The sequence below is a fragment of the Rhipicephalus microplus genome, chromosome 3 (genome assembly GCF_043290135.1).
Source record: "Rhipicephalus microplus isolate Deutch F79 chromosome 3, USDA_Rmic, whole genome shotgun sequence".
Taxonomy (NCBI): Eukaryota; Metazoa; Arthropoda; class Arachnida; order Ixodida; family Ixodidae; genus Rhipicephalus; species Rhipicephalus microplus.
This window is the reverse complement of record NC_134702.1, coordinates 67,070,930-67,359,287: the sequence shown is the minus strand read 5'-3', so window position 1 is coordinate 67,359,287 and position 288,358 is coordinate 67,070,930. Positions and strand designations below refer to the sequence as shown.

Here is a 288,358-nt window from a genome sequence, read left to right as displayed (position 1 = left end):
CCACCACCGTGTCGTCTTAGCAAAGCGTTGGAAACACTTACCTTTTCGTGCAAGCGTTGCATGTTCAGCGCAGCGTGATAAACGCTACGCTCCTTAGAATTACTTATTTATGCCTTTAGTAGTAAAATACGCACATGCAGATCATATACGTGTTGCTATGGCGCCTCACATATTCGCACTAATTGCTTTTTAATCTACAATCGCACAAGTATGAATGCTAAATCTGGAGCAATATTGGTGGGCGCTGCGGATGCGGTCGACCGTTTGGGGTTTCGTTTGGTGTCGTTTAGGGTATTGTTAAGGGCGGACAAACAAACTTACAGATAGACAGACATACAGACCAAAGTTCTTGCGTCAAAGATCGCCAAGAAAGACTATCATCTTTAAAACATGATCCGACACGCGCCCTTCATGGCCTTAAGGGTGAGTCACAAAACGCAATGCCTCGTTCCCGTTGTGAATCTGGAGCGCGCTGGTGTTCCTATACTGTGTATTTTGAGCAGACTATGGAGCGCGGCGTACAGCATGTTGTGGTACCCCGTAGAAAGAAACACGTCTGGTTATAATTCTAATGTAGCCATATAGGCGTGCGCCGGGTTCCTTATCAGGGGGGGGTGGTGGTGTAAAGTTTGATTGCAGCACGCCCCACCTCCCTAATCATCAATGTATGGGCCAGATCACAGCACCCTCACCTTCCTAATAATCAATGTATGGGCCATAATTTCTTCCCCCTCCCTATTGAGTCAATGAAAATTTTGTTCCCCCTTTTCGGTGACAAAAGGGGCGTCCCCCCCCCCTGCCCCCTCGTGCTCTCGCGTATGAATGTCGGCTCTGCTTTGTGTCACTTACCGGCCATTAGCAATCCGTTGTATGACGAAAAATATGTTGTACGACAACCTTCCCAAGAGAGTACAAGAGTATTTGTGTAAAGGAGGGTGATTGAGAATGTAGTGACTTCTCGCTTCTTTCAACAACACAGATTGTAGCGCATGACTGCGAGCTTTTGCTGAGCTGTTCACAGCAGCGCCTGCTTTCCGCTGTACATTTTTTTACGAATGATGCTCAAGTGGCGTTTGACGGCACCCTTGAACAGGTAGGGTTTTAATGTCGGTGGTTGCGACTGAACTACGAATTTCACAGGGTACGGTCAGCTTTGTGCAAAGGCCGGTTTCATGTTCACTCATTTTGCTCAGTTGCAGAATGTAAAAGATAAATCTGTCTTTTACAATTATTGGTATTTCGGGCGTACTCATAGACCGTAAAACCACGCTTCGTCAGTCTTTGAACTCCGCATGTAATACGATGCGGCACGATGCGCCTGGTTCCAGTTTTGTTTCATTACTGCCCTGTTCAAACTTTGTGTTTCCTCTTGAACAACACAGGAGCGAGAAAGAAAAAGATTTCGCCTGCGCTCTCAATTGAATATCATTATTGAGACCTTGCAACACGTTTTCAGCTTGGTAAGAGTACGCCGGATATAGGAAGTAGAGGCAAACATTGTTGACAACACGTGAGTCAAACATTATTGCTCAGCACGCCGGTTGAAATTCACAATTTGCAAAGTCAACCACTCATAGTTCGCTTTTCTCTCGATAAATGATTCCATGAACGCTTAGTTGACGGCCATTGACTAATTTCATCATCGCGAGCTGAATAATAGCGCAGGATGCCACGAGATGCCGCCACGTGCCACCGCACTCGCGTTCGTAATCTCACGGAGTGTAAGACGCGTTTTCAAAAGGTAAAAAAAAAATGAGACTGTAATATACAAGGTATGTTTGATGCAATTCTGTGGTCATTCAAATGACTACGCCATGTCTTTTTTCAACTGCCTCACCAATTACATAATTGCTTGGAGAGTGCGAATGGGAGAAGCCAGAGTGCTATTTAAGGGCACGGATGAACTGATGGACACAAACATGAACCATTAAAAGCTTTGACCTTAAAAGAAATTGCTCAAGGTTATGATGTACGCTGACAAAAGGCCATATCTTCTTTCTCGCTAGTGATCCCTTCGCTGAGCGATTTTCAGTGCGTTCGCTAGTATACGACACGACAAAAAACGCGCTTGAAGTTTGCGAGAAACCCACGTAACTACGCTCGCGCGGAGAGCTCTTAAAAATGTCTGCGTGAGTATATTGGTGAAGAATGAACTCCTAATGAAGCCATTCGACTATTATTTGGACCAGTTGTTACAGGGGCCCTTCAAGAACGTTTAACATTCCATGAGAAGTGACACCTGGGGTCACGCACTAACAACATTGTAGCCCGAACTGTTGACACAAAGTCTGTGCAATATTGCTAACGTTGACTAAACTTTACAAACGATCCATCGGAGCTAGGACAGCAGTCCGTGCTACACTGGAGGAAGTAAACGCGCTACACTTTGTCAGTTCTGACTTGCCACCTGTATGACTGCCTTTAAAGAGAACCCTTTTTCAAAAAGAAACTTTCTTTGGAGTTCATTATACTATTGAGAGTCAGAGATACGTGAGCCTCAAGAAAGAGCTAAGGTGTTTATTCAAAGATACCCACACAGGGGGCATTTTAGGACTGATCGAACAAAGTGGCGCATACTATTTCTCTTTTTTAAATGCGAAGTATTTTTTAGCGAACTTCGACGACTTTGAGCGTATCTATCTATCTATCTAGCCGCCTACGACTTTCAGCTCTCCTGGACGTTTCGATAATGATGTCGATGCCAAACTTGGTATGGCATAACATGACTGCATAGCGAGCCTATTTTACTAGTCATAACTTGAAAATCATGATATGTACGTCATGAATGACATGATTTACATTTCATGGTCCTGCTGCTCTCTCGGTGGTTTCATTCACATGACATGTTGCAAAACTGGTATGATATGACATGATTGCGTGGTGAAAAAAAACAACAGATCCCAACATTAAAATCATGTCACGCGTGTCATGTAACATCATGACTACATGCCACGCTCATGATGCGCTCGCGGCCGTTTCGCTAGCGTCATATACCAATTTTGGTATTTATGGTACGTGAATGGATGACAAAGGTATGTAACTGGTGCAAACATGATAATCATGAGATGCGTGTCATGTAACATGACTACATGCCACACTCATGATGCACTGGTGGCCGTTTTGCTAGCTTCACTTATAGCAAGTTTGGTATTACGGGACGTGAATGGATGACGAAGGTATCAGACTGGTCCAGACATGATAAACATGAAATGCGTGTCATGTGAGAACATCCCTACATGCCACAGTCAAGGCGCCTATACATTTGGACATGACCCGGCGTTGATTTCGTCGCGTCACGCCGGCGTTGCCCTGCCAGGTACCGGTCCTGCAATAAACTCGCAGGTGCGTGCCGCGCGGCGTTGTTTTGACGAATGCACGTTTCAGTGCGTCCGGTGTCCCTCCGTCACGAAGAGGGAGACGCAGTGCTGTCTGGGTAACGCATTGACATGAAATGCAGCATATCGTATTTCGCGCTGGTTGTTGTCGGGCCGCGCCGACGGATGCTGGTCGCGCCGGTCACGTCTGGCGTCAGACTATAGAGTGCTCGCGTTTTGCTAACGGAGCGTTGCTGTGCCCAGCGTACGCGTGCGTCAACGTTACGTCGGAGTATATTGGGCCCTTCATGATGCACTCGCGGCCGTTTCGCTAGCTCCACATATACCAAATTAGGTGTTACTTCACGTCAATGGATGATGAAGTAGCTGCACATATACTAAATTGGTATCACGGGACGAGAATAGATGACGAAGGTAAAGAACACATCCAAACATGATAATCATGACACGGAAGTGATGTACGCCATAATTTACTTCCACCTCGTAACATTGTTCTGATTGTAAAGTGATACATCAACCTTCCTCATTCGTACTTCACATATCAACGATTCCCGCTGTACGAGCGATTTGCCAATTTTAATGGTTACACTTCGGGAGTTGCTCACTAAGGTAGCGATAATAGTTTCTTTGTTTCGTGTTCATGTTCATAAACAGTTACGTTTGTAATCTGTTTTAGCTCGAAGAATTCTAGTATTATTTGTAGCACGGCTATCAGCCCCATCAGTCAGCCAATTCACGTTTAGAAGCACAAATATTTGGGTTAGTTCTGATCTATGTTAGTTATCAGGAATGTAAAATTGAAGGTATAGGAGGAGAAGAACTGGACTGGACGAGTGCTAGTTTGGAGCTCTCGTCCAGTCTAGTACTTCTCGTGTATATTGTCTGTTTTGCGCTCCCAAGTACCAGCATCAACCGATTCAGCCAACGTGCTAATATCTGAGCGCATTATACCACCATTGTCGAGCAACCGGAAACAACATTTTTCACATTGAAAGAGGCGTGCTTCCTGAGCACAATGCCAGGCGAAGCGGAACAAGTTCATCATTGTTATCAGACAGTTAGTTCCTCCTTCATATTTTTTTATCAGCAGGATTTCCAGTTCCTGACCCTTATATCTTGTTTTTTTCTCGCGTCTATTGCGAGGCGCACAGCTCGGAAATGTGGAAATAATGAAAGGGCCTGTTTAACGTGTAACTGCAGTATACGATGCCTAGCAAGCATCGTTGAACTTCCTTGATCATCTTGCTCGCTATGAAAATTACATCAGTTATCGAGTAACGTGCTATGGAAATGATTTGTTCAAAAAGTTACAAGTAATATTGCATTGAAATCATGTACACACACCTCAGAATTCTTTGCGTTTACTGCATTATATAACGCATATTCATAATTAGTTTATTCGCATAAGTTCAGTCATTATGCCTGCAAGTCCTGCAGAATGCGCTGTTTTGTTGCACGTTGTTTTTTGGCGTCTTTCTTTACACACAATCACACAAACACAAAAATCTTGAATTAAACGCTGAATCATGAAAAAGTTTGCAGGAAATTCATAAACAACATAGTGTAAAGCATTTTTATTGTCATTCAATTTTTCATTTTTTTGGTTGTGTGCGCATGTGCTGTTTACATGCATTGACGTGTGAAGGAGTAAATTCCTTGTTAGTCGGTGGTTGTGTGTCTCGTGTCTTCTCTTTGTGGGACATCTTTTGTGTGTTCGCGCTCTAACTCTAACATCAGTATTATGTACCAACTAGGCTTAACTGAAACATTAAGGATGAATCAAAGGTGCGAAATTCAGCCATCAAACTTTCACTTCCATTTCTTATTTTAATAATTAACCCTTAATGATGAACTTAACCACTACATTGCTATAAAATGACTTTTTATCGGTTTAGATTGATTCAATGTATCCCGTGAGCGTCCTTTTAAGTGGTAAACGGTGTCGTTTTTGTACGCAGCGACTGCGGCTAAAACGTTCATTGTCGTTCCACTCACTGTATTCTAAACAAATGACTACCGGACTCCCTGCACACTCTAAAAAATATTGAGTAAAAAGGGTGTCTTTTTGTCGCACAACAACAATCGTCATCAGGCTTGCGTGCGCTTCCTTTCTTGAAAACTCGGCGCTGGCCATTTTCCTATCGAGAATGCAATGTAACCCTGATAATGGGCATGTCGATCGTGACCGGAATGTACCGGGCGTGGGACGATAGCGCAATGATGGAACGCAATATAAATGACGATTATTGTTGTGGGACAAAAATACACCCTTTTTACTCGCTCTTTTTTTGGAGTGTAGCATAAACCAGTTTGCACCCTTAAGGGTGCTTTCCATGTCTATACCTAAGACCTTAGGGTAAGGGTGTTTTGATTCAGGACAGCGGTGTTTTAGTGATTCGAAATGCCCCATGACATTGGTGTTTCGGTTTGTCAAAACACCATTATCGTATAGGGTGTTATAGACACGGAAAGCACCCTTGAAGGGCCAAACTGCTGTACCATGTGTGAACTCCTTTGGAGTCCGTCACGCCGATTTCGAGACAATCGCACGCGGACTTGTGATCGCAGATATAGGCACCCGGGGCCGGTTGCGGAACGAAGTAGTTGGTGTACTGCGCAATCACTTCCTCTGTTTCCGGTGCACGCTTTTTGACGGCTTCCGCATCCGGCAAGACAATCTCGTTAAGCGCGCCAGTGGGTGTGTATTGATAGCGGGCCTGATTAGGGAGGGAATTCCGAAACGCCCCATGACTAATGCGCGAGGTCTGCCTCCGGTGTCGGCGCTCTTCTATGCTCCGCAGTTTACGCCTCTGCGTGGCGCGTTGTTCGCGCTCCGTGCGACTGCTGCCATGGAATCGCGCGGTTTGTGTTCAGCTCTGCGTTTTCTTTAGCATCAATATACTTTGGAACGCGTCTGCCGGTGCGTCCACATGTAAAAAGGAGATGTGTTTTGCTTATGTTGCATCAGCACATTTCATACTGTCTTGTTGAGGTTGCATGTGCACATTTGTAATATTGAAAAACTGAAAGCGCACACAGACTGGTATAGAATGAAGTAGGAACGAGACACAGGAATGAAATCTCACTGATATTTCATTTAGATTGATCAATACATGCATTTAAATATTAACAAACCAATGACAAGGCTCTCAAAAAAAAAGAAAAAAATATACATAACTTTGCACTCTACCAATTGCATCGTGGCATTTGTTTAAACAATTAATGTGCTTTATTGAGAGAGAGATGATGGCGGAGGAAGTGCCTACGGAATTCTCGTTATTACGATTGATTTTTCGCTAAATGAATATTCTCTATTTGAGAATGTCTGAATGTTCTGTTTGTACGAATATATATTTGAAAGTGTCGAGAGCATCTCGCAAAAACAAATATTGTGCCTGTTGCTCTCATGCAACGGGTAGAGTGGAAAATAAAGATGGTCATATGTTTATTGTTTGTTTGTTTGTTTGGCTTCGAGAACATTGTCATTGGCAAGTACAGCCCGCATATTTCTAGCTCATCAGAAATAAAATGTATGTTGCAGTTCACCGCAGTGTCCTGTTTGTCCTTTACTCTGTCTTCGTCTATGTTCGCTATAACCTTGCTAAGATGGAATACCAATTATGCCATCAAGCCATCCTCGTGAAACACATTTAGTTGTTTGTTGAAATCAAAGTAGGATTATGGTAAAACGCTTACCGGTGAGCATTAAAAGAGTGCTGGCGACTGTGGCACAGCCTTTTTTTTCCTGTCTACACCTTTTAACGTGAAAGGGAAGCTCTCAAACATCGATGCTTCACTTGTGTATACCGCCCCACACATTCTCGACGCTTGGCAAAGTATCTCCCGCTCGTGATGCACTCCGAAAGTGACGCGGTGGCTTCTTAAACTCGACAGGTCTAAAGAAAGCATTTAGAACAACTATCTTATGTATGTGTCGTTTTCTGACTTGGCATTCGATACCATAGTTATCACGCTGCTCATCGTGGCGCATCAGGTAGCCATCAGTGTATGGAATAGATTAGAAGAGTATATAAGAATTGTGTAGAATGGAATAGAATAGAATAGAAGATATTTATTTGTAGAACTACGAAGGTTCCGGAGACACCATTCGCTTTAATGGGCCGATGGTTCGTTAAATGGCATACGTGGTGCTCGTATGAAAAAAATAGCAATATTGTTAGAAACACCAAAATAGGTTATGTGTTAACACAAATGTATAAAACAAGATGTAAGTATCACAAAAATTATGAAAACCGATTCGGGGCACGAGAAGACAAATATATACAAGAGTTACAGGAAATCGTAAAAAATTGGCTATGACAAGGGCTCATAAAACAATATTCTTTAGATAAGAATTACGTTCAGTCATTACATGTTCACAAAATGCATGCAAAGTTCCTTCGTTAAAAAGCATTTGAAACCTTTACATTGATTTTATCGGTTGTGTGTCATGATTGTAGGCTACGTTTATTGCGAAACTTAAAAGCATACCACATGTCACTATTTCTCGTAGCGGCGGAAGTGGCTCCAGCTGTTGAAGATGCAGTAAACGCAGGAAAATTTTTAAGGCACACTGTGGAGAAATGAAATGAATGAAGCAGGTGAAAAGTGTAGAAACAGTGGCGCAGAAAAAGTAAGTTTGGTATATATTACGCTTACTGTAACAACTGAACATGAAATCTGGCTTCACACTTCGACCCACATTCTGCCAACAAATGACGAGCCGCATGTTAGGTAGACATGCTGTAAATTACAATGATGGTTTCGATCAAGTACCTGTTGCTCTCCCCCCCCCCCCCACCTCTATTTCCAAACTTTCTGCAACTCGTGACATACAATTAAATCTTGAATTGGCTGACATTTAACCAAGTCATGTACCTTTACCAACCCGACCTACTTGGAACACTTATCAGCATAAGTCGGAAAAAAAGCGGAACTTGGACTAACCCAGGAAATATATCTTGCGCTTTGGACTTACTGGGATTTTGATTCAACGAAATTTTCCTGAGCCGAACTCACTAGAGCTCAAACTCCCCAAATGTTTACTCACCTGGACTCACCCAGACTCAGACTCGCGGCTCGATCTGAGTCGGAGTGAGTCCGCCAATCTATGCTTGTGAAAGATGTGTCCTGATGAGGCCGCAAGTTTCCGCTACCTGTGGCATCTAAATGACGTCACAAAAGTTCTCGGAGTTCCGTATTCATCCACCTCAGCCGACTCCAAATCAAAACCTTTCTTTAGGAGCGAAGCTCCTAAGGCGTGGATCTGTACATCCTCCTATGTATGTAGTAGTAGTAGTAGTAGTAGTAAGTAGCCACCAGTGACACATACCCACTCTAGAGCGAGTATGTGCCACAGGGAATGAGAGATGGGAGATGGAGTGTTTGCTACTTAGAGTGTTCACTAGATGGACGAACGGACGGACGCATGGACAGACGGACAGACAGACTTGCAGATGGACGGATGGATGGATGCATGAAACGACGGACAGACGAATGGATTGACTCACGGACAGACACACGAACAGATGAATGGACGCATTGATGAACGCGTGGATGGTCGCGTGGACGGACAGAAGCAAGAAAGAACGGACGGACGCAAGCATGGATGGGCTGACGGACGCTTCGTTCCACTCATCATCGTTCACTCCGTGGATTTGCTGCGATTTTTTCCTCATTCTTTTTTTTCTAAATCAGTGTGTTGCAACTTCTTCTCACGCCTCTTTTCGACAGCTTTTTGCCATCAATAAAGTGGTTTTGCATTTCCTCCACGATCGTGGGCATTTCAAGCTTTCGGTATCTCACACGGTTTTCATATTGCCCACGTGATCAGCTCACCTTTTACCAAAATATGATGTCATGTGATGACTGCACTATGTCGGCTGCATCTGACCACCTGGTACAGCTGATGCCAATGTTACCAGCTGAGTGCACCTGGTCACATCAACGTGATGGTAAAGTCAAACATTTGACAATCGTTGATGTCATCAGGTTATGATTCTTTTTCTTCAATTGCATTGGCAACCCTGACGCAGGATGGTGGCCAACTTTCACGTTTGTTGCTGCACCCGAGGCTTAACTTCACCTTAATGCGATGCGGTTCACAATTCGTTCGATCGGAAAACGTGAGAAGGGTTGTCATACCACATCACTCGCCTGACCAACGCCTTCTAAACAAATTATGCCTGGAACGTGAGCCGCGGACGCGCTGCTCTACCCTCTGATTTTACCCTCCTCCTTCGGTACGAAGGCGAGCGTCTCCGACGGCCGCCCCCTGTGAACACAGCAATGCTCTCACAGTTGCCTCCGAGCAGCTGTGATGTCACGTGACAGAGGGATGGTTATGTCACGTGACTGTGCGGTACGGAGGCCAGTGGTCTCACGCGGCGGCTGGTCGCAACACAAGGCAGGAGGCATGGCCTCCGAGATTGCGTGCTGGCAGAAAGCTCTCAATTGAAAACAGAGCGACGTTCCAGGCATAATTTTTCTAGGAAGCGTTGGTCTGACACATTTCACTGAAGGTCACCGCTCAAAGAGACCATTCTGCTTTTTTTTGGAAATTACTCACGGTTTAGCTCTGGCTATCTTCGAACCAGACGCGACACATCGCATCTATCCTCTCACCCGACTCTGTGGTCAAACCACGCTCTGGCTAAGCATGAACTGCTGTGCGGTGTAGTACGCATTCCTTCACAAGTCGGTTCCTCGTCTATAGCTTGAAGGTTGACCGTTTCGGGGCTTTTGCTGCTGTTCCCCAGTGTTGTTAACCCGTGCGCTGCTCGTGACCTCGTGATCATGTCGACACGGCGTTCAATCCTGCGGCGATTCCTCAGTTTCTTACACCCTCTCCCCCACGTGTTAGTGGCTGTTCATGTTTTCGTAGCATGCGTAATTACGGCAGACGAAATCGCGTCTTTTGCTCATCTCGATTTCACCTCTTCCTCTACACGGGCAGGTGCCCAACGCCTTTTCTTTGGATTGAAATCACTAGTTCTGACGCAATAAGATATGCTAAAAACTATTAAAACGAGATGTATACAACTGTTGGCAAAAAATAGCACGAAAGCAGCTCTGAAAACCGCTTAACGCATAGTCGGTTTTCAAAAAAAAGTTCATTGTTTGGTGTGGGGTGAAAACTATTATAAATAATCGGAAAGTCTACACCAAGAATTGATTTCAAAATAGCTGGGATGTTCAGAAAGGCTATGAAAAACTATAAAGGTAGACAGAGTAACCATATGCAATCGACAATTCAGACCACGGCACTTGAACAGAAAATATTGAGCCCAGAAACAATCGCAATAAATATAGTACTAGGTAAGCAAAGCAGAAGAAAACTCAAAACATTTTATATTAGTTTATAAATGTCTATAGTGCCATTTCACATATCATTGTATAACTTAAACCTATACAGTGACCGCAAGTAAAACGAGAGAATCGAGGTGGGAATACTGCGATTCTACGTATGTTTTCCAGGCGAGTTTGAATAAGCGTTTCTATCGTTTTTTTTATAAGAACCTCTGGACTATGAAAACAATGAATAATAAATTTGAGCTGTCTACGAGGGTGTCCATAGTTCAGATGTTAAACTAGAATAGCATAAACGCAGATTTGGTGTAGTGATACCTTTATGTAACTATGTACCTGTGACACCGCATTCTGGAGAGAGTTCATCGTTTTCCTGTGAGAGAAAAAGAAGATATGGTAAAAATTCTGTACAGGTATTCCTAAAAATTCAGGAGGCGACCTCAATTCTTGACTGCGGTGTCTGTTGCATTGAATTCCTATGGTGGATTCAGAGGGGCTAAGGAACTCTGCGCCGTAGCACTTCTCACCGCTAAATGGAAACGAGAGGAAATCTGCCAGTGGAACACAGGCGCTCCCACCAGTTCAGATTGCATTTTTCTAGTCCTTCCGCACACTACTGCACGTAAAACACATTGCGTGTACTGGAAATCCGGGCGTAAACAGCGCATGTGCCCGAAAAACGTGGCTGTGCTACCGAAAGTGGTCGCCGTCCATCTCGAATCTATCAAGCAGTGGCAATCATTTTCTTTACAGCTTGTTAGTTCCAAACGGATGCATTATTATGCTTTAAATTCATGTCCTCAAGCTTTGACAGAAAACTGTTCGTGTCGATTTGGCACCGTTTTTGAAAACCATATTCAAGTAACAGATGCTGTACGTTTATCGAATGGCAACTGGCAACCCCGGAATCTCGAAGGACCTAATTTACGTTTTTGTTGGTTGTTCTTTTTAGGGGCGAAGCTTCTTAGGGTGTGGGTCTGTCTATCCTTCGTTGGTGTATGCCGCCACCAGTGGCACATACCCGTTCTAGAGCGGGTATGTGCCATAAGGGATGCGAGATGGGAGATGGAGGTGCTTGGAGTGTTCACTAGATGGACGCATGGACGGATACATGGACGGATAGACTGGCAGACTAGAAGACGGACGAACGGATTGATGGGCGCGCGGAGTGGATATGTGCCACATGGGATGCGAGACGGTGGTACTTGGAGTGTCCACTAGATGGATGCACGGAAGGGCGGACAGATGGACGGACGCGTGGACGGATGGACGCATCGACAGACGGACAGACGCATAGATGGACGCACGGATGGTCGCACGGACGGACGGAAGCAAGAAGGAGCGGGTGGACGGAAGCACGGACGGGCTGACGGACGCTTCGCTTCACTTATCATCATTCACTCCGCGGATATGCTGCAATTTTTTAACTCACAGCAGTACCAAAAGGGACAATAAAAGCTTAGGGTGTTATTAGGAGGGAGTACCTATCTGCCCATGCGGTGGTATATTACGGAAATAGAAAGCAAACAGCGGCAAGCGTTTCGTATTCTGTCAAAAGGCGAGGTCTGGAGAGTATGAAATGGATATTTTTTGTGCGACAAAAATGGAGGTTGTCATACGCGTGTGCATAGGAAGTGCGTGGTTAAAGCTAGGGTTGAGGGGGAGGGGAGTCTTTATATTTTATTTTTGCATTACTGGCTGATTGTGAGAGCTTCAATGGGGAGGGAATTGCCGTGATACCTCGCCTTCCCCCCCCCCCCCCCTTATAAAGGGAACCCCGTGCTCACTTACGGAGGTCGCAAAGGCACAGGTGCTCACTTCAAAACATGCCTCGATTGATTGCCAGGTGTGTTCGTGATACAGGCAAAAAAAGTGGTGGCCTAGCGCCGATGCATTCTGTATCAAAGCCGCAAATCAAGCTGGGATAAACATGTGTGTCCCGCACGCAGCCGTGTCCGCCAGAGTCCGCCAAGCCTCGCGACAAAGGCTGCGACTGCGAACGAAAATGCGGCATTTCTGTGCTTTTTCAGCTAGAGCTCGGCTTTCACGGCTATCATAAAGGCTCCTTGCGCCATACGGCGTGCGGAAATCGTCTTTGATGTGTAAGCCGCTGTGCGCTCATGGCAACCCCGGTGCTCGAAAGAGGCTTCACCGTGTTGCGCGCTTGTAGTGCGGTGAAGCTATAACAGGTAGGAGAGAAGTTATGAAGATACAGTGCGAGAGAGGAAGCAGAGAGAGAGAGACTCCTCTTTGGTCCCTCCTATCGATAGGCGTTAGTACATATAAGCGAAACAAAAGACGTGGAGCAATTTGATTCGGTCCTGCAGGTGGTTCAATATCGATGGACTCTGCTATACAACCCGAAAAACAAGGGGCAGATTTTCAGTTGAAACAGATTATTTATTTATTTATTTATTTATTTATTTATTTATTTATTTATTTATTTATTTTACGTTGAAGGTTTCGATAATGTAGTTTTACGTGAAGGGTTGGCTATGACAACATGGTTAAAATAGCGCAAGCTCGACTGCTGCTTTGAAGTTGCTGGTAATATAGTGGCGTACAACCTGAGGAAGAATACCACTCCAGTATTGCGCTGCATTCACAAAATATGCGGAAAAGTCAGCGCGATGGTGGGAGCAGTTGGCGGGTACACAGCTTTGCAGTGGTTGATGCAGTTGGTCTGTCATAGGGTCGGCTCTATTGAGCAAGTACATGATGACACACGAGTTGGAAAACCAGAGGAACAGGCACAGAGAAGCTACTTATTCGTCGACTGGATGATAGGATAGGGACAGACAGGGGTGTAGCTGGTGGTGGTATTCAACTATAGTTTATGTATGTTCGTGCATGTGTTTGTATGTGTGCATATATATACGCAAGCAAAATTTAAATATTTGGTGGGGGATACATTAACCCCCCCCTCCTACCATCGCCTACGCCCCTGGTTAGAGACGCTGAAGCGAGATTAAGTTCGATTACAGTTGATTGGTATCTGGTAAGTCGTTTTCTACGGTTCTACATGAATGGAAAAACATTATTAATTGTCTGGCAGATTATTGACCCGGGCTGAGGCCTCTAATGTCGTGATGAAGAGCCCTCGCCTCCACGTCGCTCTTCTTCATGAGCCTTCTGGACTGCCCAGAGTTGGTCGGTAAGCTTTCAGCTGCGCAAAGTGGCTTTTTACCTGGCCGCGAGAACATCGGGACTGATACGTTTGGTTTCGGCCGCCTCGCATTCCCAAAGAAGGTGTGTAAGCGTTTGGTTTTACGTTTGGTTTTAGCCTCGCATCCCGAAAGCAGGTAAGTGTCCCGAGGCTACGTAATGTACATAAGGCTGTACGTGATATGCGTGTCATAATTCGCATGTTAGGACCTGTCGCTTATGTTCATCATAGACTGTTGTCACGCCCTACTAATGTTGGTATATATTGAGTTAACAAAACGGAAGCAGCAACAACACGGTCATGATATGTAAATCATGCCATGTCTTACAAGTATATACCATAATTTACAATATGTGACCCGTCATGCATGTTCTTCATACTGTCATATGTTAACCTATACCAATTTTGATATGCATCCCATGAGCAATAAGTCGTTATCTAGCTAGATGGACGGACGGACGGATGGATGGATGGATGGACGGACGGACGGACGGACGAAAGGACGGACGGACGGACGGACGCACACGCTCAATGTCGCAGAAGTTCGCTAGCAAATGCTTCGCACTTCAAAGCGCTAAAGAGAGAAATAAATAGAAATAAACAGACTAATAATAATAACATTTTCTGATGTTTAACATCCCAAAATCAAGATACGGTTACGAGAGACGCCGTAATGAAAAGTTTCGAAAATTTCACCACCTGGGGTCCTTTAACACGCATCTACATCTAAGAAAACGGGCATGAAGCATTTTCGCCTCCATCGAAAATGAGGCCGCCGTGACCGGCATTCAATCCCGATACATACGGGGCACTAGTCGAGCACCATACAACTATTAGACAACCGAGGCGGGTTGAAATCAACAGAAGCAAAAACAGACAACAGAAGTAACAAAAAGACGAAATAAATACTAAAATGCGGGAAAACAAAGTAAAATATGAAGAGAAACAAAGAAGGTCCCCAAACTCCACACCTCCTTCTTCTTTGGTGCCATTAGTGCGTAGCTGGCTTAATTTGTTTTATTCCTAACTGGATTCTTACTTTGAGTCGAGGCTAATTTGAGAGCACGAATGGATCAGGGTTGCCATTTTCGGCTACGCTGTGCCAAGCCAACTTGCACAAAGAAGCCACTATTCAGTGTGTCTGGCGATGAAAATTTCAGGTAGCTCTGTGGCTTCCTTCTTGTATCTTTGAACATTTGGCGTAATTTATAGTCATTTTTTATTATTTGGGGATGAAATCCCAAGCTAAGGTGGAGAATGACCATTGTTTCCAAGCTTTCCTGTCGTGTTGGCCAATGCTTGCGCAGTGATGTCGTAAAGATAGCATGCCAAATAGGGGAATGTTAGGGGACGTAACAGACAGAACGACGCTGGAGTACCCCTTCCCCCACCCTGATTTACCCTTCTTTTTTTTGAGCGCATTGCAGGCTCCTTCAGTGAAAATCACAATGGTGCCATCCCTGCGGAGGTTAGGGTGATACGGCGATAATAAATTCTGTTTCATCAAGGACTGTATTCGTCTATTTTTTGAAGATAACGTCATTGCACACGGCCATCTGCAGAGCTTCTCGCCCACAAATTGGAGTAAGGTTGCCTACGGGGTTATTCTTTGTTTCTAAATGTGCTACTAAGTTATTCTGGCTGAGAAAAATAGGTGTCGGCGTGGTACATTTTTAGCCTTTATCGTTACAGTGAATGGCACCAACTGTGTCATTGTATCCGCCTGTTATTTTGGTCTACAGACGACAAAAGCGGAGCGAAGAAACTGCGTGCATGATTAAAACCATTGATTCAAATACAAAAAACAACAAAACCTGAACACGTTTTTGTTCGCAATTGTGAACTATTCTCTTTGCTAAAAAAAAAAACTTTAATTAGAGGTCGTTCTTGAGTAGCGATGATCGTAGTTCTAAGTTCTGGAATAAGTGCGGCTCTATATACTGCTGTGAATTCTGAGAAAATGCGTAGCATGGGCACCCAGCACCTCCCATTCATAGAATTTTCATTACTCCGTTTGCCTAAGTATCTTTGACATCGATGTTTAAAGGGGCCGTGAAAAGAAAATGAAACTGCGTGGTTGTACTTTTCGCATCTTCGGTAAGGATTACACAAGCTGGTTCCAAAATATTCCAGTGCAATAGTCTATAATTAATGACACGACTTTCAAATCACATTTTTCTTGGGCTCCTAAGCGACCGTGCTAAGCCACCAGCTGCTATAGGCAATAAAATGTCACGTCAGTGTGTCATCACTCTAACAGAATGTTTAAACAGAGCATTAGCTTTCTTTTGCTTTAAAATAATAGATGTTTAGAAACATAAAACGAAAAGAATAACACCAATATTTGCAATCTTGGTTGAATACTGAGCAAGTAAAGCAAGTGATATGCCAGGTTCCGCTTTCAAGTAGCCAACATCCGTCATCGGCCACGTTGCATTCTTGCAGTCCCGGTTGCCTTCAATTAATCGGTGCTGCGTCCCTACCTCTGTTCCAGGGGCGAAGCGCTGTGCTGTGGCTCAGTCCCTCCTCCGTTCTCGTAGCCAACCCTCACCCGTCACAATGTACACTAGCGCTTTCTGACCATGCTCAAATAGTGTTGCAGGGGAAGGGTGCAAAGTTTTCCCGGCACAAGTATACTTTTGTAAGGGATATTCGCAAAGTCGTCGCTTTATCAACTTCCCCCCGTGCTAAGGCTGTTCAGATACGTGTCGAGTCCCGCCAAGTTGTTTCCCCTTCAGGAGTAGGCGACGAACGCACCCGCACTTCGGGTGCGTTCGTCGCTACACCTGAAGGGGAAACAACTAGTGGCGCTCGTAGATTAACGGCATGCGTTTGAAGGGGTATTAGCAATTTTAAGCGAGTTATTGGGATTAGTTCTTGGTCGTTTCTGATAATAGTATCGTTTGTAACCTCGTTCATTTATTTTAACGCTATTCTGAGCACTACTATTCTTGTTTTAAACCAGCATTTATCACTTTATATTATGGCGTCATTACGTTGATCTCCGGGTGGATGACAGACAGGACCCCTCAAGCGCTACGCATACAAAATGGGGTGATTGAAGCTATTGGAAGTGACAGAGTGGCGCATGCCAAAGGATATATAGAACGTCGTGTAAACACCGGTGCGAGGCCACTGGCGGATCCAGAGGGGGGGAGGCGGTAGGAACGATCCCCCCACCGCCCTAAGCCTGCGTCAGCACCACCCTCTCTTCGGTGCTTGTCACCCACCTTCTATCACCAATCAGAATGAATGAGTGGGGCCACTATAAGCACACCACTAAAGAGTTTTGCTTTGAAGGGTTTTCGTGCTGCTGAAAAAGTCACAGCTTTGCCGCAAAGGCAAGGCAATGAACATGATAGACACAAATTGGAAGGTCACGCGCAGAATAACAAGTAGATAGAAGCGTGCCTCGCGTTTCTCACGCACAAATAACGCACGAAACTTAATCACAGGTAAAGATGAACGCGAATAAACGTCTCAGTTGTGTCTGAACAGAGCGTCGTTCTCGCAAATGGAGGCTGTGCTACGATTGCAGTGACCATTGTGGGCCCTGTCACTACAACAGAATCGTTCCAAGCCTAACTCCAGCCAAGACGTATGATCCTCGCCACCGGGACATAAGGGCGCGCGAGAAATGAGAGAGAGAGAGAGAGAGAGAGAGAGAGATGAATAGAGAGGAGAGGCAAGGAGGTTAACCAAGCTTGGCTCGGTTGGCTACCCTACGCTTGGGGTGGGGGAAAGGGAGAATAATAGAAAGGAAAGAGATAGAAAAGAAGAGAAGTAAGAAATAGAAGGATGAATAGTCAGCTCGAGACTACACAGCACCGTGTCACACTGTTCTTTCACAAGCGGTCTTGAAGTTTGGTGGTCCTTAAGAAGGGCAAGAGGGCTTTCGTGGCTTTGCGCGTTTGGGAGACCGTGGGCCAAGGTCCCAGGATCTTCTTTTCTTTAAGCGGCCGTGAATCCAGGTGACGGAGCTTGGCTTTCATAATACGGCGTTCAGACTGGTATGCTGGGCAATGGCATAGAATGTGCTCGAGAGTTTCCTCGCAGGCGCAGATGTTGCATGCTGAAGTGCTCGCCATTCCAAGGAGACGAGAATACGCGTTCGTAAATGCCACGCCCAACCTCATGCGGCACAGCAAAGTTTCAGTTTATCGTGGGAGCCCGTATGGCAAACGAAGTTGCAAGTTTGGGTCGATCGAATACAGGTGCGTGTTGGAGAAACCCGGTGTATTCCATTGTAGGAGAGTTATACGGCGAGTAAGTGATTGTAGTCGTCTTGCAGCGTCTGTTCTCAAAAGTGGTATGGGCGTACGCAGGTCTTGGTCATGAGGTGATCGAGCAGTTTCATCCGCGCGGTCATTGCCGACAATTCCGCAATGACTCGGCAACCACTGAAGTGCAATATCGTGACCTTCCTTGAGCGCTTCATGGTAGTCGTGTCTTATCTGATATACGAATTGTTCATGTAACCCGTGCTGCATAGCAAACCGTAGTGTCTGTAAGGCTGACCTCGAGTCGCAAAAGATGACCCATTGGTTAGGTTGCTGCCGAAGAATGTAATTTACTGCACCTTGAAGCGCTGCGAGCTCTGCTGCTGTCGACGTCGTGGTGTGAGAGAACTTGTATCGAAGCAACACATTATCAGACGGAACAACCACTGCTCCTGTAGAGCTGTTGGAATTAGTGGAGCCATCGGTGTAAACACGTATGCGACCGAAGTACCTTTTGTCCAACAGTCGCAAAGTCAATTGCTTCAGGGCTAGCGGTGACATGCGTGCCTTCTTAACGATTCCAGGAACTGATTAGCGCACGTCAGGTTGACAGATACTCCATAACGCAGCTGCTGGATGCGTCGCAAGTTTGAAGACCGATGTTAATATGTCCTGATGTTTTGTCACAATACCAGAGAACGAATTATAGAGCCTCCGCGCTGTCAAAGACGCTAAATGATGTGACGGTAGCCGTGATAAATGCCCAATGTGCGATGCGTTGTGATATGCGTTGTGACAGTGATATGCGTTGTGACCGGCTGTTCTTGTGCGATGACAATAGTTGCCACTGTCGATGAGCATCTTGGAAGGCCAAGACATGTCCGAAGTGCTTGTGCTTGTACGCTTCGTAGTGCACGGATGTTAGCCTTGCACGTGTTGGACAGAACAGGAAGGCTGTACCGGAGGATTCCGAGAAAGAGGGCTGTATAAAGCTGCAATATTGAGTGCACGGATGGGCCCCATGATTTTCCGGCGAAGAACTTGCATACATTCTCAATGCCAATGAGCTTTTTCTTCAGGTATGCGACATGCGGGCTCCAGGTTAGGTCACGATCTACGATGCCACCTAAGAATATATGACTGCTCTTATATGCAATTGCTCTGCCATCAATGCACAATGGGTAAGAAGACATCGTTTTGCGTGTAAACGCCACCGCTGCGCATTTGTCTGTGGCAATAGTCAACCTTGCTAGCGAAGGTATGCCGATGTCATCGTTGCCGCTTTCTGTATCCTTGCGCGCACTTGAGGCCGTGTCACGCCGGACGCCCAAATGCAGATATCATCAGCGTAGAGATATATATAAGCCGTCTGTGGTAGCGTTTCGGTGAGCCCCACCAGAACCAGGTTGAAAAGAGTCGGACACAAAACGCCGCCTTGTGGCACCCCACGACTTGTGAAATGCTTATTCGTAGGCCAATCTTCAGTTATAACGAACATCAATCTCTTTGTGAGGTAGCTTCTTACCCATCGAAAGACATGACCTCCAAGTTCAGCTGCTTCAAGAGCATTGAGAACAGCCTCATGGGTCCCGTTGTCATAGGCACCTTTCACGTATAAGAACAGAGCTACCGACAGCCGCTTCTTAGCTTTCTGTTGCTGAACAGAGGTCACTAAGTCAATGACGCTATCCATTGAGGACCGACCTCGTCAAAAGCCTGACATAACATCAGGATAGATGTTATAACGTTACAGGTACCATTCCATGCGTGTAAGCATGCATCCTCTCCATGACCTTGCCGACGCAGCTTGCTAGTGCTATAGGCCGGTATAATGCCAAATCCAATGGAGACTTTCCGGGCTTCAACAAAGGCACCAGTCAACTGCACTTCCACTCATCAGGCACCATTTCTTCATTCCAAGACTTATTGAAAATGTCCAGGAGACAGCGCTGGGCCCGCGGGCCTAGGTGACGTAGGGTAGTATAGGTTACTCCATCCGGACCTGGGGACGATGAGCGTCTGGATGTGTTCAATGCCGCATGAAGTTCTTCCATAGTGAATGCAACCTCCATTTGCTGATCTCGTGCGACTGGAGAGACCTGTGGCAATAGATCTATCGGTATAAAGATGTCGCCAGCGATCTTTGCACAAAATTCACCAGAAACATCAAGCTCTGAGCGACGTTGATGTAGCGCCAGAGCGGCGAAGGAATGACGGTGTTGTGGATGTGAGTGAATACCTCGAAGAGTCCTCCATATGGGAGACAAAGGCTTTCGAGGGTCTAGTGAGTCACAAAAACTCTTCCATCGTTGCTCCTGGAGTTTGTGCATTTGACGCTGGATTTTCTTCTGAATGCTTCTGGGTTCTCTGAGGTCATAGATAGATTTCATGCGTCTGTATCGTTTTTCGGCACGTCGGTGGACTGCTCGGAGTTGTTTCAACTGTTGGTCAAGTGCGGTACATCTCAATTCCTTCGGACATATCTTCGTGGAAGCCTCCATCGCACAACAAATTACTTCTTCAATGGATTCCGGTGGTTCGTGCATGCACTCGATCTTCACTGATATCTGATACTCTTTCCAGTCAATATGTCTTGAGTGTCCAGGGGAAGAAGAATTGTCCAGACCTCTGACTGTCACGTACGTGGGGATATGGTTGCTGCCGTGGGTTTCAATATCTGTGAACCATGGGACTTTCGTGGCAATGTTATGTGACACTAATGTTAAGTCGAGGCAACTGCTATAAGTTACTCCTCGGAAATAAGTAGGGCTGCCGTCATTCAGCACCTAAATCCCGTGCTCTGATGCGAGATCAACTGTCTTTTCGATTTGTCTTCATGCTTCCCCACAGTGGATGATGGGCATTGAAGTCACCCATCAATATCCAAGGTTCTGGAGTCTTTGCAAATATATCAGTTAATATCTGTTGATCCAGTCGATGTGACGGCGCTATATATACGCCTATCAGCGTAAACGACAATTTCTTCTTTTCAACATATAGACACACGTAGTGGTTTCCATTGTGAGACTCAACTCTTTGGCGAGCATAAGTGAGTTCTTTACGGATCTACACAGCAACTTGACTTCGCTCAATGCACGATGAAGAAACAATCGATTCATAGCCCGACAGTCGAGGTGTTTTTGAAAAATGCGGTTCCCGAATGATGATGATGGGAAACTTATTTTCGAAAACGAACTGTCGAAACTCAGGCATTCTTGACTGTAGACCTCTGGCGTTCCACTGAATTCTTTTTCTCGAAAAGACTGACGTGGTCTATGGTGCACCATCTTGTTACTGAAGTCCGGCGAGAATCGGTTCTAGTGTGTCCAAGACTTGCAGTGCGCATTTAGCGGCAGGGATCTGTAGGCTAGAAAATAGAGTACGAATAACACTCATTAACGACCTCAATACAAAGAAAAATTGTACTTCTTGGGCGGATAGACTGCCTGCTGAGGGCATATCCGCTGTTGACTGTCGATGTTAGGTTCCGTAGACACGTGTACCCGCGGCAAAGCGGGCCAGTCAGAGCCAGATATTCTCTGTGGCGCCACAGTGTCTTCCGGCACTTCTGGACGTACACCACCTGGTGGCGGGGGCGGGGGAGGTCGCTGTGGTCATGGCGGTGGTCGTGGCGGCGATGACGGTGTAAGAGAAGGCACTTTCGGCATAGGACTGCTTTTTTCGCGCGAGAAATCGTACACTACTCACCTATACTCTCTGTGGGCAAAGTTCGCGTGAGAGATGTGAGCCGCCGCACGCTCGGTGCGCCATCTTGCTGATAATGCTAAAAACACGATAGTTACACCCCCCCCCTCCCGAGATGCCCGCCAATGGTGGTAAGTGGTAGGTATAAATAGCTTGCCATTTGAACATAGAAGGAGGTACACCTCGGTGGCTCAGTGGTTAACGCCTCGCATTGACGAAGCGGAGGTCCCCCGCTAGATTCCGTGGGCTTGAATATTTTTCTGGCTTTTTTTCTTTCTTGCGTTTTCATATATATTGATATGTATACATATACGGTGCATGACATTGACGCCCACGCTGACGCTGGCGGCATATTCCAGCCGAGAGTGTCCATATAATTGCTATTGCAATAAAACAAACAAAAGTTAGGACTCCGCCCATCCTCCCTCCTCCGGTGTCACTTCAAGTGACCCCCCCCCCTCCCTCCTAAAATGTGTCGCTGGAAGATGAACTCCTTGTGCGACATCCAAATGCTACCACAGCGTCGAACCTCCATCTGCTAAATTTTGTGGTAAGCAAGTCTCTTTCCCCAATTTTCTTTCTTTCTTGTCAGCTCACTTTGACTTGAAAGAGGTGAAACCAGATGCCACTAGTCAGGTTGACCTTCCAGCTTCCAAGTGCGGATCACTTGAAAGGTGCTGCGCTAGCGTATCCTGACGCCTACAGTTAGCATAACGCTCAATGTGTATAGCATACTGAGCGTGCGCTTGCTTGCTTGCTTGTTCCTTTCTTTTGTGGCTCTCACCCACTAAGGGGGATTGGCCAAGAAGCCGGCGGTTAATGCAAGTAAATACCTATAGATTTTCTAGATTAGGGGAATATGAATACTGTGTTTTGACTGTGAAATTAATTTGGCGCAATGTTAAAAAAAAGAAAAAAAAAGGGGGGGGGGAGAAATAATAGAATTTGTTAAATATCTGTGGTGAAATCATTATATGAAATTCTCCTGAAAGTTGAATCATTGCAGTGTATCAGCTAAATAGTAAGTGGTAGTGTGACTAGTAAAATTCGAGAGCTGATGGCTGACTCCTCCTTGGCGTGCGCTCACGCCAAGGAGGAGTGTTCTTCATCTACTTCTTCGAGCGCATTGAAAATGAGCACTTATAATCATCAGCCAAAAGATACTAGAGGGCTTGTCGTAATGCAAACGAAGCTTTGAAACAAAATAGAAAAAAAAGAAGCAAGCGCTGAACACAGCAAGCAAAAAAGAAAGAAAAAGAGAGATATAGAGGAAAAAATTATTAAAGATAAAGACAGAAAAGGTCATGGCATATCCACAAAGTAAATGATGAGTGCACAAATCAGTGGTATCGTTAGGTGTTACTGTAAATCACCAATGACATTGACCACTCACGTATGTAAATTAGTGTGAAAAAGTGGTGTACAAATATTTACAGTGTTTATTAGTCATAAATGGTATGTTGTGTTGAGTTATGAATTTCGTTTTGCACTCATTATTACTGCTTCGTGGTGTCGGATCCACCCTGATGCTGGCAAAGACGAGGTCATGTGCCCGTTCTCCTGGTGTTTCCAGTCATACGAAATGCATCGTAGAACATATCGAGACGCCATATACTGCGAAAGCCTGTCGTTGTCCGTGGTCATCATCGTCATCTCTTCATCATCATCAGCGTCATCGTCTTGACGTATAGTGGGCATCTTGCATGTGCTGCGCTGTGATAGCAGAAAGAGAATATGTGGTCTTGAATGAGCTAGTTGTTCATCGTCATCAGCATCATCGTCATCGTCAGAGGTGGCTACGGCGCAGCCACGCCAATGGGCAAGCCTTGGCCATTAGGAGCTTCATCCCTAAAAGAGACAGAAAAAACATAAAAAGTGAAAAATGTGCAAAGAAAGCAGGAAAGAACAAGCAAACCGATGAGAAAAAGAGACGGCTTCCCAGCTATGCACCTCTTTCAGACGTGGCACTTCTAGCACGAAGCTGCCCCTCCTTGCTCTCTTTCTCTCAGTTTTTTTCTTTCTTTCGATGAGCTGAACAACGTCAACTTGTCGTGCATGATCCGAAATTGTACATCAGCACGATGCGCACTTTTATATTTCCTGCAAAATAAAACGAAGTCAAGGGCCCTTTCCCTATTGAAAAAAAATGAGGCAAACTAAGCTTGTGAGTGTATGCCTGACCTATTTATTAGATGCGAAGCAGCTCTTTGACTAGCCTGTGTAACGCTGTCCTTCCGTGTCTCCGTGCCAACACGGCGCACTGCGTTCTCCTCGCTGAAGTTGTTGGGACGATGCCAAGTAGGTCAAGTCGCAGCTGCGTGGTGATGTCATTCTCTCCCTTACCCACAGCAGCTGCCAGCTCTTCCCAACACACATAGGTGAGGTTGCTTCCCCGCCCGCTCGCAACAAACTTCTCTCTCGCTTCACCCTCTCTACCGCCCGCAACGCTCCACCGCACGTTGAGTGGAAACACTCTTTTGACTCGTTTATCTGTGATGAAACTTACAATAAACCCAACTCGCCTCTAGTGTATTTTCCTTTCAAAGAAACGTTTACTCGAGTAAAGGCTACACAGAGTTTTGCTTCAAACCATTTCCATCACCCGCGTCGGCACCCTTTTCAGCCGGGGCAATGCTTTGCATCCAATCATACTTCTTTTCGGGGAGATGGTGCATAATTTACACACACACACACACACACACACACACACACACACACACACACACACACACACACACACACACACACACACACACACACACACACACACACACACACACACACACACACACACACACACACACACACACACACTCTCACACGCACGCACACACACACACACGCACACGCACACACACACACAAAAGGAAATTGTCTTTAGTAATGTTTCGGGCGTGGCACGGCCGAAATGTTACTAAAGACAATTTCCTTTTCAAATGTGCTATCTGCAAGTTCATTCAATATAGAAAATACCCGGACCTGTCATGCCTTCCCTTCGATTTCTATATATATAACTCAAGTCATAACCCTATCTTCGGTGAGATGGCATGGCATGGCGTCAGGGCACACCTTTGCTGCTATCGCGTTTAACATTCCGGCACCGGAACGTGAAGTCATGCTTTCATATTTAGGCAGTAATGCAAATGTGCCAACGTGAAATTACAAGGGACCTCGTTTGAAGATCATATTGCCATATGAACAATGATTGATGAACGACAAGCCCCTGACTGGGAGAAGATGAATTACTGGACTGCGGCGCATACAACAGTGCTTGTTATGGGAGCACTTGTAAAGGTCACATCTATAGCATTCGCGTGCGACAACGCCGCCAGTGAAATTCGTAACTTATGAGGAATGGCCAAACCAGGAACCATAATGAGTACGTGCAGTCACTCCAGAGCTTGGACAGCACACAGTCATGTGCACTCCGCACAGCTGCAGGCCAAAGTGATGACACCTCGTATCCCCATACAGCTGTGCCGCGAACTCGTGCAGCTGCTTCCGCAGTTGCAGGCGTCGACGCCTTCTCGACGCGTTTACTTCTGATTCTTCCATCATCTCAGGGCGACGCATTCTTCTATTCACAAATTGAAGTGCTTGAATACAAACGATCCCTCGAGACGTCTATAGTTCGAACAGAAGAAAGGGTCCGAGTTTCAAGGCGCAGCTGGACGCTGCATGCGATGGACGATGGACAAAGGAATTGAACCGCAGCTTCGAGAAAACACGCATTGTCTTCCCGCCAGCTGTCGGCGGCTCTGACGCGCCTGGCTTGCCGGAGAAATTTCTTTAGACTGACTTGCAGAACTGTCGTTTTGCGGTGAAAGCAAGTTCTATAGCAAAAGCATACGTTGGTCACGACGATGAGGTGGACGAACAGCGTTGCACTCGGCGTAGTTTCTTATTGTCTGTTATTTATTTATTTCCACTCGCCGCAAGTGAGTTTGTGTAAAAGTATACGTTTATTTAAGCATTGAAGATGACTCTTGTTGAGTTTCGCAGAGGATCACAGTTTCTGTATTGCCCCGCCGCGGTGGTCTTGTGGCTAAGGTACTCGGCTGCTGACCCGCAGGTCGCGGGTTCAAATCCCGGCTGCGGCGGCTGCATTTCCGATGGAGGCGGAAATCTTGTAGGCACGTGTGCTCAGATTTGGGTGCACGTTAAAGAACCCCAGGTGGTCTAAATTTCCGGAGCCCTCCACTACGGCGTCTCTCATAATCATATGGTGGTTTTGGGACGTTAACCCCCACATATCAATCATCAATCAACAGTTTCTGTATTGTCAGTGAGGGTCACTGCAGTCAACTATAACATCACTGCATGCTGTGGCTTCTTCAATGTCTTACACAGCAGTCAAGCAGTGCAATATTCAGTCATATATCTTAAACGCAGCCCACTCATTGCTTTTGAAATTCACGCCCCAAGATGTGAATTAGTGCATATGCATAGGTATGTTTTCAATTTGTAAGAGAACATTACTGCGATTTCTGATTACGGAAATCAGATAAACCTAAAGTTTTGGTTACGAGCGCTGTACTGTTAGGTTATTAACACACGCTCACATTTCCGTCCACCCACACGCTTGCAAACATCGTCACCACTGCGAAACTCTACTACGGCACAATGTGGATAATTTTCCTGGCAAATGCACTGATCAATAACGCGTATGAGCTTACACAAACACGCTTACACAAACAGCGCCTTCTCTTACGTCTGCCCTTCGCCATCCATAGAAATGCGCCGACCTCGGCACGCTTTTAGTTGTCTAGCATACTGCAAACTCTGTAGGAGATAACGCGGGCCCACTCAGAAGGGACTCAGGTGACTGGCCTATTGCTACGTCATAAAAAACGTAAGTCAATTGCAAGGTCAATGCAGACATTGTGCACAGGTTTGTATACGTCTTTACAAAGTTATACACGTATTTATGTATTAACCCCCATATAAATACTGATTTCATTTTTGCATACATAACTCGAAACTTGCTTCTGGTGCACAACCCGAAGACGACGCACAGTCAATGAAGAGTACCCACGTAAATTTGTAGACAAGTAGGCTTTTCGAAGATTGTATAGGCAAATCAGAAGCAACAACCCATACCTACTGCTTCTCACAAGTTGGTTGTAGCAGCCAGATAGATTGAAGTTGTGAGGGGTAAGCAAGCCCAATGCTTGCGCGTCAACACATAGCTCTAATGATTATGTAATGGGCTAGTTCATCCTAATTAGAGAACTGATACTAATACTAATTACAGGGCTGGTTCTTTACTGGCGAAACACTGCCAGATAATCCTATATAACTATTCATCTGCGCACTTTCTAGCTCATAGTGCAGATGTGGAAGGAAGAAGCGTTAATCACAAGCGCTAGAGCCCCACGAACACAAAAAGGCCTTTACAATTCGTGCTCGTAATTCACTTAGATTTACGTTTTGTGGAGATTAGAAGTCAGACACAGCGGTAGACGAGACGAAGCCTCAATAGTTACGACAAAGCAGGCATATACATTCAGGTCCATACAGTGCAGTGTGGGGGGAGAACTTGGTAATGGTTACAAATCTACGCATTGATCTTAAAACTCCTACTTTGTTTTTACGCACGGAAATGTTAAGCCTTGAAAACACCACAATTTCATGAATGAGTGTAACGGTATTTTTGGACTGTTGTAACTATCCAATCGCAACGCTTTCTTATAGTGGCTACACTGTGATTGGTCTGCATGTCGTCAAATTGCGCGATTGCTAACGATTGTATACACGGTAACCTCGGGCTTTCTATTTACAGTTATATCAAATTGTGTGATAGCTTACAGGAGGATCAATTTGTTGTACAAGAACCAGTGGTGTTACTAGCACTGACGAGTTAAATTTGTTAAGCTCAAGCCACACGTATGCTTGGAAACATAGCTCGCCTCATGAGAAATGGTTTCAAGCCACTTGTCACGCGCGCTAGTTAGCGCGTTCACTTCAGTGTGAGCAGATATCAACACAGCAGTTATCATTCATGCTGAGCTGGTGAGAGACATCCGGTATGCGTAGTATAGAATTCACCAATCTCCGTCAATGGAGCTGGTTTTGTACAGAGCCATTTTTTCCGGCGTAGCGTGTCCAAATAGACACGAGTGCACAGTAAAGTAAGTCGTACACATCGCCATAATGTGCACGACCAAGTGGGTCAGGATAACGTCTCACTGGTGGGGCGAGCGTAGGCAGTGCTTTGAAAAATTTATTTATTTTTATTTGAAATACTGCCAGCAAACGTATGGCTCAAGCAGGATGGGCTTCAACTTAAATGCAATATTTCATATACAAACTACCCAATGGGCGAACACGGGAAATGAAACGAAAAATAAAACTAGTATGACAACGATTTAAAGATAGGGTCATCAAAACATGTGGTGGAAACAAGGAAAGTAGAAGTGGTAACAACGAATAGTCCTAGACTTTCAATGTGGTGAAGTATATAAAAATCCCTTTTGAAAAGGAATTTACATATATATGCGTCCTCGTATACATGGTTATTCCCATAACAAGCACTTAGGATTTAATTATAATATTACAAAGACTGGTTAACCACAACTGATTGAAACCAATAATTTACGGTTCCTCGTCATGTGGAGGTCGTTCGAATATCTTTGCCTTGCGCTTGATATTCATTTTGGGGCCAAGTACGTTTCGTCACTTTGAAGAGCGCAATCCAAAACGATCGAACCAATTTTGAAAGCTAACTTTCAACAGTGATGGGCTTGAATTCAAATCATACACGGAATTAAACATGGTATGAAGGGTAACAGGAAGTGAATGAAATGTAGATGCTCATGTAACCCAACAGCAGTGTAGAGAACGGTATATGGCTGGTTTGCCACACTTCGCTGCTTGTGTACATGTTTGCCACTATTCAGTGAGTGTTTCACTGTCCCCGTGAATAAAGACGAAATTTCCAGATTAATAAATAGTTCAATGGACAAATAGTCATCATCTAGGTGAGTAGTATCTGAGTACGCCCCGATTATCCTTAAAGAAAGAGTGAACTATTTCTCTTCGTCGCCTCTGATAGCCCATGCCTGAGTTGTCTCCTTCCTTGCACAAAGGTGGGCACAGGCTTCAAATAAGCCGCTGTCTTCGAAGGTTGGCGCTTGTCCGGCTTTTCTCGTCCCATTTAGTTTCCGCGTTGAACATGAATAATATGTCGAACCAACAAGGTCAGAAGTCTACACTTACTAAGTTGTTCTTGCCAGCAAAGAAATGGTGAAACAAGCTCCCCTGCACAACGTATACATGACTACTAAAGTGGGGCACCCCTGTTATTTGCTTTTTTTTTTCGAGTACAAAAGAGCTGATTGCGTAGCATTAAGCATCTCTAAGCACCTCTCTCATTTCTCCTAAGCTATAAATCAAAACACTGGGTTTCGGACCGCGTCACAGTTTGCTGAAAAGTAGTTCTGAGAACCTGAAAGCCGTAACCAGATTTGATGGAGTGCGAGGGACGGGGAAAAAAATTGGCAGCTTGGTAACCTCTCTCACACGAGCGTTATTTATAGACCTTGTAGTTTATGTCACAGGGAGCGTTCTCGAAAAGAATCTCTGACAATATGGAGAAGTGGCTGTGCATTGACGCTTTCTCGACTTGCATCCTGGAAACTTGGGCAAAGTCCTTCGTGTAGGCTCGCTTTCTCCTCGGTACCTCGGTACCAGTCACATTATACAAATATTTCTTTACGTAGCCTTTGATCTGGTAATTTTATGCGTATGTTAACACACTAGGTTATTCACTTCTTTAACATGCCGTATACGGCGAGTCATGGCAAAACTCTTCGGCCACCATCTAACGGTCTCGCTTCAGGCGGCGACGGGGGCTCTGATGTCCGCGCCAATGTCCACGCCAATGCTTCTGCAGATGATGCATTGGGGCTTGGGAGGGAGACACGCAAAGGAAAGAGAGGGGGGGGGCAAAATTGAGCGTATTTCGTTATTGGGCACATTTCAAACATTTCATTAAAATTTTTTTGATTCGGTGGGATGAAAGACAACACTAAAACGCTTTTTGCCATAATGATTTGGTTACTCGTTATGCACAATGCACGTAAATTTTCGTTGTTTGCGATTCATGAATAATGGGAAATAACACACGTAATGCTTCTTTAGAATGCTCAAAGAGACATTGTGGCTCTTATCTATCCGCTCTTGCATAGATTTGTTTCCAATCAGCCTGGGTAAATTTCAGTTCTGATGTGTTTCATGTCTGTGCGGACACGTTTTAGGATATGTTGTCTTCAGCCATGAATGTTTCTGTAAGTCTTTGTGCTGCTTAAGCATGCCCAAAAATTGGCACATGATCACTAGTGCCGCAGCTGAAAACACCAGATACAATGTTTGTAGTAACAGCATGAGTAATTCAAATGTCTAATAGAGGTGTGTGGTTGATAAAAATACACGCGGCGAAGTGACAATAATGTTCTGAAAACTATCCTGTTGTAATAGTGGTAAGAGTTCTGTGAAGGGCCCGAATTCTTCGTTCTCGTTCTTTAGACGTTTTTGGCTTCAAGCCTGTTAGTAACTTCATCAAGGAGATTGCTAATAAAAGTCATACTGCTTTCTACCGTTTTTATGAGTAAATTAATTAGTTGTAATATAGTATTTGCTAACATCCAATGCCATGCAGGGTCTCTCTTTTCTTGTTTGTGGTTCATATGCCGTCACTGCTGCCAGATTCCTCCGCAGAGCTGTGTTATCACTTTATGGTCATTTTCTGTCGTTTAATTTGCGATTAGCGATTTTAATAAAAGAGAACCACAACTATGGAAGTTTATTTGTCCCTCTTAATTATTTGTATGTCGCATCACATTATTCCAAAACATGACTGTGCAGCACCTACTGGAACAACCTGTAAGTGTAAGTATTTTGATGCTCAGCTTATTACGTAATGTGTATCTTACAAAAAGGCGTTTCGTGGCTATAGGTTCTGGCAGATCACTTGTGCGTACAGAACGATGCGTAGAACAATACACTTCAAAAACAATGTGAAGCTGTCCCACTGATTCTTTTGTAACTGGGGTTATCACTGCCGATCATTTGACTACAACCTTGCCGCCCCCGCTTCCGAACGCGCGCAGATCTTTCGGATTGCATATGGGGAGCGTCGCTATGTAAGACTAATGCTGCCTATAGCAGTGCTCCGTGCCGGATGAGAAGCGCACGAGTGCACATCCATGGCCGCCGCAACCGAATTCGGCGACAAACCACCTTCGCCGGCAACGCGAGGATTGGAGAGAGGGAATGAAACATTTATTTGAGACCGAGGAAAGTGTGTCGTCCAGTGGGCTCCTTAGTCCGGGATCCCATTGGCACGGGCCGCTGTCCTCGCTCGCTTCACGAGGGCCACTTAATTGGGTCTTCGGATCTGAACTGGACAGAGCTGCCTCCCACCCTACAGTGTTGTGCTGTGCTTTGGGTTGTAGAGGTGGATTGTGTGGGCATTCCTATACCATGTGGTACAGGGTGGCTGTTTTAGTGACGCAGAACCTGCACGGTGGTGCGTATGTGTCGGGATCTATCTTGGACAGTATGTATGGATTGGGGTAAGACAAGGTCTTTAGGCGACGCCACGCTACCTGAGATTCTTTGCTGAGCTTTGCCCCGGGGGCGGACGTTTCCGTCTTTCAAGTGTTTGATGTTCTAGAATGTCTGTGTATGTTAGGAACGGGTCCATACGCATAGCCGAGGGTGGGTGTGATATGCCGGTGTCGGAGGTCTGGAAGAGTAATTCTCGGGCCAAGGCATGGGCGAGCTCATTGCCTCTTACTCCGCATTGGAAGACAATCGCATGTGGTTGACGCCATCTCCCGTCGCCCACAGCGGTGGTCTGCCATAACTGAACGGAAGATTGGCGGAAAAGTTCATATATGACAAAAAAGCAAATTATGAAAAAAAAACAACTCTTGGTGTTATACAGCCGAGACATATATTCTTGAACAGACTGGCAAAATTACATTGTCGTAATACAAACGATCTAGCTGCACACAGCGTTGAATATTGAACATATAGAATCCCTTGTGTTTCTAAGGGCGGTATTAAATTGTGCTGGGCAGCCGCACGTTTGTAGTGGGATACTGCAATTTTGATAAAATGTATACGTTAGTCTCTGCTATACATGACCTGGAGTCGTTTTTGATAACTAACTTCTTTCAATAGATATGATTTATTTCATCCATTTCCTATTCAGTTATGACAGGTGGCCGTTCCTGCGACCGATAGATGGCGTCACGTCCAGATGTTCCCAATACCGAGGAATGTCTATCTCCAATGATGCATAGCTCAGCCGCATGAGCATCGCGCCCGAGCTTTAGCTTGGGTTTCCCATTTGCAGCTCCCTAGCCACCGCCGATTCTTCTTTCCGTAGTGTCGTGATACTCGGCGGCGTCATTTGCCATCAATCGTTGTACCCATTTGCCTCGTGACGTAGAGATTGCGCTAGCGTTTTTGTGGGCAGTTGCCCTCTGTACTAACCATAGGACGTACACGTGTCGTTCACTAGAAGAAAGAAAAGCAGAAATGAATGGAGTGCCCTTTCACTACACCAGAGCCATTGTACTACACCAGAAGTCTCAAACTCACCTCGGCCAGCGGGCCGGAGTTGCGGAATTTCACAAGGGCCAGTCGGTACAGGGAACAAGGTAAAATCGGTGGGGATGAGGGGCGTATGCTACTATTTAAAAATAATCCTTCGCACATATCATGTACCGGTCATTCTTGAAGTAGATATGGCACCAGGATTCCACCAACATATTGATACCGATTGCCAAAATGACTAAATTGCGGGTACCAGCTCTGAATTATAATTTTTGTTTCATGGTTATGTTTCAACATATCATGACCCCAATGGTTGCATCGCGAAAACAATATTTAAGACCATACATGCCTGCCTAGCTCACCAAAATAAGTTTAAAAAAGTGGGATGAAGACAGTCCTGTGCGGGCCACAGGCCGGACACAAGAGGATCACGGGCCGCGTGTTAAAACCCCGTGCACTACACCTTCCCTGTCGTTAAGGGCTTCTCAACATTTTCTTCTTTTCCGCATACGATCAGATGCCCCAGAAGCCGACACTGCTACAGTTCCTTGACGCACGAAAGAATGCGTAAACGTGCTGGAAGTGTTTCAAGTCACTGTTACCAAAGAGAAGAAAGCAGCGAGGTCGCCTAATTGTCTACCCACCACCGGCGCAGATGCGCGCAAAATGTTCAGTGCCAAGGCACTGTCGCTATGCGCGGACCTGCCACGGGACTCACCCTGTGTGACTTGTTTCCGGCTTCCTCTCTCTTCGCCAAGTGCGCGTAACAGTGATTGATGGGGAAGCCCTCCTTCCGCGTGCACACATCGCTGCGCAAGTGTGCAACTACGGTCGGCGTGGCGACGCAGGCATTTTCCCTCATAATTGCGCTCTAAGAACAAAAGTGGCCGCGTACCTTCTTTATATCTCTGCGAGCATTGTCGATTGGCTAGTTAAGCGAAAGTCTGCGCTTTGTGTGGTGCAGAAATGCTCTATGCCCCTCCCCCCCTCTTTTTTCGAACATTGGTGTAGGTTTCATTTTCCCGCTGTAGCTAAAATCCTTCATTTAACAGCGGCTGTAATCCTGCGCGCGCTCATTGAGAGCAGACATGTAAATACGTTAACGAGCTGCTCAGCCTAAAAGAGCACACACGTCCAAGGAGTTGGCACTGAAGTTCGTATAGTTAATGACGACTAAGCGAGAAAGGCACAATATCCATAAGGCCCGCATATATATGTATAAAACGCACACAGCTTTTATAGTAAAGTGAGAAAGTTGTTCTTAAGATAAACTCTTGGGCACCAAAAGGTATAGTGCAATGAGACGTGGAGGCGAAAAACACATACGGCAAGAGCTTTCCCGTTCTCCGTGCTTCTTTCGCCAGTGCCTGGTAGAACTGCCTCTTTATGCTAGGCTAGTTTCAAGCTGCAGTCCGTGCTGACTGGTAGTCTGTCACTATTGCATGACTCTAAGCTGTCACTTGTATGATCTATATTACAATAAATAAACAGGCACTCTACTACTGCTTGATAGAACGTTCAATTCAAATAAGGAATACAGTTTGGTTCACACTCTTCTATGATTATACATTTGTCTTTGAATAAGAGGGGAGGAAGTTATGTTTTCCATACATCGGTAGTTTATATTATGGCCACCAGATGACGCCAGTGGGCCCCAGAAGTAGGTATTCGCAATATTCTGTGCAAAAGAAAATTGTTTGCCCTCCTTCATATGCGTAAAAATATGAAGGGTAAAAGTATAATCAGTGCGTAAAAACAACAAAGATGGTTTATGAGCCATATTGTCTCGAAGTGTTTAAGGGCTTGCGAAACACCGTCATGGAGTTGAAGCCGCAGTTTCATTGACTTGGCGTGAAAATAAACACACCATGCACAATGGTCGTACGTCCGCCTTACAATTGGTGTTCTGTGTGGTGGCTTCTTTTTCACGTAACCCATCCAGCAACCGCTTCTCCGCTATACTAGGAAAATATGAATGAGGCATATTGCTGGCAACAGAATGTGCAAGCTGAGCTTGACAATGTAATCGTCCTGGCAGAAAAAAAGTCACCTAGGTGGAACCTGTGTATGAAACACGTGTACGCCTGCGCATCATTTGTCGTTTTGTGCCCTCTTAGATAGCACCTCACCCACTGTTTCTGCATCATGTTGTTTTCATTTTACGTACTTGTCGCTTTCTAGGAGCGAAGCTCCTTATGCTTGCACGACGTCCGTTGACGTCGTTCTTGTCGTAGCTTCCCGCCGGAGCGAATCAAAAGTGTTACATATGTTGTACATAAAGCGTGCACAGTGCCCATATGGTTCAACCATGTATTTTACTGTCCGTTCGTACGAGCGTGCATTTGTTCGTCCGTCCATGCATTTGCCTGTCCGTGCGACCATCCGTCTGTGCGCGTGTCCATTCCTTCGTACGTTTGTGTATCTGTCCTTCCGTCCACCCATCTCTCCGTTTGTTTACTATATTTAAAGTCGATGATTCTAACGTGGACAATATGACCTAGGTTCGCTCCATCATCAGCATTCACTTCGTAGATTGGCTGCCAATCTTTGGGGCTATACTCCTTAGAATGTACACTAGTCCCTCATCATCCATCGTAGCCGTACTTAGTACTCGGAGTACTCACTGGATGGTGCTGCGGTGCTCGCTCCCCTCCGATGCGAGGGAGCCGCGTGCTTTAGTGTGATAGGAGATGGACGGACGGATGAATGGATGGATGGATGGATGGATGGATGGATGGATGGATGGATGGATGGATGGATGGATGGATGGATGGACGGATAGACAGATAGATGGATGGATCGATAAACGGACGGACAGACAGACAGATGGACAGACGGACAGACGAACAGACTTAACAGTTGACCAATGTACCTCCGGAGCTTCGCCCAATCATCATCATTCTCATCATCATTGACCCCGTGAATATGCTGCGATATTTTAAATGCTAAGCATTTCTTACTGAACTTCGACGACTTTAGGCGTTTCTATCTATCTATCTATCTATCTATCTATCTATCTATCTATCTATCTATCTATCTATCTATCTATCTATCTATCTATCTATCTATCTATCTATCTATCTATCTATCTATCTAGCTGCTTACAACTTTCAGTTCTCCTGGCCGTTTGGATAATACAATCGGTAACAACCTTGGTATGGCATAGCCTGATTGTAGGGCGAGAATATTTGACTAGTCATAACATAAAAATCACGACATGTATGTCATGAATGTCATGATATACATTTCATGGCCTTGCTGCTCTTGCGGTGGTCTAGTTCATATGACGTTGTGATGTTAACGTGGGTTCAGGATTCGCTCCAGGAAGAATAACGCAGCACGCATGTGGACAAACGGGCGTAAGACACCTTCACAGACACGACAGGACTCAACGAATAGAGAAAACAAATACATTTGACTCGAGAGCTGGTACGCAAAATAGTCAATCAATAGTGTACAGTTTGTTGTCGGAGCCGATGAAGTTGCCGAGTTGAAGGCGCCGTACGTGGACCATCTGTCCGATGCCGTAGCTCGGTGTTTGGTCTGGCCGCGTGAAGTCAAGAAGGTCCACTCTGTGGCCGTTGGTGCCGGGACTCTGCGCCCAAGGGACCCGCTCCACGGTGGACGCCCTCGGCCTGTGCGTGCTCGTGGGGCGAACCCTGAGTGTGCCCGTCTGCCCTCAGCGTTAAGACCTTGGCCCGGCCCCGTGCACGTTCCCTGGCCCGATCTCCTCGTAGCGGAACAGGCGGGAGCGCTCTAAGTCGAGGCAACAGGATGTAAAGCTCCGGGTTCTCCCATGGACCGGACGCCCAGCGAAGAAGAGCCCAGCCTTGCGATTCCGACTCTCGTGCACGGCCCATGCTGTGTCGAGACACGCCGCGCACACGATCGCCGTCTTCTTCGCCACCGCACGGCGCACACATTCAAAAGGCCACACAAGTCGCCACCGCACGACGTACTGTTTTGTTTTTGCACATTTCAACCCGCGCGCACCATATATTATGACAGACCTGTTACAAAACTGGTATGGTATGAAATGATTGCATCGCGAACACAAGCGACAGGCCCTAACATGAAAATCATGACATGCGTGTCATGTAACAACATAACTACATGCCACACTCATGATGTACTCACGGCCATTTCGCTTGCGTGACAGATACCGAATTTGGTATTACGTGACGTGAATGGATGACGAAGGTATGAGACTGGTGCAAGCATGATAAACATAATATGCATGTCATGTAACAACATGACTACATGTCACACTCATGACGCGCTCGCGGCCGTTTCACTAGCTTAACATATGCCAAATTTCGTAGTACGTGATGTCAATAAATGACAAAGGTATGTGACTGGTGCAAACAGGATAATGGAAAGATGCATGTCATGTTTCGTCGCGTCACGCTAGCAATGCAACGCCAGGCGCCGCTCCTGCCATATACTCGCAGGTGCGCGCCGCGCTGCATTGCTTAGACGCATGCGCGTTTTAGTGCATCCGGCGTCCTTCCCTTACGAAAAGAAGCAGATGCAGTGCTGTCTGGGTAGCGTATCTGCGCGAAATGCAGCCTGTCGCATTTCACGCCGGTTGCCGCCTGCCGTGCTGGTCGCGACGGACGCTGGTCGCACCGGTCGCGCCTGGCGTCAGACTATAGAGTGCTCGAGTTGCGCTAACGTAGCGTAGCTGTGGCCAGCGTGTGCGCGCGTCAACCTTACATTGGCGGTTATTGGGCCTTTCATGATGCACTTGCGGCCGTTTCGCTAGCTCCACGTACGCCACATTCGGTGTTACGTGACGTTAATGGATGACGAAGGTATACGACTGGAGCAAACATGATAATCATGACACGCGCGTCATGTAACAACATGACAACATACCACATTCATAGAGTGCTCCCGGTCGTTTCGCTAGCTCCTCATATACTAAATTTGGCATCACGTGACTTGAATGAATGACGAATCTAAACGACAAATCCAAACATGATAGTCATGACACGGAAGTCGTGTACGACATAATTTACCTCCACATCGCAACGTTGTGGTGATTTTACAGTGACATCTCAACCTTTCTCATTCGTGCTTACGTGTGAATATACATGTGATTCTGTGTAAATTTAGTGGGTTCTTGCGTTGCAATTTTTTATCAGTGATCTACGTTCTGTGATACCGTCACAGTGCCTTGAGTTACATCATAGCTGTGTCTCTTGTTTGTGCAGCGTTCAACCGATATCTAGAATGACGAATCGTCGCACTCGCCACTGTACGAGTGACATCTGCAGTAAATTAGGCCACATCAGAGCATGCACGGTGCCAAGGACGCACGTCCCTTGCAATTTTTCTCCATTCACAGGGCTTGAAAACAATTAAAATAAAACCAAACCATGCTATCCTTCTCCCCTCTACTTTTTTTTTCTTCCTACGCCTTGTACTTTACCGCCTGGCATCTCTTCCGGGATGCATTGCTCGTGCGCGGTGTTCCAGATCCCTGGGCACAACAGAAACAGACCTCCCCTCAAGCCGCGTGGTTGACGGTGCGGTCAGTGTTTTTCAACATGCCCTGCGGCTATTTAGAAGGCCGGGTGGGTCGCCTTGACATTGTCGCTGTCGGTTTTTCGACCCGCAGGGCGCCGCCAGACACCCACAAAGGTTTCGAAAGGCGAAGTTTAGGGGGAAAAAATAAAGTGGTGCCTTTTTTTCTTCTTTTTATTTCTCTTTCTTCTGTTAGAGCCCCGAGGGGCAATGGTGCATCTAGCCAAAGCCCATAGGGCGTTCCTTTAACAACACCATGCTTGTAACCAGATTCCCTCAGTCAATCCTAGAGGGCCTTCTACACCCGCTATTTATTTTTTTAGCCCGTGAACAAAAGTGACTAGCCAGTAAAATAAAATTAAAACAAACGACCACCATCTGTCCTCAGCACAACGGGAAGGATAAACGGCCTTGCTGCTTCCGACCATGTTGGGAACAGTGGAAACCCAAGCAGGCGGCGAGTGAAAGTTCAGAAAAGGAGGAACGAAAGATTCATTGCTGCCCCACTTCGCGTCTTCTCCTTTTTTTATGACTCTTCTCAATCCGTGGCGGCACGTCGTCCGTGCTACCGCGAAGATTCCCATACGTACCTCTCGCCTACCCTCTGTTGTCCCAGTACGTGTGCGATGCGCTCGGACGAGGTTTTACGCAAGCCAGGCGGGCATGCCCGTTCGAGCCAGGCACCCACGGTTCTCACCATCACGGTGGGATTCCGGGAAGCAACGTAACACCGGAGCGCACGCACACCATGGTCAGTGCGTGCTCGCGAATGGAAACGAAATACGAGAGCGCAGCCTCGTCAGGGCTGACGCGTATGCTTATTGGTTCGTTTCGAACACGTGACAGTTTGCGCGCCCTCTCAAGGAACCCTCGGTTGCGCGAAGACGAGAATGTATGCATTAGGGCTGGATGGCAAACATAAGCTCAGAGGGGCCTTCTCGTGCAGGTGCAGGACTTTGTCGTGGATAGCTTCGCGCTTTGTGGGGTCAGATTGGTGTTGACGTGTGGACCTGGTGTGTTCCAATCCTCTTCCCATTACTGCCTAGATCGTGATTGGACTGCGAAGTGAGCCTTCACTGACGGGTGCCACAAAAAGGGTGAGTTGAGAGCTGCCTTGCGCATTCGTAATGCTTAAGCCAGGGCGGGACGTCTTAGAGCTGCTGAATATGACTTGATTACGGGTTGCAGTGGCGTGAGACCCCTGTAAGAACAGTCCGTGCAAAAGTAGATTCTTTATATTCTGTAGAGAAAAAGGCTCGGCCGTGCTCACGGATAACTTTGCACTCACGCTACATAACTTAGACCAATGAGGTGCTCGCTTATAACGTGGCCCTGCATCGTTGTCTAAAAGCAATGGATAAAGAAAAGTAACAAAAACATTCAGACCAAATGTTTTTTTTTGCACAATTAAAGAATACATTGGCTACATAAATTCCTAATTGAAAATTATGTAGATATTAAATGCGAAGCATTTCTTAGCGAACTTCAGCGACTTTGAGCGTATCTATCTATCTATCTATCTATCTATCTATCTATCTATCTATCTATCTATCTATCTATCTATCTATCTATCTATCTATCTATCTATCTATCTATCTAGCAGCCTACGACATTTAGCTCTCCTGGCCATTTCGATAATGATATTACTACCAAACTTGGTATGGCATGACATGACTGTATGAAGAACATATTTTACTAGTCATAACCTGAAAATTATGACATGTATGTCATGATTTACATTTCATTTTGCAGCAGCTCTTGCGGTGTTTTCGTTCACATGATATGTTGCAAAACTGCTATGCTATGACATGATTGCATGGCGAGCACAAGCGACAGACTCTAACATGAAAATCATGATGCGTGTCATGTAACAACGTTACTCCATGCCACGCTCATGATGCGCTCGCGGCCGTTTCCCTAGCTTCACTTATATCAAATTTGGTATTATTGGACGTGAATGGATGACGAAGGTATGTGAATGGAGCAAACATGATAATCATTAGACGCGTGTCATGTAACAACATGACTACAAGCCACTCTCATGATGCGCTGGTGGCCATTTCGCTAGCTTCACTTATACCAAATTTGGTGTTATGTGACGTGAATGAATGACAAAGGTATGATACTGGCTCAAACTTGATGAACTTTCCATGCGTTTCATGTAACAACATGACTACATGCCACACTCATTATGCGCTCGCGGCCGTTTCGCTAGCTTTACATATGCCAAATTTGGTATTACGTGACGTCAATGGATTACGAAGGTATGTGACAGGTATGTGACATGATATAACTATGAGATGCGAGTCATGTGAGAACATTACTACACACCACAGCCAAGGCGCCACAACATTTCGACGTGACGTGGTGCGCGTGCTCACGGGCGTTCATTCAGTCTGGCCACGCTGGCGTTGCCACGTTAGGCACCGGTCCCGCCATATGCTCGCCGGTGCGCGCCGCGCTGCGTTGCTTTGACGCATGCGCGTTTCAGCGCGTTCGGCATCTCTCCGTTTCGAAAAGAGAGAGACGCAGTGTTGTCTGGGTAACGCATCGGCGCGAATCGCAGCATGTCGCAATTCGCGCTGGTTGCTGTCGGGCCGCGCCGGCGGACGCTGGTTGAGCCGGTCGTGCATGGCGTCAGACTATAGAGTGCTCGCATTTTGCTAACGCAGCGTCGCTGTGCTCAGCGTGCGCGCGCGTCAACACTACATTGGAGTATATTGGACTTTTGATGATGCGCTCGTGGTCGTTTTGCTAGCTCCACATATACCAAACTTGGTGTTGTGTGATGTCAATGGGTGACAAAAGTCTATGACTGGTGCAAATATGATAATCCTGACACGCGCGTCATGCTAGAACATGATAGCATACAACGCCCATAGTGTGCTCATGGTCGTTTTGCTCGCTCCACTTATATTAAACTTAGTATCACGTGACGCGAATAGATGATGAAGGTAAGCGACACATCTAACATGATAATGATGACATGGAAGTCATGTACGGCATCACTTACCTCCACCTCGCAATGTCGGGCTGATTTTAAAGCGGCATATCAACCTCTCTCATTCGTGCTTCGCATATCATCGATTCCCACGGTATGTGGGATCTGCCATTTTTTTCCTTTCACAATAAAGGGTCAACAGGAACATACGCACATATTCAGTGAGTGGGTTATCAGTATAGGTCTTGCAGATGCTTGTCTCAAGGTAATGTAGAAATTAAAAAGGAACGCCAAATACTGATGGGAAATATTTAGTTTGTTAAAAATTTATTTGGGTTCATTTCCTATTAAGGCTCCTTGGGCACCGCCTTTCATAAACTTTTAATCACAACTTTGGTCAGTCTGATTTTCATTTTGTCGTAGGTTTCTATTTATTTATTTTATTTATGTTGCACATCCTTAATGGTAGATCAACATTCGTATCGCACAACCTCAATACAAGCGCGCTACAGGCACCGTCCCTCGGTAAATGAACCATGGAAACACAGCGCCTAGCCATACGAGTCCCCCGTGGTGGTGCACCACGCTTACAGGTATTGTTTACTTAGGCTTAATTGAACGTTCAGAAATCCGCGTGGTCAAAACTAATCAGAGTCCCTCCACGTAGGATAAAATTTGGTCGTTGACTTCCATGCACAGCTGTAGCTTTTCTCTTCCTCCATTGATTATTTCCCTTACCATATTTCTCCAGCATAATGTAGTCAGCCGGTCTGAGTACTGGTTAACCTTCATGTCCTTCTCTTAGATGCAAAGCAGCTATTTGACTCACGTGTGTAACGCCATACGTACGTGCGTCCATACGAACGCGAACGTGCCACAACGCGTTCCCATCACCACAGGTTTTGGAGCGGTGCCAAGTAGGTCGCACTTCTCTCACGGGTCTCGCTGACGTCTCTCTGATCCTCCCCCACAGCACGCTCGGCGCAGCGCTCGCAGTTGCCGGCTTCACCTCACTCTCTCTCTTCACCCTCGCCACCGCCCGCAACGCTCGACGGCACGTCGAGTGGAACCACTTTTTCGGCTTGTTTATCTGCGATGAAACTTAAAAGAAACCCAACGCGCCTCCAGTGTCTGTGTTTCAAACAAACAAACGAGGGAGGTTAATATGTTACTTTAAAATCAGCCCAACGTTACGAGGCAGACGTAAATTACACCGCGCATGACTTCCATGTCATTATTATCATGCTTGCGCCTGGCATTCGTGTTCTTCGTCCATTCACATCACGTCATACCAAATTTTGTATATGTGAAGCTAGCGAATAGGCCGGGAGCACGCTATGAGCGTAGCATGCGGGCATCTTTTACTGGACATGCATGCCATGATTATCATGTTTGAACGTGTCATTTGCCTTCGTCGTCTATTGACGCCATGTAATATCAAATTCGGTATATGCGGAGCTAGCAAAACTGCCGCGAGCGCGGTAGTGTAGCATGTAGTCATGTTTTACATGATACTTATATCGGGCTCATCGTGGTTGGACTTGTAATTTAGCTTCGTTGCCTGTTCACGTCACGTGATACCGAATTTGGTATATGTGGAGCTAGCGAAAGGAACGCCAGCGCTTTATGAGTGTAGCATGTAGTCATATTTTACATGACACGCATGTCATGATTATCATGTTTGGACAAGCCATTTACCTTTGTCATTCGTTCGCGTCTCGTAGTACCGAATTCGGTATACGTGAAACTAGTTGAACAGCCTCGAGTGCACCATGAGCGTGGCATGAGGTCATGTTGTAACATGACACGCATCTCATGATTACCGTGTCTGTACCAGTTATACACCTTCGTCATCCATTCCAGTCCCGTAATACCAAATCTGGTATGACGGGACAGATAAAGAATAAAAAGTAAGACAGATAAAATGAAAGCGAAAGGTAATGTGAATGAACAATGAGAAAGAGAGTGAGGATGATTAGATGACGCAGTCAACAGGCTCCGCAGGTGTGCCCTTGCGGCAACGCACAACGTCATCAAGTAGCGCGAGCGCCAAGTGGCGTGGTGTGTTCCTGTCGCTTCGCGTCAAACGCACCACAATAGATTGCGTTCAGTTCAGTGCTGGCTTTTTTATAGTCTAACGTTTCACCTGCTCTTATTACGAAATACCTGCCACGATAAACAAGCTCTAGGCAGCGCAAGGTGGGCTACGTTCTGTTTGCGCTCCCACGGCCAAACAACCGCGCCACCCTTTACCATGTGCCAGCGCGCAGCAATGCGTGCAGGGCGCAAGTTTCGCTTTACAAGGTGATCGAGTTAGGATGCGCCGCACCATCCTTTTTTGTGTGTATTTATCTTTTCTCCTCCACGCGCCTGACAGCGTCGGCTTGAAATGATGCACCGATACGGCAGCCACTGTGGGAGCGATCACGCGCATGAATAAGCTGACGCGCGAGCAACGCCTCCACGTTACTCGAGTTGCGGTACACCATATGGTCGCCCGTTTAAAATTGGACACCCTGGTTATAGGAAGCGTCAAAGCAGGACGTGTGAGTCTGGCGGCGAACTATGTGTTGCTGTGTCTGTAGTTGTTAAAGCACAGAGGTTCACAAAAGAAAGAGAGAAAGAAAGATGACGTAACGACTATGCTATAGCGCGTATACGTAAGTTAACGCCTGCTTTTCCTTTGGGCCCGCCTGAACCACTTTGATGGCAGTCTCCTCTCCCTGCATGATTTCCCGACACTCAGTGATCCGCTAGAAACTACCGTGGTCCGACCACGTGGTGAAGTCTTATTTACCATGATTGTTTGCAAACTTCTTTTTTTTCGTAGATATGCTTCTAAATGGCAATGTAGCATCCCCTCACCCCCTCCCCCTCCCCCTTTTTTTTCTTCTAGATACTCTGCATAATTCCTTCATCCATCAGCCGAAGTCGATGACCACGGCAATGACGTCCTGTTTACTAAAAATTAGAGAAATAAAGATCTTGCGAGACGTTTCTTTTCCCTCTAAATGAACCAAATGCACTCCCACTGAAACTGAGAAAAACGCACTTATTTTTTGGTCGGGACAGCTCAAACAACTTTTTGCCAGTATGTTCCTCTCCCCTAAGTACCACAAATTTATACTGTGGCAAAAATCTACGTAGCCCAACATCGTGAGTATTGAGGAGTAAAGTTTTTATTTGGCTCACATATATTGGAACATTTCAGTTCGGCACAAATTGACTAGTAAAACAAGTGAGAAACTATTCGAATGTACGGTATAGCAATATTTTGCGGAAGAATTAACGCCATCTTTGTGCTAACGTCGGTTCCGTGCTTCGTCGCATGGGCGTAATGGCAATTACTAAACTTGAACAGCGACTGGTGCTTGCTGGCAACAGACGCACTATTCTGGACAGCCAGCAGTGTTTTCTTGTTTTTGGCGTCTGTTGAACGCACTCAGAATTGCTCCAGTTAGTTATATGCCATGCTGTTTCAGACCACTTCTTCTTCTTTAGCGAATAGATAGATGTACAATATCGTCAATTCATGCACGTTTTATTTCAAATATACCATGTCGGAACGAATGAAGGCAATGATGCCGCAGCGCTAGACTCGTAAAGAATCGCAAAGAGACAAAAATAAGTAGGAAAGTGAGCCTCTTACTCTTTATAGCCGAGTTTTGTGATTACATACCATGTGCTCCAGAAAGTGCCCCTTACCCCTACAGACACCGGATTGTAGAACGTAAACACGATAACCAAGTAACTATAGGCCACAAATCAAAGCTTTTGGGTGAGAGCATATTGGTTGTTTTGGTCACAAGTGTTGACGCAGTGCTGGGTTAATGAATGTGGCTCAGTTTGATTAAAAATATTGGATGATTTTTTCTTCTTGAGAAACTGCCCTCTCGAGTTCATGTTTTATTAAAAAATTGCGACATTTTCATTGGAACTGTTCTAGAAGTAGAAGATACTTAGACATGCTTTGCGTTCCTGTGAAATTTAGCCTAGTTTGAGTTTCATTATTTGGCCATTTTTTAAAGATACATTAAGTCTTTAACTACGCTATCGTACACGAACGAACACGAGTGAAAAAAAGGGTGTGTGCATCCTGACTTTCACTTGTTTTCAGCCATTTTCAATGGCACAGTTATAAGACTTTAAAGTTAATGTAAGTGAATTAGCCCGACTTCGTGTCTAACCTCATGTTTAACTTTAATTAGCACCTGCTGTGAAGAGGAGCGTGAGCCGGTTTCTATTTATCATGTATTGTTCAACCGTGCAAATATACAAGTGTATGTAATACTATGGGCGTTAGGAGATGCGACTCCTGCAGCTTGCAAGAAATCAAAATGCAAATATTTTTTTTCAAATATCGCAGACATTCAAGTAGATGCACCCGCACGTAATGAAGTTAGTGCCTAATATCGAATATAACGCGACACTGTCGAGGAACGAATGTCGTACAATGTCTGGTACATGGTGGCCAATGGGCGATTGTGTGATATATACGTGTACGACATAAATGTGACTCGTTAGTATTATCGCGTAAGCATTAATGCACCTTTCTTTTCTATCTAGGTGTTGGCTTATTGCCGCGTGGCTGGCCTGACCACGAAAAGGGTAAGTGGTGATGTCTTTGTGCCCTTCACTGGTTTCGTTCACATTGTTTTTTTTTTTGGCGGACGGCTGTCATCGTGATCGATCTCTACAGTCCGTCTCACCCGACTGAGTTTATTCAACGAGAACTTCTAGTAAGTCCTCTACTATACAAACTATCGCCCGTGACAGGGGGTCCATGTTACTTATCCGCGTCACCTCATATGATTTGTTAAACAGAGACTTTTGATTGGCCTACCATAGATTCTAAGACCCGCAACAGGGTGTCGGCGTTCTAATTCTTGTCACCCAATTGAGTTTGTGCAAAGAGAACCTCTAATTACTCTACTATGCAAGTTACCACCCATGAAAGAATGTCCATGTTATTGGGTTCGTTCAACGGGGAGTCTAATTGGTCCTTTCTGTTTGGTCTGTGTGGCGTATCGGGACGCTTTCAAAGTGGCCCGAAGGGAATCGCACTGGAGACGCCAAGAGAGCGAGTTGGAGTGAGTGTTGCTAAGATTTGTCAGAGTTACGTAGTGTGCAAGTGCTTCAAATGTCTACTTAGGAATACGTGCGCAAAATTGACCAGATGAGGATATTAGTTTGTCTGCCATGTATTCGTGCTATCTGTAGCAGGATATCTATGGATATGAACACTGTGGCGACGTTTGCGGCCACAGCCGTGTAGTAAGCCCCGCGTATTATGTCAATGCGCGGGGTTAAGTTTGTACCGCCCCTCCAGGAATAGCAGCGCGTCACCTCCCTGTTATGTCAATGTGTGGGGCTGACATTGTGCCCCTTCCCCGAGTAGGAGCGCTTCCCCTCTTTTTAAATTACGTCAATGCGTGGGGCTGACTTTGCACACACCCCCGAATAGCAGCGCTTCCTCTCCCTATTATGTCAATGTGTGAGGCTGATATTGCAGCCCTCGAGTGGAAGCACTTCCCCTCTTTATTATGTCAATGCGTGGGGCTAACTTTAGCCCCCCCCCCCTTCCCCAAGTATCAGCGAGTCCCCTCTCTATTACGTCAATGCGTGCGGCTGACTTCGTACTCCCTCCTCGAATGGCAGCACTTCCCCTCCCTATTATGTCAGTGTGGGGGGCTGAATCCCCTCAGACAGATCTCCCCTCAGTCTTTCTTATCGCTCAAAAACGAGAGACAAGTTCTGCTAAAAAAAATAAAAGAAATAGTGGAGAAAGCATGGAACTTTTTGCGCTGGCAAAAAGTTCCATGCTTGGTCACTGTAACTATCGGTTCCTGTCCCTTGGACACCACACAGGTACAACAACCCATACTGCGCACGCATAACAGCTGGCCCAAGCACTGCCAGAACGTGCTCACGCGCTAGAGCAATGCGGCCTTTGTGAGCGGTTATGTAAGAGGCTGTGGCCTCTCTCCCTTACACTCTCTCAGCAATCACGTGATGGCGTCGCGAAACGAGACTATGCAGGCACGCGATGAACCCTCGCGCCCCCGCGTGGCGTGCCGATGAACCCGCGGGGTGTGCTCCAACAGGAGTCCGGGACATGTAACAACAACCGAAACCCCAATGAATTCATCGTGTACTCCACCTGCAAGCTCACGTTAACACCGGGTAAAGTTCCGTGAGCCACGGAACTTTAAGCTGGGGTGTCAATACAATATATATGTCGTTGTGCAAGCACTGATACACTGAGTGTATAAGTGATTGCGAAGGCTATAGTAATGATAAAGAGATGTGATTTTGTGAAACTGCGTTTGCGTAAACTAAGTCTTCACAAATAAGCGTTGGTTCTCTCTATAACACATTGTTTAGAAAATTATGATGTATGTGATACGCCAGCAGGAGACATATTTTGTACCGCTACTTTATCTTAACAGCCTTAAGTAATCATGCTTAATCTTCCAATGCTTCGCAAGACTACAATCTCCACCAGCTGCATTCTAAAATGCAGGCACGAAATTTGTAAAGTGCAATGTGACTAGAGAACAGCCGTTTCAGTGAATGAAATAATAATCTGGGGTTTTGCGCACCAATAACACGATCGGAATATGACAAGGGCTGTAGTGGAGGTCTCCGGAAATTTTGACCTCCTAAGATTGTTTAACGTGTACCTTAATGTCATCATCATCATCAGCCTGACTACGTCCACTGCAGGACAAAGGCCTCTCCCATATTCCGCCAGTTGACCCGCTCCTGTGCTTGCTGCTGCCAATTTATACCCGCAAACTTCTTAATCTCATCTGCCCACCTAACCTTCTGTCTCCCCCTAACCCGCTTCCCTTCTCTGGGAATCCAGTTAGTTACCCTTAATGACCAGCGGTTATCCTGTCTACGCGCTACATGCCCGGCCCATGTTCATTTCCTCTTCTTTATTTCAACTATGACATCCTTGACCCCCGTTTGTCTCCTAAGCCACTCTGCTCTCTTCTTGTCTCTTAAGGTTACACCTACCATTTTTCTTTCCATTGCTCAATGCATCGTCGTCAATTTAAGCTGAACCCTCTTTGTAAGTCTCCAGGTTTCTCCTCCGTAGCTAAGTACCGGCAAGATACAGCTGTTATATACCTTCCTCTTGAGGGATAGTGGCAATCTACCTGTCATAATTTGAGAGTGCTTGTCGAATGTGCTCCACCCCATTCTTATTCTTCTAGTTACTTCCTTCTCGTGGTTAGGCTCTGCGGTTATTACCTGCCCTAAGTAGACATAGTCTTTTACAACTTCAAGTGCACTATTACCTATCTCAAAGCGCTGCTTCTTTCCGAGGTTGTTGTACATTACTTTCGTTTTCTGTAGATTAATTTTAAGACCCACCTTTCTGCTCTCCTTGTGTAACTCCGTATTCATGAGTTGCAATTCGTCCCCTGAGTTACTCAGCAATGCAATGTCATCGGCGAAGCGCAGGATACTAAGGTATTCTCCATTAACTCTTAGCCCTAATTGTTCCCATTCTAGGCTTCTGAAAACCTCCTGTAAGCACGCGGTAAATAGCATTGGGGAGATTGTGTCCCCCTGCCTTACACCATTCTTGATTGGTATTCTGTTGCTTTCTTTATGAAGCACTATGGTAGCAGTTAATCCCCTGTAGATTTCTTCCAGAATTTTCATATATACTTCATCTACGCCCTGATTCCGCAGTGTCTGCATGACGGCTGATATTTCTACTGAATCAAACGCCTTCTCGTAATCTATGAAGGCTATGTATAGTGGTTGGATATACCCTGAGAATTTCTCTATTGCCTGATTGATAGTATGAATGTGGTCAATTGTTGAGTAACCTGTTCGAAATACTGCTTGTTCCTTTCGTTGATTGAATTCTAATGTTTTCTTTACTCTGTTAGCAATTGTCTTTGTAAATAGCTTGTATACTACAGAGAGCAAGCTGATCAGCCTGTAATTCTTCAAGTCCTTGTCATCTCCTTTTTTATGTATTAAGATGATGTTAGCGTTCTTCCAAGACACTGGTACCCTTCACGTCAGGAGACACCTCCTAAACAGGGTGGCTAGTTTTTCTAACACAATCTGTCCTCCATCTTTCAGCAGGTCTGAAGTTACCTGATTCTCACCAGGTGCTTTGCCTCTTTGCATGCTCTAGAAAGCTTTTCTGGCTTCTTCTATCATTACTGGAGGGGTGTCATCTGGGTTACTGTTAGTTCTTGTAGTATTAAGGTCGTGGTTGTCTCGGCTACTGTACAGATCTCTGTAAAACTTCTCCGCTATTTTCTCCACTTGTCCTTGTAACTTTTCCGCTTGACTTTGAGCGAGATGCTCAAGGTCAAGCTGCGTGCGATGGAAATAAAATTATCGATGAATTATTAAGAAACATGAAGGCAGCAGGGGGGAACACAGAGCGAACAGGGTTTCATATCCATGCAAATAAAAAGAAATTGTGGAGACCACGTAATGCTTACGACTGGAAGCCAGTGGTCATTGAGCATGCAAGCCAAACATGGAGCAGTATGCGGCCTGGAATTTGCGATTAAGTTTAAAAGTCAGCCATCAACTCCTCTTATTTCTACATATGGTGTCATATACCCATCTTCGCGGTCATTGGCTGATTTGAGCGTCGTGAGCAGCGTAGCGTGAGAGGCCGCGGCGCACCCCCTGTGTATTAGTTACTCATCATAAGCTTCCGTCTCCCCCTTACTTCCTCTATTTGTTTTTTTTTTTTTGAGCTGTTGCACTGCCAAACGCCTAAGCCAAGAATTGGAGTGACTTCATCATTATGTTTTTTTTTGTGAACAAAGAAGTATATGCTGAAGACTCAAAGTAAAACCGAGTAGAAATTACCGACTCAAATAATCACGGAAGTAGGGTAACTGCTGTGACTCTGGGGTAACTGTAAGAGAATTTCAGTTTCTGAAGTGCCATATCAGCAGGGAATAAGTGTGGTAACTCCAAGTATACGCACGTTTCAGAGCATTTTCGATTTTGCATGTACCTTCCATACCATAAATAGCCGCTATTTTGTCGAATGCGCAAGACAAATTAGTCGTACTTCTTTAAGCTCACAGTTGTGCTTACAACAAAAAAACAAGCACGGTGTCCCGCAGTGCGAAAGCTATTACTGTAAGTGCAGAACGTTAACGAAACGCACAATCGAGAACACCGGCTGCGAATAAGTTCGAAATGCGAACGAAGGCTAAATAAAGCTGCGGAGCGCTTAAAAAGAAAACGCAACAGCTGTTATGATGTAGCGATATTCGCAGTCAGCCATTCCGATGAATAACGAAGCGAAAAGATTTGCATTCCGGCATATTTCCCCCCCCCCCTCGACGCACGGAGCCATTGTTTGCGACCTATTCTTCTTCTTCTTCTGCCGCTTTTTTTAAAGCGCATACGGAGCGCCTGTTTGAAACAGATTTATGTCTCACAAGCAGCCGCGCTGCCCAAACAACGAAGGCGAGTGCAGTTGCTCCAAAACGCGCCTGCTGGTCGCAAAGAAGCGCGAACGATCAAACGCAGCTGCGGCTGTTGGCACGAACAATGGCCATCTTCTGTGCACTGATCGGGAAGGAGGAGGAGGGGGATAACACACGACAAAAAAAAAACGAAGAAAATAAGTTTGGGAGGAAGATATATTACTCGCCTCGTAACCTTTTTCTTGGACCCATCTTTTCCGCACACGTTCGCAGAAGAAGTGCTGTTGGCGTTTATATAGCGGTATACGAGCTCCAGTGCGCAGCAGAGCCGTCTCGGCCGCCGTGTTGTGGCAACTGACTTGGGAGTGGCAGCCCTCGTAGACTTCTCTGCCGGTCCACGTGAGACGAGGTGGCCACGTGCGACGGTGCAGAATGGTCTTTTTCGGGAATACGGAACGTACGGAGCTTTGTTTCGCACTTGTGCAGGGTGTAGCCACAAAAATGCGTTGGACAGGGATCGACCCTTGCGACAAAATCGGTCAAAGTATGACAGACTAATCTGTGTCTTTTCCGCGCATTCACAGGCTTAGCATGCAGACAACCAGCCATTCCATAACGCCTAAAATGTTAACTACACAGATGTAGTGTCAGATTCCAAATTTTTTCTTGGCAATAAATCTTGTTTTACATCATGCCTCTTTAACCCGTAAAATGGCAACTCTTATTAACTTCCATTCACGACATAACTAATGTTTGACTGTTGAGAAGTTTTCCGTTTGAAGGCTACAGTTGCAGTTGGCGAAGTTGGCACAGTGAAGCTAGGTTGAATGTACCTTCTTCTACGCACGTACATTCAGCATGTTGACTTCACCGGCTATGACACGCAAGACATTGAAGGCACCGTGTCTCTTCGTATAACTGAGGGACGCTGGTGACGGCAGGTCACATGATAGCACTAGTGATGCGAAACTCTTGGTACGCTGTGGACCACCGATAGCATCGACAGTTCACTTTAAGCTATCAGTACTGCAACAAAACTATCGATAAATTATCGATAGTATTACCGATAGTGCGATCGACCGTAACAGCAATAAAATTACTACAGGTAAAGCAATTTATGATGCTGTGAATAATTATGCCGTTGCTGACCGACGACATTGGGAAAATATTCACAATAGCCTAGTGTCAGCAATACATACTTCTTCTATGATGACTCTTTTGGTGACATAAATAAAAAAAATGATATTTCAGCAGCTGAAATGCTGGATAAGGATAGTCCAAAACATTCATATTCAAAAGCAGTGAGTTACATCTTACAATTCACCAACTGATTTCTTGATGTTCTTATGTTGAGACGTAGAACTCCAACCATCACTACTTGATATTTTACTTTAAAATCTGAACCTCCCTGCCTTTCCTTGCATCTTTATCTCTCTCTCTCTCTTGAAATCTGAAAATGGAATAATAATTTGATGTCATGCAGTTCCGCATATATTACATATAGTAGCTACGGATGAAGTGTTCAACTTGCTTATCACGTGTGAGCGAAGGATTGTGCCGACAGAACGCGAGCATGTCCACTTTTTGTCTTTTAGCCTGCTCCTAAGGTTCTGCCATTTACCACGCACTCGAAGAACGAAGTTTATGCTTCAATAAGTTCACATATTTGACTTTACGCTATGAATACTGTATTCTCAAACTTACTATCGATAGCGCTATCAATAGTATTTTCACCCATCGAGAGGTTGATAGTCACTTAACTATCTATAATATATAGATAGTCCCTATCTATATCGATAGAGCTATCGATGTTTCTGCACCACTACACTGTACTTTTCTTACACGTGTTTACGTCCTGTCGCCATTCTAGCTGTCTCCACCACGTCCGTTCTTCCAAGCTCCAGCATGTATGGCGGCCAAATGGGTGTGCCGTGGCATATGGTTTGCTAAGGCTAGAACTTTAAAATGTCTCTTTGAGTGCCCGCTTGAGCAAAACACGGCATGAGAACGATGTGTTACAGAAACCCACGTGACATATGTAACAGACGACGTCATTTTGTTACCTCACTATGTGACGTTTTATTGACGTCACAGATCGCAGTAATTTATGACGTCGTTATGGCATAGTTGTGAAGTCACGCGATGACGTCAACACATGACATTCTCGTTTAGTGGACGGAGGTAGCGAGACACCACTTAAGTCTACCTCAAACTGCGGCTTGCTGCAGTTTCTTGCAAAAAGTTGGGTGCCCGATAGTAAGTTTCTTGCATTTCCAAGTGCGCAGCAAGGATTTCGGCTTAAACTGTGAATGCAACGCGCTGCTGAACTTTTTTGTCGTTTTTTCTATACTTCTCTGTTTGCAAGAATCGGAGACAAGTCGTTCGAGAGCACGCTGAGGATGACATCTCTACACTGGTCCTCAGGGTGGATTTGCATTTGCACATGGCACCGCCGCGGTGGTCTTGTGACTAAGGTATTTCGGCTGCTGACCCACAGGTGACAGGATCGAATCCCGGCTGCGGCGGCTGCATTTCTGATGGAGGCGGAAATGTTGTAGGCCCGTGTGCTCAGATTTGGGTGCACGTTAAAGAACCCCAGGTGGTCAAAATTTCCGGAGCCCTCCACTACGGCGTCTCTCATAAACATATGGTGGTTTTGGGATGTTATACCTCATATATCTATCTATGCATTTGCACATGCGCGGCTAGCTGGACGCTGTACGCACTGGCACAGTGGCAGTGTGCATGAAGTATGACAGTGGCGACACGGTTGCAGTTTTCGAACAAGAAAAAAAAACAAAAAAACATAAGAACAGCGACAGTTCGTAGTGTCTTACCTCTGAGTGGAAATTTGAACTGTATCGATGAGATGTGCCAGAACAAAATGCAATATCAAGATATTGTTTGTGTAGTCTTGCGTATTGAGTACATGCGTTGATTTAGCGATTTCCCTTTTCCTGGCATCGTTTCGGCTACAGAGGCGCCCGGTCATCAATTTGGCAAACTACAGCGCATTCCCGCGAGTCAATTTTTTGCTTGTCAAAAATAGTTTGGCGACTGAACTAGATGTTCGCTGCCATAGCAAGTATGTGAGAGCTTAAGGCTAAATACCGCCGTTGACGTCGGTGTTCTTGTGATGTCCTGCTATCGATGGCGCATTCGTGGCGATGGTATTCAGGACTGGGACGTCTCCAGATTTCTAGAACATAGAGCATCAGCAGTGACCAGGTGGGCACACCATCATTTTGCTCTCTGCTCGGCTTCACTGAAGTCGTGACAATGTTCTGGCGTCTTGTATGGACAGACGTTAGCGTTCTGTGCATACACACTAGTGTTGTTGATGACCGAATATTTGTGAATACCTCCAGCTGGCTCAATGTCGACGTCCGTTTATGTGATCCTTTCCTTGCGCCCTGAACAACCCTCAACTCGGTATATATGAATTGGGGCACTTCTAGTTCGCCGGCATGACCACTTTACCATTTTAGTAGTCTGATTCACTTTCCACGCGTAGCTCAACCTTGATGTAGCTGTCGGCACTTCGCCGACAGGTGATGATGAACATTTTTTTTAAAACCTTTCAGCATCATAACGCATTCGTTATTGTCCGGTACACTTTTCAAATTCAATTGAAAAAATTTCGCTCACGAGTACAATAACGTACGTACGTAGCGAGGATGGCTGCATAAAATTTACTGCTTCGACCTTCCTGTCAACAACGGGAAACAACAGGCAGACGGCTGGGTTATGAGAAAAACTGTACTGTAATTCGCATTTCCTTGGTGAGTTCCTTGCTGTACTGTAAGGCGCCTTTCCCTGGTGTGTTCCTGCATTTTATCTCTCTGCTTGTACCTTTTAATGATGACCCCAACATTTAGCGCAACATCTATTTTACGTGGATGCAAAAGTGAATCTTTCATATAACCAGAGCAGTGTGTGTGTGTGTGTGTGTGTGTGTGTGTGTGTGTGTGTGTGTGTGTGTGTGTGCGTGTGTGCGTGCGCGCGCGCGCGCGCGTGTGTGTGTGTGTGTGTGTGTGTGTGTGTGTGTGTGTGTGTGTGTGTGTGCATGCGTGCGAGCGTGCGTGTGCGTGCGTGGGTGGGTGTTCTGAACGCAGGAGTTAATGAAAATAACAAATGTCTCTGATTACCTTCATATAACTTCACGTCACAAACAAAGGATTGCACTAGTAACTGCACATCACTCACCACCAGAATCGTACTTGCATACCTAGACAAATCATTGCAATGACAAAGTTACATTTAAAATGGTGCGTCGATACAAGTTCGAACGAAAGGCATTCCAGGAGAAATATTTTCAGCTGCAGAGCATATGTTTGTACTGCTCGAACTCGATAAGACTCACAGTATGCTGTTGAAGGTGGTTACCATGGTAAAATTTATACGATATTGTTTGCCCCTACAAGCCCTTTAGTCAAACATGACACATGGTGTTAGTCCTCTACACACTTAACAGAGATGAATTTAGCCCGATATATGTGTAGGCAATGTTCTTTCCAGTCAATATGGTATATTTAATACGTTGCGTAATAAGCCATAGTTCATCTCCTGCTTTTTTTCCCTTCCTATTGTAAGAAACAGGTGTTACAATGCGACTGAATGTGTCCCAGCTTCGTTCTAGCGCCAGCTCATGTTCAAAGATGTACCTTCGGCGAGGCCCCTTATAACCTGAAAACTTTCGATTACGATAGCCATGAGAGAACAAGTACCGAACAGGTTCATAATACACATTGTTCAGTTTCGTGGTAGCAGACTTGCAATAGTCGTTGTCACATGAAGCTAAACAGCAGCTGCCTTTCGCCGCCTAGCGACACAATAGCACTTGTAGTATCTTCACTATTACTTATGCTGGTTTCTGAAATCTATTGTGTGTTTCAGGAGTTTATTTACCTAAAAGCACTGTGAGGCTGTGGCCCTTGTATGATAATTTCTACGAACGAAAAAAAGAAATTGCGTCTCTCTCTTTGTTTTCGAGGGGTCACGGCGTGCGACAGCTGTGAACAGCCGAGAGAGCTTCACTTGCAATGCTTCTTTGTATCGAACCAGAGTGTCGCGGGCTGTTCATACGTTAGGATAACAAACAATGCGGGTAAAACTGAGGAAAAAGCAAGTAGGTGGTGTTGACACTGACATTGCATTGAAAAGAAAGCGACTTTTGGTTTAACTGCAGTTGGATGGTAAAAAAATTGGACGGGACAAACGCAACCGAGTGCACTATTGCATATACACCTCTTGCGCATGTCGCGTCAAATTGTTGCGCTATTGCATTAGAGCTTCGCTACAACAAAACGTCCATTCTCCAGCCTAAGCGAGTTTTGGTTGTTCTGGAGCGAACTGCCGTCTAAGACCACGTATAAGAGAAACCTAGTCACCGTTAAATAAACATAAGACCATGTAGTTTCATTTAGCACTTCATAGGGCTATGATATAGAATTATAAGAGATCGAGCTAGGGACCGTAACAATAGAGTAATGACCGCGCTCTGTCTCCCACTGCGGGTCATTGACTCAGTCTGTTCTTCGAAACAATCAGGAAGGTTGGCTGAAACGAAAGGCGGCTTTCGTAAAATCATAGATACGAAAAAAAAGGGTAGCCAGTAGCCACGGCGACCGCATTTCGATGTGAGACGACATGGAAATAGTTAGGCTCCCTTGCTATTTCGGAAATATTGTGGCAAGCAAAACTAGGAGATCTCTTTCTTCTGTTGACGTACTCATTTATTTGTTTCTTTACATGCTTACGTATTTGCTTAAGTCTTCCTATCGCATTGAGCTATGTTCCCTCCAAACTGTTTCCTTGCTCCATGCGCTTAGCAATGCAACTGTTCAGTTGTTGCTGGCAATGGCGACTATCATGACGTTCATATACAGGAGACAATAAAACGCGGAAATGTGAAATGATGAGTCACCCTGATGAACGATCGCACTGACGCATTAGAGAGTGCTTATCGCTGACAAAGCCACGATGAAAATAGCGCCAGTGTTAGGAGACGACGCTTACAAACACTCACGTGAACGGCTTACCTTCCAGAGCCGCATCTGTATACGCTGGCCGGCGCAGGGCTTTTACGCGCATGACGGCGAACTCTGAGAGTTATATAATATGAGCTTCATGCACTCCTTTTGTGGAATCAAGTGCGTGCTAATTTACCTCAGGTGGCCAAAATTAGCCTGGAGTCGTTCAACATGTACAGTGAGTAGCGTAAGTAGAGAGAGAGAGAGAGAGAGAGATGAAGATGCAAGGAAAGGCAGGGAGGTTAACCAGACGCAAATCCGGTTTGCTACCCTGCACTGGGGAAGGGATGAAGGGGAGAAAAGAGGTTGCAGAGAGATAAGAAGGTACAAACAATCATGAGCACACTCGGGGGAAGTAGATTACAGGGATGGCTTCGTGCTCAAAATTTATTTACACCACTGCCTGCTAGAAAGGACACCATAATCTGCCTGCGGCAAATGAAAAGTTGGACTTTTAAAAAATACGTATACAAAGCTTTACAGCAGCCTCCAGTAAAATGAAGAGCAAGAAACCGCCAAATGTTGCACCCTCTGCCACAGATTTCGGAGAGCAACAGTACGTGGCATGGCAGTAGCATGTACAGGAGCTTGGGTTAAATATTTAAACACTGGGCGCTGCTGTTCCTCACGAGTGGTCGTGCGCCTCCTTGCTTCACAACACGTGGACTTGACTCTCTTGTAGGCTACCTTGCAGGAAACTCCAAGCTCCAAGTGTATTGAGCGCGCAGTGTCAAAGAGTGGAAGTTTTTAAAATATGTGCATTATAGAATAATGATGATACAGAAGAGAGTGGGAGGTCTTTCGTGATGTAAGCGCTATAGCTGCTAAGCCATTGCAATTTAGATTTGGCTGTCGCATTTAAAGATTTATCAGTGCTGAGTTCAGGCATATAGCTTATACGAGACAACTTTGCTCGAATGGCGGACTGCCTTTGTCCCACTTTCCTCTAAGATCTTCTCGCGAGTGGGAGCTTGTTGTTACAGTTGTTAAATTCTCTGCTTTTCAATAGACAGCTATTTCGCTTTCTTGGTATGAATAATAGACGAAACTGAAATGCGAATATTGAATACGAGTGTTCTGGAGAGACCTTAATATATGATTCTTCCATATACCCATGTAAAAGAATGGAAGTTAATGTTACACCGTACTGGACAAATATTCGTGGTGTACCTGTCCGACTCGGTGGTATGGTTATTAAGGTGCTTGGCGGCTAAGAGCCGTGGGTTCGTTACATTTCACGGTGATCCCATTTCAATCGTGGTAAAACGCTACAGGCCCGTGTACTGTGCGATATGTTTGCTCGGTAAAGAGGTACTGACACGAAATTTTAGGTTATGACTTCTTCGCGTCAAATGAAAGGCCAAGCTCTCAAAAGCCCGGAAAGTCTACTCCAAAGCGTGAGTGCACCCTGAAAAAGTTCGGCATGTTTTTGAAACCTGCTTTCCGTTCATACTGCACCCCGTCGCCACAAACCGGGATAAACTAATCACGTGCTTATGCAAAATGTCGTGAATTTCTCTCTGTATAAAAATAGAATATAGTTTTTTTCTTCTCTCTTTTCATGGTCGTACCACACACCGGCTTTTTTGGTGACGGACAAGCGGCCCTTTCAATGTTCTTGTACCTGACGTCATTGAAACTAGCCTGACTGCTTTATGAACTCAACAGAATCAGTATACGGTAGCCTGGCATCAAGCTATAGTGTTGATGTTGGCAGGTGCGCCGTGAAAAGGTGGACTTTATTATGGGAATAAAAATATTTTATCTGCGTTTGCTGCGTTCTATACGCTTGTACAGAGCAGTCTCTGTATGCAAAATATTTGTATGGCAGCGTGAACATGATTTTCAAAAATACTTACAGCACCCCTTCAATGATTCGTCAAAAACATTGTATTGTCCGAATTTCCGAAGCCCTGTACTACGGCGTGCTTGATAATGATATTGCGGGTTTGGCGTGGAACAACCCTAGGCGTTGTTGTTATCATCAGTCGCTTAACTATAACTCTATAGCCTATGCAGGCCGTTATTGCAGTGTTTGATAAGCTGGGCCACCTGGCCTTATGTTGTAGACGAAGCATAAGTGTGCGTCACGATGCAGAAATGACCCGAGCGCTGGTTTTGACCTGAATGTTTGTTCGAAATACGGGGACAAAAGAGGTATTGAGGAATCCCATCCAAACAATGCACAAAAAAGAATCCAAGCCTTGAGTTTACGCGAAACAACTTGTTCCGGCACTTCTTTTGTCTTGTCTCTGTCGTTCCCAAGCCGTGTGGAGCCGTGAATATATTCCTGAATGTTCAATTGTCCACATCGGTTGAGTAATCACGTCCCCGCTAATTTCGCCTAGGTAGGACGTAGCCTCAAGGAAAAGTGGTAGACGCGCAATTTGTAAGGGGGGCCAGTCCCCAGTTGCAACATGGTCCAGATGTAGAAAAAAAAACAATTATGGCTTGAAAGTGTGCCACGCTGCGCTAAGATTCAAGGTGAATAATTTGTTCATTCCAGTTTGTTCCTGCTTATTTAAAGTTCTTTGTCCACGTTTATTCGCATTGCAATGGCCAGTGTAAGGAGCGTTAGACACTTTCTTTAGTTTTTTTTTATTACTAATTATACCATCGAATTTCTCGTTATTGATACGTGGTTTCGCAGCCCTGGAATTGATTTCGAAGCTCTTTTCGAGAAATGGACTGACAACTGATTGTTACAGTGGCCGTTCATCTAGTGAAATAGAAAGCTTACTTTCCAGTGTTTATGCAGTCATATAGTGGTGAGGCAAGAGAGACAAATCGTCGAACAAATAATTTTCCGAAGGGATGAAAGCCGTGATAAACACTTTCAGCAGGTTGACGCTCGTGAAACCACTTTCTGATTGGTGACTGTCATAAACGACTATTGGGGAAGGTATTAGGGGCTTTTAGATTATTATACTCCTTCCTGTTACCGGATATCGGAAGGAATCTGCGCATGCGCGGGCCTTTACGGAACGAACACTCTTGTGGAACGTAAAGTACTCGACGGATAGGCTTCACGTTTTTGCCCCTACCTTGCAAATCTACCTTCGTTCATGGCTACTCGCGATATCCGCTTTGAGGAGACTCCTGCTGCCGAGTGAAAGTTGAAGTGTGAGCGACCACCTTAATTATTTTAGCAGGATTGCCGAAACTCGAGTGACCTTGCATGCAGAAGCCGTAAGCGTGAAAAGCACTTGACAGTCTGGATAGGTGACGCCATTTAGCGAGGCTAAGATGAACCAGGCAAGCACAGAACTGTTATTGCCGAAACGAAGTGAATTCTACTTCTGATGTAAATGCCTTACAGCAGCCAAATTACGAATGAGTGGCCTTTATAATAATTTTTACTTTCAAAAACAATAAATGAAAGCAAACGTGTTTATAACTGCTGGCACGAATTGTCAAAAGATGTGGACACCGTCACACCGTCACCCGCTATCTTTTCTATGACTACAACCACAAGAACTGTTCTGAAAGGAGACAAGAACACGGTATAGACACACGCACAGTTGCAGGGCCCATTTTCGCACTCCTTTAACGTACATTAGGATAGCTGAAACGCTAAAAAAACCTTTATGTGGTGTTGCCACAGAGGTGAATAAACCTTATCTAAATGAATATAGTTTCAATAGTTATCACCATTTGGTGGTCTGCGCAAGCTTAAAACTTAAAGGTGTACGTTTACGTACGTATACGTAAGAGTTTACGTGTGAGAGCTAAAACTTTCCTAAAACATGCATTCCAGTAACACGGTAAACGAAATCCGGTATTCCCGTATCGCAGTAACGTTAAAATGTATACGCACAAGCAAAAAAAAAGTCTCTATCTCATAATCGACTGAAATTAGGGTCGCTACTCTGGGCAAGGCAAAAGGTTTAGCTGGCATCCGGTCAGAAAGGCCCATAGGCACAATACCATGGCAGCACTACTAGCCCCAATGACTAGCATACTAATACACTACGATGTAGAGTGATCACGACGGTGCTTGCTAGTACGTACTGTACAGTGTACCTATAATTAAAGCTGTGCTGAGTGCTCGGTGGTCTCGGTTGCCTTTTCCGCCGTGTAGGGAAACAAGCCGGATATTTCACTTCTGGTTAACACCCCTGCTTTCGCTCCTCACAGTTACTTTCTCCGCCTTTCTAAACGATGAAAGATGGCAACCGTGTTTTGCTCCGCAAAACTCTTTGAGAAATCAATGGCTACAAACCATGCATAGCTAGGGAGATTCTTCTAGATGCGAGGATCACTGATTCAACATGAATGGGACTCGGGATGACATCGACATTATCCGGGCTCCTGGATTCGTTCATCTTGTTCAGCCCTCATTGCGTCGCGGAGGGAATAGAAAATTCACCTCGCATCATCATACCTTCCTCAGAAGGCTGAGCGGTCTCCTCGGAGATGATTCTGTGTATGCGCCCTTGATGTTCTAAATGGCAAAGTGTAGAAGATAGCAGGTCTGTTTATTACGTCCCGTTCGGTACTTGAGTCGGTAGTGAAAATACAGGGCAGGCAGGTATATGCCGCGCGTGAATTCTCGGCCTTCGTCTTCCGAGATAGTCGGGCTCTGTTGTTGGCTGCTATTTGCTTATCTATCGAGCATTTCCTGTTGCTTTACGCTGACTTTCTCTGGGAAAATGTGTAAGGTGTGTAAGATACTTTGAGTGCGTGCTGTCGCCTATGCTTATAAGAATAGTAACGTCCTTGGACTGAACTCAAGAAATAATGTAAATAAAGTATGACCACATGGGTTTACTTTCACTTGAAAGTTCAAACTGATTCCGAGAAAGTTAGGCTGAATGTCGAAGTCTTTATTATGCGTTGTTTTAAGAACAAACAAGACGTGTAGAGACGAACCGAAGTAGAAGTGCGCTTTGTCTCTTCTGCCTATGTTCGTCTCTACGTCTTCTTTTTTTGAAACAGCGCATCATCATCATCGCCATCATCATCATCATCATCAGCAGCCTGACTACGTTCACTGCCGGACAAAGGCCTCTCCCATCTTCCGCCAGTTAACCTGGTCCTGTTCTTGCTGCGGCCAATTTATACCCGCAGACTTCTTAATCTCATCTGCCCACCTAACCTTCTGTCTCCACCTAACCCGCTTACCTTCTCTGGGAATCCAGTTAGTTACCCTTAATGACCAGCGGTTATCCTGTCTACGCGCTACATGCCCGGCCCATGTCCATTTCCTCTTCTTGATTTCAGCTATGATATCCTCAACCCCCCTTTGTTCCCTAATCCACTCTGCTCTCTTATTGTCTCTTAAGGTTACACCTACCATTTTTCTTTCCATTGCTTGCTGCGTCGTCCTCAATTTAAGCTGAACTCTCTTTCGAAGTCTCCAGGTTTCTGCTCCATAGCTGAGTACCGGCAAGATACAGCTCTTATATACCTTCCTCGTGAGGGATAGTGGCAATCTACCTGTCATAATTTGAGAGTGCTTGCCAAATGTGCTCCACCCCATTCTTATTCTTCTAGTTACTTCAATCTCGTGGTTTGGCTCCGCGGTTATTACCTGCCCTAAGTAGACGTAGTCTTTTACAACTTGAAGTGCACTATTACCTATCTCGAAGCGGTGCTCTTTTCCAAGTTTGTTGTACATTACTTTCGTTTTCTGCAGATTAATTTTAAGACCCACCTTTCTGCTCTCCTTGTCTAACTCCGTAATCTTGAGTTGCAATTCGTCCCCTGAGTTACTCAGCAATGCAATGTCATCAGTGAAGCGCAGGTTACTAAGGTACTCTCCATTAACTCTTATCCTTAAGTGTTCCCATTCTAGGCTTCTGAAAACCACCTGTAAGCACACGGTAAATAGCATTGGGGAGATTGTGTCCCCCAGCCTTACACCCTTCTTGATTGGTATTCTGTTGCTTTTTTTATTAAGCACTATGATAGCAGTTGATCCCCTGTAGATTTCCTCCAGAATGTTTATATATACTTCATCGACGCACTAATTCCGCAGTGTCTGCATGACGGCTGATATTTCTACTGAATCAAACGCCTTCTCGTAAACAGCGCATAGCATGAACCAACTAGCCCCAATCATTGCCTTACTAAACTAAAAGTGACTGCTATATGCTTAGTAAGTGCTCACCAGTGTTACTATTCACCAAACACTGTCACGCCTGCTAAGTTATTGGGGCTAAACAGCTGCAGTGATGTGTCAGCGAACGTCCCACCAAAACACAACGACAGATCGTCAGACATTCAAATGATAAGCAAAAATCATCGCGAATTTGACATGGAATTCTGCTCGGGAGAAAGAAAGTTTAACTTAATGAAAGCGAAAGGAGGATATCGGAGCCTCTATAATGGGAACTACGTTTGCGAAATAGATGCCCACAGTTGAACTCATAACGCCAGTACCTAGCTTGACCCACGATTGAGCTTCCCTGATCGTACTCGGAGATTTGAAACGGTGCTGAGATCACTATTCCATTTCAACGCTGCTGTGGACCCCCGAGTTCACCCTCGAGTCCACATGTGTATGATCGAGTCCACAAGTGGGGAACCTTGAGTCCACAAATGTATGCGGCTTAAGTGACAAGCATCGCACGAAAGTCGGCTTTGTGGGTGGTTTTCGTTCACTGGGTATGAGAGGCAGACTTCTCTGAAAGAGTGGCAAGGTGTTCACCGCATCGAAGACAACGGCGTTTACAGAAACGTTTTACGGAGATGCTATACAGAAAGATGTATTCCAAGCTCTAGCACTGTTGTTGTCATCATTGCAGGTCAGGGTCGTCAGTTCGTTGAACAGTTGATTTCGCAGTCAGCTCAGTCTGCAGGGTTAAAGGAAAACACCTTTTCCGTCTCTAAAAATTGAATGAATAAGCTTTACTAAATGTTCCTTCGGGCGATGCCAGGAAAAGAGGGGATGACTCCAGTCCTATGCCACCCTCCATTGATGGTGATGGTGATGCCTGAGGTGACGGAAATTCCTTAGACCAAGGCGGCATCTTCGGCTTGCCGGACGGCTCAAAGCTGCTTGTCTGGCTCGTAGCTGTTGAGTACCGCCTCCCAGTTGCAGCGAAGCTGACGTAGCCGATCCGCAGCACTCAGCGCAGCCGCGGTGGCGGCCGGCCCTCGTGTGGTGGTAGCAGCTATTCCCGTCGTAGTTATTCCTCGCCTAACATGCACCACGAAGTGAGCGGCGGCAGCGAAAAACCCCCAAAGGGGGGGTGTGGTGTGGGGTGAAGGGCCACACTGCGTCACTCAAGAGAAAGATTTTTTCTTCTACATACAGTTTGTCTAAACGAAAGCAAATATTGTACAATGGTTAAAATAATTAATCTCTCTGTGGAGAGGGAGCGAGCACCTTCATTGGTGTCTTTCAGAGCCAGAGGAGTAGCCAGAAATTTTTTTCAGGAGGAGGAGGAGGAGGGGGGGGGCGGCAGCGGAGTCGAAGGTTCAGCCACCCGCTATGTCCCCACGTGCGTTTTTAAGTTAAAAGAAGTGCTACAAAGTTTGATTCCTTCCCCTCGCAACCCTTTTAGGGCAGCACAAGGAAGGGCTGCAAGGGTCGCGGGGAGCCGTGCTCACGTTGTGCCCTTTACCGTTTAAATAAAACATGCTGGAGAACTGATTAAAGAGCGAAATCCGAGGCCACTCACTGTTTTTAAAAGCATGTATCTATTCGTCATTTGCGTTTTTGGTTTCCATTCGGATAAAAAATGAAACGGTGATCTCTTTTATTTATTTAATGTTTTTGCGTTGGTGGGCGACATTTCAACGGTGACCTGCGCGATCACTAGATGTCAGCGGTGCTCGGACGTCGAGTCTTTTAAATGTCAGGCTGCGCATGATATTTCAAGTCGCGAACACACTTGACGATTGCGCAAGTGCACATTACATGGAATGTTAGTTTGCCGGCTCACAATTCTAGGCAGCTGCATCTGCTCATTTGATGCTGTTCCCGAGAACACTTGCCCTTTTGAAAACGCCTGCTTCATCTCCACTCGCAGCGCTCCAGCACTTGTCGCATCGATCCTGGAATGCCAGCTCGTGCGAGTAGATGCTGCCTTTGGTTCTATACAAATGCCTTGAGCGGTGAAGGAACATATGTATGCAGAATAATATATTGTTGCGAGGCAGGCACATGGCCAGCGAAGCTACATTCCTATTTCGCGTTCCGTAACTGCGTTATGAAACAACGCATTCGTATCGTTCATGACGTACGTGCACTTGTCTACTGTCAGCAGACAGCGTTGCTTTCTCCCGAAAAGGTATTCCGAAAGAAGCTGCCAGTATGGCACACTTTTGTGGCATATCGCTCATCGCTCTTTCAACTCTGACGTTTGGACTTGTCGACTCGGCAGTTTTTGGAATGCCGTTATAAAAACCGCTGTGATTATCGTACTTCCAAGTTGGCAGCATGGGAGGGCGTATTCTGTCAGTGTCTTCTACGCACACAAGACCATACACACAGGTGACATGATAGCGTGCCTTCCATGTCCTATATAGTTGCAGTCACTTCTTCCTTAAAGTAATTGCGGGACTTTATGGTGGCTCCTAGAGTGAGAGGTGATTTGTCTCGAGATGTAACTGATTGAGTGTCGTGCACGCTCTAAACATAGCCTTCCCGCAACTCAGGTTTTCCAATCAGGCAATCACGTATTTTCCCTGTAATGTCTCAGATCACATCTGTAAGTGTGACACCGCCTCTATGTGTGGTTTCGTATCTGTCAGCTTCATTATTCTACGCAGGGTCAGGCGCACTCCTGTTGACAGCGTCATCAGCTAGAACGAGGTTTCTGACATTTATTTGACATATCGCTAGTTTACGTGCTGTGCGACCTTTCCTGTAAGCAATCAGATGGCCACCTCGTTGAACGCACGCGGATTGTTGGCAGTACCATCTGTGACAAGCAAAAAGGCATATGGCTCGCGCTGGATAGTTTAAGCATGTACATTATTTCGCCGGAAGAAGCCTTGATAACTCTCAATCGGGACTTACAACCCAGGATTCCATCCGATTCGGCCAATAAAGAGCCGTCACCTGAGGTAGAGTGCAACTATTCATCTTCACCGTCTCCAGAAAGGCGTGCATGTTTTCGTGAAGTCCTACAGAGAGGACACTGCGAGCAGAAAGAGTGGTCGAACTCAAAATCCATTCCTTTGGTACAGGCAGCGTTGACCCTCATGCTATGCTGCAAGAAAATGAGAAAATCCACAGCATATCCATAGAGCGAAAGATGATGAGTGGGACGAAGTGTCTGTCTGTCTGTCTGTCTGTCCGTCCGTCCGTCCGTTCGTCCATCCGTCCTTGCATCCGCTCCTATCACACTAGAACACGCATCGGACGGACGCATCGACGGACAGACGGACGCTTTGCTCCCCTCATCATCATTCACTCCGTGGATAGGCTGTGCATTTTTTATTATAAAAACGCCATCTATCCTCTTTAATTGTCAACTATGCGAAGACAACTAACACCATCTAGAGGTAATATTTTCAAGCACATAACACACACAACGCCATCTAGTGAGAAATTCTTAAAACTAACTAGAGGCTGCTACTACAACATACTATTACAGAAGAAGGAACGACCCACACCGTAAGGATCTTCGCCAGTTCGTGCTTTCTGGGGTACTTTGTGTTCGTTGGTGCTACATGTTGTAAAACTGTTGAGGCCAAGCAGCGTTCCAGTCTGTAGAGAACGCACTTGGTCGTCGTCCTCTCGAACTCATTTGACGGACCGGACACTGGACTCCTACACAAACCAATTTGTGAAAGTCGCATGGATAGAGAAGCACCGTAGAAAATTCGCGATTCAGGGCTGTCTAGCAATCAGCCATAAATTAGATATCTCCTTATGAGTTTGGGACACAACAGAAATGGATGACTCGGAAGGAAAGCCATTAAGTCACCGTGAATAAAGCACCGCCTTTTCAGACGCCTGTCATTCCGTACATTTGGGATTTTCCCACTGGCTTAAAACTTGGCGATGGTGCCATCTTTCTACCACAAACCTCCTAACACAATTATTGAAGAAATGCATGCTAAGCTACCTTTTTGAAACGAAATATATATTTAGTAATTAAATTAAAAAAATTACTTTAGTAGTGTGAAAGTTTGGGGGAGTCTGCGGAGATAATTCACGTTCTTTAGCGCCAACCATTCGAGGAGGTAATGAAATGAAGAAGAATGCGTATGCGGGTGTTTCGTTTTATTTATACGCAGATCCTCATCTCTTCTTTGCCACGACATACACATCGCCATCTGCTATACAATTAAATGTCAAATGAGCCGATGATTGAGCACGAAACATACGATGGTGCCTTTCTCCAAACACCGACCCTACGGCCTTTGCCAAAGGCCAGAGAACTACAAATCAATGCCTTCATTAAATAAATGTCGACGGTTCTCAAAGAATGTGACAATATGTCGCCATTTTGAGCGACGAATGTCTGACTGAGAAAAAGAGAAAGCTTCAGACACAAAAATGTTTTTTGCTCTGTTGGCCGAACTTGAAGGGTACGCAATGCAGACGGCAATATAAACGTGACGACTGGTGCCGCTGTTTTGATTCGTCGCTGTTTTCATATGCAGAATATTCTAACTGATATAGATATATTATTTTATTTGATACACAAGAGACCAAACTCTCTGATATCGCTTTATATGAAAATGTGAGGCAGCTCAGAAATCAATCGAGTAAACAACAAGGAAGCAAAAAAAAAAAGCAGGAAAGCCTCGGTAAAGGAAAAGTGAAACGCAAGCTGCATGCAATGAAAGTAAACAAATGAAAAACTTGGTTGGAGCACCACGCCCTAACCCGCGCAAGAGAATCGCAGCACCAGCATTGGAAAAGAATACACGACGACTGGCTTCAAGACACCTTGACTGTTGCGCAAATGAGATATGAAGTTTGAACATGAAAGCCATGTATCGGTGTATATAGCACAAGCTGTCAAGCCGCGGCACCCCACCGACGTAACGTCTCGCTATGCGCCACGAAGAGACATAGTAGCTTGCGAGCAATATAACATAACATACTTAATGACAAAATACACACTGCCAGCACGAAACACACAATACAACTTTTTAACAGCAAGTGACGTCTGCAGAACAGGTATCAATTTGGCTGCTCAGTGAACAATGTGTAACGTAAGGGAACGTCATGTTGTTATACAATGGGCCCTAACCCGCTGTTACGCAACCTGTATTCACACGACAAACAAAATCCAGATGAAAGATGGCGGACTGCGTATCACGGGACCTTGCGTCATTAGTTCCCGCGTCGGCGCTCTTTTGGTCTGGGTGAAGCGATTCATGAAGGGTTCTTCCTTTTCCTTCGTTTCCGATGGGCGTTAAGAGTGACGCAGCCCCTTATTGTGTGCCTTCAATGCGATGTGTGGTGGAATGCACGTTGAATGCAAACGAGGAATTCGAAATGCGGGATTTGTTGTTGCGCGATTCGCACGGGGTGCCATGGACGTGGCGGGAAAATGTGTTTTCTGCCGCTGAATATTATTATCGTGACGATGACGACAATATTGGTTATCCTCGTCCGACGTGTACAGCCAACATTCATGGCAGAAGTTGTTGCGCTTTTTTTACATTCACATTTACAGTGGCGCCGATAGCGAAGCCAGAAGCCTCGCATCCTACGTCCTCAAGAACTGTTACGAGTATGTGCTACAGCTTAACTAGGCAAACTCCGCTACTCAGTGCTGGACCACCAAAAATGAAGGCAGCCGTGACCAGAATCATTGGCCCGTCCCTCGATTTGGGTATAAGCCATATGACAATCAACAACAACAAAAGCAAAATCTTAGGTGCTATTGAAATCGGGCTAATCTGACTGCCCACCACTGGTCCACAGAAAAATGAAAGAAACGTATGGACAGTGAACACCCATTACGATTTGTGGACAGACGTTACCAACAATTGATGAAGACTGTATTATTTTTTTTTAGATTGCCGTGACATGGATTCAGTTAGGGAGCTTATTGCTTCTCGAATCAACAATCGCCGCAAACCATTCTATAACCTGTAAAGTATGAGCGAATCCACAAATATTTCTCGCACGCTGTAATTTCTCCTTTCTATCGTACCCATAAAACTGGTGCAAGGTATTCATAAACATGGAGCGATGGAACGGGGCAAGAATGTACGCTAAGAATGCCTTGAGATCTTGAGTACATATTAAAGACGATAGTCTTTCTTGGGGACCTTCGACGCAAAAATGGTGGTCAGTCTGTCTGTCTACATTTGTGTTCAGAAAAAGTGGTTTACGATTCAGAGTACATTTGTCTGTTTGTCCACCCTTAACGGTATTGTAAACGGCACCAAACGATACCCCAAAAGGCCGACCTTATCAACTGAGCCCTCCAATATTGCTCAATATTTAGCGTTCATACTTGTGCAACAAAATAAAATAAAATAAAGTAAAATAATAAAAATAAAATAAAAGTAAATAAAAAGCAAATATTGCGCATACCTGAGGCACCATAACAACACGTCAATATTCTGTATGTGTGTCTCTTTACTAGAAAATGAATACAGAAGTAATTCTAAGGACCGCAGCGTTTATCATGCTGCGCTGACCATGCAACGCTTGCGCGAAAAGGCAGCAGTTTCCAACGCTTTAGAAAGCACAGTGGCGGCACCTACCCGTCGCCTTGCGTTCTACACCTTATCCCCTCCTAGACGTTTTCGAAGATAACTTAGTTTTCCAAGATAACTGCCAGATAGCGCTCATGTCTCACGTGTGACGAGACTCGATGCGCTCGTTCGCCTCCGCTGCACGCTCGAGGCACTCTAACGCAGCGCCCCCAGAATACCATTCACCAATTTTCTTGCGCAGAACATCAAATAAACGTTTTGTTCACTCTCTCTAGACGCAAGACTATCGCCTTTCGACGACTTTTGCCGTGTAACATAGAGATACGGGGTCACTTTTTTTGTACTCTTCGCACGCGCGGCTTCTCAGTGCTATCACGCACGCACGCGTGGACACGTCATGCTCTTACGCAGTGGCGCCAGTGACTCTCTAGTGCACCATGATGAAATCAGCCAATGGCGTGATACTCGATCCTATGATGCAATGATTTTGGGTATATAGCGTGATTTGTCAAGAGAAGAGAAAGCGATTTCTAGGAACTTTTTTTTTAAATTCATTACAATTTTCAGGCCTCGTGCTACGCTATAATATTTGGCTCGTGTGTTCTCGGTGCTCTCGACTACCAATTGGCAGTGTTATCTGACCATGCTCAAAAAGTGTTGCAGGGCCCCAGTGATGAACCGTCGGAATTTCCTCATTGATGAACGCCGCGCCACTCGTTTCAGTAAAGATGGGAGCCGTTAGATGGAAACACGTAGTGCGGTAAAGAGGGTGAACAGTGGAAGTGCCTCAGACAGGCTGACCGCCGGTTCGATAGAGGGACTTATTTTTTTCAAAGGCACCTTGTCATCCTTGACGTGTTAGTTTTAAGTTTTTCAGTAGTGACGTCATCTCCTAATGGTGGCGCCTGTTCCTGTTTGCAATTACCAACAGGAACACATGCTACCACCAGGCAAGCCGACGCCATTTTTAACTATGTCCGCCTCCGAAGTTCACTGCAACCGCTAACCAAGCTACTCGAATGCGCCATGTTGCATGCTGACGACACGCAATGCCGGTCCGTGCAGGAGATGGCGTTCCTGTCGCACTTTGGAACAATGATTTGCGGCGTGTGTGATATAAGTCAAGAAGCTCTTCGACGTCATCCGAAATGTACTCAAAGACCAGCGCATTTCGGCGATCAAACCATACCAATAACTGAGAAAGGCTTCACTACGCCATCGGGATTAACCCACCGCTTAATCGGGCAGGAAAGTTCAGCTTCGGAGGTTAACCATCTCTAGGCAGTTTGGGCGTTGATTTTATTTATCACTCTCATTTGCCTTTTATCTTGCCCCTACAGCGTATCAATTCAAAATTACAAATAACGATTCGTTGTTTTAGCTTAGCTTCGTTTTATGTTGGTTTTGGTGGATTGTGCAGCGTGATAGCAGAAACGATCGCCTGGGTTGAATCTCGTTCTTCTTGAACGTAAGTGAAATGAACTGGACACTATGATGACGTCGTTTTTTTCGTAATACCACACTGGGAAGGCATGGACCCTAAACAATGTTGGTAGACTGCTTCGGTCGCTGTACAGACAATACGTCTGCTCACTGGGTCTAGTGTGATCGCATTCGCAGCTGCAGCCGCGTGAATCGGCATTAAACTTTCACGGCTAAACCTTTGTTTCAGGAGATTGAACTGTAACGGGATCCCGTGAATTGACTTGCGTATGTGGCCAGGAATTCCGCGAAGGCTATCCATGTGCGCATTTCGCGCAGTCATAAAGACGTACGTCACTGGTCATGCGATTCAGCAGACGTGCGTAAATGCCTTGCTGCCGACGGGGAGTTCTAGAAGCTGGTTTTAGGGGTGAAGCTCCTTATGACGCGGCTTGTGCGTTCGTCGTTGTCGTGCGTAACCATCGGTGGCACATACCCGAAAGAGCGGTCGTTAGAATGTCCGCTGGATGGTGGTACTTGTATATAATGAATACATGATGAAAAGATGTGAGACGGCGGTACTTGGAGTGTTCACTAGATAGATGGACGGACAAACGGGCATACAGGTGGATGGATGAACTGACGGGGGTATGGACGACAGACAGACATTGGGATGGCTGCACGAACAGACGCACGGACTGACGAACGGACGCATGGACGTACGTTTGGATGGACGCAAGCAAAAACGAATGAGTGGATGGAAGCACAGATGGACTGACGAACGTTTCGCCCCCCCCCCCAATCATCATTCATTCCGTGGATATGATGGGGTTTTTAAAAACTAACTGTGCCACAGCCTAGGGGATGTACTTATGGTGGTGTTATTTGCAGTGCATGCCGGCTTCGGCATGGCGTTTCCGGGAGTTTGTGGTGTTTCTCGAAAGCCGCCATGATCGCAATAACAGTTGGAACTTCATCGCTGAGAGAGCTGCAGAAAGGACCGGATACCTTAATGGGGCACAGAAGTAATTATGTACACCATGACCGCTGAAATGAGCGATTCAACGTTGATACAAAATACGTGTTCATTTCGTTAAAAAAGGCTCAATTTCCTTTTCGTTTTCATTTCTCGTTTCAATAATTCTCCTTTACGATCACCATTCGAAATTTTAGGTATAGCTGAGATGAGAAAAAAAAAAACAGTAAAACTGAGTTATATTCAGCTTCATTGCGGTGAATGAAGGCGATGCGAATGAATGTGGTATTTAGTATTTGAAGCTACAGTATTTTACTTTTCAATTTGTCTTGATTTTTCAGTTTTGTTTATTCATGCTGTAAATGCTTTAGAGTATTATTTACTTGCCAGTCATTCATTCTCTCGCCTTGAAAACAAAAACTGGATGCGAATAACGAGACCAGAAGCGCCAACTAGAAGCTAAGTGCGAGAACAGAAGTAGATGCGTGAATTTAACTTTTGACAAGGAATGCCAACTAAACGCAAGTTATGTAGGTAGATCACGCACGCATTTGGCATTCTTTTTTTTTTGTTTAGTCCATGATCATCTACTTTTCAAGCTGTTTATATCCATCAAACGTCAGATCGCATATCATCACGTCTCGTTGCAGGATGGCCGTAAAAGGGATTCAGGAAGACACACACAAAAAAGCATTAGGAGACATGTTGCCGTAACCGAAATTTCAGAGACCACAACGAAAGTTATTTTACTGCGATAGCGCTAAAGAGCTCGTTTCGCGGAAATTCTGGCGTCGTCATCGGTTTCGGCTGTTGTGAGCGAAGAATCGTCATGTTGTGCGTGACTGAAAAATCGAGCAAGATGAAAATAAAATAAACGGCAAAAATTTTTAGGTCGGGTGGGCATTGCACCCTGGCCGTTTCAGTGGCAAGTGGGGTCTCTACCACGAAGCCCTGTGTTCTTATGAGTACCGCGAAAATATCTTTATCTACTTGGAAATGCAGTAAAAGCATGAACTTAGCTAGTATTAGCGCGGAACGTATGAAAAGAAAAAAAAATGGCAGCATATCCACGGGGTGAATGATGCATGGAGAGTGGGGCGAAGCATCCGTCCATCCATTCGTTCTTGCTTCCGTCCGTCCAGGCGTCCGCCTGTGTGAACATCCGTGCATCCATCCGCCCGTCCGTGCGTGCGTCTGTTCGTGCGTCCACACGTTCATCTCTGCGTTCGTCCCTGCGTTCAGCCATGCATCCGCCCCTGCGTCTGTCACTGCGTCTATCCGTCCATGCAACCATCCGCGCGTCTGTCCATGCATCTGTCTGTGTGTCCGTTCGTCCATCTATTCAACACTCCAAGTACCACCACCTCGCATCTTTTCATCATATATTCCCCATATAGAAGCTCCGCCATCCAGTAGACATTCCAAGGACTAAACGAGAGGTGGGGCACGCACTCTTTTTTACGGCTTTTGCTTCGTATCTACTTCCCACCTTTACCCACCTCGAGTTCATGGTATATACTAGTTGACTGCATTCATGGCACTGCGGCCCATTGCTCGCTAAACTTTTCTAAAACCAAGAAGATTACGCCCAGCGAGTATAACGTAGCAACCCTTTCTTGTCATATAGTGCTCAATGTACATACCAATGGCTGCTAATGGGGAATGAGAGACGGGAGTTCGGCTTTTAGTTAACGCGCACGCTGCGAATTTTTTATTGTTCAACAACGCACAGGAGATATCTCCCGCCGGCACCACCTTGCAGGTCAAAACGCGTGACTGGTTACGCACTACGACTACGACGAGAAACGAACGGGTGCCGCTTCAAAGAGCTTCGCCCCTAAAAAGGAACGACGAGATAGACGTCAAGAAAGGAAGGCGCTAAAAGTTAGCGCCTACCGTTCTTAACGACTGTGTCGTGTTTTATTTTTTTTCTTTGCATTTGTGCTATGCTAATACAAGCTAAGCTTATAACTAACTCGCCCGAGCCACCACACATTTGAACAGCTTTACGAACACTCGCTTCCTGTATACATGTTTAACAATAGCAAATCAATTATTGCAGTAATATGGAGTGGTAAAAGCGTACATAGTCATTGGAAGTCAGGACAGGGAATATTATGACTTCATGGCTTAAAGCTCGTCACCCACTACAAAATACACACTCGTTTCTGCGGCCATTCCCTTGAGGCCACGTATCTATAGAGGGTGCATAGCAAGCTCGAAAAAAAATCATGGACTTAGTGTTTGAAGTACGAACTAGAGACAGGATATCGCTGTCGCGTTCTACTCTTAAAGGGGAAGCTTATGGATCCCCCAACGTCTTAAGACATAATATATAAAATGATATGAGAAGGTATACGCTACGTTAAAGCCAGCTATCCCAACATCATTGTAGTAATGTACAAGATACAAGAATACGAAAAATTCAGAAGAATAAAAGAAGAAAAGATAATCCTAGGCACATATACATATATACACTATTGGTGGTATAACTGATCAGCACAGTTTATGGGCATATATCAGTTCATACACCATGATCTCATCACGCATAGAGTCCATACAGATAAGGGTAAAGAGCAATACGAACTAAAGACAGTTCAATGAATTTGTGTCCATTAAAATCATGAAAGCGTGCAAGGTTAAATAGTTGTTGTTGCTGCAGATGTCTTTTCAAAAGTTAAATATTTATGGCGCGAGGCAAGCCGAACACCACCATCCTCCGAACGCGCGTCATGTCTCCTTGGCAAGCGTGGCGTGGGCAAGCATGCGGCTATTTTTTTTATCTCACCATTGTAGCAGCAACATGGCTACAAGTGTCTTTGGTCTAGTGGCTAAGGTACTCGGCTGCTGACCCGCCGGTCGCGGGATCAAATCCCGGCTGTGGCAGCTGCATTTCCGATTGTTAGCGTCCTCTATCCCGCTTTTGGTAAAATGTAGGGTGTCGCCGGTATGGCCGTAAAAAGGTGAAAATTGATAGAAGACACAACACACGACTCACGCACTGTTAAGAAAATGTAAACAAAAGAAGGCTGTATTTAATTAAGAAAACTAGGTTACAATTATTACTCGCGCAACCGTTCAATTCCGCACATCGCACAACGCACAACCGCTCAAGTCGCTCGCAATTCGCAGACTCTTGTTCGCTCGCCGTTCTCGCTGCGTCTCTGGCTCTTCCCGTGCTTTCTCGCTCTCCTCTGTCGACCACAGATCCGAGTACACATACGCGCACGCTGACACAAACGCGCACGCACCACACACACACACACACACACACACACACACACACACACACACACACACACACACACACACACACACACACACACACACACACACACACACACACACACGCACGTGCACAAATCGTTCCACGAAGTCAGTGGGAGAAGTTCGTCGCTTAGCCATTCGGGGAAACAGTGTCAAACGTCCCACAGGCCACGGATGCACAAAGGGACATGTTTCCCTCTTCTTGCACCCGAACTGGCAAGGTGCATTAAAGCGGGCCGCCGCCTTTGTGCTGACCCGGCGCCCGCAGGTCTGGGAGGCTCGCCGATCGCTGCTGCCCGTAAACAAGGAGGACGGCCCCCTCGAGTGACCAACGGACACTCGCACGGCACAACACACGCAAAAAGAAAGAAATAAAACAAAACTTAGAAGATTTGAGGCAGTCGCGTACACGATAGAGGCGGAAATGTTGTAGGCCCGTGTACTCAGATTTGGGTGCACGTTAAAGAACCCCAGGTGGTCAAAATTTCCGGAGCCCTCCACTACGGCGTCTCTCATAGTCATATAGTGGTTTTGGGACGTTAAACCCCACAAATCAATCAATGGCTACGAGTGTGTGGCAATCGTCGACTCGCCCATCAACATCACCAGCCAGCTGGAAGGCGGGACGAATGCCTCTTTCGAATTTCTCCAGCCAATTCTGTAGTCCTGCGCTTAAGGTAATTACACTTCACTTCCGGAAATTAAAAAAAAGTTTTCCCCGTGTAAACGTCCGTCAATGCGGGTCGAATTTCTTGGTATCCATACAGTCACTTCAACTGATCATCAATGGCTGCGTGAATGCATATAGATGCCCGTTCATGCTGCCACCTACTCAAGCTGTTATAACACGCACATCTCGGTGGCGGCTGTGAAGATCAGCGGGCCTCCCTCTGCGGGGCACCGGAACGGAAGAAAGAAGCCAGCTCCATGCACTTTGCAGCGAGAACAAAAGTGTGAAGGCGCGTTCTGCAGTGTTGCGCGAGGGGTAGAGCCCGGCTCAAAACACCACTATTGCCGCTGCTGCTGGAGCTGAAGTGCGACACTTCGAAGCCTCCGTGCCCCGATTACAGCCATGAGGACGAGTGTCTCCGAATACGGGGAAGCGGGGCCTCGGCCATGTGTCTCCTGCTGCTCGGATCAGCGCCAGCTGCCCAAGTACACGCTCTGGGGCGAGATGCGAACAGGGCCTGCGGCTGCCGTGCGCCACCGCGGGTGGTCATCGAGCAGCCAGAAGACGGACTCGCCACATCACATCTCGCATGCTGGAGGCATGCTTCCCTTGAAAAGACAGCGTTGCGCGCCAACATTACGCGCCCGTGTGTGTTTGTGTATGTGTGTGGGGGGGTGGGTGTGGGTGTGTGGGACCAGCCGGACTCGCCAGCTGATTTCAAGCAGACGTCATCCTCTGCTTCCCTAGGCCTGAATTCTATACACAGGGACTTCGAATGGATAAATACGCACGCAAATGCGTGAGAGGCGTATTCTGACACTAACTCTGAACAAGTGTTGATTGATTATTGATTGATGTGTGGGGTTTAACGTCCCAAAGCCACCATATAATTATGAGAGACGCCGTAGTGGATGGTTCCGGAAATTTCGGCCACCTGGGGTTCTTTAACGTGCACCCAAGTCTGAGCACACGGGCCTACAACATTTCCGCCTCCATCGAAAATGCAGCCGCCGCAGCCGGGATTTCATCCCGCGACCTGCTGGTCAGCAGTCGAGTACCTTAGCCACTATACCGCCGCGGCGGGGCCTCTGAACAAGTGTACAGATGTAATTAGACTTTCTGTACGCTTCATTGGCTCTTCAGTCGGGTTCCGCCAACAGCAGCTCTTGTATTGAAGACGAGCTTTTCAACAGCCCGCATGGACGCGAGGAAACCAAGGCATGCAGCTGGGAGAGTGTCAACTTCGAACAAGGCGTCATACGTGAATAGACTGGCACCTGCGACCGCACAGAAATGCCGCCTTCGAAACTGTGTCAACTTGCAGTAATTACCCAATGAGTGTTTTGAAAAGGCTCTGAAAGGCCGCTGTTCTAGCATTCGCTGTGACTGTGCTGAACCTTCCGCCCAGGCCTGGCGTTTTTTGCCTAAACATGAACTCATCACTATCGTTGTCAATTGTAACGACTGAAGCGTTGTGCTGCTAAGTACAGTCACGCGCGATATGTATGTTATCGCGTGGGTGTTGACTGCCGTTGCGTCTCAGGGGACCAGGGGCACGTTCTAGAATTGTGAAAACCAAGATTGCGCATTCCTCTCGCACTCGTTGGATGTTTTCTGCGGCAACAATTGTTCCTACAACTAAGTCTACCTCCTTTCTCTCCATATCAGGCTATCTATTTGGTGCAATCAAGACTATACTTAGTGGGCTCTTATCTACGCGGATGCTAATTAAATTACCATAGAAAATATGATGAAACTGCTGACTGGCATGGCTTTGTTTAAAATTCTTCTGCAGACGGGAGTGATCTCAGCCTAAAGAACACCAAAAATGGAGAGTGAAAGTTGAGAGTGAAGTTTTAGTGACACCTGCCTCTCCTCGAAAGGGCGTTTTCTATGGGACGTGGCACTGTTGCAGGTCTTGGTCGCCACTTGCGCGGTAACCTTATAATTGCGCGGTACTCCACATGTACGAAGCTGCCATTCGATCACGGCATGGAGGAAGAAGAAAAAGAGGGAGCACTGCTCAACATGAAAGAAATTAAGAAATATGAGAGAAAGATAAAAAGGATGAAATAAAGTACTCGTCAGGCATGCCCATGGAGCCACCTCATAAATTTCCTCGATAGGAAAAGGACTCCTGAGAATTGTTCTTCTAGATAGTGTTATGACCGGCATCGGTAGGCGCCATGCTGTCGCTGAGAAGCGTAGCCGGGCCGCATTCCCACGCCTGGAACCCAGGTTTTCTTGGAACCAACGTCGAGAGCTGACGGAGGAGCGGCGCTCTTTTAATCCCCAAACAAGTAGCCGACTCGCCGAATGTCTATGCTCGCCAGCTATTGTCCCTGCTAGCCGGCGGATGAGACGTCCTGTCGCCACGAAGCTGTAAGCCGTTCCGGAGGGGACAACAAAGAGCGTATTCCTTTGAAGAAACGGCGACCGCCGCCACAAAGTGCCCGGCTAATTGAGCGGACCGTTTGGCGGACCGTTTGATGTCTGCTGTCCGAAGCTTGGGACCCCTCGACCAGTGACACACACGACGAGCAAGAGCCCCTCTGGCGCCACCTTTAAGTGCAGTGATCTTGACTCGAAATTGGATGTTCACGTGCGCCGTGCATGCTCGTACCCCTCACCTGTTGTGTGTGTGTGTGATTGGTGTTCCACGGAAGAAGGAGGAGCCCGAGAGGGCTTATAACGGCGCCGCAGAGTGCAGGACGTCGCTCTGAACCAACTAAAGGTTCAACCACCACGTTCGTAGTTTGTGAAGGCTCTGAACCAACTAAAGGTTCAACCACCACGTTCGTGGTTTGTGAACGCTCTGAACCAACTAAAGGTTCAACCACCACGTTCGTAGTTTGTGAAGGCTCTGAACCAAGTAAAGGTTTAACCACCACGCTCGTGGTTTGTGAACTCTTAACCTCATGCTGTAAATATTTGTAAATAGTGCCATAAACCTTGTTTGTTTTTCGTATCCCCATCTTGTAAGCGGTCGTTTCCTCAACCCGAAGCTACACCACGCTACCACAGCACCCCGGGATCCCCAGCAACACGGGTGATCAGCGGTGGGATCACGACAACTGGTGGTCAGCGGTGGGATACGACTCAGCACCCCGAGCCGCAACAACTGGTTGGCAGCGGTAGGATTCGAAGCTACAAGTGACAACAACAGTCGGCCCAGGAGAAGCAGCTGGCTCGAGACATGGATCACGTATGGGTGAGTGCTTGGCTTTTCCTTTGAGTGAACCAGGTTCTAAAAGAGGGTTAAATTTTAGAACTGGTAGTTAACTTTGCCGAAAGACTCAGTTTCGCCGTTTCGGAAAGTTATTTTGGAAGTAGCGAGCACTCAGTACGATCATGGACTTACGGGAGCTGCAGAAGTCAGACTTGTTGCTGTTGTGTGAGGAATTGGGGATCGATACAAAGGGTTTGGCACGAAAACCCATAATCATTCAAGCGATTAATGATTTGGGGGCTGATGATGAGGAACTAAGTGAAGAATGGGACCTCATCATCGAAAGAAAACTAAGAGCAGCTCAGATGGAAGGAAAGAGTGAACACGAAAGAGAAGGCCTCAAGAGAAAGTTTTTCAATCAAGACTATGAGTTGCGTTTGAGAATGGGACCCCAGCGAGGAGTACTTCTCGAAAAGGAGGCAGAGTTCGAGATGTCTAGGTACATGCAGCCATATGAGGTATCATGGGATATGGGCCTGTATCTCAGACTCTTTGAACGAAAGTGTAGTCAACTGAAGTGTGAGCGAGACACGTGGTCTCACAAGCTACTCACGGTTCTGCCCTGCGAGGCAGCGGATGTTGTTGCGCGTCTCAGTGAGCAGCACGCGAACAACTATGAAGTTATCAAATCAGAGCTGATCAGAAGATTCGGAACTTCTGTTAACAAAAAGAAAGAAAGACTCGCACGGGAGTCTGAAAGCGAGGCGCGTCGCAAAGCGCTGGAAGTTGAGGCGCGTCAGGAAGCGCCAGGACCAGGGATCGCGCAAGAAAAGGACCCGCATATTCTCGTATGCATCAATGTAAATGATGTAGAGAACGAGGCCTTGGCCAGTCTCGAGGTAGAGACAGTATCAAAAGACGGTCCTTGCGAGGATGAGGTGTGTGCCAGCAGCCCTAATGGGCTCAGTAAGGAGCTGGAAACCATCCTCATGCCTCGAGAGGACGTCTCGAGATCGTCACATGCAGATAGGATTAGCACAGTGGCTAAACACAGCGAGAACGCGACGCTTCAGGAGTGCAGCGATGCCATCGGAGAGGGCCCAGTTAATGGTTTCATCAGCATTAACAAAGATAATTTGGCCCGGCAGTCCGTCGTGACACCGAGTACAAAATGTTTGAGCGTCGGGGAAAATGTAGCACAAGCTCCAACGAGCTTCCCGACCCCTCAGTTCCCGACGCGACATGATGATGGCATCGAGAGAAAGGAGGCAAGAAAACATCGCCGAAAAAGAAAGAAGCAGAAGCGTTTGTCACTGTGTAAGCCTAGGACAGGTCCCACTCAGTCGCAAGAAAGACGAGAGGGTAGGCCGTTAATCCGTTCCAGGAAACTTCCATGGTGGCGTTCCGAGAGGTACAAGCGGCAAGCCAGGTGTAGAGGGGGGAAACGAGGTGCGTTACCCCAACGAAAAGCGCGGTTGCGTTCGGCAACTTCGGGAAAGCGGCCTTGCCTGAAGGATCAAAGTCGAAAGCGCAGAGTGGCTAAAAACCGCGTCGGGGCGAGCACAAAGAGACAATGTCCCCGGTCTCAACCCTGTTTCTGGCGTCCCTTGCACATTCCTGAGTGGAGCCAGCCGAAGTGCAGAATGAGGCGTGACGGCAGGACACAGCCTAACGTTCGTGTGTTTTGTAGCCTCTGGCGTGCTGGAAAACAGCCGGGACCGCGACCCCATCGTGTGCGATTAAAAGCACCATGAGAAGAGGGTTCACGTTCAATATGAGTAACTTTTGCACAGGCGGATTAATTATGACTACTCAGTATTGCATTGGAGATGCAGATTTCAACTAGTTTAAATTTGGTAAGTTACGTGATGCGGTGTAAAGTTTGCAGAAAGAAAACCGTCGAACTAGAAGATCTTTAATCATTTCTACGAATATACAAAAAAAAAACTGAACAAAATGTTTCATTTTTTTTTTAGTGTTTCAAAGGTTAGTCTCATATTGCGTGCTTTCACTGTCATGTGGATGTGGCGTGAATGAGCAATTGAGAAAGAGTTAGAATAAACGGAACGATTTCGTAAAATGATAGAGTTTGGCGCAACACAGAGGAGTTGTCGTTGCGCGCTATGAGAATTGAGAACCATTGGTGCATGGTTTCAGCATAAAACCTATGCAGTGGTTGTGAGGTGCTTTTGATGAGTATTGCACCTAGAATTATTTGTGTTGTACATGGAGTGTTGCAACGTAATGTAAGGATGAACGTTTAGACCATGTGTGAAGGCCTAAGCTTTTGGTTAGTAGTGCCATGAATTTCGCAGCGCCGTGAGAATGAGAATAATTGAAAGCGCTCAAAAGAACTCAGTGTTTTGTTTTTTATTCAAAGGTGTTGGCAAAGGCAGGTAACTAACCGAACTAACCTGCTAGAAGGCAGTGTATGTTGCTTTTTGTTGTTGTCTTCTTTGAAGAATGATTGATCATATGAGCGGATCATTTAAGCTTTTCCTAAACCGTTGAGGTAGCCCGTTAGGTCAAGGCTTAGGTTATGCTTTCGGGAGGCTGGTGAGCTTTATGTCTCAGTGGTAGACAATTATGGGCGGCCGTAAACAAAGACGGACGTTCGGACAAAAGTAGCGCTCACTGAATCCGAGTTCCTGACTGATGCTCTCAGCGGGACAGAACCGATGAAAGTAGTCAAGCGATGAAAAAGAGCCTGCTGATTTATATCAGGACGACAATGGTATCAAGCAAAGCTGCGCTTTACTTGAGCCAGAAATTGGGCTACAGGAGATAACGTACTGCGCTTCAGGAAATGAATGCGCTTGCCTTGTGCAGGCCATTCATCAGTTGCAGGTTATCTCAGAGGTGCTAAATTTAAAGTAGGGACAGACCATTTTCCCCTTACTTGGCTGCAAACCGTGACATAAAAGAATAGTCGCCTTGTGAGGCAGAGCTTGATTCTTCGAAAATACAATTTTGGCATTAAGTAAAAGAAGGGCAAATTGAATGGAAACGTTGACACGCTTAGCCGCCCTTTCTAAGCCATTCTGGGGTGCTCTTTCTGTATCAAAATTGATATTTTAGTTTTTTTCGTGCATCTTATGTAAATTTGTAAGGTAGCACGTCCGGTTTTTCAGCTCAAGTGAGTCCTGAGAGTTTTGAGTGTGAGCTTTTGTTAAAGCTAGGAAATGAAAATTGGTTTCCATCCCTCTTTTGGCTTGGTTTGATCGAAGGGGGCCGAGTGCTTGCTTGTACAGGTGGTCGAGTATCAGAGATGCTGTCGAAGATTCGGCAATCACTTGGACCATGCCACAAGCGAAGGCCAGTTCCTGGCATTCAACTACTGACCTTTTCGTCGTCCCTGCGAGCAGCAGTGTTGACTGCTGCCCTCCGTGACTCATCTGGCGAGGGGGAAGCTGTTATGACCGGCATCGGTAGGCGCCATGCTGTCGCTGAGAAGCGTAGCCGGGCCGCATTCCCACGCCTGGAACCCAGGTTTTCTTGGAACCAACGTCGAGAGCTGACGGAGGAGCGGCGCTCTTTTAATCCCCAAACAAGTAGCCGACTCGCCGAATGTCTATGCTCGCCAGCTATTGTCCCTGCTAGCCGGCGGATGAGACGTCCTGTCGCCACGAAGCTGTAAGCCGTTCCGGAGGGGACAACAAAGAGCGTATTCCTTTGAAGAAACGGCGACCGCCGCCACAAAGTGCCCGGCTAATTGAGCGGACCGTTTGGCGGACCGTTTGATGTCTGCTGTCCGAAGCTTGGGACCCCTCGACCAGTGACACACACGACGAGCAAGAGCCCCTCTGGCGCCACCTTTAAGTGCAGTGATCTTGACTCGAAATTGGATGTTCACGTGCGCCGTGCATGCTCGTACCCCTCACCTGTTGTGTGTGTGTGTGATTGGTGTTCCACGGAAGAAGGAGGAGCCCGAGAGGGCTTATAACGGCGCCGCAGAGTGCAGGACGTCGCTCTGAACCAACTAAAGGTTCAACCACCACGTTCGTAGTTTGTGAAGGCTCTGAACCAACTAAAGGTTCAACCACCACGTTCGTGGTTTGTGAACGCTCTGAACCAACTAAAGGTTCAACCACCACGTTCGTAGTTTGTGAAGGCTCTGAACCAAGTAAAGGTTTAACCACCACGCTCGTGGTTTGTGAACTCTTAACCTCATGCTGTAAATATTTGTAAATAGTGCCATAAACCTTGTTTGTTTTTCGTATCCCCATCTTGTAAGCGGTCGTTTCCTCAACCCGAAGCTACACCACGCTACCACAGCTCACCGGGATCGCAACAACTGGTGGCAGCGGTGGGATTCGAATCAGCACCCCGAGCCACGACAATAGCATCATGGCGGCAGTTGTACCTACACTCATGAAGCACATGTGGCCCAGAAAAGCGAATCCTGCGGCCTACAAACTCTATTACTTGAAAACTCTGGTGATCGTGCTCAAGGAACCAAAATTAAAAAAGTAAATTCTACAGTTGCCCCGAAACAGAAACGCAGAAACCTAATGGACGAAACCCATTTCGTCTTGTACGTCAGAAGCTCTTCATAAAGAAGAGTGTATATTATTTTCTTTTTGATATTTTTCATAACGACGGATGGTGAACATATTCTGATATGTTTTATTTCGGCTCATATTTGGTTTTATTCTGCTTTATTACTTCATTTTTTCTCCCTGCTGTGCATTTGAGGGGAAGGGGGGGAAGCTATTGTGCAAGTGCTTCTGGAGTGCCTCTAGCAAGAAGAACTGAATATTGATCTTTTCAGTAGAGCACGATGCCCAGAGGACCTGTTTTCTGCATCAGGAAAAAAGGCGCAAATATCGCAAGCCCCTTCGTGTGCAAAAAACATCCAGAAGCAATCATAAGCTGGAGAAGAAGCCCTACAATTTGAAGCGGAGTGTTTTCGATGACGCTTGCGCACGGCTGGGAGAGCTGTTTAAGCTCCCTTTGCTTGTAATAGCTATAGGGTTGCCCACAAGAGAATTTCCATCGCACGTGCCATTACTAGTAGGACAAGCAAGAGGGTATGCGTGCCTAATAGTCTCGGTGAACTGTGAGCCTATTCACTATATGTGACGCCATACAGAGCAGGACACTTGTACAGTACTCACGGCATGAAAAGCGAAAATTTACGAGTAAGTAATATGCGCACTTTCGTTTTCAGCGTCTCCAGTTTGTCTTCTATAGGCTCAGTTTTGACTCGGTACACCTATATCTGAGCCAATAGCATACGCCTAAGGCTCAGATTTGCAGCGATGCGACGTGTTTATCATGATCCACTGCTGACAGTAGTCGCTTTATTGAAAAATCAAATAAACAATGAGATGGCACGTTTCGATCTGTGAGTATTGTGCGTTAGCCGTAAGAGTGTAAGATTGAGGTAGCACACAAACGAAAATTCGAGATTGAAATACGCAGGTATATAGTCAGGTCTTCAGCATTGCTGAAACCATAATTGAAATTAAACGAATCAGTTCATGAAAACATTGCCCTTCTCGTTTCGAGTAGATGTTTGATGTTTTTTTCTTTATTAAAGAACCTGCAATGTCTTTATATAGCATTTTGCATGCAAAATTGTTAAAGGGAGATAATTTGATGGTTTCGTTTACGCCTGACATGAAGTCACTGATGTCCCTCAATGGTTGTCGGAACGTGCCGGAGAAAATTAGGTAAATCTTTTCATGGGGCCGGGACTTCGGCCTAACTCGAGAATGCATAACTCTTTTATTTGAACAAACTTTTGTTCTACAAAGGAAACGGGATAGTATAATTGATTCAAGCTGTATACCATTACTGGCGAGAACAGCCGTCGGTCGTTGATTATGATATGATCAGCAATGAAGCACGTCGACCTTTTACACCTGCGGAATTGAAGACTCTATTGTTATCTTTGATGACAGGGTTAGTTCCGGAACAAACTATTTCAATCGCGTGCGGTGTACACTCTTCTTGGAAGACTCTAAAACAACCTGGAAAGTTCGTAGGCACTCGGGCGAGGTCAGTGCAAGTCAGTGGTTATATGTGTAACCGACCATTTACATAAAAAATTACAGCATCTTCCGCTAAAGGGAACCATGTGTAGATGCGAATCAGCTGGCGCTAACGTTTAAACTAGCGGTGACGTTGACGCTGGCGTTCATCGCGTCGTTGCGCAGGAGAGAAAAATGCTGAGGCGCAAACCACGCAGTAATCTACAGTGTTTCCTACTGGAACATGCTCATCACCGCTAATGGCCAATGAAAGACAGACGTTTCTAATTAGACAAAGACCTGCAGTCCGCTTATGCTAACCCGCACGCTACGAATTTGTATTGTTCAATGCACTGGAGAAATGTCCCACCAGCACTATCTTGGAGGTGAAGATTAAGTGGCTATACATAGCGGGTGGCCATTGAATGGTTGTGCAGCGCGAGCAGCAGGTATTTCAATCAATTTAGTAGGGATGGCTTTGTGCTCTCCCATAGTAGAGCACCCAGTACTCTAAATCGTTATCTACTTTTTATAAACACAAAGTCACTGCCAAGCGCGGCCTGCGTCAGCGTTGCGTGGCGAAAGAGGGCAGAGGGGGAGGTGTGGGAGATAAGAGAGGAAGGGGAAGCGCATGCGCAATGGAGGTGTCAACGGCGTGGGGACGAATGCTTAGAGAAGAGAGAGGGAGGAGCGAGCTTAGCCAAGCAGATGTTATCTGCGTCAGCGTTGCGAGGTGAGCGAGGGGGAGCAAAGGAGAGGAGATCGAGGGTGGGGATGCGCAGTAAGGGTGGTCACGCCACACACCGGATTGATCTCGACCATAAAAAGATGCTTTGCATTCTAAAACAGTAAGAGAACCGCAAGCGGCATTATGTTGAAGAAAAACAGGTGGTGCGAGGGGTCCGGCAGATGGGAGAGCGTGTACGCTGTTTTACTTGGGGCAGAAGTTTACATCAATGCTTTCATACTCGCGGGAAACTTCGAAGTTGTTCTATTAGGGGCATCACATCGTCATGCGTTGCCGAGGAGCCGTATATAGCAAGAAAGGTGATCACTAAGCGTCTTCTTGTTTTTTATCCCATTCCATTCTATGGCGCCTTAAGGTGACCTTGAGTCAAGAGCTTACGCTGTTATCCGCGAGGTCAAAATTGACATACAGGCAGTCAACCCAAAATCCTTAAAGAGGCCCTGCAACGATTTTGCGCATGGTCACAAAACACTGCTGATCGGTAGTCAAGGCTCCTTAAAACACGTGAGCCAAATATTATAGTCACACGTAGGGTAGAATTCACAGAATATTCTGAAAGTGAGCTAAAATGGCTTTCTGTTTTCTCGACAAATGACGTTGTAAGTGCAGAGGTCACTCGTCACAGCCATTATATTACCAACTGGCTAATTTGAGCATGGCGCGCTTGCCCCGCCGCTGTGGTCTAGTGGCTAAGGTACTTAGCTGCTGACCCGCAGGACGCGGGTTCGAATCCCGGCTGCGGCGGCTGCATTTCAGAAGGAGGCGGAAATGTTATAGGCCCGTGTGTTCAGATTTGGGTGCATGTTGAAGAATCCCAGGTGGTCGAAATTTCCGGAGCCCTCCACTACGGCGTCTCTCATAATCATATGGTGGTTTTGGGACGTTACACCCCCCATATCAATCAAAGCATGGCGCGCTCAGTTGTTACCTGGGCCGCCGCGGGAGGCCGCGACTTGTCCACGCGTGCGCGCGCGATCCCCCTGGAAAGCCGTGTATTCGAAAAAAAAAAAAAGAAAGACAAAGTGCTCAAGGTTACGAGGCACGCGTGACGCGCTTATTTTCTTTCCCCGTGCTACCTCTCCCTGTGTAGCTTTTGGCGCTTTCTTCGGGACCAGTGTTGCGGATTGGGCACCTTCTTTTCATTCCAATTCCTTTCCGGGGAATTGCGACTTGCCGTGATTCTGTTCTTTTCAATTCCTCGAAATAAAAAAAAAACTTTGTCTATTCCCACTCCAGGAATAACCAGACAGGTCAATTCCATTACTACAATTCCTCAACGGAAGAAAGGTATATCGTGATAGATCTACCGAGCCCATAATCATTTTAGTGTATTGAAGGAAAGACAATGGTGTCGAGAAGCCATGTCACAGCAACAACATAAAGCTGATGTCATCAGATGCATAAGAATGGAAAAACTACGCTAAACTCAGGGAACTGCAAAAGCCACAAAACGTAGAAATAAGAAAAAGCAGAGCAGTAGAAACAAAAAACAGAGGATCTGCTTTTTCCGATTTCAACGTCTTGTGGCTTTCTTAGTTTACTAAGTATGTACCAACTTGCCAAACAAGCAACTCTTCTACACGCTAAACTCGTTACCACAGTCGGATGATAGTAGCTGGGTGACTTATCTCGTGCAGTACAACCACACAACTAGTTCCCGTAGGGGCGGTTCTCCCGCTACCTGTCATATTTTAATGGTCAGCGCAATCTTTCTTTCTCTTTCTTATGTGATTCTTACAGAGAAAAGTGAGTCCCGTAACTGTCTGCATCAGAGTGCGACACCTCAACAGTAGCTCACGAGGGTTGGGGGTAAAGTTTCAGTGGCTACCTGGCCATTGTGATTGGGATTAAAATGATAGTGTTTAAAGGTAAAGGGATAGAGAGAGGAAGGAAAGAGCGAGGCACAGGGACAGCGAACGACAGAAAACGACGGAAGTAAAGCCAATATAGGAAAGATGGACACTGTCGCAGGAGTGTGAGGGTGGGGCACCACTCAGGGAGCGCTCTTGTCGGCGTCAGGAGATGGCGTCTATAGGGCGAGCCCAATCAGCCAGAGCTGCACTGTCGTCGGAGATCGCGGGGCCACAACCGATCGCCACGAAATCCAGAGAGCGAGCCCACACTTTTAAAAAAAGGGGGCAACAGTTGGCAACGCATGCATTTACTTGTTTTGAGCGTATTTTACTACCTCCGCGACATTTCTTTACTATAGCCAGCAACTAGCGAAGCTTGAAAGTTTTGCCGTTGCTAACCAGGAATGCTTTCTTGGCCGTTTTAAGTAGGTAACTAAGCCACTTACATTGCCAGATTTCTCGTAAACACCACCGTATATCTTGCAGTAATCGTGACACTCTTAAGAAAAATTTAGACCAATAATAATTTTGTCTATTACAAAGGAGTGAAAATTTCGGGCTAAGTGAACACAAACATTTATAGAAGGGCAGACAATCACGTGTACAAAACATCCATTATTTTTCTGAATTCTATGGCTTCTATCCAGTACTAAGAGCACTATTACAAGGAAGAAGCATAAATATCCTTAAAACAGATACTACAGTATACGCTGCCGGTTAAGTCTTGATATTATACGTGCGTGATTGCGTGTATGTCCTCGTCTGTTATTTGTTTATGCCTCTATGTATGCTGCTGTGATGCCTACTTGTGGTAATTGCAAGTAATTAGTCGCCACTAATCATTCTACGTGGACAATTGCACTTCACTTATTATCTATACTATATATACTTTTGTAATTGAATTATCTTCATGTGGCACTATTCATGCACATATCAATGTCCGTTAACTAAAACTTGGTAATGTATTAATTATTAAAATCTGCATTATTCACAAACTACTTTGCAAACTAGCAAGTTTCACTAATCAGCATTTTGCTATGCCTTCGCTAACTTGGAGGTGAGTGCTATTTGTGGCAACTGAATGGTTAGTGTTCAGTTAGTGAAAAAGCAGGCCTTTTTTTTTAAAAAGTGCATGTTTAAACGAATGACGTTTTAATATTGCTTAAGCTTAAATGCGTTAATGCTAAAATGATGACTTAGCGAATCACCGCGTAGGAATTCAGGGAGGTGCCGCCTTGGTTACGTGGGATCGCCTACTTTGGCTGGCTACCCGAACCAATGCTTTCATCAGTCTATTGTATCTCTCTAAGAAGGTTCATCTTGTACAACAGTTCATCGCACACGCGGTTGACGCAGCAGGCAGTTCATCGTGTAAGAATCTATGCCACGCTGACCTAAAGACATTTGCGATAAATGTTCAGGTGAATGCGCGTAGGCAGGGCGAAGAGTATTGACAAAAAAAGGGACGGGGGCAACACTGCGCGCAAGCCGGCATACGAAAGCTTGCAGTAAACACAAGCATTGCACCAGCGTCAATACGCATCTCCACTTAGAGAAGCACTGTTTTGAATATGCATGCAAGTACCCGAATGGTGGCAGAAACAAAAGCAAAGTGAAGGATGGGGAGACAGCAGGCGGCCGGGCTGCACCGAGAGGGAAAACATCACAAATTCTAAGGAGGGCTTGCTGCTACCGTGTAGTTCCGCAAGACGGATACCATGGCGTAGAGCCATGGTTACGCGAATAAAATATTCGGGGCAACACAGTTGAGCACAAAACTCTAGTAGGTGTGTTGCTTATAAACGTCTCATATGCTAGTAATCAAGCAGGCCTTTTTAAGTCACTGCTTTATTATCGAATTCGAGGGTCGGACTTACTAATGTTTGAAGTTCGAAAAACAGCACCTCGATGAAAATGCGCTCTGTTTTCGGAGAAAGACGTAATTCCATTCCCAATTCATTTCGTGGAAAATGCACCTAATTTCATTCCCATTCCATTCCTCCAAGCTCTGTCGCCATTCCATTCCCACACCATTCCGGGGTCACGAAAGTGTGGAATGATGCCGAATTCATTCCAATTCCAGAGTGGCAAATCCACTACACTGTTCGGGACGATAGATGAAAGAATGAAATTGCAGCGTGCGACAATTCTTGTTGATTCCACTCTTACTGGACGGATTCTAAAATTTTCTGCGACGGTGAATTCGTGAGGCAATAAGCTCGTTCAGTGAATATATTCTATGGCTACGTGGAAAACTGTTGCGGGGCCTCTTCAAGAAGAAAATACCACGTACTTCTTGGGTCGCATTCCATTATAACCCCCTTTTCAGTATAATTGATGATGGTTATTAGAGCAATTATTTATACTTCAGCTGTAACCGTGTTCTGGGATCTTGGTCTAATTTAAGAGCCATTAATCTCGGGATAATAGCGAGTTATCCTTGTTCAAATGTTATCAGTGTGAATGGTTTGTAACGCGCTCTGTATAAGGTTACGTTGTTTTCACAACTTAAGAGCACCGCCATAGATTATCTAAGGCCTCTTCATTCTGGAGGGTGCAGTTTCCCGTTATTTCAGATCTCTGATCGAACGAGCTTGAATACTTTGACTCATTGATGTGTGGGGTTCAATGCTTTAAAACCAACACATGATTATGAGAGACACCAGAGTGGAGGGCTCCGGAAATTTCTATAACCTGGGGTTATTCAACGTGCACCTAAATCTGAGCCCACTGACTTAAAGCATTTTCGCGTCCATCGAAAATGAAGCCGCCTCAGCCGGGATTCGATTACACGACCAGCAGGTCAGCTGCCGGATGCCTTAGCCACTGGACCACCACGGCGGGGTGAGCTTGAATACTTGAATGGAGCTGTTGAGAAGCCGCAACAGCGAAATAAAACAAACAAAACTTTCATTGGAAACTCTGACACCCGTTTGCATGGGCATTGTCTGCGACACAGAGTGACGAGAACAAAGTCTTGATGCTTTTTCACTGATTGGCAAATCCTAAGACGTGGAACAGAAATACGGTTAGAAGCCTTTTTTCTATTCATTAGAATTTTTTCTTAAAGCGTCCATTCAATAACGCCTTACTAATGCTCCTGAGCCCTTTCTAAATAGGATTACCTCATTCCTTCCTGTAATCTGATGGACGTAACAATAAACAAGCGCAACATTCTAGACGGCAACGATCACAACAAATGCAAGTGCTGCTCTCTTACGCGTTTGATCTGCTTCTTTAGTATTTTTTTCTTTTTTTCGAGCTATGTTAAGTTTTCCCCTTAGATCCATAGTTTAAAGAGCGAAGACATTCGGGAATGTGCCTGGTTAACCTCCATGCCTTGCCTCTTGTTGTTCTTCCTTCCTTCATTTTCACACACACTGTTCCTTTATTTGTCCCGATGGGTCATGCCATTAGCCCTCGTTACAACTGGAGCGAATATGTGTCGCGCTTCTTTCGTCACATTCATTATCTCTACAAAAAGGGCAGCCGACCTCGATATTGCGCGAAAGATGACAGAAAAGCACCTTTATTGAAATCAGGTCCCGTCAGGGACCTCAAGATACGAACTCCGAGACTTGATGCCTCCAACTCCAAGACGTCTCCGTTCTCAGGCGGCTTGCCCTCGCGGGCTCAAAAATACCTGCCGCAACCTGGCGGCCCAAGCTGTCGTTCGATTATTCCTTTCCCTCCGTCGCCGTGTGGCACGTGCCTTGTTATTTTTTCTCTCGCGCAACGACGCCGACGGCGGCGCTCCGCGGCACAACCCGCTGAACCTCGAGCCCAGCGCGAAGAGCGCCCGCGTGGAGTGCCGACACCGCACGACAGAGCGAACTGCCGAACGCCGACAGGGGCCGATCGGCTTTTAAACCCACGGGGCAGAGCCGTATTGGCTGGCGCCGGAGCTGACGTCGCCGCGACGGCAGCCGAGCGCGAGCGCACGCACGAACGTACACACCTTGCTTGCCGCCGGCGCGTTGGCTGTCGTGTCTGCAGGATCTGCGCGCGAGCCGCGCGACGCAGAGCAGCCTCCCCGTATGTGTGATACATGCCGTAGCCATAGTCGTCGGCGCGGACTGTACCGTTTTATTTTTCTCCTCGCCGCCGCCGTCCTTTTCGCGTCGTTATCTTGAAAGAAGGAACAAGAGGAGAGGAGGCGCGGGGCCCGAACCTTCCCTTGCCCCTTTGTGTGTGCCGCTCGTTGCTGCTGCATCGCATCATCGTCGTCGCATCGACGTGGAACGAACGAGTCAGACCGCCCAGACGTCCAGCGGCCGATTTCTTGTTTTTCCCTTGCCGCCAAACGAAACCAAGGCGACGAGGATTATTTTTTATGTTGGTTTTGTTCTCCTTCGACGACGCTCACGAGCTTCGAGACAAGACTCGAGTCGTCACCGCTCCGCTGCATATACACACGTGCTTGTGTCGTGTCGTGTCGCGTCGCACTCGACCTCGACGTCGATTCGAGACACCACCGAGTCGTCATCACTGGCTCCGCGATCGAACCTCCTTCGGCGATTGTGTAAACCGACGAGGATTCTGCGAAACAGTGCTGGGGTGTGCATGGCTTTGCCGGCGTGTAAGTAAGTCTTCAAAAAGACGCACCGGGTGATTGTTGTGTGTTTTGGAACGACTTCGAAGACACGGCTGCAAGCGTCCGCGGCGACGCAAGTGCGCGAGTGCCTTTGTGCGTGCCAAGGTTCATATTTTGCTTAGTTTTGAGTGGTCGTGTTGCCGCGCTGGTGACTCGTGATGAGGCGAAAGCCGGGAGGGAACTCCGTGTTGCTGTGAGTCGTGGTTTGGAGGGATCGCCTAAAAGAAGGAACGAACAGAGGCACGCCATTCGCAAGAGAAACAAGAAGCCAGGGGAAAAAAAGAAAACGTAGAAGAGGCGGAAGGAAGCACGTTCAGGTATGCACACTGGGTGGTGTTTTGCGCGAAGGAAACGTGCCATTTACTTCTTCCACAACGTGTAACCTCTGTACGCGGCGCAAAACACGACGCGCAGCACGTTTGGTCGGCGGTATCTTCATTACAACGCGCGATGCCTTGCTTGCAAGCAAGCCGGCGGCAGCAGCAAGGCTTGTTCGCATCTTCGCGAGCCCAGCTGTTGCTGCATTGTCTCTTTTCTTCTCCTCCATCTGTCTTACTCCTCTTTATTTCTCTCTCCATCTCTCTGTTACTTTTCTTCCTTCTCAAGCGCCCTTTTTTCTTTCCGTTGTCTTGTTCCGGGAATGCGGCGAAGCGAGTACTGCCGGCATTTCGCTCGGGTCAGCCGGTGCGCCGATAAAAACAGCGGCGCGATCAGCGCTGCCTGCGTATTGCAGGATGCATACCCTCGACTCTCACACCCGTAGGGCCATCTGAAGTCAGAACGTTTTTTTTTCTTTCTTGCTTCTTTATATAGACGGCTTTTATGTCACAGCTGCGTCTCGCTATTCTTAACACTCCGTTAGTCGGAAAACTTGACGCGTGTTCACGGGCGGCTTAGTTCATACATGCAACCTTATTTTCTTTAAAGCCAGCGTGACAATGACAAGCTGCGTTTGCTGTGCCCTTCACTCGTCCAGTTCTTGTGGCCCGGGTATACAGACCAAGGCCTAGCTATCGATCTAGGCTAACATAACGAAATCATAGCGCCTTTTCAGCTTATGTCCCTATGTGTTCCTTATGAACTCACTTTCCGACGGTCGTGGACGTCATGTTTTCGTAAGCTCCTCCGTGAAAGCTTGTTTCACCGCAGCGATAGGGCTTTTTTTTTTTTTTTTATCCGTCGGCGGCACTCCGCGTAGTTCCACGTACACTCAACGATGGCGCCGCTGCTTGGGGTTGATAAGCAGGGTTGGCTGTCGAAGTGCACTGGGCTATATAGACGAGTTCTGGCCGATTACATTCTCTGAAGCCATGCTCATTCCAAATCCGGGCCCCACCGTTCTCGGGACACTCCCTGCACGATGGCGCACCACGCGCCTGATTTTTGCGAGGGCGGTGAAAGAAGACACCTGTCGCTGGAGCAAGTGCAGGTATAGACGACATGGCGCTTTTTCCTATTTCCCGAGTGATCCTCTTTCAGGGCCGTAGCAGTACGTCGTCGATATCCTCTTACACTTACGCGCGCGCGCGATTTCTTTTCCCCCCGTTAAGATGCTCTCAGCAATCGCTCTTCCGAGTGTGGCGCCTCGAAGCGGGCGCAAATGCGCGCGGCGGCGGCGGAACACTGCTATCGGCGCCAGTTGTTTTCCGCCCCGAGTACACGGTTCGAGTGGCTGCTACGATTGCTCTTTCTCGTCGCCGCGATTTGGTCGTTCCCGTTATTTTCTCTCGCAATCTCTGCTGCTAACAGATAAGGCGCGCTTATCGATTCCTTCCCCGCAGTGACTGCGTGCTCTCCGTGGGCGTACCCGTGGCTTTCACTGTGGAGTCTTTGGGTGTGAAGGTGGGGGTCTTGCATTTTTCAAGCATGAATCGCACCGACGCAGATCTTGGAGAGCGTCCGTACCTTCGCGAAGGGTGGTAGGTTCTTCAAACGACAGTCGGGATTCGGTTCTGCCGTGATCATCGCCTCCCTCTTGCATGTTATCGTGTTGCGATTCATCCGGTACTTGTTGGCTGCCACGTTTCCTTGTACTTCTCTCGGAGCGGTGATATTCGCTATTTCAGAGATATCACGAGGACGTCGTCACCCTGTTTTGCGACCGCTGTGGTAGCATTCCATGTTACGTGTCGCGCTGCTCGAGGTCGCGTGTTCGATTCCCGGCAAAGGTGGTCTCGTTTTGTGTAGGGTGAAGAGCGCAGAGCACCATTGTACTTTGATATATAAGCGCGCGCCTGAGAAGTCTGGGTGGTCGAAATGAACCCACAGTTCAACGCGACCGCGAGCCGATATTTCATTTGTGCGTGAAACCCCATAAGATAACCTTGCTTGACTCGCAGCAAGCGCCATTGTTTTCGATGCTTGAACACTGACGAAAACTCGACGGAGATGACCGCTGTGATCGTGACTGCTTAGCGCGCGAAGGCTCTCGCCTTGAATGCAGCGTCGGCTATTGCTTAGTGATTAATTCTCAGTGGCTCAGCCGCTACTGCTTAGCCATGACAACGGGTTGGTTATGTAATAGCCGCCGCTGTACTCGAATAGTGCTTGTAAGATAACCTTCTTAGAATATGTGGGCTTTAGCGTCCCAAAATTTTGGGATGCTAAATGTGGAGTGCTCCGGAAATTTCCAACGTCCTGCGTGCCTTCACGTGGGTTGACATCTCGCACATCACACGGGCCGGGCCTCTACCAGTTTGCGTCAATAGAAATGCGACTACTGCGGTCAGTATCGAAACCGTTTCCGTCAATTCAGCAGCCGAGAACCATAATTGATGCACCACCGAGGCGGTCACTATGGGGCCCATACGAAGGAGTAAGACATATATTAGAGCGTACTGCTTGTACAAATGAGTCAATTGAAAGATAGCCCTCGTGGTTAGGCCCAGTGGTTCATCACTCACGATAATGATAGGCTTCAGACTTTTTTATCGTCTCTTTTTATAAGTGTTCTAATTGGGACGTGTGGCCTTTTGGAGGGAGTATATGAAGATATACGGCTCAGAGTGTTATATCGATTTATGACGACATCACATTCTATGGATGCTTCTTTTTTTGTTTTCTTTTCGCCCCACTGAAGCCTCATGTTTATTCTTGGCCGTGTTTGTACAGGACGTGCCGGCCGCGCGGGCGTGTTTGTAAATCGTTATTGGAGTCCTGGTTCCTCGCTTTCAGCGAAACATTTCGTCAGGCCCATTCATAAACACGACTCGCAGAATTTCGATGCCTGCCCTCTTCTCCCGCTTTCGGCGACGTCGCGTGGGTGCGTTATTTGCATGAAGAGCGATGCCAGAAAACTGAATGGTGGCACAGAAACAGGTCAGCGTAAAATTCGAAAGACGTGAGGAGGAGAAGTGGCAAAATTAGTACCGACAGCAATTGAAGTAAGTTACCAACTACTCTAAGTAAAATGTGAAAAAAAAAATGTAATTACATGCATTACAAGTGGTAGCTGATTGAAAGCAATGACGTTGCAGATTATACCTTTGAAAAGTAAGGAAACGACCTTGAAATTATTTCAATGAAATCTATTCAAGCGACGTTGCTGAAAACCTTCACTTCGAACACTAGGAGGGGTCTATGTGGGTCAGCCTCACTACCACACTAGTAGTGTGGCACTCAGATTAACTGGTCTTTGTAATTCGCTTTCACATTCTGGCCAATTCTGACTCACATTCTGACTTTTTAAGCCGTAGGCGTGGCCATGCAGACACCAAGCGAGCGGACTCACTTGGCATGTGTATAGGAACAAGTGGCAAGGGGACGTATTGCGTCACTGCGGGCTAAAGGAAGCAAAATATAAAATATTGGCAGGATGACCGGATGCGCGCGCACATATTGTCCGAGGCGCGATTTGAACTTCAGTCGCCGTGAATCATGCCGTGAAAGAAGCGCACATGCTGTACACGTTATGCAATTGTTTCTAAAGAATTGGGGAGTAATTTTATTATTTTCTCAATATTACTATCTAGTAGTAATTTCACAACTCATTAGAGTGGTATCTATTCTAATTAAGGTAGTGTCATTATTTTGATTTTACTACCACCACGTGTGATAGAGCATACGCTTTTCCCACATGTTACACACGCTGAAAGCGATATTGCACCTATGCACCACGGGGGTCTCATTTTGCTTAAGTGCTGGCCCGAAGGTGGCGGGTTCGATTTCCAGACGTGGCGGCCGCATTTTACGCTTCAGGCCCGTGTCCTGAGATTTATGTGAACGTTAAAGAACCCCAGGCGGTTGAAATTTCCGGTACCTTCAACTGCGGCGTCCCTCGTAATCACATCGTGGTTTTCTGACATAAAAAAGCCCCCACCACTAATAACTTCTTGCGCCCCTTAGTGAGTCCTTTCCAGCCAACAATGATAATAGTCTTGTCTGCGTTTCTTTTCTTGAAAGCTTCGTGCTTGCCACGTTCCTATGACGATTACCGGGTCAAGCTGATAGCGATCAAGTGAAGTTGTTGACCTGGAAAGAACAGGTGCGTGGTGATAACGCAAGAAAAGTGAACGTAAGATAGCTGCCGCGATTACTGTTGTGAAACCGAAAAGAAATCAAAGCATATCAATGGAGGGAACGATGATGAGTGCGGTGAAGCGTTAGTTCGTACGTCCGCCCGCCCGTCGATTTGTGTCTGTCTGTCCGTCCGTCGGCCCGTCCGTCCGTCCGTTCGCTGCTATCGCACTGAAGCACACATCGGGCGGATGGACGGACGCTTCCCCCCACTCATTGTCATTCACTCCGCAAATATGCTTTGAAAATCACTAACGCCATCTAGTGATAATATTTTCAAGGACATAAACACACAACACCATCTAGCGAGCAATTCATAAACTAGAGGTGGCTACATACATACTACACAAAAAACTGAGGAGGGCGTGACCCAGATGCTAAGGAGCTTGGCTTCTAAGATGCCTAGTCTACGCCTGCTTGGGTGTTGGAGCTGCATAATGCGAAAATATCACCGTTCAAAAGCCCTCACCATTTTTTTTCACACTGTTCGATGATAAGAACAGAAGAAAGTAAGAATGGCAATAGAACTTGAAAACCGCAACTAAAACGTTTCTACCATAGTCGATTCTCTATATATGGGTGGCGAAGTAGAACGGCTAAAGGTCGACCTAAAAAGTTTGCACATGCTAAAAATTTCGTGATGGTAATATTCACGAACGACATGCTTCTGCTGTCAAATTATGTATTGAATATTATATGATTTATATACATGTAGCATGTAAGTGTTACATGAAGTCAGTTTTGTAAAGAGCCGAGGCTCATTAGCATTCTTTGACACAGGCGTGAAGAGTCATTGTCAAATGGACACCTGGTGTACTGTGAATCTTGGTAATTGCGAACCAAGTGCTTTCACTTCTCTGGTTCGAAGTGACGATAACATCAATAAAAGGAAGGAAGAAAAGAGAACTAGCGCACTCTTCACGGCGTAATTTCCGTCACTGCAGAGAGGGAAATGACGTCGAAAAGCTTTACATAACCTAAGCGTGCTGTTTGCGCCGGCATATATTCTTTCAAAAACAGGCAGACCCAGCGAAGTTACGCAGAAAACGCACTTCAGCTTCACCGAGGCAATAATTTCGTTCAAAAGAATGAGTGGAAGGAACCAATTTTTATCGGCTGATGTGAGTGATGTTTTTGCATTCTCTGAGAAACTTAGTGCCTGTACAAGTGCTCTCGCGCAGCCGAGTGATTAGGAACACTCCTCATTTTCGACGAGGCTTGTTATAGAGCTAACGTGGTTGCTTGGGCGAGTTGGTAGGATATGATTCACATAAAAAACGGCGCCAATAGGCTCTAATAGCTTATTGGCTCTAATAGCATGTTTGAAGTCTAGTATAGACTTTATTAGACTCTAATAGGTCATGTTTGAAGTCTATTATAGATTTTTTAAAGCAAAAAGTGCCACCTTTTACACCATTTCTCCGAGCATAAAAGAAACGTAGAACGTAGAACAGAAACGCAGAACAGTGTAAATGCGTGAAAACATGAAAGAGGCTTTTGCGGCATTGCCAAACAATGCACATCATGCATAGCAAAGGCAACCAGGAAGTGTTAACAGTGAAGAATGGGTGGAAAGGGGGGGGGGGGGGCGTCAGTCGTGTGTGTCATTGTCCCGAGTGCGTCTGTTTCGGCACTGCTGGGTTGTCTAGTCTTCGAAGCGCTGTGCGCAGCCCTTGCCCTTTCCGTCGCTATATGATGCGTACAAAGACCACAGATGCCTCGATATTTGTCACGACATCTAGTAATGTCAGCCATTGCACACACACAAGTACGTGTTTCGAATTATACTTCATTAAACCGCATTTCGCGCGCACACTGTTCATGGTGTCTATCGTAAGAGAGAGAAATAAACTTTATTCTCACCAGACTCTTCGTATTATAGCCCTTAAGGTGAGAAGAGAGAGAATTATTTTAATGGGGAGCTAGAAAGGTTTGCCTGGTTCTTCACCTGACAGGCTACTCCAGGTGCTGGGTGATGACAATTATATATACAATGATAAACGCACAACACATACAGTTACATAAACGCATGACAGTCACATAACACCTACAGTCACTCACATGCTCTGCACTAGTTACAATGTTTCGTTCAAGCCTGTGACCCGTAATAATGTCAGTAGCGCTTTTGTGGAGTCTAACGCACTGGAGCTGTTCTGCCATGGGTCTAGAATATTTTTAAACTCCAAGTTTGTGTCCTGTTGTATTTTTAAGGCCAGCTTCAGAGACTGTCTATCTGATGCGTATATCATGCACTCACAGAGGACATGATTGATGTCTTCAACGACATTACATTGTGCACAGAATGCTGAGTCGGACAGTCCAATTTTGTTCCTGAAGCCATTCGTATATATGACGTTTAATCGGATGCGGTGTAAACACGTTTCATCTGGCATGTTGACATTTCGCGGCATCCTGAAGTGACAGGATGGATCGATCTTGTACAGAGGCCTGTACTGTTGGCTAGGGTCTGTCCAGAGGGATCGCTGGAGACGCCAGGCGCCGCCACTAGCGTTGCTGCGTCTTGCCTCGACAAATGTATCTCGATGATTTCTGCTGAAGTGTCATGTCCAGTGTCATGTCCTTAGTAACGTTTGTCCAGGTAGCCATGGCTCGCTGCCGCAGTCCAAGCCCTGTTTACCAATCGTAGCTGGTTGTCAGGGCCTTGCGCCACCAACAGAGCACCCACAAAACTTTGAAAGGTATAGCATTGTGCGTTATATATATATATATATATATATATATATATATATATATATATATATATATATATATATATATATATATATATATATATATATATATATATATATATATATATATATATATATATATATATATGTGTGTGTGTGTGTGTGTGTGTGTGTGTGTGTGTGTGTGTGTGTGTGTGTGTGTGTGTGTGTGTGTGACGCTATGATGTTTTGGTGACGTGGCCTGGCTCATACGCCATGTTTATTCCGTTCTGCCTTCTTCCATCTCTGCTTCTACAAACCATCCATCCCATCATATGTCACATGATTCCCCCTCCCCCTGAAAGAAGGCATGAGTTACAACTTACAAACAAGACAAAGTAAGCAAGGAGTGGCTTAGAAGTCACCAATATCAAAATAAAGAGGTAGTTTCACACATTTTTAAATGCACGCGTTGTCTTCTTCGTCGCTAAGACTTGAGGGGAGAGTGCAGCAGTCTGGTGATATAAATAAGAGATCTGATGGTCGAGGCTGATGGTTGCGTCCTGGATAACACAAGAATGCTTTGGACGTGGAGATAGCGGAAATTGCAGCCGGCATTCTTGTGAAGAACAAACGAGGTTCGAACACCTTGAAGAATCGACAGTTCGGATATCGTAGGCTTTGAATTCTTCGTCGTGGCACAGGCCGTGCAGGCAGCTTGCATGCGTGCGCGTTGATCGAGGTTCATTGGCCGCTGCCTGTGTTTCTGCCGAATACAAGGGGTGCTTTTGTGGCTTTTGGAGATTTTTCTATGGCGATGTCGCAGATGTTTTGATTGAAGGCACATTCTTGATCTTTGATGGAGAATGTATCCACGACGATGGGCCTTTTTGTAACGTTCTTTAAGCCTTATGAGTGGTTTCGATGGAGTTTTCTTTCGTCGTTGACAATGTTGAAGTATATATACGTTGTCGCTGTAGTTTCTTGGTTCCGTCAACTTGCTTGTGGTGTGACATTGATCGTGGTGCGCCATGCGTCTTAGTGAGTCCTCCACAGGCTTCTACGACGCCAACCAATGCAACTGTTGCCGGCGCAAGACAATGTGGCGGGTTTGGTGCACTTGAATCTTCTGTATTTATAAACCGTTCATTGTTGGTGGTTACCTGAAGAGTACTTATGTCATCAGAAGTCGCACCTGCGGTTTTGTTTTCATTATAGGCAGTGAGGTTGTATACTGTATTCACGTCGCTTCGATCTTGTGATTGATGAACACTCGACGCTTCTGCAGAACAATTTTCTTCACAAGATGCTGATTTTGAATGCTTCTGATTTTGTGAAACTACTGAGCTGAATACTTTGAACAAATGAGATTTCTGTGAACATTCGTTGTCTGATTTGGTTTCGTGCAGATTTACTAACTCGTCATGCGTAAATGCTACGACCTCGTGAGGTGCTTCATCAGATTTATCAGTAAAGTTGATGACAGGAGATGGAACTGCTGAGCTGAATACTTTGAACAAATGATGTTTCTGTGAACATTCGTTGTCTCGTTTGGTTTCATGCTGATTTACAAACTCGTCATGCGTAAATGCCGTCACGCGTCCGAAGCCGTGTGGGCCATGTGTGCGACACGAAGCATCAAGTGATTCGGGTTGTTCAGTAATACCTGAAGTGTTATGGTGCCGTAAATACATTAGAAATGCGGATTTTATTGCCCGGGAAAAATCCAACCGTAAGTTCGGTCTTTTGGCAAAATGGTCGACAATCCTATCGGCATACTGTGGCATTACCTTCTCTGCTGCGACGTGCAAGTGCCTAGTTGGTGTTGTGATGCGTGAAGTGAATTCGGACGAGTCATATGATGGTACAATGGTGGAATATGTACTCTGAAGTCTTGTTTGGGAAATACGCTTGCTGCGGGAAGACTTCGCGTAACTGTGATGGTTGATTTTAAAAGCCTTCAGCTGATTAGGTATGGACAGGTCTTCATCGCATTCTTTGAAACGGGTGATCATTTCTTCTTTGATCTTTTTCCAAGACTCATCGTTCTAGAAGATGTGGGTGAGGTAAAATTTGAATGCCTCACCTGAGATGTAGTCAGTGAAGTTTGTGATCATCTCCCGTTCCGACCAAGATGCAGCGGTAGCGTGGAGCTCGAACAGGTCGAACCAGTCCTGTACAGGTCCATCGTCCGCTGCTCCGGTGTACTTGGGGATGGGAAGGTCAGTAGATGCTTCTGACATGAAGCTGGTCGATGCGTAATGCTAGGCGCTTGCACGGTAGTCCATGTATGCTCAGGGTGTCATGCGGAGAACTGCGTAGATGATGAGCGACTGATGAAGGGGCAGGCAGGTCTGCATCCTGTCGACTCGTGTGACGCTATGATGTGTTGGCGACGTGGCCTGGCTCATACGCCATGTTTATTCCGTTCTGCCTTCTTCCTTCTCTGCTTCTACAAACCATCCATCCCATCATATATATATATATATATATATATATATATATACGCTACGAAGATTGGGTGACATATATATATATATATATATATATATATATATATATATATATATATATATATATATATATATATATATATATATATATATATATATATACGCTACGAAGATTGGGTGACGTGGCCTGGCTCGTATCTCATTTTATTTCATTCTAACTTCTTCATCAGCCTTTACCATGAGTCACTGCCCTCGTACGTCGCAGGATTCCCCCTCCATCCGAAAGTATGTGCTTGTTACAAGCAACAAAACACGAAGAATCCGAGTCTTTGAGCGAAAAATCTCCAAACATGAAGTAGTTCCTTGTGACAAGGCAGTTCCGTTAACTGGCACGCACAAACGAATTCACAGGAGTGGGTAGCACTCTGGTTACATCAGTGAGAACTCTGGTGGGCGAGGCTGGCTGTTGCGTTCGGGACAGCATAAGTATGCCCCGAGCATAGATACTGACGAAATAGCTGCCATTCTTGTGACGAATGGACGATGTTGGAAGGCTTCGCAATTTCGGTATATATATATATATATATATTTCTTTATTTCAAATATGCAATGCGTAATATTTTTTATTGTGCTAAGGCCCGTAACCTAGGTCTAAGCGGGGATGATGAGTACGCACAGATAAGAAAATGAAGTGCGTCAATAATGCTCTATGTGTCAAATGTTCTGGGCCTGTTCTCAAGATCTTTCGTGTATTCTTATTTGTTTTAAAAAAACTGGGCGGATCCACTACTTAGTACTGTTCTGTTCTGTTTTAACTGTTTTGCTGTGGAGAGGTTGAGGTGCCTATTGCCTCGGCTACTCCATATCACAAAGTTCTGCAGCGAAAAATAAAATAATAATACAGAACGTTACCCAAAAATAGTGTCCGCTTAGTCACCTCGCTGTCTCCCATCTCTCGCGTCACGTGCGGAACTCGGCAAAGGCTTCATATCTCTGTTTACTGTGCTTTACAGTCAACTTAAAATTTTCGAGTTCCCTTTAGTCCTTTTGAAACTCAAAAAAGACTAGCCGGTGCCAGTGAAGACGTAAAAATATCTGCTCTCCAATGTAACCATAAAAAGATTGCTTGCTGGTTTCAATTTTTTTATATATGAACTATTTGGCAAAATAATTGATGACTTAATCCCAAAAGAACGACACCTGTCAACGAGTGTTCATGCGTTTAGGAACCGTCAGAAAATCCCGCCATCACACTTGGTGCTGCCCCTCTTCAGCCCTATAGGCTCCTCTGTCAACTGGATGAAGAAAATGCGCATAAACAAGACCTTTCTGTAAAGGCACATCCCGTTCACGTGTGTACCCACCTCGCGAAAGATAGGAGTTACACTTAGTGCGTCACGTTCTATACAAGGCACTGCCTCCAGGGACGTCTACTTTGCAGCCGTGTCAACGCCCCGCAAAGCTTTTCTGTGTAGAATTCTTGCTCGTTCTTCGGCTAGAGAATGCACTTCATCTAGGAAGGGCCTCTTATGATGAACAATCCTGCGCGACCGCACGAGGGGCTGGGTTGACACGTTGTGAATCCAGCAATTAGAGAAACTGCGTGCTCATTATTAGGGTGCGCTGGAACAGCACACATCCATTACTTTCATGGCTAAGTTGCGATATTACCTTTTTCACACATTCTTTTACGCGCAATATTTTATTAGTGTCTTCCTATGATGTTCAATTGACGCAGTGCGTACTTCTAGATAGCCAACAACAACAACAAGAACAGCAGCAAAAGATTAGAAGCTTCGGTGCTGAATCTTACGTAAAAGAATAATTGTGGGGTTTAACGTACCAAAATCATCATATGAGTGTGAGAGACGCCGCAGTGAAGGGCTCCAGAAATTTCGACCACCTGGGGTTCTTTAACTTGCACCCAAATCTTAGCACACTGGCATACAGCATTTTCGCCTCCATCTAAAAATGCAGCCGCCGCAGCAAGGTTCGATCCCGTTGCCTTCGGCTGGTAAAAAAAAAAAAGAATGGATGCTGTTTGCGTGTAATACTGCTTGCAATCAGCCCCTCGTTACTATGCACAACATGGCATTGCACACAATACTGCGGTAAACTGTGGGTTCTATTGCTGGCGTTACGTCAGCAGTGCGCACAATCCCAGTCACTATTTATGAAGCGCCCTGTGCCCGCTTCGCAGTGCCGTCTGGAAGTTTGCGCTATGCTATAGAGCAGCCAGCCAAGCGACGAGTTACATTAGGTTAAGCCTTGTTCACGTGACATAAGAGCAAATTTGATTTTTTGGCTCAAAATCACTTTTCTTCATTTGAAATACAAGTGCTGACGCCTTCCAATGTGCAGTTCAAATGTCCACATGTAAAGCATTTTGGTCTTAACGTCTGTTACAACACTATACGCCTGTACGATTTCCTTTTGTACTACGTACCACACCCAGCACAGCTGTGGGTAAGGTTACTTGCCCCAGTGAGAGCGCTGTCCTAAAGGCGCATTGACACCCGGGAACACTGCTCATGAATGCGGGTCTGCGTTATCGGCAACATTATCTGCGCACAGCAATTGGCACGTAAGGTCGATAAGCGGTTGCCGATGAGAATCACAGAGTTATCTTTTCAAGGGGTGGTGATTGTTCGTCTCTTGTACTGTAGAGCTGCACGATTCCGCCCTTGCTGCTCTCAGCGAGAGGATGAATAGTGTATGTGCGGGTGATAAGCTTAACGTTTTATTAGCTGATAAGAGCTATCTGGGGCCTTATGAATCTGCTTAGTTAACGTATCTACGCTCTTCTACCGCTTTGTGGGCGCAACGGGAGAACAATGGAGGGGCCACGAGTTGTTGTGACCTCTTTGGAAATCTGTGGCACTGCTAGATTAGAGCGACCGGGTAGCCTTTTGAATTGTGCCCACATGTCGGGCTCGACAAGCTCGAGTGCTGCACTTGTGCTCTCTGGTACACACGCACACACATCTACGGTGGTTAGGGAGAGAAATTTTCTGGCGGCTTCAAGAGCGTTCTTATTCACAGGAGATGAAGTCGTGTTCCGTCGGCTCGAGGTGGCTTTGTTGTACAGTAACTTTTGGAAGCACTCTAAAGACAAAAGGTTAAAAAAATGATGGCTCACGATTTTATTTCATCTTTTGCCTTTTCGTTGTGGTTACAATGTCATTTAGAATTACATACGAGTTTTTGCCGTCGCCGTGATGTTCTGTTTAGTGTCCTAGTGCGGTGTTATTGAGAAAAGATACATGACAACGTATGCCGCTTCGTGGAAGGGAGAGGACAGGTGTTCTGGGCAAAACAATATGGTAGGCGACTTAATGTGCACTGTCGTCCAGCATTTGTAGTGTCGAAAGTATGAAAGTTCAAAAACTTAAACCAGTCTTAGTTGAAAGAAGCGGTGACTCCAAGGTTGGTCGCAGTGGAGAGCATTAGAAAATGAAAGGTTTCTTATCCTGTTACACAATAACAAGCTATGACAGCGTTGCACTAGTTGTGACAAGCCTGAAGAAAGAGCGGATCTCGGGGCCTTTTTTGTTTCTCGTTTTCTTTTGGTAGCTTTCTTCGGTTCCTTCCTTATTCTTCTGCCACTTTTTGCATCTGTTTCTTTCACCTGCCTCGGTGATCTAGTGTGGTGCCCGTCTGCTGACCAGGTCGCGGGACAGAATCGTGGCCGCGGTGACCACATTTTAGACGGAAGAGTAAATGTTCGGGGAGCGTGCATTCAAGTTTAGAGAAGAACCCTACGTCATTAAAATTTTAGAGCCCTCTACTGCGGCAGCCGTTATAATCATCTCGTGGTCTCGGGATGCTGAACCCCAATAGGTATTATGTTTACTTCTACGTATTTTTCACTATTTGTTTCTTTCTCTCTCTCTGTTTATTTCTTTCGTTTTCTCTTCATATTTCTATCGTGTTCGTTGCTTTCTATGCGTTCTCCCATCCTTTCTCCGTCTGTCTTCCCCTCTGTCTTTTTTTGTCTTTTTTTCGTGTCTGTTTCTTTCTATTTCTATTTACTATCTGTCCTGTTATCTTTTTATGTCTCTTTCTTTATCCAGGTCTCTTTTCTCTCTTTCTTTCTCTCGATTTTCACGTATTCCACGCGCTCCGCATTGGCAGCACAAGTTAACGATAGTGTGGACAGCTACGCCGTGAAAAGTTCGTCATCGCTCAAGACTATTTCAGAGTGTGTTTTAACAAGCTGTGTTGTGTCCCTATGGCTCGATTGCTCTAGTCGGGAAACTATTTGGCGTGAAACAAAGCCAGTCATTAAAGCAAAATGTTGTTATTTACGGACAGACAGAAAAAGGAGCCTCCACGTAGCTCAATGGTTTGCTGGCGACTGATCTCTTCTCCTTGCGCGTGCACACACACACACACACACACACACACACACACACACACACACACACACACACACACACACACACACACACACACACACACACACACACACACGCACGCACACGCACACGCACACACACACACACACACACACACACACACACGCGCATACGCACACGCACGCACGCACGTGTTTTTTGCTCTATGGCCCACTGCCGAGGGGAGAACGGTAGCTGTTGAGAGGAGCGCGCTTTCGATGATCCAAGGCCATGGATCCGGGGGCCGTATGCTAGACGCGTGACCCTTCCCTGAACTTGAAATATCCCAAGAAAACTTTCCGTGACAGGCCGCATGCCGTCGACCACGATGCAGTGTGTCGAAGCAACTTCATTTTCCCCCGCATTCACAAACGCTCCTAACTGGTAGGTGTTCTGTGCGCTCCTCGACTCGACTTTCACCCTTCACTTGACAAGAGTTGAGCACTGCGCCGTTGCTCGGCTGACAGTGACGCTGCGCAACTGAAGAATCGCAGCAGATTATCTCTGATATGCAGGGACTTTCCTTGCCTAGAGATGGCGCCCCCATCGGCCTTCTCATGTAAAGGTGAAGCGTTGAGTGGAGGGACGTTATAGAATACGGGGGTAAGGCACTGATTGCGCGTGCACTGTCGCACTGTTTCCTAAACACCGTCATCGCTCCGAGCATCCGCAGCTTAGCATTTACTTGATTGTCGCAGAACCACTACTGCGGGCTCATACCTCTATCACGGGGCTTTACGCACTACATTCCATCGTCAGTGTTAGCTGACGCCACCTCGAAAGACGAAGCACGAGCATAGAAGCACGCATTCGGGAAAGGGCTGAAACAATGTATGCCGTCATAGCTCACCCACACTCTCCTCAAACGGGCGTCAATGTTCCAAACTACGCACGCCACGGTACTGGTTAGAGAACACTCGAACTTTAGGTGTCTGATGGTAGTAATGGTGCCGCTACTGAAGGGTGACGATAATTTGGCCTAGCGGTCTGTGCCGTGTGGTATCTTGGTATAAGAAAATAATTTTTCTCACCCGTGAGCAGTTCACTTTTGCGAATGAGGCATTTACTTGCGTGAACACAAGAAGGAATTTTCGTAACGCATTTGAGCAGCGTTGTTTCTCTTTGTGTCGAAACGCAGCTGATAGCGTTCTGAGCGTCTGGCCTTCCTTCCCTCTGCGAGCTACATAGGAATGGCGACCACAGCCAGTGCAGTAAGTATATAATAGCAGTCATGTCTTTTTGGCACAGCGCGGGTCCCATAAATGTGATTTATTTTCTGATATGCGTGACACAATGTGAACTACAAGTATTAACTTACCGAACTTGTGCTGATAACGTCGTCATCGTGCGGTGAAGTGGGTCAGGGAGTCACCGAAAGCATGCGAAATTTACGTCTGCTGCTGGGAAAGTTACGGCGCGAAGATTCCAGCTATAGTCTCCCACTTTTTTTTTTCTTTCTTTAGCGTGAGCTACACTGGACCGAGGTTAAGCAGTTTTGCGTGGCTTATGGTGAGCAGTGCTGCGTATGTGCGAGGATAAGTGAATGCGCGCACCTCGGCGGTCGGCGTATTGCAGAGAAGTGATGTCAACGTCGCGGCAGCCGCATCCTGATAGTACCCCATGACTCGTGCACCTTGAGCGACGCTGCTGTCTTCTTTAGGGCTCTTCCACGCGCTTCCCGCACAGCCGCAACGCACGTGCCGGAACTCCTGCCGCACGCAAGCGGGGCACGAATAAACCAATCGGCGACGCTGCGGAGGGTGAAAGAGCGTCGCCAATTGGCTTATTTGTCCCCTGCTTGCGTGCGGTAAGGGTCCCGGCACGTGCGTTGCGGCTGTGCGGGAAGCGCGTGAAACGGCCCTCAGTCAAGTCTGCCTCGGCGCTACATGCAGACTGCCGGTTGTTTGCCACTATGGTATAGCCACGGAGAAGAGCATCTCACTTGCTACTATGTGACGCATAAGAACTGACAAGCTTAATTCATCGGGTCCCAAAGTATTTGCCTGGCATTTAGCGGGTGACCGCAGGAAGAACAAACAGAAGAAGGTTAAACGTGCTGGGGAGGAACGTCAAGCGAATTGTGTCGCCAGGAGGCTGAATGACTCGACCGACTATTTCAGCAGCGTCAGCAACAAGGCGCCTTCGATGACGTCAAGGCTCGCCGATTGACTATACGGTGAAACTTAGCGAAAACGCCAGTATGACTCAGATCTTCGATGTGGAATTTGTAAACAGTCCGTTCGGATGTGTGTGTGCGACTTTTGTGAAAGGAGTAGCGTTATGCGATAAAGGTTGAGTTTAACGGCGCCACCATAGCTCACGCTACATATATCCTGGCATAGCCGAGCTAAGCCACCGCTAATGTTTTTCTTACTACTAACAGAAACACCTGTTCCCCTCTCTTGTTCTTTTGCACTCCCTTTTCCCCTCCAAAGCACACGGCAGCAAATTGAGGTCTTCCACTGGTTGACCTCCCTGTCTTTCCTTTATCTTTCTCTCTCTCTTATGGCTATAGTAAAGCGAATGCATAAGGTGAACAATCTTCTTTGTAACTGAATAAAAAAACAATACTCGACATGCTTAAGTTGAAAAATTCTGGAGACAAATTCCAGCATTAGTCCTCTCTCTCTCTCTCTAAAAAAAGAGCAAGAAAGAATAATGCGTTTGACGAAAATTCGTTCTTCCTTGCTGACGCATGTAGATTTATGAAGAAAGCGTTGTGCCTCAAAACGTTGAGCTCACTTGATCAACGTATACGTGTACTACGTAAGTACTGCGATACTGGGACATTCGTTTGTGCACTAGCGTTTTAGTTTAAACCAACCAGACTGTTAACCTCGGTTGCCCTTTGGAGTTTGCGTAGTTTTCTTGTCTTCATTTTTGTGTTGCTCGAACGAGATGTTGGTGAAGCGACCTTTATGAATAGAGCATTGATGTAGAGGCAGCTATAGTTTGTTGCGGCAAAAGCCACTTTCGACTTTACGGCTTACATTGTAGTAATCCGCCATTTAAACTACTCTAGTAACATCATACAATAAAAAGCACGCCCCAAGTAGTTCAATTACTCACTACAGGGTATCCCTATCGTGTTCAACTCTTAAACAGAGAGCTGAAGGGTCCCCCGATTCTTTGTGTACGCACCTATATTTTCGCTCACGAATGTTCGTAGCCATGCCCTGAATTCGAAACCACGCAGAGTAGAGCTCGAAGATGGAACTTATAACTGTCGTTCAGAATCAACAACAGCGCAATTTTCGCCCGACTATCAAGCTATTGTTAAGTGATGTGCCCTGTGTGTGTACTAATCGGCAGATAATAATTCAGCCAGCTGAAATCACGCACTCATGTCTTCTCGGTATAACGACAAGTTCAAGAAGTGATCTCTGTAGAGGAACATGCGATTGTTTTGTTCAATATAAAAGGTAGTGTAAAGGACAATGAAGAAGTTTCCTTTTACGTAGAAATATGAAGTTCGCGTGAAGTCTGCGTGAAAGGATGAATGATCTAAAACAAAAACGCCATGCTTGGGAGAGAGTTTCGTTCAATTCAATAAAAGTGGCGGTTAGTAGGTGACGTGCGTTAAATCTTTTTGTTGTCTCCGTTGCGGCTTTGGACGGCACGACTTGATGCGTGTATATATAGTGGATACGGCCTGTGCCCGCCAGTGACAAAGTGAAGTCAGAATAAAAGTGCGTAGCTTGCGTGTACGACCACCAAAAATTCACATTGCGTCGAGTGCCATGAACCCTGAATTTTTGTTGTTCCCACTTGTTTAATTTCTTGTCTGACACGACGCAGTATATGCGTGATTTAGGCCGTTTCTTTCCGTGCGCTGCGCTTCGTCTACAGCGGTCCTTCTCCGCCCGATCGAGGCGGCGCTATACTTCGCGACAGTCATTAGGCAGCAAAGGTCGGCAAAACCTACGGAGTTCACTCACACTCACCCGTGAAATGTATATCAGTTTTGCACCCACTCGGACTTACTCTCACCAAAATTCACTTCATCCGGACTATCGGGCTCAAACTCCTCAAAATATTACTCGCTCATACTCGGGCTCACTGCTCGATCTGAGTCTGAGCCAGTCCGAGCGAGTCGACTCATGAGTCTATCAGCCTAGAATCACCTTCTGCGACGATCGTGTCAGTGCTCTTTAACACCGATATTTTACGTTGACGGTGCTTTTTTTGGTGCCGTTTATTATAGTATCTCCGAAAACGAGTTATGATTCCTTCCAAGCCAGTTGAGTCATTTTGCTAGGAAAAGATGACAGCATAAGATATACCAATCAAGATATTTCCCCGGAAGAGTTGGGGGGGAGGGGGGGAGATGAAGGCACCCTTCCTACATAATTCGTGCCTTTTATTATAAATGTTGAATCATTGCATTAATGAAACTGCTTTAATATACCTGTGAGTAGACGTCAGTACTAAAGTGAACTCAGGTAGGGCTGATAGTAATGCTGATGAGGATGGATAGAACCTTACACCCGTATTCTACAACGCTTCACCCAACGCTGTGGTCAACGCTGTGGTCAACTCTGTCAAGTGAAGGGTGAAAGTTGAGTGGAAAAGCGTTACGGGGGTTATGCCTGCAAAAGACAGTGAATCTCACTCAAACACAGTTAAGAAATATATTTTGTGCTTAGTGGTCACTCGGACTGAGACACGTCAAAATCTTCCTGAGCCGAACTCACCCGTACTCACGCTCGCAAAAATTTTCTCCAACCGGACTCCCTCGGACTCATCAAACTCAGCAAATACTACTCACCCAAACTCACTCAGACTTACCTTTCGGTCTAAATCTGAGTGAGTCCGGGTTTGTCGACTTATGAGTCAGTTTGCCGATTTATGCTCGGTAGGTTCATTCAAGAAACCGCTGGAAAAGTGCACATGAATCTGTCACTTGCTCGCGGCAAGTAAATGTTACAAAAAGTTTGAATTACCACATATATGAAATGTAAATGTTGACATCGTTTCCATTGAAATGCTCACGAAATCGTTTTTTCGGTGAATAATATTGTAAAATGATAATGAGTGGGCGGATAGACGGGCACTAAAGAAGAATACAGCGTTATGCAGTGCCATTCGTAATCAAAGCTTAAGGAAAGATAGTGCTGGAGTTATTGAGATGGCGTGTTCATCCAAGAAAGTTAGCGCTCTGTATAATTTCAAGAAAGCTTAGTTCAACGTAAGTCGGTACGGTATGGTGCAAATTAATATAAGTTACGCGTACCATGTCAATTGCAATCGATGGCTAACAACGTTACTTTCTTGAAATCCTGTTTCATGTTGTCATAGCGGGCAGCGGCACAGATTTGCTCACTGCGGATTGCTCAAACCAACGCGACATATGAACACGAACATTTTTTCAATGGCACAGCTCTTTGAGCTGGGCGTAAGGACTGGAATAGAAATGGTATGTGCGAAATATTTCCTATCATATTATAGCAATGTAAAATGTAGTATAGAAAGCCGTGGGTAAGGAAAGTGACGGTGAGGAGGAGAGATGTAATGGTGGTGGTGAATAAAGGAGGCGTCCACAGCAAGTGCGCATGCGCCAAACTTCTTCTACAGTATAGCATAACCATGTGCATAGTGTATAGTATAACAAAGGTGCGGAAAGGGAAGTCGTGGTGGGGAGGAGTAATGAGAGGTCAAGGAGGAAGGATTGGACGACGGGAGAGAGTAAAGCATGGCCGTAGACTTGTATAGCATTGTTAGCAAGAGTATCAGAAACGGATGTGAGGTTGTGGAGGACATACGCAAGGGTGGTACGAGAAAAATGAGGATGTTAAAGAAAGGAGGACGATGGGAGAAGCGATGCGAAACCTAGGGTATGTGAAAGGGGGAGGAAGGTTAATAAAGAAAGAAAGACGCATGAAAGAAAGAAAGAAAGAAAGGAAGGAAGAAAGAAATGAAAAAAGAGAGAAAGAAAGAAAGAATGAAAGAAAGAAAGAAAGAAAGAAAGAAAGAAAGAAAGAATGAGAGAAAAGGAAAGAAAGAATAGCATGATGAAAGATTCAATGTCCGTTCACCGGGCGGTCACGTTCGCTTGCCGAACCATCTCTGAGAAAGAGCTTTTCCTAGTTTGTAAAAGCCTAGAAAATAATCGGAAAGCCATGTTAAGCCTTAAGAAACATATAAAAGCCACACATATTAAGATCAGCCCGGAAAAGCCAGAGGTGCCAAGCGAAGCCACGTTAATATTGAGGAAGGCTGCCCCTGTTCTTTCAGGCTCAGCACCGGTTCGAATCTGTGCCCTACATTTTTAATGATGTTCTTCCAACGAAAAATAGGAAGTAAATAGATGCAAAAGAAAAAGCAAGTGCTGACAAAATGATAATCATAACTTTCTACCGTAAAACAGAGCCCTTATTTGCTTCTGTTGAGTCTCCAAGCCCGGGCAATGACCAGCGCCTTTTTGGCTTAGCTTTGACTTCTTTCAAAAATGTTCGCACGTTTTCTGCGTACGTCGTATGACCTAGTCGCTCAGTAAATCTCGGCCGAAGGCATTCCGCGAACGGGGACATTCATGTGGCGAACTCCAACGCTACCAGCGTGCAGTGGAAGTTTTGTTTTCGAATCTTTGCCAATGTAACTTGCGTGGCCTGTGTGGACTGCACCGGCGGAGAGGCAAGGCTGTTGGATAATCTCTCCAGAGAGAAAAAAAAAAGTTCGACTTACTATGGCAATCTCTTCGTTTGTATTATAAGTTTGTACGTGGCTCGTTTTTTACGAGAGTTTCAGTCATGATAACAAGAATTTCGTGGGGCTGGCTGCGGGCGATGATGCAAAAGAGACCGCTGAGTGGTCCACGCGACAATCCTCCCTGTTGTGATATGATCCTGTTTTGTACGGGGAGTCATTGCAATGCAAGCACATCTGGTAATCGTAAACACATCAAGTAATATCAAGAATGAGTATGTTGATTCGCTCATTCTTTTAATAAGCTATGTATACCTGTAACGCGTATCCAAAGATAATTGTTGAGTCAGATTTGGTCGATATCTATAGCGCTTGAGAGTTTCCCGGATATGAAAGTCACAGCGCATAACTTGCGATGTAATGCTTGTTTAGGAAACAGCTCATCTGTACTTCAACGTTTCTTTTCATTTGCCTTGCGCTTGTATCTGTTATTTTTATTATTTAGGCTTGCAGGCAAGGAGAGATCCTTGTTTCACTATGTAGCAGTGTCGGAGCCTGATCATGTGCGATATTGTTTTTGTAATCCTCTTTTTGTACGAACCTGATAAGATTCTCACACTGTTATCTAACCGGCCGACCGAGTTGCTATATAAATAATTACATGAATAAAACTCAACGATGTACCTCCAAGATACCGGTGTATTTTCGAAGAAAATTGCCCTTCGACTCTACGCAAAGTGCTGTGAAATCTTCTTTGTATGATGGTCCAATGTGGCAGTATTTGCTCGTGCGCAGGTTGCCTTTACAAAACGGTATATATGTATACAAGAGGCCATGCTTTACCGCCTGTCCTCTTCCTTTCCTTCCCATCTGCCTCAATTTCTTTTCACACCCCTTGCTGCCCTATACTAGGCAACGACATGCAATACTAAGAGCTGCTTGGCACATACCTCTTTTCTGCAGCGCACACCCGCTGAGTTTTCTGAGAACTGTTGCCTTAGCGAGGGTAGCAAACCGGGCGTGTGCCTGGTTAACCTCCCTGACTTCTCTCTTGTTGTTCATCTCCCCTCCCCCTCGTAGGCTTAGCGACTGCCGCTATTGGCAGAACATGAGTTCGGTGATCTGCAATAGCGCGAGGGCTACCAAATCTCGGAGTTGATAATAATGTGGAAATGTTTGCTTATTCCTAATTTTTTTAGATGCCGCGACCAGTCCAACAGTCGAAAACCCATTCATCGCTAGCAAAAGTATTGAAGGTTTATGTTTCCGTCTACGACTAAATTTACGAAACCAAACGAGAAAAAGAAAAATCATCGCTTGTTGCCAGACCGTTATGGTGTCCTCAGCTAAATCTGTTGTGTTATTCTGCGCGAATGCGATTGTGAAAAAGAGCTTGACATTTTCCGCGCGTTACGTCCGCGAACCCGGCACAGATGGCAGAAATCTGCGCCGTGAGGTCACGTGAAGCGCTGTCTACCACGGAAACGACGGATTCGGTCCGTCGTCTGGATACACACTCAACGTGCACCCAAATCTGAGCGCACGGGCCTACAACATTTCCGCCTCAATCGAAAATGCAGCCGCCGCAGCCGCGATTCGATCCCGCGACCTGCGGTTCAGCAGCCGAGTACCTTAGCCACTAGACCATCGTGGCGGGGCCTCTACACCCCGTCGCGAAAGGAAGTCGCTTACGTGGTTGTGCACTATCTGCGCGTAATCGTAACGTGGGCCACACAGTCTTTCAACGCGGAAGACGTTCACGTACACTCGTCGGGGTTTTCCCGTGGGACGCGTTATCAGCAGCCGCGCGGTTCAGTCCTTCACCTACTCGTGGTAGTCACGCGAAATTTATGCCTTGCGGAAAAGGAAGAGTGGCCTTCGAAATTCGGGAGTCATCAGGGCTTACTGTATGTCGATGTTTATCGTTTGCACCAGAAAGCGAGATTTCTCTTTACTTGTAGAGTTACCCTACTACTCTAGAGGAAAAGCTCTTCTTATCATAGGGCCCATGCATTTAAACATATAACTGGGACTCGCTCTCTGGAGTTAGTGCCGACCGGTTGTGCCCCCGCGATCTCCCGACGACAGCGCAGCTCTGGCCGACTGGGCTTGCCCTACGCCATCTCCTGACGCCGACAAGAGCTCTCTCTCCGAGTGGTGTCCCGTCCTCGGACTCGTGCAACCGTGTCCATCTTTCCTGCCTTCTCCTTACTTCGGTCGTTTTCTGTCGTTCGCTGTCCCTGCGCCTCGCTCTCTCCTTCTTGTCTATCTCTTTACCTTTTAAACCTATCCTTTTAATTCCTTCTTTACCCTCACCCCTCGTGAGTTACTGTTGAGGTGTCCTCCTCCTGAGAGGCAGTTACGGGGCTCACTTTTCTCTTCCTTTCATTGAAAAACACTCACTCACAAACATATAACCGCATGAGTGTCGCCATGATAAAATGATACTCAGCTTTCGGGTGGTCTCACTCGCACTCGCCAGTGCATGCTACAATCACCCCTGGCATTTTGATCTGTTTTGTCACTCTGTTACATTGCAGTTTGAGACTGTCATATGAAGTTGAAATGTTCGCTCATGGTTAAAAAAACAAAAAACACGGACCATGACACACGGTGATGTCAAGATATCAGTGGTTTGATGGGTATGACTTTACCGGCTCAGCTTTTTCTCTAGAATCTGTCATATTATTTCTATGCACTTACTGGAGAGAACCGTGGCACTGCGATCGTTCAGCCAACACGGAAACGCTTGGTACGTGGCTTTGCCTACAGTCTACGCACTTGCGGCTTGGAACGTACTGGTGTTTTGCTTATTCATGTGTTTTGGCGTTTGTTTCGGATAAAAGAATGACTCGTTCTGAACCTCGTGACTTTATTTGAATTGGTCTGCCTAAAAGGGCGAAGGTGCTGAAGCGGGGCTGCTGAACTCTTGCTGAGCATGGTCTTGCGGCAATGTGGCTCCAAGTAACACCAAGCTGAAAGAACTAGGTTTAGGCAAATCAATGTACTACCCATTATTCTCGTGCCGCCAGAAGCGCTATGCGTGACAGCTCCCACAGAAACTATCGCCAAGTTTTTATACCTTATCATAAAACTCTATGCCGGGAGAGTCCGAAGTGTGCGCTAAACTGTACCTCTCGTTGCAGTGGTTATGATTTTTTTATGTACTCGCCCCGATTTTGTTTCATCGATACAGACAATGTCGTTGTAACGAAGTTGCACAAGGAACATACAATAATTTTTTTTACTAATTGTTATACACAGTATTCGTTGTAACAGTTGAGGTAGAAATCGACTATACCTTTATATACAAAACCGCTCTAATATAGGCTCCAAATCACTTATAAACAAAGTAACTTCACCTGTATTTACATGTAATTCCCAAATAATATGCTTCGAAAAGTGCTGCAAGTCAAGTGCATTTTTATTTTTTTTGTGCGCTGAGGGGCCAAACATTTTGCATTTACTTAACACATTTCACCAACTCTTTATAAAAAAACCAGAATAAAGTATTTCGTTGTGTTATTTCAATATTCATGTTGCTTTTAGAATTTCGAGTTTCGCGCGAGCCATATTTTTCTTCGTTGCTGCCACTTTCGTAACTTCCCTGGTATTTCCGATTTTTTTTTTATAGAAAGAAAGGTCACTGGAATGAAGCATTCGTTGTTAACTCGCTATGACCGATAATTCGATAGCGATCTTTGCTACGAAGTTCAACTATACTGCATTGCATGATCAGGTAGAAGAGTACTGTGAAAGGAATCAAGTCTGCCGATAATTCTATATTTAAGGCGCTGGCTCGTACGTACTGCGTCGATTGACGAACTTCTCAGCTTGACGTTAGAAGTGCCTAGCCGATGGACTTTTAGCAGCCTCTTGCTCACATTTCATGCACAGGCGTTATCTACCTGTTCATTCGCAACACCTTCTATTTACGATCGCAATGTGAAAAGAACAGGAGTTACGTTAGAAGGGCACAGTGCAACAAAGTAATATCGTTCACGTTTGTTCATATTTCTTCGGCTTGCACGACGAACAGTTGAAATATTCAACAGCTTGTAAGCACACAAGTTGAATTTCACAGCTGGCCGCAATGCCAAATGCGTTTAAAAGCGCTCGGAAACATCCGTCTATGTCACATGACTGCGTAGTCGATGCTGCAAGCTAACTAGCAACACGTCTATTCTGAAAGAGCGATAATATGTGTGGCGGTGCAGCTGCATATACAGCTTGTTTTCGAGAATGACACATTGCTGTTCGCCCCTCCATCTCTCTTTCTGGCACGCCTTCTCCGCCCACACACACGCAGGCGCGCACGCACGCACACACACACATGCGCGCGCACACACACACACACACTTACACACACACACACATACACACACACACACACTTACACACACACACATACACACACGCACACACACACACTTACACACACACACACACACACAGACTTACACACACACACACACACACACACTCACTCACTCACTCACTCACTCACTCACCCACATACACACGCACGCGTGCCCACACACTCACGCACAAACTCGCAGTATGCGGCGTACCCGTTATTCGCCGCAGGGGGTCGCTACGCCTAATTGTGTTCTCGTATGTACAAGCTTCTATTCTCCCATGGCTTGTCATCTCGAGGGCGGGCAGGACGCAATGCTGATGTAGGCACCACATAAGCGAACCTCAGCTGGTCCTGTTCCCACCGTTGGGAATGAAAAGCGTATATTTCAACTTTTCGAGCGCTATTTAAGGGAAGCGTGCAGCGCATCTGTTTATGCGCCAGCTGCGATAACGAGTTCCGTCGTCAGAATTTCCGTGAGAGAAGCGTAATGGAAGCTTCGTTTTGGCTGGGAAACTTACATTTAAATAGATGCAAATGCAGTCGGTTGGGGATTTTAGCTCGCTGTAAGTGAGATCCCTTGCGCATCTCTTTTGCATTTTTTATTGAATATTACATAATTATCTGTACACTCTGAAGTTGCCTCTTAGGACAACTAAGAGGCAACTTCACCGCTTTGCCGGCAGCGCCTTCCTCTTAGGAAGGCGCTGCCGGCAAAGCGGCAAAATCGAAAAGTTTGTAAAACTACGGTAGGGTTTTGAAAGTGTTTTTTTTTGTGTGTACATTGCAGGTAGGCGGCGATCTTAGTAGCATTCTGTGTCCCTAGTCGTGCGGTCCTTGCGAAGCAAGGTTGTCGTCTGTGACACCATTAGCTTGTCTCGGCTCTTTCCGGAGCCCTCCGCTACGGCGTCTCTCATAATCATATGGTGGTTTTGGGACGTTAAACCCCGCTTATCAATCAATCGATTGTCTTGGCTCGTTCTCAAAAAAAAAAGGCAGATCCCGCATTCATTGGTAATCGCTTACATGCGAAGCACGGGTGATAAAGGTTGATAAGTCACTTTAAAATCAGTACAACGTTACGAGGCGGACGTAAATTCTGCTATACATCACTTCCATGTCCTGATTATCATGTTTGCGCCTGGTAATTGTTTTCGTCATCAATTCACGTCACGTAATACCAAATTTGGTATATGAGAAGATATCAAAATGGCCATGAGCACGCTTTGGGCGTAGCATGTATTCATATTTTACATGACACGCATCTTGAGACTCATGCTCGCACCAGCCATATACCTTCGTCGTCCATTTACGTCCGGTAATACCAAATTTGATATATGGGAAGCTAGCGAAATGACCGCGAGCGCACCATGAGCGTGGCGTGTAGTCATGGTTTACATGACATGCATGTCATGATTTCCACGATAGGGTCCGTCACCAATGTTAGCCATGCAGTCATATCATACCCTACTAGTTTTGCAATATGTCGTGTGAACGAAACCACCGCAAGAGCAGCAAAGCCATGAAATGTAAATCAAGACTCGTCAGTGGTGGTCGTCGTACGGTCAAGTTATGGCGTGTCAATTTTGGTGGGGATACATTATCGAAACGGCCAGTAGAGGTAAAAGTCGTAGGCGTTTAGATTGATAGATAGATAGATAGATAGATAGATAGATAGATAGATAGATAGATAGATAGATAGATAGATAGATAGATAGAGACGCTCAATAGATAGATAGATAGATAGATAGATAGATAGATAGATAGATAGATAGATAGATAGATAGATAGATAGATAGATAGATAGATAGATAGATAGATAGACAGACAGACAGACAGACAGACAGACAGACAGACAGACAGACAGACAGACAGACAGACAGACAGACAGACAGACAGACAGATAGATAGATAGATAGATAGATAGATAGATAGATAGATAGATAGATAGATAGATAGATAGATAGATAGATAGATAGATAGATAGATAGATAGATAGATAGATAGATAGATAGATAGATAGATAGATAGATAGATAGATAGATAGATAGATAGATAGATACGGTCAAAGTCGCTGAAGTTCGCCAAGAAATGCTTCACATTTATTTTCAGAATACAAATACAACCGGTGAGCGAGGCCCCGTAGGAATGGGAGGTAAACGACTATGGGCTTGATCTGGTGGCTTTCATGAAGGCTCTAGGTTGGGGAGCGAGTGGGGAGAGCGTTTGCTGCGCTCGGTGGCGGGAACGACCGAGAAAGTGAGTGTGTGGCGCACGCAGCGCAGTGCGAGCACCCTGTGCCAGGAGTGGGCCCCTGTTGTTTTTGACTCATAGCATCTTCGGGAATCGTGCCCCGGACAGCTTTTTGCTCTCCCATAGTAGAGTAGTAATTAGTCTGAATCGTTAAGAACTTTTTCTAAACACACAAAATTTTATAATTGCGACAAATGGTACTGCCTTCGTGATTCGGTATTTTTCATCATCAGCGTCGTAGAACGGGACGGCTTCAAGCTCGCCCATGCATATTAGAGTTTCTATAATACTCTAAATCGTTATAAACTTTTTCTAAACACACAAATTTTATCTTTCTTCATGTGTTAAATACAATGGGCCTTCTCAGGCCTGTGCAGGATATGGCGTACGATGTCAAGGAGATTTCGTATTAGGGAAGAAGAAAAAAAAAAGGGAAAAGGTGCTCAACAAACAACAACAGCAGCAGCTTTGTATTTCAAGAATTTGATTATTGAAGGTGTCTGCGCATTGGGCATACTGGGCGAACCTGCGCAGGTGACGAAAATTGGTGCAGTCTCTCTGACTGTGTTGTGCGTCGTTCGATGTTTTAATTCGGTATTCTGGTGCGTTGATTTTCTAAGCTTGATGGAGGCGGAAATGTCGTAGGCCCGTGTGCTCAGATTTAGGTGCACGTTGAAGAACCCCGGGTAGTCTAATTTTCCGGAGTCCCCCACAATGACGTCTCTTATAATCATATGGTGGTTCTTGGACGTTAAGCCCCACATATCAAATCGAATCAATCAATCAATCAATTTTCTAAGCTTACTTTTGGGTTAACGCCAGGAGTCATCCAAACCTTTATGTCCACAACGTGAAAGAAGGTTCTGAATCTTGCATAGACTGTCCCACTTTTGCTGCAAGAAGCACTTGTGGTTTCCAATTGAACGACCACCTCCTTTCCTCATTGCCCGCTTTTTTCCCTTTCGCGTGTGATATGATCAGAGAAGTCGCAAATACTCTGTACGTATAGATGGCGTGCCAGCCGATTGTTTTCATAAAGGCGATCAATTTCTTCACTATTGCAGGGCAAATGAGGGAAAATAGAAAAATGTTTCATCTCTTTCTTGACGTCTATAGCAAGTCGGGAAGTAAGGTTAGTGTTGTTGCTATCGAAGTTACTGCTTAATCAGCAAAGTAGGCGCGCGTGTGGCGGTTATTTTGACATCAGAAAGATATGAGGCATCGCATCACGTCAGGCCGTACAGAAGCCTTTTTTTTTCCTATGTCTGCGCAGTCATTTGTTATTGAAACATGGTCTCACGTATCTTTCGTACAGATTGCTTTTTTTCTTCTTTGCTTAGTTGACGTGTTTCCTTTTTCTGTACAGGCCCACTCAAAGCAATTTAAAAGCCGCGTAACATTTCGTTCAACGTCGGACAGGCCGACATTGAACTATCTTACGAAACCATGTAATCATGTTCGTGGATATGTTACCGGTTGTTTCCTTTTTTTCTTCCCTTGCGACAAAATTTTCTCATCATGGCGGAAAAACTATCGCGAAGAAGAAGGGAAAAACAAAATAAACGTATGGCTGAACTTTCAACAGTTTTTGTATTTCCAGGCTTTATGTCTTCGTCTTTGAACGTCGCCAAGCTAGCTAGAACACGCAGCTGCCTCGTTTTGACCTTTACGCGCATTCTACTTACAGGTGTTCTGTGGTGAAAAAAGAGAAAACGAAACCTAACCGAGAATATTTATGAGCTGAAGCAATGTATAGCATCCTTCCATTGGCGCATTCATGTCATTAGCCTTTGACAGAGCTTGCCGACTCTTTGGCGAAAAACAGAACAAAACACAAAAACAGTGAAACTTCATTGGTGGTGGTTGTTGGTCTGTATAGCACAAGTGATGAATCCATACATTGATAGCATAACTCGAATAAATTCCCGCCCAGCAACAGATGTGGTGAACTTTTAAGAAACAGCATGACGTTAAGGAGCACAAAAACTGTAACCATTAACGCTGTACACTTTCCGTTTGAAGTGCAAACAAAGGTTAATACATCAGCATTTTTAAGTTATGGGCCAAATAACTGTGCTGTGACTGATAACTTTTTGTATGGAGATTGGACGCTATAGTTTCTGTGTTAGTCATTCAGTATAGAAAGTGTGATGTCGTATATGGGGAATGGTATTCGCTTCTTTTCTTGGAACCACGTCGCGGCATAATTTATTGAAGTGACAGACAAGAAGACTTCGTCGCATGACTGCAGGTCCGTGCACTATGTTCTTGTGCTACGAAGAAGTAAGGTATTTCACGTGTTCCTAATCAACGCCCTTTGTGTGTAGCTCTGTATCCTCCGTCGGCATCACGTGCTTTCGTAGACGGCCTGCTATAGACCGCCAGAAGTGTTACACGGGGTTGAAATACGATCCTTGGTATGTTTCAGGAACAGTGTAGGAAAAACCAGGAAGTGCTCGGAGTAATAATTTACTCCGGGGCTTCTGTTACTGGTTGGGCGATCGGAGGGTCGACTTGGAGGGGCCGCATGTACGGCGTGCATGCTCCTGCATGCATACTTGAGAAAATCGCGAGAGAGTCGTCCCTAGGAATTTTCTTCGTGTGAAGCATGTAGGGCAAGATACATTCTTGCGCGAAGTGATCGGGTAGTGAGACGAAGTGTTGATCTTACACTCAGCTGATCCAACAAATTTGGGCGAGGTAGACATACGTGATGACGAATATGCGCCTATGGAATGATAGCAAGTACGCTTGAAGAGCTGAATATTCTCGAACATGTGGCGTCACTGGAGCCAACGCGTTGATAAGTCGTCTGTGGTCATTTTGAAGCCTTCAAGAAGACAAGAGTACCTCTCGAAACGCCGGCTCCTGCGGCACTCCATTTTCGAGAATGTTTAGATCTTCAAGTTTCTCATCTACTCTTGCTGCCTTGTTCCAATAAGCGAAATATTATTTTGCTTACGATGATAATATTGAGATTGATTATTGTTCGCATGGATGATATTGAGATATGATGACATATGACAACACACGGTATGTGAGTAAGCAAAATATTTCAAGCCTTGTAAAATTTGGTGTTTTGTGCCTCGTTTTCTGTCAGCGGAAAAAAAAACGGTTGTCTGACAGCGGGAAATTCTTCTTACCCGCGAACGTTTAGCGTTACAATTGTATTCCTCCAGAAACTGGTTGGCGTAACGGATAACCAGAAAATTTCTCTTTCCCCGCACAGAAAGAATCCGCGTCGTGGCGACATCGTTCGAGTATATATGTTGCTGCGTTCTCTGAGTCATGCGATACAACTTCGATTCGTTGTCCTCACTCACAGACGTCATCGCTGAAATTTACGAAGTGCTGGCGTTTACAGCGAAAGTTCAAGGACGTACCCTGAGATTGATCGATCGCGGAGAAATCATGACGCGAGCACTGCGAGTGGCATTAAATAGAAAGCGCAGACACTGGACAAACGCGACAGTTCCGCTTGAGAGCCTGCTATCAATTAAACGAACTTTGGGTCACTTAATTATGCTTTTTTGTTTACGGCGAAGCTTGATGTGACTATAGGAAGTAGGAAAATAAACACTAATGATTACGTTCCTGCCCAATGCGAATTCTTAGTGCAGCTGTTTAGGTGCGTTCGCTTCGCGATTAGTTGAGGCAAACAATGTGGGAGAGACGTGTATGTGTCTATACTTGCATACCACGCCGGGAGTAGCCTGACTGGCGCGGACAATTTCGCGCAGCCCGTTTTGCACAAACCGCCGCGCACGGAACGTAGCGTGACTGTCTCGCTGACCGGGATACCGCGGAAGGCAGCGCATCGGCAACGTTCCACAGCAGCCATCGCAGACATGCCTCCGTCCATGCAGCGCTTTATTTCCATTTATGGCATGCGCGAACGCGCTCTCCTCGTCCCTCAGTGATGACGTCATCGGCGACCGCGCGAGAGCGTGCGCTACTGTGGCGCCGCGCAACCTGTCGGCTCCCTTCTGTCGTTCTCTTCTGCTCGTGCTCTCCTTGCTGTCGCCGATGTGAATCTTCCACTGAGCTCGGAACTCGCTCTTTTTCGTTCTCGTTCGCCCTGCCGCTTACGACGACGCCGACGCTGCTCAACGCAGGAACGGGCTCCTAGGAGTTTCCCTCTGAAAGAAATGACACACGTTTCATCATGAGGCAACGCTAACTGTGCTTGAGCTCTACCTATTCGCGATATAGGGGGGGGGGGGGACACGATAAAAAGACGGTACACATGCGTTGAGGAGGTTGCGTAAGCCTAAATGTGGCGTGAGGGATAAGAAGGCCGAGAAGGGACAACAACTGATAGCGCGGCATGCGGCCTGATGTAAACATGTGGTGTCTCAATGCTTGTGCGCTAAGACACAATAGCGTTTTCTTTTTTTTAATTGCCCTAGAATTGCCTAGTGTGTCCGCCCGGCAGCATGGCAATACAGTTCTAAGGGTTGCCGACTCGTCGCCTCTCGTCGAGGGTTCAGCATGTACCTCTAAGTGTTATAAGACATTGCGCAATAGCACACCGTCTGAAAACGAAGCTGCGAGCTACTGGCAGCGCAGCTCCTTCGTCTCCTTCGTAACAACATAAATAGGCTGCAGCTAGCAGAACGTTTCGCACCCAGAGAAAACCTCTGAAAAAAGTATTCCGGGGGTGCTACGTTGCAGCTCTCGTGTGCAAACAACAACAAAAAATATCAGCCCAAAAATTCCCATGGGGAAATCGAGTAAATGCGTCGCAGAGTGGTGGGGGCATTGCGTGAATGTTGTAAGTGGGCATAGTTTGGAAATGCTTAATTGTTAATTCGTCGTCGCCTTAAATGAGTGGTCGGACGCTGATGTTGGGTTGAAGGTACTGTTGCTGCTATCGCGTCTACTCGAGTCTGGCAAAGCGTCAAATTAAGCGAAAGGCAAGTAAAGACGCCCTTGACTGAATAGGTGACCAGTAAAAGAGCGAGGGATTGTGGGATGCACCGTCTGCTACCGGCTTTCGGTTCGACAAGAGTAGACGACGGCAAACCGCTTCGCCACAAGCCTCAGATTATTCGGGATTCGCGCGTTCGGTTGCCCGTTTATCTTCGTCCTGATAAACCATGGTCTGTTGTTCAGCCGTTGGCTGCTCCAACTCGAGCGTGCAAGGCAAACGCAGGTATCAATTGCCGTGTAAAGAAGACAAAAACAAGGTGGGCCGCGACTGTGAAGAGAGCCACAGCGACAGGTAGCCTTTAAGTACGGAACTTTCAAGCCAGAGTGTGCGAAAATCAGTTTATCACAGGTATATCTGTATTCTACACTAAAAAAAAGCTTACGCTTGAATTCGCTCCAAATATTATATTGAGAAATAAATTGTCGCGCAGGCACGCCTAGCAAAGATATTATGAGAATGAGCGGGCGAAGTCTACCTGCCATACAAGATTAGCGCCGACCATTGCATATATATATATATATATATATATATATATATATATATATATATATATATATATATATATATAGTGGGAGTAATAATTCAATGGGCCAGTTAGTCTTCGTGAAGGTATGGGATATGGCACAACGGGAGCGTTGTCAACAAGGATAAATATATTTATTTCCCAACAGTTTCGGGAGGGGACCTCCCTTCATCAGGGGATGAGTTATACTGACATGAACTTCCTTGCTGCCGCGTCCCTCTCGCCTTGAAAGACATTTGCGAGAGTGAGAGGGAACTGGAAGAAGGAAAAAAAAAGAGAGAAAAAAGACGAAAAAAGAAAGAAAATAAAGAAAGTAAAAAACAGGAAGAACCACTGTCAACACTGAGAGAAGCCAACTGTCCGTCTACATCCACCTACGGTTCATATCACGTGGTGTTCAGTTCTTGGCGTGTGTCGGGCCACCCAAGATTGTCGCCGCGGTGCCGGGAGGGTCCGGGACGGCGTGCCTAAAGAAAGGGGTTTCCCCGTAATTGGTCGTTTGGTCGTTCGGCGGGCGGCGGGCGGTGTGTGTAAAGGAAAGGTTTCTCGTTAATGGGTCGGTCGGCTATTTACCTTTAATCTTCGTCCGTTTCCCTTCAACGGTCATGAAGTGGTAGGCGAACGTAAACACTTTGTATGTGCATGTGGAAAAAAAAAAAAGGACAGTGTACACGTACGAGTCAGTCAGAAAAAAGCATGGTCTCCAGCTATCAATCTTTGTCACCAATTTTCTCCTGGCTTACTTCTCGGAGGCAGTTGAGTTTTCCGGGGTCCTCATTGATACCGGCTACTAATGTACGAAATTTGAAAATAAAATATGCCTCACACTGTTCGCGCTCGCGTCTGTTTGAAAAACCGGACTGCAAAAGAGTTACGCTAATATTTTTAAAACTGTGGTTTGGCAGGCGCAGATGTCTAGATAAAGGTAGCTTCGGCAGTGAAGTGGCGTGGTACCGGTGATTATTGAACCGCAGCCGAAATGGCGTGTCTGTTTGGCCGATATATTCTTGTCCGCAGATGTTGCAATGTAGCATGTATATTACGTTACTGGAGTCACAATTAAGGCTTTCAGTTATGCAGAATTTGAAATCCGAGAAGTTCGCTTTGGATTCACGTGTTGTGACCATCTGTGGGCGTACCTTGCATCGAGATTTTCCGCAGGGATGGCACCCTGATTGAATTTTGGGGGTGTTTGTTTTTGCCCTGACAAGAATGTCCTTCAGATTTTTATCCCGGCGGTACACCACGTGAGGTGGCTTCGCGAAAATAGAAGTTAGTCGTTCGCTTTGCCTGATTATGTTGAAATGGCGGGAAAGTATGTTGTTGATTCGTGGCGCTGATGAGGAGTAAGTTAGTACAAGGTTCGTTTGGGAAGTCGTTTTAGGTACTTTGTTTGGTCCCTTAATTATATCATTCCTGTTCACGTTGCGAGCACGTAGTATGGCATCGTCAATAATGTCTTCCGGATAATTTTGTTTCAATAAGGAATGCTTTAGGTTATCCGGAAGACATTATTGACGATGCCATACTACGTGCTCGCAACGTGAACAGGAATGATATAATTAAGGGACCAAACAAAGTACCTAAAACGACTTCCCAAACGAACCTTGTACTAACTTACTCCTCATCAGCGCCACGAATCAACAACATACTTTCCCGCCATTTCAACATAATCAGGCAAAGCGAACGACTAACTTCTATTTTCGCGAAGCCACCTCACGTGGTGTACCGCCGGGATAAAAATCTGAAGGACATTCTTGTCAGGGCAAAAACAAACACCCCCAAAATTCAATCAGGGTGCCATCCCTGCGGAAAATCTCGATGCAAGGTATGCCCACAGATGCTCACAACACGTGAATCCAAAGCGAACTTCTCGGATTTCAAATTCTGCATAACTGAAAGCCTTAATTGTGACTCCAGTAACGTAATATACATGCTACATTGCAACATCTGTGGACAAGAATATATCGGCCAAACAGACACGCCATTTCGGCTGCGGTTCAATAATCACCGGTACCACGCCACTTCACTGCCGAAGCTACCTTTATCTAGACATCTGCGCCTGCCAAACCACAGTTTTAAAAATATTAGCGTAACTCTTTTGCAGTCCGGTTTTTCAAACAGACGCGAGCGCGAACAGCGTGAGGCATATTTTATTTTCAAATTTCGTACATTAGTAGCCGGTATCAATGAGGACCCCGGAAAACTCAACTGCCTCCGAGAAGTAAGCCAGGAGAAAATTGGTGACAAAGATTGATAGCTGGAGACCATGCTTTTTTCTGACTGACTCGTACGTGTACACTGTCCTTTTTTTTTTTCCACATGCACATACAAAGTGTTTACGTTCGCCTACCACTTCATGACCGTTGAAGGGAAACGGACGAAGATTAAAGGTAAATAGCCGACCGACCCATTAACGAGAAACCTTTCCTTTACACACACCGCCCGCCGCCCGCCGAACGACCAAACGACCAATTACGGGGAAACCCCTTTCTTTAGGCACGCCGTCCCGGACCCTCCCGGCACCGCGGCGACAATCTTGGGTGGCCCGACACACGCCAAGAACTGAACACCACGTGATATGAACCGTAGGTGGATGTAGACGGACAGTTGGCTTCTCTCAGTGTTGACAGTGGTTCTTCCTGTTTTTTACTTTCTTTATTTTCTTTCTTTTTTCGTCTTTTTTCTCTCTTTTTTTTTTCCTTCTTCCAGTTCCCTCTCACTCTCGCAAATGTCTTTCAAGGCGAGAGGGACGCGGCAGCAAGGAAGTTCATGTCAGTATAACTCATCCCCTGATGAAGGGAGGTCCCCTCCCGAAACTGTTGGGAAATAAATATATTTATCCTTGTTGACAACGCTCCCGTTGTGCCATATCCCATATATATATATATATATATATATATATATATACATATATATATATATATATATATATTCATTTATTTATTTATATAAAAGCGCGAAAGCTTCACTCAAGAGTAAGTTTACACGAAGCGCTGGAAGAGTTCATTTTCGTTCATCTTGGTCAACCTGTGCGCCAGGACGGCACCCAAAAGAAGAAGTGCATTAAACAAGCGCAGAATTTTGATTATTCGGTGCCGTCTATGTCTGACTGTATTGTTTATGTGCCGCCGTGTCGTGCAGCTTGACCAAGATCAGCGTTCAAATAAGCATCTGACTTCGACTAAGAAATGCATCTTACAGCACACTAAAGGCTAGAAAAAAAAGATATCTCAATGCGCTCAATAAGTGCTCCACTTCATGCCCATCGACTGACGATGTCGGCCGAAGCAGCGATCCCGAAATGAACTCTTGGCACACTGCTACAGTCATCCCCATCCCCTGAGATCTTTAAAATGGTGACTTTTTATCTGCAGTACCGTATCATACAAGGAAAACTGTTTTGTGTATCGACTGAACTGCTAGCCAAACTGACAGCACCCCCGAGCAGCATAAAAGCATTGCAGATCTTTTTAGTGCGACAAAAAAGTTTCCGGATCGTTCATCCCTTTCGTAGCTTGTCAACGTCAGTTACGGTTGAAAAAAAAAATAAAGCACTGACATTGAACGGCGAGGTGGCTTTTTCAACGGAGCAGTACAAAAAAATTGGCAGCATATCCACGGAGTGAATGATGGAGAGTGGGGCGAAGCATTCATCCGACCATTCGTTCTTGCTTCCGTCCGTCGATGCGTCCGTCTGTGTGACCGTCCATGCGTCCATCCGCCCGTCCGTGCGTGCGTCTGTTCGTGCGTCCGTCCCTGCGTTCGTCCATGCATCCGCCCCTGCGTCCGTTCATGCGTCCATCCATGCATCTGTCTGTGTGTCTGTTCGTCCATTTATTCAACACTCCAAGTACCACCATCTCGCACCTTTTCATCATATATTCCCCATATAAAAGCCCCGCCATCCAGCGGACATTCCAAGGACTAAACGAGAGGTGGCACACGCACACTTTCTTACGGCTTGCGCTTCGGGTCTACTTCACACCTTTAACCGCCTCGAGTTCATGGTATATACTAGTTCATTGTATTCATGGCACTGCGGCTCAACGCTCGCTAAACCTTTCTAAAACTAAGGAGGTTGCACCCAGCGAGTATAACGTAGGAACCCTTTCTTGTCAGATAGTGCTCAGTGTACACGCCAATGACTGCTAATGGGGATCGCAGCGTGCGCGTTTACTAAAGGCCGAATGCTCCTGTCTCTAATTTCCCTATAGCAGCTATTGGCGTGTACATTGAGCACCATTTTTTGTTGTTCAACAACGCACAGAAGAAATCTCTCACCGGTACCACCTTGGAGGTCAAAGTGTTATACTTGTTACATACTACAACGGCTACGAGGGACGAACGGGTGCCGTTATAAGCAGCTTCACCCCTAAAATGCGCGCGTGCCGCTCTTGACTCGTGCGGTGCGTCGAACCGGACGCCGTTGTTACCCAGAGTTCCCTGCGATTGCCCACTTTACCGGTCACCTATTCCGAACGCGCGTTCTGCCGCTTATATGCACACTGCCCGCTATTCATATAGGAAGAGGTGGTGCGAAGTGAGCATCATACATTGGCGTAATAGAAAGGAAGCTCCCTCCTAATGCTGAGCTTAGACACGTAAACGTGAAGAAACGAAGGAATAGAAAGAAAGCTCCCTCCTTCGCTATCTACGAGAAGCCGGCCGAGGAAAGCGGAAGGCCGAGAGTGAACTATAATTGTAACTAACTTTAGCTGTGCTTCGCCCGAGCATTGGACGAAGTTTGGGATAAAGAGTATGGCTTGGGGTAAAGGTTGTGTTTAACCTCCCGCGGCTCTATTCGCGCAAGGTGGTTAAATTGAATTATAGTGCGAACGACGTACTCTATAGTTACAGCCTCACTACATGACGAACTATAACTACTTAGAGCGTATGATAACCAGTTATGTAATTTCAAGAACACTATGAGGGACCCTTCAATACAATTTCCTTCAGTCATAAATCTTCGTGTGCCGTGTTCGGGCTAAAAGCGAACGGTGAGGGCAGTATTAAAATCAAACCTTCGAGCTACTTCACCGTAGTGCTTGATGTGCTGCGCCCCATTTCATGCCGTTGTTTTCATATCATGCGTCGCTCCGATTGGCCAGTCACAGAGAGCTACTGGCGGTGCTGGGACATATCAGCCATTTACTAAAGGGCAGAGGTACCTGAGGTCAGATAATGGATCGCAGTGAGGAACGGCTTAAAGGGCACCTGGGATGAGAGACGCATTGATTGCGAGTAATTCGATTTGGACATGCTACTTGACAATTAGACCCACTAGACAGAACCGCCCTCCCCTGCCCCTTCCATGCCTTCCCATGCTAGAAAGAGTTCTTGCCCCGTCTCAGCGATTGCAAACATCGCCAGCCTTGTGCATCTCACGTGGTTTCGTGGTGCGTCCGAGGTCTGTTCATCTTCGACTGGACGATGATGTCTTGAGGAGACTTTATAATCTGACGTCGAGTTATCTGACATCAGGATGAATTCAGGTATGCCATCAATCTATAGCCTTATAGCGTGAGAGAGAGAAATTGCATTTATTTTGGTTGTCAGTACGTTGACGGGACGGGAGAGGGAGGGAAAATCCGTCTGTGTTGACCTGAAGTCCAAAGGCTCCGGTGGCACCCTCGCCTGCCTGTACAGCCATGACATGATTCTTTTTCTTCACCGTTAGTGTTGACGCTGATGCCACACGTAGTGTTTGATAAGGCATTCAAGTATTTCTCCTACGTGCGACTTATGGGACACATTAAACTGGTCACCTTTCTGTGTTCTGGCGGTGCGCTGTGCATTTGTTTTTATTCGAGGCTCGCGGCGTGGCACATTCACGCATTTAAGTCTGAGCGCCGCGCTTTTCAGCCATGAAAGCGCTCAGTGGACTTTTCCACCTTTTTGTCGGGATCGCTACGGATATCCGACTTCAATTCCTCTCACGCGGCAGCTGCAACTTCCTTCGTTGACTTGCAACGCCCTGTATTTTCCTATACCTTTCTCCCAGGAGCTTTGCGGGGCATGTGTCCGCTCAGTCTGTTTACAAAGGTGAGAGCGCCAAAGTATCTCGGTCCACTTTCGTCTTGAAAATGTTTCGGCTTCCAGTGGCCGAACATTTGGCTTGGCTGGTCTTTCTCAAAAAGAAATATCCTGATTCTATGCATTTTTTCAGACTGGCCTCATGTTCACACACACACACACACACACACACACACACACACACACACACACACACACACACACACACACACACACACACACACACACACACACACACACACACACACACACACACACACACACACACACACACACACACACACACACACACACACACACACACACACACACACACACACACACACACACACACACACACACACACACACACACACACACACACACACACACACACACACACACACACACACACACACACACACACACACACACACACACACACACACACACACACACACACACACACACACACACACACACACACACACACACACACACACGTGCGCGCGCGCACACACACAATTAGCTTACGCTATACACTTTTTAAGGAGGAACTTCAGCGAGTTTTAAGTACAGTCTAGTTATGAACGAACAAACTTTGTGAATGCGCAAGTCCCAGGGCCCCTAATTTCCGCGAATTTCTTCAATTCACAAGCACCATTGTTTTTAGCGCTCTTTTCTATTCTGTAGTTGTCTTCTTTCACGATGCATGGTTAGTATATATATAAATATGTCAACCAGTGTCCTCGCGTGAATTAAGTTTCACTTCGCACTTGTGGCCCGGCACTTGTTATTGCGAAGCATATGTGTTAACAGTTTATGCTCAGTATGATACAGGTGGACCTCTGGAAAGACCATTACCACCAACGTAGCTCACAGCGCATAGACTTCGATGACGCACTCAACCCTGTGTTGCATAGCTGTGCTGAAGTAATGGGAAGATCCTATGCGCTTCTTTGCTGAGCATGATAGGTATAAAAATCTTTCTGCACCCCAGAATGTCCGCGAAACTGATGCTGGGTAGGTGGGGGGCGGGGGGGGGGGGGGTTCGCGTTTTTTTTTAACGCTTCGATAGACCCCGCGACAACAGCTCTTCCGATTTTCGTATGCTTCACCGCATGACGCTACGTTTACATTGCAGCGGTGTCGACCTATGTTTTCCCTCGACGAGATGGCTGCAAAGCTTTTGTTGCACTTTTCTGCGACATATGCATAGCATGATTTTCTCCAGGATTGCATACTTGGGGAAACCAGCACGACAAGAAGAAGCTTGAATGTGGCTGTAGACTATGCAACTAATTGACAAGATGCTGGTGTGTTTAGAAAAAGTGTTTAACGATTTAGAGTACATCGTACTCTACTATGGGAGAGCATAATGCCGTCCCGATTACCTGGTGCTGTTGTAGAGCGTATGAGATCAAATTGGCGTGATAATTTGTCCCTTCTTGGCCAGGCAGGGTAGCCAGCTGGTACGAAAGCTGGCTAACCTCCATGTCGTCTTACTCTTCATTTTTCTGAACACATTATCATAAAGCTTTCTCGGCTTGCAAACACAGGAACAAAAAAGAAGCGAGGACAACTTCTTGTCCGACCTTCTATCTTGCGTCAGTGTTTGCACACTAATTGTCGCTTATTATGAATATATGCTAATCAGATCAAGCATCTAACATCCTGTGTGTATCGTTTAGACACGGCATTCCAGTATTCCCAGAAAAGAGGGGCGCGGAAACAGTTGCTACAGTGGTTTACCCCTTCTCCTTGCGTTGAATTTTAGTTGTGCTTAATGGACGGACTGAACCAAATCAAAGTTGACGGTGCACTCGCTTGCGTGCTAATTTCATGTGTATTAGTAAAACACTCGCAAAGGTTAACCCTGTTTGTAATGGTAAAAGTAAACAGCCTTGACGCAAACTGAAGTAGCGATAATGACTGCTGCATTCGTGACAGAGTTCCGGAGATCATCCTTGATAAGGACAACGCGGGACGGCAGTTCTATTAACAAAGAAAACGTCGATATTTGTGGTACCTAGACACTAAGAATCGGAATGACTTCCTTGTTGAAGGAAGCTAATAATTTGTGGCTGAAGAAAGAAACATTCCTGCTTTGGTTCCCTTTTTAATAGGTAGACAGCCAGCTTAAGTATTTATAAACTGATTCTCTGGAGAGACCTCGCTTACAAACGTACGCGATTAGGAGTGAATTAACGAAAGAGTGGTAGCGTTAGTATTCATCACCACTACTCATTATCGAGTCTTAAGTAAGTAATTAAATGACGGCGGGCGACTAATAAGCAATTTTTGATGACACCCTGTCAGCTGGTCACCTTTCTTTCTGTTCTTGTCCTGTGCACTGTGGATACTTGCGCACAAGTATCCACAGTGCGAATGCAAAAGTGAAGTATAGTAGGTTAAAATGAATTTCACAATGTTTTTGTCGATAAAATTACGGGAGGCGTAATCTTTGTCTCTACTTCGAACCATATGATCTGAAGCATTGCCTCCGAGATGTGGCGCACAGCAATTCATTTCTAGAGCAGACGACGGCTGACAACTTGTCCTAAAGCGTCTTCTTCAGTCTAATGCGGCAGTCTTCGTGCCCCGAATGATAAAAATTTGTTATGAATCGTTTATGACCTCATTCAACATTGAATTCTCTTACCCAACGTGTTGCAGACACATGGCCGTCACAGCAGCTCCATCTGTGTGGCAGTAATGGAGAGGCACCACATATTAGAAGTCTCAGTGCTCTACGTATAAGAGTGAATTCAGATACTGTAGAATACCGTGTTCAAAATAGTTACTCCTATCTGCTAAAACAGCCTTTCTTCACCAAATGCGGTCACGTTTACTCGCGTTTGAAGGTTATTGCCGCTTTTCCGTTCCGATTTCTAGATTTCTCCACTTATCAGTGCATTCTCGAAAAGCTTTGATTTGTACCACGAATATTGTCACTAAAAACAAAATAATGCGACATGTTTTTCTATATTACTCTATGATGGCCTTCGGTTGTGTATTTACGAGATTTTAAGAAAAATCGAAGTTGGCGTTTTTTTATTATTCAAATTTCAGTGGAGTACACTTTTGCCAATATGAGAATTTTGAGGCAATATATAAAAATTTAAATTTGCCCTACGGCAGCAATAATTCATGTACCTAATGACACACACTATCCTTAAAACATGCCAAGTTTGAAAACGCTGCTTGCATTTCTATCGGAGAAAAAAACGGGGAATATGTAACTTATTTTAAACTGTCGCAAAATTAGACATTTCGAAAGCTATTTTCTTTAGGTCTACAAACTTGAAACCGTATGAATTCATTCTTAATTAGACATGCATTTCAGGTAAAAAATATCTTCTTTGAAACAAAAATATTTGTCTTTTTATAGCATACACAATTTTCGAAAATGACAGGTGACGAAATTGGTGCCTCCGTGTTGGTGAAGTTTGATTTTTTTTTCTCGTAAGTTATGCCGTTAATCACAAAATGGGGTTGACTTTCGGGCTACCTGGTTAGAGGTGCACGAAATATAAAATACTCAATGAAATCTAAAATATCAACTTTTGGACCCTGTCGATCTCTCGTGGAATCACCCAGATACTAGTTCATTGTATTCATGGCACTGAGGCTCAACACTCGCTAAACCTTTCTAAAACTAAGGAGGTTACACCCAGCGAGTATAATGTAGCAACCCTTTCTTGTCAGATAGTGCTCAACGTACATGCCAATGGCTGCTAATGGGGAATGAGAGACATGAGCATTCGGCTTTTAGTTAACGCGCACGCCGCGAACATTTTTATTGCTCAACAAAACACAGGAGAAATATCCCACCGGCACCACCTTGCAGGTCCAAATGTAACACTTGTTACACACGACTACGACTACGAGGGACTAATGGGCGCCGCTTTAAGGAGCTTCGCCCCTAAAACAAAACAAAGAAGAAAGGTGTTCAACGCTATGGCGCGTGCTGACGAAGGGATGCATCTCCCTCTTGTCAGCCATTGTCCTAGCGTAGCTTTCGGTACGCTCGCTAGAACAAAAGAAGGGAGAGCCCTAGAAGGCTGTGACGAATACTTTTCACCCCGCTCGTAGTTCATGGATTGTAAAAACCACTTGCAGTGGTTGATTCTTTTAAACAGTTAGCTTTTTAAATGAAGCCATTGAATAACTACTAGGAAATGTGTTGCAGGGCTTCATCAAAAAGGCCTACATCGAAGAGGTATTGCCTTCTTGAGGCCGCATTCATTTTTTTTCGTGATCTTTCACGTGTGCAACAGATAACGTACCTTATCTCATGAATATCTCAGGACAACCACTATAGTGATTGTAAGTAGATGTGTCTTCAATAAAACACTGTGATGCTGCAGATAACTTGAACGCCAATCTCGTCAATCTCAGCAGTCACTTATCGAAACTATGCAAACTAATGCTGATTGTTCGTGAGACTAGCGCCTTGAAATAGCTTTGCGCGACGCACATCAAGAAAGAGAATGCATGTTCAACAACTGTCATATTCTTTGTAGGTGAAGTGACAGGCATAACGTGGACGGGAAGGAAGGTTCGTTGGTGATTACGCAGTAATTGGTCTAGGTAATTGTCAAGTTGAGTTGGTAACGTTGCGCAGTGCATAACTCAAACAAATGGTGATCCATTATACAACACAACGAATTCCAAAGACTGATGTGTCAGTGGGCGAGGTGGCGCAATTACTTTCAGAAATTAGCAAGCGTGGCTTGGATTCTGATGACTCTAAAGAAGGATGATTAATGGTCGCCCTGAATGACTTTCGCGTTGCAGGAAGAATAAAATAGTGTTAGCAAACTATTATGTTCACCGAAATCAGCTGCATGCGCTGTAGTCGACATTGTAGCCGCAGCTAAACGCTATGGAATACATATCCACCTGTACCTCAACGTGACAGCTCTAGAACAGCTGTTCTTACTGCGCACATAACACTTGCAGACAATAGTATTAAATCAGATCATTTTCTAACGAGGCACTTATTCAAACTGTGAAGTAATGAGAACTTACAGTATAAACTGATCTGAATAGCACGGGAATGTAGCGCGACGAATTGTGTGAAAGTCTTGTATATGCCACGTTCAATGCGTGATCTGTAAGGTTAAGATATGGGCGAAAATAAGAAAAAAAAAACTAGTGCGATCAATATTCGTGGGCTTCATCTTCCCAGCTGCACGCACTCATTATCATCATTCTCGCCGCGGCTTTTGGGCTCCGACTCGGCAAATAATAGAAGAGGCTAGCGCCTGAACATTGCTTCGCAATCGGTGGATGTGTGGGGTGTCGATCCTAGTGACCCTCGCTTGTTGTTTTGGGTTAAAGTACTCGTTGTTTGGGCTAAAACGAAAGGCTGGCTATCTTCAACAATGCCACCTGTGATTTGACAACCATTCCAATGTTCAAGTGAGTTTTCAGTTTAACTTCGAGTGTACGCGACCTACGCAGTCTTCGCAACCTTTGCAATCAGCATTTGACCACGGGTATAGCCCTGATTGCTGCTGTCGTGAGATTTGAAATGTTCAAAGCTTCGTTTTGTTAGCTTCTGCAGAATGCAACGATTATTCAAAATACCGCATCAAAGACGTCAGCCGAAGCATTGATTGATTGATTTGTGGGGTTTAGCGTCCCAAAACCACCATATGATTATGAGAGGCGCCGTAGTGCAGGCCTCCGAAAATTTCGACCACCTGGGGTTCTTTAACGTGCACCCAAATCTGAGCACATGGGCCTACAACATTTCCGCCTCCATAGGAAATGCAGCCGCCGCAGCCGGGATTCGAGCCGGCGACGTGCGGGTCAGCAGCCGAGTACCTTAGCCACTAGACCACCGCGGCGGGGCTTCAGCCGAAGCATGGTATAGTGACAGTAGCAATGCTTTGCAGCGTGAAATAACGAAGTCACCCGGTACGCAAGTTATGGTTTCGTAATACACAAGTTACAAAAAAAATCACTGCCCTTGAACTTCGTGCAAATGTTTAACTAGCGAAAACTGAAACGTGCGACCCCGGTGTCTAGCAGTGGGTTAAACCCGACGTGGCACTGAAGCCTTTCACAGTAATTGATTACAAGTGCGTGCTTCTTAATGAGCTTAGACCCACGTTTCACTGGGGTTTAACCAGCGCCTCCTCTGGTTCGACGCAGTTTTTATTTCACATGCCGGGCACTGTGCCTCGCATGACCATGGCCATGAAGGAACGTCATGAGCGGTTAAATGCGTTTCGCAATGCGTTAATAGAAGTGGTGCTTCTCGAACGACGGTCACAGACGTCGCAGCCTAAGCCACTGTGCCGCTGTAGAAACTGCCACAGAAAGCATGCGTTCGTCGCGCTGAACGCGTTTCCGCAATCATCGCACTGACGTCGCGACGCCGCGTTGTTGAAAGCGTTTGACAACGCGAGCTAACTTGGAGGCGTGGTTTGCAGGATCCACCTGCCACCGGCGCTTGCGTTCCCGTTCGCGAAATAGTGCAGCTTGGAAGACTGCAGGATCAGAGATACGCAGTTTCTGTCACTACTCGGCCTCCGGCGCCTGTTTTTGTGCCAGGACTGCGCTATCGGTACAGTGTACTAGAAGTGTACCGTCGGCCCGGAAAATGCGAGCTCTTTGACCTTAACACTGTCGGCACTCTTCTAAAGTTGTCTGTGGCATACCCATGTGGAACGTTTAAGGGGAACTCTATGCGCGCGTGCTCAGCTTCACGGCCAACGTTACGTGGGCAACTGCTATGACGGGATGGACGTCGTCACTCACAACGCTGCCAATGGCGAACGTTCTTGAGCATGACGCTGTGAACGACCTAACTGATAACACAGCCAATGGAGACGGCTCGTGACACCGATGCCGGACGGTCTTCCGTTTCTCCTAGCCATGTACAGCTTTCGATGTGAAAATTTCTATTTTTCACATTATTCCTGAATGGATATGTTCCACAGGAGCAGTTTGCTATGTGTGGTCCAACTTTTCTAGAGCGTATGCCATGGCATAGCGCCAGGATTTGTGTCCTCGCATGGTGACATGGCTTTTCTTCGTTGTAAATATAAGTCTCCTATTGAACAGAGAAAGATACTCGGATGTTTTTCTTAACAAAAGTCAAATCATTGTTTCCCTCGTCTATGGCCTATGATGTCACTCCACGAGTTAGAAGAGAGGGAGAGAAGAAGAGAGAGATAGATACATGCTTTCTTAGGAATGCCGCATAAGTTTGCCGGCTGGCACGCCAGCCTAGCGACTCCAGATGTGTATGACGAAAATTGAAGTCATCTGCACAGTACGAGTCAGTTACAACAAGCGAAACACACCACAACAGTTAACGTACTAAGGCATTTCTATGAGAAGTGCGTCTTCAAAGTCTGCGTGCTAAGTACTCGCAGGCAGAGTTTAATTCAGAAAGTGTCTCAATTGATAATTGATCTTCCTGGCATATACTCTATTAAGCCACGAAGGCTGTTCTTTTCTAGAAATAAAATTTGCAACACCAGAAGACGCACGGCAAGACAGAACATTCCCTCTTCTTCTGTGGACAGCCTTTAGTTTAGGTTCCCGGCCAGTCATAAAACGCGCTGAACACGCGTACAATGCGATCTGACCGAATGCAGTCCCAAATGGCTGAAATATTCAAAGTTATCGTGGACTTGGTGGCCTCTAAATGTTTGGTGCCGACTGTACGTTGACCTTGCGTGATCACAGGCGATATACGACGGGCTCGGCTGTTGCAAGTACGCTCGCATGGTCGCGTGTGCAGCCGTGCCAAACTCGCGTTGCACAAACGCATTTGTTCTGCGCGCATAACGGTGCTTTGTTTATCCCTGGCGGCCTCGGTGCGATTTAGCTGCGACGCAATAGCTTCCGTTGTGCTCCGAAAGGGTACTTGCAGTGCTCCACGGCATTGCCACTTCTTTTGATTAATGACGCGGCAGTCCCGAGTGGGGAATGCCCGTGGAGAATCTCTGAACCTTTCCAGCGGAGACGTGCGACTGTAATCGTGTTATTGGGTTCTGGAGCCCTCCACTACGGCGTCTCTCATATTCGTATGGTGGTTTTGGGACGTTGAACCCCACACATAAATCAATCAATCGTGTTATTGGTAATTAACAAAATTAGGCGGTCGTGGTCGTTACAACGTGCTTTCCTACGAATTCGAAGCGTTCGTGCGATTTCGCGCCTTTTGGTAGCTGTTTGTTTCACTTATTTATGCTTTAGCTTTTAAAGTTGTGGTGTTTCTGGTATACTGAGTCACGAATCTCGTGATGCTGCGTTTACTAATGTAGTTGCTACAGAAGAGATGGAAAACTAATTAGCGATTTGAATGAGACCAATGAAACAAGAGTTGCTTTTTTTTAGAGGAGATGACTCGGTATTATGGTGCTTGCTTTCCTGGATGAGGAAATAAAGAAAAAAAGAAATGCAACTGCGTGTTAAAATAAGTGCTAGGCACTTCCTACCAAGTTTTTATAAAATATTTGATATCTCCTTTGTTCGCCTTTTCTAAGCCAATTGGAATACAGTGATGATAAAATTCTTCAATGGCATTGCGCGAAGAGTCCGCCTCGGTGAAACAGTGGCTCGGCTGCTTACCAAATGTTGCTATTGGATCCAGACCGCGGCAGTAGCATTTCAATTTAGGCGATATGGTAAAGGCCCGTGTACTGGGCTAAGCCAGAACACGTTACGGAACCCCAGATTGTGAAACTTTCTGGAGCCTTCCACTGCGGCGCCTCTCCTAATCATATCGTGGTTTTGGGACGTAGAATCCGAGATGTTATCACCAGCACTACCATTATCATCATTGTGGGATTGCGCAAAGACAAAATGCTTGTGATTACTTCGCCGTAGAATACTGAAATTTATTCTCGCTTTCTTGACACCAGTAGAATATATTTATACCGCCCGGTACAACGCAGCTGGTGTATTGCGGCTTTTTGAAGGCGGCTGGTTAACTGCAAAACGTGAACTCATGAGTCATTACACGGGGTGCAATGTGAGTACGCTGAGATGAAGTACTCCCCAAAAGGAGTTTTTTTGACACGGTAAACGAATATGCTTGACCGCTGAGCAATGAGCATGTGGGCTAGAGTATCTACAACTGATGGCATGAACTCTATTGCATGTCACGACACGTTCCCGCCTATATAAGCTTCCAGGATATAAAAATACTTGGCAGATTTATTACAGACTGCTATGTAGTTGCAAACATGATAGCATTGACCGGTTTCTTTGTGTGTGTGTGTGTGTGTGTGTGTGTGTGTGTGTGTGTGTGTGTGTGTGTGTGTGTGTGTGTGTGTGTGTGTGTGTGTGTGTGCGTGTGTGTGTGTGTGTGCGTGTGCGTGTGTGTGTGTGTGTGTGTGTTTGCGTGTGTGTGTGTTCAAGTTTCAACTGAAGCTTCTGCCTCCGCGCGCGCATCTTTATGTCACCGTTTGTCAGGTGGCTCGGAGCAATGGTGATTACGCTTGTACTGTAACGATGTCCGAGATCTGCGGCGTGGAGGTAAATCATGTCACCCAATCTCCACGACCATACCATTAGTGCGGTTCATTTGGGACAAATGTTTCTGTCTTTCTCATCTCATGCAGTTTCCTTGTACATTTGAACGCAATAGTTAGGGCATCGTGTTTTTCTTTTTTTGCCGTTCGAAAGTAGGTGTGGTGACAAAGCTTGGAGCTTACGAACGACAGTCAAGGCGCGGTCGATTCAGCGGTAATGATCAACAAAGAGGCAGTCTGAAAATTCGCGGCAGTTGAAGAAAGATAAAGGTGCATGGACAAGACGAAAAAAAAAAAGAAGACACACACTGGTGATCAAGCAGCCTCTACAGAACAGTTTAAAGAAAGCGTCAGGAAGTTTAGTGCCTAAAGGCTGCCTTGCCTAATAATAACTCGCGTGTGACGTTCTACAACCACGATGATACTATGAGTGATTCCATAGGACAGGGCTCCGAAATTTTCGACTGCCTGGTATTATTTAACGCGCACCTAAATAACTTTCGCTAGCCCCAAATATATCGTATGCATCGAAATGTAACAGTCGATCCTGCGACCTTCGGGCCGGCACACAACTTGCCTTTCCTTGCAGTCGTTTGGGAGCAGTGTTTTTGTGTTGGTTATCGGAGCTTTGCTATCACTTGTTGCAGTATAAACTGGAACGTAAGGCATCGCCTCATCCTTATTGGCGGTCTCACCAATCCAGCAGCCTTGCGGTTTCGCCATTATATCTACTACAGAATATAAGGTATGATTACACAAAACTCTTTTGATAAAGCACATTTTCGATAATCGTAATGTATCGTTGTTCTCCTCGCAGAGTGTGCTCACATAACGAATCGATGATCCACCATTGGCTAGATGGGCTGCCTATTAATATCCCGCGTGTTTCTCTGCTCCGCTGTGGTAATCATCTATATAGATTTGCAGTTTTTCCCGTGACTCACGATAAACTCCGATTCAGGTGGTGATAAATTACTTGCTTGCTCATGAATATATTCTTTGTTTTGTAATTTATCCACGAAACATTGTCCTTCCTCAGCACTGTATTGTATTCCGCTAATTTAATGACAATTTTCATTTCCATTTATCGAGAGCTCCAGTGTTTCTTTTTGCGATTTGTAATCACAGGAAATAATGGCAGTATCGCGATTAAAAAATCAATATTCTCGTTTTCAACAACGCTTTAAGTTTTATAAATTTTATTGATAGCGTGTATGATGCAGTAGACGGGGATGAAACACTAGATTATAAACGCGCAGCTACAACATAAGCAGCTGAATCGAAACGCAGCTGCATCGTGGTCGTTTAGCAGTCCCGTTATAACCATACCTTATTTAGGACTATAGTTATGTCATGCAGTGAGCAACCGTATAAAGCAACATTCGTGCAGGGCAGACGCGAAAATTCTCATAGCACATCACCAATGTCTGTTGATTTCGTTTAATAGCATGATTTCATTTCAAGTACATCGAGGGCCTTCTGACACACTCGCGCTGAGCTACGTTAAGAATCGTATTTGGAGAATGCGGTACAATGGCTGCACTCGCTCGCACGTAGCAAGCAGAGCTTCAGGATCTGTAAAGAAATTACACTTCTGCCTTTAATATTAAGGCATCACTTTTCTTGTGAGATAAGGCACGACTGATACCAAGCGCTCCAGGAAGAACATGAAATTGGATTTCAATTATTGGTAAGTCGTTACAGAATTGGGGGCAATGACGGCGCCAGTGGAGCTGCTCGATCGGCTCGCGACCAAGACCTGCGGGTGCTCGTACCACTCTTGAGAACGAACGCTCCACGACGATTGCAATCACTTGCTCGTCGTATCAAGCTTCTACAATGGAATATACGCAGGGTTTCGCCAATGCGCGCCTGTATGCGATCGACCCATATTTGCAACTTCGTTTGCCATCCGGGCTCTTACGACGCGATGAAACGTTGCTTTGTTGCATATGGTTGGGTGTGGTATTTACGAAGGCGTATTGGTGTCTCATTAGAATGTCCAGCAGTGCGGCATGCTACGTTTGCGCCTGCGAGGAGACGCTTGAGCACGATCAATGCCACTGACCATCATACGTGCAGGTGATGCGCATCTGCGAAACACGGTAGGCCAAGTTCACGGGATTTTCTTATCTGTCGGTGCTGTTGAATACAGGTGACGGAGCTTGGCTTCCGTACCACGTTGTTTTAGTCTGGCAGGTTGGGTGATGCCATCTAATTTAGTGTAGGCTATGGGTACACCGAGGACCGCCCAGATTTTTTTGTTTGTCCAACAGATAAAAAGACAAACTTTCGGACTCGAGCATTACTAGTTTATTATCTACTGCCAATCTAATAGTCGAAGCAAGGCGAAGTATTCCGTGGGCTTATCTCGGACGTCTTTGTATAGCTGACGCTTGGCGTGCCGTCCACTTTTATAACCTCGTCCAGGTTGAGGTGTGATGGACGTCTATAATATGCGCGTAAGGTTTATGCCTGTAAATATGTCTATTACGCTTTGCTTCGGTGAACCCTTTGCCCGATAGAATAAGACATCATTGCGAATAATCCCCGCGGTGATTTATACGGTTTCGTGTGGGCGAGGTTGAAAACAATTTCCGAACGCAAATATAATAGCTGCTCTCGCATCGCTGTTGAGTGCTGGAGCTCCGTTGACGTGGAATCAATGCGCCATAAGTGTTGGCGCATTTATGATGTACCAGACCATCCCCGCTTTAGCGTACGGACATATATGTCGAGTAATTTTCTCGCCCGATTTGTGCAATGAACCGCGTTAGTTCGGGAATATGTCCTTCTTCATCGTCGATTCTGGATGAGAAAGTGGCGCGATGCGTTTGGGCTTTATATCAGTTATACACGGCAAACCTCCGCCCGTCGTTGTGACGCTTGTGCATCATTAACGTCGATAGAGTCAATGGATAGCACGGTGCCTTCATGATCGGTCGCTGATGCGCGTTCTCCTTATGAAAACGAAATGGTTTTGAAAACAGACATAGATTTGCAGAAACATTTAAAGGTGTAGTCTCTGAAGATCTGGGGTCGGCGCATCGGTTTAGCTCCTTGCAATTTTCATGTGCACCTAAGTGCACCGTCAAAGATGCAGTGAAAAATGAGTTAGTTGGATGGGAAAGGTACGATGAACAGGGCTTCGACAATGCGCGTGGAATTGAAAGTAAATCAAATAGCTATATTTAAGTAGTTATTGCCTTGGACATATACTTTACTATCAGAATGATTGGACGAACGAACGAATGAATAAATGAATTGGAAATGGTTTATTCTAGAACAGAGCGTGATAGACAGGTAAAGTCGTTTTAACGGTTGAACTTTAACGAATGGTTAAGGCTTGTAAGCTTACCCTAGACTTCCCTAGATGGTACGTTTCATTATTATTTGATCTTAAGATCCTTCAAGTTTCCCTGAAGGTTTGCTATCCGTGTGTGTATGGGGCGGATGCTGCAACTATGCTCCCAACCAAAAAGTTTTCATCAAAGATAAATCATGAGACATGCGGTGAACTTTCTGAGTTGTTCCGGATTACTCTCTGAAACAAATGTTCTTTTTCTTGCATTATTAATAGAAGACAAACGAACGTATAAAAGGCAATCTATGCTCGTATGTTAGTTACAGGCGACAACTGGAATAAAAAAATATTTTTACCGCAAAGGCGAAGCAGTGGATGCGAAAGCAATAATTGGGAATGTTACACGAGGAAAAAAAAATTCACAGCATATCCACAAAGTGGACGATGTTAAGTGGGGCGTTTGTCAGTCCGTGCGCGATTCCGTCCGTCCTTTCGGTCTTGCTTCCGTCTGTCCATGCGTCCGGCTATGCGTCCTTCCATCCGTGCGTCCATCCGTCTGTGCGTCTGCCCATCTGTCCACGAGTCCGTCCAAGATGACGGTACTTGGAGGTAACACTCCAAGTACCGGCATCTCGCATCTTTTCATAATATATATTCATCATACAGAAGTACCACAATCCAGTAGGCAAATGTTGCACGCATAAGTCATATGTTGAAGAGTTGCAGTTGTTCATATAACAAGTTGCTTGCACTTGCGCAACTATGCCAACTGGAACATGTGTATTAGCAACGCCAAAAGCTTATATGAAGCCCCGATGCTCGCGAAGATGTTGGCCCTGGACACTGCTACATAAATCAACATCAGAGCATGGCAAGTAACCACAATTGGCAGTAATCCGACGTGACGGCTGTATGAAAAGAGTACATATGTAATGTTTATAAAATTGCCTATAGGCAGTACTGTTACCACTATCGATGTTTCACGAAGGTTAGCGTCTATTTGATAAGTAGTTCTGAGACCTGGCGTAGCTCTGTGGTAAACTGCTTCATTGCCACGCAGAATGCTCGTGTTCGATTCTAGCTGGGACACTGACTTTAATTCTATGCATTTGTCGAGTATACACTACCGATGTCGCGTGTTTCTTAACGCTCGCGTGTTAAAATTGCTCGTGTGTATTCTCGTCGTTCGTGGGTAGATAGATACTATGTGTCAGCGGAAATGTTGTAGGCCTGTGTACTCAGATTTGGGTGCACGTTAAAGAACCCCAGGTGGTCGAAATTTCCGGAGCCCTCCACTACGGCGTCTCTCATAATCATGTAGGGGTTTTGGGACGTTAAACCCCACAAATCAATCAATCAGATACTATGTGTCAATCACCTGTGGCACATACCTGCATACCAGCGGCAGATACCCGCCCGTGGGTATGTGCCACTGTCTGGTGGGAAGTGTTTGACGAGTTACGTGACGGGATTGTGACATTATTCATGTCTTGACCAGAGCGTTATATTCCTCAAACCACCTTACCCTTCCATGCTAATTTTTATTCACGCCAAGTTAAGGGGGTGACCACGAGAGCACCCAAACGTAAGCGGCTAGATAGATAGATAGATAGATAGATAGATAGATAGATAGATAGATAGATAGATAGATAGATAGATAGATAGATAGATAGATAGATAGATAGATAGATAGATAGATAGATAGTTTGACAGACGGTCAGGGACAGATAGATAGATAGATAGATGGATAGATAGATAGATAAAATGAGATAGATAGATAGATAAAATGAGATAGATAGATAGATAGATAGATAGATAGATAGATAGATAGATAGATAGATAGATAGATAGATAGATAGATAGATAGAGAACTGCATATTTTCTCGCTAGCTAAGTGTGTTACTTCTCTTTATTGGTTAGAATGAACAACTCCGAAAATGTCTCCCGCCGAATAACAATTGTACAACCCAATGGCAAGCGTTTCTGTTCGTTCCACACAACAGCGTGGGCTTATATACGCTATACACGTTTTTTTTTTGTTGTTGTTGTTGGCGCCGCCGTTTTTTTTTTTTGAGGGCGGCCTTTTTTTGGTCTGGCAACCTATCTGCCATGCGGGAAGCTTGCGGTTTGCATAGATGGTAAGCGTGCTGCAACGGTTTTATCGTTTCTCCTTCGTTTTACGCGCTGAATTCCGACTGAAGTGATGGAGGTTCTTGAGGAAATGAGTCTATGAAATGTTCTGACCAGGTTCAAGTCGTTGAGGGTCAATTGTTTTACTACACAGTGCCACAAACGAGTCCGTCTCTGTTGATGCAGTATATTCACAGCACCGACTTTTTGCTCGAAAAATGCGCAGTATTTTCAGGTCTTTGTTTTCCAGAATGAACTACAAAACTTCGAGATCTTAGTGATAATCCTTATTGAGCTGTAGTCATCCGGTTTTATAACAAGATTTCTCTACGCCAGCCATCTCATCCGCTACCGCTTTTGCATGAAGCAGTGCGTTGGACTGTAGTGGTTAGTCTTTATTTCGTGGCAATAACGCTTTTCGTTAACTGCTCACTTACTGTTTAAATTGATTTTCAACTCTGAAGGGGTGACCGTATATTAATCGTTCGTTTGTTTTTACAGGTGTGCACTTGAATACAGCTCTTATATATACATCAAACGACGATGACATGCTTCCGCGTCCCTTTTGTATCTGTTTCTTTTTTGACCACGATATTTGAGTGACTCTTGGTGCCGCGGTAGTTTGACCTGCGATAGAGAGAAATGTTACGTGGGGCTATTCATCTGAGAAATATTGTCATCGTTGGAATAGCTGTAGGCTGCGTACCTTCCGTTCATAGCCAAAAATGAGCATGGGAGTCGAAGTCGTTGCTGTGCGTTCGCCTGAGAATGTTTTTTAACATACCCGAGAGCCCGCGGAAGGTACAAAGCTCTTCTTGTCTGAGCTTGTAAGCCATAGAAGCCGCTGCTCCTCGTCAACATGGAAACAATGCAAATTGAAGAAGAGTCCACTGCACCAAAAACAGCACAGTGGTTTCCTGATGACCAATCCTTGGCCGTCATAGCGATGAAGAAAAACAAAATTTGCAGGTTGGCTTAATACACGGCAAATTGCTCCATAACACCACACATATCAGCATCAACAGACACACCCCAAACCGTCGCCCGCACGCCAGAGAGGAGGAATGCGTTGGTTGCCAGATTGAACCTCCTCGCCCGATGCAAAGGTCTATAGCAATGCCCCTTCTTTTCAGTAGTAACATCCACTTGCGTCAAGTTCCCGTCGATATTCTCTTGATATATTTATTCCGTGACCTAGTTTTTGCAGGCGGCTTCATAATACACGCATATATTAACGAATTCAGTCGATATGTTTTGGAGGAACAGCGAAACATTTTTATCCCGTAGCAGTAATGTTTGTGACTGCAAATAGAAATGTTCTCACTCTGCCACAGATAAAATCAATTTTTATTTATGTATTTATTTATTTATTTAGTACATATTGAGAACCATAAATGGTCCAAGCAGGAAGGGCACATCACATAAAAAAACAGGAATAACATGCTCCATACATAATGCAATTCACTCTACTTAATTCACAATGAATGGGGATCACATAATTTGTTCCAATCAGACACTGTCCGTGGAAAGAAAGAATACATAAAGACATCAGTTCTCGCGAAATATGGGGTAAACACATTGAGATGGTGATGTCGGGTCTGCCTAGTTGATAGGAAAGATAGATACGGTGATGGATCAATGGCGACTTTATTGTTAAGTAACAAGAAAAAGAAATCAAGCCGTTGTTTGAGTCTGCGCGAAGCAAGTGGCTGAATGTCATTTGTAGTCATTAGTGCAGAGGGTGAATCAGATGGTAAGTATTTGTTGTATATAAAACGAACTGCTTTTCTTTCCTTGAATGAAACGGGCTGCGTAATCAACTGGTTTCTCCCCTTCTTTTTGCACCTGCTGTTAAAGGCAAAACATTTATTAGCGAACTTTGAGCGTATCTATCCATCTATATATATATATATATATATATATATATATATATATATATATATATATATATATATGATGTATGAAGTGATGGTAGATAGAAGCAGAGAAGGAAGAAGTGCAGAACGGAATAAACATGACGTATGAGCCAGGCCACGTCTCCCGCATCTAGCGTCCACACGATTGTAAGGTTTGAGTTGTGAATGGCCCTCTTTCTGCGCAACTAACGATGCGAGCTGTTCTGGCGCATGAATCTGGGTGGTAAGTCCAGGGCTTGGCGTAGCATCGTCCGAGCTCCGCAGCTCTATCCCGACCATTGTAAGCGTGCTAGATTTGAGATGGACATTTTGAGTCACGAAGGAGCCAAGCGATGGAAAACCAGGAGCCGGGCCACGTCACCCATTCATCGTAGCATCACACGAGTCGACAGGATGAAGACCTCGGAACCACTTCATCGCCCAGCCATCATCATCAAAGACCTCAGCGAGACGCAGTGACCGAACGCGGACCACAGAAAAACGCGGACCACCAAGACCACCAAGCATCATGACAGCAGCATCAGACGACCTTGACATCCCTAAGTACACCGGATCAGCGGACGACGGACCCGTACAGGACTGGTTCAACCTGTTCGAGCTCCATGCCACCGCTGCATCATGGTCGGAACGGGAAATGATCGCCAACTTTACCGACTACATCTCCGGTGAGGCATTTAAGTTTTACCTGATACACATATTCGAAAACGACGAATCATGGCAAAAGATCAGGGAAGAGATGATTGCCCGTTTTAATGACTACGACAAGGACGTCTTCATTACCGACCGTCTGCATACAACCACACTCGACCGTCACAGTCCATGCTTATTTCTCAAGAAACGTGGCGTTCCACCACGTTTCTCTTCACGAAAGTTGGCATTTCCAAAGTCGTGGCACCAACATACGACACGAGACGTCGCTCACCCTACTGATGCCTTTCATTCTTCGTCTCGCTTACATGGTCTCCCACCTGGTTTTCTACGACGCAGCTCTTCAAAGGCTCCTAACTGTCGCTATTCGTGTCATAAGGACGCCTGGTTTATGGAAGACCAGCTGACACATGGGGAAAATACCAAACGATGCCAAGATGACGAGTGTTTACGATAGACCGAACCAGAGCATATAGTTGTCATGCCGTGTCACTTCTTTACAATGCCATGAGAACCATGAACTCACGTACCTTCATTAGTGGACCGGGCGCCCCATCGGTGGCGTCACTCTGACCAACATGTTGTGTTATTCCCTGAAATATTATGGAAAGTTCTTTGGAACAATCTTAATGGTAATATTTTTAGAGGCGAATCCTTAAGGCAAGGGCTGGGCGTCTCCTGTATGTAGCCACCTCTCGTTTAGTTCTTGCAGTGTTCACTAGATTACGGTACTTGTAGCTGATGTTGGAAATATGCAAGATACTATAAACTAGACGGTGGTACTTGTAGTTCATGATGAAAGATGCGAGTTGTTATGAAATAGGTATGGTGTCATATATGGCGCGTGTCATTGGTGGAAGGCAATCGTTCGATTTAGTGCGGCGACGTATGCTAGGGGGAGCGTTGTGATAAAATCGAGTGAGAAAAAATGTACGGAGTATTCATGGTTTACCAGGTTTACCTCCGGAGGTTCACCCACTCAATCATTCACTTCATGCATATGGCTGCACTTTTTTATCTGATATGCCAATACATTATCTACTTTGATTTGGAGCCTTTATGTATAGATCTAACTGCGGAAGTTGGATTGCCTGCTTTTATGCGGCATAATATGACACGTTTGCGTGGTCTAGGTGCTTGACAATGTTTCGTAAAACCTCCTGCGTCGGATATATTTGTAGCCACAGATGTCATCGTGTGCCATCAACGAAGATTAAATTCTGAATGGTGTAGCTAAAAGAACATATGCTGTCGATAAAGTAGATCAGACCAGTCCATCAACATATTAGCGGCGCCCCTGAGTCGTAGTAAACATGCCCGACAGCTGTCATGGACACTCAGTAAACATTCTGTGAATGTCAAATTAATTTAATTGTCACTTGAAGACATTTTTTTTCTCGTCACTATTTCTAAAAAACTTAGGCTCAGATGAAGACCACGTTCATAGTCGTATTACGTAGTCCAGTTTAGAAAAAGATCGTGCAAGAATCATCGGTGAAATGGTCCTTCATAAACTTAATCTTTCTGGACGAAATTCGTATATTTATACTGCTTTGTGTTATCCTAATACATTTCCACACTTCATAATGCCCAGGACGTATTGCTCTAACACTATAAGGAGAGAATGTACAAAAGATAGGGTAAACAGGTATGGTACCCACAAAGACAAGACGAGGTGGTGCCAAAAAAAGGAAGGGGATGGGGCTCCCTTTACACCTTAGACTGGTTGCCCCCCCCCCCCCCCCACGCTTTGTTTCCGAAAGATGTCACTTTTGCGTACACTACCAGTAAATACTTTCTGTCGCCGCCCTTTCACAGGAGCGGTGACTTCAAGGAGAACCGAACCACTTTGATACCTTGCAATGCGTGTATTACAAAGGAAAATGAATGCGAAAGAAGAGGACAAGTTAAAGGGGGCTTTCATGTGGGTGTTCAACATGCAGACACCGTGACAAAGCGAATTACCTTAGCGGAGAACCGCAGTTTCGAAGGCCGAAAGGCACGCCTTTGCGCATAGAGTTTCCCAAAATTAACTTGAGGGCACTGTGGCGCTGCGATCGTTCAGCGACCATGGGAATGATGGGTAGCACACACATTTGCCTAGTCTTCATACTTGCGGGTGGCGAATTTTACTTGCTGCTTCGTTTATTGCTGGTTACGGTTTTGTCTTCAAAAAAAAAAAAAAAAACGAACCCTTTTGAACTTAGTGACTTGATTCAAAATGGTAAGCCTAAAAATTAAGGTTGTGAAGCGCAAATAGTGAACATTTGCTAATTTATGTTTTCGTGAAAAAAACAGCTCCAAGCCACACGAACACACACAGAACCACAAGCAGGCCAGAAGTTCGAAAATTAGACAAATGTGTGTACTACCCATCATTCCCATGCTCGCTGAAGCGCCGTGTGTTGCAGCTCCCATAGACACTAGCGCCAGAGTTCCCTCTAGTGTATATTAAGAAACTCTATGCCTTTGCGTGCGTCTCCAAGCGCGCTAAAGCAACGATTCGAAAATGGCCACCCGCATCTTTTAGAGATGCATCTACTCACTCCTCTTGCCGAGCTCGCAGTGTCTATCGGCCGTGGTATTGAAGTTTGACGCATGGCCGGGACAAAAAAAAAAAAAAAACATTTGCGCGTATAGCTAGCTCTTTTATGTGCAATTGATAGCACGATGCTGACGCCTAAAATTAATTCTTGGTAAAGAGATGTTGCGGCGCGTGGGCCCATAGGATTTATAGACACAAACCCGCATGTATATGCGATGCTCCGAGGGCAAAGTAAACGCTGCAAGCTGGTTGACAATAGCGTTCCGGGTCGTCGGATACCTAATGCATAAACATACGCCCTCGGGTGGGATTCGACGTTGACAAACACACGAGGCTCGGGCGGACGCATTAATTGCTTTGTGCGGGTGTGCTGCGTGTTGTTCGGAGTATGCGCTTCGATCGTGGACAACGTGGCTGGGGTGTCGTAGTCGCTTTGAGGAGGACATATCGTACAATGGACCCGAGTTATTCTCCGACATGGTTTCATGAAAGCGCGAGATCTAGTGGGTCGTGTGGTGCTTAAAAAAAAAAGAAAGTAAAAGGTCGAAGTGCTCGCTACCAATACGTCGTTCATAAAAGGTCTTCCCAGAATGTCCCTCGGTGCCCGTTCTTTTGCACGTCGCAATTATTTCGCAATGAGTTCGTCCGTACGCTCCATTGTCGCGTATGAATCTCCCCCCCCCCCTTTTTTTTTTGACGCAGCAGCAAGAAGCACGTGCGAGAAGGTCGGTGTGCTGTCTCGGGCATTTCGCCCGAAGAGCATCTGGAGAGATTGGCATTTATCTTAAGGTGGGTGTTGCTGAAAGCTTGAAACTGTGTGTCGACCGAGCTGTTTGAAGACATTTCGAGTGGCTTGAGTCCGCACACCGTGATGGTTGCGTGGCTTCGGGTCGCTTAGATGGCGATGGATGGGCTTGTCCTTTTTATTTTATATATAGTTTGTTTATGCGGACATTTTCATTTTAATAATGCTTGGAAGGTTGCCTAATGTTGCTCACTACGCAAGAGAAAAATAGCGGCTCCGTCCACATCCATCGCTGTCCTTCCCACATAAAGTTAGCATGAGTGCTCCATCCAATAGTGTTCACTCATCTTCGTGACGTGAAGCACTGATAGAGCGATTCATATATATGAGCCTTCTGTACACACACATGTTTTTATTGCTGATTTTATGTCAGAAGTTTTTAAATACTTTTTATATATATAGAGAGAGACAGAGATACAAATAGATAAAAAGGAAAATGCTGAGAAGTTAACGTAGTAGGAAAACCAGTTTACTATCCTGCAGAGCGGAGACAGGGATAAATAAAAACAAACAGAGTCATTCACAAACGCACACATGCAGGTCATTCTGGTCAGAGTCGTCTGGAGAGATCGGTTGAACGCGGCCCCTGCACAACCTACTTTAGGTGCCGTTCTGTCTCTGGCGCAGGATGCTTTCTCGCTAAAGAGTCCAGGAGATTGAATACACTGAAAAGTGACTCTATTCGCGAACAGTATTGTGTGGACATTCACGCGACTACTAGTATACCTTAGATCCAACTGCTAGTTTCGAAATTCTTACAGGGCTTCGCCGAGGTGACACTACCCTACTGCGCAGGCTGTGGCTGGGTGTCGCATTGGTAAATGCGACATAGTAAAAGCGTTCCGCATATGAATGACCGACACCACAGCCTGTGACCACTGCGGCAGTGACAAAACAATTCAGAATATTTGTATATTGAAACGTTACATGTGACTGTAGAACTGGCAAAGCCGTCGGAGGCTGGAACGACAGAGCCTGGGTGGCACATTGAGACCTTTGGAGTGAGACACGGCATTTAAGGTGGCACTGATAAACTCGGACATCCTGGTAAATTTCCTCGCACGTTCCGACATCGTTGCTCTGCCAAGCGTATTACTTAGGTATTAGCGACGAACCTATAACTATTAAAGTGGGTGTTATTTCAATTAGCTAATACACAGATACGGTCCGATTAGAAACCATGGCTAGCATGGCTGCGCTCTGCCGCGGCCCGATAGGTGGAGTGATGTGATAGATTGCAACCGAGTATAGAGCTGGCAGTGTCGTATAGTCTCGCCGAGCATTTTTAAACATTTAGGGGTGCGCCCGCTTCCCGCTTCTGTTCTAGCACCGTCTCTCTCTCTCTCTCTTGATATATATATATAGACTGTTTTTTTTTTTGCTGACTTCAGTAATATTGCTGCCGTTATGTGATAAAAACGAAAGATGATCTTCACAATGACTCTAATGAGAAGGTGGTGGTATCAGTAACGCTGGGTGATTATAATGAGCAAGAACGAAACCACGTGTACTGTGCAAGGGAGGAAGGGAAGTTAACTAGGCACATGCCTGGTTTGCTACCCTGCGCTAGGAAAAAGCAATTGAGCTGAGTGAGGGGTTACCCCCATAACGCCGTGTTCTCCATTCATGCATCTTCATTTTGCAGGCCCCGACATGGTGCCTTCACCAAGGAATAGTTATTAGAGCCTTTCGTCGGTGGTTTTCTGTGTTATTCAACATAAAGGTGCATTTCATCGTTGTTAATAAAGCAGCTGCTATAGTTTTCGCTCGTGGTGTCCATTCTACCATTGTTCATGTGCGTGTTGCGCAGCCAGTCTTGACTCCATTCATAGTTTTTGTTTGTGCCGCTGGAGAGGAGCGAAGTTAGATAAGGTGCAGCTTTTCAACGTGCTTACATTATAACGATAAAGCCACACGATGAAGCCTGCATTTAGTTGTTTAAGTCACCGTGGTCTTCAGGCTATATTATTCAACTCATGTGCCCGCGTTCTGAAGCAGTTAGGCATAATGTTGGCCACAGTTGTCCCCTGGTGACGCAGTAAATACAGGGTTTGCAGATTTGTTTACGTCATAGCCGATAGCGATGGACCAATGGCGGCAAACTTTGTGATCAGGACAAAGATTGCGAAAGCTCGGGGTCGTTCTGTGTACTGTATACACTCGCAGGCCACAGCTGAAGACAGGTAGTCAGTTGCAAGCGATGAAAATCTGTTAGAACGTTCGAGCGTCACAACAGAAAGCGATAAAGGTATGGCTGAGAGCGAGAGAGAGAACGTTTATCAGCAGGAAGTTTGAGAAGATGAATTTTATCAAATGTTCCCTAAAACTAAATTGTGTGGCGCCCTTTGTACAGTGCTACACTGACTATATCAGCCAGCCGGGACTGGTCCTGTGTTGGCAGTTGGTTTGCCAAGGTCTGTTCCAAAAGTCGCGCCTCCCACGACCAGAGTGGTAATCTCTCTGTGTTTGAGCGTAGAGTTTGCCGTAGTGGAGTGCGAGGGACACTTGAATGTAAGGTGTGTCGGTGTACGCACCCTTCCGCTGAAAAACTATCGTACTCCCGTGTATGAGCGTGTCTGTGTTTTTTCATTATATTTTCAACCTTCACTCTCCTCTTTTCCTACCTTCTTGTCCGTCCTTTATACCTCTTCTCGAGTACAGGGCAGCAAACCAGGGAGGTTTCTGGTCAATCATCGGGGTTTTCACTTGACATTTAGTCATATGCCTGGTAGGCAACTACTCTCCCAGAATGCAATGCGGGGGCATTGCTGTTACGGTACTTGCCTACTAACCCCAAAGTCGCAGGTTCGACCCCTGCTGCGGCGGTTGAATTTTAATGGAGGTGGTAAACGGGCCTTTCTAGAGTCCCTTGTACCTTGCAATGTCAGTGTACGTAAAAGACCCCGAATGGTCGAAGCTCATCTGTAGTTGCCCTCTGCGGCGTGTACCGTAATCATATGGTTCTTACAACTCGCAAATCTTCACAAGTTAGATAGATAGATAGATATGTGGGGCTTATCGTCCCAAAACCACGATATGATTATGAGAGCCGCCGTAGTGGAGGGCTCCGGAAATTTTGACCACCTGGGGTTCTTTACCGTGCACCCAAATTTGAGTACAATGGGCCTACAACACTTCACAAATTATCCAACGCTCTTTTAGTGAGCCGTCTGAATCACCACGCTGTGCGTAAGCTCACTTTTTCACAGTGCCACGCCATGTCATTCGTTGATTCGCCCCCCCCCCCCCGGCGCTAGTTGCTTTTGTGTACGGGCATTCGTATTGTGACATCACGTTGAATGCGCTTTTAACACTGCGTGTACCCAGTGGAAGAGAGCGCCAGAGACACGTGGTCCTACGAAAGATTTGGTGACGCCGCCGATGAAACTCGCACCATACCCGCCCTAGATGGATTTGCAAAAAAAAAAAAAAAAAGGAAGCACGTTTCTCCTCACGTGGTCTTGCACAAGAGGCGCACATCGAGTGTCCCGATAAATTTAATCTCGTTGAACAAAGGCCGCCTATCGCCGTGTCTCTTCAGTGCGTGCGTACAATGCGAGACAAAATGAAGTTTCATCGCGACCGGTTTATCGGCGGCGCGTATACTTTGCTTTCATGGCATAGATAAGGTTATCGCTGTTCGAGGCGGATGTTGCCACTGATCGCCTGTTCATTCGTACACGACAAGTGGAGTATATACTAGCGGCTCCTGTGCCGTTGACACACTCTTCTGCCCTATATTCTGTATAGGAGGCTGCGGGTGAGGACAAGCTAAATCTATTTTTATTACACAAGAGTATGAAGTTGTAATATGTATTCAAATCTATCGCTCCAAAACACCCCCCAGATAAAGGGCTCGTAGCAGGAACACCCCATACAACACCGCTTAATTAAGAGAGAGAGAGAGAGAGAGAGAGAGAGAGAAGAAATCATGACAAATCCACGAAGTGAATGACGATCATTGGGTGAAGCAGTGAGATTGTTTGGGGCTACCATTGTTCACTCACGCAATAAAATGAGTGACAAAGCGGTGTACAGTTACATACAATGTTTATCGGTCATAAGTAGTATGTTTTGTTAAGTTGTAAATTTCGTTTCGCTTTGATTATTACTCCTTTGTGCCGTTGGATCTAACTTGAGGTTGGCAAACGCGAGATCTGTGCACGTACCCCTGGTGGTTGTTGGTTGTTTCCAGGAATAAGAAATGCATAGCAGTGCTTATCGGGACGTCATTTACTGAACAATTTAGTCGTTGTTCGGGGTGGTCATCATCTTTATCGTCATCAGCGTCATGGCCATGGCGTATAGTTGGGTACAGTTTCCTAAATTTAACTAGACGGGACTCTGGCGCTGCGATCGTTCAGCAACCATGGGAATTATGGGACACAGATTTGCCTAGCCTTCGTACTTGCGGGCGGCAAATCGTACTTGCGGCCTCGTTTATTGCTAGCTTCGGTTTCATTTTGGAGGAATAAACAAACACAGTTGAATTTCGTGACCCGATTCGAAATGGTAAGCATAAAAGAATAAGGTAGTGAGGCGCAACCACTGAACATTTGCCTATTTTTGTTTCGTGAGAAAACGGCTTCAATCTACACGAATGCACACGGAGCCAGAAGCAGACCAGAAGTACGAATACTAGACAAATACGTGTACTACCCATCATATCCATGCTCGCTGAAGCGCCGTGCGTTGCAGCTTCCATAGACACCAGCGCCAGTGTTCCCTCTAGTGTATATTAGGACTCTCTATGACAGTGGGTGCCTTGTATGTGCTCGGCCATAGTGCACGCCAACGCCGTTAACGACAATCTTCACCCTCGAGCAGCTGAATAATATGTGGGGTTTAACATCCCAAAACCACCATATGAATATGAGAGACGCCGTAAAGGAGGGCTCCGGAAATTTCGACCACTTGGGTTTCTTTAACGTGCACCGAAATCTGAGCACACGGGCCTACAACATTTCCGCTTCCATCGGAAATGCAGCCGCTGCAGCCGGAATTCGAACCCGCGACCTGTGAGTCAGCAGCCGATTACCTTAGCCACTAGACCACCGCGGCGGGGCAACTTCGAGCAGCTTCACCCCTAGAAAAAAAAGAAAACGCATTTGGTTTCAGATATAAGCCCATGGGGGAGTAAACTTTAGAATGCACGATATATACACAGCCACACCCATCGGAGATGCTATTGGAAAGCGCCCGAATAATTTCTGCGAGTTCTCGTGCGAGCGGCGTTTTCTCAACGTCCTTTTCCTTCTGTTTTGTAACTGACACATCAAGAGCCCTTATCGAACAGCACTTCGCTCGACCGGCTTTACGCATTTATCTTTAGCTGTCGCGCGATATAAAAGCTGTCGTCGACTGTTTGCTGGCCACTTGCACGATGGACGCGCAGTGCTTCGCGCGTTCGAATCGTCTCTTTCTCCAAAGCCCAACGCAGATGACGAGAGGCCGTAAAGAAAATGCATGCGCAGGCAATTTGCCTGCAGCGTTCGCCGTTTCGCTTATCCTCCGCCGTTGGATTTTATCGAAAGATTCAGGCCAGAGTGATGACGCACGTCTCGGATACTGTCGATAGCGCCAGGACGCGTGCACGTTCCCCTTGCAGAGATGTCTGAAGTTCTAGGACTACGTACCCACCTCTACTGCGACGCCTCTCGCCCTGCCGCGATGGTCTAGTGGCTAAGGTACTCGGCTGCTGACCCGCAGTTAGCGGGATCAAATTATCGGCTGCGGCGGCTGCATTTCCGATAGAGGCGGAAATGTTGTGTAGGCCCGTGTGCTCAGATTTGGGTGCACGTTAAAGAACCCCAGGTGGTAGAAATTTCCGTAGTCCTCCACTACAGCGTCTCTTGTAATCATATGGTGGTTTTGGGACGTTATATCCCACATAGCATCAGTATTACGATGCCTCTCTGGGCACTCTGTACCAGGCATGTAGCCAGGAATTTTTTTTTCGGGGGAGGGGGCGTGGTTTAATCGTTCGAAAGAAAGTCTTTTGATGTTATCTGGAACTATGACGGACTGGACGAAATTTGGGGGCTTGGTCCCTGGGCTGTCCTTTTTCTACGTGCCTGCTCTCAACTGTTACGTTTGACTGCCGCTATCGGTCACGTCGTACGTGTAGGTGCGTGCGTTAATCGGCAAAAGTGAATGAAGGGCATGACTGGGTTCTAATGTGTGGTTGGACTTGCGTCTACGTCGCACACGTGGTTACTTGCTTGTCGCTGGTGTTGACCAGCAAATATAAGAAAAAAAACGTCCTTTATGTATTCGCCTCAGCAAAACCTAAGGCGAAAGCCACGTTCTTCTTTATTTTCTCTGCCTGTGTATTAACACTCTCACGACACCCTGCGGAAACTTTCTGTAACTCACGCGGCTTATAGCACTGGCTCCAAGATCGGATGCATTGCAGGCATTCTGCACCTTAACTCGTCTCGCACTTTCTCCGTGATTTGACCATTTTCGGCCAAGCGGGGACGCGACGTGATGACGCCATCACGTAGCGTCACAAAATGTATTGACCTGTCATGTGATAATGGTGTCATAACGTGGTGATGATTTTCTGCATCACTCGTGTTGATCCCGATGCCGTGAAACGCTGGTGACAGTCATTTCTTTTATTTTCAAGAGGAATATAGTGCTCTCGCCCTCATAACCGCAATTCATGAAAGGCTTCGAGGAAGTGCCTGACTGTCGGTCCTTATTGCACGAAGCTTTGATGCTTTCAGTACCTCCGTTTTCGTTGGTTAAGTGTTCTCACGCGAATCAATAGAGCCCTCAAAGCGTCAGTGTTGATTGCACCGCAGCAGTGTCGCCTTTGTATACACTACGCTGGCACCGCAGTTGACCGCTGCTGGCATTTACATTGATTGATTGATTTCTGGGGTTTAACGTCCCAAAACCACCATAAGATTACGAGAGACGCCGCAGTGGAGGGCTCCGGAAATTTCGACCACCTGGGATTCTTTAACGTGCACCCAAATCTGAGTACACGAGCCTACAACATTTCCGCCTCCATCGGAAATGCAGCCGCCACAGCCAGGATTCGATCCCACAACCTGCGGGTCAGCAGACGAGTACCTTAGCCGCTAGACCACCGTGGCGGGGCTGCTGGCATATTCATTGATTGATTTGTGGGGTTTAACGTCCCAAAACCACCATATGATTATGAGAGACGCCGTAGTGGAGGGCTCCGGAAATTTAGACCACCTGGGGTTCTTTAACGTGCACCCAAATCTGAGTACACGGGCCTACAACATTTCTGCCTCCATCGGAAATGCAGCCGCCACAGCCGGCATTCGTGCAACTTGTTGGAAGGCAAAGTCTTACAACGTCGCTTCGGTTTCACTTTCAGTAGTTACTGACAAGCTGTAGACAGTTACGTCACATCTGCTTCTACACGTCATGTATAGACTCGCTGTTGTCGCATGGAGATTACTTTTTTCACGCCCGTATATGATACCGCTGCTCGGCTGAAACAGTGCATTTTTGTTTCTTTGACTGAAACTAAACGCCAGAGCTTTATAAATGCCCTGCAGTTTCACCGGCTTACTTCGATAGAAAAGCTTAACTTCAGTGTTCAGAGGAGTCCCGACTAAACAAAAGTGTCCGAGCAAAAAAGCGTAAAGGAAAAATCGCTGAAAATAAAGCTTCCGTTTATTGTGACATAAGGCCCACATGTTGAAAGATGAACATCTATTTCTTCCTAGTTAACACACGCGTGTTCACTCGCTGATGAAAATTCCGATGTAAATAGATTCATGCAGAATACGTTTAAAATGCGTGTTCACTGATAGAAATTGCAATGCAAGTAGATTCATGTAGTCTACGTTTAATAATACCTATTGATTTAAAAGAAACAAGATTGAAGTCGATCATGTTTTTCCACTTTGTGTCGCCAATGCGATACGACCATATGGTCAGTTCTGATGTATCTAGCCTAATCATTCGAGTGAAATCGAAGCAATGTGTTTTTTTTTGTTCTTACCTGTGAATCAAGACTGTAGTTTTGTGCAAGGGAGGTGTTTTTATGTTTACACTGCATGTCAATTTTTGTGCCAGGCGCATGTTATGTTCAATTATCAAAAAAAAATTACGCGTCGCGGAAGTACTCGTAGGTCATGACGTGGGCTATCAACGTCTTGTGGCCCTTATAGGCGGTGACGACACAACCTGCAAAGAAGAAAGACGGATTAAAGTACTGCAATGTTCGTAAAATATTCTATTTAGATAACAAACTTACTTGTTCCCATACAAAATGCAACATGGGATACGCATTCAGAAAACGACTGCTGGCTCCGTTTCTTTGCCTTATCGAGATTGTAGTTCACAAAGACGCCTGAAATAGTTTCGTTGAAGGTATCTCAAGCCCTAGGTTGCATGACTGGCTTGCGAGAAGCAAAGGCTACAAATACAGTTGGCAACGACGGAGATGAGCAAATGACATCAGGTGACGGCTCGCTAGAGCAGCTACGGAAGGGTGACATGCGACCTTTGCTCGCAGCTTTATGAATATCAAGGAAACGCGTTGATAAGCTCTAACCAGGCCAGTGTTTGTATTTGAGGCTGGAATAGCACGATCGCTCATAGAAGTACTAGAAAACGCAGCGCCATGTTTCCGGGCGCGTTTGCTTAGTGCCAGCCGTTCAAATATTACACACGTTTTTTTTTTTTTTCAATTTGATAAGAGCAACCGTATACGTGTACATTCCGCTCCGTGTTTGCTAGAGCGACTTGAATCAAAAGCCAAAATGAAGGCACCACTTTGGTTTAATAACGTGAGTTGATAACACGAGTTGGCTAACGTGTATGGAGGCTCAAGAATTGTTGACGGCCATACAGTTTTGTTTTGTACATTGACGGACATGATATGTCGAAAATTGTTTCATGTATTTGTAGCTAGGCTCCCTAGAACACTTTGGACGACTACCGAATGCGGTTAGCGGTGCACCAAACGGCGAATGACAAGTGCTGGTTCCCCGCTTCATTTGTGTAAGCCGAATTGAATTGTCTGTGCTCCGTTCCGCAGCTCCTCGCAACAATTTCGAGACACTCAAGCAGGAGCAAGAACTTGCCGATGCTTGGGTGGAAAGAGCGGGGCCAACTTGTTATTTTGCCTCTAACCTACAGATGTATCAACCGCACAGAGTAGCAGCGTATAAAAGCATTGTAGAAGCTTCCAAGAAGAGGAGATGATATGTGGACACTTCGCAATTCAAAGCGTCCTTCTTATTGTTCAGTACTGCGTTAGAAGCTTGTTACGGCACTTTGTGATACGACTGTAGAAAAATTGACATATAAATGGGGTGGCATATAGGTTTCGTGAGTTGGAGTGCATGGTTGTAATACTGATGGCTGTATTTCATTAGGAAGTAATGTGGGAGGTCAGCTACTTTGGTGTAGCCTATACATCACGTTTTGTCGAAGATTATGTGCTTTTTATGCGCATCACTCGAGTTTCTTTGCGGTAGCGAGGTTCTCCGTATAGAAGTTCGGCCCATATTGCTTTCCTGTTTGAAAAATTTAGGCATTCAGGACGACCTTTTGATACATGGAACACACTTACGAGGCACGCATGCCCTATTGGTGTACTCTGTGATGTTTAGAGTCGATCTAGCGACGAACGAATCTTACGGACGAAAACGTTTATAATATTGGCTCTCAATAGATACAGAGAACGTCGACAGCCGTTCTCTTAAACAGTTGCCACGCACAGAAAAGTGTCGCCTATTCAATAGTTTGTTCATGCTGCAAGCAGTCACTATCTGCGTGTTGTCGCTAGGTCTACTTCATTATGGATATATTTGTACCAGAACCAACTTCGATCTACAGTTTGGTTCTAGTAACGTTTGACGAAGAACGACACTTGCCTGGATCGGACCGCTGCCTGCACAACATGAACACAAGAGGCACACGTGACGCGTGACACTACGCCGAGGAAGTTAGTTTACGCACACTTCCATCGCCGCGGTGGCTCCCAGTGGTCAACGTATCGTCATGTTCTGTACTAAGCGGCCGGGAAAGTTGTAGGCGTGCGGGCAGCGGCAAGAATGCCGCGCTTTGCTGCTGCTACACGCAATGACGGCGTTCTATCGGATACTATCTCGCGAAGCACGGCCAGCGTGGATATTGATTTCCTCGGGCCTCCCGTTTCGCAAATATATCTTATCGTTTGCTTTGTTAGGAGCATGGTTTCCTCAGACATGCTGTGTTTACCTGACCGAGATAACTAATGATAGCGTCCCCGTTTGCGCACGATCGGCCTGTGCTGATTAGAGAAAATGCTGACGTGCAGAGAGGAAACAACTTTCTCGTATCACTTGTTAGCTCAAGATGTCACGTGCGTGACTTCTCAGTCACGCACTGATTGCTTTGTGGTCTTTATGAGTTTTGGGGGGTGAGTCAAAACGCACCTCTATCGCACCCCCTTAACTAGACAAACATCGTTGACGGCGGATAACATTGTTGCAGAGCGTACCACTTACACCACTTCTTCCTACTGCTTCTGCTTCTCTGATTCGCTTTACCTAGTACGAAATGAACATCGCTGTTGTCGCCACTCGCTGGTGATGACATGTTGAATTGACTCTGTTATTATGTGAGATAAAGGTGGAAGAGAAATATACGTAGTCGCCGTGGCTGTGTCGGTATCGCTCGAATGGCGTCGAAGGTAAAGGGACACGTATGCACTTATATTCATTGTTCTGCCAAAGTGTGCCTAATAACGGCACCCAAAAATACCTAGCTTCCATCTCTCTATTGAAGGGAAGAGCCTCACCCCGGCTGACATGACACCTACGGTTGGCATGCGAGGGTTCATTGGTCAGCTGCCGGTTCGTGCAAACAGCAAGAGCCATATGACTCTCTCTGGTAAGAAAGAGTGTTCAACGCTCGCATCTGGGCTGTATACGAGTGGCGCTGACTAACAATTACAAAGGATTTACGTACAAAACGAGCGAACTAAGTGTGCAGGGAAGCGTCTTCCTTCGTACCCCACTGGCAGCGCATCAGACGCGTAATCGAAGGTTGTGGGTGCAGATGCCCCTGACAGAAAGGGTACATTTTTGTCTACAATTCATTTCAGTTTACGTTGCATTTGGTACACTGCAGGTAACTGCAATGTTTAGCATTCTCTACGTTTCGTGACCTAAATGTCTGGTCTTTTCATTTGCTTGAGTGCTATGCACTTAAGAACGGAACGTTGGGCGAGTTGGTATTCCGTCATGGATGGCCTATGCGCGCCCTGTTTTTGATGCGAAGCATCTAATGCCGGAGGCTGTGTCCCGTGTCCGTCAGTCCTACGGTGTCCACTTCCACACTGCGCATGTGCGCCCCCTCTCTTTCCCTCTCCTCTTCTACGCTCCCCCTTTCTCGCCACGCAACGCCGACGCAGGCAGCGTCTGCTAGTGAGTTTGTGTTTAGAAAAAAGTTGTTAACTACTTAAAGTACTTGGTACTCTACTACGAGGAAGCAAAAAGCCTTCCCGTGGGCCTCACATTTCATGAGGCCTTGGGGTGTATCTAGAAAAAAAATTTTTAACGATTTTAAGTACTTGGTACTCTAATATGGGACAGCATAGAGCCGTGCCGTGATGAGGTCATTGCACCACGTCTTCAGTATAAATAAGAAGACATAACCATCATAGTTTTTTTTTTTACCTATAGGAAAAGTACACGATTGCTCGCACTGCACAACCGTTCTCTGGCTATCCCTTATACATAGACGCCTCACCGCGGTGGTCTAGTGGCTAAGGTACTCGGCTGCTGACCCGCAGGGCGCGGGTTCGAATCCCGGCTGCGGCGGCTGCATTTGCGATGGAGGCGGAAATGTTGTAGGCCCGTGTGCTCAGATTTGGGTGCACGTCAAAGAACCCCAGTCGGTCGAAATTTTCGAAGCCCTCCACCACGACGTTTCTCATGTGTGTTTAGAAAAAGTGCGTAACGATTCAGAGTACCAGGTACTCTACTATGGTGAGTACAACTTATTAAAAAAAATACCTTCAGATATAAATTGACACAGTAAAAACAGATGTAATCATATGGTGGTTTTGGGACGTGCTGGTTAGATATTCCTACTTCGTGTTGTTAAACAATAAAAATTCGAAGCGTGCGCGCTAACTAAAAAGGAACTGCGGGTCTCCGTGTACAATTGGTGTTTATTTTTTTTTATTGGTGCCAGTATGCTCTACGGCATAAGTTAAATTAAGAGAAAGTGCAGTCGCACCGAAGCGGAATATGTTGATACACAATGCTGCAGGAGTCAAGTTAAGTTCAACTGTACACATAAAGCGGGCTTTCGCTTCAGTGAAAGAGCCTTGATTGGCCATAACGATCACACAATCTTGGTACCTGATTCTCATCTCCTTACAATGCTCATTCTGTCGCTGTGTAAGGAAGTTGTGTGACCAAAGACTGTGTTATGAAAGGTGACGCTGTCCATGATGAAGTCGTGATGAACGGCTTACTTCGATAGCACACCTAACTTTCTCGCAGCTGTACAGCTTGGAAGATCGACGGACAGATGAACAATGTTCTGTCAGCTCGCTTGCTACAAATAACGCGTGGGAGAGGGGGGAGGAGTGCGCAAAAAAAAAAAGATCAATGTGGTCCTTGTGTCTGGAGGCTCCGAGATCGATCACGCTCAGTGAGTGCGCATTTGTGCAAATTTGCCTTTCTGCATGTGAGCAAGCCGAGGTGCAGGTTTAGACAAGACAGAGGGGAAAGTTATGGCTCATGCTCGAATGTCCATCACTCATCACCCAGCTTCGAGTCTGCGTAGTAACATTGGTTTCCTCTCGCTAAAGAGCCTCCCGCGACGCGTATACTTGCACTGACTCAACATGCGAAGTTGATCATAATTTTTCGCATAACTCCTTTTCCGCGTCTGGAAAGGAAAGAACGACTGAGACAGGCGCTGATCAATCAAACGTGTTTAATCAGATGTCCCCTCCAGGCGTAGGTGAACTATCGTCGCACCTATCTGCTTTGTGTGGCCGTACGGGGGCTCTTTACGAAAAAAAAAAAAAAAACGAGTGCCTTTGGGGACTTGGGTATTGTAAGAGGGGAGTGGCGGTGACTCTTCGTCATCCGGGAGCCGTGAGTTTCTGCTTATAATTTATTTTTCGTATTTAACGAATAGTTATTTCGCTCGTTACTGCCATCTGATTGAGCTGCAGTTTACGTATTTCTGTAATCACGTGGGGACTTCATACTCTTGGTAGAGGTTCGTATGCATAATAACGAGATTGAGCACTCCATATCGCTATCGTTTTCCTGCATCCAGTGTCTCGTGATATTGTACACTCCTAGCTGAAATTCGCCAAAGTTGGTCAAACTGCAGTCATTAAACCAACAGACGAATGGTTTGTTCAAAAGGGACTAAATGAGTGACAGTTCATGTCGTTCGCAAACGCCCAGCACTGAAGGGATCAACGGGGAGGGTAACTGCGCCGCCATCGCCTTCTATCGATGCTGCACTACAATGCTCAGCCGGATGGGCTATCACGAAAACGAGTAATATCGGCTATACGCCACTGCGAAAGTAAAGAACTACAAAACGAATGGAAGCTGTTATGAGAGGCAAGTTCAACACGCAGTGAATGTACACAGCAAGCACCCTCGCGTTTCCACCATGCCGGCACGGGCGGCCCGAAAACAAGTGAAAGTGTCCGAGCACGGGGAATGCCGATAACTCGCTTCAGTGTGCTGAATTAGTTAGGACTACGAAGAACACTGACAGTGCTAATAAAAGTAAGCTGTTTGTCAGCGGTCATGAATCTGCTAAATCACCGGCCGCAACTTCAAAGAGATATATAGAAAAAGTAGGCCTCGCACGACATCGGTGTCAAGCGTGCTGCCGGTGTGAGTGCATTGCCGGCACACGCGAAGGAAACGTTGCATACACAATTTTTTTCACAGAAGATAATGTCTCCTGCATTAAAGCTCTGATAAAAGTCTTATTTTTCTCCATGCGACAATCGTTGTGAAAGATGAAGCGTGAAGGCGATCGCGGATACAACTAATCGTGCGGCCGACGGTGCACAGCGAGCGACTATGAAAGAACCGTGCCTGCGAATGGTCTCGTCTCTGTAAGTATAAACATATCTGCGTCACTCCGAAATACACCATGAACAGTGGACACCTACCTATTGTTCATTTGTGACTATAAAACAACGACGACGAAAATTCTTTACGAGTCGCATGTTCCGATCGCCGGTTGTCGTTTAGCCGTACTCCTCGTAAGCATATATAGCGACGCCGTCGGCAAGCCGTCACGGTGGCATCGGTGGTGCGCCTGGCTGCGTCTCCGTCTTTCCTGCATAAGCGCCGCTGCTATGTTCGTGTTTGTGAACTCGTGTGCCAGCTTTGCGAACGCTGCTTAGGCTGACATGATCGAACGCCAGCTGATAGTTCATATTCTCGGACTAGAGGGATGTTGAAGATTAGATGGATCCATATTAAAAGGTCGGTGTGCTTTGGTGCTACAAATCGGCACGCTTCGGTGCGCTACAGTTCGGTTGGCTTTGGGGCTACAAAAAGCCCACGTAAGTTCTCACGTTACGGTGTCAATGTTTATTGTTCTTTTTTTTTAGGTCGAGCAAACGTCGCCCGCCGTCCCTACACGGGAGGTCAAAATGCTGTGTTATAAGTATCCGGTATATAGTTCGTTCCGTGTAGTGTATAGCACGTGCGGTCAGTGTTTGCGGTGCTTTACATTAAAAGAATAGAACGTGTGTATATCTATCTGTGGGTGTTGGATTACAAATACACTGCGTTCTTCAGTGCTGATTAAACTGGAATAAACATAAAATATACTCCAGATGTGCAGGGTCGCCATTTTTTTTTCATTTGCCTAGACGGTTCAACTGTTAGTCCCACTCGAGCATTCTACGAAAACCAACATTCAAACCAAGAGGAGTAAGTGCTAGGGGGTAACAGTTGAACCCTTGCAGTTGCTCCCGCAGTTAGTCCGAATTGGTTAAAAATCTGTGGCAGCGCATTTTGTCCACTAAAGGACCAATGGTTTACCCCGCTTTAGTTCTTTTCGGCTGAGAGTTAAGTACTGCGCCATATTGAACGCATACCAGACAACGAATCCCGCGCCTCCAGCAAGGAAAATTATTCTATCGCGTCATTGATCGTGAAACGGACACAAACGAGACTTCCAAAAGGATCAATTCGACACGTAATGCTCAATTCAGGCTTTGCTCGTTCCCAATTGTTTTATTGCGTGTACCCCTTTCCTTTCAATCTTTCATTCTAGGACTGTGGTGGTCCCCTGCCCATTTTATTCTGCTGGCCGTCGTCGTAATGGTTCGAGTATTACTTTGCCAACGGAAACAAACTCGCTCGATATTCCTATTTTTAGGTTCCTGCCGTTTGATTTATTGTCAAGCGTGCCTTTGAATGAGGCATCGAAATGACTTTCTACTCGTCAGCCTCACAGTGTGTGCTTATCGCCAATCCCGTATGCATGTATTCATTACAACAGAGGTTCGACTGACTGATAATCCATACTTTCTGGGTCGACTCGTTACGGAAATAAAGACAATGTTCGCCAGTACATCTACTTACGCCTAGTGCGTACGTGTTGAAACATTAGTGAGGGAATTGATAAAGAACTCTCTGTTTGCATGATAACATTGTTATTCCATAAACAACCTTTCATTGCCTATTTTTAGGAATGCTTTAGCGATCATCCCAGAAATCTCGCGTTTCCGGAATCGATCGCGCGCAACAAGTCACAAGTCACTCGAACTGAGATGGTGTTTTTCAAGACATGGGATAATCACGTTTGGATACACGGGATTACTAGAAATCTTTAACTGAGTCTAGTGGTTGATGTTAGGTTTGTTGTTGATGATCGTGGTAGTGTTTTGTAGGATTGATACGCAGACCTGCACGCACTGTTTCGTTCCTCAAAGCAGTCCTCATTATGACAGTAGCGAAAAATCACTGCATATATATTCATGGAGCATGTTGATTTCAAGCAGTAATTTTTGCTTAAAATTCACGAATCTCCAGAACTCATGTTAGCAACCTTTCGTTAAATTACTTTTTTTTCCAGTCTGGGCGGGAATAGTGTGATAGAGTGAAATAAATAAAACGCCTTTTTTCCAGAGAATGCCTGTTTTTATATCTTATACCATTTTAATTTCTGCTTAGTTCCTTATTATGAATGCAAGGGATGGGCAAAATGCCATAGCAAAATGAAAAATGAACTGGTCACGTTAATAACTTGTAGAAGCAAACGGGCTGAATCATCGATCGTGAGTGATGTCGCAATTCTACATTATCAATTTCGCACCAGGAAGCTTTAGAAGTTTCCGTTGCCTGAAAAACAAGACAGACTTTCGATATCTGGAAAAAGCAAAAAAAAAAAGTGATGTAGTCGGGAAGCGCACCTGCAGAGCCACCCCCCCACATGCGTGGGAACCACGGCGAATCTCGTGGTTCAATAACTTCAACTGCGCATAGAAGACCCATAACAGCTGCTGATGCTGTTGGAGTTAATGTCGGTTTCCCCCTGTTCGCTTCGTAATGTCGAAGCTTCCGAAAATAGGATCGCTTGCGTCGCCAGACAGTGACACTCACGCCATCTGTTATTCGTTATAAATAGAAGCCTCGTTTGCTGTTTTGGTGCGTTGCGTCGCTTCTACGTACTCGCCGGCGCGTTTATGCCACGCGACGAGCGATTTCTATGGATTCGCTACTAATGAAGTGGCATTTACCAGCGCGTTCTTTCAGGTGCATGTCCTGTCATAAACATCTCATCTTGGATATCATGCGCATTCGCATAGCTGCACACGAAGCGCAGGGGCTTGTTGGGGTGACGTATACATTCTAGAACGATAGATATTGCTTGCATCCGAGCCCTTTTTTGTTTTTGTTTTTGTTTTTTGGTAAACTACAGTGCTAAGTGATTACAATGAGGGCATTGAGAGTTAGACCGAAAAACAGGTCGGGGAACGTCAGGTTATGTCGGGTTGGATCTCGTTGCGTCGGTTGGGATTGGGTCGGCAAAGTTTGGGTCGGTTGGGCGATAGAGACGGTCGGGAAGGTCCATCGGCCTTGTGTCAGTTTCTCAGCTTTTATTGCGGTACTACTATCGATATCGATGGAAATTCATTCAATGGTAACACTTCGACAATCGGTCCACTACCACCGCTTTAGACGAATGGTTCGGTGGACTAAGATAGGCCAATTTTTTTTTGCATTAGCTTCGCGTAATTCGTGATTGAATTCTGTGTCAACAGAGGTCACAATGGTGCACTTCTTCAAGGGTAGAGTTTCCTAAATATACACTAGAGTGAATTCTGGTGCTAGTGTCTACGGGAACTGCAACGCACGGCGCTTCAGCAAGCATGAGAATGATGGACTGTGCACGGATTTGTCTAATTTTTGCACTTCTGGCCCCGTGTGTGTTCGAGTGGCTTGGAGCTGTTTTCTCACGAAACAAAAATCAACGACTGTTCAGCGGTTGCGCTTAACCATCTTAATCATTTAGGCTTACTGCTTCGAATCGGGTCACGAAGCTGAAAAGTTTCCTTCGAAACAGAACTGAAACAGAACTGAAACACAGCAATAAACGAAGCCACAAATACAATTCGCAAGCCGCAAGAACGATGACTAGGCAAATGTGTGTACTACCCATCATACGATATAGTCGCTGAACGAGTGCAGCGCCAAAGTCTCCTCTAAATAATTTTCCATTCTTTTTCACTTCCATTTCCATTATCCATTCCTACGTAACACGGATGCCATCACAATATGTTCAAAAATACTTTTAGCTAGTTCTTCCACCGACCAATGTTTTCTCTCTCAAGAGTGGACGCCGGAATAAAACTATAGGCTGACCGATTGCACTGTTGGCGCCGTTTGGGTGGAGCAGCAGCTGGCAACAAGTGCCAATAACAGCCGTCCAACCACCTCGTTTTGAGGTGTGAAGTAGCAGCTGAGCAAAGAAGTAACATAACTTTTAAAATGACTATTTTCTTTTTTTTTTATTTCTACCACACGAGGGGCTGGCTTCTTGAAGTGCACCAAGAATTTTATGATTCCACAGATTTTGTACACACGAAGTCTGGCTGTCTTTCGTCGTCGTTTACTTCAGCTGACAGTATAAAAGCAGCAGCTGGTGTCTACAAAAGCACTTAGTGCTTAACAGCGAAAGTTTTGCTTGTCCCTAATGGTGTGAGCCTGTCATTAGGCACTGCATGCGCTGGTGAGTCACGGCCAGCATGAAAAGAGCTTTTCCGTATAGCAGCGTATTCGTGCGCCTCTCGCTACTTAATTGTGGCTCACACAATCTTTCCACGAAAACTTTCGTGCAAAACTGTACATTAAGACCCGTGTAAGGATGTTGACAGGCGCGCCACTAGAGTGGATAAGCTTACGAGTATTGCATTACGCCATTATGATCCATGCAAGGCAGAATTGTTTACCGGTGTCTCGGTATTGAACGTACTTTCCTGAAAGGTCCGGATCCACAATAGGTGCAGACAAGCAGTATCCTGATGCAGGTATCGGTGAAACGACCAGAGTTTGCGAACGGTTATGCTAGTGGCACTACTGCTTCTACATCTGTCGAGCGTATACAATGAGAGAACAGAAGGGAGATCTGTTTGGATATTGGGGGCGGTGATAATGTTTGACCGTGGCCTCCAAGATTTGGCGCCGGTACCTGGTGGTGTGCACCATTTTAGAGGCCACGCTTTTTGACTCGGGAGCCTCGTAGTGGCATTCGCACGTCGGTCGAATGCCACTTATTGTATTTTTTTTGTATTACAGTGCTGCTTCATCACGCTACCGAAGTGACCTCTGGGGCCACGTTTCAATCAGCGTTTTATTATGCTGCAGTTCAATATAACTAGTAAATTATGCAAAACCATCATTGCATCACTTCTATTTTCAGCAGACTTGCTGAACATCCTCGAAACCGGAAGTAAGTGATTGACCGGAAGCGCTTCGAGGAGAAACAATATGGCCACTCACTGGTCGTTAGACTACGAGAGAAAGCAAAGAAAGACAAGTAGCTACGCAACTCAAGGGAAGAAATCACAATAATTACTTCAGTTTGCAATACACCACGACGCCTTTCTTCTATGCATACACACATTCCCACTATCATTAGTAATCACTCAAACGCAGAAACGCAAGTCGCGCGAAAACTGATAACAACAGAAGAGAGGCGCGACTTCTTGGCCCGACTTCAATTAGTGAGGGGTCGAGTGTTGCAATTGACACACCTGTCACACTTGAAGCGAATCAATTTTTTACGAGGACAAAAGAAGGGCGCGGCTTGTATAGGTCACGCCGAAGTACAACACCAGAACAGTATGGCGTTATACGTCGCTACTCACACACGCCATACACAAAAGCGTGCGAGATCCGGTGAGCAGGCAGTAGGCTTTTTTTTTTTTGTCCTCCAGTGCTGCAGCGCGCCATCTTTGACTCAGGTGGCTAAGAAACGCTAGCACATTGATCGCGAATAAAGAGAGCGTCCTCGTACGACAAGAACGCGGTAACTGAAAAAAAAAAACAAAAAGAAGAAGAATATCGACCGGAGGCACGCGTTATTCTATTCTCCCCGCGTCTCGCCTTCTTGCACGTTTGTTTTGTTTGTGAACCGTATGTGAAAGCGGAGTCTGCTTCGGTCAAGCCGTTGTTTCGCGAGGTTTGCATGCGGAGATGTCCCGCGCTGGTGTCCGGACAGCGTGCCTGTGGAGTGGCCGCGGTGCCCAATCGATGCGACGTTCTGTGTGATCTCGAGTCACGGCTTGGTTGGCGCTCGTTCAGGAATAGCCTAGTCGTTCGTCCAAACTTGGGTGCGGCGATGGCACGCCATGTTTAGACTGTATAGCGCAACGAGGAAGGAAGGAGTGGCCGCTTACATATATATTTTCGTCTCGCCGCAATTGCTCATCTGGTTTTCGTATTCCACTAATTGACGGGCGCAAAAAATTTATCATCCTTCTTTATACATAAACAAGTAAAGTCGCCAATGCCAATGCATTCTCGTGTTAATCATTTCGGCTCCACCACGCCCTATGAATAAGAACTTTCTTGCTCTTCCAAATTGTATAAGTTAGAAAAAATCAACTTTTTTAATTTAAAGCCCGTGTGTTGATTCTGTGTACACGACAGTGATCATCTAAAAAACGTATATAGTCCGTCCCGTGAAACCTAATTTGCGTGCGAGTCGTTCATCTTTCTTAAAATATATGCTAATTAACAAATGAGTTTAGTGCCTAATTTAGCGATGCCAGCTGCAACTCTCGCGCATACAAACTAAACCCGTTTTTTTTTTTTCGCGATGATTAGAATGCGTGTGTTTTCACACGCGAGAAATTTTATTTCTTGTTATCCAGTCAATAAAACAGCGTTTGAAAGATCGAGCAAGCAGCGCAACGTTCCTTTTTAGCGGTTGTTATTGCGCCAGCGTGTGAATTGTTTTGTGGAGTTCTCGTCGCTACATATGACAAAATCCTTACGTCCGAAACTTTCCAGATATACGAGTTGTGAAACTTTGAGGATACGGCGAAGAGCCTAGATGTATACAAATGAAAAAAAAAATCCCCACATATCCACGGAGGGACTTATAATGAGTGAGGCGAAGCGTCCGTCTGTCCATCCGTCCGTGCTTCCGCCCGTCCGTCCGTCTGTCCTTGCATGCTTCCATCCGTCTGTCCATGAGTCCGTCCATCCGTCTGTCTGTCCGTCCGTTTGCGTGCCCGTGTGGCTGTCCATCCGTCTGTCTCTTCGTCCGTGCGTCCGTCCGGACGCACGAATTGATGGACTCACGCACGGGCAGATGAACGCCTCACGCCAATCAACCTCATCCACTTGAAGGTTCTGTTGTGAAAACCACTAACGCCATCTATTTAAATTATTACCAACAACATATACATACAGCGCCATCTATTGAGCAAGTCATAAACTAGAGGTGGCAGCATACATACGGAAGATGGAATGACCCACGGCCTAAGCAGCTTCGCCCCTAAAAGCTGCGGTGGAATTATGTATACGCATTAAGCATTATTCGGAGTTTTATTATATGAGTGTGTAATAAAACAATACGAATAGTTGTAAGCTTAGCCATGCAAATATTTTTTACACTATATTATGCAACAGGTATTTTTTTTAAACTCCGTACCAAAAGGCGTTCAATATCCAGTAACGCCAAGGTAATTAGCAATAAGGAAAAAATACGATCATTCTGTTTGACAGTGCTTTCATCGCGTTTCGCTTGCTGGTGGTGCACAAATAGGAGGAAAAGCGCATTCAGGTGTGCGAATACGACTTCAAAGAACGCGCATTAAAGGCACGCTCTTTAGGAAATCGTATACCTGGCGTGATATGTTCCAAGCGCTTGCTTCTTAACTAGAAGTATTTCGAAATTGTATGGGAATATTTGTAGGTGCCCGCACCGGCTCCGAGTTCCGAAAAAAGCACGGCCCATTAACGAAACATGAGAAGGCACAGAGGCACAGGACAAGTTAATGGCGGTGCTGCCTTCTGAATGAATTTCTGAGAAGCCCAATTTTACACTGCAGCGAATGAAAGCACGACGAAGGGTGGTGTTGTTTTGACATTCTATTCACAGCGAATCGCTTTGTATAGTGCTTTCTGTTGGAGCAATGTTTCGCCACGTGCGCGGGATCAAGTTCTGAAGTGATTAAGACGGTTGCGTTTTTCCGAGTATTAGGATATATGAACTCACCTACGCTTCGCCGCTTCTTTCCTATACCGACGCGTTTAGATTGGGTGAGGTAGCAGCTGACCCGAAGCAGCTGCCACCTCGCCCAGCTATATTCCAGGGACAAAAACGACTCATTAAATCATACATGCCGCAGATAGGCTTTTGGATACTCGAAAAGTTGCCTTGAACCTTCCAACAATCTGAGGGTGTTTAGTAAGAGTTGTCTGCACAATGACTATCTCATTCCTAGCGATGCTCCTGAGGAGAATGATCATGCCATCGCATTATGCTCTCGCATTTAAGCAAGCTTCACGGCTTAGTTGCCCGGTCGACAGAAATCATGAACGTAAGTCCACGTGTTGCCTGAATGCGCCTTTCCCCAGAGTTACTGTATATGCTACCTTTAGTAACTCTACCTTTCCAGAAAACGCAGCGCCGCGCCTTCCCCTGGTGGATCGGCACTGGGGCATTATGGGAGAGCGAAACACCGGGCGGGCAGAGCAGACGACGCTTTCCGGCTTTCGGCTGCTTTCACATCCGCGCCGTGATTTGTTTTGGCTGGCGTAAGTATATGTTATGAAAAAAAGGGGGCTACTGCTGAGTGCTCCGACTTTCATGCACTCAAACTAAGCTGTGTTGTTCGTCTGAAACAACGAGAACATGCCGAAAAAGTAGGAAAGCGGCGGACCAACTTGCTTGGATGCAATAACACGCGCGAAAGGCTCCGCATGTTTCGATTCATTGCTTGGTGCTACTTCAGGGCCTGAATTTTACACGGTTAGGAAATCAGAGCGCAGGTCACGTGCGGCGCCGTGATTGTCTGCCGCCGCCGGTGTCCGCAACCAGTATCGAAAGAAAGAAAAAAAAAACTTTATACCGGGTTTGTTGCGTACTAGCCCAGTATGTTTCCAAGGAGCCACACCAGTGCTTGGAACTCGTTTTCAAACTGGCGTTAGGCAAGCTTGATGGCAGGAAACGAATCGCGTTAACATGAGTAATAGAGTGCTTTAGAACAACAAAGGAACAGCCAGGCGTCACACAAAGCGAATTGCGTAACGAGTGGGTTGTCCAATGCTCCAATCTATTCGAAAAGTTGTGATCTGTTCATCGTCGTCAGCCAATGCATCAAAAATTGTACAAAGTTTTAAAAAAAAAAGGCAGCGGATACCACGCATCTCCAAAGAATAACGAAGGATAGCATAGTCAATAGGGGCCTACTACAGAAAAATATGTATATTTATGCCGTAGTGGGTACCCAGTAGTGTGCTTGTGGCAGTTTCTTGAACAGTGTATAGAAACGTTTTTGAAAGGCCGCTGTTCTAGCTTTCGCTGTCACTGTGCTGCGCGGTTCGCGCAGGCATGGCGTTTTTTTTTTTTTTGTTATGCTGCAGTCGTGTTCAGGGCCAGCCAGCATCCTCACGAGCATTAGCGCTTCATATCAGCTTCTCGTGTTGCTAATGCGCATGTCCCAGTTGGCAACGTTGCGCAAGTGAAAACAACTTGTTATATAAACATCTGCAAGTCATAAACATAAATCGTTGCGCACAACATTTGTACATATATTTAGCATCATTTCATGACGTGTCGCTCAATAAAAAAAATTGTAACACGATCACCTTCCCTCCGCATGCTTCACACAACGTAGTTTCCCAAGGTACGTGGGATCTGCCGATTTTTTTTTTTGTAGTCGATGCACTGATTCTACATGCCAGTTTATGAGAGTCGGCAGTACTTTGTCATGTGTGCAAACTATTGATGCAAACCCGTTTTGCATCGCGGCTCGAGGAAGGGAAGAGTACTTGTGTAGCTTGGGTGTGCCTGTGGCCTATGTGACAGGAAAACCAGCTGATAATCGTAACTGGCTCATTTAGAGAGTGTTGAAAAAAAAAGTGCCGCCATATCCACGAAGTGAATGATGATAAGTGGGCGAAGCTCCGGAGGTAAACCTGGTAAACCATGAATCCTCTGTACATTTTGCCCACTCGATTTTATTACATCGCTCCCCCTAGCGTACGTCGCCGCACTAAATCGAACGATTGCCTTCAACCAATGGCACGCGCCATATGTGACATCATTCCTATTTTATAAGATCTCGCGTCTTTCATCAACTACAAGTACCGCTTTCTAGTTTATAACATCTTGCATCTTTTCATCATCAGCTACAAGTACCACCATCTAGTAAACACTACAAGAACTAAACGAGAGGTGGCTACATACAGGAGACGGTACCGCCATCTAGTGAACACTGCAAGAACTAAACTAGAGGTGGCTACATACAGGGGACGGTACCGCCATCTAGTGAACACAGCAAGAACTATACTAGAGGTGGCTACATACAGGGGACGCACAGCCCACGCCCTAAGGAGCTTCGCCCCTAAAAAATAGGCCACTTACCTCCAACAGCCTGTTTCGGTAAAGCACTAATCCTTACGCACACAAAGAGGCTGTGTGGGTGAGAAAAATACCCGCCCCCATTTTTCAAATTCTGGTGAGGCGATAGCGTGTTCTGGTTGCTTGAAATTGCTTGAAGGGTGCGAAGCGGTTTACACTGTGAACCCAGAAAAGCATAACAAAATAAAACACACAAAGAATATAATGATCATTTAATCAATTTACATTACCGCAGAAGCTGCGCCCACTAGCCGCCTCAGTACGAAGAAGTGCTGGTCAGACAGTATTCATCAGCAGAGAAACTCCACACGGTACCACAATACACAAATTTTCAGATACCACACAGCTTTTGCGGCTCATGAAAGAAACATTACGTGAGGATCGAACTTGTGCTTTAGGTACAAAGCTAAAATAAGAAAAAAGATAAATTAACTAATTAATAATATTATTAGCCTTTAAATGGCAGAAAGGAAGAGAGTGTTAAATTCACTTTATTACGTGGTGTTCTTGATCACTTATATTCGTTGTACTAAATACGTATATTTGCCCCGCCGCGGTGGTCTAAAATACTCTGCTGGTGGCCCGCAGGTTGCGGGATGGAATCCCAGCTGCGGCAGCTGCATTTCCGATGGAGGCGGAAATGCTGTAGTCCTGTGTGCTCAGATTTGGGTGCACGTTAAAAACCCCAAGTGGTCAAAATTTCTGGAGCCCTCGACTACGGCGTCTCTCATAATGATTCTTTATTTATTCTTTATCCATTAAATATTAAATAGCCCGCAGGAACACCCGAGAGCATTATAGCTAGGGGGGGGGGGGGGGGCTACATCAATGAATGACGTACATCATCGTATTCAGGCACTGCGCCGTGCTCCCGACCGGGTTGCAGAAATTAGGTGCCTTTTCTCATCTTCTAACCACTACCACCACCACACAAAATACATCAATAACTGAAATACACCTTTGTTAACAACACATAATACAGTCATTTTCACACATAAGTATATCTTCGTTCAGCTTACAGCATGAGATTACATCATTGAATAAAATACATCGTCATTCGCACTATGGACTTGATTTTCAATTAGCTTATTTCACTGTTTAATTGTTCTAGGAAAAAATGAATAGGCATACATGTTCGTTTAGCTTGGTATTCCAAGATTTTGCAACTATGATAAAAAGGTTTCGATATGAGGCTTGTGCAGGTAAATGTCTATTTATTCCAGTTTTATTATTGCAAATCAAATAAAAGAACTTCAATCTCTGTTTATGGCGGCAGTCAACAAGACACTCCCATCCTAGCTCAGCCTTTGCAGTGCAGCTCTCCCACCTTCCGTACCGGCCCAAGACGAACCTAACAGCGCGATTCTGAATTCGTTCAAGAGCAGCGATAAAGGTTACCTGGGCGGGGTCCCACACGTTTCGTGGCGTTAAACCCCACATATTATTAAATACATATTGCTACCTGTAGGCTGCCACAAACCATAGTGCGAATGCGCGTGTGCGCCCGACGAGGAAGATGAGGCTCGCTGGCTGCTCGAGCTCGGAGCCAGACTGGCCAGTGCTGCAACCGCTCTTGCAAATATATTTTTCGAATATATTCGCAATACTTTGTCTCGTTACTCACGTAACATATTTGGTGGAGGTGGAACGATCCCCGTCCTCACCACGCAGCTCCGCAGTGGCCGCATCCTCCAGCTTTCCGCCATGGCTTCCAGTGACAACGCGTCCGCTTCATCATCTGCGGCTTCTCCGACAACCTTTGTCGCCGTCCAAACACCACGTGATCCCGGGACATTTTCTGCGCAACCTGGCCTCGACGTCGACAAATGGCTTCGCCTTTATGAACGGGTCAGTCAAACTCACCGTTGGGACCCTACCATGATGCTCGCTAACGTTCTCTTCTACTTGGACGGAACCCCGCGTGTCTGGTACGAGACAAATGAGTCCGAACTCACCAGCTGGGACACGTTCAAGGAGAAGCTACGTGACATCTTTGGGGACCCGACCGGTCGCCACGCAGCTGCACGACAGGAGCTGGCTACCCGTGTCCAGTCGCCAACTGAATCGTATGTGTCATACATCCAAGAAGTTCTCGCTCTTTGCCGAAAAGTGGACGAGGCGATGTCTGAGGCTGAAAAGGTTGGACACGTTTTGAAGGGGATCGCGGACGACGCCTTCAATTTGCTGGTGTACACTAACGTCTCGACCATCGACCGTGTAATTCAAGAATGCCGCCGTTTCGAAACAGCAAAAAGCCGTCGGGTGCGCCCTCCTTTTTCTCGGTTGCCAAACACGGCGGCTACGTCCACCTGCTCCGATTCTACCGTCACACCGCCCTTTGAGCAGAGTGTAACGCGTATCGTTCGACGGGAACTTGAAGCAGCAAGTCCAGCGCCGCTTCAGCCCACTTCTTTCGAACATACGATACCGACAACCCCCGCGATCTCCGTTATTCAGGCGGTCGTACGACAAGAATTCGCCAACCGCGGGTTCCCTGATGCTTGCCCCATCTCTTGCCCCTCCTCCAGACCAATTCCCACTAATGCACCTCGACGTGACCCATTTGTTGCTCCACGATCTCGCAACCCGGCGGAATGGCGAACTCCTGACGACAAACCGATCTGCTTCCGGTGCCACCGCGTTGGACATGTCTCCCGCTACTGCCGTGCCTCCTGGACGCCGCCACATAGGAGCCAGTTTTTCGCACCTTATAGCCCATATGAAGATCTTCGCCGGTATTCGTCCAGCCGTACCGCCCCTGCTTTCGACACGTCTAACAGCCGCCTTCCTGCTCGTTCTCCGTCCCCTCAACGCCGTCGTTCCCCGTCGCCCCAGCCACGCCGCCATCACTCGCCGCCTAACTTTTCATCGTACCCGACGGAAAACTAGACAGTGCAGCCCCTGGAGGTAGTGCTGCATCATCCCTGTCTGAACCAAACCCTCCATTGACGCTTCATACGAACAAAAATCTTGTCGATGTACACGTGGACGGTATTTCTCTGTCGGCACTAGTCGATACTGGCGCTCATGTGTCCATCATCAGCGTTCATCTTTGTCGCCGCTTAAGAAAAGTACTCACGCCCCCTGCTACCGAAGCTGTACGTGTGGCCGATGGCGGCACTGTTCCTGTCATTGGCATGTGTACGGCTCGCATACGCATCGCCGACCGTTACATCCCTGTTCTATTCACGGTGCTCCAGAACTGTCCTCATGACCTCATCTTAGGGATGGACTTCCTGTCGACCCATTCTGCTCTCATCGACTGTTCCGCTGGTACTCTTTGCTTAGACCTTCCTCTTCAGCCGGATATTCACCCTGAACCTCAACACGGCCTTTCTGCCACAGACTTCCTCCGCTTACCGCCTAAAGCCCTCACATTCACCGAATTTGCCACGACCTCACCCGTATTGGATGGGAATTACATCGTCACGCCGATTCCTGATGTCCTACTGGCACGTGACGTCACCGTCCCTCACTGCATCGTAACTGTAGCCTCCAACCGGACCCGTCTACCCGTCATAAATTTCGGCTTCACAAAGCAAGTCCTCCCTGAAGGCATCCTAATTGCCACGTTGCGGTCCTTAGCCGATGATCACGTCACCACTTTCGCAGCCGACGCATGCCCCAATTTTCCTTGTCGCCCACTCGATGCCACATGCCTCGACATGTCAATACGTCCCATGATCGACCCTGACCTTCCCCCAGCGCAATCAGCCGCTCTCGCACGCCTTCTAGCTTCCTACCGTGACATCTTCGACCTTGACGACCGCCCACTCGGCCAAACTTCTCTTGTAAAGCACCGCATCAACACCGGTGATGCTGCTCCCATTCACCGTCGACCGTATCGCGTGTCCGCGTCGGAGCGCCAGATTATTCAAGCTGAAGTGAATAAGATGTTAACTAAAGGCATTATTGAGCCCTCATCAAGCCCATGGGCGTCACCCGTCGTCCTGGTTAAAAAGAAGGACAACACATGGCGTTTTTGCATCGATTACCGGCATCTAAATCGAATCACCAAAAAGGACGTGTATCCTTTACCACGTATTGATGACGCCCTCGATTGTCTCCACGGCGCACGCTACTTTTCATCCATCGACCTTCGTTCTGGTTATTGGCAGATTGCCGTAGACGAGAAAGACCAAGAAAAGACCGCCTTCATCACTCCAGATGGCCTATACCAATTCAAGGTTATGCCCTTCGGTCTATGCAATGCCCCCGCCACGTTCGAACGTATGATGGACTCTCTGCTACACGGGTTCAAATGGTCAACATGCCTGTGTTACCTAGACGACGTCCTCGTATTTGCACCTACGTTTGAGACCCACCTTGAGCGTCTGTCGGCCATTCTCGACGTCTTCCGCAAAGCTGGCCTCCAGTTGAACTCCTCGAAGTGTCACTTCGGCCGCCGACAGATTACCGTGCTGGGCCACCTTGTCGATGCTTCTGGTGTGAGACCGGACCCTGAGAAAATTCGTGCCGTCACGAGTTTCCCAGTACCCCAATCCGCCAAAGATGTCCGGAGCTTTGTGGGACTTTGCTCCTACTTTAGGCGGTTCGTGAAAGATTTTGCGGCAATCGCCCAACCACTTACCGATCTTTTGAAGAAAGGCGTTCCATTTTCGTGGGGGTCCACTCAAGCTGCCGCCTTCTCTCACCTCATAACACTTTTGACGACGCCCCCTATCCTCGCCCACTTTGACCCATCTGCCCGAACTGAGGTCCGAACTGATGCCAGTGGTCACGGTATCGGAGCCGTTCTCGCCCAATGCCAACAGGGACACGACCGCGTTATCGCGTATGCTAGCCGCCTCCTTACACCTGCAGAGCGTAACTATTCGATCACGGAGCGAGAATGCCTTGCTCTTGTCTGGGCGGTCTCAAAATTCCGTCCATATTTATATGGCACTCACTTTTCCGTCGTCACCGACCACCACGCGCTCTGCTGGCTTTCATCCTTAAGAGATCCTACAGGTCGACTTGGTCGCTGGGCTCTGCGACTGCAAGAATACACCTTTTCTGTGATATACAAGTCTGGACGCCTGCACCAGGACGCCGATTGCCTTTCTCGCTATCCAGTTGACCCATCGGCCACCATACCTGACAACGACGCCTGCGTGTGCTCCGTTTCTCAACTGAACCACATAGCCGACGAGCAACGCCGTGATGCAGCCCTACGAGCTATCATTGAGCGCCTCGACTCCTCCCCATCGAACCGATCCTATCGCTCGTTCGTACTCCAGAATGGCACATTATACCGGCATAACTTCCATCCAGACGGCCCATCTCTGCTGCTTGCCATACCCAAACACCTCCGCTTGGCTGTACTCCACGAACTTCATGACGTTCCTACTGCCGGTCACCTGGGTGTGTCCCGCACATACGACCGGATTCGCCGTCGCTTCTATTGGCCAGGTCTGGCACGGTCCGTCAGAAGATACGTCGCGGCGTGTGAGGAATGTCAGCGCCGCAAAACACCATCGACGCTTCCGGCTGGGCGCCTTCAACCACTCGATATTTCTACGGAACCTTTCTTTCGCGTCGGCTTGGACTTACTCGGCCCTTTTCCTCTGTCTTCTGCTGGCAACAGGTGGATAGCTGTGGCCACAGACTACGCCACACGCTACGCAATCACACGCGCCCTTCCAACAAGTTGCGCCACTGACGTCGCCGATTTTCTTCTACACGACGTGATCTTGCAACATGGTGCTCCACGCCAGCTGCTCACGGACCGAGGCCGCACATTTCTATCGAAAGTCATAGCGGACATCCTACGCTCTTGTGCAACACGCCACAAGCTCACTACGTCGTACCATCCGCAAACAAATGGCCTCACAGAACGCCTGAACCGAACCCTAACTGACATGCTTGCAAAGTACGTTTCCTCAGATCACTCTGACTGGGACATCGCTTTACCATACGTGACATTTGCCTACAATTCTTCGCGCCACGACACGGCTGGTTACTCCCCTTTTTTCTTGCTGTTCGGCCGCGAACCCACATTACCCCTCGATACGACGATTCCGTTACCAGCAGCTCCAACTTCACAATATGCTCTGGACGCCATCAGCCGGGCCGCCCACGCACGCGAAACCGCTCGTGCTCGCCTTCTGACCTCCCAAGCAAACCAACGGCGTCGGTACGACCAACGACACCGCGATGTGCACTTTTCGCCCGGTTCGTTGGTTCTGCTGTGGTCTCCGACCAGGCACGTTGGCCTGTCTGACAAGCTGCTCTCTCGGTACACAGGGCCCTACAGAGTGCTTCGTGAGGTGACTCCCGTCACTTATGAAATCACTCCTGCTGCCTCGCCGTCTTCATCCACCCCTAGGGCCACCGACATCGTACACGTCGCACGCCTGAAGCAGTACCACTCGCCCAATGATCTTGACATCTAGATGCGCCGAGACGGCGCCTTTGCCGACGGGGGTTATGCTACCTGTAGGCTGCCACAAACCATAGTGCGAATGCGCGTGTGCGCCCGACGAGGAAGATGAGGCTCGCTGGCTGCTCGAGCTCGGAGCCAGACTGGCCAGTGCTGCAACCGCTCTTGCAAATATATTTTTCGAATATATTCGCAATACTTTGTCTCGTTACTCACGTAACAATATATTTGTTTAGGTACTGTTTATTTCTTCCATACTGTGAGTCATTACTGAAGAAAGTAGGTAGCCGGCACACTTGCAAAGTGAAATATGAATATGGATTAGCACATGGTAACTGAGTTTATTCGTTCTTTTTTATGTTCAATTGAGACCGTAATATTCAACTATAAATTATAGCGTTGAACAGACACCTCCTGATACCATAAGGATCTCAGTTGATCGATGCTATATTTTTCAAGAAACAGCACTCTATATAGAGGCCTCCAAAAATAAATTGATTCTACGATATTAAAAAAAAAGTGAATTAATGAACAACAAAAATGAGTGCTGTGTATAGCGTGCGAAGGATCATAAAGCACCGCGACCCTGACCGCGAACATCTTTTTTTTTTTCTTTTCGTGCAACTCCTCACAAACTTCAAATTAAATTGACTGCAAAAAGTGCTTCATTGCGCCTTGCGTCGAACGCCAGCTGCTATTCCTCTGCGGGGATCCGGCCATGCAGGTCCCATTTCCTTGTTTGTCTTCCCTCCCAAAGATGGCGCCGCGCGACCCGTTAAATTTGTCTACTCGAGTTGCCTACTGTCCACAGCGCCATCTGCTGCTTACCGACGCGGTTGCAGCCACGCGCGGCACCTGTATGCGCGCGATCGATTTTATTGCGTAGAGCACGTGTGAAACAGTGCAAAGCTGCGAATGAAAACACATTTGGATCACGGATATACTTGTCACGGTAAGCCGATAACCCGTTTATGTCGAGATGTGGATAAGCACATTATAATTCAAAATCCATTTCTGAAACGATGTTTCTTAACCGGATTATGCTCGGATAATGCTTGGATTATCCCACTTGTACTGCTCCTTCTCCATACATACTAACTTACCCTTTCCCTCGGGTAGAGTAACCAACTAGAAACACTGCTGATTAGCATACCTGACTTTCACGTGTGTTTTTTGTGTCTTTATTGTCTTCACCGTAGTCGCAATATTTTTCTTTCATTGCATTTTCACGTAACGCAAGTATACTACGGCGTTGGTTTGGTGCTACGGGGCGAGTGAGAAAGAAAAAAAAAATAAGCACCATGCTAATACACAAATAATTTTGAACAAGAAATGACCACTCGTCTATTGCTCTCCTCGTTCCCTTTTTTCCCAGGTAGTATCACTGCATACTGGCGCCATATTTGGCGATCTAACCTGGCTTAGCACTATACCTGCAAGCGGGGCACAGTCTGTATAAATCGCGATGCAGCTTAACGGTGAAGGATGCGGTGGCGTTGCGTGTCGTGTTGATGTGGCCCGCGAAGAAATGAAAACCTTACTTACGATTTACACAATTGGCAAGTAATTGAAACTTACGATTATGATGTAGCGACAGTTTGGTAGATGAGCCAGTAAAGTATGTCGTTTTGCTTCTGTTTTCTCTCTGTAGTGTTTGCATAATTTGTCGCGCTCCTTGAATGCCCGCGTTGTGCGATTCTGTCACCACCGATTCAAACGCACTTGGAAAAGATCTCTTTCCCGCAGAAGAACAAGCTATCAACAGCGGTGGTTTATAAACCAAAGAACCACGTAGGGATTTTATAAAAAGAGACGAACACAAAGAGAGAAGGTCGACTAATTTGCAGCGGCATAACGCAGTGGATGCCGGGACGCCGTAAAGGAAAGAAGAACGCTCAACCTGCGTTAACTCCTCCGAGCCCAGATGTCGAGTATGGCACCGCACATGTATACCGTGCTTACGTGTCCAGCGAGCAGTGTACAGGTAGAGGTTTGTTTTCTAGAGCGCCAGTTTTGCGAATGTGGCAGTGACAGCTGCACTTGGGACGGGGAGGAATAGCACCGGAAGTGGCGATAATTAAACGACTCTGTTCTTTTTTTTTCTTCTCCTTTTATGCGCTCCGACAAGGACTGAAAAAGAAAAGTACTTGATCGAGAAGGGCTCTTTGGATGGTCGGGGGAGGATGTCGCTGCGTATAGTGAGGAGAGAAGCTACATAACGGCGACTGAGCGCACTTTCACGAAGCGATCGGCCTGCGATACGTGTGCCGTGGTAGGTTACTTTGGAAACAAAGTATATCCACAGAGTGAATGATGACGAGCGGGGCAAGGCTTCGGATGGTTTTATTGGTAAACAGTGATTCGTCCGTTAGCTGGCCGCCTCCATCCATCCGTCCGTACGTCTGTCTGGCTGTTTGTCCGTCCGTCCGTCCACCCGTACGTCCGTCTGCCTGCCTGTCTGTCTCTGTCTGTCTGTCCGTCCATCCGTCCGTCGATCTGTCCGTCCGTCCGTTTGTCTGTCTGTCTGTCCATCCATCCGTCCAGTGAACCCTCCAAGCATCGCAATATCGCATCTTTTCATCATATATTCATCTTATACAACTACTGCCATCCAGCGGACATTCCAAGGGCTAAACGAGAGATGGCTACATACTAGTACTACATAAGTCAAGGGCGCTCAACCCACGGCTTAAAGAGCTTTGCCCTACCCCCAAAAACATTGTGAAAGAACAGTAGGTGCATTCACATGTGTTACGCCTGTAGCATTGTTCGTAAGGGCACCAACCAGGTAATTCCTAACTGATGCTAAAAACAATAGTCAAAAGTAGCCCGCCATTCGCATGGATACACTTTCAAAAAGAAAGCTTTGTTACCTCACAACTGGTGCTTTTCGTCAATGTTGAAGAAAACTTTAGAAGAGTTTCGTTTCTTTCTTGAACTCCGTGCAAGCGCGCGCGCGCGCGCGCACACACACACACACACACACACACACACACACACACACACACACACACACACACACACACACACGCACACGCACACGCACACGCACACACGCACACACACACACACACACAAAATGAGATGAGATTGGCTGAAAACTACGTCACGTCATAATTTGCGGTGTACCATCAAATTAGCACTAATGCCAGATTGCTTGATCATTTACTGGTGCTTTCTCGTTAGATGTGGTTTCAACGTGTGAATTTTAAATAGTGATATGGCGGAGAATAGGTGAATATGTAGGCTCGTAAACACTCATTGACGATTTTGGCTGCCTCCGTTATAATGGCCCTGCAAAATTTTTCTAAAATGGTTGGAAAACGCTGCCGATTAGAAGTCGAGGTGCCTGAGAACACGGGAGCCAGACATTATTGCGCAGCACGCGGCCTGTAATTCACAATTCATGAATAAAAGCAGCAAGAATTCGTTACATTTTCTTACCTATTGTGCGATGTGCCCAAATGACCGTGCCGTGTACCCATATATTACGACCATTGGCTGCTTTGAGCATCGTGAGCGGCATAGTTACCATGACCGCCACGGGAGGCCCCCACATTCCCGCGCGCTTGCTCACGGTCACCCAGAATGTAAGCCGCGCGTTCGAAGAAAAAAAAAATAAAAGTGCTCTATAGGTCATTGCGAGGGCGTGACGCAACTTTTTCAGGTTCATTCTTTCTCGATTTTCTTCCAGTGCACTCGTTGGGACGAGAGCATAGAGAAAGCAACTACTGCGTGCGAGAAATATCGAACTCAGTTCGTATTTGAGGTTCCAAAATTTTTTCGATGGTCCATTCGTGAGGCGATAAAATATTTTAGTGGAGTTAGTGTGATGGTTACTTGTGATGGTTACTAGCTTAGAATTGTTATTGTTACTAAACGCACACCACCACCATGTGTCCGTTTATCGTGGAAGCCGCGACCACGTAAAATACCCTTTCCTTCTCAACCTCTCTAAAAGTGCGGCTCAGGTATCTCAGCTGTGCCCGCTGACAACCGGTATTGCGCTCAGTGTGCATGGTAGGGAGCTTATATATGTGCATACATTTTAAGTCAACGCTCAAAAATTGACTGCGTATGTGCGTGTTTTGCTGCAAACGTCGCCGAAAGACTTCAATGGTCTGCTGGCCAACGAGACGTTCATGAGTTTGGTCTCAGACAGCGCCTGCTTTTGTTAAATCAGCCGCTTCTAGCTGGCAATGATAAAATGGAGGAGAGAGAGAGAGAATAAAACATTTATTTGTGACCGAGGAAGGAATGTCGGTGAGGAGGATCCTTAGTCCGGGATCTCGTTGGCACGGGCCGCTGTCCTCGCTCGTCTCACGAGGGCCTCTTGGGTCTTCGGATCCGAGCTGGACAGAGCTGCCTCCCATCCTACAGTGTTGTGCTGTGCTCTGGGTTGTAGAGGTGGATTGTGTGGGCATTCTCATACCATGTGGTACAGGGTGGCTGTTTTAGTGACGCAGTGCCTGCACTGTGGCGCGTATGTGTCGGGATTTATCTTGGACTGTATGTATGGATCGGGTAAGACAAGGTCTGCAAGCAATGCCACGCTACCTGAGATTCTTTACTGAGCTTTGGCCCCGGGGGCGGAAGTTTCCGTTTTTCGAGTGTTTGATGTTATAGAATATATGTCCATGTTAAGAGCGGGTCCACACGCATAGCGAAGGGTGGGTGCGATATGCCGTGGTCGGAGGTCCGGAAGGCTGATTTTCGGCCCGAGGCATGGGCGAGCTCATTGCCTCTAACTCCGCAGTGGCCGGGTATCCATATCACCTGTTTTCATTCGCCCTCTCAGCGTGAAGATGAGAGTTGTGTAAAAAGTCGATGCGCAATGGGGCCAATGTAGCCTTTACAAAAAGGTCGGTAGGCTGCTTTTGAATATGTTAGAACGACGGTGGACCTTGAGTTTCGTAGAGTGAGGGCAATTCCTGCTTCTTCTATACTAGTTGTGTCTGTGTCCTGGGCTGATACACAATCAACTTTTTTTCTACAATGAATGACGCTTGCTGTATATTTGCCGTTCACTGGTCCAGCTGCATCGACAAAGAAGGTGCCCTCAGTATCTCAGTAGTTGTCGTGAACTTTTGCCCGTGCCCGACGTCGATGTTTGTGGAACTGAGGATGCATGTTGCGTGGTAGTGGTATGATAATGAAGTCCTGCCTCCATTCATGTGGGTTACGTTGTTTTCCCCTTCTCTCAACGGGGGATTCGATGCCAAGTTTTTATAGTGTTTTCCGTCCTGTTTTATTGATGGCGAGGTGCATGACTTGATTCGTGTGGTGTGCATGGAATAGTTCTGATACGGTATTGTGGAGCCCCATCTGAAGCAGACGTTCCGTGAGTGTACACGAGGGAAGGTTCAGAGCCTTCTTGAGAGTCACACGTATGACTCTGTCTATTTTGTTTATGAAATGAAGAGAGAGAGAGAGAATAAAAAAATTATTTGCGACCGAGGAAGGAGTGTCGGTGAGTGGGCACCTTAGTCCGGGATCCCATTGGCACGGGCCGCTGTCCTCGCTCGTCTCACGAGCGCCTCTTGGGTCTTCGGATCCGAGCTGGACAGAGCTGCCTCCCACCCTACAGTGTTATGCTGTGCTCTTGGTTGTAGAGGTGTATTATGTGGGCACTCCCATACTATGTGGTACAGGGTGGCTGTTTTAGTGACGCAGAACCTGCTATGTGGTGCGTATGTGTCGGGATCCATCTTGGACAGTACGTATGGATTGGGGTAAGGCGCTGCTTGAGATATGGATGCCATCTGTCAGTGTCATCGGGAAACATGAGCTTGTGCAGAATCCAGGGCCACTACCAGGTGGAATCACCATATCGTCGGCAGAGAGTTTTTTAGCGCATAGCGTTTCATTTTCAGTGCAGCGTAGGAAAGAGTATTCTCCTTCAAATTACGGTTATATGTACTTTCTAATAAGGAAACGCACCACCTAATACGTACGTATTGATGTGGTGCCTCAGATATATGTAATGTTCGCTGCTTAACCGACAAGACTCACAGGTATGAACGCATGCCACCAGTTGAGGATGGCTGGGCGTTCAGCAAGTGTCTGATCTTTGGCGGGTGACTGAATCGTAGAACAGACTGCCAGACCAAGAGAAGAGAGAGATAATAAGGATGAAAGAAAGGCAGGGATGTTAACTGTGGCTGAGCCTGGTAGGCTATACCTTGCACTGGGAAGGGGGTGAGGGAAATAAAAGTTAGAGACAGAGAAGGAGAGAAATGTCGCTCATGCCGTCGACAAAACGGCAGTTATGTGCTGAACATCACAGACGGCGACTTGCACCCATGTCATAATCAAATGAGCACATTCGTTACACTAACTTGTATGCGCGGTTTCATGCACCTAAAATCTTGCCGATGGTGAAGCCATGATGGTGCCGCTTGCGTTCTCAAGCAGCAGACTTCTGAGGGCTTGAGAGAACTGGAGTGATGGTGTCAAGCAGTTGTGACACGCTTCGAGCTCTCGGCGTCTGCATCTGACCATGGTTACTGACCAGGGTGCTGACCATGCCGATAACCTGTCCTTCGTCTGTCAAGTTATGAGGTACTGACCAAAACTTCTGCGTTCAAAATGGCTATCGTCTTTAAGATGACTAACGGCATGGAACATGTCGAGGATGCTCAGGATCTTTACTGCATCATGCCAGCTCCTTATCCCGTAGTTAGTGTCGGGTGCTCCTTCGCTTGGCTAGGAGCAAGGATGCAACGTAATTATCGCAAGAAACTTACTGGCGGCCATACTGCCGGATATCCGCGCCGTTGCGTCACTACGTTCGCGGAACCAAAGACGAGATCTTATCGTCCCCATGCAGCGTCACAGTTAGCCAGCACGGGGCTGCGATGCAGGGCAAAATACTCCCCTCGGCTGCTTCTGCGTCGCGACAGAGTGCATGTTTTACTTTGTTATTGCTGGAAAAAAGGTTCGTGAAGTACGCACTTGGGGTCCAAACCAGCACTGAAAAGTGGGCACCTAGGGAGTACCGTACTTTGTTGTTTTCGCGAAATGTCGTGAAATCGCGTATTGACGCGCGCACGCACCCCTTCCCCTAAAAGAGTTCAAGAAGTTGAGAGTGCCAAGATGCCATCTGCACTGAGGCGCGGCCCGCACATAGTAATTGAGAGAAAATTGAGAGAGTAATGTCCAGGCGTTTTTTTTAAGTAGAATACAACCGAAGACAAGTTGTTGCGTACACATGTACCTCAAAAACTTCTCTGCACAATAGCGGGCAAAAGTCGTTTGCCAATCCTTTGTGGGCAGAAAAAAACACAGGCCTTATAAGAGCGCTTTTCGTACAATGAATTTAGCTGGTAAAGATTCGCAGTAATTACTCGAAATCGAAGTCTACCTGCTGTGTTATGAAGGAGATAATGCGCCGCATATTTCCTTTCTTCAGCTTAAACTGATGCTTCAGTTTGATGAAGTCGCACCTGGCTGTTTCACTTTCCTTTGGTATCTGTGAGAAGACTGTGCTCTATTTCTGCGTAGCGTGCTGCTGTGTTTAGTTTTTTTTTTCTGTGGTCGGTGGAGCGGTCGTTATAAGAAGCACGTTTTATTAAGTACGCGAGTCACATGCGTCCCAGTATACAATGCATTATATTACTGGCAGATACAATGAATGCAATGCAGTCTGTTACACTATAGGCATGACGCTTTTTGTTTGCACGTTAGATTCATTTTTAATTCGTACTCATTGACACAAAGGAAAGACTGGCAATAACAAGTATCCGACTATATACGACGCAACATGCTTTGTCGCAGTTCCACGAATCAGAGTCGGTCGCAGCTTGAGAACGCTGTGATTGTTTCAGCTTCGCAGGTGTTTGAAGAGGAATGTCACTTTTACCTGATGGCTGCTGTTACCTGACTGGACACATTTACGGACCCACTACGCGGCACAGAAATGGGAGCAGCACAGATGGAAGTCGAGGCATTGCGCGTGTGATGCGCTGCTTCAAGGTTGGCGTGCGCGCTCCGAAATGTTCAATTGTTTGGCGCAACGTGTATGGAAATTAACTCGCGCATACCGAGGCACTATGGACTTGCATTGTCGAAATTCACCGCAATGGATGTCTCTCAGCGCACGCGGAGCATCGGAGCGCCGTGAGATAAGTTAGATCACTCAGAGTTCCAACGAAATACATAGTTAATAGTTAGAAAATAAATAGTTAGAAGCCATGCAGGGGAGTAGGCACCGGTGCTTGGGCCTATTGTGGTATTTGAAGCCACTGGATGGGCAGCGGTTGTCTAGCAGTGTGCCGTAACGCTGGTTCATCCACAAAGTCCTTACCCGCTAGGCACTGCGTGAAGGTAGCTGGCATGAATTATGTATTTTGTCAAAATCTTGAGATGGTAACGAGGCTCGCTACGCGGGACTTGAAGGGGCCATGCAACACTTTTTGAGTATGGTCAGATAACGCTGCCGATCGGTAGTAGAAGCTCCCGACAACACGTGAGCCAAATATTATAACGCAGCACGCGGCCTGGAATTCACAATAAATTATCAAAGTTAGCTAAAAATAGCGTGCTCTTTTCTCGACGAAACACGGAACAAAGCCCAGTAAGCCAACTTATCAGCCATAGGCTGATTTGAACATGGCGCGCTGGGTTGTTACAGAGGCAGCCGCTGAAGGCCGTCGCTGGTCCACGCGTGCGCGCGCGATCACACTGAAAAGCTGCGTATTCGAAGAAAAATAATGGCAGAATACCCACGGGGTGAATGATGGAGAGTGGGGCGAAGCATCCGTCCGTCCATTCGTTCTTGCTTCCGTCCTTCCATGCGATTGTCTGTGTGACCGTCCGTGCGTTTGTTCGTGCGTCCGCACGTGCATTCGTCCATGCATCCGCCCCTGCGTCTGTCCATGCGTCCATCCGTCCGTGCAGCCATTCGCGCGTCCGTTCATGCATCTGTCTGTGTGTCCGTTCGTCCATCTAGTCAGCACTCCAAGTACCACTACCTCGCATCTTTTCGTCATATATTCCGCATATAGAAGCACCACCATCCAGCGGACATTCCTAGGACTAAACGAGAGGTGGCACACGCACACTTTCTTACGACTTGCGCTTCGTGTCTACTTCCCATCTTTAACCATCTCGAGTTCATGGTATATACTAGTTCACTACATTCATGGCGCGGCGGTCCAACGCTCGCTAAACCTTTCCAAAACCAAGGAGGTTACGCCCAGCGAGTATAACGTAGCAACCTTTTTTTTTCAGATAGTGCTCAATGTACATGCCAAAAGCAGCTGATGGTGAATGACAGACAGGAGAATTCGGCTTTTAGTTAACGCGCACGCTGCGAATTTTTTATTGTTCCACAACGCACAGGAAAAATCTCCCACCGGCACCACCTTGCATGGTCAAAGGGTAAGATATGTTACGTACTACGACGAGGGATGAACGGGTGCCGGTTTAAGAAGCATCGCTCTAAAAAAAAATGTTCAAGGTCACGAGGCGCGAGTGACGTTTTTTTGTTTGCCCCTCCCATCTCTCCCTGCTTGGCTTTCAGCGCTTTCGTCGGGACGAGAGAAGAGAGAATGTGATTGCGTGTGACAAATATTTGCAACTCTGCTCCTACTGGACGGATTCTTAAAATTTTTGCGGCGTTCAGTTTGTGAGGTAATACGCTTTTCCAGTGGATTAATTCCATGGTTACTCAGAAAAGTGTTTTAGGGCCCCTTTGAACAATTGAAAATGTCATTACTGGTGTCTTTTGTGTATACTGATGCATTTCGTTTGTTACTCCAAGAAGTTCACGTGCTCTTCGTATGATTCTCGCAGGAAATATCATATGACTCTGCATGTGTATGGAACGTATAACTAAATAGGGATGGAAAGCTCCCTATCCATCGGCTGCCGAAGATAAGGGGGGTATTCGAAGTGTCGAAAAGGAAGCTGCGCCTGCCTGCTTCTCGACTGGAGTGTGCAGGCCTTCAATGTGTGCTGCTCTTCAATTAATGTACAGGCAGAACGTGAGAGGCATCGCCCTTAGTGTTGGACGACCTAGAAATAGTCGTACATGGGTCATTGAGTGATGGCAAAAAAACTCGCGCGTACAGATTACCAAATCGTTGAGAGTTGGTAACGTCCACGCCCGTGTATCCACGAGCCGTTGCCATTAAAGTGGAACTCCCATGCATTTCTGACCATATTGAGGCAATGTCGTTTTCAAATAGCATTGACAGTACTGCGACGATATAGGGTGGTTAATTTTGCTCAGATACTCGTCACTACTTTTAATGAAGCATTGAACAATGGGTCAAAACAGCAAATGAAACAGCGAACTACTCCGTCCCGCACGGTGGGTATCAAATGACATCATGAAATCCGTATCCGACAACGTCACGAATTCTGCTACACACAGCCACGGCTATCTGGGTGTAAACATAGCTCACGTGCTTCGATGGTGCGACAATCGAACTGGCGATGTCATTCTACGTGGTATCATGCTGCGCAAGCTCGTCTTAACTGGCAAGTTGCAAGTTCAATGGTGATTGTAGCCACTATCTGACCGCGAAAGCGTCGGCTTTTGGTTTCGACCTGCTGGTGCAGGAAGCATCTGACGTTCCCCTAAGCGATCTCTTGGTTTCTCAATATTGTGCAAGCAAGACCCGACGTCGACGATGATTATCACGCTCTATGCAGCTGACAAAACTGAACTGTGCGCGCGTCGTCTTCACCTCGTGGAAAAAAGCGTGTGCTGCAACCGTGTGCTGGGCAAGGCGGAGTTTTGAAATAAAAACAAAAATTGGCCCGAATCTACATGTCACACTTTAAATGTCGTCGAAAGACGGTAGTCTTGCGTCTGGAGAGAGTGAACAAACCGTTTATTTGATGTTCTGCGCAAGAAAATTGGTGAATGGTATTCTGAAGGCGCTGCGTTAAAGTGCCTCACACGTGCAGCGGAGACGAACAAGCGCATCTAGGCACGTTAGACACGAGTGCCATCTGTCAGTTATCTTCGAAAACGAAGGCGTGCGCGACCGCGGAGAAAGATGCGCGCCAGTCTCGGAGGTGATTAGGTGTAGAATGCAAAGAGACGGGCAGGTGCCACCACCATGTCGTCGTAGCAAAGCGTTGAAAACACCTCCTTGAGCTTCGCGTTGCACTGTCAGCGCAGCGCGATAAGCGCTACAGTCCTTAGAGTTACTTGAGTGTGCCTCTTCTAGTATAAAGGCAGACATAGAAAGCATAGACGTGTTGTTATGGTGCCTCATATATGCCCAATATTTGCTTTTTCGATTGACAATCGCACAACTAAGAACGCTAAACTTTGAGCAATATTGGTGGAGGCTGTGGATGGGGTTGGCCATTTGGTGCCCTTTGAGGTATCGTTAGGGTGAACAGCAGACAAATGTACAGACAGACAGACCAACATTTTCCTGTCGAAGGTCCCCAAGAAAGACTATCGTCTTTAAAAAAGTACGGACTTACGTCACATACACAGGATGGCCCGCATTTACAAGTGGTATTTAGGAATCAGCTACTATTTTTTTAGTTTGTTTTCTTAGAAACAATCACTTGCGGTTGTATAATTTGGCACATAGTGCCACGGTGCCGATGAGAACACACATGTTCAAAGTTTTATAGAAACCACTGAATATCTGAAAAATTGCCGGAGTTCTCCTTTAACGGTGAAATTCCTTTGCGTCGTTGGCGCTTGGCTCGTCGCAGCGTGCATCTCTGCTGGGGTTCGCAAGGGCATGGCCGCCGCATGCGACTCGAGGCACTGGCCAACATGATGACGAACCTGCGTCCCCGACATGCATGCTCGATATCGCCGGCGGCAGCTGCGCATGCTTCGCGCGCTCGGCGCAGTCTGTGGCACAGCTGCCGCAGAATGCCGCCGTTTCCTATGACCTGATGGACGGAGCAGCTGCAGCAACATGGCTTGCATCATTCGCTGATGTGCGCCAGTGCACTATAGGTCTGGCGGCGCTGCCTAGAGAACAACTGGTATTGCCGTTTTTGCACGCTCGTGGCGCGCCAACAAGCCAACCGCTCCGCCGCGTCTGCCGCGCCGAGCTCATCGTCACCGGTGCCTCCCACCCCAACAAGGATGCCGCGCCGATGGCGCAGTGCCGGGTTCGTTTTGCAGCCGCAGCACGGTAGCAGTCGAAACAGAATCGCCGACAGCGAATCGCGTCTTCCTTCGTCGTCGTCTGCGTAAAGATGGTGGTCTTCACCGGAGAGTGTTCGGCAAGCGCCGAGAACAGAGTGGTGAGCCATGCTTCGTCGCTCGAACGACTATTTGACAATGTGTGCCCGCCATAGTCACTCGCTCATCATCTCTCGTTCTTTGTGAAAAGCTTCAGAATGGCCTTGTTTTCGTTGAAATGCGTCGGAAAGATCGATGAAGTTGTCACAAGCCTTCCCACACGTCGTTGTTATATCGGTGGGCGTTATCGGGAGCGTGGTACAACGATATTAGCAATATATATGTTCAAACTGACGTTTTTGGTCAAGGAGCTGCCATAATTGGACGACGCCTCAGTATGTGGTCGGGCTATTGATCCCTTCTCGAGTTTCTGTTATGCCCTTGTTGTCATGTTTAAACACGAGTGCGCGTAAAATAGTGCGAACGCAGGTCGAAGCACACGGTCGGGCTACGATATTTATAGATGAATCATTATAATTAATGGTTTTCGCTAATCTGCAGGGCAGTATGTGCGTAATGTATAGCGTATTTATTTACAGCAAGTGCGCTAGATAAGCTATGTACTTACATGGGCACAACACAATTTTGAGGCGTATGTGGCAGTTAAATCAAAGCTGTTGTCTGGTGGCGTTTGGGGGATTCTTTTGTCAATGCTGTGACACGCTTTGGTTAACGTACGCTAAGAGAGTGTGACATTGCGGCATATGCGTGGTACGTTGGCGTCGATTAGGGCTTAATCGGATGTTGGATGCATGTTGAACTAGGAATGAGTCCCTATGGCATTCAAGGTTTAATCCTTAATGTTCTGCCGGTTCCGGCTGCGACCGTCTAATATAGAGAAGGCTGTCTACATCTCGACGCATCAACAACTTGCATGTGCGTTGAACGTGAGCTTAGTAAACAACGCCGTTTACCTTAGAGGGAGCATTTCCAATTATAATGCAGGTGAATGAAAGTTAGTTTCTCATCCCCGCAAGGGCGAAGCAATACATACTGTAGCAACGAGTTGAAAAATTATAAAAAGTAAGGGTAGCAACTCACTCATTTAGCAATGGGCCAGCCTTGACTCATTCAAACCTTGGGGTAAGGAAATGCAGTCGGTGTAGCGAGCGAATTTCCCTTTGTGCTGTCTATGCCTTCAACGCAGACTTCTGGTTAAGTATACGATTCTTACGACTGTATACAATCGTAAGTGTCGTATCAGCAGTATCGTATCAATCAGCAGACGGCGCATGTTCGCGCCGTCTGCTGATCGCTTGTACACATGCGACGTGTACGACAGCGGATGACTTTACGTCTGTTAGCTGAAAGTACGCATTTGCTGGCGGAGCTGTGGAGCCGGGTCTCTAACAGCATTTTAAGCGCATTTCAAGCGCACACAGGCTGCAGGCGCACGTTTCCCCAGTTTGTGCAGCGCTCGTCGGCAGCTTTCGCGAACATTTACTCGCACACGAGGCACGACGCGCGGGGAGATTGTATCGATTTGGACTTCACGAAAAATCACGGCGATGGCAAAAGCGGGTCTAGAGTTTTGATATAATTGCTATAGCAAGAGTGCTTATGATGGTGAGTTCTATCTCAGCTTCCCATTGCTAGCTCTAAGGCTAAACGCTTTGCTTGTTATTATTTAGAGCAGACGGTGTGTTTGACACATGTGTGTTGCTAAACTCAGTCGTGAGCAATTCTTCCTTTTATCAAAACAGATATGTGCGCTTCGCAGACAAGGCTGACTTGGTGAATAGTTCCCACAACCCGCGATGATCGTTCTATTTTCCGCGCTTCGGCGACAATTCCCCGATAAACAGCACCTGTGCCATCGGAGCGGTCTTCTTCCCCATTACTGGACTGTCACGCAGTGAAGCCTACACGTGCGATGGAATGCGTAGCGACGCTAAATCTTTATTTCCCATCACGTGTCTCTTCTGGCCGTATACTGCCAACTTCGAATTCCCCCTGTAGTCTGCGAAACTGTCACGTGTTTTCGATGCTCAGGAATCGGAGCTTTTTGTTTTCATTTTGTTGGCTTCTGTAGTTAACCGTTGCCTGCCATCTGTCTTGCACGCCCACACGTGACTACGGGTGTGTTAGTCCGAAGTTTTTTGAAGGATGTTTCATAACGTTTCATAAAGAATGGTTAATACGTTCCCAGGCTTCAACCTTGGATCTTTGGTTCGGAAACCCGATGCTCACACTGTGTCAGTACTGGAGCTGAATCCTTGGGAGCCGATGAAACGGCATCCGCCTGGCAATGGCGCAAGCATGCAGACAATTTTTTTCGGGTGGGGGTGCGCGGTCGTGGCACCTGTTTGATCCGACGGGCAGGTAAATGATCATATTGCGCTTTTATTGCCATGGCGAAAAAAAAGTAATTGGGAGAGGAGTGTATACGGGCCTGGCGTGCACGGGACACTGCTGCCTAATGAAATGTATTACATGCGCACGTCTCATTAGGTGGAATAGAAGGTGTTTAGAAGCACCACGTCTCCCCGCCGCGGTGGTCTAGTGGTTAAGGTACTCGGCTACTGACCCGCAGGTCGTGGGATCGAATCCCGGCTGCGGCGGCTGCATTTTCGATGGAGGCGGAAATGTTGTAGGCCCGTGTGCTCAGATTTGGGTGCACGTTAAAGAACTCCAGGTGGTCGAAATTTCCGGAGCCCTCCACTACGGCGTCTCTTATAATCATATGGTGGTTTTGGCACGTTAAACAACACGAATCAATCAATCGAAGCACCACGTCCACGAAAGTAAGCGTATATGTGTGACACAATGGTGATGGGGTACTGAAGAACTTTCTTTTCTGAAAAAGCCATCGTGTTTACACGCTTTGCTCATTTTCGCGACGCTAACTAATAGTCTTTGTGTTGTCGTTTTGTTATTGACGTTGGCCGTGACAAATCACACCAAGTCGCTTGATGTTTTAATTGTATTTAATCGCGAACAGGGCACGCGTTTGCAATAATCAAATGGTATACTTTACAAAAGTAGCTCGTTGCCAATCTATCTAGCACGTCGTTTGTTTTTGCGAGGCTACACGAGAGATGCTTGTTGTCATTGAGCTGATTTCCGTCTTGGTGCATGTTTTTCACATCTGCTGAAGAGATTCGAAAGCGATCGCAGCTGCTCCATTGTGCTTCACTGAATGATGCACGAAGTGATTAGTATTCTCCGACCAAAGGTTAGATGCCATAACTTGAGCTTTCAGAGGTTTCTTTTTTTAAATAATAGGCTTTGATGATGTTTGTTTTGCAAGTTCTGTGTGCTGTCTTTCGCACCTGTTATTGTTGATCGCTCGTTGCCCCATTTTTTAGGAAAGAGTATGAAGCCTGATGAATCTTGAAGTGGCGTTTTGCAGGTGGCGTGGTTTTATTTCTTTACCATATCACGAGAAAATTTAACGAACACGAGTCATATTTTGGCGGCGTAAGACGCCTCGCTGACGCTCGTTGACCCTGTAAGTATTATGTACATCACCGAAAGTAATTAAACGAGAACGTTCGCTTTACCCCGTGATTGTGTCTATCAGGCGTGACATTAATCGGCCAACCATGAATAGTTCGCTGCGAAAATGGTTCTGCATGTTTTCTGTTGAAGAATGTTTGTTGCAATCGTATACGAGCGGTTAGGTGTATCGAATAATTGCGTAACTTCTTGTTTCTTTAAGTCGTGCCTAATGGCATAGCGCAATTTCGGTGTTGTTTCGTTGGCGAATAGTTTTATGACAGCCAGGCATTAGAATGCACGTGTACTTGTTTGAATGGGACAAACCTTGCTTTCCGGAACCCGAGTTATTTCATTGAAAAACAAAAAACGAAACTCGTATGCAATAGTGCCTTTAGCGTTGATGGTGGCATCTAGTGAAGGAAGGTTCCACCACTTTGCGGTTTCCCAGACTTGAGTTAGAAGGTTAAGCGGATCTACAGTGTGGCGGATCTCGGCGGTTAGGATGCAACACTCGCGATGATCGGCGCCACATTCTTGTTAGCATTCGTGCTCCGTGACTCATGGGAGATTGATTGATATGTGGGGTTTAACGTCCCAAAACCATCATATGATTATGAGAGACGCCGTAGGGGAGGGCTCCGGAAATTTTGACCTCTGGGGGTTCTTTAACGTGCACCCAAATCTGAGTACACGGGCCTACATCGTTTCCGCCTCCATCGGAAATGCAGCCGCCGCAGCCGGGATTCGAACCCGTGACCTGCGGGTCAGCAGCCGAGTACCTTAGCCACTAGACCACCGCGGCGGGGCGTGACTCACGGGAGGGGCTTTATTAATTTCGTCGCCAGGCAATGTCACGAGCGCCCATCAGAATAAGTAGGAGAATTAAGGTTTCGAAAGGCTAGCTCAGCAGTCAAACTAATCGAGGAGGTGATTGTGATGGTGCAGCTGGCGCGATTCTTTAAATCGACAAAGTGTACATCACCTTCGTGTAACGTTGGTTAGGTGTTGCGGATTGAAGTAAACGCTACAGTCAGGTCTGTACCAATAGAGCATGTCATTTCGTTGACCCTGTAAAGTGTAAGCACATGCAGTCATACTAGAGCAACCTGCTCCCTTTCACTTTTGGCTCCAGTCGGGACTTTCATGCAAGAACACCAATGACTTGTCCCTAACAGGTGAACTAGTATTTTAAGGATGGAATATTTAGGGATGCTCTAATGAAACACCCATCAATTTGGTCAGATAATATCATAAAACAACGTGATTTTAATAATTATTTATTAACAATTCGCATGACTAATTCAGTGATAGCTCAGAGGTGCCAAGTGTAACCTATCTGGATTATATATTGGGCTACGTTTGGTTAGATCATGGAGATGTTACGTAAATGTAGACGTTGAAGACAAGTTGAGATAAGCAAACAAATGCAACATAATAACTATACAGTCACGTGCTAAGTCACATTAACTCGCCGTTAATTTCAGTAGCACATGGTAACAATTACAATGATATCAAATAGCGATAGCAGCGACAACAGCTGAAAATTAAAAAAAAAACAAGAATGAGCAGCCAAAAACGCTGGGGCATTTTCTTGAGACTGTTTACAGTGACCTCACTACTGTGATCAAAATTCAAGAGCAGGTTGAAGCGTGCTGCCGATGGAACCACATCCACGTCATGGTGTTGCCGTCAGAGTCTACCAGCGTGAGAAAAATTCTCGATGACTGAAGTCAGCGTTGACATTTCCTACTGCGTCAGTCACAGTGTCAGGGCAATGGACGAAATGTCGGCGTCGTCAGCCTAAAAGGCCACACGGGAGACACGTGACACAGCTCATTTTCGCCTAGAACGCAGAACAACAGCGAGTAGTCGGTCATTTGAGTAGTGTGAGCTCCCTTGTACGCATGTCGCGAGCCCTTGCTAATACAGACAGCGAGAAATGAAAAAAAAAAACAAATTAACATTGTGCATTTTAAACGACTCCTTAGTAAAGCATCACCAGGCAAAATAGCCTTTTGTCGTAGCTTAGATGGGCCTTCAACGACATCACGTACAAAAGCAGCTTCGTGACAGCGCTAAACATTTGCATGCAGCAACATCATTTTCTTAGACACTCTGCTTTAAGAAGTTGTGTTGTGATGCGTAACGGATGACAGAGTTTAATACACGGTACAAGCGAGGCAGATGAGGTGTCCCGACACTGAGGTCTAGGCCGTCGGATCGATTGTCGACAAGGGAGGCTGCATTTAGATGCTAAAACATACGTTTGCTTAAAGTCCGTTGTCCCTTCAACACTTTTACAGATCCTCATGCAATGACCTAATTAAAGAAGTTAGGTGCCTCACGAATGGGCTGCCGTGGAAAATTTTCGAGTCCCTCAAGTGCGAGTGAACTTACACTCGCTTTGACTGATTTCTGTCTTTTCTTGGCCTGAGGAGCGCGCTGGCAGCTAAACAGGAATGAATGGCACGGAAAAAAAGAAGTGACGTCATGCGTGTGTCGTGGCATTGAGCGTTTTTTTCTGGTATATTCTTTTAACGTGCGGCTTATTTTCAGTGTGATTTTGAGTGCGCGTGCTAACATGTGCCGGCTTCCTGCGGCTTCAGCGGCCACTATGCAGCTCGCGATGGTCAAACGAGCAAATGATTTTGAAATTGGCTTTATGGCGTGGCCATTTGGGTATGTGGCATCATTTACAGAAAGAAGGAGGAACGGTTCCTAGCTCATTTTGGGAATGAATGGTAAATTCCAGGAGGTGTGCTGCGCTTTACTTTAGCTCGCGTTTTCTCAGGACCTTCAACTACTCATTGGCAGCATTTTCTGACCCTGCTGAAGAAGTGTTGCAGGCCCTCTTTCAATTTAGGCTCACGTGATAGATCCCCACAAGTTGTATATTAATTTTGTAGAGATAGGTAGATATGTGTGGTTTAACGTCCCCAAACCACCATATATGATTATGAGAGACGCCGTAGTGGACTCAGGAAATTTCGACCACCTGGGGTTCTTTAACGTACACCCAAATCTTTTAATTTGGTGTCCCCCTGCGCATTCTATATTCATGTGTCCCATATCAACATCGAGGTTTTTGGCGCGTAGAGCCTCATTAACAGCCTGAAATATTATAGAAGCGACTATGATGATTGGACCCATCGTCGTACATAATGACACTAGAGACGCCTGTGTGATTCACTTAGAGCACGAGACGCCGATGTGCACTGAACTGGTGAAGCCCGCGCGTGTGTGTAGAAAGATCGAAAGACGTGAAACCTATTTTCCTCCACGAAAGTCACCTTGGTCTTAAATATGAAACCAGCTCGCAGAAAGACGCGACATGACAGACACGATCACGTGCTTCTGTGTGTTTGTTTGAAAATATAGCGCTTGATAACATACGCCAAGGAAAATACGCATCACCACCTAGTCCCGCAGCGTGTTGTGTTAAACGACAAGCCTCGTGGTGTTGCGTCTTCTGGCTGGACATTTCGCAACGACACCATTACAACACAATTTCGCAACAACACCAAAATTGCTACCGACATGTGTCGAGCAAGCTCGCTCACGTAACCAGAAACCGTAATAAAGTATTCGCTTTTGAGCTTTCCGACTCCGGTGTGATACTGTGCAAGAGTTCACTATTACACTACCCGTTTTAGCACATTCTGATCGGCTGTAAGTTTGAGAAAAAAAGAACAAGCGATCGTCGGAACGAACGCTCTTTATCCAGACGGCGATCTCTATCCAATGAGCGCACGCTGAAATTGGCTGTCCATTAATTAGACTCTAGGGGGATGGGTCGTTATCGTAGCCCTCTTGCACAACAGAGATATATATCTATAGCGCCTGGCTCTAGAGTGTTTGGTTTCGCAGTCGTTCAGTCTCTAAAAGGGCAGTATCAAAATTTGACTGTCTTCTCCTTTGGAACTCGTTGTGTCGGCTTCGTCTTCACGATTGGTCGTCCCGTGCTTCGTTTCCTCCCTTTCCAACTTTGCTTTTGCTTTCACTCTCTTTTGATGTAGACAATTATCGCCATTGTCATCATCATCATCAACAACAACAATGATAACAAATATATTAACATTCATAGTATTAATAATAAGAATAATTAAAGACGTAAAACTATTTTACTGGTGGCCTTTTCAGTCACACTTCGCATGAAAATCATAACGCCTCCTATAGACTTGTTCTGTGGTTGTAGGTTCATATCAGGAGAAGGATGTTTATCAGTTTTTGTTCTTTGTTGGTAGTTTGGTAGTCGTAAGCACTAACGTGTGGAGAACGATCTTTACAAGCTACTGCTTCGTGATACTTACTGTTTGAGAACTCACGCATGAGTATTTAAGCAGCTCCGCTTTTATTGTTTTGTTTTTAGCCTATCGAACCTGCGTCTAGAGCAGACATACCTAATCTGAACCCCAGTTTTATTAATTAACCCCAATTTTAATATCTTTCGGTGGGGCCATGAGAGGATCATGACAGGTTAAGTGGCGTGTAGCTGATGGCAAGAAGCGAACACCGGCGGCAAATATGCGGTAAGAATGGTATACAGCGAAAGCTCGTTAATTCGACTGGCGCTTTTTTTTTTCAGAAAATCGGATAATTCGGACGCGTCTTCACGTACCGGTGAGCATACGCATTGTCTGATGCTGTCAAACGTTCCTTAATATGGGCGTATTTGGCGGCAACCTGGCTGATTCAGAGGATCCTCAGATGCTCCCAGATAGAAGTGCACAAAGATGCCACTCAAAGAAGCTAAATAAAGCGTTGGTGAAAGGCATAAATGGCGGTGGGCTTTCCGAAAGGCCTGGTCGCCATACAAAATCGTGTTCTTGGTACGTAATAACTAACAACGCATGGATTAAGAGCTGGTTTCGGCTTAATACGTAGGGTCTTAAGCTGTGGTCATATTGTGTAGTCGCGATTAAGGGAGGCCGAAGCGGACTCGCAGCTTATTGTTTTTTTTTTTTTGCTGAATAAGTGCTGGGTTTACATATCAAGAAAATTAAAGTGTGACGGTGTAGTAGACGTTTGCTTAATGTTTTCTTGATGCTTTAGACAATTAGACATTTCCTTAATTCGGACAGGACTTCCGGCCCGTTCAAAATACGAATTAACGAGCTTTTACCGCATAAACCACTTGACTGGGGACGAGTGAGTGAATATGAGAAAGCGCGCTGTTCCTGCCTGTTATCTAGTCCTCTTGGCTACCCTCTGGTCTTTCTATGGAGGAAAGTACAGTGTTGTGCCGTCTGTGTTTGGGCGTAGCCTTCACCAATGCCAACTCATTCGAGATTAGAATGGCCGACAGCGCGGAGTGGAACGACTGCGGCGCTGATGAGACTATTGAACACATCTTATTTTACTGCCCGGCATACACAAACGAGAGGCTTCCCCTGCGCAGTGCTCTAAATCAACTGGGCAGAAGTGATTTCACTGTTGAGAAAGTATTGGGACCATGGCACTGCCCATCGCAATTCTAAAAGGTAACAAAAGCGCTATAGCGTTTTCTCAAAGACATCAGTCTGTTTCATCGTTTGTGATGTGAAACAGTTACGCGTTGGCTCAGTCAGTGACTTTTTCCTTCTCCTCTATAACTTTCTTTCCCCCTCCCCTTCCCCAGTGCAGGGTAGACTACGGTGGCTCAGCCCTGGTTAACCTTCCCGCCTTTCTTCTTATTTTCTCTCTCTCTTCTGATGTGCCAGTGAGCCTCAGAAAACCGCGCTGTTGATGCTATAGGAGGAGGTTGCACGCTATGAAGTCGTTCTGTCCACCTGACAAACACACTCCCCCCCCCCCCCCCCAACTCTCGCACTTTTCCCCTCTGACAGTGAATGCGATCGTGGCCTGGAAGATTAGGTTGATAACAGCTTAACAGCTTTCCTTTTTGGCAGCCATCTTGTTGTGCAGCAGTTGACATAATGTTATCAACTTATACTGTATATTACGCACTTTAGTCTAGTATACTACGCACTTTAGTTGAGCATGCAAGTTGAGCTAGTTGGTGGAAGTGTCTATATTTATATGGTTTTTCGCTGCACCAAAAACACTGTTCAGTGTTCTTCTCATCCTCTGTTGTCCGTGTTTCTAAATGTGTGAAAACTGATTCAAGACGATGTTTCATCTAGGACCTCTTACAGTACACAAAATTAGCACGTTTCTTATGTTTGATTCATCCACACATCTTCTTCAACGGTCTATATATATTTTTTGTTTGTTTTCCGTTTGTCCCGTGACCTGCAAACCGGGGTGTTCCTTCTTGGATTACCTGCAAAGTACCTGGTGGATGCAAAACCAAGTTTTATAAATATAAACGCCACATCACAAGTTAGAGTGCGGCAGCAATGAAACGAGTGAAAAATTTCTGTTTTGTTTGACCTTATTTGTTGAGCGTGGCGTCTCTCATAATCATATGGTGGTTTTGGGACGTTAAACCCCACATATCAATCAATCATTATTTGTTGAGCGATGCCTTGTTATTACTAAAGCACAGGGACTAAGTGCATTTTGTGATTATTGTCCACGTCTTTACCGTGCTAGCCATTATGCAAGAAAAGAGGAGTACTCAGCGCCACACCGAAACAATATACTTATAATAGTACTATAAAAAACGTTTATCATCTCTAGCCCACTATTTAGCGCCACCAGGTTTGGGGTAATGATGTTAGTATCATTAGATTTATTATTATACACCTTTCTCTCTGGCGTGGTACGTAGAAGATAGTCAATAAATATTACCATACTCGGCACGATTAAAAAAGCTGGGTTGGAAACGAGCACAAGTGTGTTAATTCGATCTCTGGCTGAGCGAATGCTGTTCTGTTACTTATTTACTACACACGCCTTGTCTACGTTACCTCTACAATTCTGTTCAGTGGCTGCCAAATGCTCTTGATGTACTGGGGTGATATTATCTGCAATTTGCTTTAGTGAACGTGTTGAGCTATTTAAGGCGATCTGTTGTACAGTTGATTTTTCTTCATTCATTTCGGACTATGGTCTTGCTCATGTGGTGCATATTGTTTACTGGTACTGTGTTAGAGGTCTTATGAAGCGAATGGTACTTTTATCTTAGTTTAGGATGGTCAGTAAATATTGACGAGTCAAATGATGTTAAATACTTATCCGCTTTTGAAAGCCCAGCTTAAAAATCATGCAATGCTTCCAATCGAAGTGGTTTTTTTTTTTTTCGAGTGAAACGCCGACATAAATCGAAAGATGCAGTTAGGCCTTGTTTTGTGCCTCACATGAGGTTTTCATCGCCGTTGGTCGTTTGTAGTTTTATTTCCTGTTTATGTCAAACCCCATAACATATGACTTTTTACATGTAGAAGTGAACACGTGTTTTGCACCCTAGCTTGTGATGAAGTAATTTCAACTCATGTGTCAATACTTTGTACTGTGTTTGGCATATTAGGTTCAAGTTCATGTATTATGCGGGCGCTTTAACTGTTTCTTTAGTATTGTTTCATGGGTTTCATGATGGTGATAATGATTACAACGACGACGAAGATGATGATGATGATTATTATGATGATGAAAGTCCATATGTATGGCTCACAGCCATCTTGTCCCTTTCGTTTTTTTTTTTGCGCAAAAAATAACGTACCCTTTACTTCTTTCTCCGCACTTGTCAATCGCAGGTCTACCGTGGTCCGAGCGGTGGCGCGAACGGGCGGAAAGCTGGAGAGCTGTTCCGATGACTGGAGCAGCGGTTGTGGCGGCGCGCCTACATGCCCTGGCGGCGTGAGGCGGCCATGCAGCAGATCGGTCAGCTGCCGCCCATGACCCAGGAGCAAGAAGTTCGCACGGCGCAGACGCCCCCCTGTGCGAACGGCCCTAATGGTTCGGCCAGGCAAGATGGTTCGGGCCCAACGCCGCTGCAGCAGTGCAAGAAGCCAGGCGATAAGCCACTCTCCAGGGAGCTGCTGGAGACCCTTAGGCGAGAGTGCCTCGAGCGTAGTGTGTGTACAAGAGTGGCGCGGCTGCCCAGCGTGATTGAGAAGGCACCGCAGCCCATCAAACTGGAGACTCCTTTCTTCAAGACGGTGGAACCGTCGGACGTTCACATTCCTGAGACCCCCGCAACAGCCTCGTCCAAAACGGACAAGTCACATTTAAGGTCTCCATCGCAGACACTGCAGCAGAGTCTGCACCAACAAAACTGCCATCAGCACCACAACCAAATTGTCAGAATCCCATTGGCCAGCATTAGGCCCGGCAGTATTCGGAAACACGGGAGTTCCCAGTCGGGACTTCGAGTGCCGAGGTCGTCGCCAGTGTCGGTGGAGCGTTCTCAGCGTCGATCCAGCACGGGACTTTCATCCCCGCCTCCACTGCAAAGTGCAGCGCAGTCTGCACAGCAACAGCAGCGGCATAGCCAACAGCCACAACGACATCGGGCTTCGGAGGAACGTCCTCAGGGAGAGGGCGACATGGTGTGCAAGAAAGACGAGAGTGAAGTGCGCGCAGGTGTTGCGAAGTGCAATTACGTGCTCAGTGACAACTACGAAAACTTGTCCGGTGACGAGAGTCCCGCATCGCGTTCTCTGGAGGCATCCAACGTGGATCACAAGGCCATCGAACTTTTCCTGCCTCTCGTAGACGCCATGGAAGGCCAAGGACAGAACGATCACTCTGCTGGTGCTACAGTTGTCGCTTCGAAAGAGTTTTCCGAAAGTGCTTCTGGTGCCACCGAAGACTACGACGACCTGCCGGAGGAAGGCAGCCTCGTCATTGACGACGAAGGCGTAGATGGTGAACCGAGCGCACCTAGCGGTGCTGCCGTTTCGAATATTGCAGGTTCCAGAAAGGTGGGGTCTGGAACGAGGTTAAAGTGGCCACATGAGTCGCCTACGGCTGTCACGTCCGAGCCACCTCATGAGGCGTCGTCTAATTCTCCCGCGCCGAGGGCTGACCTCATCTCTGCGACCCGGAATCAGGTCGTCGACGACGCTACCAACCCCGCCTCAAGGTGGCAACTTCTGAAAGACCTAAAGAACAAAAGGTCCAAGTTGGTAAGTAAATGCATGAGCACTTTCACTGTCCTCGAACTCAATGCGAAGCCCTTCAAGGACGTTTAAAGCTATCTGCTTCGCCAGCTTTGGAAAACGGCGCACATTCGAAGGATGACCTACTGGTCGCACAGCCTGAGAGGTATCTTTCCCAGGCACAACTAATTCGGGCGATGCCATATTTCCGTATACGGTGGCGCGTCACCTTCTCACAACAAGCCTCCGCTGCGGCGCGTCCATGAAGGCTTTCTCTTTTCATTTCGCTAATGGTAAAACACTCAGCACCTTTTTGATATGTCAGTACTAACGATGTTTTCTATTTCTGTGGGTGTAGCGTGCAAATCAGAACTAGATTAACATATATATATATATATATATATATATATATATATATATATATATATATATATATATATATATATATATATATATATATATATATATATATATATATATATATATATATATATATATATATATATATATATATATTCTAGATACTATTTTCTGTGACCCCACAGTCCTGAATGGACGAGAGAGCTCTACCTATCGCAGCATTGTGAACATCTTGCAAAGCGGAGCACTGAACGGAGTGTTTCAATGAACCAGCGTAGTTTTCGATCCTCGCAAACTGTGAGTTATAACGTCACGGTTATGCGAAGACTGTGGCCACCACTTGCGAGCAAGCCTCCGGAGAACTCGGACAGGAGCGTCCAGGCTACGCTCATCCTCTTCGTTCACGAGAATGACTTCATGCTTTCAATGGCGTCAGCAAATTGTACTCTGCGTCATGAAGCCACCTTATGGCCATCGTCGCCAGGCTTGCCATTTAGGCTGAGCCAACCCATTCAGAATTATTGTTTTTCTCATACCTGTTTCTCCACCTTTATAATTGTCAATATTTTACTTGTGTGCGTCACAAAGTGAGAGAAAGATATACTAAATAGAAAGCTAACACGTCTGTCTTTTTTGTGAATAAGTTACTTTAAACTTAAACTTCAACCTTATTCTGGCATCTATAAATGGTACAGATAACAGGAACACAGACAAAAAGCCACATAACGTCTTGACGAGGTCTGTGCATTTCCCCACCCCCTCTTTTTGGCAACAAAGAGTGAACGGGTAAGACCAAAGTCCAGTGTATAAATAGGTTTAGGTACAAATAAAGAAAGAGCTATGCGCGGAAAAGACATGGTTGAAAATGGATAAATAAACGTTTCTGCAACTTTCTAAAAATAATATAACTGTTCAACAAAGAGAATAAAAAAACGCTTGTATCTGAAATGCCGAACTGATTATTTACGGAGTTTGACGTCGATACACTTTAAGCGCAAGGATATATAGGAATGTACATAGTACAGACATCAGCATAATAAAAATTTAATAATGAATCTGCAAAAATTGAAAAAAACATGATGCCGTGCATCTTTAACATAATATGCAAGTTCATTGAAAACTTTAAGATGTGTGATCGGCACATTCAAATCCTCAGAAAGTATAAATGTGTTATTCAATTAAAAATATCAACAGCATATCCTCAGGCACATTCAAATCCTCAGAAAGTATAAATGTGTTATTCAATTAAAAATATCAACAGCATATCCTCAGAGTGAATGATGATCAGTGGGGCGAAGCTTCTGAGGGCTTCATCGGCAGACCGTTGATCTACTGTCTGTCTGTCTGTCTGTCTGTCTGTCTGTCTGTCTGTCTGTCTGTCTGTCTGTCTGTCTGTCTGTCTGTCTGTCTGTCTGTCTCTCCGTCTGTCTCTCCGTCTGTCTCTCCGTCTGTCTCTCCGTCTGTCCGTCCGTCCGAGTGCTGCAGTCTCCAAAGCATCGGTGTGAAGTGAGCTGCCCCAGCGCCATCTAGTGAGCACTCCGAGTACAAGTGTTGGCCTCGATGGACGATGCCGCGGGACGCCCTAAGGAGCTTCGCCCCTAATAAATTAAGTAAATACCGTAAGACATGCGCTAGCATTCCTGTAAGTTCGAAAACACTTGTAAATACATAATCGAAATGCTAGGTAATGTACGTTCAAGATGCTGCGCGTTTTCCTTACTCAGCGTATTGGTAGAAACAAGCACAGTACTAAACTGCGCACTTACGTATGCTGAAAAAAGTATAGTTTAAAAAGATCGTAAGCCATTCTTCCAAGTAATCGCCGAGTGATATCTGCATTCAAGTTTATTGCTGCGCGAAACGATTTCCATAAAAATTTCTTGAGCTTGTCCACCTAACAAGAGCGAAGTGAGAGAGACTTTTCGCATGCTTTAAACACTTTCTCTTTTTCGACGTCTCAACGAGCGTGCTACAGAGAGATATATAACACGGAGAAAAAAAGATACCCCAGGGCAAGTGACGCTACGCAATAGCTCTCTCCAATGGACCTTTCCAGAAATCGCAGCGCCGCGCCTTCCCTTGGCGGATCAGGGCTGGAGCATTATGGGAAAGCGGAGCACCGGGTGGGCAGAGCACACGACGCTTTCCCGCTTTCGCCTGCTTTCATCGCGTTCCCTGGGTGGTTTTGGCTGGTGTAAGGTGCTGCTATCGTGAAGAAACGGCTACTTTTGAGTGCTCCGACTTTCATGCTCGTCGACAAGGTTGTAGTGCTCGCCACAAACAGCCAGAATCATCACCAGAACATGCCAAAGAACAAGAAAAGTGGTGGACAAACCTGCTCTGTTCGTGGGTGTCATAAGACGCGAAAGACATTGAACGTTTCGTTTCGTTGCTCAGTGCTATTTAAGGACTTGAATTTTTGCCATGCTGCATCTAAGTTTGATCTTTGTCAAGATATTTCAGTTCTAGTTCACTGTGTAATATTACGGAGCTGGGGTTTCACCATTGAAGCACACCACGTAATACGCAAAGTTATAGAGGTGACACCGTTAGATGCCTCATTAAGAAATCACAGGGTCCCCTGCGCATTCACCTAAGAGGACACGAAGGTGAACCCCATCTCGCTTTTATTGTCGGCCAATGTGCAGAGCCTGCCTTGCCAGTCCATGAGTGCCAGCAGGTTGGCACCATGAGTGCGAACCCGTTTTGCATTGCGGCTGGGGGAGAGCACTGGTGTAGCTTGGGCAAGTGCTGGCGTGCCATGAGTAGGGTAGGTGACCCTTTTGCACCCCCTGCCGAGGCCCACGCCCACCACCATCCACAGCAGCTTTCGAAAAATTGCTGCACATAAGGAGGTTTCGCATTGCCTCCCTAATCAGACCACCTTGAACAATCTCGGATATCACGTGATGACAGATCACGTGAAGTCGCATGACGTTTTAAGGGTTTCACAATTTTCGGCGGTGTCTGACGCCTTATATGTTGTCACCACGTGATGATTTTTTGCATCACTCGATGTCGTCGACGCGGGACACAAACGGTCAAGGAGGAGGAGGAGGAATAAATGAGGAAGGACAGGGAGGTTAGCCAGTTCTCAGACCGGCTGGCTACCCTGTATTGGGGAAGGGGGTAAGGAGGATAAAGAATGAGAGAAAAGAGACATTGTAAAAAAAAAAGGAGAGAGAAGGTCATCAGACGATCCACGACGCTGCTTACAGTCTGTCTCTAAGACCACTTGCCCGCAGAAAGCGCAACAACGCTCTCAATGCCTTGCGTGCAGAGGACGGTCTCGGCCAGTGTCCTAATATCCTTTCTTCCGACAATTGGCGATTGTCTATTCTATCTAAAGCTTTCGACAGTTCTTTTCTTGGCACGCTGAAGCGAGGACACTCGCAGAGAAGATGGGAGAAAGTCTCTGCGCAGCCACAGTTGTCACATGTCGGGCTGCTGGCCATTCCGATTCGAAACGAATAAGCATTCGTAAAGGCCACCCCGATCCACAGACGGCACAAAAGTGTCTCCTCTGCTCTGGTTATTCCTGATGGAAGACGGAGCTGTAGGTGTGGGTCCAAATTATGAAGGCGGACGTTGGTGAATGCCGGCGAATTCCACTGAGCGAGTGTCAGTTCTCGTGCAAGTGATCGAAGCCTTGCAGCGGCGTCCGTTCTTGATAATGGTATAGCTACACAAGGGGCATCATCATGAGCAGTTCGGGCTGCTTCATCTGCACGGTCGTTTCCATCAATGCTGCAGTGGCCTGGTATCCATTGATACGCTATGTCATGTTGTTTCTCTATAGCCCGGTGATGAAGCAGTCGTATTTCAGCAAGTAGCTGTTCGTTTGGTTCGTGACGATATGGCGAGGCAATGCCCTGGAGAGCTGCTTTGGAGTCGGAGAATATTGACCATGTCTGTTGCGGTTCTTCAACTAGGAACTCCAGAGCTGCACGAATGGCGGCGAGTTCTGCCGCCATGGATGATGTCAGATGCGAGGTCCTGAACTTTATCGTGATGGATTTCTCCGGAATTACCACTGTGCCTGTTGAACTTGTGAAGTGACCGACCCATCCGTGTAAATGTCAATGCGTCCACTGTGTTTCTCATGCAGAAACAGTAATGTTGTTTGTTTTAGGGCCAAATTTGACAAATTTTTCTTCTTTTGCAGTCCGGGGATGGTTATCAGGGCTTCCAGTGGATGTAGACACCACAATGGTAACGACGGTCTTGCTGCGTGCGTGAAGTTCGTGGGAATCACCGTGCGATGTGGGGCAATAATAGAGCAGAACGCAGGGCGTGGCCTGGAAGTTGGAAGGGAGGCGAGGTGATACGATTGAATCCGGGTGGCATGTCTTATGTGCGTTCTTAAAGCATCGACACGAATGTAGGTTGTGATAGGGTCTTCATGAGCGATTGCGACAGTCGCTGCTGAGGATGCGCATCTCGGCAGCCCGAGGCATATTCTTAGTGCTTGAGCTTGTAATGACTGGAGGACGTGTACGTTTGTTATGCGGGTCTTGCCAAGCACAGGTAGGCTGTAGCGCATGAAGCCAAGTAAACGTGCAGCATACAGTTGAAGCATGGCTCGTACGCAAATGGTCAAGTTTAACGTTTGATGAGGCACCTATAGTTCTCGCCTAAAACCAAAATTTTTCTTCGGCATTCGGTGGCGGTGGCGTCAACAAGAGCGACGCGAAAATTATCGCGTCATCGCGTCCATAGAGTTTCCTAAAATTAACTAGAGGAGAGTCTGGCGCTGCGATTGTTCAGCGACCATGGGAATGAGGGGAAGTACACAAATTTGCCTAGTCTTTGTACTTGCGGCTTCGTTTGTTGCTGTGTTTCGGTTGTGTTTTGCAAAAAAAAAAAAGATTCAACCCTTTTGAACTTCGTGACCTGATTTGGAAAGGTAAGTCTAAAAGAATAATATGGTGAAGCGCAACCGCTGAGCATTTGCTAATATTTGTTTTGTAAGAAAACAGCTCCAAGCCACATGAACACACGGAGTCAAAAGCAGGCCAGAAGTACGAATATTAGACAAATGTCTGTACTACCCATCATTTCCATGCTCGCTGAAGAGCCGTGCGTTGCAGCTTCCATAGACACTAGCGCCAGAGTTCCCTCTAGTGTAAACTCGATGATCGCGTCACCATAGGACGCCATCGTGACATCACGGATCACAGAATGTGTACGGTCACACACGTTACGCGTTTTGTAACGTTCTGGACCTTACACGTAATGTGTAAGGTCATCATAATGATTTAGTGATCACGTCATCACACGACATCGTCGCTTTGCGCTGCCTGTGTGATCGTCCTACCAATCACGGAGACCGAGAAAAACCAGGTAGGATACTAAATGTTTGGAATGCCTCCGCTTATAGAACCAGGGCAAAGTCACTTTAGGTGCGGAAAACATTCGGATTGGTGGGAGAAGAACCAATAAACCGACTGAATAAAAAAAAAGGGGGTGGCTTTCGCTTTCAAGTCGTCTTGGGTAAATCCATAAAAAACACTGCGAGTTTTTTTTTATTGCAGTCTTCCTTAGTGTTTATTTTGCTGTTTACTGCTTGGTTATCTTCAATTGTACCTGCTTGTTACACCATAAAACTAGAGGCCTCACCTATTGTGGCTTCGCGCACTTCGTGTTTTTTTGTTTTGTTTGGGGGGGGGGGGTTCTCTGTGTCAAGGTAAAGAGTGCTAGTTGTTTTTTCATTATTACGGATACAAAAAGCGATACTCGCAGTCAGGTAACGTTGCCAACTGATGTAAGCACTGCTGCGGTATTCTATACATTTCCCACACTGAATGAGCCGTCCACCATTGCTTTTAAAGTCATAGTCTCACCATTAGCAGCCCTAAACAGCATTACTTATCAACATTTTCTGGCTTAAACATGCTGTGCCCAGGCACTGAGTGCTTATTAACATCATGAGAGTGCTCTATTCTGCAGAATGTTCGCCTCTGAATACGCCTGAAGCGAGCCCTTCAGATGTTCTGTTCATGGCCGTTTTGGCAAAAGTTGCAGGAACGCCTGTATGTTTTCTGCGGCTTGGAGAGCCATCTGCATCGAAACGACAATTTACTAAATTAGCATAATCATGAACTGCAATGATACAAGGGATGGAAACTCAAGCAGTGAAGTAGAATATTGTGTACATTGTGCACACTAACGCCCATTCTATTATATATTTCTTCCCATTGTTACCCTTTGCGCAGTCAGGTGGTAAATTTTTATGTTCTTAACGGGAACGACACAGAGACAGTATGTTTTACGCTGTTTCACAAGAAATACTGCGAAATCAAATGTGCAGAATGTTCTCGCTTTATGAAGTGCGACAGTGCGCTGTAACTGTGTAATCTGCGCACACTACAGTATATACTCACTTGATGTCCGCTTTATGGGCGTGTTGGTAGCTGGTTTTTACTATACTCTCGGCGTCGTAAGTGCAAAGTTTTTCAGGCACAACGTTTGAAACATGGAATTAGAATTCTAATCCACCAGCATAGTGGGGCTCGAACCCCTTTGTAGGGGTCGGATTTTTACATTGATTATCATGTTCGAAGTGCCACGGTCTTGCACCGCGTATCACGCGGAAGCATATAGCGAGTGATAGCGCTTAACACAAAGTACTAATAGTAAATGTGTACAGCCATGCTAAATATAAAGCAAAAGAGAAAAGCTTCCGCTACATGAAAATACGACGAACGAAGCGAATGGGCTCGCCGAGAAAGCCGAGTAATAATTTCCGATTCAATGGGCCCTTTCGCTGGTGCATTAGCATTTTCCCGGGTCTCTAATAAGTTTGTTGACCTTGTGTTGCTTTGCGTTTTGCCTCTTCTATGAGTGCAGATTGAAGCAGGGTTGTCACGCGCGATATTCCCGCAAGGATGCGTGCGTATACGCCCGCGCGCTGCGGGAAACAAGGCGAGCCAACGCTTTCGCGAGCAGACGACACTGGGCCGGCGCTCCGGCTTCCCATAATGCTTTGCGGCCAGCCTAGGTGGCGTGCGCCGATTTCCGGAAAGGTCCATTTCGATAACCTGCGCGCTCGTATGGCTACTGCGTAGCATTTGAAAGAGATATAACTAGCGCGAACGAAACACGGAGACGAGAAGGCACCTAAGGACATCACGTGCACCGTATACTGCAACAACACAGCATGTTTATTTCCAAACTCATACCGCTTTTAAGTCACAGTCGCCAGGCAGACGGAGCACCACGTGGGATCACTGAGATATATTCGCGACAATGTCGTTTACACAAACGAAATCATAGCAGATAATACCAAGTGTCACCGCTTACGCCGGAAACCCAGCTTCTTATAAGTGACGATACTTTTGAAGGCTTGCTGATGCAAAAATCACAGAGTGCGTCGATAAGTACGGCTTTCACGATCAAACGTATCACCTCATCCCGATCGACAATGACTGTAATCTGGAACAAAGGCCGGCAACAACAGGCATGAACGTGAAGACTGAAGAAGCCTTCCAGCGGCAGTTTATTTGACCTGTAACTGTGCTCTCTCAGTCGTTCAATCACGCATATGCTGGTTTGACCGACAGATCCCAGATGAAAACGGAACACGTACGGTGAGGAACGACCGGCACTCAACAAATGTGTGTGTGTGTGTGTGTGTGTGTGTGTGTGTGTGTGTGTGTGTGTGTGTGTGTGTGTGTGTGTGTGTGTGTGTGTGTGTGTGTGTGTGTGTGTGTGTGTGTGTGTGCGCGCGTGCGCTTTTTTGTGCGCAAAAACTTCGTTACCTCGAGATGAATTTGTCATGGCACACAAATTTCCAACTTTATTAGGCACTGAAACTACCACCGTAATATGGCCCCGAACCGCCATATTCTGGAGGTTATGGACAGCCATTTTTTTTGTACAAGAATATCATTGCCGCATTCCACGAACGTTGACGTAAGATCGAATTTCAACAAGGTAATGAAATCACCAGCGGACACTCCCGGCTCCGAAGGAAACTTGACTAACCCAAATTCGTCAATGCTGCTTTCAACAAGTTTAAGCAATTATGGATGGGGGAGGGTATAGTATAGCTCAGTTACTTCAACTGAGAAAGGTGTTAGCCCTTCATTTGCATAAGTATCCATGAAGCCTAAAACACTATCGGAACTCTTCGTCTTGAACTTCGAGAAGACTAAGTTTGTCCAACAGAAAATCACTGAGTTCCATATGCCAAATGCCTATTTGCAAGACTGACACAGAAAGAGTATCAGTTTTGTGTGCTTTGGCATTAAGCAATATATGCAAGCTATTCTTCTTACTCCTTCAAATACCTAAAAGCTCGTACACCATTCATGTTTTTGCACATCTGATTTGCCCTTGCTTTTACTTCGTCAATGACACGTCTTTTTTTTTTTTACGTTGAACACCCAAGAAATGGCGTCATTAGCTTGTTTTACAAGAACGCAAAAAAAAAAAAACAGGAAGCCTTCTATTTTATCTCCCTGCAAAGCGTATTATCTTCCCGGTATGACAAAACACGCTTTACAAGAATACGTGAAGAAACAGAATTACAACGGAATAAGGATTAGTGGTTTTGTCTACTTATTCTTCTTTAGAAAAAGTTATGACGCCATTTATGGGGTGTTCAATGTTCATAAGGGCAGTAAGTTCTATGGAGCAGACGACCTATTGTTCGCGACATATCAATGATTGTATACATTGAATGTAGCGCACTCCGCAATATTTTCACTTGCCATTTTTATGCCACCGTACAGCTCACATGAAACCTTGCTTTCTTTGTCCATTCCTCTTTGTCATTGGTTTGTCGGTAGTTAAAAATAAGAGTACTGGAGGCTCCCAGTCAGAACAGTCAGTTATATCGAATTCTGCGAGAGAAAAAAAAGATAATGAAATGGTAGAACAAAGTATCTGTGGGAAGTAACGCAGCATACTTTTCCTCTTGCATACTATGGACCTCAAAGCGAATACAACAAAAAAAAAAAAAACATAATAATGCGCCGCGTAGTCACTGCCGAAACATTTCCTGTATATCCGAGACACTAAGTTTCAGGATGCGGGTTTGTTTCCCGGCCACTGTGGTTGCATTTCTGTGGGAACGAAATGCAGAGACTACCAGTGGGCCTCGATTTGGCTGTACTATAAATGATTCCAGAATAGCAAAGTTAGCCACTGTGCCGTGACTTATAATCATAAACGTGTTTTTAGCACGTCAAACGGCAGCAGTTATTACTACTTTTACTTCCTGCGTGAGGCGTGTAGTGCTGTTTGGATCCTTAGAGGCATCGCAGGTTTCTGCTTCTACTGTGGTTGCCTGAATCACCTCAGAGAGTGGCTCATGCTTGAATAAGTGACCATGTCGTATGACGTCATCATCTTACGTCGCCTAAATAGATTATGAGGTCATGATGGCATCACCACGCGAGATCGATTCTTTGCATCACCTTGTGCTGATGCTAACGTTAACAGCGGTATTTTTTTCGTAATCGATGAGGCATCTACAGATTTCGCTTTAATATTAACGTTGATGGTGGTGTTATATGCTTTCGACCATTTGGTGTTCCTAAATGTTCGCCTAAATCTAAGCACATGCCTCCATCGAAAATGTTCCTGTCGAGGTCTTCGGCTGGTCCATCTCTTTCACCAACTACGAAGAGTGCTTCGATTAAACCATACGCTCCTTATGAAGGCCAGTCTTCGGAGTTTTGAGCTCACGAGTTTGCAGCGGATGCCTGCAATCTGCGTGTGTCGTGCCTTCAGGAAAAGACAGCCTGAGAAAGTTTAATAGTCAAGGTAAACTTGGGGTGAAGTTCATTTGAAGAGCACGAACATTGCTTCATGAATGAAGAATTCGATTGATAGCTTTTGCACTATCTACTCGAAACCACGCTACATGGCCGGATTTGATTGACTTGATACGTTATGTTGTGTGGCCATTCGACATGACAATAGAACTTGAGAAGGACGAAGAAGATGATAATTACTCAGGTGTATGCTTTGACAATTTTGCTTAACGGTCCATGGCCAAATGCACGTGTGGTACCATCAGAGAACTGCTGATTAAGAACTTTATATTCAAGACGTACATGATCTCGCCTTCATTGTTTTACACAGCCTACTTAGAACTTGGAGCTCCAATTGCTGCGGAGTACACTAACGGACCAAGCTTCGCTTATTGCTGCTCAAGAACGGTGTACTTTAGTGTGAATAGGGATTGTTTCTGGTTGATCTTCATGACGTTTTGTGCATTCTGTCGTCCTTATCAATTCAATGAGCATGAAGATGGACGTTGCTACGTTCTTAAATCATCAGCGGTCTTTCTCATAACCAGCGTTGTCAGGCCACCACCGTTTTTGCTCGTGAGGTCATTCAAAGACGGTGCGCGTCGGTCGTTAACACGTGTCACCAATCATTGACGCTTTATATTTACATCAATTCAATTCCATTGTGATTTACTACGACATTCTAAAAGGGGTGTTTAAGGGCGATATGTTTGACTTTTTCACTGCTTATATGGTTCCAAGGGGGAAGAAGGAATTGGCAGTAAAGTAATTTAAGCGTCATCTGTTTGTTTTGTTATTGAATAAACTCAGCCACCAACCATTCGTTTAGGACCTGTAATCATTCGAGTGAGGTAAGAAGCTCGACAGCGTGCTGCATGAACCCTGGATAATCGTATCGTTTAGTTAGAGTCCGATGTCAATAAAGTAGCAGCACTGTAGTTTGCAACTCTGCCTTCTTAAAAAGGCAACATTTTTTCCTGGCATGATGACAAGTCAACCCTCAGGAAGTGTGTAGACGCTTACAACAAATGCTAATTTATTTTTTATTGATTGCAATTGAATGTATAGAACGGGCTGACATTCGCCGTCACCGTACGTTAAAGAACCCCAGGTGGTCTAAATTTCCGGAGCCCTCCACTACGGCGTCTCTCATAATCATATAGTGGTTTTGGGACGTTAAACCCCACATATCAATCAAATCATTCGCCGTCACCGTAATGTTTTTCGTAAGAGATCTAGCCATTGTGCCTGCAATCTTAACTTGACAGACGAACCTTCCTTGTAGCGCAGGAACACAGGTAGAAAAGTATTTTGATTGGCGTTTGTCCCCACCTATACAGTTCTGAAGTTCTCTTTAACTTGAGACTGAAGTTCTGCCGCAAGTCCTCCGATCTACATAGAGTTTGTCACCACCTATCGCTTTCCTCAGGTGCGTGTATAGTGACACCGCCAACACTCTTTGTCGCAGGGCCTACTTAGAAGGCGGACGTCCGCTGACTCTTCGAGAGGCGGCGACTCGGGCGTGGTTCAGCCACCACCGCTGACGTCTCTCCAGGGTGAGTCGCCGCCCCCTGGTGCCCGGAGACCCGGAAGGCGACCAAACCCGAGACCTGAGAATGCCGTGGCGCCCAGTGCCGGCGACGCCAACCAAGAAGACAGGTCTGCTGGTGCCGCGAGGTTGGGTCCCAGGCGACCCTCTGCCGACGAGCGAGGCGATGATGCGTCGACTCCCACGGCGACGACGCCCCCGCTTCGCAATGGTCCGCGTAGACGGTCCCGCTGGAAGGCATCCGCTTCTCAAGAGGACGTGGACGCCGGCGTTGCCGAAAGTGGAAGCAACGCGGACTATCAGCTCAGCTCGGATGAGGAGACGTCGAAAAGTTGCACGGACCAGCTGACACCTTCGCCTCTGCCGCCGCCTGCCCAGTCCTCTCATTTAGGTAAGATATCGTGATGCTTAGAAAGGAATCAAAGTTGCGCTGCAGTACCTGGCAGAGTCTATTATCATATGTCATGTGGTCACAGCGGTTGTGTCACTGTAGCGAAATCTGATTGACAGTACTAAACGAAAGCATTCCAGCTGTACTCTCTCAGATCTTCATATAAGTATATGATGGTACGCATCTGTTCACCCCACTGGAGCATAGTACAGACACGCAGCACCTATTGGTAAGTGGGACCACTTCCACGACTAGATGACAGCCAATACTCTACACTGGTCTCATAGCACACATCTAAAGCACAAATATAGAAAAGGAATTATGCCTTAACGTCAGAATTATGCCACAAAAAATGTCACACAAATTGACAGGGATTCCGTTTGCTGAGAGGCAGCCGTGCATAAACCAAAACAAGTAACAGCGAGAAAATAAGCTAAACAGTTTTTTTTTCTTTAAAACGTAGTGTTATGGGCGCAAAAGGGACAAACTAAGGGAATGACGCTTAACCTATCAAGAGTGCGGTATTTGTTTCGCTCATACAAATTATTCCGTGTGATCAATTTCCAGCTGAAGGCAAACAAAGTGTGCTAAACAAAACAACATAAAACTCGGAAATAAGCATAACAGTATCGCAATAGCTTGAGGAGCATACAAAACATGCCATATACCAAGTACACGACTTTATATTTTAAATTATATGCACATGATACGCTTCTTATTCGGATGAATCATTGGAAATTGTATTTATGCATGCTGCTTGGCTTTGGTACGCATGGCGAAATGAAAAAGAGTCAATTTTCAGGATGAACAATAAGAGAAAAAGAAATTCTGCCAGTTCTTCCTGCTGAATACAGATAGGTTGCTCTATAGAGCTACCTGTCTGTCTACAGAAAACCAGTTTTTCGTGCAGCAAGCCACGAAGCACGTTCTTCAGTTTGCGTTAGCATCTACGGCTTCTGATATATGAACTGGTTAATACACGATTATAGTTTTTTTGAGGTGCGTTGTGGGAAACATGCGGGCAAGTGTGACTGTGTTTTCACTTTAAAGAAGTCGTCGGTGGACTTGTGGTTGCTGTATTTGAAGGCTTGAAGCGTTGGAATACAGAAAAAAAAGAAATGATAAAAGACGTGGGTACTGCAACGAACGCGTAACATCTAGCGTACTTTTGTGTAACAGTTAACAAAAGAGTTTGATTGAAGTGTTTATAGGTGAGTTAATGTAAAAGAAGAAAAACAAAATTTCCCCGGCCTACCAGTGTCCAATTAAATCCAGGCTAAAGACCCTATAGCGCAGCTTAGGAAAGCAGAATCACGTCTGGTTGATCTCGTGTAGTTTTTCCCTTCGTGATTATCCGTCAATCTCGGTTTAACTAACGTATGGTTGATTGTCTGTATATTTTGATAATGGTCCAATGAGAACAATGGGAGCAGAAAGAAGGATTGGAAAATTTACCAACTGAAAGAACCAGGAAGCTAGTGAAAACGCTTGGGGAATCAATAAGATGATGTATTGCTTCTCGTCAGAATAAGTGAAGGGCAAGGGAACGTGAGGGTACTCATTCGCGCTGCCATTATACCTTCTTGTTTAGATCAGATGGTACAATAACCACCCCGTGTAGGTGGTGGTCTCGCGTTTGAATCCCGGTACAGTATGAATGTTCTTGCGAAGCAGGAACCTTCAATTCAAAAAAAATATTAGTCTTTCTTGTGCGTACACCTCTGTGCTACCAAGAGGTGTCGAAAGCAACCTTTCCCATTCAGGAACATTACCGCTCCTTGCAGACTTCTGCGGAACTAATAGTTTGAGAGGAAAGCATTACAGTCAGCATAACGAAAGTACGACGTGTCTGTCGTGGAATTACCACCCACGTTTTCTTGCGCAGTATACGCCTGCGATGCCGTTCCAACAGAGCTGTGGCTGCGCCTGTCAAGCCGTGCAACCTGCCATCTTTTAAGGCGAAAGTCTTTAATGGCTCATACTCGTGGTGTCCGTCCGTTTGCCTGTGCCCTGAAAAGGAGCCAGTTGTCGCTTCTCCCCGTCACACTCTCTCAGCAGTCACTGAGGGCACAGTGGCGCAATGCAACAGTGTCGCTGCCACAGCAGTGACCTCACCCCTTGCACTGGCACAGTGGTGGCGTCCGACCGTCCGTCCGTCCCTGCCTCCTTGCACTTTCTCAGCATTCGTGTGATGGCACAGCGGCGCGCTCGGCAACGCATCTTCGTCAGACGTCTCGTTGCAGCAGTCCAGAGTCGGATGGCTTCCAAGCGGCCAGGTGATGATTCGACCGCCAGCTGTTCGGAGAGGCGCCCCAAGAATGTGGAGTCCCGTGATAGAAAACGCCAGAAGAAGAATGGACAAATGCGCATGCTGCAAGGTAACGTGTCTCACCGGGCACGAAGGCCAGGGAAGTGAAACGGAAGCGACACGGCGCGTGGCTTTCGCCGAACGCACTTTGGAATTTACGAAGTCTCCTTCAATATTTTTTGAGGACATATCGGCTACTTCCGGTACAAACCCAGCCAATGAAGTTGTGCCTGTCTTTGAACTTGATCTTCAACCAACGTTAATTTCTTTATCACACGAGCGTCGTCATAACAACGGACCTGCACAGAGTGGGTTTGTCCTCACACGCGCAACCCAGTCAGTCGGTTCGCGAGAGCCACCAGCCGGCAAGTGCGAGCGCTTAGAGATTTCGAATTCTGTCCCGTTAAATGTGGATACTGTGCCGTTGCTTGCCGCGAGAACGTGCAAGGTTTCTGCGGGAGAGTTTGGTTTAACCGCATTCGACCATGGCATTTCTTTAGGGGCCAAGATTCTTAAGGCCTGGACTGATCATCCCATCGTAATCGTATGTAGCCACCTCTCGTTAGTTCTTGAACCGGACTTAGAGGGTGGTACGTGCACATATAACGACATCCATATACGCAGAAAAATGCAAATAGTACGATACTGGAGGACGTCACTTGTAGTATGATAAATAATAAAAATCACAGCATATCCATAGAGTGAATCATGATCATAGGGGCGAAGCTTCCGTCAGTCAGTTTGTGCTTCCATCATTTCGTTCGTTCTTGCTTCCGTCCATGCGTGCGTCCGTCCATCCTTTTGTGCATCCACCCGTGCACCCATATGTGCGTCCGTTCGTCCGTCCCTGCGTTCGTCCATGCGTCCGTCCGTGCGTTCGTCTATGTGTCCGTTCATGCGCTCAACCGTGCGTCCATTCCATTCGTGCATTCGTCCATCCGTCCGCCCATCCGCCCGTCCGTCCGTTCGTTCGTCCATTCATGCGTTCGCCCCTACGTTCAACCATGCGTCCGTTCGTTCGGGCATCGTCTCTGCGTTCGTCCATCCGTCCGTCCGTGCGTCAGACAGACAGACAGACAGACAGACAGACAGACAGACAGACAGACAGACAGACGACGCACGGACGCGGCCAGCGGATGATTCATGGTTTCCCGATGAAACCCTCCGCAGCTTTGCCCTACTCATCATTCACTCCGTGGATATGCCATGATTTTTTTACGTGGGCTTGATTGTTCTACAGCTGCAGCCCTGAGTATTTTAAGAAGCGCTACTGAAGGCCACGGTGGCATTTGCGAAACGTCCTATCTGAATTAACTGCAGACGTCACGTACGGGGTGGGCGTCAGTTTTGTCGTTTTTTTTTAGATGCGGCGTTTTTATATACTTCAGCAGCCACCACCAACGTGACTGTTTTTCTAGTTTTGAACTTTAAGGTTCACATGCAGTAGTTCAAGCGTAGTTGGGTGCTCTTGAAATGCGTTAGTTCCCTTTCGCATCTGCATTGCTACTACGCCAGAATGCCGTGCCCTTTTTCAGTTACGTGGAATATTTTCGAAACTTCGTGGAAAGCGAAGCGCGCGTATTGTTTGCCGAATGCTAAGCGTTAAGTAGACTTCGAAAGCACTGAAGTGGTGCTATTTATGTCGCAGTAAGGGTCAACACCCTCTCTCTGATAATGACGTCATTCGAAGGCTACCACATGCTGAGCAGGAATTAATGCCTCTAACTATGTCTGACTCGGTAAGGTCGTGATCGGTCTCCTTTTGACGTCTTAACTTGTGGAATCGGAAAACAAGAATGCACGTGCCGCGTCGCTTACACGTACGTTTCCCGTCATGTCGTTCTTTTCCTTTTTCTCGCGTCTTTGTAGCGTTCGAAGAGAAGCTAGGCCAAAGACAAAGCCACTATATCGCCACCTTAGTGGTGGTGCTGAGACTGTTTGTGCTGTGTATTTATGTAGGAAGCGCGCGGCGCTTGTCCTGGAAGCGGGGACACTCCGGAGGACTTTGAATATCTATCTTGACGTGTCTGAGGTCGGTAGGTGACATGTATTGCGTTGCTTTATTTAGTTTCTTGTTGGCTACGACTGTGCGAAAGGTGTCTGGGCTTTTCTTTCGTGTAATTGTACAAGTTGTATCTGACATGATATGTATTTACTATATCTGTAAATTTGCTAAAATTCCATGCGCAACAGCGAATTCTTTTCAAGGCTATCTGCTAGAACAGCTTTATGAGTGATTTTTGTTGTATCTGAGTTGGTCGTATCTGAGTTGGTTATATCGAGTTTCGACTCTCATTTTTATACCGAAAGGGGGGTGACATAAGTATAGTGCGTAGTCTGCCGGTGCCTTCCGGTGGTTTCACTGAAATTGGGAGCGTGATATTGTCTTTAAACGTTGTACACTGAACGTCCGGGATGGCATCAGTGACCACTCATGTGTACCATGACCTGGGAAAAATAAGAGGACTGTTTGTTTGGGTGCAGCTATCTCTATCCTAGCTACATAAGCGGCTATTCATGGCACTCTGCAATGCCGGTTATTTATTGAAGAATGTGTCTTCATCAGGGTTCTCCTTAAGGTGAGTGACGGTGAAAATTCCGGCATCTGCTCCGCTTCACCGGCAGTTGCTGAGGATCAACGCCTACCAGATTCGATAGATAGCCCAGCACTCCGATTGACACCTTTGAAAAGTGTACCATAGGAACCAATAAATAGCAACTTTGCTCGCGCAAAGCAAGCGCGCCTTGCCTACCGCCACCTAGTCATGTAAAAAGGAATCTTAACAAGTGGCACGGTGGTTTCAAAGATTTGCCAGCTCCAGTGCCAGTGTCATAGCTTCTGTTATCTAAGTGCGCCATAGATGCCGCAACTGAAACGTGGATTTGCATTGAAAACAGGAAGACCAATAACTTCAAATAATGAAATTTCACATCCTTTCCCTTAATCTTAAGCTTGGATTTACACCCTTCGAAATTTATGGGAAAATTTTTTTTCCTAATGTGCTTGAGACTGCTGCCACGGAACTCTGGTGATTGCGATCAATTAATGATTTTGTTTGGAATACTGTTAAAGAAGTGTATGCGTGCGTCCGTTTCTGCGGCATGTGTGACATCAAATTACTCCTCTTGCGGATGAGATCTTGTGCATTGAGGGCCGGGATACCCTGCGTAGACAATTGCTTTTGGAAGGCAATCGCGCAAGCGCTGAGGAAGCGAGTGCGTTTAATGTGCCCCGTATACCTTTCCTGTGGCACCGCTTTCCCAGTTGTGGAGTTTCAGCAATTGAATGGACATTGGTAGGTGTTGTTTTGTGCTAATCAGTCTTGGGTTATATTACTATTCTCAATTCCGTCAAAGGAGAGGGCAGAAATGAGGCCACTCGCCCCGCCGCGGTTGTCTAGTGGCTAAGGTACTCGGCTGCTGACCCGCAGGTCACGGGTTCGAATCCCGGCTGCGGCGGCTGCATTTACAATGGAGGTGGAAATGTTGTAGGCCCGTGTACTCATATTTGGGTGCACGTTAAAGAACCCCAGGAGGTCGGAATTTCCGGAGCCCTTCACTACGGCGTCTCTCATAATCAAATGGTGGTTTTTGGACGTTAAACCCCACGTATCAATCAGAAATGAGGCCACTACAAACGTCGCTTATAATCGTAGTCCTGCTTATACGGCTAGCTCTAACGGGTTCTTCAGTTACGTGCATGCTATTGTCTGTCGGGCCCTGGTGCGTTCATTTTTTTTTTTACAGACATGCATAGTCGGAGCAAGCAGATCTGTCATACTGAAATCTGAGCGTTTTGGACTCGGTTCGCTAAAAGTGTTTCCGTTTGTTCGCAAGTGTTCCTCCTAGAAAGAATCAAGTGCATGATGAGAAGAAGAATAAGACACCAATACTCGTAAATCAAGTTTTTTCGCTTTAATGTTCGTGAGGAAAACAACACCTTATGAAACAGCTTGAGACTTTTTACGCTGTTTAATAACACGGAATGTGACAATGTGAGCCAGTCCCTCCAATTTCAGATACGGCTATCAAATATCTCACAATGTAAGTGATGCTCTGTCCTCACGAGATTATTAAAAACATTATGTATATTCGCTAACTCTAGGGTTGGATTCGTACATCGTCTGAGAATAAAAGGAAGATGGCTTTTTCGTTCGAGTATAGTCTTATAGGCCGATGCATAAGAGACCCCGCGATTTTTTGTTCAGCCAGCATAGATGCATCGGAAGCGGTGCATCTGGTGCCACAGTGTACTCACATTCACGTGCAATCTTTCGGTTTTGACAGTTCATCACCGCTATACTATACGTAGCTCATACGCAAGCTTCGGCATACAGCATCGGCTTTCACACACTGAGGCTATATAAACAAAAGCGCAGCCACAATGAACGGTAACTAGAGGTAGGAGTGTCGCGTTGATACTCGTCTTCCGGGACAGTCGACGCTGGCGACTCGGGTTGAAATGAGCGCACGCACCGGTGGCACGACTTGACGAAGCCGTCGTCGTCACCTAAGTAGCCTGGGAACCCCGAGGCCGAATGCGCGCCTCTGTCGATCTCGTGGAAGGAGTACCGTTTCAAAGCCGGACGCGTGGAATACGACGGATTTGGTTATCGAATCGTACCCACCGTCTCGTCGCCGACAAAGACCGGATGACCGTGTTTTGTGGCAGTGCGCGTATGGTAGTGTGAATGTTCCCACCTGACGGAGGATCAGTCTTGCCTCATGCGTCAGTCTGGTTTTACACATCACCGGCGCCGGTTCACCCTGCACCGTTTAATATTGACTCTTCGAGTTCCATCTGGCAAAGCGGGTGAAGCCTCTGGATGTACTGTGGAATCTTGCCTGGTTGACAAGCGTGGTTTGGTAAAGTGAATTTTCATACTCGCGTATATCATATTGAACCGCGTATATCACATTTAGCGTTACTTGATCATTTAATAGCTTCCATCTGACAGTTAGGCGTGATGTGCTGCATGTGGTGTGACATTGGTATGCTGTACCATGCAAGTGGCAACCGCTGTGGCCAGGTGTTGGAAAATGGGACAGCAGCGAAAACGCCTTTCACAAAAGGGGTTTTTGTCTGATCGCTCGTGGTTTCGATATCGGGGTTTCGATATTTTTGCGGCCTATCCCGAAGTAAACACTGGATGCTCTTTCTTTTTAAACTGCGTGTCGCTGTCGGGACTATTTCAGCCCTGGTACGGAGGTTGGAAAAAATGCGTGTGGTACACGATCGACAAGAAAAATGACGGACTTTCAAACTTACGAGTGCGAAAAGAGCCAGTAATATCTAGTGTAAGCAAAATCGTATTGCTTTGTCTGAGTGGTGGTGAACGCCGTGATAACTCGGTATATTCCTGCGATTTCAAATAACAGACAAAATACACGAAGAAGAAGGCTCTAGACTGGTCTGCTGCTGTCCCCCCCCCCCCCCAATCATCGCCTTGCGCCCTCTGTCTGGACTTTGCGCCAATATGGACGCCAAAAATCCCCCCCCCCCCAAAAAAAAAGCGATGGACCGTTCTGTTTTGGACAGATGGACCGTTCTGTTCGAGGAGCATACGATGATCTGTTAAGGAAAGGCCGTAAAAATTGACCTAAATTTCTGTCCCGTGTAACGAGACAGAAGTTTAGCCTTCAGTTGTGTAGACTTCACCAAACAGTATCACGAAACTGATATTATTAGGCATGTTGAAAATGTTATGTCGTGCTGTTATGTATTCTGTAATTCGACCACTGACCACTGACTCAACAGTCCAAACTGCCTCCTCAGCCTATGTATTTCTTTTTTTTTATTTGCCTCACTATACTTACTGTTATCGTATAACGACCCAAAGTAGAGGGTCGTTCACATGCGAGTTGAGCACATCAAAAGTATTCAACCTGGGGAAAGTAAGAAAACTAGAGCCTCTATTCTAATGCACTAGTGATTTGACCTTTATATGACGTTTAATCGGTGTGTCTATAAACGCTGTAATAGTTTTTGGAATTGTGGCCTGAACATCAGATTTTATGATGTCTTGAATACTATTGTGTTGGGTTCATTTTAGATGTGAACGACCTCGCACGTCTAGTGCATTTTGACGCGAAGTGGGGTTGATAGGGCACTAACAAACACGGACAGAAGACGCAGAGCGCTCTTCCTTCCACCATTGTCCGTGTTTGAGCCCTTGAACTTGACCCCGTTGACCACTTTTGTGCCTCGAGATAAACACACATCCACTGTAGCCTATAAGTCCCTTATGGTACGTCTAGTAAGTTGTGCAGAAGATGAGTAGTAAAGGAGTGTAAATTTAAGGGGGTTCTTTTCTATGTTAGACACAAAATAAGTGAAAACTGAGACAGTAATGCCGAGAAATGTATAGGGGATGTTATTAGGAGTAGTTGTATTTGTGAAGAAAGATAAGTGGACGAAAAGGTAACAAGTCGCCGGCAGGAGCTGGACTTTTGACCTTCTAATAGCGCGTCCGATGTTCTCGGACGCTTTATTGGAAGGTCGCAGGTTTGGTTCCTTTAGAAGTTCTCTCTAGGTTAGCGCAAGGTAATTTTTTTCGCCCACTTAGTTTTTCTTCGCGTTACTTTTCTTGGTATCGTTGTTTGTTGCTTCTCATTAATGCGGTGCCAAGCAAAAGAAGTGCGATCGAGATGTCGTAAGCCGCACCCGTACCCTGATTATTGTGGGCAACCCGTGAATTCGAGCTTCGTCTCTCGGCTGACCAGGCGGCAAAAAGCAGCAGCGCAAGAACTCGGAAGACAACCATCGGCGGGGCAGCAGCAGCGGGGAGCAGCATGGAGACGAGTCGCGCTACAAGCGGCTCGCCCAGGAGCTGCCGGGCTTCAACTGGCTAGAGCAGAAGATTATGGGCCACGGTGGCGGCAACTTCGCCGACGCGTCACCGCCCATATCTAAGCTCGTGACCCGGGAGGCGCCTGCGGTGATCGCTGCCCCTGCATCTGAGGTAAGGCGAGTGACGCGCAAAGCGTGTACACCCTACACTAGCGTTCACGACTGTACCGTGAATAGTGCTTCGCTGAATAGTGAACTAACGAGCCAAACAATGTAGACTAGGGGCCCTTGACCTACCGGGATAATGTGGCCAGAGAAGCTTGACATGCACGCGGCTCACTTACAATAGCATTAATTGGAACTGACAGAGAAGAAAACCGCCCCGCCGCGGTGGTCTAGTGGCTAAGGTACTCGGCTGCTGACCCGCAGGTCGCGGGTTCAAATCCCGGCTGTGGCGGCTGCATTTCCGATGGAGGCGGAAATGTTGTAGGCCCGTGTGCTCAGATTTGGGTGCACGTTAAAGAACCCCAGGTGGTCGAAATTTCCGGAGCCCTCCACTGCGGCATCTCTCATAATCATATGGTGGTTTTAGGACGTTGAACCCTACAAATTAATCAATCAATTATTTCGGATTGCTGACACAACTTAAATAAATGAACCAGCCTTTCCTCAAACGTGCACCAAACAACAGTTCGGCTGTTTGCATTCCATCACCTATTCGTTGTACTACAAGAACGCAGAAAAAGAGAACAAAAAATGACGAAAACCAAGTGACACGGCAGCCATAAAGGCAAGGCGTTTGAACTGAAAGCACCCAAATTTTCGTTGCGATCAAAATAGGATCAGCAGGAAGGCCGAAAATCAGCTAGCAGACGACAAACGAGCGCTGCGATGACCTGATGCGCGTGAAGTGAAGCTAGCCCGCTTGCGCATGCGCTCAGATGCTGTGACGTGTCGTCTAAAGGCGCTAGTAGTACTGAAAGCCACGCGCTCCTGTGGTCACTCTCAAAAGGATTGCTACTGTACTGCAGCTATCAGGCGTTCTTCGACAGGGTTGAGAGTGGACAGGTGAGGTGGCTTGAGATGTTATCGATACCCGTGCGTAGTACTCATCGTAGTAACTTGTGACGTGCTGCCGTCTTTACAGGAGGAGGGGGGATGATTCTTTAGGGAAAGAAATGGTTCTAAATCTGCACGTTACACCGCAAATGTCGTCGAAAGACGATAGTCTTGCGGCTGGAGAGAGTTTACAAAACGTTTATTTATTGTTCTGCGCAAGAAAATTGGTGAATGGTATTCTGCAGGCACTGCGTTAGTGCTTCGAGCGTGTAGCGGAGGCGAACGAGCGCATCGAGGCATGTTAGACACAAGTGCCATCTGGCAGTTATCTTCGAAAACGAAGGCGTGCAGCTCGCGGAGAAAGATGCGCACCAGTCTCGGAAGTGATAAGGTGTAGAACGCAAAGCGACGGGCAGGTGCGAACACCGTGCGTCGTAGCAAAGCGTTGGGAACATTTTTTTGAGCATCGTGTTGCACTGTCAGCGCAGCGTGATTAAACGCTACATTCCTTAGTTACTTGCGTGTGCCTCTTCTAGTATAAAGGCAGACACACAAAACATCGAAGCGTTGTTGTGGCGCCTCCGATATGCGCAAGAATTGCTTCTTAAGTGACAATCGCACAACTATGAACGCTAAACCTTGAACAATATTGGTGGGCGCTGCGGATGGGGTAGGCCGTTTGGTGCCGTTTGAGGTATCGTTAGGGCCGACAAACAGAAAAATGTACAGACAGACAGAAAGAAAGAAAGACAGACAGACAGACCAAAATTTTTCCGTCAATGGTCCCCAAGAAAGACTATCGTCTTAAAAAAACGGAAAGGTAACCAAGTGGCGTCTGGAGTGCACGATAACTGTCTCTCATGTGAGGACACCTCAAAGCGACGAGAGTGAAGTGGACAGTGGTGAGGAGGCGACTGTGAGGGCCACCTAAAACCGATGCGTTGTAGGGAGCCTACGCGACCGCTCAAACGATGGATGGATGGATTTATCTGGCTGTGCCCTTTAGATCGGGTGGTGGCCCACGCCACCTAGCCATAACTTTAATTACTATCAATGTATGTTTAACGATTGTATTTCACTCGCGCCTCGATTGTAGCCACCAATCAGTTAGCCTCCTCCTGGTTATTTCTACCCGTTAAAATCTATTTTGCCTTCACTGTCCCTAAGCAACAATGCTTTGAAAAATTGGGCGCCATTTTTTCATTATAGGGTGGAGCCCTTTACAGAACATCACGAAATGTTCAGCTGCTTCCTGCTCCTCTCCACACGCACTACATACCGTTTCTGTGCGTTCGTATTTTGCTCGGCACGTCTTGGTCCATAATACTCCCGTTCTAGCCTTGAATAGCAGAGAACTGCCCTGAGAATTATCGTAGATCTTTTCCCTTGTCATTCCCTGCTTAAACGTTCGGTAGGTCTCCAGTGATGGTTTCGTAAGCATTCCCATCTTCCACATGTCCCTTAGGGGGCGGCCTAGGGTGGCGGCGTGCCATCTAGTGAGCATTGTTCGAATCACAGGAGAGGTGACCGAAGTGGTGACCTTGAGCGGCGGCCAAAGAAGTGTAGACTGGCGGGCACTGGTGTACATGCCGGCAGCCGCCGGTCATCGGTGTGTCCGTCCATCCATACGTCCGTCCGTACGTCTATTCGTGCGGCCGTCCCCCTGTCTGTCCATCCGTCCGTTCGGCCGTGCGTCCGCCTCCTATGTCTCTCTGTCGTTCGGTCAGTCTGTCAGTTCATCTGTATGTCCATCCCTCCGTCCGTATATCTAGTGAACACTTCAAGTACCACCATATCACTTCTTTTTCATCATGTATTCATCATATTCAAGCACCGCCGCCCAGCGGACATTCTAAGAACCACTCTTTCGGGTATATGCCACCGGTGGTTACGCACTACAACGAGGGACGCACAAGCCACGTCATAAGGAGCTTCGCCGTGGCAGCATATTCACGGGGTATTTCTAGCTCCCATAAACGCACTGTTGGCATATTTTTGGCGTACAAAACTTCTTGACATAGTCGGTATTACCTACTTGCGGTTTGATGCTGACTTGTTTGTTACTGTTACAAAGAAACAATCCTTATGCTGCCGCTTTGGCAGCATAAGGATTGGCAGCATATCCACGGGGTGAATGATGGAGAGTGGGGCGAAGCATCCGTCCGTCCATTCGTTCTTGATTCCATCCATCCATGCGTCCGTCTGTGTGACCGTCTGTGCGTCCATCCGTCCGTCCGTGCGTGCGTATTTTCGTGCGTCCGCATGTTCATTCGTGCGTCCATCCCTGCGTTCGTCAATGCATCCGCCCCTGCGTCTGTCCATGCGTGCATCCGTCCGTGCAGCCATCCGTGCGTCCGTCCATGCATCTGTCTGTGTGTCCGTTCGTCCATCTAGTCAACATTCCAAGTACCACCATCTCGCATCTTTTCATCATATATTCCGCATATAGAAACACCGCCATTCAGCGGACATTCAAAGGACTGAACGAGAGGTGGCACACGCACACTTTCTTACTGCTTGCGCTTCGTGTCTACTTCCCACCTTTAACCACCTCGAGTTCATGGTATATACAAGCTCACTGTATTCATGGCACTGCGGCCCAACGCTCGCTAAACCTTTCTAAAACTAAGGAGGTTACGCCTAGCGAGTCTAACATAGCAACCCTTTCTTGTCAGATAGTGCTCAATGTACATGCCAATGGCTGCTAATGGCTGTTAATGGGGAATGAGAGACAGGAGAATTCGGCTTTTAGTGAACGCGCACGCTCCGAATTTTTTATTGTTCAACAACCACTACCGTTTCGGGGGCTATAAAGATAATTTAATCCCTTACGACGACATCACAAAATATTATTACTTGGGGCGTAGGCCTTTCCCACTGCCACACGCAAAATTGAACATGGCTCAGGCAGTCACGCTACGTTTACTGTAAACCGGAACTTACCCCACTCCGTATTTTCTACATAAAATTCTCCCTGACAGTGAAATTCAAGGCAAGTGGGACGCGTGCGATGGCATCATTGGGATCAAACACATGCTGGCGGGCTGTCCCGCGACTCTCGCCGACTCCGAAAAACAATGGCTTTACTGGCAGATGATGATGCGAAGCCCGTTTTATCAAGACCAACTACGGGCAGTCCAGAAGGTCCACGATGACGCTACAAGGCTCGGCCTGACGGTACCGACGCGGACGCGGCCCACCTTGGTCTGAAAAGACTGGGCTTCACGACACAAATAAAGTTTTGTGAATGAATGAACAACGCACAGGAGAAATCCCCCCCCCCCGGCACCACCTTGCAGGTCAAAGTGTAAGACATGTTACGCACTACTACGAGGGACGAATATACCCTCGTCATTCTTTCACGTCCCGTAATACCTATTCGGTATATGCAAAGCTAGCAAAATGGCCACGAGCACATCTTAAGTGTGGCAGTCATGTGCTTACATGTCATGATTTTCATGTTAGGGTCTGTCGCTTGTGTTCGCCATGCAATCATGCCATACCATACCAGTTTTTCAACTTGCTATGTGAACAAAACCACCGCAAGAGCTACAGGACCTTGAAATGTAAACCATGACATTCATGACATACATGTCATGATTTTCACGTTATAACAAGTCAAATGTGTTCTTCTTACAGTCATGTCATGCCATACCAAGTTTGGTATTGATACCATTATCGAAACGGCCAGGAGAGCTATAAGTCGTAGGCGGCCAGATAGATAGATAGATAGATAGATAGATAGATAGATAGATAGATAGATAGATAGATAGATAGATAGATAGATAGATAGATAGATAGATAGACAGACAGACAGACAGAACCACAGACAGACAGACAGACAGACAGACAGACAGACAGACAGACAGACAGACAGACAGACAGACAGATAGATAGATAGATAGATAGATAGATAGATAGATAGATAGATAGATAGATAGATAGGTCATAGATAGATAGGTCATAGATAGATAGATAGATAGATAGATAGATAGATAGATAGGTCATAGATAGATAGATAGGTCATAGATAGATAGATAGCTAGATACGCTCAAAGTCACCGAAGTTCGCTAAGAAATGCTGCGCATTTAAAACATGAAGAAGTGATGAAATATTATAGGCCCTGTTCAGCGCTTGCCTGCTCTGCAATACTACAGCACAAGACGTGAAAACGTCGCATAGGCGGCCCGCACCGCAAAGAAGCTACAAAGAAAATTATTGCCGAAGAAACGTTGGTGAAGTTTCACTATTTGTAACATTGCCTCGTAACATTTTCATTCTCCCGTAAGAACTTAATTGAGTTATTACTGCTGCGACGGAAAACCTTTCCTTACTTGTTGGTTTCCCCAGCGTGCAGCCAAGATTGACTACTGTCTAAAGAGAGGAGAGGGGGGGGGGCTCAGCCTTTTTTGCCCTTCATGCTGATACGCCCATTCTGCCAGCCATCTTTTTTATTTTTTTCCATTGCGTCAAATTTTCAGCGCAGCCTTCGAAACACTTGGTTTTTTACTGCTAACTGTGTACGTATCTTCCAGTAAAAAACACATCACCTAATAAATACGTTTTCATGTTGGGCCGCACATATGCTTAATATTTGCATTTTGATCGACAATGTTCACAAGTATAAATGCAGCAACATGTTCAAAATGAAGGGGCGTTCATCAAGTATCAAACTTTGGCCGACCTACCTCAAACATAATCGTGTGACCGACAGACCGGCCGGCAGACAGACAAACGAAAGTGTCTGCGTCGACGTATCCCACGAAAGACTACAGTGTTTAAAACGATCCCTTGAAATTCTCCTTGTTAGGTTCCTCATCGTGAGGGTCTAAGTCTGGCACACTGGATTCCTTGTGTAGCATGTCAGGCAATATAGGTCAGCTGTCAGCTCGTGAAAAAAATCACGTGATATGCGACTTTATCAGGCCGAAAAAAAACGTTTCGTGCCTACTGACCGGCGCTAACACTTGCAGGCCTAAAGCGCATATATACCCCATAAAGTTGACGGTGTTATTGATGACCGCCGTCATAGCTCAGAAGGTAGAGCTTCGGACACGTTGTTCGATAGTCGCAGGTTTGCTGCCGCCCAGCAGTAAGCTATCTTTTCGCCCATTTTACGTTCGCCACATTTACATAATAAATACTACAGACAACACCTCCTATACGTCCCTTGGTTTTCTTGTCTGTCTGATCTAATTAATGCTCTGTCTAACAATAAAAGCCCCCTTTTTGGTTCTATACTGTAGGAAGATACTACTTTAGATGTCCGCGGCTTTTCCCGTCCAACGGCGGATGCACACACCCGTGGCCTGCTGCGGTGGTCTAGTGGCTAAGGCACTCGGTTGCTGACCCGCAGGTCGCGGAATCGAATCCCGGCTGCGGCGGCTGCATTTTCGATGGAGGCGAAAATTCTGTAGGTCTGTGGGCTCAGATTTAGGTGCACGTTAAATAACCCCAGGTAGTCGAAATATTCGGAGCCCTCCACTACAGCGTCTCTCATAATCGTAAAGCTGTTTGGAACGTTAAACCCTACACATCATCATCATCATCATCATCATCATCATCATCATCATCATCGAGACAGCCGTCATGCGATCGACGGCTGGCGACCCCGCTTTCCGAGAACTTGTTGAATGCTTTCAAGAACACAAAAACACCTTTGTTTATTTGTTAAAGTTCTTTAGTTTTTCGGTGAGTTTAGTATTATAGGCCTAACGCAACAGTAAACGTCCGCCGATGAGCCTTGTTTAGTATTATGCTTTGAGATAGTGTCGCATCCAGGTGGCTATCAAGAGCGTTCTGGCAGTGCTTCACTCTTTACGTAAAAGAGAAAATATGCATTACTGGCCATGGTACTCAACAAGGAAGGTGTGGCGCTGTTAAGCTCGAGGGCGCGCGTGTCATTTTCGGCTGCCGTAACATTACTGCAAGCGTAACGGGACTCAGGTGATGAGAAAGAAGTGACGCTAATCGCGCAGGGTGCACGTTCAAGCTTTCCCGGCCACGGCGGCGGCATATAAATGGAGATGAAATAACAAATATAACAAAAAAACAAGGTTCGTGTTCATTGATATATGCACATGTCAAGAGAACTCGGGTACTCAAGTTGAATCTGGTGCCCCGCCCATATACGGAACGCGCGTCGCGTAGTGATGTCATTGTTCTGGTACTCAAAATTCCTTATGTCTTTTCTGACTATAAATAAGATGGATGGCCCTTCCAGAACTCGTTCTCTTATGCAGACCTAAATGTACTCTTTCACCGCTTTCGTTGGGGGACTTAATGACAATATAAATTCGGCATAAAAAATCGCGGACTTTGCGGCTGACCTTGTCATGAAACAATGTATCCGCGATTTTGCGTACATTTCCATCTATCTGACGTGGTATACTTCCTACTTTATTGCCATAAACACTGTGTCGAGGCTGATACACGAGTGCGGTTCGTGACCTAAATTTGCTGGTTGCGCAGCGTTAATATCATGAAATGCTATGAACGACCACGATTATTGCGGGATGATAAGTGTCAAAAGGTGCAAAAGTTTCGTATTGTGCATTATGGTACACGCATTAGGAGGACATTCGTAAGAGCGGCGTGTCACGTCACCGAAAAAGCCATAGGACGTCGCGTTCACTAACATACAGTGTGTGTGCGTCCAAAAGGGTTTGATCGATGCATGTGGAAAGGGTCGGCGAGTAGTGAATCTTGAAACCGAATCGAATACGATTGGGATGCGAATCGAATTGTGTTGACACTGAAGTCAAACCGAATAAAAATTGTGTACTCTTCGAAAGGTTTACCAATAGAAAGGCAAGAATTTTCAAAGCAACCCTAGAGTGGCGTACTGCGAAAGCAGTGACACATGGATGACTAAATAATTTTCGCGCTTTATTTTCCGCGCCTTTTGTTTGTCACTGCGGAGAAAAATAGACGAAAGCAGTGTTAGGCTTGGCATATAGTGAATAGAAAAATAATATTTGAACTGGGGTAAAAAGTTCATTTTAATGAAGCATTTGAGAGGACAAACCGTTCGGTGAGGTGCAATTGTGAGGACTAACGGTTCCCGGTAAGGTCTAAACGTGGGGACTAACGGTTCCCAGCTAAAGTGTAAATGTTAAAATTAATGTTAGTCCTTAGAGGTGATTTGTGGGGACTAACGGTTACCCGCTAAGGCGTAAATGTGAGAACAAAATCTTAGTTCTTTGAGCTAGCCTGTGGGGACTGTTATACCTGGTACCATTAGTCCTTAAAGAAAAAAAATTCACAGTTTGCTGCAAAGGTGAAGCAATGAACGCGATAGCAACAAACTGAAAGGTCACGCGGAGAATGGCAAGCACATCTAAACATGCCTCACATTTCTCACGCACAAAAGGCGCACGAAATGTACTCACGGCTACAGATGCACGCGAATAATCGTCTCAATTGTTACTTCGCTGTGTCTGAAAAGCATGAGCTTTTCGCCAACGGAGACTACAATGATTGCAGTGACCTTTGTGCGCCCGGTAACTACAACAGAATTGTTCCAGGTAAAGCTCTAGGCCAGCCAAGAAATGCGATCCTCTTCACCGCGCGATAAGGGCGTGCGAGGGAACGTCGTCCCCTCCTTTAAGCGGGGCAAAGTACGCGTGAGAGATTAGAGCGTGCGCCACAGCGCGATGTGGCGTCGTGCGCTCATTGCGCCATCTTGCTGGTAGTGCCAAAAACACGATGATTCCCCCTGAGATGCCCGTCAGCAGCGGTAAGTGGTACATAAATATAGCATGCCGTTTGTACGTTGAAGGACGTGTTTCTAAGTAGCTCAATGGTTCACGGCTCGCACTCACGATTCATAGGACTCAACTACTATTCCGTGCGCCGGAGTCTTTTACTGAATTTTTTTCTTGCATTTTCACACACACACACACACACACACACACACACACACACACACACACACACACACACACACACACACACACACACACACACACACACACACACACACACACACACACACACACACACACACACACACACACACACACACACACACACACACACACACACACACACACACACACACACACACACACACACACACACACACACACACACACACACACACACACACACACACACACACACACACACACACACACACACACACACACACACACACACACACACACACACCGAACGCGTTATTCGAAGGTCATAGGTTCGATTCCTGCGCACGGCAAGTTATTTTTTCGCCCACTTTTCTTTCTTTTTATTTACAATACATTTGTTCTAATAACTTTCCATATACATTCCTTGGCATTATTTCCTGTTAGATATTATTAATATTGTGACAAAACACTGAAAGACGAGCCCTTAGGTATACACTTCTTTCCTTTATATATATATATATATATATATATATATATATATATATATATATATATATATATATATATATATATATATATATATATATATAAGGGAAAGAAGTGTATACCTAAGGGCTCGTTTTTCTGTGTTTTGACACAATATTAATGAGATCTAGCAGACAGTATTGCCAAGGAATGTACAGGGAAGTTATTAGAACCAATGGAATGTAAATAAAAAGAAAGAAAAGTGGATGAAAGAATAACCAGCCGTGAGCAGGAAACGAACCTACGACCTTCGAATAACGCGTTCGATGCTGTAACCACTGAGCTACCACAGCGGCCTTCCCTCCATCCACTTTTTTTGGGGGGTTTATATGTGAATTTAGAAGTAGGAGTGACAGTCAGCGCCAACTATAAGCCAAACGACGAGTGTGAACCACTCTTTTATGCGCATGTTTGGCGTCACGTAGCACGTGAACTTATTAGGGAGCGGGCAGCTGATTAATATTCCCTCGTATACAACCTAATGACACCAAATCTGCCAGTACGAGACCCTTGTTAAATGAAATAAGGGAAAGAAGTGTATACCTAAGGGCTCGTTTTTCCATGTTTTGACACAATATTATTGAGATCTAACAGACAGTAATGTCAAGGAATGTACAGGGGAAGTTATTAAAACCAATGGAATGTAAATAAGAAGAAAGAAAAGTGGATGAAAGATTATATATATATATATATATATATATATATATATATATATATATATATATATATATATATATATATATATATATATATATATATATATATATATACCGATATGCGGGAATTAGACAGACACGCGAAACACCTAAAGCATTCCTTATTGAAACAAAATTATCCGGAAGACATTATTGACGATGCCATACTACGTGCTCGCAACGTGAACAGGAATGATATAATTAAGGGACCAAACAGAGTATCTAAAACGACTTCCCAAACGAACCTTGTACTAACTTACTCCTCATCAGCGCCACGAATCAACAACATACTTTCCCGCCATTTCAACATAATCAGGCAAAGCAAACGACCAACTTCTATTTTCGCGAAGCCACCTCACGTGGTGTACCGCAGGGATAAAAATCTGAAGGACATTCTTGTCAGAGCAAAAACAAACACCCCAAAATTCAATCAGGGTGCCATCCCTGCGGAAAAGCTCGATGCAAGGTATGCCTACAGATGGTCACAACACGTGAATCCAAAGCGAACTTCTCGGATTTCAAATTCTGCATAACTGAAAGCCTTAAATGTGACTCCAGTAACGTAATATACATGCTACATTGCAACATCTGCGGACAAGAATATATCGTCCAAACAGACACGCCATTTCGGCTGCGGTTCAATAATCACCGGTACCACGCCACTTCACTGCCGAAGCTACCTTTATCTAGACATCTGCGCCTGCCAGACCACAGTTTTGAAAATATCAGCGTAACTCTTTTGCAGTCCTGTTTCTCAAACAGGCGCGAGCGCGAACAGCGTGAGGCATATTTTATTTTCAAATTTCGAACATTAGTAGCCGGCATCAACGAGGACCCCAAAAAACTCTCCTGACTCCGAGAAGTAAGCCAGGAGGAAATTGGTGACAAAGATTGATAGCTGGAGACCATGCTTGTTTTTTCTGACTGACTCGTACGTGTACACTGTCCTTTCTTGTTTTTTGTTTTTCTTCTTTTTTTCCTTTTTTTTCTTTTTTTCACATGCACATACAAAGTGTTTATGTTCGCCTACAACTTGATGACCATTGAAGGGAAACTGACGAAGATTAAAGGTAAAGAGCCGACCGACCCATTAAGGGGAAACCCTTTCTTTACGCACGCCGTCACGGACCCCTCCCGCCACCGCGGCGACAATCTTGGGTGGCCCGACACACGTCGAGAACTGAACAGCACGTGATAAGAACCATATGCGGACGTACACGGACAGTTGGTTTCGTTCTCAGTGTTGACAGTGGTTCTTCCTCTTTTTTACTTTCATTCTTTTCTTTCCTTTTTTTTCGTCTTTTTTTCTTTTCTTTTTTTTCCTTTTTTAGTTCCCTCTCACTCTCGCAAACATCCTTCAAGGCGAGAGGGACGCGGCAGCAACGAAGTTTGGAAGTTCATGTCAGTATAACTCATCCCCTGATGAAGGGAGGACCCCTCCTGAAACTGTTGGGAAATAAATATATTTATCCTTGTTGACAACGCTCCCGTTGTTCCATATCCCATATATATATATATATATATATATATACGGTGAGTGACGGCACTGTTGAAGTCGACACCGGCGGCAAAATCCAGCTGACGGTGTCTATAAAATTGCTATAGCAATAATAATGGCTCTGGTAGCCCCATTATATATTCCCCAAACAAAAGGACGAACCACACACCTTTTAACACCCTTTTGCCTTAGAGAGTAAGATACCAATTCTGATACAGCCAGATAATTGCACAACACTGGTTTATAAACAAGTATTGACAAGATTGAAGAAGGAACAGTACGGCTATTTTTTTACTGGCAAAATAATATATTTATCTGAACTTAGGTGAGTTAGTACTCGTACAGCAGCAACCATTGGAAATATTTTTTAAGTGCAGGAACAAACGCAGCAGTGGCTGCACTATTCAAATTGGTACTTTTTTAAGAGCTTCGAAATGAGGCTGATTAGAAAAGATACAGAAAAATTCATCACTTAATACCTTAATGAATATCACGGTGAAGATAGTGGATTGGTCACACTGTCGCTTCGAGGACACTATTGCTATAAAAAACTGCCTTCATTTTACGATCCATCATCGGTAGAAGGACTGCATGCATCTATGCGATGCGATGTGGAAAACAAAAAGAAGTTACTCCTCGCTGTTCCACGGTCTCACTCCTCTGAACATAGATTTGTCTTCGCTGGTAATGCAAAAATATTCAAGAAATGTTCGTTATTCCCAATGTGCACCATTCTATTTTAGTGTCGAATTGAATAGAACGCTATTGGAATCGTTATTTAAAACTTTGAATATTCGCACACCTTTACAATTCACGAGACACTCCTACGTTACGATCAACAACTTGTTGATTCAGAATACAGCGCTGCTTCAGATAACAGCCTGTAATTCCAAGACAAACTGCTTGCTTTATTTACTGTGTGACGTCATCAATAATGCCTGCAACTGTCTGCAAAATGGAGCTTACGTCCTCACTCGCTATCAGAAATACGATACTTTCCGGAGACGTCAGCGTTTGTGGACTACGATTCAAGTGAATGTGTATGTCATTAATGAGTCTTACTTCCTATCAAAGATGTAGCCAAAAACTTTTGGGGGGAGGGCTTCTCTCAGCCTTTACGTATATGCGTGCAGTTTTTGTTCATAAGCGTGTGTGTATACACATGTAAATTTGAAAAAAAAATCGTACTTTGACGAGCTTTAGCCCTTAACGTTTTCCCCGCTCCCCCTGGATACACCGATTTCTCCCCATTAATAGCTCACTACCTATTTCATGTAAGCTGATTCTGTGTAGTCGTCGTAGTATTAATCACAAGTGTTTGACGTCCTAAAACCTACGATTATTGGGCACGCTGTAGTGGAGGGCTCTGGTGATTTCTACCACGTGGGTGTTTGCAGCCTGGAGATAAATTTAAGTACTTGGGCCACGAGTATTTTCGCCTCCGGTCGGGTTTCGATCCCGCAACCTGCGGGTCAGCAGTCGAGGATGGTAACCACTGGACCGCCGGGGTGGCGTGTGTAGTTGACGTCACTGAATGTCTGTGTATGTATGTCTGGAGTCTTTGCAAAGAGAGAAAGTAACGCAGGAACTATGTTAGCATTGGTGATAATGTAATCGTTCTTGCAGAGGACGGAACAGAAGGCGCCTGCATCGCCTCTGGAGCCAAAGCGAGTCTATCCTCCGGGTACCGATATCCTGAGCCGTTCCATGTCCGAGATACAAGACGACTGCTGTGACGAGGAGGTTGTTGGCGAGGAGGCGCCGGTTATGGAAGCCACTGAGATGTAAGCCACTATTCAAACGTCCGACGAAACCGTACTCAAATGCTTGCAGGTGTCCAGCGATTATGCCCGGAGTCATGTAAATTTACACTGTTATGTGAAGTAACAGTGGGTGAGGCATTGATATGGTGCATAGCTCAGCGAAAGCATCGTGGCGCCAACTGAGGGCGAGGAAAACAGGAGAGAAGACTGTGCATGTTTCCAGACCTCCAACGATAGGTCATTTTTGGCGCATCGCGCAAATAGATATATTCTCGGAAATGCGCACGGTGAGAGGGCGCATCGCATGTTAAATATCACACAGCCCTATCTGTGGAAACCACCACCCAGCACTATATAAACATACGCATTCACGTTTGTACAGATAGACAGAAGGAACACTGACGTAGCCATCGTCGACACACTTTAAACACTTCGTGTGCGAACGTTTCTCTGTTCCTCTCTACCGTACGCGCTTCTAAAGACAGTGGTACGCAGCCACGCGAACCACAATGAAACCGCATTTGTGAACATTTTGACTATACTCTTAATCATTATTGATTAAGAGGTGGTGTGGGTTCACACCCACAGGTATGATTGTGCTTCAAGCTACTGGAGACCACAATTTAGGGCAGTGCGTGTGATAGGCAGGCGCAGAGAAACGTTAGCCCGGGAAGAGCTCGAAGCACATCACATACGGAAGATGGCTGCATAAGTGTCCCTCCGGTCTCTCTGTACAAGTGTGAAGGTTTTTATTTAGAAAGTGCTAAGCGATAGTTTTCGTGGATAGTTCTGTGTGGTAGTTTGCGTGCGCTGCATTCACTGTGCTACGTTCGCGCTTTCGAAAATATGTGAATTTGGATGATAAGCGAAAAATGAGCAAGATGAAAGTCTGACGCTCTATGCTGTCTTGTCTAGTTTTTTCGTCGGTCTGTTTGCGCCACAGTAACTTCGTTATGTTACTGTACGCCGCTTAGCGAACACGATTGTCTGGAGTATACATTGCGAATTGGCGCCACTAGCCTGCCCTTGGAACTATCATGTGCAAAGGTTCAGAGCTGACTGAACAACGTCGTGCTGGAACACAAGAACGCATGTGCTCCTGGTAAATCGCAATGTCGTCGATAATGCTGAGGCTGGATGCGTGGATCTGACGCAAAAGTTGATGCCGGCATAATACCGTGCCATTTTTTTTTGCGTTCCTTGTTCTCGTGGAAAATTGTCATGGTCTCACTGTGCCCAGCAATCTTTAGTTAAGCGCTAAACAATCATGCTATTTATTGAAACTACCATGGAAGGGGTAAAGAAATATAGGCCTTAATTCTGCTTGTTTAGCCTTGAAATGAATCGATATATAGTTAGCAACTATTTTGTGTTGTTGGAAATTGCCATTGTCACAGTGACCTTGTGGTGCCTTCATATTTTTCCTGCTCTTTCACCTGTTTCCGTTTTCCATGAAAAAGGTGTAGTCAAACAAATATCTCTTCTTGTTATCATCGCCGTCTTTCGATTGCTTTGCTCTCTCTCAACATGTTTCGAGCTAGCTTTGTTGCCTAGGTTTATTTAGCTTTGTAACCTCAGGGTACTTCAACGTCGCTTAAGAATGTGCAACGTTTTCCCTGACCGTTCGTTCATGTGAGATATGTGTCTTGCGGAATATAGTTTACATTTGGAAAATATATCTTGTTCCCTATTCATAAGGACAGGAACACGTACCTTTTTACCATGCCTTTACCCAACACCACATTAGCTTTTGCGAATATTTATTAGATGCAAAGCAGCTCTTCGACTGGCCTGTGAAATCCCCGCCGTGGTGGTCTTGTGGCTAAGGCACTCGGCTGCTGACCCGCAGGTCGCGGGTTCAAATCCCGGCTGCGGTGGCCTCATTTCTGATGGAGGCGGAAATGTTTTAGTCCCGTGTGCTCAGATTTGGGTGCACAGATTTGGGGCTAAAGAACCCCGGTTAGTCGAAATTTCCGGAGCCCTCCACTACGGCGTCTCTCACAATCATATGGTGGTTTTGGGACGTTAAATCCCACATATCAATCAAATCTAGCCTGTGAAACGCTGTCCCTCCGTTCGCACCGCTCCCTTCACCGCTGGCGTTAGAGCGGTGACAAGTAGCTTACGCCCTCTTAGCAGTGTGCGGTGACGTCTCTCTCCCTCGCCGGCCGCGCGCTTGCTGCGTGTCAGCTCTCGGTCACTTCACCCTCTCCACCGCTCGCAACGCTCGAGCCCACTCCTCACGGCGGCATCATCTCACTTGCGCCACCCTCTCTCCATCTGTCAGCGAGAAGAAACGCGCGCCTCGAGAATCTCGCGGCGCCGATTATGTACACAGCGCGCCGCTACTAGCCGCGGGATGGCGCCGATGAGCGGGACCCCGTTGCGGCATGCTTTCCGCTAGTGTGCGCATAGCTTCCCCGGCTGTCACCGGTGTTTCGAGGGTTAGCGAAGCCGGTCGCGTTCGCGAATGGCGACGTCAACACCGACGAAGCACGAGTCAAGGAAGCCAAACGGAAGCGTTGGCAGTGGAAGACCAGTGACACCAACGAGGTGCGGGTCAAGAACACCGATCGCGTTCGAAAATGCAGACGGCGCGCAAGCAACACCGACGATACGCGAGCCGCACAAGCCGAGCGCAAGCGTCTTCAACGCGTCCAGCCTCCCGTGTGTTTGCCGTTTTGAACAAACGCTTACTCAGTAAACGCCACGCCGAGTTTCGCTTCTAACCGTTTTTCCAGAGAAGTACTTTGCTTTGGGTTAGCTGTTTCATAGTACTCAGTTAGAAAGGGCAGTGCAAAAACATGGGGAAATGAAACAGAGTAGAGACAAAGAGTGCTCTTTGTCTCTACTGTCTTTCTTTTTTCCATGTTTTTGAGCTGCCCTTTCTAAGTGAGTTTTTCCAGCACCCGCATCGACACCCGCTTCAGCCGGGTCAACGCCGCGCAGACCGCTGCTGCTTCGCATCCCATCAGGGTTCCCTTCAGGGAGATGGTCTATAGTTTTTATTACAATGGGTAATTTAGACGTGTCTTTACACAAGGCCATTGATGCTGATCGTTTGTAAAAAACTAGCTTGGGAAAGTATCAGGATGACTGCCAGTAGGGCGTGTTGGTAAAGGTTCATGATTAAACAAGCGCTAAAAATTACACGCGCTCACAGAGCGCTTACTAGTAACTGAAAATTTTACTTCGAAGTGAACACTAATAAATAAATAACACACACTAAGTCAGAGAGGACGCAGACGAGCGCTTACTAGTGTTACGTGTGTATTAGTGTTCGCTTCGAAATAAAATTTTGAGTTGCTAGTAAATGCTCGTCTGTGTCCTCTCTGAGTGTGTGTAATTTTTAGCGCTTGTTTTATCATGAAAGTATCAGGGATCACACAGACGGGCATGATACTAGGGAACTATGTATACCCTCTCTGTTCTGAAGTTATTAAGTGAAATTATGAGTTGTGAAGCCATTACGCTATTACTTCGCGATTGCAATGTTCTGCAGGATGGACGCGCAAATTGTGTTACGAAAAAGTGGTTGTAACGATTTAGAGCACTAGGTACTCTACTATGGGAGAGCGTGAAGCCGTCCCGTGAGGAGCAGAATGAGATAGAAGCTCTAGGCAATATCGATGGTTGAGAGTACTAAATATTGCAAGACAGGGCATGTATATGGAGCCCATGATTCAATAAGTAAGCTTCAGTTATTCATAGCCTAAACACTCTCATGACCATTCTAAGGCCTGTTTGCTCTATGATTTTTTTTGACAACACTCTGACATTTATGTCAGTAAATTGGGATTATTCATACTGGGATCTTACGAAGCTTTTTTTTTCCAAGAGCTATTTGGTATTGGTCAGCTGCTTTGGTAAAGAAACACCTTTCTTGCCAGGCACGTCACCTTATGTATTGTTTCGCTGTAAGGACATCTTTATGAGAGTGTTAGCTCTACACTTCTTGACATATGCATTCTTATAACACGCGTATTAGGGCTGTTACTACAGTAACGCATTTTTATCTTGGCTTTCAGAGCTCCACCAGAAGAGGCCAAATCTGAAGGTATGAAAATCTAAGACATGTTTGGTAAATTACTAATTTAGCACAACTGTATTGAAAAAATTGCCCGCAGCTTCCCTCGGGGGAACACTGAGGAGGATGCGGACCGTATAATTGGTTAACGGGGTGTTAAAGTGCAACTTACTTGGGTCGATGGCTAAATTGGTTAACGTGGTTGTGAAATGGGGTGTTAAATTGCGACTTACTTGGGTCGATGGCTAAATTGGTTAACGTGGTTGTAGGAGGGGGTGTTAAATGAGTGAACACGTACACACGTATGCGAAAGGGCGGCGCTGGTCGAAGGGACGTTGATCATTGTGTTTGTGGATTCGTTGGAATTCATTTCACCGCGACCTTGGACGTCGACGCGCCGTACAAACCAACCGACGAGCGGCAACTGAGCGAGCGAGCGCCGACCTTGAGTATATATACAGCACGACGGCGCATGCACTGTCAGCTGTTGAATGTTCTCGAAGCGCGACGCCACATGCGCGTCCACTGGAGAATCAGGAGAATTGTAGATGTCGAACGCGGTGTGTAGAGGAGGAAGGGTGCACAGATGGTGGAGGAGTGAAGCGCGCGCGGTGTGTAGAGGAGGAAGGGATGCACAGATGGTGGAAGAGTGGGCGACGGCGCGACGGCGCATGCGCGCGCGTCAGCTGTCGAATGTTCGAGAAGCGGTGCGGATGGCGCGGACGGCGCGGACGGCGCACTACAAGGCGCGAGTATAAGATGCTTCCGCATCTAAAACAAAGATCACCGAGAGCTTGAAGTGACAAAGAATAACCCTATTGTATTATTCAGCTGGAAGTGTCATTGGGACTGTGATAACAAATTTCAATCGAGAAAGGTCTATGAAAGTATTCAAGAAAGTAATATGCTGTGTGAATAGTCATAGTGTTCATCCAAAAATCTCTCTCGCGTTTCGCCGGGTCGATAAAGGCGAGAATGCTGTAGGCCTGTGTGCTCAAATTCGGGTGCACGTCAAAGAACTCCAGGTGGTCAAAATTCACAAAGCCCTCCACTACGGTGACTCTCATAATCGTATGGTGGTTTTGGAACGTTAAACCCCAGAAATCAAACCAATCGTTTCGCCGTGTTATTCACCGTGGTACCGTGAAGGCGGGTAGATGTCGCATTGGTCATGTGCGTGTGCATTGCGCAATGTATTTCAAGTATTCTAAATTGAAACGGAGAAATAATGAGTGTGTGTATATCACTACGTCCGAATAATTAATTCTAATATCCTTATGTGGGAATAAATTCTTCACGAATGTGGAAATTGACATGCGTGCATCTTTTTGGCCATTACAGGTGAAGAGCAACCGCAGGATATGGTGCAGCAGGGACTTCCGAGAGAAATTCTTGTCACTGCACTTCCAGACACTTATGCGAGCGACCCTCGACTTTCACAAGTGATCACGTCTACGGCTCTTATTCGACCGCAGTATCCTTTGGAAGTTCATATGGCTGGCTCCAATTCGGCGCATGAGATGCCGGTGGGTGCGCGCGGACTGACTACTGCGTCGATGATGACGTGCGTTCCACAGGGCATGCAGGAAGTAGAAGGCGAGGCGAGGCTTTCTTCCAAATCCCAAGCCGACGCCATTGCTCAGGGAAGGGCAGCTCCGGAAGAGCAGTCGAGCGACTCCGATGTGCTCTATCTCGGAGTGTCCAGGAACAGCTTGTCACCGGGGTCCGAACACAGTGGAGGAGACCATAGAACACCCGTGATGACCGAAGCTGACAAAGTATCAGAGAGATCGAGATCCGCGGACAACAATGTGACCCAAACCGCAATTGCGCAAAAACACCGCGCGGGAGCGCCTGAACCAATAAACTTAAGCGATGCAGCCAGACGAGCCGAAATGTATGGTACAGCAAGGGACCACTATTCCTTCTTTCAGCCTCATTCATTTACCATGGCTGATCATCAAAGATGGCTCGACGAACGTCGCTACCACGAAATGATGAACGCTCGTGGGCCTGTAGGACAGCAGGGACACCTCGCTCCGTCACAGATTTCGCCCGAGTTGAGCCAGAGAAGACACTCTGGAGGGTCGCTGATGATGCCGAATCGCATGGAGATGCCGCCACAATATAGGCCTCCGGTGTCTGAGCGCTCGCCGATGCTACGACAAGTTCCACCTCCCCACCAAGGCCTGTCTCCCCATCAAGCTCTGTCGCAGCACCAATCAACTTCGTCGCATCAGCCGCATCTGCAGCACCAGTCATCGCATCAAGCCCAGCTTACGCAACAAGCGGTTCACTCGCAACAGCCTCCGCCGTCGCACCAGGCAAATTACTCACACCAAGGGCAGCCTTCCCATCCACCGCTGCCGTCCCACCAGGGACAGCTCTTGCACCAAATGCCAGTATCACATCAGATACCGATTTCGCGTCCTCCTCAGCAAATGCACCCAGCGGGTTCGTATTACCCATTGCCTCGAGCACATCAAACGCAACCAGGCGTTCAGAATTTTCAACCACTTCCAGCTCTGACACGTGACACGCCGCTTCGCAACGGCAGGCCAGAACTCTACCAAGCTCAGCAGCGCTACAAAACCATGGAACAAGCGTATGGAATGACTCCTCACACTCAACAAATGGGTCCGTATGCTGTTCCTCAATTGCCAAAACAAAACCCTGATCCTTCTGATAAAAACATGTCCCCAGCGACTAGAAGTCTTCACCTAAAAGATGGCAAGACGGAACCTTCGTACAAAGAAATCGGTGCCAGCCGATCAGAAGGAATGGGGCCTGGGGCACCGCCGACTGCTTCAAGCAACGCGAAGCCTCCAGCAACTTCACCCCACACACAACAACCTGAATCAGCCGGCCATTCTTCACAAACGAGCAGTCTCAAAACAGAAATGGAAATGCTAAAAGACGAGTTGAAATACTTGGATGCCTTAGCCGCTCAAAAGGAGGCTGAATACGAGACGGTGGTGCAAACGAGAACAGAAAAGCTTAAGACCTTAACGCAACTCGAAGCTAGATATAAGCGGTCGCTCGAACAGCCACAGCCGTATTCGAAGGAGGACGTTCGCTATCCTGGTACGGCTGCTGATGTTCGTCAGGGACAAAGACCAGCTTCTTCACAGTCAGAGAAAGCAGCATCCCTTGTAGATGATCCGAAAGCTGTTCCGAAGCAAAGGCCATCATCAGTCGGTGGATCTGGCCAGCAGAAGACGTCGCCCCCAGCTCTGTCCTCTCCGCTTGCGAAAACTTCACCTGGACATCCAGCAGTCCCTGGACTTATTCCTTACCCACTTTCACATCCTCCGCAACAGGCCAGACCACCACTGTCACTTGCTTCGCATCCCAACATTCCCTTAAACATGCCAATTATGGGAGCCGGTATGTTCAACATGCGAAATATGGAGCTGCAACGAGATTTCTCGCCCATGCTGGGTTCTCAGCCGCTCAACTCACCACTGGTGCCAGGTTACGGCCGCCCGTACTATTCGATCGATAGGAACAAGCACCCGAGCCTTCACCATATGGAAGCGGCAAAACCGGCCGTCAAGCGAAAATACTCGCCTGGAAGTGCCCCTAGCCTACCGCAATCTAACGGTGAAATGCGCAGCACGTCGTCCCAGCGTTCCACCATGGTACCGACGGCACAGCGCCAGCGGGAGTCTGAGAAGGTCACCGCGCCGTTGAGTCAAGAGCACGCACAATGGCTTCATGCCATGAAGTCCCGCGAGGCTCAGGGCGCGCCACCTGGCTATCCCACTGGTGTTCAGAGCGCTTTCCAAACGTACGGTTCATTTCCCAACAGGCGTGTCTTACCAGAAGACCTGCCCTTAAATCCCGCAATGAGCAACGCCGCCTGGAGCAACTACGCGGAAGGTCTCCACGGACAGTATGCTCTGCAGATGGCGAAGCACGGCTTGTATCCGGGGCATCCCACGTGGAGTGGCTCTGAGAAGCAGCAGCAGCAACGCGCGGGCGAGGCTGAAGGCGCCACTGTGCTAGGGAGGGAGCCTCCTGCTAAGAGACCATCCCGCGAGGAACCAGTCATACATCAAATGTCGAAAGACAGCCACATGATGCGACCCGGTGACAAGCCTGTTGCCCATGCAGCGTTGCTGGCGTGTCAGGGCCCACCCCAGGAACAGGCTCTGTCGGCACAGGTAATTGCTTAACTGTCTTCAGGAACCGTGATAACGTTCTTCGTAGTTACAAAAAGAAGCCTTAGTGCACAGTCGAGAAATCGTTGTCTGTTTACATGTTAGTCGGGGTGGTTATTATGTTGTCAACTATGTTCAGTTGTGAAGAGCGTTTCGACTCTGAAACTTCTTTAAATATGGAAGTTGATATTTGAGAACGTGGAATTTTAATTAACAGCTAGTTGTTCAGTATATTATATGTTGAAGATGCAGTAGAGCATACTAGTACTGTCATTCTGAAAATAAAAAGAATTTTTAGAGCGTTTTTTTGTTTTTTTGTAACGAGGATGTTGATAATAGCTTTGACGTGGTCACTTAACTTAAGCGCATATGCATTACTGCTTCAGATAATCCTCATCGATCATAACACCTCAGCCAACGTTCATGCGTTTTGGCTAAATATATCTAATTTTAGGGGGTATGTGTTGGCTGGCAAAGCGAAATTGATTACCTGATGCGCTTTCGTTATTCCGCGAATTAGTGCAATCTCAAAAGCCACTTGCAGAAATTGGACGTACATGCACTTACGTATTTCATATGTTCAAGCGAGCGGAAACCTCGGTGCAGTGGTCTAGTGGCTAAGGCACTCGGCTGCTGGCTCGCAAATCGTGGGATGGGAATCCCGGCTGCGGCGGCTGCATTTTCGATGGAGGTGAAAATGCTGTAGGCCCGTGTGCGTAGATTTGGGTGCATGTCAAAGAACCCCAGGTGGTCGAAACTTCCGTCTCTCAAAATCATATATTGGTTTGGGGACTATAAACGCTACAAATTATTATAACCAAAAAGAAACGAACGATACAAATATAAATATCTGCGTAGGTACTCTCTGCTCGATGGCGAACTGAAAAGGACTGCCGCTTGAGCGATAAATTTCCACGCACTCATTAGCCTAATTGATTGTTCAATACATCGTGATAATCTTGTTAATGTCAGTTGTCAGTTGGAAGGATGTCACTGCATTCAAAGTAAGACCTTCTTGCTGATCCTTAAGATTTTATGACATGTGAGGCATTTCATATAACTTGCATAGCTGCATGTGCTCGTTCCACGCATTTGGTGTCCTCTGTTGTCTGTGTGTTAGGCTAGGTCATTAACATTTCTTTAAAGAATACAACTTAACTAGTTCTTAGGTAATACATGTTCAATTTTTCCAGTTTCAACAAATATATATTGTTATTCCCACAAAATTGTTATTTTATTAGTATTTCCATTGTTCTCAAGGATTGCAGGTAACAAAAAGAGCTTACTTTTTTTCGACTGGGTGAAATCACCCAGGATTGCGTGCGAGATTTATGTGCCTCGGAAAAATGTTTCCGTGCGTGTTTTATTCTCTTTACTATGATGAACAGCTCATGGGCGTCACCGACAAGCTAGTTCGGGTACTGTGGCAGCTTATAAATGGGGCGTAAAGTGAGTTTTCCCACTTCGGCGTTACATTTATTGGATGCGGGAAATCCTAAATAAAAGAGGAGCGTAGTGGTAGCTAAACGAAATAAGACACCTACCCGCAGAATAAGATATATTGAATGAACGAAGCAAAGGCGGATTCAACCGGCACATCTAGGCATATTAGTAGTAATAATTGTGTGCTACTTTTTGCTGGGATCGTTCTCTGAAGTTACGAGACAACAGAAATAGATGTTATTGGGAGAAGCCTTGGTTCTGGAATGGACTTGAATAGGCGAACAATGTCGATGATGATGATGTTCTCATTTGTATTGCAATGTGTGCAGGCGTTTGATTTGTCAGCCGCGTTCATACCGCTTTTCTTAACTGAACACTTAGAGCTTCGATGCAATGCCTACTTCTATCTTATTTTTTTTTGTTACAGGTTCCTCCGGTGCCGCAGAACCCGCAGAGCAAGAACAACACTTGCGTGATGTGTGGCCAGCTTGCCCAGTACATGTGCTCCGGCTGCCAGAACATATGGTACTGCGGGCCGCAGTGTCAGGTGAGCAACTCTGCCTGCTATTATGTTACTGCACAAGAGGGCTGCGAACGCATACCGCATTGTGCAATAAAGCAGCAAAGAAATACATGTCCGGCTGTAATTTTCTGCCTAGCTTCAACCAGGTTTTTGCAGTTTTCTATGCTAGACTCCATAGGCGCCTTCACTCTCACGCAAGGTAGAGGTCGCGCATGATTTGCCTGGAAGTGATGAAGCGGCTTCAAATGTAGCTCATTCAGGAAATTCAGCTAACAATAAACGTGGAGGATGAAAGAGTGCAGCAATACTCCAGTAATCTGACAGGGATATGGAAGTTCATTGCAGACTTAGCTCCATGGTGCGGACGATTTCATGAAAGACGTAGTTTAGTTTCTTCATTTATTTCTGGAAGCCTATTCTTTATATTCTTTCAACACAGTCACTTCTTGCAAGCATGCGTATGTATCCCATTCGGGAAGGCACTTACTTTAAAAATGTGGTGGTGTGGGTTAAAGTGATGCCCCGCTGGGAAACTGTATTTCTTTTGTTCCTTTATTTCTGGGGTTACTTGTCTAAGTGCGCAAAGGAATCCCCGCAGCAAAACATATACGGCTGCGTTGTAAAATGCAGTTCCACCAGGTATTGTTTGACTCATACCTGCTGGCTGTCCCGATTTGCGCGGAATTCTCTCAAATTTTGAGCAATCTTGCCGATTGTATGGACGCGACCATATATATACCGAAAAAAGTCAAATTTTTGCCAAAAGTACGATGCAATAAATGCGACAGGAACATATTCGGATGTTTCACTAAGCATGGCTAGCATATTTGGGAGCTATTTTATTTGTAGTAAACATGCGCCTGCTAAGTAACCAAGTTTCCTGCGGCGTGGCCACAGTATATCGCCACAACAAGGCTCGTGCGTAGTCACGGTGTTGATGAGAAGTGCCTTGCGTGGGCAGCGCATGCTGGTACTAAGGGGTCTACGTCCTGTGTCACCACTGGTGGAAGTTTATGTGCAAAGCGCAGCTATATGGGGATGGCCGCTGCAGGTACACTTTTGGTGCCGTTTTTTTTTTCGGCTTAAAGTGCATCGCGTAGAAGCCCCCGCCTACTGTGGGGGCAAGAGCCGCACGCTGATCGTTAACACGGCAATCATAAGTGCCCCCCCCCCCCTCCTTGTTCGCTCACGAGATAAGCGCTCGCTCATACGACTGCGGTCGGAAAGGCGATGTTCGCTTCGCTTAAAGGGGAGGCTAGTGCAGTTTGTATATATATATATATATATATATATATATATATATATATATATAACGAAGAAGATATCGCGGCTCAGCTGTTGAGAACACGCTACTTTCGCTGTCTCTAGGTGTACCTGTGTTTTGTTCGCGTTGTACCACGACACTGGTGAAGGTGCTAGGCCGCAACCCTGCCTGATGCGCCACAATCTCAGTGGGAGCCGTTCATCGAGTCCAGACTCATTGTCACCAGTTGTAACTCCTGTGCGTCGCTTCAGTCGACGATTACGAAACCTTGCGCGAGAGCGCACTCACTCGCCGGAACCTCCCAGGCACCGCTCACCTCAACCTCAAGCCCGCAACAGGTGCCCCAAGGCAGTTTTTCGATGCACCAATCTCAGGTAACGATTTTTCAACCCCTCGTTCCCAATCGCTTTAGCGGTGGCCCCCATGAAGACGTTGATGACTGGCTTGATCACTACGAGCATGTTTCCAAGACCAATCAATTCTCGGAACAGGAAAAGCTTTCTCGAGCCTATTTCTACTTTGACGATGGTGCTCGTACTTTGTAAGGGAAGAGAGAATCCAATCTGTCTGCTGGGCCCGACTTCCGACAGAAGTTCATTGATACCTTTGCCAATGTCGATCGACGGGACCGTGATCTGCAGTTATTGGAGCTACGGGTTCAAGAACCCAACGAAATCGTTGCATTGTTCGCCGAGAACATGACTCGTCTCTTTCGTCGAGCTAACTCGCACATGACGGAAGATTAAAAGTTGAGTTACCTCATGCGTGGTGTCAAGGAACAGCTTTTCGCCGGGCTACTGCGCAACCCTCCAAGTACTGTGGTTGACTTCATTAAGGAGGCCAGGGCTATCGAGCGGGCCCTTCATCAACGCTGCAGGCAATGTGACCTTATGTCCAGCAATGTCTCAATCAATGCTACCGCCATTACATCTGAGAGTCAGAGCTCCTTGCCAGACTCGATTAGGGATATAGCTCGTGAAGAACTGCAGAAGTTACGGACTCCGGTTGCTGAAACTCCCATTGCGTCGGTCTTTGAAGTCGTACGTGACGAAATCCACCAAGCGTTGTCTACGGCTGGACCTGATGCTCAGCAGCGCCCCATGAGCTTCGCTGGCGCTCTTTGACGTCCACCACCCGCTATGCCGACGCCGTACGGCTAGGTGCCAATAGCCTCTTGGTCACCGCTGCAAGAGCAGACACTGCGACAACCACCCATGCTACAGCCATACAACCCGCCATCCACAGTCACGCCATGGGAATCGACGCCAGGGGAGATGCTAAGACGTCCACCGACCCAAAAAAACAGATGCATGGTGCACAGTGGACTGGTGTCCACTATGCTTTCACTGCGGAGGTTCAGGCCATATTGCCCCTCTTTGCTGGCATCGAGGTGATTCACTCCATCCTCTTCGACCTTGCGTTGACGGTTGACGTGCCAACGACGAATGCACTTCACACCGCGACGACACCTCTTTCAATAAAGTCCGTTCTCACTTTGAAGACGACTGTATTACTGCAGAAGAGGCAATGCCTACTCACCCGCCTGATCTGGAACGTCGGTCCCTCTCTCCGTTTCTCTCGCGTTCACCTTTGTCGCACCGCCGCACCTACGCGGATCTTGATACAAGATGGTCACAGTAGCTCACGCCAGGGAAACTGAGGGCGGCAACTTCCGGGGGCAAGGTTGCAGGCCATAAAGATGACGACTAAAAGCCCTCACTGCATGATGTACAGCCGATAAGCCGTAAAAGTGGTGAAATTGTGACGGCCGACCTTATTGTTCTTCTTGACGGCCAGAAAGAGACAGATTTAGTCGACACCGGTGCCGACTTCTCTCTTATCAGTCAGGACCTCGCTGAGAGCCTCAGAAAAGTGAAGACGCCGTGGACGGGCCCTCAAATAAGAATAGCAGGGGGCCAGATATTTATGCCCTCTGGAATATGTACAGCAAGAATTAGCATCAGAGGTTTTCCTTTCAGTGCATCGTTCGTCGTTATCACCGCATGCTGCAGAGACGTAATTATTGGCATGGATTTTTTACGAGAATATGGCGCCGTCATCAACATCCCAGAGAGTTTCATTACGTTTTGCAACAGTTCAGACTTACTCGATTTTCCGGAGGCGTGACCAAACCAACTGCATCTTACTGATGACGACGCGGTTGTCCCGCCTAGGCCATGCACGCTTATTTCTGTGGCCGCCGCTGCCCAGTTTGACGCCGAAGGAGTTACAGACCAAATAATCTCGCTTCTATTTACCCACAGTATTTCCGTCGCACGAGGTATCGTCAGAGTTTCTGTTGGACGCACGGACTTGCTGCTGATCAATTTTAGTGCTGAGCGCCGGCACCTTTCAAAAGACACGGGTGTCGCTTACTTCGACGATGTCGTAGATGCCGAAGGCTGCTTGGCGGTATTCGACGAGGCGCTAAATCTTGATTCAGCGCCTGTTCTGGACGTTAGCATTACTTTGCCGAAAGACGAGCGACGCAGACTCCTTGAGCTACTGGCCGAATTCCAAGACTGCTTTTCGACAACATCAAGAAGTAACCGCACCTCTACTCATGCATCTAATAATTACCAAGGAAAAAGTGAGACCTATTCACCAGAATCCTTATCGCAGTGGCTCCAAAAGAACGCGAAGCAATACAACAGCAGGTTGTTATGCCACAGGCATGGTCCTTGTTCGGGAGCGCTTTTTCCAACGAGAACCAGCGCTGTTCTGGCGGACTCTCCCTTCTCCCAGCGCCAAGTTCCACGCAGGCGGCGGCAAACCACCGTGCAGTTCTGGGGAAAGTTCCGCCTCTTCCGCCAAGCACCAGGAACTGGTCTTAGAGAAAGGACCAACAACATACTTAAGACCGCGCCGGCCTCTCGTTTGAAGGTTTTGCCGCAGCCGACTTTGTCTAGCTAGCCGGCTTTGTACTAACTATAACCTGCTATAGTAAACGTTCCTACCTATTACCGTTTTCACAACGATTGCCTCCCTATTCCACCTCTGGGTGAAGGCTTCAGCGATGTCCGTTCTACTGCTCGCCTCTCTCGGCTACCGTTGCCATCGCAACACAGCGAATTCGTAACAGTGGTTGCAGCGGTGGGATGCCATCAAACCCGAATTTTCAACAAGGTAGACAGAATGCCTAAAAAGGATGCCATTCAGCCTTCACAGAGCCACTAGGCGGGGCCTGTGGTCCTCGTCAAAAAAAGAGCGGCAGCCTGTGTTTCTGTGTGGATTACCGGAAGCTAAATCAGGTGACCAAAAACAGGTATGTCCATTGCCCTCTATAGACGACTTTCTCAGCAGCTGAGCTGCAACCCCAGGTGGTAAAAAATGTCCGGAGCCCTCCACTTAGGCGCCTCTCATAATGATATCGTGGTTTTGGGACGTTAAACACCGCAAGTCAAGTCAGTCAGCAGCGGAGCCGCAAGATCGTCCTCTTCGTCCTCGAGTAAAGCTAGAGGACCACTACCTGGTGTCCACTAAATCCCCTATCATCGTTTTCGTACACATTTAGACACGCATCAATATAATTGCTATCGCAATAGAATATCGCTATCCTGACCAGAGTCTTTGTCAATTGCATGTAGATTACGGTAATTCTTTGTTGTCACAAAACATTTGTGCCCGAAAGAAAAGCCTACCTACACTGTAAATGTGCTCAATAGCCGCGTGGGACGTGCCGCATTTTGTACTTAATTACCCTTGCATGTGAGTGTATACTTTCGCGTGCGCGTGTGATCGCTAGTGTCTAAAAATTCTTACCGGAAATATTGATAGCTGTGTATGTTGTTGCAGCCCTTGCAAGCATTATAAGTAAAAGCTAGTTATCTTAACAGGCATCAGCAGACGGCTCATGCCTTTGTACGTGCTTTGTTCTCTTCACAAAGTGTGCGTTTAAGTTACAGGCCGTTAATATTGCCATGGAAAGCACAAATACAGCGCGAAGCATCTTCAACATTTGTTTTCCTTTTTTATGTAATGAAATCAGAGTAATGAGGTTGGCTGAGCTGTGTAACAATGAACAAGCTCTAAAATATAATAATATAAATTTATGCTTGCCGATTTCCAAATTGGCGAGTACAGTAAACGATGTCGACTCCATAACAGGGCAATGTGAAAGTAATAATCTGAAGTATATATATGACAATAAACTTGGAAATAACTCGTCAAAAGTGGTTACCCGTGTTCAAATGGAAAGTAACCTAAAAAGAAAGAGAAAAAAGGCCTACACATTCATTGTGCAACAAATTTTCAGTGTCGTAGCGTGTTTGTACAACGAAAGCTTCAATGTGTTTAGGAAAAGTGTTCAACGCTTCAGTACTTTGTACTTTACCACGGGGGAGCAGAAAGTTGTCCCTGCGTTTTTTCTATAGTGCAAGACACCGTAGTAACATGAGCATACCATTATGCAATGATAGAGCTGGACATGAAACACCTTCCCCATATGAGGCACAGCCACACTCATAAAGTTATTGCACTATGATTCAAAACCTGCTAACTCGCCTGTAAATTGAGATACAATGAAATGAATAAATATGCTGATACCTTTGATGCACAGTGAATATTGTAGAGGTGGAAGTTAGTTTTTCCCTTCCAATAATTGTTTTTTTTTTTTGGCATCAGGATCCATGCTTTCATATTGTTTTTAATTTGTTTTCAGTTAAGAAATGGACTTGATGTCTGTACGACGCAGTCAAATAATTAAAAAAGATTTCAACAGAATGATACGTAGAATTGGAAATAAGCCTCCATTTTCTCGTGGGTCCAAGTATTGTAAATGCTTTCACACTACTCGGGATGATTTTTATTTTAGTTTCATCTGTATGTTTGGTACTGCACCTGTTCTGAAACTATGCTGCACATGCACTGATTGTATGGTGCACAGGCTTAAGGACTGTTTCGCTTTTTTTTTTACATACCATCTCATTCAGGCTGCGCAGGTAGGTTCTGATTCACTTATGTTCTTTCTCACATTGTCGCTTTAATGCTTTATTTTCTTTCTTTTTTTTGTCTGTTTCAAATAGTCTAGCTTTAACATCTGTAAAATATTCATGTTTGTGAAGGTGCAGGTATATTTAACATCACTGCTGCACTTTACCTGCAGCAGTCTGTATTTTTTTTCTTTTTTGACACCAATTTTTTCTACTGCTGTTAAGCCTTGGAGCATGTGCGTATCCAAGATGTGTTGGACTTAACTGCGGTCTGCGTAATACACATAAAAGAAAAGTACGTGGTGGTAGAAAGCAGCGACGTTTTGGAATGAATAGCAGCCTGCAAAAGTAACAGCCTCACAATGTGAACTGAGGATTACTTGGTTGTGGTAGCGAAAAAAAGGTCCCTAAACACCATCATGCTTCATGAAAAAACGCGCAGTGAAAAGCAGATGCTGCTGTGAACAGCTCACAAAAATCTTGCAGTCGTGCGGTAAAAGACAATGTTTGAAGTTTTATTACTACTTGAAAACACAACATTCATAAAAAGGAAGGATGCCGGCATAAAATGTACTTTGAGGCAGCTTGACTTCTCCCATCTTCCCATGCAATAACTGCAGCAACATTACCATGACTTCCGATGAGTACACTTGTTGCAATATCCAAATAGAAATACACAGAGCAAAACAAAGTGAAAATGAGGATTTTGTAACTAATAAGAAATCAGTGCGAAACACTTTTCAAGTAGCGCAAAAGTAAGGTTAACATTCACAACAGCAAGCAATGTGTTTTAAGTAAAGTGACATATGTTTTCATCGCATAGCTACTATTTGTTTATTTTTGTGCGAAAACAGCAAGAAAGTGTTTGGAGGCCGTATTTTATGCTTAGTCGAAGAACTACCCAATCTTCTGTGTATCAGTCTGGGAGAGTTTATTGGCTGGTTAGCAAGTTCGCAGAGTTCTTAATGTGATTAGTGCCCTTAACTGTATAACGTATAAAAGGGCGCATAAGCTGACACTTCTCTGGAGGGTAGTGGCAATCTACCTGTAATGGTTTGAGAGTGATTGCCAATTGTGCTCCACCCCATTCTTATTCTTCTAGTTACTTAAGTCTGGTGATTTGGCTCCGCGGTTATTACCTGTCCTAATTAGGTCTATAGCAGCTGCACCTTGCCGGTACTTAGCTACGGAGCAGAAACCTGGAGACTTACAAAGAGGGTTCATTTTAAATTGAGGACGACACAGCGAGCAATGGAAAGGAAAATAGTAGGTGTAATCTTAAGAGATAAGAAGAGAGCAGAGTGGATTAGGGAACAAACCGAAGTTGAGGATATCAAAGTTGAAATCAAGAAAAGGGAAGGGACATGGGTGGGGCATGTAGCACGTAGACAGGATAACCGCTGATCATTAAGGGTTACTAACTGGATTCCTAGAGAAGGCAAGCGGGTTAGGGGGAGACAGAAGGTTAGGTGGGCAGATGAGATTAGGAAGTTTGTGGGTATAAATTGGCAGTAGCAAGCACAGGACCGAGTTGACTGGCATAACATGGGAGAGCCCTTTATCCTGCAGTGGAAGTAGTCAGGCTGATGATGATGATGATGATGATGATGATGATGATGATGATGATACTCATATAGGTGGTTTACTCGGATAATTTAGAATTTCTTTTTGGATGTGATGGAAGCAGCGGTGCAAGTGAAGTTGATGCTTTCTCAAGTGCTCTCTCTCTTCCCAAGGGCCTGTCCTCACTCTCTTCGGAAGAGCGTCATACAACAGATTTTTTTTTAAATTCATCAGGTTGCTAATATTGGCTGATATGTCACATAAATCAGCCGCGGCATTTGGGCTAGATGCGCTTCTTTCCGCTACGCTCTATAGTGTGCTAAAATGACACAGTAAGGACGCTAGCGCGCACCGAGATAACGCCGGGAAAGAACCTTCGCGTTTCATGTGCCATGCCGGAAGTCTTGACGTAGCTTATGGCGTGAAAGTAACACTACAGAAGGACAAGCGTTATTTTAGTGCCGTAAGCTACGTCGAGAGTGAACCAACTCGCCCGACAAGTCACTCTGCTGGAGGTTGTGCCGAACGTTACGCACCTCCGCAAGGATTGTTCTTGCGCTAGCTGGTGCTTGCTAATAATCATGCTGATGCGCAGATACGAAACTGAGACCAGAATGACACAAAACAGGGTGGCTGCCGTGTGTGTGTTTTGTGTCTGTTTTGGTTTTTTTGCACTGAAGCACTACTAGTGTTATGTCGCTTCTTTCCTCCGCGTCATTCCTTCCTGTGTAGCTTCCAGGATGCTCATTGGCACGAAAGAAGCGAGAAAGCGCATAAAGCGTGCGACAAATGTTTATAACTCGCTCGCACTGACGGTCTCAACTAGTTTTTCCGGGGATGGATTCGTGAGCCAATAAACTTTGATTCTGAGGTCAACCAATCATCATTTGGAAAGGAGGTATAGAACCCCAATAAAACGAGGGCTACAGCGTTAGTTCTTTTTCAAGTTTCGTATCACCAAAAATATTTAGATAACTGGGCAACTGATGGAATGGCTTGTACCATCGCGCAACAGAAAACTAGGAGACAAGAAATGACAAGCGGTCGGTGTATGTCGTTTCTTCTTTTGCTCAAGTTTCTTACCATGCGTGATGCCACTCAAGCAGACCAAACTTTGACTCGTGTGCTGCCGAGTGCAATATTTTGTGGACATTGTTTTTCCCTGTGAACATTGCTTAAGGGATTGTAACTGCTTACACGAATCCTAACGGCTAATGCAAACTATGGCAAAGTGACTGCTTCTAAGAGTGCTTCGTTACTACCGTAACAAGGCATTTTACTTAATATTGTGAGAACCTTGCGTGTGCTAAACAAGAGGCTATAATGAATCTTAGCATGCCTTGAAGGTGTTGGCAGTCTCTTCCAGTGGCGTGATATTGTTATACGAATATATTCCTGAATTCCAGGTGCACATGTGAGTGTTTTAGAGACAGCTAGATTCCTAGCGAGTTAGTAATGGACAAATGTTTGCTGTATATTTTGTGATATCCATGTCACTTCATATGACTGTTGAATGGGCTCGTTTAGGCAGTACGCCGGAAAAACGATTGTTTCGTTAAACGTGGCATAGAGTAAAGTTTTAATCGCAGTTTTTAATTTCACATGTTAGTTTTAGCATTTAACAATGAAATTAAAGCAGAATATGTGCTGAGACATGCTTATTAACCCATTTTTGTGAATTGGGTCTGTTGAGGAAGCGCACTAAATATAGAAACCTCGAAATCTTTGACTACTTTAGGAAACTTGTAAGCTTTGAAGTTGTTTTTAAGTGGTATGTTGGTCGTAATTTAAGTCAATGATCAAGATTTATTGTACGGCCAGTTACGTAAATAGTTTAGTTCGCTTGAAGCTGCGTGCTGACAGTAACCTGTTGAATCGTCAATGTAAATGTCATTGGCCTGCTTTGACTCTGTGCTGAGCAAAGAACACGCTTGGCTAGCACAAGTGTTCTCGCTCGCGAATTTAATCGATATTGTGACTGCCATATATTGAGCAGAGCAGCGTGATTGAAGCACTCAGTGTGCGAGTACGGGGCCCATTCACTCCACTACCCACCATGGTAGCGCAGCAGAAAAGTCACGCTGCTAAGCTCGGCATTGTTTGGATTTCCCAACACGGCGCCAATCTTTCAATGTGGGTGAAATAGAACAGGCGTGTATGTACATGCCTGTTAATGTACCTCCCGTCAGGGAAGATTAATGCGGCTTGCCTCATATTTATATCGTGGTTTGAGCATTTTAAAATTCCTAAAGTTAATCGCATGAGAGTTAACTACAGTATGCCGTATATCTTTCGTGTCTTTCGATCGTCCGACTGTGATTCTCGCTAATTCATGTGCTTGCACAGCCCATATTCTTGAGCCACATTGCGTTAGACCATACGTTCTTAAAAAAAAAAAGTGAAATACTGGAGGTGCTAAAACAGTAAGAAGACTATGATATGTCTTTTATATAACCGATTTTTCTTTTTCAGAGGAACCACTGGGTTAGCCATTCCAACGTCTGCATGGAAAGCAAGCGTTGATGGCTCGTGTCAATGTGTCTCACCGTGGCCTAACGCTGAAGAAACGCGGCATGGCGAGGATATTGTGGGCTCTGCTTCGATAAGCAAGCAGTACTGATCTCGTGGTGGGCCCGCAAAGCTCACCGGGCTGAATCTTTTGTACGACTCAATCGAGACCTCGGCCTGGAAGAAAGCTGTGCGATGCTTGACAGAACACGCGGAGAATCTCCTTCAAAAGTGAATAATGCGGGACCCAGGAGTATTGGCGATCTGCGTGTTCCGTGCCATATGTTTGCATGCAGTGTTGCGTGTACCGCAATCGTGTTTGTGTTTCTATTTTTTTTTCGCACTATATTGCGTTTTGTGACTCCTCCGACAACTGCTGCGTCGGGAATGGTCGAGAAGATGGCGCCAATTCCATGTTTACTGCCGTGCTCTAGTCAAAAGTTTTATTTTCCTTGGCTACTACGTTTGAATTATGGCGGTGAAAAAACATTTGTTCGCCATTTCACCATCTTCATCGTAGAGCTCTCGACGATGCAATGACATTGTGAACAGTTTCCAACGAGGAAGAATGGCACGAGCAGTGTTAACACCATTTTACTTTGTATTGTTTTTGATCTTGAGTTTTTTGCGAGCTTGGCTGGAATGATATCTGGTCAGCTGTGACTTCTATTTTAGGCCATGACCAAAGACATTGAACATTATATTGTTTTTGCCAGTGCCCGTCAAGTGACTCACCTGGCTAGTGCAGCGAGATTCAAAGTTATGTTATGTTTTTTTTTACCAGTTTCACTTGCGCCATTTTTATCTTCTCCTTGGGGGAGCTTAGTGCTGAACGATATTTATGAGGGCGTGCCCGTTTCGTACCGTATAACTCATCTCCACTCCACTCCCATAACCGTTTATGTTCTTTCTTGTTCGCTTTGTACGCAAGAAAACTTGAATCGCATGCGTACTCAGTGAGGGTTAAAACGTTTTTGTTAACTAGAAGTTGTATATTCTCTTGTCATTCCATCATTGTTCATTCTCGATACATTTCTAGATTTATTTTTTTACTCAACGAATTGCCATTGACAGCGTTGATTGAAAGAAGTTTGAAGCGGTACTTTTCTAGGCTACACCATGCACTGTTTCGGTAGGTGAAATAGGTGCATATCAAGGTGTGGTCTTATTTGAGCTCGCCTCGTGGTCTTCATTCCAACGCCGAGTTTTATTCTTTATAAAGCGTAATAGAGTCATACAAGTATAAATGATTGCTATGTGGGGTTTAACGTCCCAAACACAAGTGTAAATGAAAACAGTAATTTATCACTCAACAAATTTTTTGCTAATGGTTTGCAAAACATGCCATACTGAATAGAAAGAAGAGTGTATCGATGACCATAGTCTAGAATGATTGCCCACTGCCATGCAGTTACACATACTGACAAAGTTTTCTACGAGAAAATGTGGAAGGGCAGTGCCTTATGCTCAAATGATCGATTCAGTTAGTACTGTTAAACTAGTTCAGCAGTATTCTTTTATTCAACATAACCGATCCAGTCATTTTCTATAGAAAACCCAGGAAAACCAAAGAAACGTTGTATGAGTCGCAGTACTTCTATTAAACCTCCAGTACCGCCGACCCATTTCTCGCAATAATAGTTTCGTGCCATAGGAGCTACTGCATGTTGTGGTGCCATATTTTTCTTCTTTCAACCGAGCTCCACAAACAAAGCTCGGTCTGTTGGGCCACAGAGAGCGTTGTTCTGTGTCGGAAACCTTAAGAAAAAAAAAAACATGTTACATGCTGGTGTGACATGATGAGATTAGCTAGAATGTAATCAGCCTGATTAGTTGTATACATAAAGATATACTTTCTTACGATAGTAAACTGGTTTCTCCGAAGCTTGGAAGGTAGTGAAGATTCATGATATGAAAGGAAATTTCGCATACAATTTCATAGCAACAAAATGACTAACAAACATGCACCGGTTTCTGCGAAATACAGCCTTGCAGTTTAAAAAGTTCCAAGGAATGTTCTAGCTTTGCAATCAACAGCTCAAAAAGCCACTTGTTAGAGTTTATACTTCTGGAGAGCTGATGTAAAAATAACTTCTCGGGGTTGTACGTGCAGTAACGCTTTCCTGTGGGCTAGTCAGTGTATGCCTAGAACATAGTGCGTGACTGCGCCAAAACAACATAGACAAAGAAGAGGTGTACACAAGGTTGTATATTACATGGTCTGTGGTAGGACTTTTGCGTGGACACTGCACCTCGTGTGTCTTATTTCAGAGTCACGTCTATTTACGCGAATGTCCAGCAGACTCGTCACTGTGGAACGTAGACGCCACCAGTACTGCCTATTTTCGATATCAAGTAAGCTGAGTGTAAAAATGTATTCGTCATTACCCAAAAAAGACGCATATTCAGATGTGAGCATGCGCCCTATACGTGAACTGTTTCCGTGTCTAAAGTATGACAGCAGCAGCTTCACGGCGTCAGGTTTGCAGCACGGCTACCACAATGCGGCAAGCCCGCCACTGTAACCCAGTGGAAAGTGTAGTGCCGTTTATTCTTACACACTAAATTCGTTCCGCCTTCCGTGGGGAGAAGCTGACTGGTGTATTTTTCGTCGCCCTTATGTTAGAGACGGTGCATAGGCTTGTAAATGTTAGACTAGGCCTGCGACGGCAATCTGTCAAGGTTGAAACAACATTAAATAGAAATATGGAGTGAAACTAAATGGACTTGTTGGTTCTCTTTCACGTCTTGCATCAAGTATAATTTTGTTGTAATAAATATAAGCGTAATAGTTGCCATGAATAGTGGAACCACAGAAAGTGCAGGGTGTCTAGCGCAACTTTTTTCGCACTCGTTAACGAATCTTTTGTGTAGCATGCAGCTGAAACAAATTCAGTACTCATGATCCACAGAATTACCTTGAGTAGCCTCGTTTATTATGTCGCAGAAAACATGTGAGATTTCTAGCCCTACCCCTGGTCAAGCTGGCTCTCAACGTCTCGGCCAGGCCACTTCGATGTCACAAGTAAACCTTCTGTTCGGTCAACGTAAGTCAGAAGCCGATTCAATCTCCTGACTTCATTAGACCAGGCAATTCTTGTTAAGGTACGATGTGAAAATGTAGCCTAACTCGTTTCCTACCCGGCAGTTACTCCTTATTAAGAGGTGATAGCTTGCTAGTTATCACCGCTCAATATTCTTGTTGAGTGGTGATTTGTGATAACGTCCGAGATGAAACCAAAGAAACAGATGACAGCAATGACGCATCGTTTTAGCAAAGTATTAAGTTCGCATGTATGGCGTATTCTCTGAATCGTTTGAGCGACAATCACCTCTTCAAATCGTAAGAGGTTCTTGTGCGTTTTTTTCTTCCCCCGCGCAAGCTCATTTACATTCAATGCGCATTGTGATATGTGTTGTTCGCGTATGCCAAAAGTAGGAGTTGAATCGACTCGATATAGCACCGCCGCTATTACCTCTATAATTGTCATCTCTTTAATTAATCGGGTTAACTAGGTAGCGCTATAGTAACACCTAATCAGGTTTACGGGGATATCATGCTGCTTGCAGAATACTTTTTGGTTGTCCACGATGTAGAGGTCGTTTAACATCGCATTGAACTATGAAGTCGTCGTGCCTTTACAAGAGTAATGAGGCGTCTTGTTCATTTATTATCTCAGAGTTTGGTCGCATTATCATTACGGTGCATCGTACTTCATATTGGCTTATGCAAAAAGGTCGTTGTGAACTAACCAGTGGAAAAGGGGCGGTATCGGTATCGTTTGTGAACCAACCGTTTGTTAATGGATTCGAAAAGTTGCCTTCGATGTAGTTGACGCTCGCTAGAAAAACAATGGCCTGGACTCGTACGGCATTCATAAACGATCTCATTCAATTTCGTATGGTAATTGTTTGAAAGCCTATGTTCTTTATAGTGGAAAGTACAAATGTGGCGTTGTTTGGGTGAAGCAGTAGACGCACGATTTTCACTGAAGCATTACCTGTTATCATAATCTATACGTTGCTTCAAGTACACACTTCTGTGGCCTGTACACCTACCACAAAACAGGAGAAACACTGCTCCCGGAACCAGAAAAACAGATTGCATGATCTGTCGGCAACAACACTAAATATGATGCTGAACTTTCTGGCTACAGTTGAATTCTTTTTTTCAATTTTCTTGTTATATTTTATATTGTTCGGAAGTGCCCCTGCAGGGTGTGCCATACAGATACGCCTAAATATTTACAGAACATTGTCTTAACGATGCATGTGTGGTACAGTTCAATATGAATATCCTAATGAGTGCAAAAGACTTCGTTGCTGCTCAACTGTACATTCTGTGTTATGGCTTCAACGTTCCCTCCATCTGTCACACCAGGATGCGAATACTACACAACCCAAAAATGCCCTCGTTGTGTTATTCGACAGTACTACTCAAGCAACCATGACGGCTGCTCATTCTTTTATCAAAATTTGTTCGATCATAATTTTAGATAAGATATACTCTTTTTTTTCGAAAGCTTTCGCGGGCCAACACGCGTAGGCTATTCAGAAACACGATTCTGTCCTTTTCTTAACTTCTTTTCTGGATCATCCCTTCGCCTATTCGTTCTAAAGTTACGCAGCCCCGAATTTGCGGAGCGTCTACTTTTCGCTTCTGAGGCAGTCGTAGCGGCTTTATACACGGATGTTGCCTTGACTTCTGAAAACGAGGTGTCGCGTAGCCTGCTTTCAAACTCAAGATAACGCAATACATCTGAGATGTCTGGGCAGGCAACATTGCTCAAACAGTTTGCCCTCCACGCTGCCTATGGACCAAACAAAGAGGCTGGCTGGTAGAAAGGCTTTGGCACGGCTTGGCAATAATTGTGTCCTGGTTTTTCCAGACACTCATTATAATGTAAGAGGTGACACACTCTTAAGCCGGCCATACACAAAGCTGTGATCTCTTGTACTGTATTGGAAAGGGTAAGAGGGAGTCGGGTCGCTTGGCATTAAGCTATTTTTTTTTATCTTGCCTTGAGTGGGCTTCACACGGTAGCCTGAACACTTTCTCTTTTTTCGCAGGAGTTATAGGGTGAAGCGAGTGCTATACATCACGAAGTTATTTAAGCATGCCATCATGATTATTTTATTTATTACCACCGGAGCTGTCGAAATGTTTGGCATTGATGTTTTATGATGAAACATGTGTGCCTGTTTTGTTTATTTGTTTTTTTAACTTAAATATGTACAGTGGTTGTGTGATTTGTAGCGCTAATTGGTGCTCATTTTCACAAATTTTCGCAATACTATTGTGTGGTTGACTGTGTAAAGATATGTTTCAGTGCGCATTTGATGTTCATTAAAGTGTCTGATATTTCCTTCGTTTCAAACTTTCCGTGTTGATTCTTTATAATTAAATGACTCATCTCTCCAAGTCACAACGCTTCTACTTCACTCGTGATTAGCCTGCCTATTTCATTGGAGATCTGTAGCGTGTTTCCAAGAATCAGTAATTGAGCTTGTCATGTGCACTCCTACGAGAAATTCTAGGCCAGAATATACATAATCTTCCCTCATTTCACATTGACAACTTCTGTGGCATTAACAGCATATATAGCCCCGCATCTACAAACGCTTTATTTGACATGTGCTACTGTCATCATTAAAAAGTTCGCTTGTCTTGCTCTATGGCTGTGTTGCTCAGAAGATACCTTGATGAAGTGCAATATACTTCTCCGTAACTGGCTGTGGTCTTTTTCTTAGTGTCTTCATAACAAGATAAAGCATAACCAATGGATCTTCTCATATGCAAATTGTTGCGGAAGAAGGTAACAGAAGCAATGCATAGAGATGATGAAAAAACGTCGTATTATTATTATTATTATTATTATTATTATTATTATTATTATTATTATTATTATTATTATTTGGGTAACCATATACGGATATGGTAATCTTCATGACTGGGATTGACTTGACCTTCTTCACTTATACTTTCGATAATCTGAGGTCAGCCATGGCAATTAAGCTATACAGAGAACACTAAACATTGATTGACGCAATTCAACGGCACAACGTGCAGGCCTGGTCGAAATTTCGCGGGCCACACTTCCATAGAATTACATGAAACAGTGGCCTGAATACTTTTGACCCCCTCCCCCCCCCGTACGTATGTTATGCACCACGAGACTACCCCAGCAAATTTTACACTTGTGACTGCGCTGCTGAGCGGAAAACATTAACTTTCATTCACGCCAGTAATCTTTTGAGCTGGAAAATACACACTGTTCAAAATTACCTTTTGCATTGGCGTATTAATTTATGAGGTGCACTATGGAGACGCTATGAAAAGTCCCTTTACATTCAGAGACCCGAACACATGCGCTTGTGGACACTGTTGAAGAACGTTTTGATACATTGCCAGAGATAGAGAGAATAAAATGAGTGAAAGGCTGGGAGGGGACTAATGGCGTGCATCAGTTATGAAGCCATAGGCAACTGCACCTCGAACACATCTTAGCAAATGATCCTATGTTTACTCAAGTACGGCTATACTTGCACGGTTGAACTACGTGGTATGACGCGTAGCTTCACCGCTGGGTTTGGTTCCAAGAGAAGCCGCTGGGGAACAAACTTGACAGGTACCTGTAATTAAGGAGAACGGAGTTTAGTGTGCTTACTTCTTAGAATGATTGAAGTAAAGCTTGTTTAATCAATTCAATGATTTGGATGTGCCTCTCGCTAACTTGAAAGTAGAATCTATAATAAGCACAATATTGGTAAGTAAGAAACCTACGATGCTATACAACAGATTTGCTCGAATGAGTTTGATGTGTCTTTCATTTTATTTTTATAAGGAAAAATAGAGAATAAAGACTGATTCAAATAGATGAGAAGCATTTTTTACAGATGTGTCGCAAAAGTACACCAAAAATACTTTACATTTCATATGTCCAGTCGTTTGAACACTTGTGTTTTGTAATAACGTGCGAAGAAAACCTGTGTATCTCACGAAGATGAGTCGTTTTCAGATCAACTATCATTTCGATGTTATATAGATGAAAAGGCATAGCACTGATAAATGCTACCTAAATATTATAGTCGAAGGTTACGGTTTTGAAAACGTATCGTTTATATATTAAAGCGAGCAGCTTTCTGCAATATCTCAGCTACTCGCTTACGATGATCGTCGCAGTTAGCTCCTGCGGAGTATTTTTCAAATGAATGTATGGTGTGCTTAAAGTCAGGAGAGTTGTCACAACCCGTCTAAAGATTTCCCTCCCCTCTCTTCTAACACACAAATTGGTTATTCTGACTGACTCTAGTTAAATATCACTCATATGATGAAGGAGAGGGTTCGTCTGTTAACAAATGCTGTGTGGCAGGAGAAAGTGACGGATCAGTTATGTAATGGAATAAGAGAGACCGAGACAGCACCATTGCTGTTGTTGTTGTTGTTGCCCCTTCGCACTGGCACATACCCACTATGGGGGATTGGCCATGAAATCTAGAAGTATCCTAAATGATATATATTAAAAGGTTTATCCTTAATCAAAAAACTAATGATGTAATAGAAAATAATCATTAACTAAAAAGGAATATTAAACTAAACAAATAATTAAAGATTGAATCAAGAAGAGAAAAGGTGAGGTAATACTACAGTGGAAGACAGAAATTTTGAGTAGACCAGACAATCGAGCTTATCTCACCCGGTCACAATCAAATGAATATGGCTGCAGGCCGGTTGTTCTATTTTCCCATCGTCTTCCTCTCCTTCGTTCTGGCCTATACCGCGAGAGCCAAAGCTCCGCTGTCGTTTTTTTTTTCATCATTACACTTAACAGAAAATATTCCTGGGGCCATTGCTTCAATAAGAGTTCTTCAAGGCACCTTATAGGAATGTTGGCTCTAGCGAGATTCTCTGTTCAAAGACTTCACATCAATTGAGATCTCAATCTTGCCTTAAACTTCTGTTTTGTCTGGTAGCAGCAAGTTATACGCTATCCCTTTCAATGACGTCGTCATCCCTTGTTTCCTGGCATGCATTGATATTCGGTATTCAGCAAGCGATCAATATTAGCTGAAAGCCAGCGCTGTCATTTGTGTGCCTTTTTGCAAAGACTATGCCGCTATTTTTAGAGTGACATAGGCACCCCGTATCCCCAATACGTTGTACCGACATGCCCAAGCAACCACTTTAGCAATCCCGTATCCTCAGTCACTTCTTACAGTTCCAGCAGCTTAAGTTGCAAGAAATGCTCATGTGTCCATTAAATTTCTTTGCTTCTCCAAAAACACAGAGCGTTTTGACGATTACAATAGTTATCCATGGCTTGTGTCAAAGTTTTACCAACGAGAGAGAGACAAAATGATATTTTTATCCTTGCGGGGGTCAAGGGAGGCGGGGCCCAGGAGACTAGCTCTACCCGGAGCCCCCCTTTCTCAGGTGGTGGCTAGACCTTGGGTCTTGGCCGTTTCTGCCCAGAGTTGGTCATCCGGGCCCGCGCCGAGCAGCCTAACCTTCCACCGCTCTGGTGGTGTTATCCTAAATGTAGTATCAGCGCCATGTTTGACGGTGTGTGTCGCTGTGGGACATTCCCAGATATGTGGTCGAGGTTGGCGCGAAGCCCCTTAGCAAAGCTCTCCTTGGGCACTTAGTACCAAGAAACTATCGTAATCATTAATGAATGTAGTCCACAGCATCGGAGTGAATACCGACTGGTCCACTAAAAATGAACGCGACGCTTAGCCATGTGCCTCAGAAATTTAAGCGAACTGTAAAAAATTGTCATCAATAATGGGTATATGCCACAGAAATTGGGTAGGTCCTGCTACTCATCACTGGTGCGATGAAATGAAGAAGGCAACAGCCCAATAGATGACTGCGAAGCGGCAGAGGCGAGTCGAAGATCTTGAGTTCATACAACGAGAGAACACTATGGAACGAAAAAGGCAACCGTGGCTGCGAGAAGACCTCGAATCGATGGGAAGTTTATACCAACGATGACGTGGCCGTGTCGTGTTTGTCATTGCCTGTGGTTTAACTCCAACCTCTATGCGATGAAAATCAACGTAAAAACAACTTGGCACCAGCTAGCTAAACCCTACCAACGACCTCCTGCATCATCTAAGGAACTCCTGCATCACTAAGCTAAGGCCCAGAAACAAGAAGCTCAATCTTCAAAATCGTCCAGTATTGCTGTTCCACCGCTTTCGTGGCTTAGTGAAAATTTCATATATTTTTTCTTCGGCTTTTTACTTTGCTCTTGCGTGCCGAAATGGCTGTGGTACCACACGCAGAACTCACCGCTGTCTCGTCGCACCGCTCAAAGCGGACGTCCCTCAGCAAACAGGCGAGCACACTCTTAGCCTGAACGAGAGCAACGCGTAATCCTATGCAGTTCCGGGGTCCCGCGCCGAAAGCCAGGAAAGTGTACGGCTTGAGTAAGTCCTTGTTTTCCGGCAGGAACCTGCGTTGTGGACACAATGCTTAGGCATGATTGCCAGTGCTAGCTGCTCACTTAGGTAGAAGAGAAGTCTGTGGCAGAAAAGGGACGCGGAGGGCACAAGAGAGAGACAGAACTGAATCCCATGATATCTGTCGTACATTTTTTATTGTCAGGAGTGGTGTGGCACACTCCTGTTCCTTTTGTGTCTATCCTGTGAACAAACTTCAATCAGTAATTCAATCTATTATACCGATCACTAATTCGCCCAAAGCTTGAGTACGCGTCCGCTATATGGGATCCCGTGCAGCAAAATTTAATTAACGCGTTAGAATCTGTTCAGAACCGCTCAGTTCGGTTCATTTGTTCTAATTATTCTCGTACTGCTAGCATATCAGAAATGAAATCTAACCTTGACCTACCCAATTTAACTGTCCGGAGGAAACTGGCGCGACTGCATTTTTTTTCACAAGATATTTTTTCACAATCCATCAATGAAGCGAGACCTCATTTCACAACCGTCATACCACTCATCGCGCATTGATCATCAGCATAAGGTTGCCATTCCGTTTTGCCGCACCAAATTCTTTTCAGCAGCCTTCTTACCGAAAACAACCGCCGATTGGAACCACCTTCCCTCTTCCGTTGTATCAATAACAGACCCTTTGTTATTCAAGACTGCAATTTCTCAGCAATGCTTGTAACTATACGCAGTTTCCATTATCTATCTTTGTCTTGTATGTGCTTGAATTCTTATACATTTTTAGTTGACTTATGTTGCCTTCCTGATTTGCGCATCTGATACTTGTTTCTTTAGTTTGTCTTTTTTTCTTGTGTTTTATATATGTTGTACCCACCCCCTCTGTAAGGCCCTACGGGCCCTGAGGGTATTCTAATAAATAATAAAATAAATAAGTAATATATTTTTTAGTAAGTGGATGAAAAACCTTAGCGATACTCTTTCAACACTTCAGAGAAAATTTCGCAACTCTGCCGATTTCTTTTTTAGGAATATTTCCTATTGAACCCTCCTATGAATGCTCGTTTCGTTGAGAAGAAACTACTACCCTAAGTTAAAAAACTTTAATTATTATTCATCAAGATATTAGAACAACCATTTCTGTTTGTTTTTATCTACCGCAGCTATGTGAATCAGATTTTTTATTATAAACGTCAATGTCATAAGTCTAGGTCGGACTACAGTCAAAGATTTTGTCAGCACCTTCGCAACTGTAGAAATAGATTGCCGCTAACACCAGCATAGAAATCAGTCGCTTTTACTGCAAGCCACTGTATGCAGCTGCGGCATAATAATATTTCGAGTGTGTTGAAAGCATGCAGTAGTCTTACCAATGATTTTCAAAAGTAAATCACAGAAAAGGTCCAGAACAGGCATCGGGTGGTAAACGAAACAGAAAACATTTGTAATAAAATAAGAAAAGAAGAGCGCTCAAAAGTCAACAACCTGTTCCGAACGCTTTTCAACGGTTTCCCACTTAGCGTTTTCATATATATATATATATATATATATATATATATATATATATATATATATATATATATATATATATATATATATATATATATATATATATATATATATATATATATATATATCGTAGGGACTCGTATTCATTTGTTTAAGACGACTCAAAGACTAAAGCCATCGTCTTTTATTTTCCTCAGTTCACGTATCTATCCTGTCCTGCCACCCTTAAAAACCTTTCTGCAGCTAACGTAGTTATGTACTTCCTCCAAGATTAGAGGCACCTCGCCTGGTTTTGCAGGGCCTCCGAGATCTAAATACCTTTGTCCAAGCTATGGTGCTTTGTATGAAGCCATCAACGAGTATGACGTCATGACGACGTTACAAACTTTGGTGATCAGCGACGTCAACATGACGACATCATAGGGTGATGTTATCACGTGAAGACGCTTTGTCTTACTCGTTCCCAACGCCGCGGGGCGTCGACTGTCAAATTTGGCACTTGATGGACCATTCAAGGCTTTCGCCTTAATATTAGAAAACAACCTACCTTTCCGGTTTAAATGTGTAAGGATCCGGAAAGAATTCCGGGTTGTAATGAACGCCTGTTAACGGTATCTCGATGCACATCCCGGGCTTGAAATCTATCCCGTGCAGTGTCGTTTCCTGGTTGCAGCGCCTCGTCAAGCTGAAGAGGAGAAGATAACAACCGGTGATATTTACTTCGACTTGATGTGAGACTCAATGAAATTTGATCCGTCACATATGGTGGGCTTCGTAACTGAACACTCTGCAGCGAGAAATTGTGGAAGGATCAAGTATGTATTGGGAACACAAAACAACTGTTTGAGAATGTGACTAAATGAGTGCGGCTGAAAAAACTACTAAGATTTTGAAGTTTGAAAAATCAAGACAGATTTACCAGCGCAAAAAGACGAAACAATCAAGAAGAAACACACGCACAGAACGCTGAGTGGGTATGTTTTTTCTTAAGTATTTCTTGTTTTTTGCGATCGTGATCGCAACAAACAAGAATCCTAATCAATCCTAATTATCCTAATCCTAATCATGGATCGATTCTTGCTGAGGCAGCAGTGTTAGCAAAAAATCAAATGTTTATAGTTTTCACCGCTCCACTTATCGATAATCTCATTAGAAGGAATTTCGGATTATTCTTACGGTGGCGAATAAAGACGTTAGCCTTGATCAAATCTCTGAGTAACAGCGTTGTCCAGCTTGTTAAAACAATTGCCTGGAGGGATATGATTGCATTTGTTAAAGGCATGAAACAAAAAGTCTTGCTCGGATTATTATGGTTCTTCTTCAATAAAGCAGTCGCGAAAAAAATATAGTCCTACGGCAATGTTCGGTGCGTATTAAAATACCTGCAAATGAGAAGAGCTAAGAAATGTATAATCGTAGCAGCTTGGGCTTGACGGACCCCTCGCCGTGGTGGTCTAGTGACTAAGGTACTCGGCTGCTGACTCACAGGTCGCGGGATTGAATCCCGCCAGAGGGGATTGCAGTTTCGATGGAGGTGAAAATCCTGTATGCCCGTGTGCTCAGATTTGGGTGTACGTTAAAGAACCCCAGGTGGTCGAAATATCCAGAGCCCTTCTTTACGGCATCCCTCATAATCATTTGGTGGTAATGAACCCCACTTATCAATCAATTGGACTTCTCGAAATGTGACGACTTTTAGTTGTACTAGTGAAAAGTTTGCATTAAGGTTTTTCTGCCCATTTACGAGGGCTGTACAAATGGATTTCTTACAAAGGCATCGGATATTCTGAAAGAACTTTTTCTATCCGTAACGAGACGTTAAATTCGTCGGCGGCCAAGAATTCACTGAAGCAAACCATCTGATTGTTAGATTTCTATACTTACAATGCAAAATATCTTTTATAGTGCTGAGAAACTGACAGTTGCTGTACGCAAAAAGAAACAAAGCATGCACCGGCTGTTATTATTATTATTATTATTATTATTATTATTATTAATATTATTATTATTATTATTATTATTATTATTATTATTATTTCATAATACTGTCAACCCTCGCTTGAGGGTCATAACAGAGAGGGAGTAGAATATGAGTACAAACAGAACACCTAAAAAAACCACTAAGCAATCAATACAGCAAAACAGAATGGGCAGTACTTCAACCATTACCAAAATAAGCATCAATGTCTCTGTCAAAAGTGTGCACATCGGTACTAATAATAAGATGTTGGGGTAAAGAATTCCATTTTTCTATAGCATCCGGAAAAAATGACCACCGAAAGATGTCAGTGCGAGCACTGAAAGGTTCAATGGGGGCATCATGATTCAATCTAGTGCTACGTTTTCCGGGAAGGCGTATGTACTCGTCTTTAGGTACTTTGAATATCCCTTGGATTATACGAAATAATGTTAAACTTCGTACTTACAATGAGTCAGGTGTATACATCCGCAGGGACTCCTTCACCGTAGCTTCGAGTAGGGGCATGGCGTTGATTGCCTCGAACGTCATCCCGTGCTGCAAAATGAGTACAAAAAAACTATGAAGTTATCTCGCACTCAATGTTGGACGTGCAAAGTTCATGCATTACTGTAAATCAAGAAGCTAAAATACTACACAGAAAATTATTGCGTGCGCTGGCGTTCTAGTTTTCACATGTCGCATTTGTTTCTAAGCGTAGCTTTAAAGTGCGCCTAAACAGCCTCTGAAAACTTGGAAAAACGATGGCGTTATTAGAGAGTTTTAGAACGATTCATGGTTTACTGACAAAACGCTCCGAAGCTTCGCCCACTCATCATCAATCACTCCGTGGATATGCTGGGATTCTTTTTTTTTTGGCATGATCTTCCTTGCATTTGCAGCTGCGTGGGCCTGATTAGCATCCACCTACACTGTTAACTAATCGCCAGCAATTATGGTACTGAGGTGAATGCGGTGCTAGTTGATCCACTCTAAATACCAGTGGCCATACCTTAGTCTCTGCAGTGCAGAGACTAAGGTATGGCCACTGGTATTCGTAGTACCCGCAAAAGTGGCAACATACTTACCTTTGGTGCTTAGACTTTGGGCTTCAGCCACAAGACCGTTTTTTATGCCGTTTGTGCTTACATTTACGAAACAAAACGAATAACACTTGAACTGGCTAATTGTGTCCTTAAGTGCAGCAATAGTTTACCTTAAAAAAACGTTTATATATTTACTATGGTTAGTTATCGTATGAATTACTTTTATTCACGTTAATTTGTAGTCAATATAATGACTGTTTGTCTGTCCGTTAGTTCGCCCACACCTGCTGAGTGAGTCATCAAACTAGGTGGTCACGTACCATGAGCTTGAAGGGACAGACCCATCCCTTTAAGAGTTTCGCCCCCAAAAAGAGCTTGCTGTCGGCAGGCAAAAAAACTACAGCAATTGGTTCCTGCCCGCGGCAAGTTATCTTTTCGTCCACATTTCTTTTTTCCCATTTACATTACATTTACTGCTAGTTACATTCCCTATACTTTCCTTGCCAATATTTTCTGTTATTTCTCATTATTATTTTGTCTAACAAATAGAACGAGCCCTTAATTATACACTTATTTTTTTCGATATACTATTTCTTCAAGGACATTATTAGCAATGCTCATTGTTGGCCTAGTTGGTACTTGCTTAATGAAATACTTTGCCCGCAAATAACATGCACACAAAGTAAAAAAACACTCAACGACAACCACAAGTGGCGCTTACAACTTATTATCATTCCACAAACCCTGTGCAATGGACACTGTGGCATGGTCATGACCCAATCGAAGCAGCCAAAGCGGAGCACGTGACGTTCGTGCTTATGCCGCCCACATAATGCTCTCCTGCCTAAGCACTCCAAGCACTGAAGTTGTTTGCTTCCTCAGCTGATGCCACAACAGATAGTCTGATCAGGACTGCTCTGCGCTGATTATGCACGGCGCATGTCACTACAGCAACGCCATAATATTTTGCCCTCGAAATACCTGCATAGTCGCCGATGCTTTGATCGTAAACTCCCCGTCGTGCTCGAGCAACGCATGCTCCTGTCTTTCCTGCATTTTTATGGGTAAGCGTTGAATATTTTTCTTTGCGTGTTACGTTGCTACATAATACACTGCTGCCAAACTGACGGGCGCGGTCGCTAAGAGTACTTGGAAGAAGTCTTAACGCGGCAGCGTTAAAGTTCGTTTCGCAGGAAATTAGTGGTCGGCGTCATTGGCTGTGATCAAAAGGTAAGCGTTGTCCATGAGCGAAAATTTCAGATATATTGTGAGCAGATAAAGAAATAATCAAAATATTTGATTCAAATGGAAATGAAACTTGGTATCTGCGGGTATTTAGTTGCTCTGCTACAGAGCCACACCTGTGCTTGAAACTGTTTCGGAGGAAAAGTCATACGAATGTCATGCATACACTGTAAAAAATATCCGTGTTTTAACGTCGGAGCAGACCGTAGAAACTACAGAGTAACATCTGTTTCCTGAAAAATAGCGAGACTGGACGTTTAAAGCACAAACTGTGCTGCGGTTTATGGGAAACAGCAGGAGTTGCCGTAAAGCAGCAGTCGATGTTTCCGTTCTTTCGCTCCTTCCGTAAAACACCAGAAAAACGTATGTCTTCTGTACTTCAAGAACACGCTTCCGTGATTTGTGTGCACGGCGACATACTGGCTGAACTTTGACCATTCCCCCCGTTCGACAATGATACAGTGAACTAGAACAGAAAGTTAAGCGACAGCCATGGGCAATGCCTTGAGAGAGCTGTCGGCGACATACTGGCTGAACTTTGACCATTCCCCCCGTTCGACAATGATACAGTGAACTAGAACAGAAAATTAAGCGATAGCCATGGACAATGCCTTGAGAGAGCTATCGTGGCGGGTGGCTAACGTATACATACAGCGGCAACGCTGCAGTCGCCGACTAAGATGAGGCGTCCCACAGTGTGTAAGGAATGCGCAGATTCGCATTGTACGCTCATGGAAAGTCAGAAAACGAAGACGGAAAGTGTGATAACTGGGCAGGCTTTGATGAGGAAATTAAGCTTAGAGCAACATTGGGTTCGAAGATAGACTAAGAAATACGAGAGAATGAGGAAGAGAAACTGTTCATTAACTCACAATGGAGAAAAAGAGCTGCATGCAGGATCACTGGAAAGTGCCAGTATGGATACATATATATATTCGGAGAGGCGGAGAAGGATAGCAGCGGTAAAAAAGAAAAAGAGAACGTTTCAGAGTTTTTACCGATTAAGGAAGAGGATAATTACAGCATTATGATACTTCACCGCAAGGGAAGCTAAATTTACTATTAGTAGCGAAGTCGGGTTGCCATAAAAAGTTATAAAGCGAGACGATATGGTGGGCCAGCCTTCGTTAGTGTGGTCACACTGACGAAGGCTGGCCCATCAGCCGAAACATTTGTAATTAGTAAAGGTGTTTCGGCGTACGTCGTGCTTTTTCGCTTCCGATATATATATATATATATATATATATATATATATATATATATATATATATATATATATATATATATATATATATATATATATATCGTCGAAAGGCGCTGCACTTCGTTTTCAATCTTGCAAGATTGAAAGCGAACAGGTACTTGTACTGCGTCTATGAGACTTTATTGACAAAAGATAGTGAAAAAAAAACATACCCGTCCAAGAATCCCTGCATATATGTGAATCTTGATGGTGTGCATAATAGTTTACGTTTTTTTTTTTTTCGTCACATCGTGAGAATGCACGACACACAGAAGAAGAGACAGTGTACATGTTCTCCTATTTTCGTTCCTTTTTTTTTTCGTGCTTGCAAGCCTTGACTTGTTTAGTGAGAGCAATCCTATAATCGTAGCTGCGTTGTATAGTTGGCACACCAATTAACACGCAGTCAATGAAACACAGTAATGAAGTGTATTTTAAAAGGGTGCGGTTTGCTGTTTCTTTGTATGAACTCGTTGTTTTCACGCTGTTTCGCACCGTCAAGCCTACCATGCAAGCTCAAGCCCAATAATAAAATTTGGAAGGCTCGGGGAAACGTTTGTTCTTTTTATGAATTCATGAGTCTACTCGGTGAACACCGACGGCGACTTCACTTCGTCACCGAAGAATTCATCGGTTGTTGAATGGTTCTCACTACCTGCGACGAGAACATCGATTCTTCAGAACTATTTCCCTTTACACCACTTTTCCTGAATAACCGATAAATTTTTTGCACCACCATAGCTCTTCCCAACCACAACAGGCCAAAAGAAAAAAAAATGCGTTGATGGTCACACAAAATAACACGACTGCTGCGGTGTGTCCGGCCATCACTGCCCAATAGAATGGGTGCAAGATAGCATCGGTGCATCGTGGTGTCGGCTAGAATACAAAAACAAATTGTAGGCAGGCGCTAAAGTAGTCAGTTTGCCCCAAAGGGAGCGTCGCGAGTTCGATTAAAAGCCGCACCACCCGCCGGTGCCGTTTCAGCTGAGCGCCTCCCTTCGTAGCCTAAGAGGGCGCTACGAGCGTCGTGTACATCAGTCACGGCTGCATCTGCTCCCACAAAAACGCCGGATTGCCCCGGAACTTCTCTTCCTGCCTCCAAGATTCCTGTGCGCAAGGTCAGTAAAGCTGCTAAGACTCTTTTGCAACCAAAATCTTCGGGACTTAAAGCACAGAAGCGAAAAAAACCCCACAACGAGGACGCGCCCGGGGTACGTTCAAGGCTAGGCCTAACAAAGCACCCGCGCCGACCCAACACTGGCGCGGGCGCAACGCCGGCTACTAGTGACCCCAATGCCGAAGTGCCCATGATGCTGTCCGCGTTCGACATGGACACCACACCACCTTTGAGTGCAACAGACAAAGCACACGTGTTTTCCATGCCTGCACCGCTTGCAAGTCATACGTTCATTACTACAAAAATAGGTGTAGGAGACGACAGGGGCAGGAACTATCACTTGGCTGTGTGTAAACTTATTTTGCCATATTTGGCGGAATCTGAGTGACAGCCGTGAGGTACGATTGGTGCTCGCATTTTGCATGCAGGTTGTGTTGCATCTTGTTATTGATTTACGTGCTCAGGACCAAGTAGTGCTAGCAGTTCATTTGTTTGGTTCCTCACTTGTCAAGTTTTTTGGCGCACTCTTCACTTGTTCAGCTCAGTGGTCTCTGGCACCCTACGTGGTCAAGGCAGGCGGCTATTGTCAGAGCTCTCTCACCTTCCTGCGAAGTCCATCACCTGGCACACATCACAATCAGGTAGGCATTTATTTCACCGTTATCGATCATTACCTATCTTATAAACAGTTATAAGGTGCACTCGCATGCCACAGCTCATACGAGCTAGGCATGTAACATGTCTGTCGCTATTATAAGGTGAATAATGAAACACGTGTTTGCCATGCTTGCATCGCTCATACATACCTTATTACTAAATTAGGCACAGAAAACAGTAGGGGTAGCAACGGTAACATTACTGTGCGTAGGCATATTTCAGTGCATTTTGTGGATTTTTAGTGTCGGCTATGAGGTACGACCATAGTGCTCGCACGCTGTGTTGCACCTTTATTGAGTTGCGCATGCAGGAAGCAGTACAGTGAACAGTTTAATTCTTCGGAATTATATGAAGCATTGCTTGCACTCAGCAATAACGGCATTTTTCCTTTGTTAGTGTCACTTAATTGTATTATTGTGGTGAAGCCTGCTGTTGAGTTGCATCTTTGTAGTTTGAGGATGTCACAGGTCTGTTTGTGCACGCACTCATTAGTGATCTCCTCGGTGCCCATGCACATGGCTGTTATAAGGTGCACTTGTAAGCCGGATCAGCAGGAGTCTGCTGTCACGTACACACCAGGCGTGTACGTGTCTTTGTCGTCTTATCGAGCGCAGACAAAGCACTCGTGTTTTCCATGCCTGCATCGCTTGCAAGTCATACGTCCATTACTACAAAAATAGGTGTAGGAGACGACAGGGGCAGCAACTGTCACTTGGCTGTGTGTAAACTTATTTTGCCGTACTTGGCGGAATTTGAGTGACAGCCGTGAGGTACGATTGGTGCTCGCATTTTGCATGCAGGTTGTGTTGCATCTTGTTATTGATTTACGTGCTCAGGACCAAGTAGTGCTAGCAGTTCATTTGTTTGGTTCCTCACTTGTCAAGTTTTTTGGCGCACTCTTCACTTGTTCAGCTCAGTGGTCTCTGGCACCCTACGTGGTCAAGGCAGGCGGCTATTGTCAGAGCTCTCTCACCTTCCTGCGAAGTCCATCACCTGGCACACATCACAATCAGGTAGGCATTTATTTCACCGTTATCGATCATTACCTATCTTATAAACAGTTATAAGGTGCACTCGCATGCCACAGCTCATACGAGCTAGGCATGTAACATGTCTGTCGCTATTATAAGGTGAATAATGAAACACGTGTTTGCCATGCTTGCATCGCTCATACATACCTTATTACTAAATTAGGCACAGAAAACAGTAGGGGTAGCAACGGTAACATTACTGTGCGTAGGCATATTTCAGTGCATTTTGTGGATTTTTAGTGTCGGCTATGAGGTACGACCATAGTGCTCGCACGCTGTGTTGCACCTTTATTGAGTTGCGCATGCAGGAAGCAGTACAGTGAACAGTTTAATTCTTCGGAATTATATGAAGCATTGCTTGCACTCAGCAATAACGGCATTTTTCCTTTGTTAGTGTCACTTAATTGTATTATTGTGGTGAAGCCTGCTGTTGAGTTGCATCTTTGTAGTTTGAGGATGTCACAGGTCAGTTTGTGCACGCACTCATTAGTGATCTCCTCGGTGCCCATGCACATGGCTGTTATAAGGTGCACTTGTAAGCCGGATCAGCAGGAGTCTGCTGTCACGTACACACCAGGCGTGTACGTGTCTTTGTCGTCTTATCGAGCGCAGACAAAGCACTCGTGTTTTCCATGCCTGCATCGCTTGCAAGTCATACGTCCATTACTACAAAAATAGGTGTAGGAGACGACAGGGGCAGCAACTGTCACTTGGCTGTGTGTAAACTTATTTTGCCGTACTTGGCGGAATTTGAGTGACAGCCGTGAGGTACGATTGGCGCTCGCATTTCGCATGCATGTTCTGTTGTGTCTATTGATTTGCGTGCTCAGCAGTTCATTTCTTTGGAATTGCACGACACATTGCTTACACCCGACAACATTGCGAATTTGCACGTCACTTAGCCATACTACTGCTTAACTGCAGCTAATCCAGCATGGGAGTCCTTGTGTGTACCCAAGAAGTTGGTGTATGGCAACAGAATCAAGCGATCGCATATGCGAAGTTTTGGGTGCCCTATCTTGAAGCCACCCATTTCCATCTCTTGCGCGTACTACTGGCAGGCTACGGTGCAATTCATACTTGGTATCAACTGTTTGATTAGTCAATATATCACAAAAAGCTTTAAGTAATTGTTTAAAGTAATTATGTTTCAAGCTAAAATTTTAAAGTAATTGTATTCAATATTGGACCTGGCTGCACTTGAGAGGCTGAAGCTGCTTTCACATATGTGCAAGATATGAACATCTGTTGTCAACATTAGCGATATAATGGATAGCATTACTTAAGTTGTGAACATGTGTAATGTTGGAGCATATGCTAAGCTCACTTTTGACTGCACATTCAGGAATAGCCTTTTAAGAGACCCAAGTTGCGCAAGTATGGGTGCAGTTTTCTGTAGAATTTGTGCAGTTAATGTTACAGTCTCCGTCATTATTTCTTTTCCTTGCGCCGCCTGCTTCAACTTAGTTTAAACATTTGTAGCAGGTCAAGAATATTTATATTCACTGTGCTCTTATATAGAGGACTGCTTAAAAAGCATTGGCTAATGTTCATATGAAATTGAACATAACCTGACATGCTAACCAGATATTGGAATGATTCTACTATTGTAGACTGTAAGGTATTATTACCATTGTAGCAGTGTTTTTATTATAAAATTGGGCGGTCTGAAAAAGTGCACAAGCCAGTGAATGTAATTTAGCAAAATAAGTGCTCTACCTTCATTGCAGCCATAACATCAATGAAGAATGCCCACTTGCCGGCATTGCGCACAGACATTTTCAACATTGACCGACTACTTCGAGCACTACCACTATCACAGCAGTGTGTTGGGCGGTGCCCTTTGCCCTTGTGAGCCTTGTGGAGCTTTGTTTAAAAACTATCAGAGCCTAAGAAGTCACGTCTTCAGACATCACAAGAAGCGATGCAGCAAACAGACTGATGATGCGTTTGTCTGCTCTGTGTTGTCATGCGGGGCGAGTGTGCCTACTCGCACGGAGCTTCTTGGTCACATAGCTGCCCATCTGGAGAGTGGAATTGATGCTGTTATGTGTCCTTTTGTGGGTTGTGGTAGTGTGCTGAGGTCAGCAGGTTCCTTCAGAACACATGTTTCAAGGTATCACCGGGGCAAAACTGCAACACAGTGCACGGAAGTACCTGAAATTGAATCCAGTTCAGATCAAGAGCACAGTAGCACACCCCCTGCTGATGTTGGAGATAACTGTGAAAGGGAGTCTGGTTGTGACAGCGATTTGCCGCTGAACCCCTTTTTTTTTTTATAGTGATGTCATAATCGTGGAGTGCACGCCATTTTCCTGCTCATATGCTTTGGTGTTTACAAAAACAAAAGGAGCCTTTTTTATTTTGCAAACAAAATCTGTTGCAATCAATGCTCTATCTCGTCCACTTCTTTTTTTCTTGTCTATGTGGTTTACGTCCCTACCTTTCTTCAGCCTGAACCTACTAGCCAACAACATGTTCTAGTAAGCTGGTGCAGTAGTTTCAGGGTGGTATTCCCCACCAGTCTGTTTTTTGTCTTCTTTTTTTGGCGTGTCACAGCTGTTGCACTCAATTGTAGGGTGGTAATATAGTTCTACATTTCAATCAGTTTTCACTTTAATATCTCTACAGATGAATTCATCTATTATCAAGTAACTGTTATTTACTTTGATTTTTGGAATAATTGCAGGAAATCTTCCAGGAGAGGATGGCGGCCTGTGCGCCTGCATTATTTCAGATGATGGAGGAGGCGCCGACGAAACATACTATGGAACTGGTGGTGCGCGTGAGAGACGAAGGACAAAGAGAAAAAGCAGTCCAGGTAGCTGTGCTACCATTCCTCTGCGCGCATTTTAAGGAAGACAAGAACTACCTTTACCAAGTATTTGAAGTAAGTTTCACTTTGTTGCATTATGTTAGTACAAAACTGGACAGTAACATCTTTTCAGAAAGTGATGTATTGGTTTGTTGAGAACAGCTTTAGGTTCTAGATTTTATAGAATACAGTCGATCCCGGGTATATCAAACTATGATATATCGAATTATTGGCTATATCAAAAAGTTGAGAGATCCCCTTGAATTTCCCATGCAAAAATACGGGACTGCTGTACACATCTATCGAACTCACGCACAGCAGAACATCCGCTAAATTGAACTCTGAGCCACGCTAAAGCCCACAAATTGCATTTTTCCTAACAAATAATGATCATTTATAGCCACAATTCGACAAGTTCCGATCCCTTTTCGCGTGCAAGTGACTAAAAGGGGGTGCTGAAAAGTGAAACATTGAAACTCCATCTTGCTGATCTAGCTCGTTGCACAGCACTTGTGAGTGCACCGGTATGCTTGATGTGCGATCTGCAGGTTTTAACGTGGGGGCATGGTGATGACCGAGGGCACCAAAACGAAGTGGAATGACTTAAGGAAGTTTAGTGATCTCATTGCGATGTTCGCATTCAATCGTGTATGATGGCATGTGGGACTGAAAAGCGTGGCCTTCGAGATGTGCAACTTCATGAGGTATTTTGGTGCTTCCGGTTTTAGAACGCTCATTTCGGAGGCTACGCTTTTTTCTAGCTTTCCGCACCAAAGCAACAGCTGTCGGTTACAAAATGACAAAGCCACAAGTGACATCGCTATCACCAACATGCTGACGGTGGGAGCTTGCTCGTTTGTGGGCAGCATCGCCTTTTGTGGCTTGTGGACCTGTGTACTTCTCGCCTCGTTACTGATAAATCATCATTTGGAAGTCGGCGCTACACATTGATACGCTCGTAGCGATAAAAATCATGGCTGGTGCTAGGAGCGACCTCAAGTAAAGCACAGTCGTGAACTGTTTCTTTGCGGGCTTTGTGCCAGGTGACGACTTTGAGTGCGTCATGACTGCTGTCAAGGGCGTACAATGCCTCAGTAAATTCTATGCCTTGTTAGTGTTTTCGGGCACCATCTCGGACAGCGAGCGGCTTCATTGGAGCAGAAGACGACGTCGCTGGTTCTGACTGCATGGATGCCGAGATGATGCCCAATGTTGACGGTGCCGTGGAATTATTGCTTTCGCCACCAACGCTCTACGGAGCTTACATTGGCATTCAGTGCCACTCAGCGCTGTTGTGGCCGAATGAGCTGAATTTGCTTACTTGGAAGGGTCCAGTGATATTGAGGACAACTGAAACTTGGTGGCACGCAAAAAGAGAGAAAAGTTTACAGACTATTTTCAAGTGAAATGAAGTGCGATAACTTGCAAAAGTAGATGTTCAGGCCTTGTTCTTTATCATATTGTGAGAGAATCATTCTTTAAGTGCTTGTTAGGATTTCAAAAAACTGTTTTTAGGTCTGAGATGCTCTAATTTATGCCTTAAATACACATATTTTGTGTTTCGACTCATCGATATATTGAACTACATATATCGCGATCCCCTTCGAGTTCAATATATCTGGGATCGACTGAATGCTGTGCAGGTTTTTAGCACAAAACAATAGCTTTTTCAGTTGAATTTTGTGAAAAAAGCTGCTTTTGTATAAAGGAAAATTAAACTTTGACTGCTGAAATCAGTTTTCTTCTAATTTCACAATTTCTGAACTTTGAGCAGACTTAACTTTTTTACACTTCTTAATCGATGTATTTTCTTCCCATAAAGAACAAGTGCAATGCTACCGTATGAGAATTTAGTGACCGCTGCAGCAAAATTTTTTGACAGAACAAATATGCTAAACATCCAAAAATACCTAATTCATGAATTGCTGGACACAAGTTAAAAGGAGGATAGTGTAGCTTTGCATATCTTTTGCCTTTGTGCTTCATTTTAAGGTAATTTTGGTGGCTTTGTACAGCAGCATTATTCATTAAAATTACACCGGAACACGCGCTTTGTCACAAGTATCAGCATTTGAAGATAGTGTAAAAAAAAGGCAATTTTCAATTTTTTTGTGGAACTTACTTTGGTTATCCGCATTGTGTCGTAGTCACAAAAATGTTCTGAAAAAAAAAATACACTGCCCTTGAGCCAACAGTTAGTGCGGGCAGGTGCCATTGTTTCATCAGAGCCACTAGGATAGGGAGTGAAGTCCCCAAGCATCCGACTATAAAGTTCACAGAGTGAATGAGAAGGAACGTAGCGCTGTGAAAAGTGAGACTTCATGCAACAAAAACTGTGTTGGGGCATGGTGCACGCATGGTGAACCACAGTGCACAAACTTGGTTTACTAGCCTTTTTCAGGCTCAATGGGAAAAAAAGTGTTTGTGTGCAATCAGAGTGCTCCACATGCACAAAGCATTAGTTTTTTGCAATGCACTGCAGAACAATGTTTCTCGTCACTTTGGCTGTAGTGCCTCATTACGACGCAGTGAGGAGGGCACTAAGAATGGGAATAGGCCAGAGTTGTTGCAAGATGTTGCTCACTTTGTCCCTTGCTGTCGCACATGCAAAATAATTTTAAGCAATACTATCACCACTAACATTGATATATTGACCTGCAATCATTCAGAGTTGTCTATGATGTTGCTGTAATCCAAAGAGAAAAATGAATCAAAATGTGAGCAGGTTTTTTTGCGTGCTCGCTATCCATTCTACTTTGCTCTAAAATTGTTCCAAGTTTCAAGGCTCCTAGGTAGGTAATTTGTACTTGGTGCACACAGCCTGCAATAGACCAGGAACCATGGTGGAAAACGGAATTGCAGGGATCGCATCTCTGATTTATATATTGGAATGGCCGCAACTGTACATATCTCTTTGTGCTTTTGTGTACATGGGATATTTTTGCTCATCCAGGAGGGAACAAGCATCACTGAAAAGCTTGCCGAGTTGCCATCAACGCCTACAATCATTGCACTGGGTGAGTTCCCTTGTCGATATCATTATGTGTTGATTGTTGTGCGAGGAGGTCAAGTAAATTGATGACATTTTACAACATGAGTGTGAGCCTAACTCCAGCTACAAGGTGCAGTAGATACTTATACACTTAAATAACAGATGTTGTCGGAGGAGAAGAGTGGAAGATGAGGGCAGACCTGCAACTGGGTTTTATTCAGTACACTCATGCAGGGAACCTGCGTTCATTCTGATAGTCTGAGTGAAGTATCACAGACACAATCATTGCTTTTGTTCATTAGGAAAAAAGCCTAGGCAAGCTCAAGTGCCATTGGGTCACAACTGCATCTCAATTCTTGTCTTTGCCAGTAAAGTCTGCCATGGTTTACTAAAAGTAAACAATTCGTATGCATTTAAGTTGGGCAGGTGAGAACCTTGTCTGGTCTTTATCAAGGGCTGGTGTTCCCTACATCATTCATTTATACATTGACCTGTATGACCAATGTTAACATTCCTCCATGTCTGAGTGACTTCGTTATCCTACTTGACGAGCGCACGTCGAACTCAGTGGGGTGGCACTTAGTGCAATCTTGCACACCTCATAGAGGCAATGCGGGGTCTTAGCATTTACCTTGAACGGCACAGAAGAGTAACCTTCACCCACAAACTAGCTCACCAGACAAAATGCTGTGCTTTAATATTAACCCAACTTTAACATCAGATCATACATTCTGAACATATTTACCACGAGCATGTGAAGACTTATTTTATGATTGTGCGTATTCGAAGACTGAAAAAGGCCATTGCACATTTTTTCAAAGGAAGCCTTGGAAAAATTTTGGGAGCGTACAAACCACTAGTAGGGTGTGTAAAATTGCACTAAGTGCCACACCTTTTAGTTTGTTAGTTGCTTATCAAACCAGGAGGAATGTTTACATCAATCAAACAGGCCAATATATATATGAACGGCGCAGGGAACACAAGTTGTTGATTCCTGACAAGGGTCTTATCTGCCTCTGACTTCAGTGAAAGTCCATTGATTACTTGTCAGAAACTATGACAGCCATTACTGGCAAGAATGAAATTCGGAGATGCAGCCTTGACCAATTGGCTCCTAAGCTTGCTGAGGTCTTCTTTTTTTTTTTCAGGAGGAAAATGATTGGGCCAGCGTATTTGGCTCAGATTGTACAAGAATTAATGCAAGTCTATGATGCATAGATGAGGAATTTGCAGACTGTAGCGTGTAACCATACGTGTTCTAAATGAAGCCCATTGACGAGTCTGTACCCATCCTTGTGCTCTTCTCATATGTTTCATTTGAACCACACCTTGATAACCTTAAAGGGCTCCAACACGAAAAAGGGCAGCAGGTGCGAAGGTGGCCAGAAGTCTCGCACAAGTGTGCACACAAAGATAATGAAGTTGGCCCAGAAGCTGCGTTTCAATCAGTGAAAGTGTGAGCATGAATCATACACATTTTCTGATGATATCCGGTTATTAGAGCTGAATATTATCTTGATTGTGGCTTTGCATTTTCAATTTAATTTGTTTGTAAGTATTATGAGCCTGGCGTTTTCTTTTTTTTTGTCCTTCGGAGTGTAGTCAAAATATACTGCTATTATTTCACAAGAGCCAGCACATGAAAATGCACTCTCAATTGAGATTTCTATATACTGTGAATTGTGCCAAGGACATATAGTATGTTGTGAAAAGAGAAAAATGGAAGGTTTGGCCTTAATTTTATCCTAGTTATCAATCTCACTGATGCTTCGTTAAAGAACCCCAGGTGGTCGAAATTTCCGGAGCCCTCCACTACAGCGTTTCTCATAACCATATGTGGTTTTAGGACATTAAACCCCATATATCTATCTAATCTCACTGATGCTTATGTTAAACAGGGTTTGGAAATTCATTCATCTAAACCAAGGGCATACACAGAACTTTTTAGGGGGAGGGGGCCCTTTTTGATCTGAACCAGAGGTCTGGGCAGGCAAATGGTAATTTTGCGCTAAGTATTTCATGGAGAAAAAAGTTTGGGGGGAAGGAGGGGAGAGGCACGGGCCCGGTGTGCCACCGCCTGGCTACGAATAAGTGTAGTGTATATTCACATGATGTTTCTTAGTTCAGGTCAAGCTCTTTCAGTTTTTTTACAGGATCCTCAACCC

At 45.8% G+C, this 288,358-nt stretch overlaps 3 protein-coding genes and 3 long non-coding RNA genes across 8 annotated transcripts; 4 read left to right on the top strand and 2 right to left on the bottom strand.

Annotated features, from left to right (window-relative positions):
• Positions 1-23,155: 23,155 nt before the first annotated feature.
• Positions 23,156-58,265, bottom strand: LOC142803227 (uncharacterized). Its single transcript, XR_012894014.1, has 2 exons — positions 58,093-58,265; positions 23,156-23,582 (listed from the first exon to the last, which is right to left on the bottom strand). It is a non-coding gene; the product is annotated as an uncharacterized LOC142803227 (long non-coding RNA).
• Positions 58,266-77,827: 19,562 nt separating this feature from the next.
• LOC142803226 (uncharacterized) lies at positions 77,828-78,128 on the top strand. Its single transcript, XR_012894013.1, has 2 exons — positions 77,828-77,887; positions 77,984-78,128. It is a non-coding gene; the product is annotated as an uncharacterized LOC142803226 (long non-coding RNA).
• Positions 78,129-82,247: 4,119 nt separating this feature from the next.
• LOC142803225 (uncharacterized) lies at positions 82,248-82,548 on the top strand. Its single transcript, XR_012894012.1, has 2 exons — positions 82,248-82,307; positions 82,404-82,548. It is a non-coding gene; the product is annotated as an uncharacterized LOC142803225 (long non-coding RNA).
• An 8,045-nt stretch (positions 82,549-90,593) lies between these two features.
• Positions 90,594-266,542, top strand: LOC142761675 (uncharacterized). 3 transcript variants are annotated; one of them, XM_075889725.1, is made up of 10 exons: positions 90,594-91,809; positions 151,001-151,087; positions 204,829-206,202; positions 217,765-218,236; positions 227,268-227,506; positions 240,606-240,763; positions 244,771-244,799; positions 246,111-248,935; positions 250,803-250,922; positions 261,129-266,542. In XM_075889725.1, exons 3-10 carry the CDS (start codon positions 204,919-204,921, stop codon positions 261,177-261,179), a joined length of 5,178 nt encoding a protein of 1,725 aa, XP_075745840.1. In that variant the 5' UTR covers positions 90,594-91,809; positions 151,001-151,087; positions 204,829-204,918; the 3' UTR covers positions 261,180-266,542. The 3 variants fall into 3 exon arrangements, with proteins under 3 accessions (XP_075745840.1, XP_075745839.1, XP_075745841.1); XM_075889724.1 differs by lacking the exon at positions 151,001-151,087; XM_075889726.1 differs by lacking the exons at positions 90,594-91,809; positions 151,001-151,087 and adding an exon at positions 193,460-193,812.
• Positions 266,543-266,776: 234 nt separating this feature from the next.
• LOC142803767 (cytochrome P450 3A19-like) lies at positions 266,777-274,906 on the bottom strand. Its single transcript, XM_075889727.1, has 4 exons — positions 274,514-274,906; positions 272,635-272,772; positions 270,460-270,622; positions 266,777-267,797 (listed from the first exon to the last, which is right to left on the bottom strand). Exons 1-4 carry the CDS (start codon positions 274,594-274,596, stop codon positions 267,702-267,704), a joined length of 480 nt encoding a protein of 159 aa, XP_075745842.1. The 5' UTR covers positions 274,597-274,906; the 3' UTR covers positions 266,777-267,701.
• A 434-nt stretch (positions 274,907-275,340) lies between these two features.
• Positions 275,341-286,446, top strand: LOC142802822 (uncharacterized). The gene is made up of 6 exons (XM_075887873.1): positions 275,341-275,346; positions 278,566-278,699; positions 279,239-279,339; positions 280,268-280,368; positions 283,076-283,276; positions 286,155-286,446. The coding sequence occupies exons 1-6, from the start codon at positions 275,341-275,343 to the stop codon at positions 286,278-286,280; spliced, it is 669 nt and encodes a 222-aa protein (XP_075743988.1). The 3' UTR covers positions 286,281-286,446.
• The last annotated feature ends 1,912 nt before the right edge of the window (positions 286,447-288,358 follow it).

Coding starts and splice junctions, on each gene's coding strand:
- LOC142802822 (XM_075887873.1), top strand. Junction 279,340..280,267: donor CTGGCACACATCACAATCAG/GTAGGCATTTAT, acceptor TCACTTGTTCAG/CTCAGTGGTCTCTGGCACCC. Junction 283,277..286,154: donor ACCTTTACCAAGTATTTGAA/GTAAGTTTCACT, acceptor TTGCTCATCCAG/GAGGGAACAAGCATCACTGA.
- LOC142803767 (XM_075889727.1), bottom strand. CDS start 274,596: ATGACGTTCGAGGCAATCAACGCCATGCCCCTACTCGAAGCTACGGTG. Junction 272,773..274,513: donor ATGTATACACCTGACTCATT/GTAAGTACGAAG, acceptor TCTCCTCTTCAG/CTTGACGAGGCGCTGCAACC. Junction 270,623..272,634: donor TACACATTTAAACCGGAAAG/GTAGGTTGTTTT, acceptor TCCACAACGCAG/GTTCCTGCCGGAAAACAAGG.
- LOC142761675 (XM_075889724.1), top strand. CDS start 204,919: ATGCCCTGGCGGCGTGAGGCGGCCATGCAGCAGATCGGTCAGCTGCCG. Junction 240,764..244,770: donor GTTATGGAAGCCACTGAGAT/GTAAGCCACTAT, acceptor CTTGGCTTTCAG/AGCTCCACCAGAAGAGGCCA. Junction 248,936..250,802: donor AACAGGCTCTGTCGGCACAG/GTAATTGCTTAA, acceptor TTTTTGTTACAG/GTTCCTCCGGTGCCGCAGAA.